The sequence below is a fragment of the Puma concolor genome, chromosome A1, assembly GCF_028749965.1.
Source record: "Puma concolor isolate L17-30 chromosome A1, mPumCon1.1.hap2, whole genome shotgun sequence".
NCBI classification, from domain to species: domain Eukaryota; kingdom Metazoa; phylum Chordata; class Mammalia; order Carnivora; family Felidae; genus Puma; species Puma concolor.
The window spans coordinates 217,235,527-217,498,575 of NC_141667.1; the positions used below are offsets into that span (position 1 = coordinate 217,235,527).

A 263,049-nucleotide genomic window follows, 5' to 3' on the forward strand; every position below is an offset into this window, starting at 1 on the left:
TTTTTTTTTTTAATTTCCTTATGAGTGAAATTATTTGGTCTTTTTCAGTCTGATTTATTTCACTTATCATAATACCCTCTAGGTCCATCCATGTTGTTGCAGATAGCATGATCTCATCCTTTTTTCATGAATGAGAAATATTCCTCTGTGTGTGTGTGTGTGTGTGTGTGTGTGTGTGTGTGTGTGTGTATCTTCCTTATCCATTCACCTATCAGTAGACACTTAGGTTATATCCATATGTTGGCTATCATAAATAATGCTGCAGTAAACATAGGGGTGCATCTGTCTTTTTGACTTGGTGTTTGTGTTTTCTTTGGGTAAATTACTGGATAATATGGTATTTCTATTATTAATTTTCTGAGGAACCTCCATACTGTTTTCCACAGTGGCTACCTCAATTTTCATCCCCACCAACAGTGCATGAGGGTTCCCTTTTCTCCACATCCTCACCAACACCTGTTATTTCTTACCTTATTTTAGCCATTTGACAGGTGTGAGGTGCTATCTCATTGTGGTTTTGGTTTGCATTTCCCTAATGATTAGTAATGTACATCATTTCAAATTTCTGTTGGTCATCTGTATATTGTCTTTGGGAAAATTCAGGTCCTTTGCCATTTTTAAATCAGGTTTGCTGTTCTTTTCTTTTTGTTTTGATTTGTTTTTGGTGTTGAGTTATATAAGTTCTTTGTATATTTTAGATACTAACCCTTTAGTGGATATACCATTTGCAAATATAATAGGTTGTCTTTTTGTTTTGTTGATGGTTTCCTTCACTGTGCATTTAATAGTTTAGTTTTGCTTTGTTTCCCTTGCCCAAGGAGATATAGCTGGAAAAATGTTGCTACAGCTGATATCAGAAATTACTGTTTATTTTCTTTTCTAGGAATTTTCTGGTTTCAGGTCTCAAATTTAGGTCTTTAGTTCATTTTGAGTTTATTTTTGCGTATGTTTAAGAAAGCGGTCCAGTCTCATTCTTTTGCATATGGCTGTCCAGTTTTCCCAGCACCATTTACTGAAGAGACAGTCTTTCCCCAGTGTATACCTTGCCTCTTTTGTTATAGAATAATTGACCATATAAATTGTGGGTTTATTTCTGGGATGTTTATTCTGTCCTATTGCTCATGTGTCTGTTTTTGTTCCAGCACTGTACTGTTTTTTTAATAAGTTTTATATTTTAATTCCAGTGTAGTTAACATACAGTGTTATTAGTGCCATGTGTAAGGACCAATACTACTTTGATGACTCCAGTTTTGTAATATATCTTGAAATCTGGAATTGTGGTACCCTTAGCATTATTCTTCTTTCTCAAGATTGCTTTGGCTATTTGGGGTCTTTTGTGGTTCCATACAATTTTAGGAGTATTTGTTCTAGGTCAGTGAAAAATGCGGTTGGTGTTTTGATAGGGATTGCACCGAAGTTGTAGATTGCTTTGCATAGTATGGATATTTTAACAATATTATCCCAATCCGTGGGCATATATGTATTTCCATTTACTTGTGCCCTATAATTTTTTTTCAGCAATGTTTTGTAATTTTCAGGGCGCAGGTATTTCACTTCTTTGGTCACGTCTATTCCTAGGTATTGGTTTTGGTGCAATTGAAAATGAAATTGTTTCCTTAATTTCTCTTTCTGCTACTTCATTATTTTTTTTAAGTTTATTTATTTTGAGAGACACAGAATGCTAGTGAGAGAGAGGAAGAGAGAGAAAGAGAGAGAGAGAGAGGGAGAGAGAGAATTCTAAGCAGGCTGCACATTCCACAGAGAGCCCCAATGTAGGGCTCAAACTCACAATGACATCAGGACCTGAGTCGAAATCAACAGTCAGAACCTTAACCAACTGAGCCACCCAGGTGTTCCAATAATTTCTTCTTTTTATTTTTTAAAATATTTATTTATTTTTGAAGAGAGAGAGAGGGGCACAGTGCAAGCTGGGAAGGGGTAGAGAGAGAGGGAGACACAGAATCCAAAGCAGGCTCCAGGCTCTGAGCCATCAGCACAGAGCCTGATGTGGGGCTCGAACTCACAGCCAAGAGATCATGACCTGAGCTGAAGTCAGACGCCGACTGAGCCACCCAGGTGCCCCAGGTGTCCCAATAACTTCTATAAATGCTTGGTAGAATTCAGCTGCGATTCCATCTGGTTCTGAACTTTTATGTTTTACTAGTGATTTGATTACCGATTCTATGTCATTACTAGTAATTGATCTGTGCAGATTTTCTATTTATTCCTGATTAAGTTTTGAAAGATTATATGTTTCCAGGAATTTATCCATTGCTTCTAAGTTGTCCATTTTCATAGTATTCTCTTATAATGCTTTGTATTTCTGTGGTGTCCATTTGTCCTTCTCCTCTCTTATTTCTGATTTTATTTATTTGGATCCTTTCACTTTTTCCTTAATGAGTCTGGCGAAGGGTTTGTCAATTTTGCTTATCTTTCCAAAGAACTAGTTCTTGGTTTAATTGATTTTTTTTTCTATTTTTTAAATCTGTTACTTATATCTATTCTTATCTTTATTACCCTTTCTTCTCCCACCTTGGCCTTGGTTTCCTTTTTTAGTTCCTTTAGGTGTAGGGTTAGATTGCTTATTTGAGCTTTTTCTTGTTTCTTAACATAGGCTCATTTTGCTATATATTTTTCTTTTCTTTATTTTTTATTTTGTACTCTGTAAAAAATTTTATTTTATGAATATAATTTATTGTCAAATTGGCTTACATAAAACACCCACTATTCACCCCAACAAGTGCCCTCCTCAATGCCCATCACCCATTTTCCTCTATCCTCTGCTCCCCCCATCAACCCTCAGTTTGTTCTCTGTATTTAAGAGTCTCTTGTGGTTTGCCTCCCTCCCTCTCTGTTTGTAACTATTTTCCCCCTTCTCCCATGGCCTTCTGTTAAGTTTCTCAAGATTCACATATGAGTGAAAACATATGATATCTGTCCTTCTCTGACTGACTTATTTCACTCAGCATAATACTTTCCAGTTCCATCCACGTTGTTGCAAATGGCATGATTTCATTCTTACTCATTACCAAGTAGTATTCCATTGTATGTATAAACCACATCTTCTTTATCCATTCATCAGCTGATGGACATTTAGGCTCTTTCCATCATTTGGCTGTTGTTGAAAGTGCTGCTATAAACATTGGGGTACATGTGCCCCTATGCATCAGCACTCCTGTATCCCTTGGGTAAATTCCTAGTAGTGCAATTGCTGGATCATAGAGTAGTTACGTTTTTAATTTTTTGAGGAACCTCCACACTGTTTTCCAGAGCGGCTGCACCACTTGCATTCCCACCAACAGTGCAAGAGGGTTCCTGTTTCTCCACATCCTTACCAGCATCTGTTGTTTTCTGAGTTAATTTTAGCCACTCTGACCGGTGTGAGGTGGTATCTCAGTGTGGCTTTGATTTGTATTTCCCTGATGATGAGTGATGTTGAGCATCTTTTCGTGTGTCTGTTGGCCATCTGGATGTCTTCTTTGGAGAAGTGTCTATTCATGTCTTCTGCCCATTCGTGTCTTCTGCCCTGGTGTGTTTTGGTAAGTTCTTTACAGATTTTGGATACTAACCTTTTATCTGATATGTCCTTTGGAAATATCTTCTCCCATTCCTGTGGTTGCCTTTTACTTTTGTTGATTGTTTCCTTTGCAGTGCAGAAGCTTTTTATATTGATGAGGTCCCAATAGTTCATTTTCGCTTTCAATTCCCTTGCCTTTGGAGATATGTAGAGTAAGAAATTGCTGCAGCTGAGGTCAAAGGGGTTTTTGCCTGCTTTCTCCTTTAGGGTTTTGATGGTTTCCTGTCTCACATTTAGGTCTTTCATCCATTTTGGGTTTATTTTTGTGTATGGTGCAAGATAGTGTCTAGATTCATTCTTGTGCATGTTGCTGTCCAGTTCTCCCAGCACCATTTGCTAAAGAGACTGTCTTTTTTCCATTGGATGCTCTTTCCTGCTTTGTCAAAGATTAGCTGGCCATACATTTGTGGGTCAAATTCTGGGTTTTCTCTTCTATTCCACTGGTCTGTGTGTCTGTTTTTGTGCCAATAACATACTGTCTTGGTGATTACAGCTTTGTAGTAGAGGCTAAAGTCTGGGATTGTGATGCCTCCTGCTTTGGTTTTCTTCTTCAATATTGCTTTGGCTATTTGGGGTCTTTTGTGGTTCCATACAAATTTTAGAAATGTTTGTTCTGCCTTTGAGAAGAATGCTGGTGCAATTTTGATTGGGACTGCATTGACTGTGAGATTGCTTTGGGTAGTGTTGACATTTTAACAATATTTATTCTTCCAATCCATGAGCATGGAATGTTTTTCCATTTGTGTCTTCTTCAATTTCTTTCATCAGCTTTCTATAGTTTTCAGCATACAGGTATTTACATCTTTGGTTAGGTTTATTCCTAGATATTTTATAGTTCTTGATGCAATTGCAAATGGGATCAGTTTCTTTATTTCTCTTTCTGTTGCTTCATTATTGGTGTGTAAAAATGCAACCAATTTCTGTACATTGATTTTGTACCCTGCGACTTTGCTGAATTCATGTATCAGTTCTAGGAGTCTTTTGGTAGAGTCTTTCGGGTTTTTCATGTAGAGTATCATGTTGTCTGCAAAAAGTGAAAGTTTGACTTCTTTTTTTTTGTGCCAATTTTGATGCCTTTGATTTCATTTTGTTGTCTGATTGCTGATGCTAGAACTTCCACATGATGTTAAACAACAGTGGTGAGAGTGGACATCCCTGTAATATTCCTTATCTCAGAGGGAAAGCTCTCAGTTTTTCCCCATTGAGGATGATATTAGCTGTGGGATTTTAATATATGACTTTTATGATGTTTAAGTATGATCCTTCTATCCCGACTTTCTTGAGGGTTTTTATTAAGAAAGGTTGTTGTATTTTGTCAAATGCTTTTTCTGCATCTATTGACAGGATCGTATGGTTATTATCCTTTCTTTTATTAATGTGATGGATCAAACTGATTCATTTGTGAATATTGAACCAGCTCTGCAGCCAGCCCGGGAATGACTCCCACTTTATCATGGTGAATAATTCTTTTTATATGCTGTTGAATTCGATTTGCTAGTATCTTGTTAAGAATTTTTGCATCCATGTTCATCGGGGATATTGGCCTGTAGTTCTTTTTTGTGGGGTCTCTGGTTTAGGAATCAAGGTAATGCTGGCTTCATAGAATGAGTCTGGAAGTTTTCCTTCCATTTCTATTTTTTGGAACAGCTTGAGAAGGATAGGTATTAACTCTGCTCTAAATATCTGGTACAATTCCCCAGGGAAGCCATCTGGTGCAGAACTCTTATTTGTTGGGAAATTTTTGATAACTGATTAAATTTCTTCACTAGTTATGGGTCTGTTCAAATTTTCTATTTCTTCCCATTTGAGTTTTGGTAGTGTGAAGGTGTCTAGGAATTTGTCCATTTCTTCCAGGTTGTCCAGTTTGTTGGCATATAATTTTTCATAGTATTCCCTGATGATTGCTTATATTTCTGAGGGATTGGCTGTGATAAATCTGCTTTCATTCATGATTTTATCTATTTGGGTTGTCTCTTTTCTTTTTGATAAGTCTGGCTAGGGGGTTATCAATTTATTTTTTCAGAAAACCAACTCTTAGTTTTATTGATCTTTTCTGTTGTTTTTTTTTTTAATTCTATATTGTTTATTTCTGCTCCGATCTTTATTATTTCTCTTCTTCTGCTGGGTTTGGTGTTTCTTGTTGTTCTACTTCTAGTTCCTTTAGGTGTGCTCTTAGATTTTGTATTTGAGATTTTTCTTGTTTCTTGAGATAGGTCTGGATTGCAATGTATTTTCCTCTCAGGACTGCCTTTGCTGCATCTCAAAGGGTTTGGATTGTTGTGTTTTCATTTTCATGTGTTTCCATATATTTTTAAATTTCTTCTTTAATTGTCTAGTGACCCATTCATTCTTTAGTAGGATGTTCTTTAACCTCCATGCTTTTGGAGGTTTTCCAGACTTTTTCCTGCGGTTGATGTCAAGTTTCATAGCATTGTGATCTGAAAGTGTGCATGGTATGATCCCAATTCTTTTATATTTATTGAGGGCTGTTTTGTGACCAGTACGTGATCTATCTTGGAGAATGTTCCATGTGCACTCGAGAAGAATGTATATTCTGGTGCTTTAGGATGAAAAGTTCTAAATATATCTGTCAAGTCCATCTGGTCCAGTGTATCATTCAGGTTCATTGTTTCTTTATTGATTTTCTGTCTAGATGTTCTATCCATGCCTGTAACTGGAGTATTAAAGTCTCCTGCAATTACCACATTCTTACCAATAGCATTGTTTATGTTTGTGATTAGTTGTATATGTTTGGGTGCTCTCGAATTGGGTGCATAGACATTTATAATTGTTAGCTCTTCCTGATGGATAGACCCCATCATTATGATATAATGTCCTTCTTCATCTCTTGTTACAGTCTTTAATTTAAAATCTAGTTTGTCTGATATAAGTATGGCTACTCCAGCTTTCTTTTGACTTCCAGTAGCATGATAGTTCTCCATCCCCTTACTTTCAATCTGAAGGTGTCCTCAGGTCTAAAATGAGTCTCTTGTAGACAGAAAATACATGGTTTTTTTGTTTGTTTGTTTTGTTTTTTTTTTATCCATTCTGATACCCTATGTCTTTTGGTTGGAGCATTTAGTCCATTTACATTCAGTGTTATTATTGAAATATATGGGTTTAGAGTCATTGTGTTATCTGTAAGTTTCATGCTTGTAGTGAGGTCTCTGGTCCTTTGTGGTCTTTGCAACACTCACAGAATCCCTCTTAGGATCTCTTGTAGGGTTAGTTTAGTGGTGATGAATTCCTTCAGTTTCTGTTTGGGAAAACTTTTCTCTCTCCTTCTATTCTGAATGACAGGCTTGCTGGATAAAGGATTATTGGCTGAACATTTTTCCTATTCACACATTGAAAATTTCCTGCCACTCCTTTGTGACCTGCCAAGTTTCAGGAAATAGATCTGGTACTACCCTTGTCTACCCTTGTAGGTTAAGGCCTGTTGATTCCCTAGCTGCTTTCAGAATTCTCTTTGTATTTTGCCAGTTTCACTATATGTCATGCAGAAGATTGATTCAAGTTACATCTGAAGGGAGTTCTCTGTGCCTCTGGGATTTCAATGTCTGTTTCCTTTCCCAGATTGGGGAAGTTCTCAGCTATGATTTGTTCAAGCATACCTTTGGCCCCTTTCTCTCTCTTCTTCTTCTTCTGGAACTCCTGTGATACAGATGTTGTTCCATTTCATTGAATCACTTAGTTCTCTAATTCTCCCCTTGTGATCCAGAATTTTTTAAATCTTTTTCTCAGCTTCCTCTTTTTCCATAATTTTGTCTTCTATTTAACCAATTCTCCCCTCTGCCTTTTCAATTCTCACTGTCACTGCCTCTAGTTTATTTTGCACCTCACTTACAACATTTTTTAATGCATCATGACTATTTTTTAGTTCCTTGATCTCTGCAGCAATAGATTCTCTGCTGTCTTCTATGCTTTAAGTCTAGCAATTAATCTTATGACTATTGTCCTAAATTCTTGTTCAGTTATATTGTTTATATCTGTTTTGAGCAATCCTTTAGCTGTCATTTCTTTCTGGAATTTCTTTTGAGGAAAATTCTTCTATTCTATTTTGTCATTTTGGCTAGTTTTCTGTTTTGTGCCCTGCACCTGCAAGCACTACTGTATTAAAGAGGGCTCATACACTGTCCAGGGCCTGGCCCTTCAGGAGATGTTTTTTGGAGAGAGTTACTTGCTCTCTCTTGTTGTGACTTTGGTTATTTTCTCTCTCTACTCATGGTGATGTTTTGAACCCTCCACTAGATGTGCTTTGATTTGTTCATTGAAGTAGCCCTGGAAAGGAAAACAAACAAAAAACAAACAGAAAACCAAAAGCATGCAAACACACAAACCAAAAAAACACCAAAAACGAAAAAAAAACCCTAGAAACACCAGCTACAAGTAAACAACAGGGTGGAGGCGGTGCTGATGGAAGGGGCCTTATCCCAAACAAAGAGAGAAACGACAGGGGCAGCGGGGAGGGAAAGAAAAAATAAAAATTGACCAGATGGAGAAACTATATGGCTTAATCCAGAGAGAGAGGAGGATAAAGAAGGAGGTGTGGAACGTGTATTAAGAGAATGGATTAAATATGTCTGTTTAAACAAACCAAAAACCAGAGTAACCAGACTAGAGGAGAGAAAAGATAAGAGGAGAAATGGAAGGGAGAATATATCTATATAACAAGAATTGTCCTAGAATCCAGGCAATGCACCAGCGCTGGTCTCTAGGAGGGGCTGTCTGGTTCCACAGTGTCTACCCTGTCCCAGTAGATACACAGTTACGTGTGCGGAGGGGTGTGGCTTGGTGTAGGCTGGTCCCGCCTCCACTGTGAGCCCCGTGGACTGATCCCTGAGGCCCCACCTTGGTGGTGGTGGGGAGAAAAATGGTGATACCCCGGTCTCTCCTCCACGGACCGGGTGTCCCCAGTCTGTTCCAGCCGTCCTCACCGTGCCATGGGCGCAAACGAGGCAGTTTGTCTCACTCCACTGATGCCCGTGCCCTGGCTCTTGGCTAGGATTCAAACTCCTGGTACTGGGGGAGTGCTACCCTACTCCCCTCGATATGTGGTTGCTGGCTGGTGGACACGCAGGCTTTGGCCTGTCCCACAGACTCCAGGGAGGGGATCGCTTCCCCCCACTGTGGATTGTGCCCCTGACCTCGCCACGGAGCCTGGGGCTGGGTCCCTTCCTCCCCAGGTGCGCGATCCAGACAGCTGGCCCCAGTTGTGAGAAAGACCCTCAGTTAGAGATTGGATCTTTCTCCATCCCAGTCCATGGTTTTTCTCTTGTCCAGATACAGTCCTATGCTTCCCCAGCCTCTGTTTCTCTTCCCTTTGTGTCTCTGCAGAAGGGGATCCCTCCCCTCCACTCATTTTATCTCTCCCAGTTCACAATCACTCACCTATGGCCTGTCAGGTTGTCCTGGTGGGTCCCTGAAGTATGACTCTTTTCCTCCCAGACTCTTGGAGTTCAAAGTCCTTTAGTTTCAACACTGCTTTGTTTGAGAGATGAGGGAACTTCGATCCCCCTACTTCTCCACCATGTTGGTACTTCCTATATTTTTCTTTTAGAACTGCTTTCACTGTATACCAAAGATTGTGGACCATTATGCTTTCACTTCCATCAGTCTCCATGTGTTTTTTAATTTCTTTGATTGCTCTATTGATCCATTGGTTGTTTAATTATGTTGGTTAGCCTCCATGTTTGTGTTTTTTCAAATTTGTTTTTCTGTGATCGATTTCTAGTTTCATACCATTGTGATTGGAAAAGATATGTGGTACAATCTTAAATTTACTGAGGCACGTTTTACATGTGATCTATTCTGGAAAATGTTCCATGTGTATTTGAAAAGAAAATCTATTCTGTAGTTTTTGGATGAAATGCTCTTTATATATCTGTTATGTCCATCTGGTCTAATGTTTTGTTCAAAGATACTGTTCCCTTATAGATAAGTTGCCTGGATGATACATCTATTGGTGTGAGTGGGGTGTTCAATCCTTTACTATTATTTTATTACCATCAAGTTTCCTCTTTATCTCTGTTAATATTTGCTTTATGTTTTTAGGTCCTCCAATGTTGGGTGCATAGATATTTACAATTGTTATACACTCTTGTTGGACTGACCCCTTTATCATTGTGTAATGTCATTCTTTGTCTCTTACTACCATCTTTCTTTTAAAGTCTATTTTGTCTGGTTGATACCTTGGCTTTCTCCCCCCCACTTCCATTTGCATGGTAAATGCTTCTCCATCCCTTCACTTCCTGTCTGTATGTGACTTACTTGTGAGGTGCCTCTCTTATAGGCAACATATAAATGAGTCTTTTTTTTTTCTTTTTTTAAAAATATTCCTCTATCCTGTATCTTTTAATTGTACCATTTAGGCCATTTACAGTTAAGGTAATTATTGATAAGCATGTACTTATTGCCATTTTGTTACTTGTTTTCTGGTTGTTTTTGTAGTTTTTCTTTTTTTCTTCTCTTGCTTTTTGTGATTGAGTTTCTGCAGTGTTAAGTTTGACTTTCTTTTTAATTTTCTTGTGTATCTGTTAGATTTTGGGTTTGTGGTTACCATGAGGTTCATATATAACATCCTAAGTATACAGCAGCCTATATTAAGTTGATGATCATTTAAATTTTTTTTTTTTAATGTTTATTTATTTTTGAGACAGAGAGAGACAGAGCATGAACGGGGGAGGGGCAGAGAGAGAGGGAGACACAGAATCGGAAACAGGCTCCAGGCTCTGAGCCATCAGCCCAGAGCCTGACGCGGGGCTCGAACTCACGGACCGCGAGATCGTGACTTGGCTGAAGTCGGACGCTTAACCGACTGCGCCACCCAGGCGCCCCAAGTTGATGATCATTTAAATTCAGAAACATTCTAAAAAAAAAAATCAAGAAACTTCTTTTAAATTCTCCACATTTTGTATGTATGCTGTCATATTTTACCTTTCTATTAACATTTTTTTGTCTGGTTATGGTTCTTCCTTCTCCACTTAAACAACTGTCTTTAACAATTCTTGTATGTCTGAACTAGGGTGATTAACTCCTTTATTTTTTGTCTGAAAAACTCTTAATCTCTCCTTCAAATCTGAATAATAATCTTGCCATGTATTTTTGGTTGTAGGTTTTTTTCCTTTCATTACTTTTAATATATCATGCCCCTCCCTGCAAAGTTTTTGCTGAAAAAAAAATCAGCTGATAGCCTTATAGGGTTTCCCCTGTACATAATTTTTTGTTTCTCTCTTGCTGCTTTTAAAATTCTCTTATCTTTAACTTTTGACATTTTAATTATTATGTGTTGTGCTGTGGACTTTGAGTTCATCTTGTTTGGAACTCTGAACCTGGATATCTATTGTTTTCCCTAGGTTAGAGAGTTTTTTGTTTGCTTGTTTTTTTTCTATTATTTCCTTAAGTTTTCTGCCCCTTTCTTTCTCTTCTTCTTTTGAGACCCCTGTAATGCAAATGTTGGCTTGATGTTGTCCAAGAGATCCCTTAACCTTTCCTCATTTTTAAAATACTTTTTTCGTTTTGCTGTTCAGCTGGGGTATTTCCATTACCCTGTCTTTCAGATCACTGATACGTTCTTTTGCATCTGCTGATCTGTTGATTCCCTCTAGTGTATTTTTATTTCATTTGTTGTATTCTTCAACTCTGGTTCTTTTTTATATTTTCTATCTCTATCAAAGGTCTGAGTTTTTCTCCTCTCTCTAGCTTGATGAGCAACTTGATGATCATCACTTTCAATTCTTTATTAGGCATGTAATCTTTGTTTTCTTTCATTCTTCTTCTGAGGTACTGTCTTGCTCATTGTTTTGGAGCATATTCCTCTGTCTCCCCATTTTGCTTGACTTTCTGTGTTTTTCTATGGGTTAGGTAGAATAGCTACTTCTCTTAAACTTGAAGGAATGGTCTTGTGTATGGGGGTCCCCTGTGTAGACTGTGCTTGGTGACTTGTGCTGGCTGGCTGGACCTTGTGGGCATCGTGGATCAGTGGTCTCAGGGGTCTTGCATTGGGTGCCCTGTCAGGACAGCTAAAGCTAAAGTGGGTGCAAGCCTCTGTGGTCTGTGGGATCTCCATGCAAAATGTGCCCTGGCAGGACAGCTGAAGCTGAAGTGTTTGCAAACCAGGTTGTCCCAGGACTCTCCACAGTGAGGGTAAAGTGGCAGGACAGCTGAAACTGAATTGGGTGCATACCAGGGTGTCCCAGGGTGCTCATTCAGGGAGTGTGCTTGCCATGTAACTGCAGCAGAGGCAGTTGCAGGTGGAGGGTGTGCCAGAGTGCTCCACGTAGGGAGTGTGCTCTTGCCGGTGGCTGAAACTGGTGCAGGTATGGGCCAGGGGTTCCCAGGGATGCTGTGCAGGGGGAACCCTGGCAAGGCAGCTGGTTCTAAACCAGAGGTCACTTGGGAGCACTCTACACCAGAGGTACCCTAGCAAGTTGTCTGAAAGTCCAGTGGTGTGGGTCTGGAGTACTCCTGTGTCACCTTGGCACAAAGACTGGAGCTGTAATAAGCACTAACCAGGGGTGTCCCAGGGTGCATGGCCCTGTAGCTAGCTGCCTTGCTGGGATGGCTGAAGCTGCTGATAGCTAAGGGCCTGGGGCTCCCTGGTTAGGGTGCCTGGACTTTACACTGGTCTGTGCTTTTGACGTGGAGATACTGCATACATTGTGTCTGTCAGTTCATCACCTCCAGAAAGATGTCCAGAGGCTCCCTTACCATTTGGCGGGGTTCGAGGACTGGCTCTTCTATATGCTGTTTCTAAACCATATTTTTTTGTTTTGTTTTTCTTGCCTAAGGAGAGGGGAATCTGTTCCAGGTCCTTCAGTACTTTCCTTCCCCACTGCCGTTCACTGCATCAGGGATGGGGGGTGGGGTTCCCTTCCTTACCCTGTCCCCATCTCTCTTGCTGTTCTCTTTCACTGTTCTTTTCTTGTGCAGAAGCTGTTCAGCTGGCCCTCTGGTCTTATTTAGGAGTAACTGCCCTGTACACAGGTGTAATTTGGTGAGTTCAGGATCTTTCGATGTCACCATCTTGGGTCAGAACCCCCCTGCTGGGTAGAATATTCTTATATTGCTTGACAGTTTTTGTTGTTGTTGTTGTTGTTACTTTGAATATATTGCACCAATCTCTTCTGGCCTACAAAATTCCTGCTGGAAAATCTGCTTTAGACTTACATGGGTTCCTTATACATGTTTTTCTTCTTTTGAGACTCTTTCCTTGTCTTTAACTTTTGACACTAATTATAATGTGTCTCAGTGTGGGTCTCTTTGGGTTCCTTTTTGGAACTCTCTGGGACTTCTGAATCTGTATGTCTGTTTCCTTCCCCAGGATAGGGAAATTTTCAGTCATCATTTCTTCAAAAAAAGTCTTCTTTCTCTCTTCTCCTCTGGGACTCCTACAGTATGAATGTTGGTCTCCTTAACATCCCATAGTTCCTAAAGCTATCTTAATTTTTTCTTTTTGCTGCTCTTATTGGATGAGTTTTACTGCCCCTTGATCCTTTCTTCTCCATCTATTCCACTTTTGAACCCCTCTATTGTATTTTTTTTTAGTTCAGTTATTGTATTCTTCAGCTCTGTGACTTCTGTTTGCTACTTTCCTATATTTTCTATCTCCTTGTTGAAATTTTCCATTTTTGGTCCATTCTTCTCCTGAGCTCAGTATCTTTATGACCATTGTTTTGAACTCTATCAGAGGGAAATCACTTACCTCCATTTCCTTAAATTCTCCTTCTGAGGGTTTAACTTGTTCTTTCATTGGGAACATATTCTTCTGTTCCTTCATTTTCCTTGACTTTCTATGTTGGTTTCTATGCACAGATAAAAGTCACTCCCTCCCCACCTTGAAGGATTGGTCTTGTGTAGATGAAACCTACTGTTCAACCCTGCCCTAGCTCGATTCTCTCAAACATTTGTGACTTGCCAAGCAGCCTACTTTGTTTTTAGTGGTTCCCAGTAATTGAGGGTATTCTAAGATCTACCAGAGTCCCAAATGGGGAGATTTTAGCAGCACTTAGATTTAGGCTGATTGGGAACCAGACTCTAAGGCCACAGCTCTTAAAGAATGTAAATATACCTCTTTCTGGAGAAGACTGGGAGATCAGGTTTTCTGTCTCCTCCCTCTGCACTGATCCGTGGTGGTGGTGGTGGTGGTGGCGGGCAGCCAGGTAAGAACTGTTTCTTTGCTAGTCTCTTGAACCTGTAAACACAAGCCTCTTGGCCACCAAAACCAGGCTGTAAATGGATGTCCTTTGGGCAGCAGTCACAAAAGTCAGGGCACTAGATATGTACACAAGCTGTACTCAGAGATACCCACCAGTTGGAGCAAGTGAAAGGTAGAGGGCACATGTGGCAACCACAGGTCTCCATCCCCAGAAAACACCGAAGTTGGCCCCAAGACATGCAACAAACCCAAGGCTTGTCCCTTAGGTTGAAGTTCCAAGACAAGCAAATATGCCTCTTGCACAGAAAGACTTGGCATGTGTTTCAGACTGCTGTCTCTGCACAGTGCCCGGGGCGGGTAAGTGTGATCCGTTCTGCCATTTGCTGTAGCCCTATGGGACCCAGGACTGCAAGCCCCTCTGGCCATCGGAGCCAGGCAATCAAGGGGCGTCCCTGGGTCACAGCCACACGAAACAGGGCACCAGACACACGTACAAGCTCCTCTAGGGGTGATACCAGTGGCCACGAGCATGGCTGTGGAAGAGCCTTAGGACAGCATTACCTCCACATCCCCCCCCCCCCCCCCCCCCCCCCCCCCCCGCCAGGTCTCAGCCAAGGATTACATTTGGCCTCAAACATGTTTAATTAGAAGACTGCCCTCAGGCCACAGTTACAAAAGAAAAGCTAACAGGCCACTTACACATAAAGATGGGGTGCTATTGTCTCCTTGCTGTGCCCTGGGGGGGGGGGGGCAGTTAAAAACCCTGTAACAACCCTGACGGTTCCCCAGTAAGCCCCACTGGCCACCAGAGCCAAGCATCAAAGAGGTGTCCTCTGAGCAGCAGTCACAGAGGCTGGGATGCCAGATGAGTGTACAAATTGCAGATACCAGTGAGCTGGGATGAGGCAGAGCTGGCCTCCATTGTTGGGGGTTATTTCAGTAGGCCCCTAGATGTGTTTTAAATTAGGCCAACACTTTAAGATAAACAAGGCTTTTTTGTGGAAAGTCTGGACCCTTTTCAGACAGCTGCCTCTGCAGTGGGCCCAGGGATGGGTGAATCCATCTGCACCCTTTGGGGGTCTCATGGATAAAACCCCATTGCCTTTCAAAGCTAGATGCTTTGTGGGCTTGTCTCTCAGGTGCAGGTCTTAAAAGTCAGATGCAAGATATGGAGTTCAAATTCTTCACTCCTTTGGGAGAGGCTCAGGGTTGGGTGTTCCTTCTCGATTGTGGGTCTCCATTCGGAGGATGGGATTTATCTCAGCCTCTCATACTTGCTTCAGTATGTTTTGTTGGTTGGTGTTGTCGTTGTTTTTTTTGCTCAATGTGTAGCTTTTGGTTTTCAGAGAAAATTGCTTTGTACACAGCTGTAGATCTGTGGGAGGAGGTTGAATTTAGGGTCCACCTTGTATTACCATCTTCAACTAGAAACCACATACCCTTTAAAATAACCAGTTGAGGTTCAGATGCTGGCTCTTCTTTCTGAGACTTAAAAGCATCACTGACCATACAATCTTTACCCAACTGGATGGTAAGAAACAATGTGAGATATTCTGCCAATGGCAAAAAATGTCAAGTTAATAAAGAAAGGTCATAAAATCCTAATGTAGTTGTGGAGTAGGCAGGATAAGGAAGATAGCATGCAGTTACAGAACAAAGAGACATGACAAGTTAGATTTTGCAGCATATCAACGAACAAGGTGGGGATAGTTACAAAATGTTTATGGAACACAAAGTTATTTATTATCAGTCAGTACAATCCTCTAAGAAATGGTTAGGATAGCTGCCAAAAAACCCGAACTGACTCAGTAATAGGTGTTTACTCTCATTTATTTTGGATTGCACACGTTCTCTTGCCAATTTATTACCAGCAGCTGGAGTCCAGTTGTGGGGTTATGGCAAATGGACAAACTTGACCCATCACTTAGAAGGCAACACACGTTCAACTGTAGAAGCAAAGCAGTTCTAGCCGAGCAGCTGCTTTCAGGACGACTGCTTTCATTGAGACTTTAACTGGCATCCAAGAGCTTTTACGGAAAGCTCGGTAAAAAAGAACTCTAAGGGTGTATGCTTGGCACTATGTAGACTATTTGGATTAAAAAAATGGAGACTTAACAGTACATTCTCACTTAACAGCTCTGAATGCTGTGGCTAAGTGTGCAGAGGAAGAGCTCTAAAATTTTCTTTCATACCAAAAAGATGCTCAAATCCTAAAAGGCGACACACTGTATGGCAAATTTAAGTACAGTTTTCATTCTGTAAATAAATAACCTGTGGAACATTCCTAAAGAAAACCATTATTTTCTGTTATATTCCACATTTCTGGGAAACAGAAGTTCTAGGACTTGAACTGTTTGTGCTATAGCAAATAATATCTACTATAGTTAGGAAGTTGGTGTTTTAAAGGATATTTATTCTCCAGGGTCAGTAAGGAATTTCTTCTTTATTCAAAATATCTACCAATTAGAAAAGGAAACAGACACCAGGAAAATCTAGTGACACTCCCATCCTCCCCCCGCCCCCCCCCCCCCTTGCCATTTTCTTATACATGCTTTCAAAGTCATTTGAAAATAATACCATTTCCTTTGCTGGGTCAGTATCTTAAGGGTACAATGAACATTTCTTGAAATGAGCAGGAATTTTACATCAGTAACACTGTTACCTTTAGAGGATACAAAACTACTGACACAGGTAACCGATTACAGTCTGAGCAAAAACCTGAGAGAGCCAATGAAAAAAATTATAATTTTGACTGGTTTCCTTTATTATTGTTGTCTGCCCACACGTTCTGCAGCTTGGAGTGCATTTCAAATCCTTCTAAGACTCCTCTTCATGAGTTACAGAAATATACACAGAATAAAACAGATGGTAATTTAAAAAAATTAAGTCATCTTACATATTACAGGCTAGACAGTTCAATGTAATCGAAGATGATAGCCCTGAAAAATTCGACGGTAGGATTTTAAAGTTCAGATGACATAGGTTTGTTCACTCTTGGTTTGTTTCAAGTATTACTGACCTGTATTTGAAGTCTCTCCTCAACTCCTACTGCATTATTGAGCAGTAAAATGTGAAATATGAAATATGCAATGTTGATGACAAATGTCTCAGAACATTGGGAATAAGATCAATGAAGAGCAAAGTAAATCTAGAACAAGGAAAGGTACATTTATTAAAAATAAAAACAGTAGACATTTTCTGATAACAAAACCATTTAGAATCCAAAGACATCCAATATACATTGTAACAACGCACATGTATTAAAAAAACAAACAGACCCATTAGTAAAATTTTTTTTTTCCGAACTTTAGAAAGGAAAAAAGTACTTTGGCTACCTCCTGCTGGAGGTCTGCCCCCAAACACAGCACGCAGGACCAGCATCCGCCTTCAAGAGCTCTGCACTGCAGTGTGCATTCCTTCTGTGAACACAACGTTTCTGAATAAAATCTATTTCTGTAGGGATGATCCAGAACATAAGTCAGTGGCTCCATTTCATAAAAAATATTCATAGGCTGCATGAGCAGTGGCAACCGTTTTTCCAAAATCTTCAGTTTTAACAAAAAGTACAGAATAAACTAAATCTAGATGTTTTCACATTATTTCACATGAATATCAAGTACTGTGTAAAAATCTATGTAAAACCTTAAGTTAGCCAAAACTAGTGTCTTTAAACTTTAGATCAAAGTTGTTCTTCACCCTTTTACCATGGCTGACAAATCTTTTCTGCCTTTGTTATGAATAATGTTTGTCAAACCAAAGAACTCTGAGAAAGAATGTGTAATCTTGAAGGAAGAGAGTACCAAAAATGTCATTTAACTTCAGTCCTAAGACACACACAGTTCCTGCTGGACAGTGGACTGCGAGAGTTTATTATCTTCAGTCTTCTCGTGTCCTGGGGCATGACAAGCAGTCTTCTTCTTAAATAACCGAAGACTCAATCGCAGTAATTCATTGTCTACCACTGGAGCACTTGTGTAAGCCTGTTTCACGGTGCCCTATTTGAAGAAAACAAAAACAAATTTTAAAAGATGAGGGGCGCCTGGGTGGCTCAGTCGGTTAAGCGTCTGACTTCGGCTCAGGTCATGTTCTCACGGTCCGTGAGTTCGAGCCCCGCGTCAGGCTCTGTGCTGACAGCTCAGGGCCTGGAGCCTGCTTCAGATTCTGTGTCTCCCTCTCTCTGACCCTCCCCTGTTCATACTCTCTGTAGAACGTGGGCTCTAGGAGTGAACAAATTCTCTAGAAGACAGCTGATCACTGCAGTCCACTGAGAAAGTACTACTGCCCTTCTGTTAAAATGCTTATCTCTATTACTGTAATTTAAAGCTACATTAGCATTCTTGGAAGTTGTCATAAAATTTTGTTAAATGTTCTCCAAGTGTGTTCATAAATGAAAGAAGGTAAGATTTGACTATCTTGGGCATTCTGCCATTTCTCTTCTTTCTAGGATCCTTAAAAGAACAGTGTTCCTCGATTACATGTGTGTTGAAAAATATACATGTTGTGATACAGAAAACTGACTTTTTATGCATACCTCGTGTTTACACTTGGGTACTGATTCACATAACCATGACCACAATCAGAATAGAGAAGTTTCATCATTCAGAAAACTCCCTTTGTGTTCACACCCTCTCCCCAACTCTAACCCCTGGCAATCAGTGATAGGGTCTCTGTGATTGCTTTGCTGTTTCCAGAACATCAAATAAATGGAATCCTACACTATATGATCTGTAGAGACTTGTTTCTTTCAGTATCGTGTTTTTGAGATTAATCCATATTGTTGATAGTACTTACTGACAGTTTGGCTATTTTTTCTTATAAATTAGTAACCAGTTATACAGATGTGTCCTAGTTTATCAATTAGCTACGTAAAGAACACTGGGGTTGTTTCCAGTTTTTGGAGATTATGAATAGACCTGCTATAAGCTACTGTGGACAGGTTTTTATATGAATGTAAGTTTTCATTTTTCGAAGGTAAAAACCTGGCAATAGGGATTACTGGGTCATATAGTGAATATTCATTTCACCAACCAACCACACTGTGTTCCCACGTGGTGTACCATTTTGCATTCTCACCGGTAACACGTGGTAGTTCCAACTGCTCTACATCCTTGCTACGGGGTTTGTTGCGGTTGGTTTTTAGCTACCGTAACAGGTTCACAATGGTATCTCATTTAATTTTTAATCTGCATTTGTTAATGGCTCAAAATGTTAAACATCTTCTCATGGGCTTATTAACATATCCTCTTTGGTGAACTGTCCATTCAAGTGTTGCCCGTTTAAAAAAATTGGATTGCTTTTTTTTTTTTTTTTTTACTGTTAACTTTTCAGAGTCCTTTCCCCAAAAAGTGGTGTCCAGATATTTTCTCTCAGTATCCTTGTCTTTTCAGTCTTCATCTCTTTCACAGAAGTTGTCCATTTTGATGAAGAACAGGTATGTCAAAATAAAAAGTTCAATTAAAAAAACAACCCATTTTTAAACACCCCCCCCCCCGGTAGATTAGTCCTACTTGTGTGGGTTTATGGGTTTATTTCTGGACTCTGTACCATTGGTTTTGGTGTGTGTCATCCCTGGTACCAGGACCACATTATCCTGAGTACTGTGGCTTTACAGGCAGTCTTAAAACTGGGAACTTTGAGTCCTTCAACTGTATTCATCTTTTTAAACAACTATTCTGTGTATTCTAGTTGCTTTGACTTTCCATGTAAACTTGAGAATCTGTTATCTTAAAAAAAAAAACACTGCTGCAGTTTTGCTGGATTGTGTTAAATCTGCAGATCCATTTGGGGAAAATTACAATCTTAACTATATTGAGTCTTCCAATCCATGAACAAGATGTACATCTCCATTATTCAGGTCATCTTTGATTTTTTATGTCAGGGTCTCATAATTCTCAGCACACAGACCCTGCACCATGTTCTGTTAGATTTGTATCTAAGTACTTTCTGCTGGGGAGCCACTAAAAAGTATTTCCTACCTTTCAGTTCCCAGGTGCTTCTATACACTGTTAGTATATGGAAATCCAATTGCTTTGCGCATGCTCTGTATCCTGTGGCCTTGTTACACTCTTAAGTTCTGAGAGTGTTTCTGATAAATTCCTTGAAAACTTTCACGTAGGCAATCATCTTGTCTGTAAATACAGTTTTACCTCTTCTTTTCTAATCTGTATGCCTTCTACTTCCTTTTCTTATTGAACTGGCTAGAACTCCCAGTAAAATGTGGAATAGGGGTAGTGAGAATGGACAGCCTTGCCTCGTTCTGACCTCTCCGGGAAATATTTCAAACTTTTACCCTTAAGTACGATGTTAGCTACAGGTTTTTGGAGATGCGAGTCAAGACTCTTATTCCAGCTTACTAAGAATTTTTATTGCATAGGAATGCTGATTTTTCTCAAATGTTTTTTTCTGCATCAATTGACAGGATTAGGTATTTTTTCTTCTTGGTCTGTCAATATGTGGATTACACTGAATAATTTTAGAATACTAAACTAGCATATTAAACCAGCCTTTCACTCTGAGGATAAATGGTATTTGGTCATGGTGCAGTACTCCTTTTATATATTGCTGGATTTGATTTACAAGTTTTGAGGATTTTTTATGTGTATGCTCATGAGTGATACAGATCGGCAGTTTTCTTGTGATGTCTTACTCTGGTTTTGATATCCGAGTAGTTGTTGTCCTCGTAAAATGAGTGGGGAAGGATTCCTGTCTCTTCAATTTTCTGGAAGAAATTATGTAGAATTGGTGTTATTTCTAACTTAAACATTTGGTAGATTTTGCCAGGGAAACCATATGAGAGTGGAGGCTTCTTTTCCAATAAAAACCAGACCAAAGCAAACCGACACAGACGATTCAAAGATGCTTGTGGATTTTAGAGCAATTGATCCATTTCTCCTAAACTGTCGAATTTATGTGCATAGAGCTGTTTACAGTATTATCCTTTTAATATCTATGAGACTTGGATTAGTTTTTTTCATCTCTTCAGAATTTTTCTATTAACTTCTTGTGGTATTCCTTCCTTCCTTCTGCTTGCTACCAGTTCTATACATTCTTTTAATACTACAATACTCAAATGAGACTTCAGCTCATTTAAAGCAGCTAAGTGTTCTCTTGGTAGCCTTAAACTATCTTTTCTGATAGTATAATTTATATATTTTAAAAATCATTCTCTAAAGACCATGCCAAAATAGGAGTTCACTGGCTTTCCACTTTTTTTCATCATCTGATAAGAAGTACCATTTTCCTTGATGAGTGGTCCTATTCTGTATTTTGCTTTTACAGTCCTATATATTTTAAAGAGGTTTCTTTTTTTCTTAACATCTTTCACGAGGCTCTCTTATATCTGAAATTAATTTTTCTTCAGTTGGGTCTCTTCAGGTTTTGTGTGAAAATTTTTAACGCTGAGCAATCAGAAAAGCTCACAATGCTTTCTTCAGGTGGATCATTTAAGACATTAATACTGTGCCACTATAACTTTTTATGTCACATGCTAGTTAATGGTCTGTGCCCTGTACTGAAGGATTACAAGGTTTTGACAATGGCTCTCAAGGAGAATTCTGCAAGGGCGTTTCTGGTTGTCACAATTTCTGAGAGGCACTATGGCATATTAGAGGAGGAACCGGGGAATGTTACAATATATTTTTTATGAAAAGGAGGCAGGATTCTGGTGAGACTGCAAAACATGCAGCCTTTTTCAACCCAAGTCCTCTCCTTGAGCAAACAGAAAAATTTTCAACTTCAACGCCTGAGGATGGAAGCAAGTCGTACCACTGTAGACACTTATAAGCGAAGCTGACCCATTACATACGTGCTTCAAGGCTAACTAGGACTCGATTCTCGTAGGGACATTTCCAGCTGAGAAAAGCTGCAAGGAGAAATGGGCACCTAGGCAACAGCATGAGGAGAAAACTAAGTAGTACATGAAGTACATGAAATGGGAGTGCAGAGAATGATTGTAGCAACTCTGTCAGGAGTGACTCTGAGCCAGGCCTTTAACTAGGGAAGACTTTAAAAGCTTCCTATTCCTTGTATCTGTTTCCATTTTAATCGCTGCAGTTGAGTTCATCCCTCTGTTTTTCATGAATTTAATTTCTTCTGCAAATGCGAATCTTTTTCTTTAAGCAATGTTGTTTTAAGTGTCCCCAGGTAAAAAGCTAATGAAAGTTTCTCTAACCTTTTAAACCAACTCTCTTAGGCTTTTTAAAGTTTAGACATTTTCAATTTCTCATGATCAGATCTCTTCCAAATCTAATTTCTATTTTATGTTTTATTTTATTCTTCTTAAGTAAATGCTTACATACACTCACCTGTATTTATTTCCTTTCTTCTGGCTTGGTACATTCTCACAGACACTATTTCTTCCTAGAAATAGCCTCACCACTCTGTGTCTGGAAACTTTTTTTCTCTGATGTTCAGTTTAGATAATAGAACATACTAGAAATTTACTTAGAGAAACTTTTCACAAATGGAAACGTTTCACAGAAAGAGACTATTTAAAACTCTTTATGCATCAAATTTTGAATAACATTGCTATTCGACACAAACGTTCATCAATACTCTTGAAGTAAAATGAAAACCATTACAAAATAGAATTCTTCTTTCTCCGTGTGTAAAAGACTAGGAAACCAAACTCCTAAAAGCAGATAACGAGACCTTAATCTCACCTTAAAGCAATCAAATGAAAAATATACCATCCATACTTTCCAAGGAAACAGTACCTTCTCATTTTTAACAAGCTGCTTCCGGATTGCTGAATCCCGTCTGAAGCATAACGCTTTACAACAGGGCCCAAGATTACTAAGAAGACTTGCTCGCTCTTCTTTTCGTAGTAATGCAGCCATGTTGAGAGCCCCCAGTTCATGTTCAAAAAGACTGTCTGCATCTTTCAATAAAAACAAACAGGCATTAAGTTTTCCTAAAATAGGAAAGTGTTGCTGGCTGCTTACATATTCCATTAAGTTTATCATCATGCTGGTGAAAATTATTTTATATTAAAGGCATATATACCTTATTAGGTCACAAAACACGTCTCAATGCATTTAAGAGAACTGAAATCCTATCCTGCATCTTTTCAGAACATGAAAGTATAAAACTAGAAATTAATTACAAAAACAAAAAGCAAGAAAAAACCCACAAACACATAAAGGCTAAACATGCTACTAAAAACAACTAATGGGTTAACAAAGAAATGAAAGAGGAAAAAAAAAATACATGGAGACAAATGAAAATAAAAACACAACAGTCCAGCATCTTGGGGACACAGCAAAAGCAGTTCTCAGAGGGAAACTTATAGCAACACAGGGCTATGTTAAGAAACAAAAATCTCAATCCAACCTTGCACCTAAAGGAATTAGAGAAAGAACGATGCCCAAGGTGAGTAGAAGTGAGAATCATAAATATCACGGCAATGACAGAGACTAAAAAAAATCTATAGAAAAGATGAATGAAACCAAAGGCTGGTTCTCCGTAAGAGAGAAACAAAACTGAGAGTCATCAAGAAAAAAAATGACAAATAAATATAACAGAAATGAGAAGTAACAAGAAACATTACAGAAATACAAAGGATAACAGAGTACTATGAAAAATTATATGCCAACAATTTGGACAACCTAGAAGAAATAGGATTCTGAACAGACCAATTGCTAGTAACAAAACTGAAGTCATAATCAAAAACTCCCAACCAAAAGTCTAGAACCAGGTGAATTCTATCAAACGCTTGTTAATAAGTTAATACCATGTCACCTCAAACTATTCCCCCCAAAAAGGAAGGAAAGCTTCCCAATACACTCTATGAGGCTAGCATTACCCTGATATCAAAACCAGACAAAGACACCACAAAACAACAAAACCATAGGCTAATATTTCTGATGAACACAGATGTAAAAGTCCTCAACAAAATATTAGGAAACAACATTCAACAACACATTAAAAGGACCGTTCACCACAATTCAGGGGGATTAATTCCAGAGCTCCAAGATGGTTCAATATGCAAATCAATCAATAGGATATACCACATTAACCAAACTAAGGATAAAATCGTATTACCTCATGGGGGAGGAAAAAGCATTTGACAAAACTGAACAGCTGCTCACGATAAAAACTCAACAAAGTGGGTTTAGAGGGAACGTACCAGAACATTAAAAAGGCCATATAGGAGCAACCCACAGCTAACTTCATACTCGATGAAAAACTGAGAGCTTTCCCTCTAGGATCAGGAACAAGACAAGGATGCCCACTCTTGCCACTTTTATTCAGCACGGTACTGGAAGTTCTAGCCACAGACCGGAAAAAGAAATAAAAGGCATCCCAATTGGTAGAAAGTAGTAAAACTGTCACTGTTTGCAGATGGCATGATACAGTACACAGAAAACCCTAAAGACTCCACCAAAAAACTCCTAGAGGTAATAAACGAATTCTGTAAAGTTACAAGAAACAAAGTTAATTTCCAGAAATCGGTTGCATTTCTGTACTCTAACAGAGAAATTAAGAAAACAACGCTGCTTAAAATTGTACCCAAAATAATAAAATACCTAGGAATAAACTTAACCACAGAGGTGAAAGACCTTTACTCTGAAAACTATAAAACACTGATGAAAGAAACTGAAGATACAAACAAATGCAAACACACACCACGCTGATGGATTGGAAGAATATTGTTAAAATGTCCACACTACCGAAAGCACTCTACAGACACAATGCAACTGCTATCAAAATACCAATAATGTCCACAAAACTAGAATAAACAATCTTACTATTTGTATGAACCACACAAGACCCCAAATAGACAAAGCAATCTTGGCGGAAAAAGAACAGTGTTAGAGGGATCACCATCCCAGATATCAAGCTAGAATGTGCAATCTAAAAAAACAAAGCAGAAACTGACAAATGAATACAGAGAACAAACTGATGGTTTCCAGATGGGAGAAGGGTGGGGGATGAGCTAAAAGGTATGCCAGTAATGGAATAAATAAACCACAGGAATAAAAGGTACAACGCAGGGAATGCAGTGAATGGTATTGTAACAGTGCATGGTGACAGATGGCAGCTATACTTAGGGTGAGCAGAGCATAACCTCAGAGTTGGTGAATCACTGTGCTGTACAACTGACACCGATGGTAACACCGTGTGCCAACCATACTGCAATTAAAACATACAAGAGGCAACATATTTTCTGTGAAAGATCTTGAACATGTGGTTATGTTGCTAATCTCAAACAAAAATAAATATTCAGATAGCCACTTGAAGGTGTAAGACAAGTAGCCTAGGGGGAAAGGATTTAGACACTGATTACTGTCTATTACTGGGAAGAAAGGTTGGAAGTTAGAATTAGTGAAATCGAATTCAGTATATTGTTTACCATCAACTATCGCATAAAGTCCCGGAATAGATTTCAGGACTTTATTATAGCAGCATTCAACTGCAGTAATATGACTACCTTTTGTGATCTCTTAAAAAAAAAAATCAGGTAAGTGATGATTAGGTATTAAGACAACCAGCAAATTTTATCGTAGATTTGGTCACTGTGAAAACAATGTATAAATAAAAATCACTTAGTCTTAAGTTACAACATGCAAAGGCAGGGAGGAAACACTTAAATCTCTCCTTAATTCTTCTATTTTTATAAAGTTTGATGGAAAATAAAGAGGTTGGGTTAAATAAGAAGTCAAAATAACAGAACAGGGCCAGTCAGTAATCCAAAAATATAACACAGTAAAACTTCACAGCTAGCATTCTACAAGCTGGCCAGAAGTACCAACAGCTACCAGATACTGCTTCTATGACAACATAATCAAACAGGTTATTGTTAGAGTCCACAAAGGAAAATGGTAAATATCACCTAGTAAAAACACAACAGACACATCTGACTGTTTCACTTCCATTTCCTGAACTGCAAAGCACAGTGAGATTAGAGAATTAACAAGAAACTAGTCTCATGTAATATATCTAGTCAACAGGTCATATACCTGTCAAAAGGTACAGAATGTAAGACAAGTGTAAATAAAGAAAAAACTCAAAACCAGTTTGCAAACTTCAGTGTCTATCGGAATCATCTGAGGAGCTTTCTAAAATACAGTGCCAGGGTTCTACCACTGCATCTACAGAATCTCCACAGTTGGATCAGGATACCTAAATGGGAAAAAGGCAGTCCCTCAGGTGATTCAGATAGAACTATGCTTCAGGCAAGCAGTGACATAGACACACGTAGTATTAAAAAAACCTAAAACCCCCCAAAATATTAACTACCATTCCACTGTAGATACAAATACAGAAGAAATGTGCACTGAGCCCACCTTCTTCCTGGAACAATGGTCATGATGACAAATTTCTTTTTATTGGAATCCTTATCGTTCTCTTCTTTAACAAAAGAATACAAAACACACACTTGCGCACCTCCCTAGAAAGTATAACACGCCCAAACTTCCAGTCTCTTCGTGGTTTTGAAATGATTACCACAAAATTATTCAAGAGACTTTTTTTTTTTTTTAAGTAATTTCTGTGCCCAACACGGGGCTCGAACTCACCACCCTGACATCAAGAGTTGCAGTCTCTACCGACTGAGCCAGACAGGTCCCGCCTTACTTGTTTTTAATCTATCACACTCCACACAGAAAACTTAGGCAAAGGCAATTTAAGTTTCGGTTTACTTATAAAGTTTACAGTGTTTTTAAAATTACAAATGGGATAGGGATATACTTTCTTCAGTACTGGGACACTGAAATAGACTGAATAGGATAGAAAAAATCAGTACCAATTATTTTACAAATACTTCTTGAAACTGTGTGTCAGACACTGTTCTAGATAATAGCATAATCAGTAAGAACAGGTCATTATACAATGGATACAGCAGTATACAAAGTCCCATTCCTTAGGAAACGTATATTCAGCATCCTGAATCAGTTCTCTTGTTCTCTAATTAGGAGAGGTCTGATTGGTGAGCAACAATTAACCCCCCTTTACGATGTATGTCATCAGGTTATGGCCAAACTATATTTCCTAGGTAGCAAAGTCATAGGAGCAAACTGCTTTAGAGGTGGGTGAGACCTTAGGGCTTTCATTCCATTATTTAATACCCACAGGAGTTACCTGCTTAAGGTCAAAGAGCCAACCAAACAAGGTAGAAAGCGGGGGCAGGAACCTAGGAGTTCAGTCATTTGTCAAGTTAACACATATTCACAATCATAATAATTTATATGTTTCACGCATGTGTTTCATTCTATATTTATTGGGATGTGTTAAAATCAAGACTTTTGCTGCTTATGCTAACAGTTGAAAGAAAAAACATGAAAGTAATAAAACAATTTTTTTCAGGGAGCCTGGGTGGCTCAGTCAGTTAAAATGCCTGCCTCTTGATTTCAGCTCAGGTCATGATCTCACAGCTCCTGAGTTGGAGCCCCATGTTGGGCTCCGCTGTGACAGTGCAGAGCCTGCTTGGGAATCTCTCTTCCCCTCTGTCTCTGCCCCTCTCCCGCTTGCTCGCGTGCTCTCGCTCTCAAACATTAAAATTTTTTTTTCCATTTTTGTATTAGTAAAAATCTTAATTTTTAAACCTTTACTCTCACAAACATGATATAAAATTAAATGTCGTTGCTTTCACATTTTATCTCTTCCTTCTTTTTACCACCCAGTCATTCCCCTTCCGTTGTAATGAAAAGCTGTTGCAATAAGGTCTAAAATCAATATGAAACTATTTTCAAACTAAATAGTAGTAGTCACTATTTATTAAGTGTCACCACATGTCAGGAATCATTCTTAGTATTTTACTTAAACCTCATTTGCTGCTCCTAACAATCTTATGAAGTTGATGGGGTAACTATTCCCAGCTTACAAATGGTGACACTAACACACAGAGTAGCTGGTGTGTGTGTGCCTATTTAGGAATCCAGATTATCTGGCACAGACACCAAGTTTCTACCCCCTTTGTTAAAGGCTCAACCTAGGCATTTGCATATGGGTAGAACTCCCCATTTCCCAGGGGAAAGGGTTGCCTTGACACCCAATTTGTTTAGATACGAACGAAGCCCACTTTTCCAGGCTCTGCTCTGGTTAGTTCTGGGAACACGACTAAGAACTTTACTGTGCTATTTCTGCACCTTTTTTGCTTTAATTTGCAGAGTCAAAATTCCTTTTTAAATTTCTGAAAAAGATTTAATACTGAATATCAAGTGATTCCTCAAAAAAAAAAAAAAAGTTCCTACACTTGGAGTGCTATGTGAAAACAAAGAACCCTTTTCAAAGGCATCTCAATTAAGTCGCAGCAGACATTACACAAAGTAGAATGGGATTACCTTTGGGTTTTTCTAAAAGTCTCTGACAAGTTTCTTTGACTTTGGTGAAGAGTTCAGCACCTGCCAACTTTTTAGAAATCCCCACTCTTAGCATAACAGCTCCAGGTGTGAATTTTAAGAGGGCAGCCCCAGGCTCTCGTGGTTCTTTTGGATGCTTTGGCATAAGACCAGACCAATCCACATCTATCACATCTAATGGATCTGTAAAAAGTTAAGAATGGGATTTTGTTTTTACATCAAGAAATAGCATTCTTGTTATCTTTTGATAAACAGAAACTGCAAAACATAGAAAGCATTAAGTAACAAGTGTTTTAAATGAAAAATAACAGTCTTAAAATGAGAGCTTTACTATAAAGACTAATATTTAGACTCTAAGGACCTTTCCAGTAAAAAAAAAAAAAAAAAACACAAACAAAAAACCTCACCAAAAGATAACAGGCAAGCAAACAAAACCCAAGCGTATTCCTCCAAATTTAATACTGCAAACAAAGAATCCATCTACTGACAAGGGACAATTGAAAAAATGAACAGTAATGTTCTATTTAATAACATATAATAAAAAAAGATATACGTACCTTCTACATTAGTAGAAAATTGTGAAATACAAAACAAATTAAGTCAAAATAAAATTTTAACGTTTTACATTCCCCAACAAAACAAAGACCCGCACTATGATAAAAAAAAAAATTATAACGGGGCGCCTAGGTAGTACAGTTGGTTAAGCATCTGACTCTTGATTTCAGCTCAGGTCCTGATCCCACCATGGTGAGATCCAGCCCGCGCTGGGCTCTGGGCTTGGAGCCTACTGATTCTCTTTCCCCCCCCTCTGTCTGCCTCTTCCCCCACGCGTGTGGGCTCTCTCTCCCTCAAACAAATTACAACAAGCAGACAAACTGGGACGTTGCTTCAGGCTGTGGACACCAGAATAAGCTCTGGCGGAGTGTACGGTTCTATACTATACAAGGGAAGATAATTACTGAGTTGAGAAAATTGACAGAGGTATATAGATCTTGCATAAATGTAATTTCAACAATTATAAATTTTGAATGACCGTTTCAGCAGTTGGCTTGTGGCACCACAACCGTGAAGCTCCGTACCATACATCTACCATCCAGAACATTGCTGGGCAATCAGTATTCGGTTAGATTCCAAGTTATATAACATGAATTTCAACTTCTGGAACGGAAATCTTAGAATTTGACTATTTGAAAAGAGACCCTGTCCAATGCATAGGCAATGTCGACTTAAAAGTGTGCTGACATACAGACTGTGATTTTCATTGTATTGGCCTTTCAGTCTCAAATAAAACATAGAAAGAAAAATTCTGCCTTTCATTACTTAGCAATGCCTTAATACCAAAAATCAGGTCATTTTTACGTTCAACCACCTTTGTAAATGATTACCTGGCATCTTCTCCTCATCCTGTTGGTCTTCCCTCTTTTCAGCATCACCTGCTAGAATTTCATCTAGTTCATCATCACTGATTGGCTCATATCCTTCTCCAGCACCAGATCCTAATGAATGTGCATCATCTAACTTGGATTCGTCATCTCCTGTTTCGGAAAGATTTATCTCATGTCAAAGAGCACACGGGAGGGACATTTAAGTGAAACCAAAGGGGAAGAGGCTGTGCACACTAAAATATTTGAAGAGTGTTTTTTTCCTTAGAAAACTACATTTCTTAATATTCCAAAAGGAAAATGAAATTTTAAGCGCAAGAACACAGTAAAAACAGCAATACCGAAACAAGTTATAAGATTACAATTAAAATGTGACAAAAGGTACCGCTAACTTATTAATTTTGCTTCTGTATGTTAATGTTTTTATAATAAAACTTGAAGTAAATCCAGACAAATTTACTAACTTCAAAAGGATGTAGTAATTTCTTTACTTAAATAAACTCATTAATTTAAAAGACTTGTAAACTTATTAATAATTACATTTATGTGAAAAATTGCCGCTGATTCTCCCTCTACCTCCCAATTCATCTCCCTATCCCAACTCAATTTTAAAGAGAATGCTGTAAGAAATTTAAAAATATTTTGCTGGTACCACTAGCATATATTTATCTTACCAATCTTTCTCAATTACTTAGGTTAGGCTTTGTCACCCAGTGAGTTAGCTGTGAACTGAAAAGTACCCTGAAACTACAGAGTATGTTTAATATTTCTAATCAGTTATCCACACACTTTACTGAGTTTACAACACTAGGTTAGCAAAATGCAACAGTATGCTTTACAGGTATAAATTTGCAGCAAATAAAATATAATAAACTATGAGATGTTTCTGGTCATTCTATAATTTTCTATTATGTTCTAGAATAATCTCCCAACTCACTTCTAAGGTAATCAACTTTAATGACTTCATTTTACAAATATCCATCTAAGCATAAAAGCATATAACAGGATTTGTATTTTTTCAAGTTTATCCCACTCATTTTCCTACTTTAGGTGAATAAAATTTTTCATCTCACAGTAGGTAATTCACCTATAAATTTCGATGCTATGTTATGTGTGATCACAACCAGTGAATGCCGTATTTTAGGGATGAGGGGCACTGACTCCAATCACAAGAGAGTTATTATGATTTGTTCAATTATATTCAATTACACTCCAAGGTTATACCTCCATTAGTACTATGGCTCAGGATTTGAGGCTATTTATACTCAAAATTGAGATGAAAACATAATGTGAGGAAACACTGAGATAGAAATGTTTTTGTCAAGTAGAAAAAAATATAACAGATGCTGTATTGGAACATATCTGATCAGATAACCAAGAGATAGTAAAGATGTTTATAGTTTCAAAAGAATGTGCATTTACTCTAGGCCCAATGTTATAATACAACAAATAAAAAGAATAGTGAAATAACTGCTGCTTATATACAAGTATCCTAGAAGTTTCTTGAGGGCTTGATGTCAGAACAATGGTGTTAAGCACTGGTACCAGAACTGGACAATCCCAAGGAGGCAGAATTTCCAGGACAATTTTCAGGGAAGCCATTACTCTTGTTAAGCTAGCCTATATAATTCACCAAAGAATAAGACGTGGGTATATATATGCACAGGCAGAACATATTTTCATTCATCAACCATTTACTGCATCCTTGCTATAGTCCTGATGATAAAGAAATGAAAAGCTATGGTCCCTAACAAAGGAGTAGAGTATAGTGGGGACAAAACCAAGGAAAAATAATTGTAATACAGCGTGGGGATGCTATAAAAGATATATAGACAAGGTGCTATGGCAACCTGAATAAGTACCGTTAGCAGAGAAGGCTTCACGGAGGAAATGATGCACAGACTGGGAAATGAAGTCTGAATAAGGGAAGATAAGAGGGCAAACATCTACCAAGCAAAGGGAAGAGGCAGCACAAAGAAGGCTGGAGGGCAGTGCACTGAGAGAATTCAGAGGCATGAGTGGTCTGTACTAGACTGGGGGTAAAGAAGAGAGTGGAGGCAGTGAACAATGATGTTCCCCACAGCTGAGGCTGGCTCTTAGTGGGCCAAAGGGGAAATGCATTTTCAGGGAGTGTTGACTGTTTCGTGTATTTGTTCTCAACTGCCCTGTAAAACAGAATCACTAAGAGTTATTTGAATCTGTCTCTGAACCAAGAAATAACTTCCATTTTTATGATTTTTTTTTAAATATCTAAGAAAAGAAGGTGATAACTATTTTTTACTGCATCTACCTTTTATTTCATTCAGGTGAATCTGAACCAAGTATACCATGATAGTACAAATCAGGGGACCACATTTTTGAAATATCACAGGGCTTTTCCTTATGCATATCAGAACACCTTCACAAGAAAATATTTTATTTCCTATGAAATCTGAAAAGGAATGGAGCAGATAACAGACAACAAGGCACTCACCTTCCACACTCTCAGTTCTCTCCGCTTTGTTTAGATCTTCAAATCCCTGCACAGATCCTAGATCTTTATCCATTTTTTCTTTATCCAAAGCAAGACAGTCTCGGGAAGTGCCTTCTAGGTCTCTTTCATGTTCACTCTCCAGTTTTGCTTCACTGCGTTTTACAGACTCTATTTGAGAAGAACTCTCAAAAGTTCTGTCTCTGTCTCTGTCCCTGTCCCTTTCCATAGAATCAGGAATTAGTCTCTCTCTTTCCCTGTCCAAATCTCTCCGTTTGTCTCGTTCTCTCTCTCGTTCCCGCAATCTATCTCGGTCCCTGTTCCGTGGCCAATCTTTATCAGCATCTCGGTCCCATTCTCTCTGTCTTGTGTCTCTCCTCTCTCTGTCCCGGTCTCTATCATGCTCATATCGATCACGTTCTTGAAGCCTATCTCTGCTATCAAACGACCCGGATCTTGAATGGACCTGTCGATCTGATTCAGGAGAACTTCTTCTTGAACTATGGCTCCTTGAATCCTGGCGATCTAAAATAAATATACAAAGAGTTTACACAAGGTAAGAAATAAAATGCTTCATTGCCGCCATACTTGTATCAAATCACTGTGTTATGCACCTGAAACTAACACTGTATGTCAACTCTACTTCAATCGAAGAAAAAGAGAAGCAAAGAAAAAGGGAGAGGAAGGAAGGAAGGAAGGAAGGAAGGAAGGAAGGAAGGAAGAAGGGAAAGAAAGAAAGAAAAAAAAATGCTTCATTTTAGGGTCCTTTAAAACTTACATTTGATGTTTCCATAGTCCCAATTATTCAAGAAACTCATTTTAAGGAAAAATTGTAAAGTGCTAATTAAAATATGTAAAAGGCAAGGGAACATGTAATTTTCCACTATAACCACAAAATATCTTCCAAGAAATACATACATAAAATGGGTAAGCATTAACGGAACTGATCACTTCATCATCTGACCTCTTCCTATCCCCTATCTTATTTTCTGTGGTCAAAAGAAAAAGCACTGGCTGCAGGAGGAAGAGCAGGAAGGTTAAAATTTCAAGCATCAGTAAGGAACTTGAATACTGAGCCCTCTGCCAAGATATACTACTAACATCCTGACATCAAACTGATGGACGTCACTCAATGTACCTCCATTATAATAATGTTAGTGTTAATGTCGTAACAGGTAACATTCTGGTGGCATGGTTAAGCTTTGAAGTTTCTTAAAATTTAAGGCAGTATATAATGTAACCAATGTCTCATTTACGTTAAAGTTACAATTTGTATAAAAGAGAAAAGTGTATAAAATACACTAAGACAGGAAGCACTGGCTAGATTAGAATTCAATTTTATTACCTGAAGAAGTACTTCGACTGGGCTCTCCACGCTTTAACTGATCAATCCTAGATTTCCTCTCTCCTGTGATCTCCAGACTTTTTGTTTTCTCTCTATCTCTCGAGCCACTATGCAGTACTCTCTTTCGACCACTTTGGTCATCCCCACTTCGATGGGCAGAATCATTGGACGGGGAGCGGAGACGCCCAGATGTATGGCTCCGATTGCTCCGATTGCTGCCGAGGCTGCTGCTCCTCTTTTGATCCAGCGGCTTGCGATGCGGCGCATCTTCTATAGTGACGTGCGGCGCCTCTACCTTCTCGGCGCGGGTTCTATGGCACTTCCTGTGCGAGTCTTCACCGGTGCTGTTGGTGGGAGCGGCAGACGAGGAAACGCTGGTGGCGGACGCGCTGAAGGCGGCGGAGGCAGAAGAGGAGAGAGTAGCAGAGGCGGCGGTAGAAGCGGCAGCCGCGGGAGGCGGAGGGGGAGGAAGAGAGGACGGAGAAGGAGTCCTTCCGGGAGTGGCAGCCGTGGCGGCGCGCTCCGGTTCCGCCACCTCCGCCCGGTCAGGCACGTCCTCGTCAGACCAGTCGCTGAACGCCGTATCTTCCTTTTTCTGAGAATCCTCCAGACTGCCATCCTTACCATTGGACATGTCAACCGATTCCTCTTTGGCTGTCAGAGGGGGAGTCCGCGGGCCTCTCTTCTTCTTACTCTGCAGGACGGCTTCTTCATCAGAAAGATCAGAATCGCCTTTGGATTTCTTACGTTTCTTCTCTATACTTTTCTTCTTCTGGCCTTTTTTTGGTGAAAATACTTGACCGTCTTCAGATGCTGTCTCTGTGTTACCCCTCTCTAACCCAACATCCTCCTCCTTCTTTTTCTTAACAGGTTTCTTCTGAATTTTGGCTTTTTTCTTGTTCTCATCATGAGCTCGATCAGATGCGTCTCGCTCGTCAGACGGGTGGTGTCCCATCATGTCTTGTGGGCGAGTTCTTGAGCTTTCCGGGATTTCTGTCTGTTCTCTCTGTTTATCTACAGAAGAAACTTTCTCTTTAAGCTCCTGCTCTTCATAGCGCCTTGAACTCTCTTTTCTTTCCAGCTTACGATCTTCCTCTTTCCATCTACCCTGCCTGTCTTCTGGAAGGTGTGATGGACTGAGAGAACGAGACTCTTGAGGTCGTACAACCTGGCTCAAGAGTCTATGTTTTTCATCTATACAAAAAGATGAAAGCAATCACACTTTCACCAGGTAAACAACGTTGCATTTACACAGAAATAATAATAGCCCAGCCTCTCACTTTTCATTTTAAAACTTTAAAAATGGCAATAATTTCACTAAAAATATGGACTTACTACCAACAGGAGATGACCGTGCCCCTACGATAAAGTAACTGTATTCCTAACGTATACTTTAGTCACATGAGATACTCAGAGGCAGCAGAGCAAGAAAAATTTCAAATCTCACTTCATCATTTCCTGTTAATGCCAAAGAATGGTCTCATGGTTACAAAGGAATGTGGATACAGAAACAGAGAAAACAGAGTCTGCTTACTTTTATCATCTCCACTGTTGTAGGTGTCACTGTCGGGAGAATGTTCTCGCCGGCGCTTAGGTGACTGACGAGGGCTAGGACTCCCTTCATTTCTATAGCGCTTCCTAAATAGGACAAATATAGTTTATAAAATTCCAGAGGATGAAAAAGAGATTTCTTTACTAGTTTTCAGTATTATTTCTTTACTGTAACTACAAAATATAATTGTAAGAGAGCAATACTGTGAGAGCTATATCATATAAAAGGTGTTCAGGGGGCGCCTGGGTGGCGCAGTCGATTAAGCGTCCGACTTCAGCCAGGTCACGATCTCACGGTCCGTGAGTTTGAGCCCCGCGTCAGGCTCTGGGCTGATGGCTCAGAGCCTGGAGCCTGCTTCCGATTCTGTGTCTCCCTCTCTCTCTGCCCCTCCCCCGTTCATGCTCTGTCTCTCTCTGTCCCAAAAATAAATAAACGTTGAAAAAAAAATTAAAAAAAAAAAAAAAAAAGGTGTTCAGCATGCATCTTGAATAAAATTCTTCACTTCGTTTGTTAAGACATACAATTGTGATTTAAAACACAGGACAACAGGTCTTTCTTCATCAAATCACCAGATTTAATAATTGCATGGTGGTAACATACAAGAGAGGAATTAATGTACCGTCTACTAAAACTTACTCGTTAATTTTATCTTTTATGATAAAGAAATACTTTATGCTGGGAAGCCAAATGAGAAAATCAGTATCTGCTTTGGAGTCAAAAAGATATGAATGCAACTTACAGCCATGTTACCTATTAGGTAACCTTAGGAAGTTCCTTGAAATCACTGAACCTTAGCTTTCTCATCTGAAAATGGTGGGAAAAAACCAGGGTCCATCTTGTAAAATTGCACTTAGGAATAAATTAGTTTTATCATAAGCCTAGTGCTAGTTATGTTGTGAGTACACTGTAAAAATTGGTTCCTTCCCTTTTCTTAAAACTAAATCACTTGCTTGGTGGCAAATTAACAAAATAATTAAAATGTTCACTATTCTTATTCTTTAGGTTAAACATTAAATGACTAGTAATTTATATCTCTGGTACTTAAATTATTCTAGTGTTTTCCTGTATTGTCATTAAATTTTAACTACCTTTTTTTTTTTTTAAACCACTGTTTATAAATACTGTGGTCAAAAGTTATGAAACATACTGCAGCACACATATCTCCCTCACGGCTCATTTACATAAATGAGTAACCAGGGTTTCGGTAAAAAAAAGAGATTAGTGTGACAACTTACAGGCTCAAGTTCGTACAGTTCCCTATCCAAAGCTCCTGCTATCATTAGGCCATCTATTCCCCCATTCTTTGAATCTGGGCTGGCCCACAGACTTGCTATGACAAGAGGATGTGGTGAAAGTGACAGAGTGTAAGTTTGGAAAATCAGGACTCAAGATGCATTGCAGCTTCTGCTTTTGACCTCTTGGCATGTTTCTATCATTATATGGAGAGTTTAGACTATTGGAGAATGAAAGGTCGTGTGGAGGAGAAATGAGATGCCCTAAACAGCAGCCAGCACTAAATACCAGACATGAAGAGTGAGGCCAGTTTGGGTCACCCAAACACAGGTGAACTGCCAGACCCACCTGAGAAACATGAGTGACCCCAAGTAAGATCAGCAGAACTGCTCTGCTGAGCCCAGCCCAAAGTGCTAATCCACAGAATGATGAGACGACTGCCTCTTGTTTTAAACTACTAACTTTATGTGTGGTTTGACACATAGCAAGAGGTAACTGGTATATCGAAATAAAGCCATTAATTAAAATGTACAAAAAAAATAACTTTAATTTCTAGGAAGTATCTATAGAAATAAAATTAAGAGTAAAATAAATAGTATGGCAAGTCAGCAAACAAAACCTGCATAATAGGGGTTAAAAAAAAGTTCTGGGTAAATTCAACTACTGAGATGACAATACAATTGATAAAAACATCAAGATATTAATCTCATACAGCTATCGTTATAGAGCTGTTTGACTCCTAAGTTTGTGGGGTCCTTGCAACGTTTGGATTGTCCAACCATGAAAAACCAGAAGAAAGTTTTGCTACTTAAGCAGAGATCAGAAGCATGGAAAAACGAAATCAAAGCACAGGACTGCGTAATAGATAAATAACAAAGATTTCACAATTTTCATCTTAGAGACTTTAAGGAGGTCAGAGAAATATGTATTGTATGCCTACATGTGTTAAAAACAGTATCTGAATTTTATGTTAATGTAAGATTATTTATTAATGGGGAAAGGGAAGCCAGTGGATGTGAACTACAGAAAACCCTGGTTGCAGATTGAAGGGAAGCCAAGACCTAATAGATGCAGCCTCCACTTCTGTGCTTTGTTCTTTGTCCACAGTCATAATCTACAACAGCAATGATGAAAAACAGCCGAAAGCAGGGAGCTGTATTCACCATAATTCACAGGAGCTAGAAGCAGAAGCAATGGAACTGAATATATAAATTATTTCCAGTTTGTTTTAGCAAACTTAACCATACCCTTTATCCCAGCTGGTATTAAAAAGGAAAAAAAAAAAAAAGGCAGTTAACTCCAATGAGCTTGGTTTTATGTCCATGAAACCTCAAAACTGACCAATCAGAGTCCAAAATTCTCATGGCTACAGTGATTTAGCTCCCTTTGTCTATTCCTCAACTGATGAGAGTCCCAACATACATAGAGGGCTGTGAAGCTGACAGGCACTCACTCAAGCCATCTTAGCCACCATCTGGAGAAAACCTTTCTGAGACTAGAACTCACACAGAAGAAAACAGTGGAGAAATGGACAGACAGGATTCCTGATACATTGTTTCAAAGTCTGAACATAGTCACATCAGAACAAATGAACTCTAACCATGGACTTCCCAGATATCTGAGCAATCCTTTTTTTTTTGGGGGGGGGGGGAGGCAGGGGGGAGGGGAGAAAAAGAAAAAAAGAGAAACTGTCCTCAGATACATGAGAAGATGGGAACACATCTTTTTTTTTTTAATTAATTTATTTTTTGAGAGACAGAGACAGAGTCTCTGTCACAGAGACTCCGAAGCAGGCTCCAGGCTCCGAGCTGTCAGCACAGAGCCCGACGTGGGGCTCGAACCCATGAACCATGAGATCATGACCTGAGCCAAAGTCGGCTGCCTAACCGACTGAGCCAATCCAGGCGCCCCTATGAGAACACATCTTTTGATCCCAATAATCTACTATAACTCCATAGCTCAAGATAGGTCAAGTCTGTATCTCTCTTCAGTGGTTGCAGGACTTCCTTCAGTTTTAAGACCCTGTGAATGCTTCTGTCACTGGAGGTAGTGACTCCAGAGTTATAAGTACCTAAAACTCACGAAGGATTATCAGAAATGGCACAGTCACTATTTTTTGGTGACTCGCCAACTCCATTAACTAGTTTTAAGTGGGTTTGATGAGAGATAGGTTCACTGATTTTATCACTTTTAGGTTGCATTCCTGTTAAAAACAAGTCGACAGAAGTCGAACAAGCCAATATGCCATCAAAAATGGCACAGAAAACAAGAGTGATTAATTATATCCATGGCTACAGAAACAGTAGAATGAGAAAGTGTTTTTCTTCCTGGACAATTCAAAAGACTTTAAACACCAAGTATGTATTAATAAAGTTGAAATCCAGGAAAATGTTGAGAGGGAAAAGAATTACAATGAAAATTTCATGAAAATGAGATGTTTTGAACTCTACTGAAATGTAACTTTAAAAAACAGATCCATTCCCATTCTTACTTGGACTTTCTCTCATCGTGTCCATCTCTGGGATTCCGGTCTTCTCGGGTATCTTCCCGCTTTTCTCTGCGGTCATCTCGTCCTTTGTCTTTGTCTTCCCAATCCCTCTGACGCTCTCGTTCTTTATCTCTTTCCCTCGCTCTCTCTCGTTCCCGCTCTCGCTCTCTCTCCCTCTCCCGTTCTCGCTCTCTCTCCCTCTCCCGCTCTTCTCTTTCTCGCTCCCGCTCTTTTTCCCTATCTCGTTCCCTCTCTCTCTCCCTCTCTCGATCATGGTCACGATCTCGCTCTCTTTCGCGGTCCCTCTCCTTTTCTCTTTCTCTTTCTCTCTCCCGCTCTCTGGCACGCTCTCTCTCTAGTTCTCTCTCCTTCTCTCTTTCCCGATCCCGCTCACGCTCCCTCTCCCTCTCGCGCTCTCGGTCTCGCTCTCGCTCCCTGTCTCTTTCTCTAGCCCTTTCGTCTCTTCTATCCTCCACTCTGTCTACTCTTCGTTCCTCTCTTCTTTCATCACGCTCAAGCTCGTCATTCCTTCCCTGATGTCGAATTGGTGAGCTTGGTCTTTGATCTACAATGAAAATCAAGTTTTGTCAGTGATTAACTTGACAGATAACCTCTTGGTAAGACAGCACGGCAAATTTTAAATTTTATCTGTGTATAGGGTCACGCTGGCAACAAATCAGGTTATTACATTTACTTTTAAATTAATCATCCAAAAAATCACCCCTAGATGTTTACAAATTTTTTTTCTTAGAGGTAAGTTTTATTTGCCCTCTAACTAACATGTTTTCTGCTCCCCAACAACCCCCCTCCCACCACCCGCTGATCCACCTTTGATCTTTCTCTGCATGCTCCCTACCCTACCTCCAGCCCACTGCTCCAACCCCACTTTCTGCCATCTCTACCCTTCACCTCTGATCTTCTCTGTCCCCCCAGCAGGACCTGAGAACACTGGTGGCAAAGGATAGGGGCAGCAGGAGGTGTAGAACATAGGAGCTGAAGGAAAAAAAAAATTTCCCTCGTAAGTCACACCTCTAATTTCAGGCTAAAATATATACACATCAAAGTGCAGCTATTATGTGAGGAAAATATAGTAGAACAAAACATCTGTCAATAATTGTTGCTGCAATATCAATTTATCATAAACTAGAATATTAAGGGTACTGATGCTTAGCAATCTTGAAGTAGTCAAACATAAAGTGTTTCGTATTAGCGATATATATTTATACTAGAAGTTTTATTCAATCATATAACTGACCACTCAGATGAAGAGCTGTTTTCTTAAAAATGTTAACTGATAATCTCATCACATTATATATATATATATATATATTTTTTTTTTTTTTCCAGTAGATAAATCATATAAACACAGAGAAAATGAATACATGCTGCCCAAATGCCCAGTTGAGCAGGAAATTAGTCTGGGATCAAAAAATGTATAAGAAAATGGTGTTAACTTTTCCACAGAGCTAGCAATTTTGGAAGTAGTTTATTGTGGCACAGTCTAGGGTACTGTGATGTTTCTATTTTCATATTATGTAATAATGTTTATGGGTTAGTCATAAAGGTCATACTGCAGTATGGTCAACAGGTTTGCAAGTGGAATATCTAGCATCAACTTATTAAGCAGAATAACTTTAGCATATTTCCAGGGAAAGGTTCAATGTAGTAATTTGAATATCCTGTCTTATCACAGACAAAAAAGACAAGAATTATGGACATTTGCTCTTTAGAGGTAACAGATCAATACAGAAGTTCATAGAATTTTAAAGCTGAAACAAAACAAAACCTTCTCCAGCCCTTTCCTTCTTAAAAACACAGAAATTATGGTCCAGAAGTTGACTAGCCAAAGCCATAGAGATGGCAGATTTATCAGGACATCAGGACTATACGGCAGTTCTCTTAAACCCTTTTTCACTTCTGCTGAAACCAACTTAAAATGGTTCTACTGTGCACCCTTGATTCCCCAAATGCCACATATTTATGGTCTTAGACCATTTGAGTTCCTGGTTTAGGGGTCATACTAATGTCACAACGATTATCAAACAACCTGAACCTCAATACTGCAACTTGTAGTAATTCATACTTGAAATTTCCGATTATACCAATGTCAGAGAACAGACAGTTTTATGTGCTCTTCTCTGACAGATAAAAACTGTTTTCCCCAACGAAAATGACAATGTCCCTTACTTCAAAGAAAATGAAAAGGATATAAGAACACCACTTTAATGTATCTAAATTATTTTTCCTATCTTTTCCCCAAAATGTGTTCACCAAAGATGTGATTCTCTTCATATATTTATCTTAATGAATGACATACCCATTCATGAAACCCGGCATCTCTGAGTTATCTAAGTCCTATCAATTTCACTCTCAAAATATTTCTTTATTCCCTTTCCTCTCTCCATCCCTACAGTTAATATTATTAACACAAACTCTGATCACCTGTTACATGTCTATGTCACCAACAGTCTGTCTAACTGGTTGGTATCCTTCCCCAGACTCGCTTATACTTTTTTCATGAAAACTCTACTTTTTCCAACTGCTTAAAAAGAGTGGTCTTGTAGGCAGTGAAAAGCAATTAAATCAAAAATTTTAGCCTGATTTATTAGGCTATGTAGAACTTGGCCCATAGTCTCTCACCAATCCTTTCTACTAGCTTCTTTCCTTCCCTACCAATTATGGCATATACCTCTACTCCAACATCAGAATTCATTACTGCTCCAAAAGCATACGTTTCTTTTAGTCCTACGTGTTTGCACATACTATACCCTCTCCCTGCAAAGTGTTTCTTCCACTGTTCCTTCTAGCAAACTCTTTAGGGAGCTTTCTGGATTTCCTCACAACTCTCTGTGCTGCTTTGTTGTCTCACAGAACTTCATATAGTGGCAGCATTCATCCCCCTTCAATTGCCTATTTGTGCCCTAATCAGCCCATGAAGAACTGAAGGGAAGACGGAAACTCCTGAGCACAGAACAAGGTGCCTGGGCACATCTCCACCCTCAACGTCTATCACTCTCCCTACTGCTCATCATACCCGGGTCACATTGGTCTTCTTTCAAACTCTAGGACATATTAAGATATTTTCCCTCTTGGGGAACTGGCACATACTCTTCCCGCTGCACGGAATGTTTTTACCCTCAATCTCCGCAACGCTAGCTTCTCTTGCATTTATGCATCTGCATAAATGTCATCTCAAATTTTTCATAAACCATCTGAAGTAGGTCCCTCTCTTATCCTTTATTTCTATCTAGGCCCCTTCTTTGTTTCCTTGATTGCACTCAATAGTCATTTCTCTTTTGGAGGAACAGGGGTGGTATCTTCCCTCCCGTGAAGTTCTACAAGGACAAGAACTACTTTACTTGAAGGACCCTAGCAGAAGTGCATGAGCTCTCAAAAAACATGGTAGAATAGGTCAGTAACCTCAAAAATACACTTCTATTTTAATCATACAACTGGTATTTACTGAAGTAGTTACAGTAAAGTAAAACAGAAAGAGAACAGGACTTGCAATCAGAAGATACGAGTTTGAATTATAGCTGGAAAACTTACGTCTCTGTAATAATGGCAAATCACTATCCTTCTCTTAGCCCAAATCCCCTAAGTTATGAAACATGAATTCTCTTATCATATTTCCACTCACAGGAATATTATAAAGATAAAAGGATTGTAAAGAATATTTTATACATATTCTCTGACTTAATATTGTAAAAGATATTAAGTCAGGGCACATATATATAAAGCAACTATCAAAATTCCTGGAAACTCAATACATGGATGGTTGAGAAATAAAGCTAAGATTGAAACCAAATTGTACTACTGAATTCAGGAATAAGATGAAAAAACCCTGAGCTCGGATATCAAACTGGGGGGGGGGGGGGGGGCGGGGAGAAGAGATATTAAAAAAGCACAGCATTACGAGGACATAGCGTTAGATTAAACAGAGGTGAATCAGCATTAGGGAAGATAGAATTTCAGGTATCAACACACAACATATAAACTCCAGCCTCATCTGTAACTAAGGAGGCCCTACACATCTTTTAACCCAAATGCATTAGGCTTACCCTAACAAACTCAAATCAACCAAGTCCGATCTCATCCATACTCCCAAAGAACCTGGTGTCTTAGTGACTTCGTTCTCTCATCACTGCCCATATCAACATACACTATTACCTTTGCGATTCAGTCCACTATGAAGCATCATTATTCAATTTCCTACCCCTTCAAGTTTTGTACTGTATTAATCTCAGCATTATAGCAAACCTTACTTTAGTAACCAGCCAAAGTTAGCAAGACCTTCATAAGATCTTAGAGTTTAAAACGCCCTAATATATACGGACAATAAAAGTTTGTTAAAGAAAGTCCTTATAACCCTTCCTAAATGACTTCTGGTAATCTTGTTGCAAAACTGATTTAAGAGAGTAAATCTAATAGAGTAGAATCTGATACAGATATACAAGATTTTTAAGCTTAAGTTTTAGCTTAAGATATGTCAGAATTTTTAGCTTAAGATATACGAGAACATAAAATCAGCCAAAGCCAAGTATTACAGGTTCTCAAGAAGGAACATGCAAAAAATGTTTCTTCGAACAACCCCCAGCCCTATCATCATCTTTTCCCTGCCCTGTTCTTTTGACAGCCCTCTAAGACTTTATTATTACAAATAACGAGTGAGTGGCCAGGATACCGGGGTGAGAAAGTTTAAGTAGCTCCTAAATCAGAAATGCCTAGACTGGCACCCAAGCATCTACATTCTTCGAAGGGGTATAAGCCATTAGGTTAAGGCGAGAGACATTCAGCAGGGAGCCTCAGTTCTTGCAGTGTGCCAGCGCTTACTGCACCTCAGTACCCACTCTGCTGCCAAACAGGTACTCTGGTGGCTAACCACTTACATACTCTCAAATAAACAAGAAGATCATATGAGTGAAGATAATAGTTTCAAATGTGTCAACAAGCAGAAGTCTTAAAAGATACATTAAAAAAGTAAACGGATGACGGTTTTTCAAAAACGATTCTCCCAACCACTGGTGGCCATTATTTAATAATACGCCATCTGACAAACCTCTCTCTCTGTTGTCACGACGGTCTCTCTCTCCATGTCTTCTCTCAAACGAAGAATCCCTTGCTTGATCTCTGTTGTCTCTTTCAGGGTATCTGTCTCTTTCAGGATAGCTACTTCGAGTTTCCCAGCTGTCATGATAGTTGCTACTACTACTGTGACTATCAATTTGAGAACCTCTTGTGCCTCGACTTCCTAAACAAAGGATATTCACACAAATGTTTAAACACATACACTTTATTCAACAAGTTATATCAGTCACAATCTTTTTTCCCAAATAAGACATACAAGTTAAGGTGTGTTGGGGTTGCTGCTGTTTTTCTTTTTTGGTGTTTCAAAGTATGGTAATCATTGTTGAAAAGAATATTAAACGTTGGATCATAACACCCAAATGGTCTAATGATGGGCTTGGGTAAGCTAGGTCCCAGTTTTTACTATCTATTAAAAGAGTCATAATGGAATCATAAAGCAAGAAGACTCATTTCAATTCACCCAAATCCTCCTCCCCCCCCCCAAAAAAATAAAAGCTATCCATTCATATCTAATTCACAGAAATATCATGAAAATAATGAAAAGTAGATGTATATTACTGCTTTGATTACAATTTGTAGCAAAAACATTCCAATACAGAACCAAAGTACTTTGTTAACAGTAAGTGGTGCCTAAAAATTTTCATTAAAAAATGTGGGAAATGAATGTTCATAGTAGCTTTATTTGTAAAAGCCCAGACCTAGAAAGTACCCAGATGTCTTTCAATGGTGAATGGTTAAACTGTGGTATATCCAGACCATGGAATACTACAAGGACCAACTACTGACACGTGTAACAACTTGGATGAAACTCAAGGAAATTATGCAGAGTGAAAAGGATACATACGGCCTGATTCCATTATGTAATATTTGTGAAATAAAAATTGTAAAATGGAGGACACATTAGTGGCTGCCAGGGGCCAGGGACGGAAGAGAGGAGTCAAGTGTGGCTATAAAGGGGTCATACAGGGAGTCCTGTGATACACAGTTGAGTATCTTGACTGTGGTAACGGTAATGCAAGGCTACACAGCCACTACTGGAAAACGGTATGGAGGGTCCACAAAAAAATTAAAAATAGAACCACCGTATGACCCAGTACTCCCATTCCTGGGTATATATATACCCAATGGAATTGAAATCAGGAACTGGAAGAGGTATCTGCACTCCCATATTCACTATAGCATTATTCGTAATAGTCGAGACATGGAAGCAACTGAAATGTCCCCTGACAAATGGATAAAAAAAATGTGGCATATACATATAATGGAATATTATTCAGCCTTAAAAAAAAAAGGAATAAAAAAAGGAAAAGAAAAGGAAAAAAAAAAAAAAGGAAATCTTGCCATGTGAGATAACATAGATGAACCTGGAGGACGTTACGCTGAGTGAGATAAGTCACCCACAGAACAACAAACACTATGTGTGTGATACCACTCATATGTGGAATCTAAAACAGTCAAACTCTTAGTAGAATGCTAACTGACAGGGCTGGAGATAGAAGGAAACACAAAGATATTAGTCAAGGGTACAAAGTTTCAGTTGTATAAGATGAGTAAGTCCTAGAGATCTACACTATAGCATAATGCCTGCCCACAGTTATAATACTGTGTTGGAAACTCAAAAATTTGGTAAGAGGGTAGATCTTATGTTAAATGTTCTCATCACATACATACAAAATAACAGAGAACCTGAGGAAACTTCTGCAGGTGATGGATATGTTTATGCCATAGACTGTAGTGAAGGTTTCATGATTATATACGTATCCCCAAGCTCAAGTTGTATACATTAAATATGTGCAGCTTTTTGTATGTCAATCCTATCTCAATAAAGTGGTTTTTAAAAAATACATACAGCTACACACACACACACACACACACACACACACACACACACACACACACACACTATAATAATAGGCTTTGAGCCCTTAAAAGAATTACAGAATAATTCTAAATACTATTAGCAATGTATTTTAATAATAAAAATATACGTATAGAATGCTTTAATAATTAAAGACCACAAAGAAGAAACTGAAAACAATTTTTAAAGAATAGAGATGAGCCCCACATAACATCTAGGAAAAAATAAGTTAAATGATAGCTTAGATGCAGCTAAGAGATAATTAGTAAAAAAAAAAAAAAGATTACATCTGAGGATACAACCCAGGAAACAAAAGAGAGATAAAGAGATGAAAGTTAAGAATCAAAGATGATACAATAAGAAGATTCGACATGTCTAACCTATGCTGTTTAGAGTCACATTTAAAACAAAAAGATACAGTAAGGTTGAAAGGATGAAAAAAGATACTCATCAAATACTAACCAAAAGAAATGTTAGTAAAATAATGTTCAAGACAAAAGGCACTATTAGGGATAAAGAGGGTCATTCTACAATGATGAAAGGAATAATGTGCCTTATGAGTACCTAACAGTGAAGGCTTCAAATATTCAAAGCAAAAACTGATCAAATCACACAAAATCGACAAATTCACAATGACAGTGGAAGATCCAACTCACTTCTTTGTAATGTTAGAAAAGGCAGACTAAAACTAATTCCGTGTAGATTTGAAAGCATGGTTAACAAGCTTGATCTCAGAGACACCCTTTGCGTCCAAAAATTAAAAGCACACGCAGAACATTTATAAAAATTTCTGAGCCACAGCTAAGTCTTAACAAATACAAATCCCAAAGAGCTGACTTCAAAGTCTTTTCTGACAACAATTAAAATTAGGGAAGGGGATTTATTTTAAAAAGTATGATTAAAAATTTTAAATCCCTTTTCTACGTAACTCATGAGTCAAAGAAGAAATCGTATTAAAACTTAGAAATAGTGTTTAGAATGGTTACTAATACAATTATCACACATTTCATAACAAAGAAAAACCCAAGAGTAGAAATTAATAGACCAAAAGAGATACAAAGGATACAAAAGAGATACAAACCAAAGATTAGTTTTTTGAAAAGACTCAATCAAAATAGCTATATCTTTGGCAAGACTGAGCAAGAAAAACAAGGAAACACAGTCATAATAGAGATTTAAAAGAGTTTTGAAACATCTTTGTATCAAAATTTTGAAAACAAATTTCTTAGAAAAATATAACTTACTATACTGCTTTAAGAAAAAAAACAAATCTATGACTATTATAATAATCTAAATCTGTAATTCTTGTAAGAAACTCAATTGGTAGTAAAAGCTCTAACCATCAAAAAAATAGGAAACCAGGTTTAACAGACAACTGTCGTTAAACTGTCACAGAATACATAAGTAATCATACGTAAATTATTCTAGAGGAAAAAAAGAAGCAACACTTCCCAACACATTTTATATGTCTAGTATAACTTTGATTCCCAAACCAAACAAGAACATAAAAAAATGAACTATGCAGTGGTAATGCTAGAAGCGGTTCAGGCTGGCTTGAAAGAGCCAATTGTGCACATCTCTTCTGCTGTTAGCAGCTCAAAATCTGCTATTTTATAGCATGGAAATTGGCAAAAGCTAAAAGCCAGGGCTTTTTCTGAAGAGTTCATTGTTCAGAATTTATCAACATGCCACTAATTATATGTAATCTCAGCTGAAAACACAGATACTTAATTCAACATTAAATTTTAACAAACTGATTCTAAAACTTTAAAAAAATGAAAAAATTCCATTTATCTTAGAAATGCCAGGATAGGGGCATCTGAGTGGTTCAGCCGGTTGAAGATCTGACTCTTGATTTCAGCTAAGGTCATGATCTCATAGTTCAGTTCATGAGACTGAGTCCCACATCGGGCTCTGTGCTGACAGCACAGAGCCTGCTTGGGATTCTCTCTCTCTCTAGCTCTCTGCCCTTCCCCCATGCACGTGGTGTGCTCGCTCTCAAAATAAACATTAAAAAAAAATGCCAGAATAGTTAGAAATTTTTAAAAATATATAAAACGTAAGTAAAAAAGTTAAAGGGACCAACTATGACCTTCTCAAGATCCAGAAAAAATGGTCATGATAGAAGCTGTTAGCTAAGTTGGGAAAGTTAGCAGACATCCTTAACACAGTAAAAAACATCTGCTAAAAATCTTCAAACACCATGCTTAAGAGTGAAATGCCAACAGTAATACTTTAAAATCTGAAACAGAGCAAAGAAGCCTGTTATACCACTCATATCCCATATTTTACTGAAAAAGATTCTCAGCAGGTTATTGATAGTACATAATCAGAAAAGCCAAATCTGTGTGTTCCCAGACATAAATGTTTAAGAGAATCTAACTAGATCTATTATGAAAATACAGCAACATAACAATGTAAGATTAACATACAAATCTCAATTATCATTTCCATACACCGACAGAGTTTAGAAAATAAAGATTTTAAAAAGATATTATTTAGTGACACAGTTATTCACTGAAGCACTGTTCAAAAACAAACAAGAGTGAACTACCTGAACATCTATCAATATAGGATTTACAGTAGTCTTCCCTATCTGTAGCTTTGCTTTCTGCTATTTCAGTTCCCCATGGTCAACTGGGATCCAGAAGCAGGGGATTCTCCTCCTGACATCTGGTCAGAAGGTCAAAAGTAGCTTAAGGCTACCTCATGATGTCTACATTATTCACCTCACTTCTTTTCATCACACAGACATACACCATGTCACCTCACAAGGGTGAGTACGGTACAGTAAGAATTTCGAGAAAACCACATTCACGTAATTTTCATCGCAGTATATCACCATTGTTTTATTATTAGTTAATGTCTTACTGTGCTTAATTTATAAATTAAACTTTATCACAGGTGTGTATGTACAGGAAAAGACCCAATATATATAGAATTCAGTATTTTTTTTAATGTTTATTTATTTGAGAGTGCGTGTGTGTGCACGTGCATGGGGAAGGGGAGACCCAGAATCCCATGTGGGCACCTGAAAGATGCTCAATATCACTCATCGTCAGGGAAACACAAATCAAAACTACAAGGAGACATCACCTCACACCTGTCAGAATGGCTAAAATCAACAATACAAGAAACAACAGGTGGTGTGCAGGATGTGGAGAAAGGGAGCCCTCCTCCTGCACTGTCGGTGGGAATGCAAACTGGTCCAGCCACTGTGCAAAAGAGTGGAGGTTCTTCAAATGGTTAAAAACAGAACCACCCTACAATACAGCACTGGCACTATTAGGTATTTACCTAAAGAATATAAAAATACTACTTTTGACCTCAAGAATATAAAAATACTGCTGCAAAAGGATACATGCCCCTCTATATGTACAGCATTATTTATAATACCCAAATTATGGAAAACAGCCCAACATCCACTGACTGATGAATGGGTAAAGAAGACGTGGTATGTACATATACGATGGAATATTATTCGGCTATAAAAAAGGACGAAATCTTGCCATTTGCAACGACATAAAGTCAGAGAGTATAATGCTAAGTGAAATAAGTCAGAGAGAGACAAATACCGTAGGTTTACATGTATGCGGAATTTACAAATAAGTAAAGATTAAAAAAAAAGAGAGAGGCAAAGCAGAAGCCAGACTCTTAACTACAGAGAACTACCAGAGCTCTGGCGGGTGAGGGGATGGGTTCGACAGGGGATGGGGATTAAGGAGCATAATTGTGATTAGCACTGGGACTGTATGGGAAGTGCTGAATCTCTATACTGCATACCTGAAATTAATATTACACTGTATGTTAACTAACTCGAATTTAAATAAAAACTTATAAAAAAACTTTACAGTATATCCTACAGTAGACAAATGCACCAAAAAGAAGGGGTTAGTTGTTTATCAAGTTGACTGAAGTGGAATGATCTCCAAGGTATTTTTTAAGTGAAAACAGCAGGGTATAGAGCAATACATATGTTTTTTTAAAAAGTGCGTTTGTAAAACCAGAGGGGATGAGTACACACACAAATCTGCTTGTGTAAAATATTTCTGGGAAAGATACAGACAAAACTGGCAAGAGAATGAATGAGGTCAGAGGTAGCGGGGAGGTCTCTCACCACATATCCTTCCATACTTTTGAAATTTTGAGCCATGTGAATGCATTATTAAAAAGAGAGAGAACATTCTTAAGTACCATTGACAAGCGCACCAAAAATGCTGGGTACCCAGGAATAAAACCTGTACAAGGCTTTAACAGGAAAAAGTTATAAATTCATCAATTTGATGCATTTGAAAAAAAATCCATCAGTTTTTCATGAAATTTTTAAAAAAACAACTCATTTAAAAAACGTGTATGAAAAAGCAAAAGGCCAAGAAAAGCGACGACTACTATGAAGGAGAAGGTAAGGGGCCTTCAGCTTAATGTGAAGCTGTAATGTTGACCAAGATGGACCAAAAGACCAACAGAAAGAATGAGTGCTCAGAATTCTGTAGAAGCATTTTAGGGGAGGGAGAGAAGACAGTGGAGGGAAAAAGGCCAAAACGAATTCGGTCCAAGCAGTTCGGAGACAAATACGTTTAGGTGGGTAGTTACTGGGTGATGGCAAACGCTTTTTAGGGGAAGGAAAGTGGCTCGAGATGCTGACATGCGATAATCGGAGGTGGTGTGAAGCGAGCACAAGCACACTGCGGGATACACGGTCGTGTCTGATACCATGAAGTTTGAAAGTCCACCATTTTAATCCCACTGGAATAATAACCTTACATACATGTACCTGTTTACTAAAAATTATTTTCTTTTCATTCTACTTTTATGCCTGACGGCAATTTTCTTAGCGTTCCACATTAATCAAGACGGTAGGCGTGACTGGATAGAATTCAACCAGGGGATCTTAGGATCAGGATCCATTTATCTTTTGCTGCTTGGGCAAATTCCTAAGTCTTAGGAATTTAACGCTTCCTATTTGGAATTTATAGGGAAGGCCAAAATTCAACTAGTTGAAAATTACTTTGACAAAATGATGATTAATGAATGTAAAAAAGAATGCATTTAGAAAAGAAACCTTAAATGATTTAATAATTTCTATATAAACATACACGATACAGTTTATTGACAAGTCAAAAACCTTACCCTTTTCAGGTAATTCTGGACCTCTCCCCCTACTTCTGCCCATCCGGTCATTCCTAATTTCACTTCGAGACTCATTTCTGGCATCATTCCTTATTTCAGTACGAGAGCTTTCTTCTCTCAAGTGGTTTCTGCCATAACTTCGGGATTCTTCCTGATAGGCATCCTCCTTTCGATGGGTGTCTCGACTTTCACGGTCCCTGTAGTCGTGGGTATCACGAGCAGACCGAGAATCTCTGGGATCACGGCTCTCTTTGTTATCTCTGCTATAATCTCTCATCTCCCTGGAGTCCCGAATGTCTCTGGAGTCCCTCAGTTCCCGTCGGTCTCTAGTATCCCTGGCATCTCTTCGATCCCGGCCATCTCGAGGTTCTCGGTCATCTCTGTGGTCTCTAGAAGAGCTCAGATCCTGTTCATACTCTCGTTCTTCTCTTGTGTCCTTTTCTCTATCTCTTTTGCTTCTGGTCTCTGTAAGGCAAGTGTGGGAACGAACTAGAATTCCTTTCACAAAATTTTGAGAAACAAGACAATTTACATAATTTGGAGCTTAAACAATTTTTGAAACATAGTAATTCATGTTCGTTGCAGACAAGAAAGAAAGAAAACATGGGCAAATAAGAAAATTAAGACCATATATAAGCTATGATTCCAAAGGTAATTTTATTAACGCCTGGATATAACTTTGTTCTTGATTAAACTCTGAATAGGATCTTCCAGTGCCCCAACTTACCCATACTTACAGATCTTCAACAACTAAAACAAGTAAGTTGATCTCCTATCACTGATGGCTCATTTTTTAGAAACTACTTTTAGATCCAGAGGTACACAGTGACTTTAACCACCTTCACCAGACTAGACCACCCATGACCACCTCAAATGTACTTAAAGCACTTAAGAGTGGCCTACAGTTAGTAAGGTGGCTGGCAAAGGGATATTGTTAGTCACCCTCTCTTTTCTTCAACTGTTTAGTGGGATCACTCCTGTCTCTAAAGTTTTCTCTACTTAAAGCATTTTCTAATAGTTCATAGAAAAATAAGAAAAGAGCTGCAGTTTTTAAGAAGTTGAAACAAAACTCACTGATCATTTATTTCAACCTTGTCAGTGTAAATGAAGAAATAAGAGGCCCAGAGCCTAAATGGCTCAGGCGACCCCCTTTCTAAAGGGAATCTGCAAAGAAGAGAAACTATTCTTTAGACATGCCTGGAAGAGGCATAAACTGATTATAGCATAAATCTGGTATGACATCAAAGGATTAACAAGAGAACCTCAAAAAACAAACACTGCCTTGTTTTTACATCAGTTTCCTTTCTATGTTGCTCTTAGACACTCTGGAACTGCCTCAAGATCTGAGGCTATTTTAGCAAATGTAGTAGCTTTAATACCTAAGACATTGTAAAGTTGTCTTCTTTTCTCTTTGCCCCATAGCTAGGTCTACAGACCTTCTCCAGCCACCTCAACACCTAGTGTCCACAAGACCCCCTAGATTCTCCCATTAATAACTCCTGCCAGTTACTTTGTCCATGTGCTTATATCCACAGATGCCTTTAAGAACAGAAGCATCAGGCAAGGATTTGATAGGTCTCCATCCGTTTTTGCGCACACCTGTGACTTCGAGTCCTCTTTCCATGCCAACTGTGCCTAAAAATATGTTCACTCACTACCAGATCCTTTTTCCACAGGTCCCCCATCTGTCTTTACAAATGTATCTAGTTACTGTATTTTGTCATCTACTTCCCCATTCTTCCACTAAAATTAGTTTTATTTCAGAAAATGACATCGAAATGGAGGAACAAACATCTGCTACATCTCTTATGTGGAAGGTTAAAGAAACATCTTCCTTACAAAGAAACTAAACACATGGTTTATTATTAAATGGATTCGTCCTGTAATATCAGCCACTCTTAGCACAAAACAAGCATTCTTATAAGACTTAAATGAATACTATTTCCCCTCATCATTATTTCAAAACAAAGTTATTAAACACACTAAAGAGTTTTCATTCAGTCAGTGGTCATTAAATATATACTATATTCCTGGTCAACTCTAATTAAATATCTTATTAAAATTAATAGATAGGTGTTAAGAGAATTTTCCCATCTTACCAATGTTCCATAAATACTGCTATGCCAATCCGGTTCCAAAATCATGTACACAAGAAGCAATTCTATGCAACAGATGTTCTCTCTGGTCCCTACCTATGCATTCATCATTTTCTCGAAAAGAAGAATCTGATTAACTATTGCTTGCACTGTTGATAGAGAACAACCAAATTCAACACCTTTCATAGGAGACTGCGGTACCATACTCATGGAGAGGCTTATTTTAAAATGCATGTTAAACAGAAATGTTGCAAATAAGCGGTATTTCCTGAGTACTCATTACGTTCAAACACCAACTCAGGAGAAGTCAGGAAAAAACTTTAAGTAAATAAGGACAAGAAGCTTGGACAAGGAGTAGAGAAAGAGACGTACTGCCAGATTAGAATAGCATCTCAGCTTGAAGAGGGAGTAGCAAATCCAAAGTTAACTTAATTCTCAGGGATCCAGAAAGGAAAACAGCTTTGCTTACTTCTTTCTGGAGTTACAACTAGAAACTGGATCGCGTGGTTTACACAGACCTTCTTAATGGTCCCCCAGCCCTTACCTCTTTATGAATGTCTGATGCTTTCAAACTCTACCCCCTGGGTTGCTGCTTTTCTTTCGTTCACATCTTTGGTTTTTTAAAGGATCAACTAAGCAATTAGAGGGATGCTCTAAGAATCAGACAGTCCAAAATGTCTAGCACCGGAAAAAAGCACCGCCTTAGTATACATGAAAATGCCCATTTACACCATACGATTCATAGCTTATGTTCCCATATCATTAAAAGTGCCTCCTACTGCCCTCAAGAACTCTTCTGTTACAGAAGACTTACAACACAGTTCTCCTCTTTTCCTTAATACAACAATAAACCTGAATGTCCGGTTTTTTAATAAAGAAAATACTTAAAGAACTCTAAAAAAATCAAGATAAAGTACATACCTTCCCTTCTTTCATGACGCCGATCATGAGACTGTGAAGCTCGTTCATGGTCATGCCTCCCTTTCTCTCGCATTGGAGAGCGATGTCTTGGGGGACTTTGCTTTCTCTGAGGAGAAGACAGAGAATGTGAAGGGTAAGGAGAAGCAGAGCGTCGTAAAGGTGGAGTTATTGTCCTCTGATATGATGGCGAAGGAGTCCTTTTTCGACGAGGAGAAGGAGAATGTCTTTGAATAGATGATCCTGACTGTGAGGAAGATGAGTGATGTCTAGAAGATAGAGGAGAATGATGCTGTCCTACTGGGGAAGTAGACCTGTAAAAAAAATGAAGAGCCTGAATGTTAAAGCTAAAAGTGTGAACCATAATTCCAGGATAAATTTCAATTCACAGTGTTGTACAATACTAATTTTTTTTTCTAAATGTTTATTTACTTTTGAGAGAGAGAGAGAGAGAGACAGAGTGCGAATGGAGGAGGGGCAGAGACAGAAAGAGATGCAGAATCCGAAGCAGGTTCCAGGCTCTGAGCTGTCAGCACAGAGCCTGACACGGGGCTCAAACCCACAGACCGTGAGATCATGACCTGGGCCAAAGTGGTACTCTTAACCGACTGAGCCACCCAGGCGCCCCTAAGTTAATTTTTTAAGATCTGATTTTAAGTCAGCCCAAGGCAACAGTTGTAGATGAGATATGCACTGCCTTGCTCCCAAGCTTTGGCTCTAAGGTCCACTTCCTTTTCCAGGTAACATTGTCCCTGAGCACAGGTAGGGAGAACACTACCCTCACTTACAGTATGGAATTCACTCTTATCAGAGATCATCTCTGACAGTGTGAGTAGGTACTTGGAGGGAGGAAACCAGAAAAAGCTAAAGAAAATACCCACTAGACAGAAAGTGGCTGTGAAAGGCTGGTAATTCAAGGCTGCAGGGAAAAGGAAAAGTTATCACTGGCTAAACCAAACCTAGCCTGCACAGCCTGGGTTGACATTTAGGATGGGGAAAGAATGCTACAGTGAAGGAAAGGACATACTGTCCATACTGTCTGTATCTTAAATAACCAATGTTCACTCTTAGCCAGCACAGATTAAGTTCATGAGTCTTGGTTTATCTAAGGCTTCTTCTATGCCCTTCAAATCTTCTTTCACTGATGCCAGAGAAACAACTTATAACCTCACAAAGCACATCTGAATCACTCCTATAATGTGTTATGTCCTGGGCCCTGTCTCCAATGAATATGCAAAATGTGTGTGTGATGGAAAGCTGGAACACATACATTTGTGCAATAACTAAAAAGAAATGTCTAAAAAATAACAGAGACCACATAACCCAGATGAGTATATTCCTCAAAACAATCATTTTGAAGACTAGATGTTTGTTCCAAAAGATTCTGGAGTCCTGGTCAAAGTATTTTAGATTTACATTCAGTGTCTATGATAGAGATGTTTTTAGCATCCACAATTCTAACCCAGGGTTTCTCACTCTTGGCAGTACTGACCTTTTGTATTCGGAAATTCTTTGTAGTGGGGAGGGGGGGGGTGTTCTGTACATCACAGGATGTCAGCAGCACCCCAGACTTCTACCCACTGGACGCCAGCACCACCTCCCTCTTACCCCCATTCATAACAATCGAAAATTACCCCAGACATTGCCAAATGTTCCCAGGGAGGCAAAACCACCCCTCATTGAGAACTCTGCCCTTAACTACGCTGTTTATCAATGATGCCTTAGCAGACCTTTTATCAATAAAAGCTTCGAATACATAAAATATATGTTACTGACTCAGGAAAGTGATCCAGTATATTGTAAAGAATTTTGCAGAACAAGGATTTCAGCAAGTACACAAAAATACCTTTTGGATTAATAACTGACTAAAAAAAGTCAGCTAACTACAACATGTTGCCCTACTCGGGAAGTAGACATTCACCTAAATATTCCTGTTATCAGCAATTCCACTAAGCCTTCATGTCTTTCATAAAAATTATTTCCTCTTCATAAAAAAAAAAATAAGCCATAAGCCACTGTAATTTAACCGACTCTTAACAGAAATGTTTTTACTTATAGGTATGAGTAGAAATGCTCACAGAGTCTTACCCAAATTTGGAAAACCATCTATCATCAATGGACATTCAAATGCATCTTAGTCAACAGAAAAATACTGCAAGATTGAGAATCAGAATGGTTCTTGTTTGGTGCTTTCCAATTTCAATTTCATCAGGTTCTAGTCAATTTGGAAATATCTAAATTGACAAAATAAAAAATGTGGCTCTTCAATGAACTGAGATTTTTGTTAATTTTACTTATGGAGTATACTAAAAATTGTTTCAAGAATGTCTGCAATACCTCTTGGTAATTAGTTCACAGAACTTAAAAAATGAGACTTCATAATGTCATTGAAAAAACACAATATAGTTTAATCACATTTCTATTCAAATTTGATGCTGACAGGATGGAAGTTTTAAAAAACTTCAGTTCAAGCTTAGGATAATCACCCTACCAAATTAAGGTCAGAGCACCAACGTGCTATCAAGTTGTGGTTTCAGCATTTTTCTGTTTACCTAGCCTTCAAGAAAAAAAAAAATTAAGAAAACTGTTGGTTTAATTTAACAGCATCTGTTAGGGACTGAATGTTTGTGTCCCCCCAATTTCCACAAGTCCCCAATGTGATAGTACTTGAAGGTGAGGGTCTTTGGGAATAATTGGTTTAGATGAGATCCTATGGGTGGGGGTCCCATTTTGAGATTAGTGTCCTTACAAGCAAAGGAAGAGAAAAGAGCTCACTCTCTCTCCCCTCCCTCTGAAGACACAGTGAGAAGACAGCAATGAAGTGAGCCTCTCCCCAGGGATCTCATCTGTCAGAACCTTAACCTTGGACTTCCCAGCCTCTACGCCTGTGAGACATGAATATCTGTTTAGTTTAAGCTACTCAATCTACGGTATTTTGTTATAACAGCCCAAGTTGGCTAAGACAGCATCGTTATATCTTCCTGTTATTATTCTTTTTTTTTTTTTTTAATTTTTTTTTTCAACGTTTATTCATTTTTGAAAGACAGAGAAAGACAGAGCATGAACAGGGGAGGGGCAGAGAGAGAGGGAGACACAGAATCAGAAATAGGCTCCAGGCTCTGAGCCATCAGCCCAGAGCCTGACGTGGGGCTCGAACTCCCGGACCGCGAGATCGTGACCTGGCTGAAGTCGGACGCTTAACCGACTGCGCCACCCAGGCGCCCCTGTTATTATTCTTTTAAAAGTCTGATAACTAAAGAATAGTGAAAAGAGAGGATCTGTTACCAAAACAATATGGGTCAAATTATGGATGCCAGCCTAACTGGACCTGGGCCTATGTTCATTCTGCATATAGAAAATGTGTGAGTCTAAGAAATAAAACTGTCTCTGAAACCTGATGAAAATTATTAGTACTTTGGCTTTTAAACTACTGCAGAGATATATTAAAATACATTTCTACTTAGAAGAGCAGTAATTTAGATTAACTAGTCTTAGGCTCTGGAATTGGATTGTTTCTCACCTGAGGGAGAAAAAGGAGGGGATATTTGAAGCTCAAATAAAGAAAAAAGAAGAGTTTATTGCATGAAGAGAAGCTATATGCCTTAAAACAGAAAACTGCACACTGTTAGCAAAAGTACTGTGATTTATATATAGCACACAGAGAAAGCCAATCTTTAGTCTGACTTAATTCTAATAAAAAAAGTTTTTAATGCTGATATAATTAAGACACAATATGAGATGAGAATATTTAGGGTATATTTCACTTGGGGAAAAATGTGAAAGATTATGAAGTTAAAAAAAAAATGTCTCTCATTCAAGATACTATATTTTACCTACAAACCAATATGTTTACCCTGCACTTTCTTAAAATTACTAATACCTCTTTTTCTTACAATAATGGTTTCTATTCCTCTAATATGAAAATATGCTTTCATAATGTAACAGTTATAACTCACCCTTTAAAATCATCATGCAAAAAGTATACTTAAAAAAACCCCACAAATGGACTATGAACACTATCAAAATCTGCTTCCTGTGGTAAAATACAATATAACACGATACAGATTTCACACATAGAAATATTTAAGCTGTTTTATTTTACATAAGAAACATATCCTTATATAAAATAGTCATTTTAATTCACTGAGCAAATATTAAGTGAGCACCTTCTATGCTCCAAGCATTATTTTTGGCACTAAGAATGCAGAGGCAAAGAAGGCAGACAAAACCACTCACATAATAATAATAATAATAATAATAATAGCAATAATAATAATACCAACAATAACTGCAGGTAACACATATATTGCTGTGTACATGACACCATTTTAAGTACTCTCCATATAATAACTCATTTCCTGTTTATGACAACACCCCTAAAATAAGACAGCCAGTGGACTGAAAACCAGTCTCTCCTAACTATATGGTCTGGAAGTAGACCACCACCAAGAAAGCAAAGCAATTTCAGCTCGTTAATGCAACAAAGTTCGTAAAACAGGGTAATGAAACAGAAACTGTTAGGTCCAAAAAATAAAATAAATGTGAGGCAGACAACTTTAGGTTGCTTGGAAGGAAAGGGCCTTGACTGAGAAGGTGAAATCTGAACCAAGAGCTGAAAATCTGGGGACAGAACTTGCCGTGCATAGGGTTCAGCAACAACAAAGAAGGCAGGCAAGAGATATCACCAGACATGAGAAAAACAGAAAGACAAGGGTAACTTCAACTTATGAGTGGAGAGTTACATGAGAGAAGGTCAGATGATGTGAAGTCATCCAGGTCATGGTAAAAGTCTGGATTTTATTCTCAGCATGAAGAAAATCCCTGAAGAGATTTAGGCAAGGAAGTGTCATTCAAAATCTAGCAAGATCTCAAAGGATAAAAATCATTATGAACATCTCAACAGATGCAGAAAAGGCACTGATAAAATCCAACATTCATTTATGATAAAAATTCTCAACAAAGTGGCTTTTCAAGGAACATACCTCAACATAACAAAAGCCATCTAGGACAAACCCACAATTAACATCATATCCAATGGTGAAAAACAGAGCTTTTCCTCTAAGATCAGGAACAAGACAAGGATGTCCACTCTCACCGCTATTATTCAACATGGCACTGGAAGTCCTAGCCACACCAATCAGACAAGAAAAAGAAATAAAAGACATCCAAATTAGTAAGGAAGAAATTAAACTGTCACTATTTGCAGATGACATGATACTATAAGGAGAAAACCCTGAAGTCTCCACCAAAACACTATCAGAATACATGAATTCAGTAAAGTTGCAGGGTGAAAAACTACTACTACACAGAAATTGATTGCATTTCTATACAATAATGACAAAGTAGCAAAGTAATATTAAGAAAACCATTCCATTTACAATTGCACCAAAAAACAATCAAATACCTAGGAGTAAACTTAAACAAGGAGGTGAAAGACCCATACTCTGAAAACTATAAAACACTGATGAAAGAAATTGAAAATAACAAATGGAAAGACCTACTATGCTCATTGAGTGGAAGAATTAATATTGTTCAAAAGGCAATCTACAGATTCCATGTAATTCCTATTAAAATACCAACAGCATTTTTCACTGAACTAGAACACATAATCCTAAAATTTGTATGGAACCACAAAAGACCCTGAATAGCCAAAGCAATCTTGAGGAAAAAAAAAAAACAAAGCTGGAGGTATCACAATTCCAGATTTCAAGATATACTAAAAAACTATAGTGATCAAAACAGTATTGGTACTGGCACAAAAACAGACACATAGTTCAATGGAACAGGACAGAGAGCCCAGAAAGAAGCCCATGTTTACGTGGTCAATTAATTTATGACAAAAGAGGAAAGATTAAATGGGGAAATGGAGTAAATGGTGCTGGAAAACTGAACAGCTACATGCAAAAGAATGAAACTGGATCCTTTCTTCCACCATACGTGAAAATACACTCAAAACGGATTAAAGACCTGAAACCATAAAACCTCTAGAAAAAAACATAGGCAGTCATTTTTTGACATCTGCCTTAACATTTTCCTAGATATGTCTCCTCAGGGAAGGGAAACAATAGCAAAGATAAACTACTGGGACTATACCAAAATAAAAAGCTTTTGTATAGCTAAGGAACCATCAAAACAAAATGGCAACTTACTGAATGGGAGAAGATACTTGTAGCAAATGATATATCCTGTAAGGGGTTATTACCCAAAATGTATAAAGAGTGTCTATAACTCAACACCAAAAAAACACCAAGTAATTGCAATTAAAAACGGGAAGAGGACTTGAAGAGACATTTTTCCAAAGAAGGCATACAGCTGGCCAACAGACACATGAAAAGATGCTCAACATTACTAATCATCAGAGAAATGCAACTCAAAACCACAATGAGACAATGACCTTACAACTGTCAGAATGGCTAGAAATCAAAAACACAAGAAAATAAAAAGTGTTAGCGAGGATGTGGACAAAAAGGAACCCTCGTGCACTGCTGATAGGGAATGTAAACTGGTGGAGTCACTCGGAAAAGCACTATGGAGGCCCCCCCCCGTACCCCAAATTAAAAACAGAAAAACCATATGATGCAGTAATTTCATTACTGGGTATTTACCTAAAGAAAACAAAACCACGAATTTGAAAAGTTATATGCACCCCTATGTTAACTAGAGCATTAGTTACAATAGCCAAGATATGGAAGCAGCCTAACTGTTCATCAATAGATAAACAGATAAAGAAGATGTGGTATATATGTGCAATGGAATAGGACTCAGCCATAAAAAAGAATGAGATCTTGCCATTGGCAACAACACGGATGGACCTGAAAGGTATTATGCTACACAACACATCAGACTGAAAAAGATGAATACCATCTAATTTCACTTACGTGTGGAACCTAAAAAGAAAACAAACGAATAAAGAAACAAAAAGTAGAAACAGACCCGTAAATTCAAGAGGACAAACCGATGGTGTCAGAGGGAAGAGGAGTGAGGAGATGGACAAACTGGGTGAAAGGGAGTGGGAGATACAGGCTTCCAGTTATGGAATAAGTCACAAGGATAACAGTTATGGAATAAATAAGTCACAAGGTACAACATAAGGGCCACAGTCAATGGTATTGAAATAGCGCTGTATGGTGACAGATGGCAGCTACGCTTGCGAGCCCAGCATACTGTACAGAGCAGATGAATCACTGTGCTGTACACATGAAGCTAAATTAACATTATGTGTCAAGTATCCTTCAATAAAAAAAAAATCTAGCAAGATTTTACCTGTCTAAGTAATTACATCAGATGGAGAGAGAAAATGCCTCTGTGTGAGGACTTGTTTTAAACCTAGAGTTTGCTGTCCCTTTGCAGCAGGTGATAAATACTCCCTGCAACGGGAAACGTTTTTAAGTCAACAATCTACAAAAAGAGGAGAATACTTTTGTCTGTGGGAAGTTTTTGAAAGAGATCTTCTCATAAATATATAATGTACTTGTAAAACAGATTTGATTCAAGCAAACTAACCAATTCTACATAAAACAAGTAACCCTAATCCGAGTACTCATAATTCTGGGTCAATTTCAATTTTGCATTTTGCGATGAAGAAATTTCAGAAGCCTCAACTTAAGAATAAAGACTGTTAAGATAATCCTTAAATCAACACATCCTTCAATGTTATTAAAACCTAGATTTATCATTTAAATCGCTTAAGAATTTTTTTTAAATGCTTATTTTGAGAGAGATTGAAGAGTGAGCAGGGGAGGGGCAGAGAGAGAAGGAGACAGAGAATCCCAAGCAGGTTCTACAACATCAGCGCTGAGTCTGACTCAGGGCTTGAACTATGAACCATGAGATCATGACCTGAGCTGTAATCAAGAGTCGATAATAGAATTTTTCAGAATCTTGTTCAAGAGCCTGACACAAATTTGCTCAATCACATGACTTAGTGAACTAAAAACTGTACCCGCCATTGTGATAGAAAGTCACAAGAGACAAGTACTTGGTATCCCTGGCACACATGAGAAGATTGTTTTTAAGCTTTAGGAGTAAGAGAGTCAGTATTCCGAATAAAATAAAATCCAGAAACAACACACGCCAGGTAGAGGATAGGAGCCAGTTGCCTTCATTCAAATGGAGACATTTGAATGAAGGCAACTGGCTCCTATCCTCTGCCTGCTGGAACAAGTTAAAGTTATCACTTTCTCCTGGGATGGGATGGGATGGGGTGGTGAGGTGATGAGGGAGAAAACCAGACTACACCAAGAAACAGCAAGCAATCCAGTCTTGGGAAGGAGGAAGGTAAAGAAAAGTCCTCAAGGCTCTGGACTCATTTCTCAGACATAACATCTAAGCTCAGGCCAGCAAAATGGGTAACCAAGGGAGATTCTTGAAATCCTTGCCACTGTCCTGAAAGTCCTATCCAGTCACAGGTCATTTCACTGTCAGTGAAAAAAACTACCACCAGATGCCACCAAACCACAGCCAGACTGGGATACATTTTGCTGGTGCAGCTGGGTGCCTTTCATTAACCCCACTATGCAGCCCCACATTTTTACTCGATTGAATATCTGGCCTCCATTTACCATGGTATACACTTCTGACTGGACCAATTATTGGAACTTTCCCAACTACCTCCTGTTCCTGAAAACCTCTCTGAAACTGCTTGAGAACAACTTCCCTCTCAAGTCTCTAATTTCACCAAGTATGTTGGGCAAAAGACAGAAGTACAATTTGTATGGACATAAACACCATTCTAGATTTCATAACTCTCTAATGAGCTCAACAAATTTTCCCAATATCCCATCTATGAAAGCCCCAAACTGGATCAATTGGACCAAAAATTGTGAAATTGCTATTTTCCCCCCAATGTGACTGTGTTATTTTGATATTTATAAAACCCTTTCATTTTGGGGGCACCTGGCTAGCTCAGTCAGTAGAGCATGCGACTCTTGATATCAGGATGGTGAGAGTTCAAGCCCCCAGCTGGGCACAGAGCTTACTTAAAATAAATAAATAAAACTCATTTTTAACAAGAGTCTACCATAAACTTAGTGCATTATAGAATTATATTCAGCTATATTACATATTTCTTTAAGTGCCTTAATTTTGTATCTCTAACCTAAATCACATTCATATGAAGACACTTTTTAGGTCTATACACAGGGTTCAATCAAATGCAGAAAAAGAAAAATGCCTCAAATAAACAATTCCTAACCTGACTACAAAGGTTCCATTTTAATATTAAAAAGTGTTTATATCCTTCATGATTACCTGTGCTAATATCCCTTAATTGGGAAAATGTTATAAAAGATATTTAAATCATCAATACTTCTAAGTTTTATATTTTAAAATTATACTATTCTCCTTTTTTTCTTTTAGGTGTGATACTGGTGTACTGATTATATATTTTTAAGTGTACTGATCTTTTGGAGATATATTCTACAATATAGACAGATGAAGTAGTAAGATGTTTGGGATTTGCTTCAAAATAATATTGGATGGAGGAGGAGGTATATAGGGGTATATATGAAACCTATATATATAGATATATATATGAATCTATATATATAGATGAAACAAGATGGACATGAAGGGATCATTATATGATTCTATGTTTTTCTGTGTGAAGTGTAACGTTAGTACAGTACAGTTAGTACAGTAACGTTAGTGTAGTATTTTTCCATCCTCTATATATAGCCAAGCAACATTAGTGCACATTTACTCAAGAAACTAGAATTCAGAGGCATCTGGGTGGCTCAGTTGGTTAAGTGTCCAGTTTTGTCTCAGATTGTAATCTTGTGATCTGTGAGTTCGAGCCCCGTGTCGGGCTCTGTGTTGACACCTCAGAGCCTGGAGTCTACTTCAGATTCTGTCTCCCTCTCTCTGCCCCTCCCCCTCTTGTACTCTGTCTCTCTCTCTCTCTCTCTCTCTCTCTCTCAAAAATAAACATTAAAATAAAAAAAAAAACAACTATACTTCAGTCTATAGAAAATGCTCAGTGAACAAACGGACTATTCCCTATCCTATGGCTCATGGCCACCACAGGATGAGATGTGCCAGTCCAGACCATGGTATCTATACATGAATAGTAAATACTGAATAAATCCAGTAAATAACATTCTTTGTCAAAGGTCTGAAACATTTTGATTTAATTATTTTGATAAATGTGTGCAATCACTGAAAGGGGAAATAAGATTGTCAATTTGATGATAATTTGCTTATTCTACTAAATTGAAGTCAAAGCCAACAAGTTTTGAATGATGAGATCTGTCTTTGAAATCTGGGGAAGACTCATCATGCAAGCATTTGTACTATCAAGAAGTAGACTTCTATATTCAGGTAATTATAATGAAGTGTTGTTTTTTTTTAAGTGATTAGCTACATTCTTCCCATTTAACACAAAATTCTGCATCCTACAACTTGATTAAGACATATTACTATCCATCAATAAAACCATATTTAACCAAATGTCCAGCAGAACGGGCTATATACAATTGCTAGGTAAGTCCTCTGGTTAACTACTAATCTAAAAAGTTTGTCCTTGTTTAAGCCTTTGTTCTTAAAGTACACTAATAATTTGGTTCACTCTCCTTATTCAGCAATGTATACAGAATATGGATTTTCACTGATGAAAAGTATTACAAGCCCAGTGAAACATCATTGTAAATATCCACTTTAGGATTATCTAGATGTTACAGGTTAGGAATATTCATACTCACAAAATATTCCCTTCACAAGTGATTTTCTGACTAAATATGTAATTTGAACGTAATTTTTCTGTGTACTACACCTCTTCTAAAACAAATTACAGAATAAAAATGATTTAGTTGAATTCCAGGTAATCAAGATGTTACCATCTTCTGTACAGAGCAGGTCACGGAAAGTTTATTTTACAAAAATGTAATGGGAAATTGCTACATTTTTCTAAAAGTAGAGTAATAAAACCTGGAAGGCTTTTTTTTTTTTTTTTGGATAAACAAGTGGTATTCAGGTTTTAGTCCATGTTGCATAAATAAATCATAGTTGAGTAAAGTCTACCTGTCAAATGGGAAGACACTGATTAGAAACATTCTTCTAAAACCATGGCCTCCAAACTATTCTCTTCAAAACATGACAGAATATAGTGCTATTCAAATTAACAAATATTCTGGGAATGGAGTATATTCTTAACACAGTTGACGTGGCTAATGAAGGTGCGGGGGGAAGATACTCAAATCCTCAAGTGCCAGATGAGTGGCAAAAAGAGGGGGAAAATCATGAATTTTTCTGGGAGGAATAGGTACTTTCCCTCTCGCCAAAACACACACCAGTAAAATTATACCCACAAATCAAGAAATGTGCAGATTCCCTAAAATCTACCAATGGATCTCAGGTTAGGAGCCCTTGACGTAGAAGGTTGTGGACTTCAGACGAGACCCGGAAGACAGGGAGAAGGACTTAAGTCATAGGACCATATGGTCTTGTTGCACCACCTGTCCCACACATACGCATACTCTTCTAGTAACTAAATAGGGAACCATCCTTAAGAAATGTAAGCAATCCCCTACACCCAGTAGGCCTTCCAAGTTCTACCTGGAAAAATAAAAAATGTCCATATTCAGATCAATGTTATTTTCTATACACGTGATTACTATATTACTTCTACCTGTAGAAACAAAACTTTTGAGAACATTTTTGTTCACTGCTGCATCACCAACTTTTAGAACAATGCCTACCCCTATACCCAATAACTGAATAAATAAATTAGCATACTTTCACTTAAGCACAACACATCCTGATAACCAGAATATTCCGAATAAGCTCATTACAAGATCTAAGTTAATTTAAAACAATGTTTTTTATGTTTTTATTTTACTTTTGAGAGAGAGAGAGAGAGACACAGAGTGCGAGTGGGGGAGGGGCAGACAGGGAGAGAGAATCTGAAGCAGGCTCCAGGCTCAGAGCTGTCAGTGCAGAGCCAGATGTGGGGCTTGAACTCACGGAATGTGAGATCATGACCTGTGCAAAAATCAGATCCCCAACCGACTGAGCCACCCAGGCGCCCCCATCTACATTAATTTTAAAGGGCAATTTTCTCCAAAAGGAATTTAGACGCTAACCTTTAATTACATACCCCACCAATCTGAAAGCATGACAAAGATTCTTAATACAATATTTCATTTGAGAATAAGTTCTCTTTTCACAGTAATGGAGATATATTAAAATAATAGACCCACCTCAAAAAAGACCCCTGTAAATTAAACGAACTCCTCCTAAATCAAAATGGCCCTTCTCAACTTTGCAATATATGGCTTCAGAACTCCAACGCAATTCAGGTACCCACTAAAGCAGTACCCACTCTGCTGCCTTGTTTCTTTAGATAAACAAAATAAACCAAGTTAAGATTTTTCTATATACTAAGTAACAGGTAAGTCCTACATATACCTTGTTGCTCCTGGTGGAGACAGCCACCAGAAACACTGGAAAATGAAAAATCAACCTGTGTAGTACACAGTTTCTCATAATACAAAATATGTTACCATTTCAATGGTGAAGTACCAGGGACATACGTTAAAAATCATGTCTCAGAGATTTCTGGGTCAAAATAACAAAATTAGAATACCAAGAACCATTAAAGAATAAAGACTTCTTTTTTCAAGGTTATTTGGGACTTTTTTTTTTTTTAATTTTAGTTTATTCTTATTTATTTTGAGAGAGAGCTCTGTCAGCACAGAGCCTAAGGTGGGGCTTGAACTCCCGAACTTTGAGATCATGACCTGAGCCGAAGTCAAGAGTCGGACGCTTAACCGACTGAGCCACCCAGATGCCCCAAAAGACTTCTTAAAATGTAAATGAGCAAGAATATTTAACACGATATTCGGTCGTGTTATTTAACACGATATTAGGTCCTAGCAACAGTTCACAGGGTCATTCTGGTTCTTCTAAGTCAAGTCACCATAATGGGAGAGAAAAAAATCGACTCATCTAAGTACGACAAGATGATCTCTTATCAAGACAAGGAAAGGACTAAGCTTATCACCAAAATCTATTTTTTGGGAAAAGACTGGGTTTTGTTGAACTTATAAGGCTAAGTTAACTGCTTACTAGGTAGATAATTTATCCCGAATAATATTACAAATATCAGTTCACAGGGCACCCCAGATAAAGTGTCAGGTAATGCTGCTTTTAAAACTCTAATAATCTTGCTACTTAATTAAGAAGAATGGTACTTAAAAACAATGAACAGAAATGGCATCGCATGAATGTAGCAGAGACTGCAACCAGCTATCCCAATCCATTCTCTCCTTGCTCTTTAGTAAACCCAATTTTATTTGGGTCAGCCATATGCTCAGCTAAAGGATTACATTTCTTTCTTTCTTTCTTTCTTTTTTTTTTTTTTTTGTTTAAAGGATTACATTTCTAAGACACCCTCCTCTCTAGATGTAGCCATGAAACTAAATTCTGGCCAATTAAGATGTAACAGGAAATAGTGTGTGGGACTTCCAGGAAAATTAAGGCTTTCTTCCCTTCATTTTTTCTCCTGCCTGGAATATGGATGGAAAGCCTAAGTCATCAGCAGTCACATTAGATCATGGGATAACCCTGAAAAAGGAAGCATGCAAAAGGAAGACAGCTACTACCCTGGATCCCCAATGACTTGGTGGAACGACCAGTGGTATCGGTCTTGGACTGCCTTCCTCTGAATTTCTTTAAATGAGAAAATAAATTCCAATGTATGTAGTTAATGTTCCCACACTTTGATGAACATTACAATCACCCAATGAGCTTTTAAAAATCTAGACATCGAGGCAGCTCCCCATACTAATTAGATAGGAAAATCTGGGGATTGAAATCAGGTATTAATACTTCTCGATAGACTTCAAGTTCGGACACTATTGCTTTAGGTACTTAAGTCCCCTGCCCCCATATTAAGCCCTTATTACTAACAGCTGATTCTAAATAGGATGGTGCATAAGCATCAGAGGGAAAAAAAAAAGGATATCTTTATGGCTACATTTTTAAGTGAAAACCTGCAAATGGAAAGGTATTTTTAAATATCACTACATTGTAATTTACCATTAAAGTAGGAAGACACAGTGTATTTATTAAGTACTTTGCTTATTTTTTAAAGCATTATCTCATTTCATCCTCACCTCAACCCTATGAGGCTATATCAGGCATGTTTAACAGTTGAAGAAAGAGAGGCTCAGAGAAAACAACTTATTCAGGGTCTCACATCATGTAACTGGCAGAGCCAAGATACAAGTTCCTATTTGTGCAATTTCAAGGCTGGTGCATTCTCCAACATGCTGTAACTCAAGAAGAAAAGAGACTGAGAGCCCTCTAAAGAGTTACATTTTTTTTTTCTGGAGGAAATATGAATTTCATGAAAGGACAAATTTGAAAACTAATTTAAAAAATGAATAGGGGGAAAGCATCCCAATTAAATCTGTAAGCATTTTTATGAGCCACAAAAATATTACCTTCAGTTTTTACAAAAAAAAATTTGCTCCCAAGTAACATTAAATAAATGAATTTTAAAAATCAAGCATTCCTTATTTTTCAGTTTTGTAAACAGATCTTTAAGAAGTACCATCATTAGAGGGAAAACTGACTGATGAGAAAGAATTTATTAAAAAACATACAATCTAAATTAACTAATGCAGTGACTTAACTAAATTCTGACACAGTTATTAAGTTTAAAATGCACAGATTTTCAGAAGGGTCTCAGCTCTTTCACTGGCTGGCTCTTTTATGTAATTCCATTTACACCAAAAAGTTAATGTTGATTAAGTGACAGAGGAACAATAAGGAAACAGAGGGTTTGAACAACACTATGTAGATCAACTGGACCTCACAGACATATGAACCCTGCACCCAACTGTAGTAGAATATGCATTCCTCTCAAGTGTACATGGAACATTCTCCAGGACAAACCATGTTTCAGGCCATGAAACAAGTCTTAACAAATTCAAGACTGAAATCATACAAAGTATTTTTTCTGATCACAAGGGAGAAAAATAGAACTCAAGTTTTACAAAGTGAAAACCTGAAAATAGAAAGGCATTTTAATATATTATCATACTGCAATTTATTATTAAAGTAGGAAAATAAAAAGTATATTTATTGAGTACTTTGCTTATGTTTTAAGAGTTATGTTATTTAATCCTCAAATATAAGGAAATTACACAACAGACTCTTAATCAATGAGTCAAAGATGTCACAAATGAAATTAGAAAACACCTTGGAAGAAATGAAAATGAAAACACAACATACCCAAACTTACGAGATGCAGCTAAAGCAGTGCTAAAAAGAATTTCATAGATAAATGTATACATTAAAAATAAGAAAGATCTCAAATTAACAACCTAATTTGACACCTCAAAAAACTACAAAAAGAATAAACTAAATCCAAAGCTGGCAGAAGGAAGAAAATAATGAAGATTAGAGCAAAGATCAAAATAGAGAACAGAAAAACAATAGAAATAATCAACAAAACTAAGCTGGATTTTTAAAAAGATTTGATAAATCCTTAGCTAGACCAAGAAAAAAAAGAAGACTCAAATAACTAAAATCAGGAAAGTGGGGTCAATACAACTGATGCCACAGAAATAAAAAAAGATAATAAGACAATACTATGAAAAACTGTACATCCACAAATTCCAATAACCTAGAAATAATAAATTCCTAGACACACAACCTACCTAGACTGACTCATTTAATAAATGGTAAATCTGAACAAACCAATAATGAGTAAGGAGATTAAATCAGTAATCTAAAACTTCCCCCCAAAGATAAACCCTGACCACATGGCTTCACTGAAGAATTCTATCAACATTTAAAGGAGTAACACTAGTCCTCTGGAATTCTTCCAAAAATACTAAAGAGGAGGGAATACTTCCAAGCTTATTCTATGAGGCCCTGATAGCAAAGCCAGATAAAAACCCTACAAGAAAACTACAGACCATTATTTCTGATGAATAATATGTAAAGCTCTTCATCAAAGTACTAGCAAATAGAATTGAATAACACATTAAAAGGATTACACACCATGACTAAGGGGGATTAGTTCCTGGAATGCAAGAATGGTTCAACATAGGGCAATCAATCAATATACTATGTACCACGTAACAGAATTAAAGGAATCACATGATCGTCTCAATAAGTATAGAAAAAAGATTTGACAAAATTCAACACTTCTTCATGGTAAAAACATTTAACAAACTAAGAACAGAAAAACACAATCTCAACTTAACAAAGCAATTTATGAAAAGTCCAGAGCAAACATCATACTCAATGGTGAAAGGCTGAAAACTTTTCTTCTAAGATTGGGAACAAGGACGCCCACTCTCATTTCTTTTCAACATGGTATTAGAAGGTCTAGCCAGAGCAAATAGGCAAGAAAAAGAAATGAAAGGCAGCCAAACTACAAAGGAAGAGGTAAAATTGTCTCCATTCTAAGATGGCAGGATCTTATACGTAGAAATGCCTACGGGTTATGTGCATGTGTGCATGCACTCACACGCACTGTTAGAACAAATAAATTCAGTCAAATCGCAGGACACAAAATCAACACACAAAAACCAGTTGTTTCTATACACTAACAATGAACAATCTGAAAAAGAAATTATGAAAACAATTCCATTTACAGTAGCATAAAAAAAGAATTTAACACTTTAGGAATAAACCTAACCAAGCAGTTGAAAACCTTGTACACTGAAAACTACAAAACATCGTTGAAATAAATTCAAGAAAACACAAATAAGTGGAAAGATGCTCACAGACTGAAAGGCTTAAAACTGTTAAGATGTCCTTACTCTCCAAAGCGTCCTACAGATTTGACACAATCGCAATCAAAATCCCAATGGCATTCTTCATAGAAATATAAAAATTCATCCCAAAATTGATACAGAATTCCAAGGGACATGTAAATAAGTCAAAATAATTTTCAAATAGAAGAACAAAGTGAGAGGACTCATATTTCCTGATTTTAAAATGTATTCGAAAGCTAAGCCATCAAAACAGTGTGGTACTGGCATAAAGACAGACTAGTGAAATACTACAGAGGGCCCAGAAATAAATCCTTGCATATATGATCAAATGATCTCTAACAAGGGGGCCAAGACCACTCAATGGGGAAAAGACAGTCTTTTCAAAAAACAGTGCTGGGAAAATTGGCTATCTACATGCAAAAAAAAAAAAAAAAAAAAAAAGAATCTAGACCCTTATCTTTTTTTTTTTTTTTTTAATGTTTTTATTTATTTTTGAGACAGAGAGAGACACAGCATGAGCAGGGGAGGGGCAGAGAGAGAGGGAGACACAAAATCTGAAGCAGGCTCCAGGCTCTGAGCTGTCAGCACAGAGCCCGACGCAGGGCTCGAACTCACAGACTGTGAGATCATGACCTGAGCTGAAGTCGGATGCTTAACCGACTGAGCCACCCAGGCGCCCCAAAGCTGGACCCTTATCTTACGCTATGTACAAAAATTAACTCCAAAGGGATTAAAAACCTAAGTGTAAGATGTAAAACTATAAAACTCCAACACAAAAGCATAACAGAAAATCTTTATAACATTGGATATGGCAATAACGTCTTGGCAATGACACCAAAAGTATAGGCAACAAGAACAAAAAGAGACAAATGGGACCACAACAAGCATAAAACTTTTGGTGCATCAAGAGACGTTATCAAAAGAGTGAAAATGCAACCTATAAACAGGAGAAAATACTCATAAATCATATATCTGGTAAGAGGTTAATATCCAGAATAGATAATAGATTCCTAAAACTTAAGAACAAAAATCAATAACTCAATTAAAAATTGGGTAAAGAATTAAATAGACATTATTTCAAAGACGATATACTAATGGTCAACAAATATGTGAAAAGATGCTCAACATCACTAATCATCAGTGAAATGTCAAATCAAAACCACAATGAGGTATCACCTCACATCTATTAGGATGGCTACTGTCCAAAAAACAAAAAATAATAAATGTTGGTGAGGATGTGGAAAAACTCAAACGCTTGTACACTGTTGGTGGGGTTATAAAATGGGGCAACGGGTATGGAAAACAATATGAAATTTCCTCAAAAAATTAAAAACAGAACTATCATACGATTTAGCAATTCAACTTTGGAGTACGTATCCAAAGAATCAAAAGAAGGGTCTTGAAGAGATAGTTACAGTCAAGAGGTGGAAGTTACCCATCTGTCCAACAGAGAATTGGATATACAGGCAATGGGATATATTCAGCTTTAAAAGGCGAGGCAATCCCGTCACATGCTACAACATGGATGAAGCTTAAAGACATCATGCTAAGTGAAATAAGTTAGTCACAAAAAACCAAAATGAGTCCATTTATATGAGGTATCTAAAGCAGTCAAATTCATAAAGACAGAAAATAGAATGAATGGTGGTTACTAGGGGCTGCGGACCTGGGAGCTAGAGGGGAACGGGAGTCATTTAAATGGGTATTCAGATGAATTTCAGATGCACAAGATGAAACGTTCTGGAGATCTGTTTCATAACAATGTGAATATACTCAACATTACTAAACTGTATACTTAAAAATGGTTAAGATTGAAAATTTTATTATTTCATGATCATAAAAAAAATGTTTAAGGTACCGTTTACTGAATTATCCCTAACTCAATATGGGAATTATTAAGTACACATACACAGAGGTTTAAAACACGGAAAAAAATCTATTACAGTAATGCCTAAAAAGCTTACGAAAAGTATTTTAGATTCTACAAAGGAGTGCCGAAAACATACAATCGTACGTACCTTGGCTTGTCTCTTTTTTCTCTTTGTCTTTCAAAATCTCGTCCTCTGTCCTTTCCGTCTCTTGGTTTTTCTTCTATCCTGTCTTTTACTTTATACTTTTCTTTATATTTTTTCCCCAGAACAATATCTTCCTGTAAAGGAGGGGGTGGACTAGGCGTTCGAGGTCCTTTCTTTTTACTCTGGTTGCCTTTTGAATTCCTGAAGGTGACACAAAGCTATCATTAGAGGTCCAATTACTTTTGGGAGGTCAAATGGATATTTCTTCATCTTAAAAATGGTAGCATTCCTTCCAATGCCTTGCCTTTTACTATCTTACGCAATAGTAATCAATATCCAGAAAAAAAGCAACACACAGAAATGAGCGAATAATTTACTTGCCGCTTACATAATTTTAAAGGGTAGGTTTCTGAGAAAGATAGAGGTGGAATAGGAAGATTCTTTCCAACAAAAAAAAGGACACAGGACAACTTCATGAACTTTTTTTTTTTTAGCTTATATAGAAAGATAGATGAAGAAAATAAAAATCATGTATAATTCCACTACCCAAGGATAACCCTTGTTAACAACTTGGATATATGCCCACACTTTTTCCATGTCTCTTTCCCCCTCCCCCAATCTTTTTACAACGTTTTCTAAAATTTTTTGTACTAAACACAGCATGGGGATCTTTCTACAACAAAAAATAGATGTAATAATTTTTATAAATTGTATTGAATTTCATCCAATAGATATGCTCCATAACTAAACAGTTTCAGATTAAGTTTTTAGGTGGCCTCCATGTTTTATTTTAAGGAACAGAAAATTATATCATCTATAAATGAAATCCTAAACATTGTTAATAAACATTCATTTAAATCTTTGAGTTAAGAAATATTTCTCAACTCTAAGGTTACAAAAACAGTCCTCTAATTTTTGGGAATTCTGTCTTTTACTCTTAATCTACCTAAAAGTGATGTTTGGGTGTAGAATATTCTCTTTAATTTAGCACTTTAAATAATTTTATCCAAATGGTGTGACTTTGACCCTTTTGTATCCAAAGTTATGCCTTTACCTCATACCTGCACAATAGTTTGACTGAATACAGTATTTTGGTATCACTATCCTTTTACCTCAGACCTTTATAAATATTGTTAGAATATCTTATAACATTTAGTGTTGTAGATGAAAAATGTAGAGTCCATTTTTTTTCCCTATGCATGTTACCCAGTTTTTCAGCTGGGATGATTATAATTCTTCCTTAGAAATTAAAATTTTCAAGAAGATATATCTAGGTTTTCTTTTTTTAACCTCTTCCAGAACTCAGTGAACTATTTAAAAAAAAATTTTTTTTTTAACATTTATTCATTTTTGAGAGAGAAAGACAGAGCGCAAGAAGGGGAGGGGTAGAGAGGAAGACACAGAATCTGAAGCAGGCTCCAGGCTCTGAGCTGTCAGCACAGGGTCTGACGCGGGGCTTGAACTCACTAACTGTGACATCATGACCTGAGCCGAAGTCCGACGCTTAACAGACTGAGCCACCCAGGCGCCCCAAAGAAAAATTACTTAAAAATTATTTTAAAGATAAAATAATAGAGGAATTCTTGACACAAACTGTATTTTCACATTACTTCTGTGACAGAGACTAGCTAGGTGTTTACTAAATTTTGTCCTGGGCACACTGCTGGAACTATACTGTCTAGACTTCTTTGAAATGAGATATGGCCAAGTGACCAAGTTCTGGCCAAAAAATGCTTGTGGAATTGTACACCACTACCAGGCCTAATAAATGATTCTCATACTCCAGGCAATTGTAAACTGTAGAGCCCAATAAGAGCAGTACTCCAATTAATTTTTTGTCTTTAGGCGCTCCATTTTTTTGATGTCCACAAAACCCAAGCGAAGCCATCTCAAAAGGAGCCTGGGTTACTGAATCTTTATGCATAAGAGAGACACCTGTTAATCAGAAACACCCACTCTGATTTGCTTTGAGTGAGAAATAAACCTCCGTAGCATTGAACTCAGATTTTGGGACTAAGCTATTATAACAACAGAATTATATCAATACACTCACTATGGTATAGAATTTCTTCACATTTCCTTCAAAACTATACGTAGTTGGAAATCACAATTATGTTACAATATAGGCTTTTCAAGTGCCTTCCAACTACAGGGGTCAAAATTGGTTCTGCACATTCTAAAGGCAACAAGATCTTTCAACCTTTTTTAAGTCAATTGATTTCTCCGTAATGGCACAGAGTGTACCTCCCACTTGTGGCACAGAGTTCAATTAATTTCATCTATCATTTTTAGATCCTTTCTTTCTCTGCATCAGACTCTGTGCTGACAGCTCAGAGCCTGAAGCCTGCTTCTGATTCTGTGTCTCCCTCTCTCTGCCCCTCCCCTGCTCGCACTCTGTCTCTAGCTCTCAAATGAATAAACATTAAAACAAACAAACAAACAAAGAATCTGAATTTTATTCAACCAAATGGAAAACCACAGAATTTTTCAATGGCATAGTAAATTAACTGCAATCGTTCTTTCAAGATTTCTCTCACAACATCCGTAAAATGAATGAATACAGGGGGTTGAGGAATGAAATGTTTATGTGCACAGGAGAGTGGACACTAGATAAAGTAGAAGGATGATACAATAACCTAGGCAAAAAGTAACTGGAGTCCGAAATAGGGTTAAAGACTCTAGAAACTAGAAGGAAGACAAATACAAGTTTCATTGTGGATTCAGATAGTTTGCCAACTGGTCGTATGTTGAAAGAGGTTAGTTTAGCTTTTTTCCTTGAACAAAATTAGTGTATACGCTTTCATTAAAACAAAATTTAGGGGCGCCTGGGTGGCTCAGTCGGTTAAGTGTCCGACTTCGGCTCGGGTCATGATCTCACAGTCCGTGAGTTTGAGCCCCACGTCGGGCTCTGTGCTGACCGCTCAGAGCCTGGAGCCTGCTTCAGATTTTGTGTCTCCCTCTCTCTCTGATCCTCCCCTGTTCATGCTCTGTCTCTGTCTCAAAAATAAATAAACGTTAAAAAAAAAAAAAATTTAAATAGTAGAGTGACATTAAATAGAAAAATGTCTTCTGTCTTATTCTTAGTCCCTCAATGTAATATTTACTCATTTCTGCTTTTATTTCAACTGACTATTGCAGTAATTCTAAATAATATATTCATACTGCTTAGTATAAACTAAGAATCTAATCTCATGACCATGTGCACAAGGAGACAAGAAAAATGTTCACTGTGTATAATTTGTAACAGTGAAAAACTGAAAACAACTTATAAGTTCAACAACAGAAAAGTAAACACATAGTATACTCAAATGACAAAAGGCTACATAGATCAATACAAATATAAAAAATGTTAAGTGAAAAAGAAAGTTGCAGAAGCAAAGCTTTAATATGTAAGTACTACGACTAAGTAGATAAAAATAATACACATGAAAGTATAAACACACATGCTCAAGTACCAAAAACAAATTCAAGAGGGAAGGAGAGAAAATACATAGGTGTGTTATGATTTAAAAAAAAAAAAAAAAAAAAAAAGCTCTGAAGGACAGCAGATGGGACACAGACATTTGTTTTATTGTTCTCTATCAATTTTCTTTTAAACAGAAACATTTTGTACCTTTATTTTCTTTTCAAATTTTTATTTAAATTCTGTTAACACACAACCCAATACTGGTTTCAGGAGTAGCAATCAGGGATTCATCACTTACATGTAACACCCAGTGCGCATCACAAGAGCCCTCCTTAATACCCATCACCCAGTTAACCCATCCCCTACCCACATCCCTCCATCAACCCTCAGTTTGTTCTCTATCTTTAAAAGTCTCTTCTTCTGGTTTGTTTCCTTCTCTCTCTCATCCCCACCCCCCATATGTTCCTCTGTTTTGTTTGTTAAATTCCACATATGAGTGAAATCATATGGTCATACCTTTATTTTAGAAGAAAAAAACTTACATTAAATACTGAATGTACTACAAGGATTCTTCTGTAATCTACTAATTCTTCTGAGTATCACTTCAGATTTTGGGTATCACTTCAGAAAAAGCTATTTCATTCTGGCGTTATTTACCACCCTACTGACCTCTGCTGGTCCAACAAGGGTGAGGATACTGCAGTTGCCTTCCTGTCTTTCTTGCTTGCTGAAGATGACGATTTAGGGCTTGACTTTCGCTTTGGAGATTTGCTTGACTTTCTTAGAGAAGGAGATGGAGATAATTTTGATCGAATCACTTCTGGTGAAACCTTTTAAAAGAATTCAGTAGATCAATCAGAAACTCCTTCAATCATGGGTGTTATAATCAGATAACAAAGCAGGTGTTTCTAAATCATACCAAAATTCAAATGAAATATTCAGTGCTGTTATAGCCACCAAGTGTTAGTGTGACTTCTAAACATGCGCTTTTAACCAGTATGCTAATTACAATTACCTGCCCTAACATAACACTATTAACAAAGCAAACCAAAATTATACAATTTCAAAATCTCCTCAGAAAAATCACAAATTACATTCCAATAAATTGTACCCCTACTCTTTAAAAAATAAACAAGTATTCTAGACATAGCTTAGGCCTAAGAAACAGACATACATAGATTCAAATCCCATTTAACATTAGCCGGTGAATCTACGCAGCACAACCTTAGTTTTTTCACCTGTCCAAAAGCAAAAATATTTCCTATTTATCTAATAGAGTAATGTGAATATTAACATGTAGTTGATTTACAGTAACGTGATCAACTTATCAACATCCTGATACAATTTAAGACACAACAAATGGCTAATGAGTTCTCTGATCAATACCCATGTTGATATTAATTGCTAACATGTATTTCAATAGCATACCTCCTTTTTAATAATAATTTCTTCTCTTTTGTCCATGTTTTCTTGTTCGAGCTTCATTAATTCCCTCTGTATCTTCTGACGCTTCATTTCCAACGACAACTCATGAACATAATCATAATTAATATCTCCATTGTCAGAATCTTTAAGATAAAATTCCATTACTTGTCAGAAACTATCAAAATTATCTACACCAAAAATTAGGGAAATTTTTTCAACTAATTTTTTATGCAAAATAAAATGGTGGTCTTTCATTAGAATAACATACTTCTCAAAGATAAAAAATATACACTGTTTCTATAAAGGGTTAAAATCAGTATGGCTGATTTCCTTATGAAACGCCAAACATTTTTAAGACACTTGGGTTTTCTTAAAGTGATTTTGGGTTGTCTGGCAGTTGGGTTTTTGGTTAGGAGATGGGATTTCACAATTTTACCGTTAAAAAACTCACATGTAAATTCTAAGTATTAAAAATACCAAAGCCTTCAGTATTTCAGGCTGTATATATGATTTCATTATGTCCTTGACTTTCTTAAAGATTCATCAGTATTAAATGAAGGTAGCATTAGGTGTCCTACATTGCTTCCATATTTCTTTTTTATTAGTGACACAACTGATTTGTATCTAAAACTATAGTTTGGTAATTTTAACACTAATGTGTACATGAGCTAACATCCGAAAGATCTGTAACTTTTCCATTATAAGCAATTTGTGATAGTTCCTTAGATCAGAACTGTCCATCTCCTCAACAGATGTGGTACGATGTCTCTATTTCCATTCATTTTTTCCAGTGGAAAAAATATAAAGACTTGTTAAGGAAAAAAAAAAAAAAAACCAGGAAAGAAAAAGAAAGAATGATGTGCAGAGCTATTCCTTCGCAACATGCAGAAGTTTTTGGGGGCTACTGGCACTGTCACCCAGCCTCTCACCCTCATTTGTTATATATAAATGCCAAAGAGCCTAGAGGAAGGAATTTCAGTGACTCTTATCCTAACACATGACAATGTTGGGCTACACTGATAACAAACTGAGGTGCCTTTTCTAACTTTTCTAACTTTTAGCACTGAAGATCACCATTCCTTAACCTGGGGTAAAGAAATAAAATGAAGAACTAAAAAACGACGACGATAAATAGTCCTATTTGACTGTCGAAAACACAAGAAAATGAACATCATTGTCGTGTACAGATCAAATACATTATAATTCCAACTATCCATTTATTTGCTTGGGAACAGAGAGCGTAACTACATATCCTCTATCTGTGTAACTAAATTGATTGCTCACCTGATATTGGAAGATTATGACAATTTTTCAGTAAATATATAAAATAGACTAAATCACATTTTTCAGTCAGAAAGCAATTACTAAATATTTAAGGACTATATTTACTAGATATAATTTACTATATTTAAGAACTATATTTACTAGATAAAATTATTGGAAATACTGAATTTAATTAAATAAATAATGGCTATCTGCATACTATTTTGTGCTCTGAGACACTTTGTATCAATGAATAATAGGGTTCAAAGATTCAGTTTGACAGTATTCTTAAATTGCTAGCAGATAAAATTCCATAGCTAAATACTAAGTATGTATAAAACAAAGGGAAGAGTAATTAATTGTGAAGAATGATTTATAGTGTTTTTAATGGTATTATCAATTAATACCCTGCACCCCTCTAAAAACTACTACCTGGAAATATCACCAATATAGAACACAGGTAAGAAATGAAAAGTTGGCTTTCAGTCCTTCAATCCCCAGCTATCCTACCAAAGGGGTAAGCCTGAAGAGTTAAAATATATGTCAGAGTCAATGTACTATAATATATTTTGCTCAGAGGAAAAGCTCTCTAGTCTTTACTCAGATTTATTCTTATTTTATGCATAGTTATTATAAACAAAAGGAAGATGTCTTCCTAGCCTATAAGGAGATGAAATACAAAACAGACATGATGCAACCTGACAAAAAAAAAGAAGTCTGAAAGCATTTAATAAATTTAGAAAATGTGTCTCATACTTTGAGGTTATCATTATAACTGCCTAATAAAAACTGATTCATATAGATAGATGATTAGTCTAAGTCATTAGAAAAATATTAAATACAATTAGAATGGCATATTTTACAAGGCAGCTATTTTTAAAAATATATAATACAAAAATACAATACATAAGGCTGACATTCCTCATACATACAGAGTTCTTACTGATTGAAAGGAGAATGCAAGGACATGAACAGGCAATTCACAAAAAGAAGGAAATGCAAATGGTACCTAAATATGCCTTTTTCATGTATTAAAGAGGTACTTTTTTCTAATTATAGTATTAGGTATTAGCAAAGGTATAGATAAAAGGTATGTTCACTCTTTGAAGGTTAACAATGCAAACTAGGACACTGGGACATCTATCTTGGAAAGTAATTAGGCAATGTGGGTAAAAGCCTTAAGAACATTAATACCCTTTAATAAAACAATTTTACTTCTAGTAATCTGTTTTATGCAAATAATCATAGAAATATACAAGGTATACGTATATGGATTAACGGTTGAGTATTTGCTTCTGTCTTTAATATATACATTCTCACTATTAAAAGTGTGAATTCTTAAGTACACAGGGTGAATGGAGAAATTCCATTACACTCCTCCCACTGCTACCTTACTCCAGTGATAACAATGTTACTAGTTTAGTGTTGTATGCATAAAAATAAACCTTTATATTTATGCTCTTTAAAATAATGGGACTAAAACTACACACAATGCCCTATAGAAATACCTTTCTACATCATACAAAGAGGAACCATTTTAACATCTGAAAAGCATTTCATAATATGAACACATTGTAATTTAGTGAACCAGTTTCCTTCTGAAACACACTGTTTTTAATATTTTGCTCTATAAACAAGACTTCAATGGACATTCTGACACCTTCCTTGGTTCACAAGTGCAAAGTATTTCTTTAGGGCAGATTTTTTTTTTAATGTTTATTTATTTTGAGAGAGAGTAAGCTAGTGAAAGAATGGTGAGCAGGTGAGGGGCAGTGAGAGAGGGAGAGAATCCCAAGTACGCCCAATGCTATCAGCGCACAGAGCCCGATGGGGTACTTGAACGGTCATGCACCGATCATGACCCAAGCCAAAATCAAGAGTCAGATGCTTAACCAACTGAGGCATCCAGGTGCCCCTAGAACAGATTTCGTAAGCTACAGAGTTGCTGGATCAAAGAGAAGTGTAACTTTATTTTTAATATTACCAAACTACACCTCAAAACAGCTTTTACCAACGGAAACTCCCATTTCTAACGTTTGTATTTTTCATTTCTGTCAATTTGATGGATAAAAAATGCTACCTTTTTATTTTCCTTGACTTCCTTCTGTAGTGAGCCCGAGTACCAACTGACCATTTCTATTTCCTCTATGAATTACCTATTTAATTTTTTTTGCCCATTTATCAACTGGACTGTATTTTCCTTTTATTTGTGGAGCTCATTATATGTTTATATAGTACTTTTACCATGTGCTTATACATGTTATACATGGTAAATATGTCCTTTTGGTGATCTACTTCTTAATTATTAAACTGTAGTTTAGTTACACAGAAAATTTAAATCTTTATGTACTCAAATAAGGCTTCTGGGTTTTATGCCTTACTTCAGGAGAATGTACCCACCTATAAGATTACCAAATACGTTCATTTATTTCCTCTTCTACTGCAATGACACTTTTCCTTTTTATGTTACTGCACTTGTCAGTATGGTAAACAAATAAGACGAAGTTTAAGGAACCAATTAAAAAACAGACTTGGGGGTAAGGAGTTGGAAATATAGGCAGCAACCAGATAATGAAAAGTTCTGTACAGTAAGAATTTGTACTTGGTTCCTGAAGGCAATGGGAAATCCACATTTTATTTGCTTTTTTCTTTTTTAATGTTTGCTTATTTTTGAGAGACAGAGCATGAGTGGGGGAGGGGCAGAGAGAGAGAGGGAGACATGGAATCCATAGCAGGCTCCAGGCTCTGAGCTGTCAGCACAGAGCCCAGTGCAGGGCTCAAACTCATGTACCATGAGATCATGACCCAAGCCTAAGTCGGACGCTTAACCAACTGAGCCAGCCAGGCACCCCGGGAAATCCAAATTTTATGCAGAGGAATGAAGACATTTTTTCTTTCAAAAGAGCATTCTGGAACTCAGAGAGTGGAAGAAGATATTCACAATACGTATATCTGATAAAAGATCTTATATCCAAAGTATATAAAGAATTCTAAACAATTAAGAAAACAGGTAATGCAATACAATAGGCAAGTCTGGAACACACAGTTTACAAAATAGATTGTACAGTGGTCAATAAACGTGAAAAAGTTGTCAACCTTATTAGTCATTAGGGAGATGCACACTAGAACCACAATAAGATACCACACACCTCCAGAATGGCTAAGATGAAAAAGATAAAAAGTACCATATGAAAAATAATCATTTTTATTTTTTTTTTAATTTTTTTTTTCAACGTTTTTATTTATCTTTGGGACAGAGAGAGATAGAGCATGAACGGGGGAGGGGCAGAGAGAGAGGGAGACACAGAATCGGAAACAGGCTCCAGGCTCCGAGCCACCAGCCCAGAGCCCGACGCGGGGCTCGAACTTACGGACCGCGAGATCGTGACCTGGCTGAAGTCGGACGCTTAACCGACTGCGCCACCCAGGCGCCCCAAAATAATCATTTTTAATTTGACATTATCTACCAAAGATGAACATATGCAAACTCCATGATCTAGCAATCCAATTTCCAGGCATAAGATGAAGAGACATGGGTACAAGTTTAGCAAAAGATATGATTAAGAACAGTAACAGCACCCTACTCATAACTGTTCAAAATTAGAAATTATTCAAATGTTTAGCACCATTAGAATGGATAAATTATGACATATTCATACAATGAAATTCTATACAGCTATAATAATAAACTACAACTATGTGCAATAAATAATACGGTTAATCTCAAAATATACTGTAAGCAAAGGAAGCTAAACATAAAAAGAGTACTGCTATATATTCCATTTATACAGAGCTCACAAACAGACAAAACTAATCAATGGTGGTAGAAATCAGGGTAGTAGTTATCTGTGGGAGGTGAGGGTTGGGAGTTAGTGACTGGAAAGGGAGCACAAAGGGGTTTATGGGATCCTATTAATTTTCTATTTATTGACTTGGGTACAGATTATACAAGTTTGTTCTGTCTGTGAAAATTCAGTGAGTTGCACACATGAATCATGCACTCTTCTGAATGTATACTACACTTCAGTTAAAAAAATTCTTTTAAGATTATTCTGGCTTTCAAGTGGAGAATGAATTAGAAGACAAGATTAATAACTTCAAGGCATGAGGTTAGGAGGCTATTGTGGTAAAATATATTTGTACGCAGTAAACAAATAACTAAAATATTAGTAGTCATTTAGAAAAACAGGTGGTTTTGAAAGATAGGCAGAACTGTCAGAACTCTGTAAACATCTAGGGTGAGGGGAAGAAATATCAAATAATAACTCCCAGGCTTTGGGGGACCCAGTAGAAAGTGGTAGTCTTAGGGAACTCAGATAGATCCAGTTGACAGATGCCTCAACTGAGAGCTCCAGATACTGCATTCATTAACACACAGATGCTAATGATGCCCTGAAAGGATGACTTCATCTGGAAGGAAAAATTAAAATTGAGAAGAGGTGGCTAGGCAAAGGGAAAACAACTGAAAGCAGAAGCCACTTCTAGAAACAAGTGGTTCTCAAAGAGGGGTCTGAGGACTCCTTGGGATCTCCAAAACAGTTCTTGGAGTTTCAGAAGATCAAAAATATTTCTACAATACTACATCACTTGGGTGGCTGGTCTACTATTCTCTCCTGGGTATACAGCGGGGTTTTCCACAAGTCACATGATACGCAATACCATTAACAGATTGAATGCGGAACCAGACATAAAAATCTAGATGTCTTCAACTAAGCCAGATGTTAAAAAGATTTACAAAAACATGTAAAACACTGCCCCCTCCTTGTGATTTTATTTTTAGTTTCCAAAACCAATCTATTTTCTTTTTAAATTTTTTTTTTTCAACGTTTATTTATTTTTTTTGGGGACAGAGAGAGACAGAGCATGAACGGGGGAGGGGCAGAGAGAGAGGGAGACACAGAATCGGAAACAGGCTCCAGGCTCTGAGCCATCAGCCCAGAGCCTGACGCAGGGCTCGAACTCACGGACCGCGAGATCGTGACCTGGCTGAAGTCGGACGCTCAACCGACTGCGCCACCCAGGCGCCCCTATTTTCTATAAAAGTATATGCTGGGCTTATTATTTTCACTGTTCAATAAATTCATAAATAAGTATTTAAAAAATTTCTCAGATTCAGTTTCTAATATGGCAAGAATTAAAACAAATAACCCACTAAGTCAAAAGCTGTTTGGGATCCTTAAAAAAAGTGACAAGTGTCATGAGACCAAAAAGTTTGAGAAATACTAATACAAAGCAATTTCTTCCGAGTCTAGCTAAAACTGCTATTCACGTTAGATTTAAAACGTAGAAAGTCTATTAAATTGGTTCAGTGTCATTATCTGGGGATTGAGATGACTATATTCATGCTTCAATATTCTTCCAAACATGTTTTAATCCATAGAGACAAAATATCAAAACCTGTGAGTTCAAATCAAGAGAAAACTGTAATAGCCATGTGTAGATTTTATATTTAAAACTATTATAAAAGGCATCTACTCACCTTTTAAATGATTTTTGTATAGTAATATCACTTTAGTTTTTTTAAAGATGATAGCCTAGAGCAAAACCTTGGGAATCAACATTTAAGGGATAGATAAAACACAAGGAGCCTCCATTCAAGACTGGAGGGCTTCAAAGGAAGACAGAAAAACTGAAGAGTGATAGATGAAATCCAAGGACAAAGTGTTTCAAAAAAGGCTCTCGAATGCTGCAGAAAGATTACAGAATAGAGACAAGTATCAGGGTGCCTTGGTAGCTCAGTCACAGTTTGGCTCAGGTCATGATTTCACAGTTCATGGGTTGTAACCCTGTATATGGCTGTCTGCTGACAGCTGAGAGCCTGGAGCCTGATTTGGATTCTGTGTCTCACTCTTTCTCTGTCTCTCTCCTGTTCACGCTGTCTCTCTCTCTCTCTCTCTCTCTCTCTCTCTCAAAAATAAACAAACAATTAAAAAAAAAAGAGAGAGAGACAAGTATGTCTCTATTTATTTAGCAAAGAGGAGGTCATCAGTGACCTTGAAAAGCCATTTTACTGAAGACATGGGTCAGAAAACTGAGCAAGTATGAGGTGAAAAAAGTAGAGACAGTAAGGCACAGAGTTACTTCACAAATTTAGTTGTAAAGTGGGGATAAGCCGGGTGATGGGTAAAAGTCATGCGGGGAGAAGAGAAAGAGTGTCCAGATGGATGTTAAAGATGTAAAAGAGAATGTATAACAAATGAACAAGATTGCAGAAGGGGGAGGAAATCAGATTCAGGACACAGGAGTAGATAACCTTATATAGCAAGAGGGAGGCTTCTTACAAAGAACAAAAGAGAAAGAATAAAGTTCAGGTGGGGAAAAGAAGACCAGCTTGTAAGTGTGGTAGCAGGAAGTTGAGGGAGTTACTAGATGGTGAGTTGCATCATCTCTGTGTAGTAAACAGCAGACAGGAGATACGAAGGGTCCACGGGGAGATCTGAGGAGAGAGTCTGAAATAGCTACTATGAAGACAAGGAGGAAACTCTTCTTAGGCTTTTAAATGGGAATAGAGAAATTTTTATTTTTAAAGATTAAGGGGTATCTAGTATATTTCAGAATATTTCTTATCTGAAAGTAATTAAAATGAAAAGAATGCTGAGTGTGTTTAGCTAATCCCTTCATAGTTAGGCAAAGTTCGCTATCCAACCTCAAACAGTCAAGATTTATAGTATTTTATTTCAATATATGAACTATTTAGTCACCTACAATGAGACATTATAGCTGCTTCTACTACTATTTTGTAAGAGGTATTACATTGACTTATGAAATCCCAATAAACTAATCATAAGGAAATTCCCTATCTGCTCTTAGGAGTAAGTGTTAAGTAGACAACACTGCCCAGAAGTGGAATGGATTTCCTAAAAAAAATACTGATGTTCAAATTACAGGAGAGGCATTTAGCATACTTTTGAAGTCTCAGAATAGATCTCTTTAGAGACTGTTCTTCAATGTAATAGTAAATATTTTAGGCTTACAGACTGTTGGCTCTCATAAGTACTCGACTCATCCACAGTAGGTCAAAAGCAGCCACAGGAAATATGTAACCAAATAGGACTGGTTGTGTTCCAATAAAACTTTATTTGCAAACACAGGTGGCTGGCCTACAAACTATAATTTTTTTAACTCTTGGTCTAAGTTTTCAGTTTACTGCTGAGGAACTTGCTTAAATTCTTACATTCTTTAGTTTTGTCATGTGTAAGTAGAGTAACAAAGCTACTGAATTAATGAGGTAATTACATAAATGATAGTGCAATGCCCAGCACACCCAAAGCATTCAATAAATGTGACTTTCCTTTCTCTATTTGGTAGTGTGAGGCTCTACTGCTCACCTTCAGAAGGTCATAAAAGTGAGAAAGAACATTCATGGTATGAAAAACAAATGCTAACTTGTTAAATGATGCAAAGATGATTTTGCTATTACTCACGAACAAATCCCTGGTCTCAATTAGTATGTGAATTGGATTTCTTCTGAAAGGTGAAAGTCTACAATTTCTTGGAAATAATTTTCCCAGATCTTTAAGATTTAAAAATATTATTTTAATATTTTATGTAATACAAACAAAATTTAGGGGCACCAGGGGGGCTCGGTTGAGTGTCTCACTTCGGCTGAGGTCACGATCTCACGGCTCGTGAGTTAAAGTCCCACATGGGACTCGCTGCTGTCAGCACAGAGTCTGCTTCGGATCCTCTGTCCCCGCCTCGCCATCCCTCCCCTGCTTGTGCTCTCAAAAATAAACACTAAAAAAAAATTTAGACATAATTTTTTAACTTAATTTTTTTTTAATTAACCCTTAATTTTTTAAGGGCCTAAAAACACTTAGAAAAGTAATACAATTTCAAAGAACTGTGATGCTGCTCAATGAAGTTCTGGGGGGGGGGGGGAGGATGGGGAAGTTGAAAAATGCAGTGAGAATAGCCTTCTCTGACTTTGTTCCGCTACCACATGCTATTTTCTGTATTACAACTCATTAAAGTGGAAAGACGGCAGTAAGATGATTCTGAAACGAGGAGATAACAGTTGAAAAGTGTTTTGAAACCCAAAAAGTCTACAAAGTGAATAATCAATAGCTTGACTATATAAGCAAAGATTCTTGCACTCACCATCTCTATTAGTTTCCCATTCTACATTTTCTTCTTCACTTTCGGGAGTTCTCTCCTTAGTGATTTTAATGTCTTCCTTTTCCCTATGTCTCCCTCTCGAAGATTCTTTCTAAAAAGTATATATATACATACAGATTACCATATTTTTTAAAAATTATGAAATAGTTACTATAATACAGAATATTTCTAGCTTCATCTTTGTTTCATTAAAGAATCGATTTAGCAAATAATCACTTATCCACTAAGTAGAAGCGACAAGTTCTAGTGTAGCACCATAATGAAAACACTGTATTTTATCAAACAGCAACTTGGTAAAAGTAAGGAATAAGATTTTAAAATATACAATGCAAATATTTAATAAGCACTGGATAGTCTGAAACATACCAAGTTTCTACTTCTAAGTTTCTAGGGGGAAAAGACAGTTTAAAATGGATAAAAAGAAACAAAAGGATTTTTAAGTGACTATATTAAAAAATGCCTAAAAATGGCTACATTTTTCACAGTAGACTCAGAAATACTGATCTAAAACTTATCATACACTTAATGTAACAGCATTTTCCTGCACACTTAAAGATTAAATCCAAACTCATTTGGTAATTTTACAAATGCTTTTTTAAAAAGATGTTCCCCTCTTTTGATGAAATCAAAATGGTGGCTAAAATGGTTAGAAAATTAGTCCTTATACTATAGTTAAAAACACAAAAATTTACATTTTATTCCAGGTGTAACAGTATCCTACAAACAGAACAGGGCGATTTCAGCTTGTAAAATTTAATAACTATATAAGATAAAGACTCCAAACAACATTTTACTACGTGGTAAGAAAATAACCAGGGTTGTAGAATTGTTAACCTTCCTACCACAGTGTCTCACTTTTATTAACACTCTAAATCCTGACTACGTAAGAAACTAAAACTCAAGGACATTAATTGCTGAAAGTTCTTTCTGGGCATTACCAAACATAAAATGGCGCTGCTTACAACACAAATTAATTTCTGAAATCTTTTTTTAAAAAAATCTAGTATATATTATAATTGCCCTAAATTTTACATATTTAGGTACAAAGTCATGGTGTATCACTTGCTAAATGACACATATGGTATGAAAATAAAGGCTGACAAAAATATTAGAAAAGGTTCTACAAGAGTGCAACCAGCCATAGAAAAATACTAGGAGGGAGGAAGGTATGAAGGGAGGGGAAGGAAGGAAGGAAGGACAGACTAACTCCTATTTATATATAAGACAAAAGGAAAAAAAGGGACACAATTATTTTTATTCTTAAAATATATTCCATGGATTATCAAGGAGGAACTATTCTATATCCCATGTAACTTTTTAGTGTTCTATGGATTAAATTTACTATAATCTTACATTAGTACAATTTATATCAAAAAACTTTTATAGGAAGTTGTCCCCAAATTATTGAAAAATATAGTTTTCTACTTAAAGTAGCATGTAATACCCAACTACTAATTTAGTTGAAAAGGATTTCAAAGAAGTAGTAGTTGATACTGCAAAATAAAATAACCTGCAAGTGTGTAGCAAAGCATTTTTAACAGATTTAGAACTAAAAATGCAATCATCTCAATAAATATCATTAATAACATAAATATTTCCAATATTCACCCTATATAAATAAATTATGTAATTTTTGAATTGCTATTGTTTTTTTAATACAACAGAGTAGCTTGTCACCTTATTTCTTTTAAATGCAAACATATTAATTAGATGTGCAGCTGGGGGTGGGGGAAGGGCTGGGTGGCTCAGTCGGTTAGGCATCAGGTCATGATCTCATGACTTTGGCTCAGGTCATGATCTCACGGTTCGGAGTTAGAGCCCAGCATCAGGGTCTCTGCTATCAGCACAGAACCCACTCTGGATCCTCTCTCTCCCTCTCTCTCTCTGCCCCTCCTCCCCTCCTCTCAAAAATAAATATTAAAAACATTTTTTAAAAAGATATGCAGCCGTTTGATTACTTTATTATGTATTCTAAATTAGTCATCCCAGAACATGTACATGTTGAAATACTTGTTAATGAACTAAAGCATTTCAGCCAGTACACTTGGGATGAGATATTTTAAGAATTCAGAATTTTTTTTGGACTTCAAAGTATGCTAAGTAACAACACCAACAGGGTCTACAGCAGCAACCTGTGCTCAAACATACTAATATTTTTATAGCAAAACATGAAATCGCCAATTGTATAAAGACTATAATTAGCTTCATGTCAATTAAAATTAGGTTTTGCTGTCAAACAAATCTATGCCTCACTTAGAAAAGCTGGTATTAAAAATTTCTTACATTTCAGAAATGCAATAAATGATTGCAGGCTTTTACTTTAAATTATTTTCATTTTATTTTTAGTTTACAGTACATTCACATTTATTCCATAAACATTATATGTATGGATAGGTAATATTCATCATGAATTTTATTTTTTAATATCTTTTTAAATTTTAAGGTTTTTCATTTTTGCGAGACAGAGACAGAGTGTGAGCAGGGGAGAGGCAGAGAGAGGGAGACAGAATCCGAAGCAGGTTCCCGGCTCTGAGTTGTCAGCTGGGCTCTGATGCGGGGCTCGAACTCACAAACCACAAGATCAGGACCTAAGCCGAAGTCGCATGCTTAACTGAGCCACCCAGGCACCCCATGAATTTTACTTTTAGATAGTAAAGAGGCATTGCCAAGAATTTGATTTAAAAAAAAGCTCTGAGGCTAAAAAAAGTTGAAAACCAGTATTACAATAATTTGATTAGCAACTAAAGTCATAAAATGTTAGGAGTCTCTGTAAATAACATAATCCAACCTTCTCCTGCCCTATGTAGGAAATCTCTTAAATATCATATAGCTATGGAAGTCTTAGTAGATGAATAGAAGGAAAAATATTTACTCCCTAGGTCACCACTGATCTCTCTTCACTGTTACACCCCTTAGTCCCCATTTTCAGACAGCTCTTAAGTATCAAAAAATTCTTATACTGATCACAACTCTCTTACACCTCTCCAGAATTTCTGATTGGAATCAGTTCCGACCTCTAGATCATGGGAAAATAAATCTAAACATCTGTCACCCATCAGCCCTTTAAATATCTGAACACTGTTACTAAATCTCTTCAACATCTTCTTAGACAAGGCCAAAGATACACTTCACATTGATCACACATCAACATTTTGGAATTTTCCCACTTTATCACTCTGTCATTTTCCCTGGGCACGTCAATCTGCCAATGTAATTCAATAAAACATGAAAACTAAAATTAATCTAGTCTTGCCACAGCAGCACACAGCATATGGCTTCTGCCTCTCCTGGTGTAGAACTGAAATTATACTTGCATTAATAAAGTCTAACTTATTTTGCAGGATAAGTTTTGGGTGGAGCTTACACAAGGTACTATAAGCTTACAAACTACGTAAGTTTAAAGTACAGTCACATAAAATAAGGTGAACTTCAGGGCTGGGTGATGTAGTAACATACTGAAATCATTAGACATCAAACTTTCTTGTGTTGTTCCTCTCACAGCCCTGCCCTTCCTAATGCATGTTTCTTTTCCCGTAAGAAGCAATCTAGGTTCTCCCAGTGTGCTCTCCCTCAGTCATGAAATGAGAATTCATTCCTTCAGTTTGAGTGGGCCAACTTCAGTCACATGACCACATCTAAATCAATAGCAAACCAATCAATAAATCAAAAACTAATACCAAAGTAATGGCCGCAGGTGAAATGACTCAGGCCTGGTTCCTCAATCAACCGAATTAGCAAAGAGAATGGGATTATTATGACTGAATTAGACTAATCAGGCCCCAGCAGTGAACCAGGGTCAATTCCCCAAAATCACGATGCATCTACAAAATGAAAAAGTGATGGGATGGGTTCTGGTGAGTGCAAAGCAATTTACACTACACTTTTGGAACTACGCTTCACCTCTCCAAAGTACAAGGCCACACTTCCGACGATTTCATAGGCCAACACAAAACAGACTGTCCAACCTAGTAAACACTTTCTCTGTTCGCCTTTACGATTCACATTTCAGACCCTCCTTCTAAATCATTTGCTACTACCTTCCTGGTGCGTATCTTTTTAGACATTCTCTATTTAGTGAAGTTCTCCTAGTAGCCAACACTCGATTTTATCTAAAAATGTCTGTATTATATCTTCATTCTTGAAAAACGGTTTTGCTGGATATACAACTATGGGTTGACAGATTTATCTTAACGTTTTGGAAATATTATCCCAGTGTCTTTTGGCTTCCACTGTTACTGATGTCATTCTGTTGCTTCTTTGTAGGAGGATTTCCCTTTTTTTCTTGGGGTGTTTCTGGTATTTTCTCCATGGTTCTGGTATTTTACAACTGCATAATAATATTCCATTTGATATGTATTGTGACTTCTGTAGCTTTGTCTCATCAATTACAGAAAATTCACAGCACTACTCCTTTCAATAATTGACTCTCCTACATTCTATTTTTTTCCTGGAGTTCCAATGAGAGGTACATTAGACTAAGTATTTCCCCCAAACTTGTGAATCTCTTCAACATTATCTGTAACCTGTATTTATGTGCTGTGTTCTGGATAAATTTTTCAGCTCCATCTTCCAATTCAACAACTCTGTCTCCACAGATGGACCAAAAAGGCTTAGTCTCTGACCTGCTCTAATACTAGTAAAAGTCATAAGGTCACCACTAGCTTTCACATTTACTATTTAATTTTCTGTTCTTGTTTCTTTGTTTTTGCTGCTGTTTTACATTTTTGAGAAAGCAGCAATGCATTTAAAATGTGTTTGTTGTCACTTATTCAGGATCTAGTTTTACTGTAGTAAGAGGACCCTCAAAGTATATAGTCCATAATAGTGCTGAAAGGGAAAGTTAAGATTAACAATTCTAAAAAAATAAAAATAAATTTTTTAAAGCCTAACAATTCTTTAGCAATCACATCAAACTTTGTCTACTGCTTAAAGTAGAGCCAACTATTTCCCTTTGACTTATCCACAACTATTAGTTCAAGCCACCCTAGGCCATACGAGTGCAACTGACATTTTGTTCCTAAAGTCTGTTTATCCCTAAAACATGTTTGTTCTTTGTTAATGACAGGGAATGGTATTAATATGTATTAGATGAGACAAAGAAGATGGGAAGGGAAAAAAAAAATCTACTTCAACTATCTTTTCCATTTATCCCACATAATCTCATTGCATTTCCTTATACCTTTCTAAAATTACTTAGGGGGTCCCTCGGGGGCTCAGGCGGTTAAGCGTCAGACTATTAATTTCGGCTCAGGTCATGATCTCGTGGTTTGGGAGATCAAGCCCTGCATGGGGCTCTGCAGGGATTCTCTCTCTCTCTCTCTCAGCCCCTCCCCTACTCTCTCTCTCTCTCTCTCTCACACACACACACACACACACACACTCTCTCTCTCTCTCTCAAAACATTCTTTAAAAAATTAAAAAAATTAGTTGGAGAAACTTCCTTTGCAACTAATAGGTAAAAATTATCACAGAACATTTGGTCAAAAAATAACTCCCTTATATACCAATGAAGCTCCCCCCTTGTACTAATAATCACTTTAAAACAACTGTGTAAATTTGTCCATTACTAGCTTAAAGCTATTATTGTTCCTAGTAATAATTCTCTATTATACTGAAGAATATCAAGTTTTATTTTTTTTTTTCAACGTTTTTTTTTATTATTTATTTTTGGGACAGAGAGAGACAGAGCATGAATGGGGGAGGGGCAGAGAGAGAGGGAGACACAGAATCGGAAACAGGCTCCAGGCTCTGAGCCATCAGCCCAGAGCCTGACGCGGGGCTCGAACTCACAGACCGCGAGATCGTGACCTGGCTGAAGTCGGACGCTTAACCGACTGCGCCACCCAGGCGCCCCAGAATATCAAGTTTTAAACACTCAATGTTTCATACAAAGGATTTTGTCTTCCCATCTTTTAAAGAATAATGATTCCAAACACTTTTGCTCTAAAAATATGCTTAGTTACACAAAATACTAACATTATTAGTGAATTCTTAATTTTCTGTCAGAAGCTCTAGGATTAATGTTGATCCAAATTTTTCTTGTCTATAATTTATTACCACATTTTTACACCGAAGCTATTAACAATCAGAAAAAACTATTACTGAGATTATGGTTCTCACCTTAATGTTTTGAAACCTTTTCAAGTGGACACTTCTGATGAAGGTTGAAAACTTTAAAAAATGAACAATAATGGTTCATTGATTTTTGGCCTGAACATTAGCCCAGCTAACTCAGCCCAGTCTATAGATAGCTATTAGAACAAGCTGACATTGCGAAATTTTAAATCATTCACAGATTACAATCTCAGATCCTTTCAATATTACAGAAACACAGACAGTTAAGAAATGTAGATCTGTATTTGGGAAACTGTAGTATATTCTGTTTATAACCACTGAAGAAAAATCCCATGATAGGGTTAATGGAGATTTTCTTTTATGAAGTGGTCACAAATATTACATTGTTTCACAATAAGCAGAGCCACAAATAAATAAGGTTTATACTTCAAAGGACATTCAACAGATCACCAAAATCAAGTCATCTCTAAACACTGCGTTAAAAACATTACCACGAAAAGAGAACAGTTTTTATCGTTGTATCTGTGCATCATACACACAGTGAAGTGCAGCAAGTATAAGAGAGGTAGGGAAAAGTAGAGACACAAGACACTTTAACAAGATAGTCTCAAATCAAGACCTCAAGTAGACAATTATATTAAAAATAGAGAAGATCAAAACAGTAGATATTTTAGATATACTTGAGAACCTGAAACCAAAAAAATAGGAAATACTCCATCCTTTCAAGCACACAGGGAAAATTCAGATAAACTGACCTTAGGCCACAAAGAAAATCTTGGTAAAGTTGAAAAAAATAGAAATATAAAGAGTAATAGCAGAAAAGTTATTGTTTTTAATGGAAATAACATACACACACATGCACACACACATACAACAAACAAAAGGCTCTTCGACCTAAAATTTTTAAATGTACAATTAAAAACTTATTGGATCATAGGTAAAATCCAAACCTAAAGAGGAGAATTTCTTGAAAATAATGATAATGAAAACATGACATATAAGATCAGATCCATAAATTCAGCTAAAGCTTTTAATGGAGAAAAGCTTTAATACTAATATAAATCAAATGAGAATAAATAAATGCTCAATCAATTCAAAAAGAAAAAGGAACACAGTAAAGCAAAGACAGAATAAAAGAAAAAACAAATACATGTATTAGAAAAGAGAAAGAACTAATCTATAAATCCAAAAGCCAACTCTCTGAAAATCATTGGCTAACCTAAATCAAGAAAAAAGGGAAAAAGCAAAAGTAGCCCGAATCAGACAAAATAAAAATAGGCATTAGAACAAAGAAAAATAAAGAAAAACATGAGATTTCTTCACAACTCTATGTAGAAAGTTTTAAAACCCAGAGGAAATAATTTTTTAGAAAAATACAAGTTGACAAAATTGACTTCAAAGCCAAGTCTAATTTCCATAAAAAAATAAAGAACTTTTCATAAAACAGTACCAGACTTTTTTTTTTTTAATGTTTATTTATTTTTGAGACAGAGAGAGACAGAGCATGAATGGGGGAGGGGCAGAGAGGGAGACACAGAATCCAAAGCAGGATCCAGGCTCTGAGCTGTCAGCACAGAGCCTGATGTGGGGCTTGAACCCACAGACCGCGAGAACATGACCTGAGCTGAAGTCGGACACTTAACTGGCTGAGCCACCTAGGTGCCCCCAGACTCAGTTGGTTTCACATGGGAATTTTACCAAACCTTTAAGGAGCAGAAAATCCCAGTACCACTTAGGATATTCCAGAGGAAAGAATTAGTAATATTTTGTTATTATACAGTACTTGGACTACCTGTGAAGCACTAGAGTGTTACTTGAAAGTAAACTGGAATTAGTTGTAAATGTACACTGCAAACTCTAGTGCAACCGCTATAAAAAAAGTGAAAATGAGTAAACTGATATGCTAGAAAAGGAGAAACTGGAATAATATAAAATTGCTCATTAAAACCATAGTAGGCACAAAAAGAGTGGAAGACAAAAGGAACAAAGAACAATGGTAACAAACAGAAAACAGTAACAAATATAATAGATATTAATTCAATTATATGAATACTTCCTTTAAACATCAATGGACTACATCAATGAAAACAGAAACTGTCAGAGTGGACTAAAAAATAAGACCCAAATACATGCTGTCTACGAGAAATAAATTTATATATAAAGACACAGAAAAAAAGGAAAAGAGATGGAGAAAGATATACTGTGCTAATACTAATCAAAAGAGAGTGGATGTAGCTATGTTAATTTCAGACAGAGCAGACTTCAAAGCAAGAAAAGTGACCAGGGACAAAAAGAGGCGTTACATAATGATAAAGCAGTCAATTCTCTAAGAAGACATAAAAATCCTTAATATATATGTGCCTAACAACAGAGTGTCAAAATACATAAGGCAAAAACTGATATAAACTGTAAGGAAAAGGCATGATCCACTATTACAGTTGGAGACTTTAACACCGCTCTGTCAAAAATGGACAGATCTAGCAAGGAGAAAATCAGTAAGAACATAGTTTAACTCAAAAGCACCATCAATCTATACTGGATACAACTGACGTCTATAGACTACTTCATCCAACAACAGCAGAATATACATGTTTCTCAAGCTCATAGGGGACACTCACCACAAAACAGACCATGTTCTGGACCATAAAACACACTTTTAAAAGAATAGACATCACACCATATTTGCTCCCAGACCACAACGTAATTAAACTAGAAATCAATAACAGAAAGCTAGTTGGAAAATCCCAAAATACGTGGAGATTAAACACACCTCTAATTAACACAAGACTGAAAGAAAAAACCTCGAGAGCAATTTAAAAATATTTCAAATTAAATGAAGCTGAAATACAACTTATCGAAATTTGTGGAATGCAGTGAAAGCAGGGTTTACAGAAGAATTTACAGCATTTCTAAAACTCTAAAATCCATAATCAAAGCTTCCACTTTAAAAAACTAGAGAAAGAACAGCAAATTATATCTAAAGTAAGCAGTGAAAAAGAATAAAAATAAGAGCAGAAATCAAAATTGAAAACAGGAATCAACAGAGAAGAATCAAAGAAACCTAAAGCCAGTCTTTGAAAACATCAATAAAATTGATAAGCTAGTCAGGCTAACTAGGAAAAAAAGAGAGAAGACATAAGTTAGTAATATCAGAAACAAAAGAGGAGACATTACTACAAATCCCAAGGACATTAAAAGGATAATTAAGGAATACTACAAACAATGCTACGACTACAAATTTGATAACCTATATGAAATAGTCTAATTCCTCAAAAAAAGACAATCTGCTAAAACTCATACATGAAGAAAGACAATCTGAATAAGCCATTCAGTTCCATTAAAGAAACTGAAACAATAATAATCTTCTAAAACAGAAAGCACCAGGCCCAGGTGGATTCACATGCAAATTCTATCAAACATTTAAGAAAGGAATTAGAGCAATTCTCTACAGTCTTTTTCAGAAAATAGAAGCAGAATACTTCCTGACTCATTCTATGAAGACAGCATTTAATAGCAAAATAATACCAAAACCAGACAAAGACACCGCAATCTTCTTGTAATGACAAATATTTCTTAAGAACATAGATGCAAATATCCTGAAAATATTAGCAAATCAAATCCATCAATATATAAAAAGATCTGCCCAACACAACCTAGTGGGATTTATACCAGGTATACAAGGTTGATTCACCAATCAAAAGTCAATTAAAATAATCCATCACATCAACAGACTTAAGAAGAAAAAATCATGTGATCATTTCCATAGATAACAGTGAAAGCATTTGACAAAATCTAACATCCATTCGTGATAAAAACTCTTAGCATACTACAAGCAGAGGGGAACTTCCTCAACTAGAGAAACTAAAACTTAGGAAACTAAACATACTCATACCATATAATCCTATAGTGGCATTCCTTGGAATTTACCCAAACAAGGATGTTTATAGCAGCTTTATCCAAAATTGCCAAAACTTGAAAGCAACCAAGGTATCCTTCTAAAGATGAATAGATAAACTATTACCTGACACATCCAGATAATGAAATATTATTCAGGGTTAAAAACAAATGAGCTATCAAGCCATAAACAGACATGGCAGAATCTTAAATGCCTATTGTTAAGTGAAAGAAGCCAATCTAAAACGTTTACATACTGTATCATTGCAATTACTGGACATTCTATAAAAGGAAAAGCTCTGGAAACAGTAAAAGAAACAGTAGTTACTAGGAGATAATAGGAAAGAAAAATGAATAGGCACAGAGAATTTTTAGGGCAGTCTAACTACTCTGTATGATACTATAACGGTGAACATGTCATTATACATTTGTCCAAACCTATAGAATGTACAGGAGTAAATCCTAATACAAACTATGACCGTTGAGTGATAATGTGTCAGTGTAGGTTCACTAATTTTAAGAAATGTATCACTTTGGTTCAGGATATTTAGAGTGTGGGAGGTTGTGACTGTGTGGAGTCACATGGGAAATCTTTGTACCTTCTGATCAATTTTGCTATGAACCTAAAACTGAAAAATAAAGTATTAAAATAAAATAAATGAAAAAACAAGGAAATTATCTGTACCCAATATCATAAATAAATTATCCCTACAAGACAGGGATTCTAAAAATAGAAAAGGAAAAAACCACCCCCCCCCCAAAAAAAAATCAAAAATAGGCAGGAGACATGAACAGAATTCACAGAAAATGTTCCTTATCTATAGGAAGATGTCTACCTTCATTCATAAGAGTAACATAAATAAAAATTATACACCCTATTTTTTCCTATCAAATTGGGAAAAATTCGAAAATTTGACCACATATGCTAACAAAGTAGGGAAAAAAAAAAAAAAGGCACCATCATACACTGCAGGCAACAATGCTTTGAAAAAGAATTGTCATTATTTAGCAAAATTACATAGGATTTTACTCTTGACACAGCAGTTCCATTTGAGGGCTTTATCTCTTCCTAAGACACACTTAAACCCAAAAACAAGTGCACAAAGCTCTTCACTGAAGTTCTATTTGCTGTAGCAAGACTGAAATAAATGTCTGCAGTAGAAGACTGGTTAAACAATGTATGATACATTCATACAATGAAGTGCTACGTAAATGTAAAAAGACGTAAGAAATATCTCTACATATTGCTATGGAATGGTCTCCTAGATACAGTAATAAGTAAACACAGCAAGGTAAAGAAAATGTATACAGTATGTTACCTTTTATCTAAGAAAAAGAAGAAATACCCCTACATAAACAGTAATTTGTGTATGTACTCATATGCATACAATTTGGATCTGTATGTGTGTGTGTGTTAAAACAGCGGTATAATCCACAAACTACTAAAACTGGTTACCTATTGGTAATAGGGTGGAACAATCAAGAGATAAAAAGACTTTTCTGAAGGTAAACTGTTTGGGAGATTTAACTCTGCAACCATGTAAATGTTTTATGATGAAAAAACAAAATGAAATAAAATAAAAAGAAACCCTAGAACAAAAATCAAAATTAAATAAAGCAATGCAACTGTTATCAATTTTGTGGTTTGACCTCAGAGAAGAACTGTTTCAAGTGACTTGACATACAATAATTTGATTATATGTCCTTAACAGATTTCACAGGTATTTCCCTAATGGGATATATCCTAAGAACTACAAAGAAATCTTAAACTGTTCTCAGTAATATTATTAGTGATATTATTGTTATTCTGGAACTATTAAACATAAGATAATGCAACTGAATGTCAACAGGGGACTCTAATAGCATACTAGCATCCGTACAAGTACTGAAAATAGTGCCAAAAATTACTTGTCCGTGATATAAGCCTAGTACACAAAAGGGGCCACAACTCAACTCACTGTCTTCCCCATCTTACTTAATGGCATCGAAAACCTACTTAGGTTTAACATGTCCCCTCCACTCATTCTTTTGGTCATCAAATCCTACTGACTTTACCTCGCGCCTCTGTATTAAATTTAGTTCCATTGTGTTAAATTTGGCTCAGATTGCCCAAACACATCCTTTGCAATAAAAATGTTACATGAGCCACATATGTAATTTTGGATATTATTGTTTCCATATTAAAAAGAAAAAAGAAACAGGGAAAATTAAAATTCTGATATCTTTAACCCAGTCTATCCAAAATATTGTCATTTCAACATGTAAACAAAAATTATTAATGAGCTACTTGACTTTTATTTTACATATCAAGGCTTTGAAATTCACTACGTATTTTACACTTACAGAACAGCTCAATTCAGACTAGCCCCATTTCAAGTGTTCAGCAGCCCCACTGGAGCACAGATGCCCCAGACCACCAGAGGTCCAAACACTGGCTACACATCAGAAGCACTCTTCATTCATTAAGTGAACTTACTAGTTGCAGGGTCTAGAGGCGAATCTGTGAACAAGAATAGATTCCTGGCGTACAAATCTCTTTTCTCTTGCCAAACCCTGACTGACACATTAAGACTATTCACAATCTGATCGACCTAATCCACCTCTTCAGCCCTTGTCACAAATTCACATTCTATAATTTCCATTCTTTTTTTTTTAAAATTTTTTTTTTCAACATTTATTTATTTTTGGGACAGAGAGAGACAGAGCATGAACGGGGGAGGGGCAGAGAGAGAGGGAGACACAGAATCGGAAACAGGCTCCAGGCTCCGAGCCATCAGCCCAGAGCCTGACGCGGGGCTCGAACTCACAGACCGCGAGATCGTGACCTGGCTGAAGTCAGACGCTTAACCGACTGCGCCACCCAGGCGCCCCAATAATTTCCATTCTTTAAACACATATCTTCACAGATTCTCAAACACACTAGGAGTCCTTTAAAACTCCTTATTGTTAGTGTGCTGGTTTTTTCCTCTTCCTAAACTTTCACTGCCCCCTCTTTCATCCTACCTATCCTTCAACACTCAGGGCAAATATCCTTTCCCTCTGTGAAATGTTCTGTGGTTCCCCATGGAGGTATTTACTCTCTCCACTGTGTGTTTTATTCATCTCTCTGTCATACTATCGTACTTTATAGAATTACAATTTATCTACTGATGAATGTCTCCCCCAAGATCATGGGTTATCCACCTCATAACTCAGACACACTGGAGCTGGATTCAGTGGGACAGAAGGGGTAGAATTATAGTTATTTTGTGAAAAACCACACACAACCTATCTTAGCGACACTGTTATCTAACCTATAGGTGCCCCTACCTAAACTAAATGACTTTCCCGTAGAAATTTATTACATTAAGATCAGCAGGCCCATGTGCTGCAGTAGGAATATCACAGAAATGAACAGCACTTGTTATCCTGCCATACAGATCACTCTGAATAGTTAATACCCCGGTATCCTAGCTTATTAACAGTCTTCTCTAAGTTTGGATAGTCAATTTCCTAAAACCTTATCACTCTTGAATCTTCTAACTATAACCCTTAGGTATGCATGGCATTCAGCACCTTTGAGGGCTTTCTCTTCTAGAGAAAGTAAAAATCAGGCTTAAAAAATTTTTTTAATGTTTGTTTTTAAGACGGGGGTGCAGAGAGCAAGGGAGACAGAGGAACCAAAGTGGGCTCTGCGCTGACAGTAGAGAGCCAGACACGAGGCTGGAACTCATGAACTGTGAGATCATGACCTAAGCCAAAGTCTGACACTCAATTGGCTGAAACACCCAGGTGCCCCAGGCTTTAAATTTCTTAATGTAATGTCAACTTAGCTGTCTACTAAACCGATAATGCTGAACATATAAACCTTTATGATAAGCAACACACTTAGATTTAGGTATCTGTTAACAACCTAAATCTCCAAAGCTGATGTTCATCTCCTATAAAGGGCCTAAAGCCAATTTATATTAGACAGGAAGGCTGAGAGCTATTCTCACCCCTGTCCATACCATTTTCCAACAGTCACCATGGACCAGCCACTCATGCTACTTTGTTTTACACGTATTTTCTTCACAGTAACACATTGATATAGCCATCAACTCCATTTTACAGATAAGGAAACTGACAGTAAAGTTAAAAAACAATTCCTAAAATAATGTCTTCAGAATACGAATTCCAGATGTTTGCCCTTTAAACTACAGCCCGTTGAGTGGTGTGCTACAGTCAGGTCCACACTGACTCACAAGAGCCAACTGTTAAATTTTTAGGAACTGCACAAGCCACTGTTAAACGGAGCTATGATTAAAAATTAAATCATAGGGACACCTGGGTGGCTCGGTCGGTTGGGCGTCTGACTTCGGCTCAGGTCATGATCTCACTGTTTGGGACTTTGAGCCTCACATCGGGCTCTGTGCTGACAGCTCAGAGCCTGGAGCCTGCTTTGGATTCTGGGTCTCCCTCTCTCTCTGCCCCTTCCCTGCTCGTGCTCTGTCTCTCCCTCTCTCTCTCAAAATAAATAAACATTAAAAAAAGAAAATTAAAAAAAAATTAAAGCATATAAGCTGACAGTTAAATAATAAAAACAAAGGTACTACTTATTCGAAACTCACTTCCTATTTTAGTACATTTTACTTGAGGTTAATTACACTTATTATATATGTGTATATACATCTGTGTGTGACATACGTGTGAATGATACTATATAATGGTGTGAAAACGAGTATCTCTTCTCAACTCTGTATTCAGTGATATCACTTTGCCAACATGAGACCGAGCACGATGGGAGTACTTACACCAAAAAAACTGGCGAATCCTACAAAGCATGGCTCCCCACGCCCCAAGTGGTTGTTACATATTACTAGCAAACCACAAGTTCGCTCCTTATTCTGAATAATCAGTTATTTCAAAATGCAATATGCAAAATTTGCAAAATGCAAAATGCAATTTTCAGCCTCTATCCAGAACCTCTCATTCAGTAGATCAGGGATAGAGTATCAGCATGTATTTTGCAAAAGACTATCCTCTAAAAACCTTCTGATACATACCTGTAGCTGAGAAGTACACTTTGAGATTTCTAAAGCAGTATTATGGATCATATCAGACGTTAGAAGCTACAAACTTAAAACTGCACTACTTTAGGTTCCCAAAGAGAAGTCTCTACAAACTATAATGTGAAACTGTAACACAGCTTTTTTATCAAGGATCAAAGACAATCACAGGAAAGCTTCTATAAAGCTTAAATTATCAGAAACGTTTCTGTTTAAACAATAATCTTAATAAAAAGATTATAATATGAGACAACTAAGATATCCACATGAAAAAGAATAAGACTGGACCATACATAAAAATTAACTCAAAATGGATCAAAGCTAAAGCTCTAAGATTCTTTGAAGAAAACACGGCATAAATCTTTGTGACCCTGAATTAGACAATGGTTTCTTAAATAAGACACCTAAAGCACAAACAACAACAAAAACACAGATAAACTGGATTTCATCAAATTAAAAACATTTGTGCTTTAAAGGACATCATCAAGAACATAAAAAGATAACCCAAAGAATGGAAGAAAACTTTTAAAAATCGTATAAAAGGAATTTGTATCTAAAATACATAGAGTTGAAGGGGCACCTGGGTGGCTCAGTCCGACTTCAGCTTGGGTCATGATCTCACGGTTTGAGAGTTAGAGCCCCACGTTTGGCTCTGTCCTGACAGCTCAGAGCCTGAGCCTGCTTCAGATTCTCTCTCTCTCTCTCTCTCTCTCTGGTCCTCCCCCACTCATGCTCTCTCTCAAAAATAAACATTAAAAATTTTTTTTTCAAATACATAGAGTTGTTACAAATCAACAAAAAGACAACCCAATTAAAACATAGGCAAAGGATTTGAATGAACATGTCTCCTGAGAAGGTATGCAGGTCGCCAATAAGCACAGGAGACGATATTCAGTATCATTAGCCGTCAGGGAATTGCAAAAACTACAATTAGATTACCACGTCACATCCATTAAGATGGCTATAATGAATGACTTAGATAATAGCAAATGCTGATAAAGACACAGAGAATTGAAAACCTCCTACACTGCTGACAAGAATGTAAAATGGTGTAGCTGCTTCAGAAAACAACCTAGCAGTTGCTCAAAAAATTAAACATAGAGTTGCTGTATGATGCAGCAATTCTACTCCAGGATATAAATCCAAGAGAAATGAAAACATGTGTCCACTCAAAAAATTGTGTATGGATGTTCATAGCAGCATTATACCTAAAAGCCAAAAAGTGGAAACAACCCAAATGTTCATCTACTAATGAATGGATAAACATGATATGTTAATACAATGGAATATTATTTGGCAAAAACAAGGAATAAAATATTGATGTATCCTATAGTCTTTCATGAACCTTGAAAACTCTAAGTGAAAGACACTAGTCAAAAACAAAACCACATATTGCGTAACTCCAGCATTATGAAATATCCACAGCAGGCAAATCTATAGTGATCGTAAGTGGAACAGTGGTCACCTAGGGCTGGTGGTCAGTTGGATGATACAAGTATGACCACTAAAGGGTACGGGGTTTCTTTTCAGGGTGATGAAAATGCTCCAAAATTGACTGTGGTGATGGTTGCCTGACTCTGGGAATATACAAAAACCACTGAAATGTACACTTGAAATGGATGAACAGTATGGTATGTGAGTTATATCTCAATAATCTGTTACACATACACATAAATTTCTTAAAAAAAAATTAACTCAGGAAGAGATTTCCATTTCTGAAAAACTGATGTCTTCTTTTATTCAATAAGTTATACTGAAGCATCGATTTTTATATTGATATAAATTTATATACTTATACAACCACCAAATTATATATAATCATCAATTATATTTCTCTTCTGGCTTCATTAATTACCAGGAAATTCACCACTGAATTTGTGGTCACATGTGCTTTCCTTCACCTAAGTTCTCTAGTTCAGCTTCCATCACCACCACGCCTGCTTTCACTGTTTTAATTTCTAAGTGTTCTACTGTAACCCACTTCAATCTTTCTTAGAAGCAAGCAGGATAGGACAGCTGACTGAATTCTGAAAACTTCAGAATACTTTTAGATGCTCAGGATGCCCACCAAGATACAGAAATCCTATGAAGTTCAGACTGGGCTCTGCTAACCAATTCCCTTCACCTTAATTAACTACCATCAAGAACTAATTCAGAGAGTTAGGAGTTTTCCCAGAGGATGTTTTTCCTCTAAATTACATTATTCACATAAAACATTATAACCTGGTATTACACATTTACCATATATTTAGCACCCAAGATACTATTTTGAGTGGAATGTAAATAATAAATCACTACCGAAATTAAACTTTGTTTTGGGAAATTCATTCCTACCCTAACAGGTGAGGATGACTCCTCTGTGTTTCGTTTCTGGGACTCAGTGTCCACATCTTGGCGCTTATTCTTCATTCTTTCTCTAAGATCCCCTGTAGGTCTTTCTGGTGACCTTTGAACCGAAAAAACAAAAACAAAAGAAAAACAAAACAAAACAACAAAGATCTATATTCATGTAACACTTATAAGACTATATTTACAGAAATACCTCACAAATCAATAAAAATTTTCTAACTGTCCATGGCTCCTAATGTTCAGAAAAATAATCAATTTGCTTGAGCTTAAATATTAATATATAAATAATACAAGCATCACTTACAAGTTTTCTCCCAATACCAACCAGAAGTGTATACATTAAAATTCCATGGGGAGGCAGGTACTAGTGATAAGAATAAGAAACTGCATGTGAGCTGAGAAAAAAGAATTTGTAATTAACAGCTTAACTTGTTTTTCTAAAAATCACATAAATGTATTACTTGTATTTGAAGTAAAAAGTCAGAAGATAAAGTTTTAAACCCCAACGTTGTAAAATTAATCAAAAGGCAACATTAGCGGTATTTTCATATATACACGTATGTGGTTGGATGCAATGCCAACAACTGAGAATTACCCACCTCAAGAATCATGGCAAATATAGGATTTTTCTGTTATTCTTATAACTCTTCTTAAATTTGGTATTGTTTCAGAACAGAAAATAGTTAAAGGATTCAAAGCAAGATTTAGGCAGCGGAGTTCCTTTAATTAAGGAAAATCATACATATTTATATTCAACACTGTAAACCTTAATAACTTATACTGAAAGTTCGATAAACAGCTATCCAATTATTTTCACACCAATATTAAGTAAGAAAACAAAGCAGAGATGGAAAACACTTATCTTTAAAGAATATTCCTAGAGGATCTTTAAAAAAGAGCAACAGAAGTCAAGGAGTGGTATGTCCCTCACTGGCTAACAAAAAATACTGTATATATATTTTTAAAGGTAAAAAGAAATCACATAGACATTTACATCTATTTCAAGTAATAGTTGATCAAGCTATCTTGATCAATTCTTTGATAGCTATCTATCAATCAATTCTTTTATCAATCAATACAAAACAAATGATTAATGAAGAAATAATTCAGTTAATTCCTGTTACAGGCTCTCATTAATATTTATATGTATATTTTATAAGACTATATTAAACGCTTTAACAGTTAAATCTGACCTTGAAAGTGAAACTTATTATGAACCAGTACTTAAAGGCTTTAAATTTTAATTATGATGTACATGTAAATCTTCTGTGCCCCGGTTTCCTTTATATAATAAGACAATTTATTATGAACTTGTTTCTATCCTAAACAGCACCTGAGTGCTCTACATACAGTGAATGCTCAATAAATGACTTAAATATCTTGTGACTAAAAAAGCATTTCTGAAATACGCGGGTTTTCTTTCCATCTTTGAATCACATTACGAACTACATTCTCTTCCCTATAAAAAAAAAAAGGAAAAAAAGACAAAGCCAAAGAGGGTTATCAAATGGAAAAACATGCACAAAATTAAAAACTCCTTTATTCCAAGTCTAGTAATGACACTGTATTTTTCCATTTTAGGCCAATTTCTCTGCCCATTTTCCTCAAAATTACCCCTTCTATAAAAATTTTCTGTCAGTTAACAACGAATTTCACAGATGAATTAAAGTATGTATTAAAGTGTGGTAATAACATAAACAAAACATTAAAATTATTGAAACACTTTACCCAGGTGTGTATTTATACAGATACTTAAACATATAAAAGAAGTGGTTTTCCCACATTAACAGAGGGCACAGATGCCAATCTAAATACAAATAAAACAGAGTATTCAGCATCACAAGTAAGCTAAAATGTATGTTTACATGAACAGAAAGCCAGTTCAGCGTTTGAATTTTAAATTCTATTAGGCCTCAAAATCTATACACACACACACACACACATCAATTCACTTATTAAAAAAACACTGCAAATGCTAATGTTTGATTTTTACACTCTTGCTGTAGCCAAGGCAATCAGCACATTCAATTTTACGACTTGGTTAATTATTTGTTTACCAATCAAGTTTAAACCGCTTTTGTGACAATCTTTACATATGTTACATATTTAAACACAATAACAAAATCGTGAACTGAACTGAAAGAAAAATAAAAGGGCTTTATTGAAAAATTTCATTTAGTTTTGCCTTTATCAAAGGCAAAAAAGATGTTCTAAATAGGTAGTAGTACCTTTATCCACATAGAAATACATATTTTACGTTGATACACAGTTTAGAGATTTGGCAAATGCATTTTAATCTACAGAGTCTGCAGTGGATTGTCTTTTGTCATTAAGATTTGAATTCAGAACATCTTAAAAAGCTAAAGTTATATCCATTTTAAATTTTAATATTTTAAGAGTTAAAAAGTCTCCGCTCAGTAAAAATAAATCCATAAAATTCTATCTTAAACCATTTAATACATAATGGGGGGGGTAAGTCATACATACAAAAAAATCTGTTGGCAAAAACCGTAAATGCTGAGCAAATAATTTTAAAGCATACATTTTATTAATCTTGAAATTAACAACTAGAAAGATCTCGTTGATCTACCACCAAAAGAGAAAATCTGATCAAATATGTTTGTATTTCAGATTTTTATACTAGATAAATTACAAAAGCCATCTTCTAACAGTATATGAACAATTCAAAGTTCTTAATTTACCTTCTATAATTGCTGCTATAACCTTTACCACGGGGTGAAGGGCCATGTACGAATCTACATGTGTTTCCATAGAGGCAGTTGCCAGTCTTCAGCCAATTACGGCACTGTGTCTAAGAGACAGATATTACTACGTAAATTTCAGATTTATTTCTGGATAAACGACGCTACAGGGACAAAATTAAAACAAATTCTACCAAAACTCCAGCTAACCTGAGATACATTATCCCCCAAACAATAAAAATACCAGGGAAAAAAACATGAAAATTGTGACTCTTCTCACTCCTCTTTATGCTACTCAGTTTTAAAAATTTACTGAACATTCCTACAATACAATAACCTGTTCACCTTTATGATACAAACCAGTATTTCAAGAATAGGATTATAAGACAACCCCTGTGACTGTTCTAGTGACAACTCACCTCTGCTGTACTGCCAGTGCTGGGTCCGAGCCTCTCAAATACACTGGGTCTTCGGGATGTGCTATCAGATATGGTCTTGGTATTTTCCACTGTGACCTTCCTTCTAATTTTTGACATTTTGTACTACTTTAACCAAAAAGAGAGAGAGGCAAAACTGTAAAATTCTTCCATTTTAAATTAACTGAGCCTATAACTTACATGTAGATAAAGCTGTAGATCACACTGCAAAATTATGGGGAATTTTTCTCAGGAGAAAAAAGGCATCGGAGAGGTCACAGGTAAACAGAGGTAAACAGTTGGTATCTTCTAAGGCATACCTTCTTAGTAAATTTATAACAACTTTGGAACCTGTTGGCTACAATTTTACCTCTTCTGCAGAATGAATAATATTCTACTCACACAGTTTTCAAAGTACATTCAACCTCAGAAAACACACTGTAAAATGTTTAGCTTCTACGTTCCTTATAAAAGTTTCAAAACTTAGTTAACTATCCTTCAAGGAAAAGTTGTACTATCATTCTCTATCAACTACTTAACGGGAAAAGCTATGACAAAGAGAACAGGAAATAAGATCAGGTGATAGCAGAAATTATGCTTTATACGGTTCATGACATTAGGTATATTCCAAAAAGCAGCTTGGGAGAAAAGTGAAAACTATTTAAGTATTTTCTCCACCTTACAGACCTTAAAAAAGAACAGTCTATTCAAGGACATTTATTTTCCAATTATATACATATAAAAAAAAAGTCAATGTTGATAAAATGACTTTCTTTCAAAATGGAACAGGCTACAGAACTAGAAGTCAAGATGTTTCTATAATTTATATACCACACTGACATAAAAATCAAAGGTGCTAAAAGTGATGAACAGGCTACCTTACCATTTAGAAATAAGAAAGACAAATTGTACAAATATTTTACAAAAGTAAATAAAACATTTAAAACTGAAATCATAACAAAACAAATCCAAGTATATAATCAGGTGATTCAACTGGAAATGAAAGCGTCAGATAACAGTATTATGATATACATTAGAAAACAATATTAATTTCCAGATCTAGAACAACTTAGTACATCACTCTGGGAATTGGGTAAGAGCTGCCTAACTAAGACTCCAAAAAAACCACTAACCCATTCAAATTTCATACAATCTAAATAGCTGAAATCTTATCAATAGTCAAAAGTTACTAGCATGAACAATCGCAGCCAAAGAGGCAAAAGTTCCATTTGGTATAGAACTGGTCTCCATGAAGTTCACAAATTCAAAAAGCTCTTTAATGTGGTCTCAAAATAAAGATATATAATTTGAAAGGAAATTAAATCATGAGAGTACCAAATCAAAACTTTAAAAAAATTATAAACAATATTTGGTTTAGTTAGATACTTCTTTTCAGGTCACATTTTTAAAAGAATCCTAAGAATAAGGACAACATTTGACAAATGAACAAAAGATAATGAACCAAGAGAAAAATAGGAAATGATAGTTTTAAATTGGAAAAAAAGGTACAGTCTTATTCTTTAATATAAAATACAACCATTTTATTAATTAATATTTAGTGATTCAAAGAATTCAGAAAATAATTTTAGTTACAAATTTTTAAAAATTAGCATAGAGTGTCCCATAAATAAGAATTTGCTGCAACATGAAATCACATATGTGTCAAGTGTTCTCCGAGTAAGGAACTTTACAGCCAACTGTACATCCAAGTTACTACTGTAAGATAATCTTTGATTTCATTCTCAGCCCAAATGAGAATTTACAGAGTAAAAGTTGGTAAAATTTCATGTACCCATTTGATTTATCAAACTAAAATGTTCTTTAGAGAGCTGAAAGCCAAGATAAAGGGAGCTGAGGAAAGATCTAGAAAACGTAGAGCTTTGATTAATTGAGAAAACCACTTTTTTACAATTTATATCAGAGCAGGAGGCAATAAAAAGTGAGTATGCCACAAAATATATAGGGAACGTTTAGAACAAAAGCATATTTAAAGTTTCATTATATGTTATTGTAAGTACTAATACATAGATGCACATTATAATCCTCATTCACTAATTCAATTTTTAAAACATTTATTAATAAACTTAAAATTGAAGGAGTTCTAGAAGTTCCTTATTAGCTATTACCAGTTATTTAGAACTTGGAAAACAGGCACACCACCCCACCACACTGCCTCAAGAAGACTAACCCTAACCTTAACGTATTTCCCTCCACTCTCGAAGGAAATAGTTCTGCTCACAAAACTCCTATATATCTCCGCATGCCAACACTTCCAACACACCCTCCTCCAAAAAAAAAAAAAAAAAAAAATTAATGGTAGTGCTTTCCATAATCGAGGCAAGAAGCTATTTATTATTATACCTAAAACACTGGTCATCTAGCATCTCCCTTCTTGTTTTTCTGAGGGCTCCTTCCTGCTCTGTAATCTGTTGCTTGGATCAGGACTCCACTACCCCCCTGACCTACCACTGAAAACCACAGCTTCTCTCTAATGCTAGATCATTAACATCAACTTTGAAGATTTCAAAAGGTTCAGACTATATGTCAAAGATATTCAAGTGAGGACTAATGACTGAATCGTACACCCCTTCTTGTATTCTTGTCACTCTTTTCCCACAGAGACAAAGCTGCTTGTACCGGTGACATCAAGAACTAGTCAAGATTCACCTACGTAGTGATTATCACTAGAACTTTACTTTTAGCTACTGTTGAGTCTCCCAACTTAGGGGAAAACAGCAAAGAAATAAAAGTCATATTCTCAGCATCCAACAGTATCAGACCTCCTCTCAAAACTGCACTGACTTTGAACACCAAGTCTATGTTATAGGGAGGTCGTGGACAGAAAAAAAAAATCTGAGGCAAAGGGAAAAAGTAGGACTTGAACTTTTGTAATTGAAAGGAATAGGAATTCCAACCATCTATCTAGGAACTTCCATCAGTAGTCATCAATAATAAGTTACCTAAATATTATTACTGAAACATTCATGATTGGCATAGACAAAATGCTTCATGTTTGCAAGGAAGACAAAATATGTTTTAAATCCTGTTTGTCTAAATATATACACAAACCTGCAATACATGAAAAGCATTTACTCATATATATTAATTTATTACTTTAAAAGTATGTTACCAATTAATATGACTTAATTAGAATTTTCATTCTAAAAATTTGGGCCCTCAAAGGCAAATAAATACCACAACAGAGGGGCACCTGGGTGGTTCAGTTGGTTAAGGGTCCAACTCCTGATTCGGCTCAGGTCCTGATCTTACCATCTGTGAATTCGAGCCTTGCTCAGTGCAGAGCCTGCTTGGAATTCTCTCTCTCTCTGCCCCTCCCCTGTGCAGTCTCTCTCTCTCTCTCTCTCTCTCTCTCTCTCTCTCTCCCCCCCTCTCAAATAAACAAATAACTTTAAAAAAAAGAAAAAAAACACCATAACAGAATAAAATATAGATATGACTGAGGGGGGAAAAACCTTTTTCAATTAACATCTGAACATGCTTCAATAAGCAAATGCTTCAAAGTATATGAGAAAAGTGAGAAACAAGGAAATTAAAAATGTAAATATTAAAGTCTTCCCTATCTCAGAGACTTTAAAAGCTCTCCCCCCAGATTTGTTTTCAAATTATTCTTTGATTTCAAACTGTCAGCACACTTTCACCCACATCATCAAGTCTTTCCCAAACACCATCATTATCAAAGCCCAGGTGACACTGGTGAAAGTCTATTGAGTTATTTTCCTATTTCTCCCCTCTATTTGCACAGTAAATAAATATCAAAATTTTCATGATATCTTTTCAACTGAAAAAAGAAAAACAGGGGACACAAAGTTTTACTCTATTAAAATATAACAAAAGAGGGTCTTAATAAATGGAAACTGTCCCTCCTCTTCCCCCAAAACTTACAAATATGACAATGTACTCAAAGCTACATACTACATAAATATGGCTAAGAAAGGAGAAACATATAGAAACCTCTTTTTAAATTATTAATTATTCCTGAAGCCTAATTACTAAAATTGTGTCAATAAAACATGTATCAATTCTAGTATCCTCACTACAATACAGAATTACATCTTTTTTTTAAATGTTTTTATTTATTTTTGAGAGAGACAGAGCACAAGGTGGGGGGGGGGGCAGAGAGAGAGAGAGAGGGAGACACAGAATCAGAAGCAGGCTCTAGGCTCTGAGCTATCGGCACAGAGCCTGACGCGGGGCTCAAACTCACGAACTGCAACATCATGACCTGAGCTGAAGTCAGATGCATAACCAACTGAGCCACCCAGGTGCCCCTAATTACATCTTTTTGCGGCCTCAACTTCCCTTAGCACAAACGAAAACATAAATTATTTTAATCTGGATGAGTCATGGCATATTAGGAAACTGTCAAATAATTAAACAATTAAAACTACATAAATGTACTAACTGGTACTAGAAGAAACCCCTACCCACTGAAGTTCTAAAATTAAAAGGCTTATATTAAAAATAAGGTCTCTTCATATTTATAGTTCATATTTTTGAAAGAAAAAACAGACTTCAGAAACGTATTTGATGCATAATCTGGGAGAATATTTTTAAAAAGAACTTTCTAAAACAACCTTGCATGTTACTTATAAATAGACTAAAACAATTCCAAACTGAATTCCAAACAAAACTAACAGAACTAAATTGACTACACTTCTATGAGCAAGGCAATACTGCAGCACAGTGCAATAAAAATAATTTGTTAAAAAAGACTATGCACAGAGAACAGCCAATGCTGGCAACTAGGATAAAGTGAAGTAAATTAAACTGCAACATACACACTACCAAAAAAGTATAAAGACACTTTCTACAGCAACACCAGTTAATTTTCAACTGTTGCTAACTAGCTCCAACTCTATATGAAATGGAGAGTGGGGTTGGAGGAAGTGGGGGAAATATCCACTAAAAACCAATTCTTCAAATAAATGTAAATTAAACAATTTTGCTTTCTATATTTAACTGCCAATGCATACTGTAATACAAATTAACACTGACAACTTGTAAAAATTCTAATAACTTGTACATAAGTGGAAATAGCATCACTTATGGATTTTAGTATTAATTTACTAATATGAAAATTGGATTTGCATATCTTAAATACGCAATCAACATTCATTTCGAATCAGCAATGATTAGGAAGCCAGTAAGAGGCATGCATTTGATAAAACTGGATCGTAACAGATCCACACGATAAAAGTCTAAGTTTCATGGTGCAACTATTTTTACAGGCACAAACTGCTATATACCAGCATCAATATTCTTAGTAGTCTCTTGTTTAAATTGTCATGATATAATCTTAATATTTCAGTAAGAATTGGAAAATATATTAAAATCTACAGATTATATCCACAAAACTCTCCAAAATATTGTCGCTTAGGTACTAAAGCCAGTCATTTCAAGTATTACAGAACTAGATTCCGCTAACTGGCACCATAAACATTTAGATTAACTGCAACGGTATCACGGTCTTTGAAAAGTGGAAGTGTGAAGATATTTTCCAAACTTTTAAAATTGTTTTTTTTCAAAAAACCCCAAAACGTCTCAGATAGGATACGTCTATAATTTTCAGAGTGGTTCAAATTATCTGAAAACTTTGTAATATAACCTAAAAGCGTAAGCCGCTACGCTCCACAAACAAGACCCTACCAATATCATTCAAGTAATATCAACTTTGAATAATTTTCCAGCCACATAAATTATTTTAACCTGTTTTGGAAAGAGATCATGCCAAACAACAGACCCTCTCCTTTCGCTCCACTTTCCCCGGCTTCTGACAGATAGGTTGCCAAAAGTAACTACCTAGGGAATGTAAAGATAAAGCAGCACTCCTCAACCTCCAGGACCCAAATCTCCAAATGACCACTGTCGGGCAATAAGCAAGACCAAATACAACCAACAGCAAGATAATTTTTCCTAATAGATCTGGAATGCGTAAGAGGGAGCCTCTAAATCTAAGACCATATTCCTGCCCGCTTCCAGCTTATACAAATGCGAATACTGCGCCAAGGGTTCCCAAGCCCAGAAATGGTAGTGTTCCGGCAGAGCCTTTTGTCTGAATAGACCAGACTCCGTAGAAAAACTCGCCAGAATCAGTACAATAGCGAGAAACGAAGCCTGAGCCGAAGGAGCTATTGCACAGTTAAGGGTGGGATGCTGAAGGAGAGCTAAAAATCCTGACGTGACCCGAGCGGGGATGTAGGACAACTCGGGGCCTCCCCATCCCGGGTCCGCCCAACGCCTTGCCCCCAGTACCCACACCAATTCACACAATTCAAGCTTACCTCCTCCCCGAGCTCCTGTCGCAAGCTCAGTCGGGAGGCGCTACCGCCACCACCGCTCCGAGGAGCGGGGGAGGCGACTCTCTGTCCCCGCGCCTGGACCCGGGAAGACGACGACGAGGAGAAGGAGGTGCGCGCGCGACTCCCGGGAACCGGCCCTCCGCTAGCGACGGGCCCCCGGGGTGGCTGAGAAGCAGAACCCGCCCGCCGCTTCGCCAGGGTCAAGTGAGACTGACACGTAGGAAGAAAAAGAACGAAGAGAGACTGGAGAGTAAGAAAAGGAAACGAAAACACTACCAGGCCGCTAGGAGAACCGACTCAAAACGCCGCCGGAAGTCAAGTGTTTGCCCTGATCCCCTCTAGACCGCGGCAGCTTCCGGCCTCCAGATTAGTCGTCAGCGCGCAGGCACCGCCCCTTCGGAGACACGCCCCCGGGCGTAATGTCTGCTCCTAGGAGTGCCGGGGAAATCATCACGTCTGTGCTAGGTGAGAGACCCCCGGAGAGGCGTGCCCGAGCCAGGGGGGGAGCCAAAGTTGCCAATAAAAAGTGAATCTAAGAGAAAGAGTTTACGCCTTTTATTATATGATGTCTTACAATAAACAGCTGTAGTAAATGCACAAAATGCCACATTTGTTGTTGACAATAACTACAGCCATTCATTCATGTGTTCAGAAATGTGCACCGAGCGGTGATAGACGGTGTTTGTACTGTTGTTGACGCTCCTCCGCTTTCTGGGCCTTCGCTTATTACTGTAGAGCAAACGAGACACGGTTGTGTTTTTAAAGGCGCAAGGCAGTTCGTTGAAAATTTGGAGCAGAAATTTTTAATGTCCTAACCACCTTTCCTTTTGTGGTCCAATGATCTGCAAAAAACTAGTTATTAAAATTGCTTGAGGTCGATGGTCAAACGTCCTTAAAGAAAAAAAACTCGTATCTAGCCTCTTACATGTTTTTTAGAAAGAAAAAAGCAATGTGAGCCCATTTCTGCCTTAATTTTAAGGTAGCGTTTATTTTGGCCTTTTCTTTGACAAAACCAAGGAATAGGAAAAAGCTTTTCTCAAAACTACGGATGAAACTTTAAAAAGAATTGGTACGATGATTTAGTCTTGTTGGAATCGGTAAATTAAAATATGGGAGAAGAGTGGAAAAATCAAGAGTATTAAACATTCTTGATGACATGCCCAGCTATCTTAGAGACAGCAGCAAGAGCTTCTGTACAAGTGGGTTTGATGTAACGCTCTGGCAGCAAGAATCCATATTTGCCTTTATCTCGAAGTTCAATTGTAAACGAGTATTTTATGCCCAAGTCATAGATCCAGTCATCCGAACCTCCAGGAGCTAGGTCTACAAGAAGAAAAAAGAAATTACTTTTTGAAATACAATGTTTCAAGTTAACTAACAAAATGGAATTTTTCCCCCTAAAATTAAAAATAGCTCTGCTTTTTTTCTGATTATTAAGTAATCTAAGTCTCTGGTAGAAAATGGAGACTGAAGAAAAACAGGTTAAGGAAGAAATTACCCATAACCCTGCCAAAGAGTAGTAATCACTATTAACATTTTAGTGTCTTTTTTTCCCCTCAGTGCATGCTTTAACATAATTTTTTCCTACGTAAATAAGATCATCCTATACATGAAGTGTTGTAACATTTCTTCTTTTTTTAAGTTTATTTATTTTTAGAGAGGGAGAGAGTGGGGGAGGAGCAGAGAGAGAATCCCAAGCAGGCTCCACACCATCAGCAGGGGGGAGCCAGACATGGGGCTCCAACTTAAAAACTGCAAAATCATGAACTGAGCTGAAATCAAGAGTCAGATGCTTAGCTGACTGAGCCACCCAGGTGCCCCTGTAACATTTCTAAACATGATCTCTCTGACCATATTTATGTCTTAATGACTTCAAATCTATAATATCATTTTTTCATGATCTCATAGCACTACACTATAAAGCTGGATATAATAATTATTTACTTGGAGACCTTTAGATTTTTTTCTGATTTCTAATTAATATAAACAACTTTACAATGAACTTTCTGGTTTTCACTAATTGCTTCTTTGCTTCTTTGGAATATTCTTTCCTAGAAGCAGATTTACCAGCCTAAGAGTATGTACTTTTTACAATTATGCTTCATGTTGCCAAATAATCTTCAAAAGAATTGAACCAATTTATACCTCCACTAGCAGGGTATGAATATGCCCACTTCCCTTCCCATACCATCCACAGGAATCATGCATTTCTGGCAATTCTATGGGTGAAAAATACCATAAAATCGCCTTGTTTCTTTGATTACCGCTGAATTGGACATTTTATTTGCTATATTTATTGTCCATCTTTATATATTTTTCTACTCGATTTTTCTAGTGTATATTTTGCTTATTTTTCTACTCGATTCACTTTATAGATTGTTTATAACAGCAATATTAGTGTTATTTGCCTTGTGTAATATGTAAACTTTTTTTTATTTGCTTATTTCGCTTTTGACTTGGTTTATGGCAGAGTATTTATCTTAAAATATTTTATCTGGAATGTAATTTGGAGAAAGACATGTTAGTAATCAATTAACTTCTTTTTCTAAGTAAGTTGTCAGATTCTCCAACCCTATTAATTGAATAACATTCTTAGAAGTGCCTCCTTTATGAGATACTAGACGTCCTTATGTATTTAAGTGTCTTTCTGTTCTTCCTACTCACTTCTGTTGATCTGTTTCTCCCAGGCTCTGTTCCGCAGTCTTAATTACTACAAGTTTATGATGTGCCTTAATACCCGGTTGGGGCAAATTCTCCTATTAGCCTCATTTTTCAGAATTTTACGAGCTCATCTACCAACTTCATTCTTTCAAATGAAGTTCAAAGTCACTTAACTGTTCATTAGGATTGCATTAAATATACAGACTAATTTAGCACAACCGACACATTTTTATATTGTCTTCCCACTCAAAAACATGCTGCATTTCTCCTTTTATTTATTTTCTTTTATGCTTACCAGTAAAATTTGCTAGGCTTTTCACGTAGATATATGGATTTATTTGTGTGTGTAGACACATATATGCATTCAACAATGAATTCACATATATGTATGTATCCGTATGCATATGTGTGTGTGTGTGTGTATACATGTACAGGGGTATTTATTTTCTACCTGATTATTATTATTTTTTTATATAAGAGAGCTTTAGGTTTCTGTATAGTTAGTTCATAGTCAGCCACCTTACTCAACTTTGTGTTCTTGTTTTGTGAGACAGAGTGTGTGTGTGCACTCAGGGGGTTGGTAGAAGGAGAGGGAGAGATAGACTCTTAAGCAGGCTCCACACCCGCGTGGAGCCCCACTCAGGGCTCAATTTTGTGACCGTGACATCATGACCTGAGCCAAAATCAAGAGCAGAACACTTAACCAACTGAGCCACCCAGGTGTCCCAAACATTACTCAACTTTTGATTGTTACTAATATTTTTGGTTGATTTCTATTGTTTTCCAGGTAGACAATCACGTAACGTGTAAAGTGATCATTTTTGCCTCTTTCTATACCTGTACTTGAATTAACTACAAAGGCACTTACCAAAGCATTGTTTATAATACCGAAAAATACCCATCAGCAGTGGACTAAATAAGTTATTCCGAACAAGCACTATCAGTATTTGGCATTTCTTCTCCTAGCCATTTTCTCACGCTTATGCACACAACCACACAGATGTATACTGAACGAACGAACGAATGAACGAATGAATGAAAGAGTATGTAGAGATAGACTGATTTCACCACAACAGAAAGTTACTTTTAAAGCTCTTCGGCCCTGAGGCTCTATGGTTATGCTTTGGGGAACGATGGTAGAGGAGAGAATGGGAATCAAGAAAGCTCTGAATTGTGAAAGGAGGGTGTGGGGTGCCTCCCCGACAGAGCAAGGACCTGGGTCAGCAAAGGTAACGGCGGACCAGTGACATCAAGAGACAGACACACCATGTGGACCAATCTGGCCCCACTTTGTTGTGAGACATTTTAGGGCTGGTTGAGGAGGAAGAGGAAGATTCTGGACTTTCTACTAATAGGACATCCGGGGTAAAGCAATTTATTGAAAATCATATGAATGTGATTATTAAGCTGAATGTATTTTTCTACTCCCGTAGATCATACCTGTTAAAGAAAACTTTGAGGTTTTGAATAGTGCCTCAGGGCTTTTACACAAGCCATTTCCTCTCCTTGGTTTTCCCCTGACACCATTGTCGGGCAGCCACTTGTCAGGTAGGTCTCCCAGAAGTGTCACCTACAGAGAGAGACCTTCCTAGGTCACTTTAGCTAAGTAACCTCTCTCTCCTGCAGTCATCCTCAAACCCTTAAGACTATTTTATATTCTTCACATATCGATGGGGTTATACTCTATTTTACTATTTAGTTGTTCACATCAGAGATTGGCAAACTTAACCTGTAAAGGACCGGATAGCAAATGCTTTAGGGTTTGTGGGCCACAAATTATGTCATAAAACTATTCCATACTACTGTCATGAAAGCTATCATAGACAATACATAAATAAATGCGTGTGTCTGCGTTCAGATAAAACTTTATTTTTGGGGGGCGCCTGGGTGGCTCAGTCGGTTAAGCGTGCGACTTCAGCTCAGGTCATGATCTCACAGTTTGTGGGCTCAAGCCCCGCGTCGAGCTCTGTGTTGACAGCTCAGAGCCTGGAGCCTGCTTTGGATTCTGTCTCATTCTCTCTCTGCCCCTCCCCCACTCACTCTCTGTCTCTCTCTGCCTCTCAAAAATAAATAAGTGCAAAAAAAAATTTTTTAAACTTTATTTTTGGATACTGAAATCTGAATTTCATATAATTTTAACGTGTCACAAAATCTCGCTATTTTGTGTTTTTTTCCCTCAACCATTTAAAAAATGGAAAAACTGTTCTTATCTCACAGGCCTGTGCCTCACAAGCAGTAAGCTGAATTTGACCTGTGGGTCGCAGTTTGTGGACACCTGGTGACATGTTTATTTTCTCTTCCTCTTTCTCCATCTCCCCCTCCAGTTTCAAAAGATAAAAATCATTATCTGTCTTCCCAATGTGGGTAAAAAGGAGTCCCCCAATAAATATCTGCCAGCAGAAATTAAATTTTAAAATATTTCTTAAGAGTTTGCCCTATCTGAGCTATCATCAGTGTGATACAAGCAAAGACATTTAACTATAATGTACTCTAGTGAGCACCGCCTGTCACTATCAAGCATCTAATGTAAAGAGTGTTCCTCAGATTTGTGTAGTGTTCAACCTGTGCAACCTTACACGGTGGCCATTGGCATCTTACACGTTCTTTTAACCCTTTATGACCTTTCCTCCTTCACTCACCTACTATGATGACAATTCTATAATCTCTACTCTGTAGCAATGAACACGATTTCTTAAATACCATTTTGTCTTCAGTGTATTCATTTATTAATATAGCCTTGCTCAGTGCTGTCATAGCTATTATGCTTCCATTTCTAATTGTCATAATCCAACTATTTTACGTGTGACCTGGTTTAAAGATTCCATTTAGAAAAATTAAATCCACACAGAAAAAGCAAACACACGGATTTCTTTAGTAGCTCACAGTTCTCCAAGATGTTAAGAAGAAATACTTACATAAACTTTCTGAACCACTGCCATGTGTATATCTGGTATTTCTATTAGTATTCTCTATAGCACGGACTGCTTCACTGGCCACGAGAGACTGAAATCAATAGAATATGAAATTTCAGTTAATGTGCAGCTTTGGAGCAGGACAAGTAGAAGTTTCTTTAAAAAAATCATCATAGGGGCGCCTGGGTGGCGCAGTCGGTTAAGCGTCCGACTTCAGCCAGGTCACGATCTCGCGGTCCGTGAGTTCGAGCCCCGCGTCGGGCTCTGGGCTGATGGCTCGGAGCCCGGAGCCTGTTTCCGATTCTGTGTCTCCCTCTCTCTCTGCCCCTCCCCCGTTCATGCTCTGTCTCTCTCTGTCCCAAAAATAAACAAACGTTGAAAAAAAAAATCATCATATATTAAATGAATCAAACTGTGTAGGTGAAGAAAAAGAAAGTATATTGGTGGTTGCTAAGGGGGTGAGGGTGAATGAATTGGGGGAGTGTTGGTTATATAAATTTCCAGTTAAATTTCCAGCTAAACAATGTGCAAGTGTATCACATCATCACATTGTACACCTTAAACTTACATGATGTTAAACATCAGTTATATCTGAATAAAGCTAGAGAAAACTGTTGATATGAAAAATCTGCATAGTAAGAATAAATAAACTTTTATGGAAATCACAGTTGGGTGGCATTAAACATAGACTCTTCTAGTACATTGAAAATTTGATTTAACTTGAAGAAAAAATAATTCTCACATGCATTTTTTAGGAGTTCATTTCTTATATACAATGAAGTATAACTGTATTCCAAAGGCAAACCGCCTGGGGTTACCCTATTCCTACACAAAATCATCACCAAACTTTAAATGCAACCTGTGTAAATACTACATATACCTAATGCTTACTTCGTTTCCTTCTCGCAAACTCCATTCTCTTCTTGGGTAAAATGCCTAATAACTACTAAAGACTCATCACATAAAAAGGATCATGTGCCCAGTGTGGAGCAGGCTAATAAGTAAGTCCGTTGTTCCACTACATTTCTTTCTAACTTATCCAGACCTTTTGCGAAGTTCAGGCTAGCATCCGCTGTCACTCTCTTGAATAACCCAGAGGAGTATCAGCGCATATTATGTGGTAGCCCTCCTTTGTTCAAAAAAATTGTAACGGGGGGCGCCTGGGTGGCGCAGTCGGTTGAGCGTCCGACTTCAGCCAGGTCACGATCTCGCGGTCCGTGAGTTCGAGCCCCGCGTCAGGCTCTGGGCTGATGGCTCAGAGCCTGGAGCCTGTTTCCGATTCTGTGTCTCCCTCTCTCTCTGCCCCTCCCCCGTTCATGCTCTGTCTCTCTCTGTCCCAAAAATAAATAAACATTGAAAAAAAATTAAAAAAAAAATTGTAACGGACCTCCAGTGTCTACAGAACAAAACACAAATTTATTCTGACATGCCAACAAGCGGACCACATCTACTTTCTGATGGCGTCAGTCTCTACTCTCACACCCACAGGGTCCCCTGAACACACTTTCTGCGGGGACACATCGCCTCCGCTTTGAACGTCCTCCCTTCCCGGTCTGCCTATAGAATTCCTGTCTTTCCATTTCTGGCTGAAAGTGTATCTGTTCTTCGATGGCAATCGCCCTTTATTATTATGTTTTCTTTATAGTATGTCGCCCTTTAAGAGATGAGAAATTCCTCAGGGACAGGGACTTTATCCCCAAGCGTATCTAGCATTTCCTTCTGAATCAGTTAACGAGGCCACCCCCATGCTAGCCCCGTCAGAACTGAGGATCCACCATCTGGGCCAACTTATTCAGTAGTCACTGCACCTCGAATATAGCTACTTGTAACATTTGCTCATGGCTGAGCTCCCTAACCATATCATGTTCTCTTAAAGGGCAGGGTCCTACCGAATGCTTCTTTCATCAGTGTCCGCCAAACACAATATTTTACACCAAATAACTCAACAAAATACGTGTGACAGCAGTAATCCAAAAATAAGGGAAAATCAGACTAGTTCTATTTCCAAATCATGATAAATATCCTTTCGTTTCTTCAAGGATGACACCAATAAAGGAGCTTTCCTTAAAAGTTTTCCTTTGAGAAGAAGAAAGAATTGCAAGCATCAAGCACGTTTATGTTCTAAATGAGCTATTTTCAGGAAGTGCAAATAACATTATATTTGTCATCAGCCACTGCTAGCCCTTAATGTGGCTATAGTTTATTCTTGTAAGAGAACCAGGACATAAAACCAACACCAAAACCAACCAAATAAACACACAAACAAAAACCCCAAAAACAAAACAAAAAAAAAACACCCCACAAATAATCTAATTAAATAATAGGCAGAGAACCTAAATGGATATTTTTCCAAAGAAGGCATACAAATGGTGAACAGATACATGAAAAGATGCTCAACATCACCGTATATCAGGGAAATGCAAATCAAAACTACCATGAATATCACCTTGCACCTGTCAGAATGGCTATTATAAAAAATACAAGAAATAACAAGTGTTGGCATGGAGGTGGACAAAACGAATTCTCGCACACTGTTTGATAGGAATGTAAATTGGGGTGAACACTGTGGAAAACAATATGGAGGTTCCTCAAAAATTAAAAATAGAAATATCATATGATACAGTAATTCTACTACTGGGTATTTACCCAAAGAAAATGAAAACACTTGCTTGAAAAGATACATGATCCTATGTTTATTGCAGCATTATTTACAATGGCCAAGTTATGGAAGTAACCTAAGTATCCGCTGATAGATGAATGCATAAAGATGTGTGTGTGTGTGTGTGTGTGTGTGTGTGTGTGTGTGTGTATGTGCAATGAAATATTACCCAGCTATAAAATGGAATGAGATCTTGCCATTTGCAACAACATGAATGGATCTAGAGGGAATTATGCTGAGTGAAATAAGTTAGAGAAAGACAAATACCATATGATTTTACTTACATGTGAAATCTAAAAAACAAAGCAAATGAACAAACAAAAATATGGAAACAGAGTCATAAATACAGAGAAGAAACTGGTGGTTGCCAGAAGGGAGGGGGTTGGGAGGATGGATGAAATAGGTGAAGGAAATTAACAGGTACAAACTTCCAGTTATAAAATAAATAAGTCATGGGTTAAAAAATACTGCATAGGGAATATAGTCAATAATATTGTAATAATGTTATAGAGTGACAAATGGTAACTACACTTACTGCAGTGAGCATAATGCATAGAACTATGGAATTACTATGTTGTACAATTGAAACTAATATAACATTGTATGTCAACTATACTTCAATAACAAAAACATACAAATTTAAAAACATAAAAAGAGCAAGAGGAAAGAGAACCAGAATAAAATGAGTAAGAAACAGAACACGACATAAAGATCAGAACTTGGGCAAGAATCAGACTGTTGCCATAACCCTTCCATTGTCTGGAAGGCATCTGAGGTGAGAATTCGGCCAATCCCAGCTACAATCCATCAAGAACCCTTGCATCCTTTGCCATCAACCCAAACATAGGACATCTGGGACCAAAAAGGAGTGAGGGGTTAGCAGACAAAATGAGTCTTCTTTGAACTTCTGTATCATTCACTACATTCCAAAAAAAGGTGGGAGGGGGTTCTCGCTTCGGTGTTGAAACTGGAGGTGCTTTTACTAGGACCAAACCCCTGGGGGTTAGAGAGGGCAGTGTGCACACAATTCCCAACGTTGACATCAAATTAAATGAGTGTGGTACCAGGACTTGACCTATCTGTTGTTGAAAGCGAGGTACCACAAAGAAGACCCACAATTCCAGAGACTCTCGTCCTTGCTGTTAGGGCTTTATATGTAGATCAGTTCCACGGGGAATGGTTCCCCCTGACCTTCAAGCAGTGTGTCAGTTATTTTCTTAGATACCCATTTACTGGACTGAAGTTCTTGTCCACAGAATAGGACCCATTCTTTATATTCCCTCAGTGAACCCTGACCCAGGGTGACTCTCAGCAGAACGAGATCAAAACAGAAAGCATCTTTCCATCTGTCCTCCAGAGGAGAAAATTTTTCCCACAGTTTTTGATTCTTGAACTTGGTATTATTTTATTTCTGAAATGCCAATGAAAAAAAAGATAATTGAGTAGCACTTACCAGCTCCTCGTGGTCTTTGGTTTTGCTTCTATTATAGGAATATGGAAACACTATCTTCTGGGAGTATGAATGCATACTGATGTAAGCCTTAATGTGGTTGATGTTTTTTCTCAAGAAATTGGCCATTGCCTTCACTTCTGGCTCTGACTCAGGGTAAGGGCCACAGTAGGTTTCCGAGCAAGAGAAACTTGATGCACCTTCCTCTGAAGTGAAATGGATAGAGTGGGATTAGCAAACGCCATTGTAATTTGTGACTTCCCTGACAATGCATCCTCCTAATACCCATGGTGTAAAACTTTTAGAGAAATGGATTAGACAGAGCTCTGTAAAGAACATATTTATGTTTCTATTGAAGCAGATGTTTCTATGCCCTCAGAACAAACACCCCAACAATCGCTGCCTGGGGACAGCCATCTTGCACCCTTTGTGAAAGTGGCTAAGGACGTCTCAGAGACGTCAGCCCTGCCTCCAAACTTGTGGTTCTGTGAGATAGAGAAACCCCATTTTTTTAGAAACCCCATTTTCTTTAATCCAGCGTGAGCTTGGTTTTTCTGATATTTGTAGCTTAAAAATTACTAATCAATGTGGTCCATAAAAGGAGTCTCATTTGGGAACTCAGACTATACAAGTCTGTCTTCCATGCTACTTGCTAAGGAGGTTTGGCAAATAAAAGAAGATGGAACGTTCGGGGCCAGAGTAATGTTTATTCATCCTTTTGAGAAATTATAGTATACATCACTTTGGATGGTAGCCTGCCTCCTACCCCTTCACCTTTCTTCTTTAATTCACAGGGGTGGAGCCTCAGGGAGCCACCTCTGACCCCAAACATTATTCCTGCCTGGAAACAGTTGACTAATCTTGAACTAGGTCCCTAACTTGTGTTCTGTCACTCTGAATCCCTCCGCTGATAACTTGGTATTGAGAGGAAGATCCTAGCGTCAGTCCAGCTGCACTCTAGAACAAAGAAAACACCAGCTGACCTGAAACTCTAAGATTTACACACAGTATCTCATTCACTCCTCTTGGCAACCCTATGAATGAAATACTGCTGGTTCAGGAGATGCAAAGTGAACATTCTTGGCAGTAAGGACCTTTTACGATAAGAGGCTAAATGGCATATTGTTAATCACCCAACCGCTTGATCCTAAGCTTGGTGTTGCCATTTAATAGCTATATGGCCTTCGGTGAAATGTTTTAAACCTGTCTAAACCTTGATTTTCCTATCTGCTAAATGGAAAAGTTATACATTTAACGTGGATTTCATGAGGATTCAGTACAATGTATATGAGGTGCTTTGCATGATGCCTTGTAAATACTAAGATTCAGTAATCATTGCTTTTCCTCCTCATGGTCTTTGTCTCGCGTCGTCGTCGTGGTCACCATCATCACCATCATCATCATGTGGATTGGAATAAAACAAAAACCGATTGTGCTTTGCAGGGATGAATGGAGAGAGAAAGGACTCACAGAGCTCACTGCAGTCCCCCAGGCCCAGTTCCAAGCTGTTTCTGAAGCTCGTTGCCCTTGTCCTGGGGTTCCATGGTCTACTCCATTATCCTTACAGGTCCTGCCTGCCTCAAGTTTGCTCTGATTTCTGCCTTTTATTTGCAAGAGAGACAACCTTAATGTTTGTGAAACATTCTTTTCGGCACAAGAAAATATGTGCTAAACATCCAAGACCTTTCCAAGTATTTCATTTGTATTAGTGGGGTTTTTTTTTTTTGTTGTTTTTTGGTTTTTTTGAGAGAGAGAGAGAGAGAGAGAGAGAGAGAGAGGGAGAGAGAACTCTAAGCAGTCTCCACTCTCAGCGTGGAGTCCAATACAGGAGTCAGTCCCACAACCCTGGGATCATGACCTGAGCTGAAATCAAGAGTCAGACACTCAACCGACCGAGCCACCCAGGTTCCCCCATTTGTATTTTTAACCAATAATGTGATCAGACCAACCATTCTGATAGTTTCATATCCTTTGATTACTCCTGCCCTTTTCCCCCTGATATATAGTTTTAGAGAGTAGAGATTCTACGTTAGGAGTAGGGGGACATCAAAGAGACGAAGGAACAGGTGGTCCCCTAACATGAATCCTCAGACCAGAGCCGTTCCGTAGAAACATACGGCAAGTTACATATTTAGGTTTTCAAGTAACTGTGTATTTCAAAAGCAACAACCTATTTTAGTAATACAACTGATTTCACCCAATAGGTACCAAGTACAATCCTTTCAAACACAGTCAATACAAAAATTGTTCACGGCATACTTTAGGCTCCTTTTTTCACACCAAGTCTTTGAAATCTGGTGTGTATTTTATACTCACTGCACATCTCAATTCAGACAAGCCACATTTCAAGTGTTCAAGGGCCACATGCAGCTAGTGACTACTGCAGTGGACAGAGCAGCCTCAGACTCTCATTCTGTGACTGTCATTCTAGAGGTTTCAAGTATTTCGGTAGAAAGATTCATGGAGAGTCAGGACCCTGGAGTCCGGGACTGCTTTGCTCCTAAACAGACATGTCGATCTGGGCAAGCTATTGCATCTGGCTCAGCTGAAGGTGCTTCATCTGTAGCGCTTGGTCTCCCAGATCCCTTCGAGCTTAAGTATTATCTCTTCTATGAACCCTGGAATAAAAAGATATCTAGTACAGGAAAGTTCGTAGAACAGAGAGTAGAGCAGACATTACAGGGACTGCAGTGAGTAGGAAACAAGAAGACATTGCTAAATGGTCACAGAGCTTCTGTTTGGGCTGAAGAAAACTTTTGGAAATGGATACTGGTGATGGTTTCACCGACTGGATATACTTAATGCTTCAATGTGCTGAACGGTTAAAATGACAAATTTCACGTTACATGTATTTTAGCGCCATAAAAGCGATGAAAAAAACACTGCGGTCTCATGGGAAAGAAAGAAAGGATTTTCCACTGTACAATAGCTACCAAAACTTTGCAGTTTAACTTAACATCTTAGAAAATGAGGGGATCTATCTTAGGAAGTTTGAGACCAGAGGTCCTCACAAAATGCTACCTGTTATGGACTGAATTCTGTCTCCCCAAAATTCACGTATGCAAGCCCTAACCCACAATGTACTATGTTTGGAAAGAGGGCCTTTAAGAAGGTAATTAAAGTTGAAGGAAGTCATGAAGGTGGGGCCCTGATCTAATGTGGCTGGTGTCCTTTTAAGGAAAGAGAGAGACACCAGAGATGTGCACAAAGAGAAAATGTCAAGTGAGGACACAGTGAGAAGGTGGCCATCTGCAAGCCAAGGAGAGAGACCTCAGGGCAAACCCACCCTGCTGACACCTTGATCTTGGACTTCCAGCCTTCAGATCTGCAAGAAATAAACTTATCTTGTTGGAGCCATCAGCCTGCAGTATTTTGTTAGCGGCAGCCTGATCGGTCTAAGACAACTCACCTCCATTCCCACCTCCAACACACACACACACACACACACACACACACACACACACACACACACACACTTTTAATACAGAGGAAGGGGGGAAGTGAACATGAAACAAATAAACAGGCTTGATATGTCATTTCTCATTAAAGAGTAAGGTGCTCTTTGAGATTCTTAAAAAAAAAAGTATCATAAAGGCATGTTCTAGTTGCAGGGACAAGGAAGTGAGAAGATTTAGTTCTTTCTCACTGGCTTGCTTACATACTACTATAGAGATACTGGGGTGGTGGGGGCCACCTGGGTGGCTCAGTCAGTTGAGCGTCCGACTTCAGCTCAGGTCATGATCTCGTGGCTTGTGGGTTCGAGCCCTGCGTTGGGCTCTGTGCTGACAGCTCAGAGCCTGGAGCCTGTTTCGGATTCTGTGTCTCCCTCTCTCTCTGCCCCTCCCCCATTGGCACATACGCACTCACTCTCTCTCAAAAATAAATAAACTAAAAAAAATTTTTTAAAAGAGATACTAGAGCACCAGAGGAAAAAAAAAGAGTCCTTATAATTACTTTTTGTTTTATTTGCTTGTTGTTTCTGTTTCTTACTCTTGTGATGTGTAATAATAAAGTGCCACGCCTCAGAGCGGCCTCTGGTACTTCTTGATGGCAGTAACAATATATTTGACGTCTTGGCTATTCAAATTTTTTATGGCTTCGCCGTAAAAAAATATTAAGTGAAACAGAGCACCAAAAGAACTTCCAGATAAAAGAAGAAGTTCCAGAAGGCAACCTATAACAGAAAAGTGATTCTCAGACATAGAAGAATCGTGATAACTTTGGAATCAGTCATAGGTCTGTGATCTTGAGCAAGGGATTCAACCTCCTGAGTCTGGGATTCTCCATCCAGGATACACAGATAATGAAACCTAGGGGGAGACATATATAAACGGCTCTGCACTTAGTAACTAACAGCTCTATCCAATCTATTGTATATTCGCTGCTGCTTCTCTGACCCCCTGCCCAATTATCACTGCTGTGGCAGAGTCTTTGGGCCCCAGTGGGTACTTTTATGGGACAATCTTAAGAACGGCTCTCACAGAGAAACCACTGAGTGGTTCCCTTAATCACAAAAGGAGTGAGTCTGAGGGGAGATTAACTGTTCCTTCCTCTGCTTGCTTACTACATCTGTAACTCTCTTACAACAACTAAGTCATTCCTATATTCATTTAATTAATTTCTGCGACTCCTGCATGTGCCAGGCACTGCACTGGGTGGTCCCTTCCCTCACTGAGTCTCTAGCCTAGAGAAGGAAGGAAATACGGAAATAAGGGGGTACTCTGCGGTGAGGTTTTCACATGCACTCAGAGAGAATGATGAAACATTCAAAATCACACATTTTCTCTTCTGTTTTGAAAAGAAATATGTACAATCACGTACACAGCACTGTGTAGGACAAAGGGGTGATTAGACGCAAGGTTATCATCAGGTTTAGTTCTGTAGCTGTTTCTTTTTTTTTTTTTTTAATTTTTTTTTAACGTTTGTTTATTTTTGAGACAGAGAGAGACAGAGCATGAACGGGGGAGGGTCAGAGAGAGGGAGACACAGAATCCTAAACAGGCTCCAGGCTCTGAGCAGTCAGCACAGAGCCCGACGCGGGGCTCGAACTCACGGACCGCGAGATCGTGACCTGAGCCGAAGTCAGATGCTTAACCGACTGAGCCACCCAGGCGCCCCTGTAGCTGTTTCTTAAATGTAGTAACTATGAAATACAATGGGGGTGTGAACCAACACCTACCTCCCTGAGAACAATGTTCTGTTTTGTCTTGTTTTGTTTTGTTTTTTGTTTTTTTTGAGAGAAAGACAGAGATTGAACAGAGCAGGGGAGAGAGGTGGGGTGGGGGAGAGAGAGACAGAGACAGTCCCAAGCAGGCTCCACGTCTGACACAGGGCTCTATCCCACACCCTTGGGATCATGACCTGAGCAGAAATCAAGAGTCAGATGCTGAACTGACTGAGCCACCGAGGTGCCCCCAGATAATGTTCCTGAATGCCTAAATCAATATCCACTGAGTATTTTGACTCATTCAAATCAATAAATGATAGGCTCTCACTATGCCAGACATAAGTTCATGGTATTCATAAAAATATTAAATAGTGAAAACAAAAGAAAATGTTTTTCAATGCTGTGGAAGTAAGCCCTTTCCTATGCAATTAAAATGGAGAGCTACTCACCCTACCCTGGTCTTTGATACTCTAATGATGAATGTTATTTTTTCTTTAAAGTAGGATTTTTAACAGTCGCTTCATTATCATTCTAGAAAAGTAGAATATTAGCATTTTGAAGCTAAAAGGGACCTTAAGGAACCGGCCTAAGTTCCTTTTTCTTTTAATGTTTATTTTTTTTATTTTGGGGAGAGAGCGAGAGTGTGAGTGAGTGAGCACAAGTGGGGGAGGGACAGAGAAAGGGAGACACAGAATCTGAAGCAGGCTCCAGGCTCTGAGCTGTCAGCACAGAGCCCAGTGTGGGGCTTGAACTCATGAACCCTGAGATCATGACCTGAGCCAAAGTCAACCGACTGACCTACCCAGATGCCCACCAAATTCCTTTTTTTAAAGACAAAATGGAAGGGTGGAGGGGTTAAGGTGAATTGTGCATATTTACAGCACTGCATTTAACTAAATAGCCTATTTGAATTATTTCCTGATTTAGATAGGCCTCCCCTGTAATTACTCTGAATTAATAGGCCTTTCTCTGTGAATGTCCCCTTTCAAATGAATGAACATTGCTAGAAATAAAGCAAACGACCTACCACACCAGTGTTTGGAAGCAAAGTTCCTGTTCAGGTCTGTTCCGATGCAACGATTATTTTCATGAAAAGACCGGTTCTTTCTCCACATTCGATTCTAAACAAACAAAATACTGATAACCAGGATGGCCATGTTTGCAGTTCAAGCAAAGACACAACTTCTAAAGCCTAAGTGACCAGAGTTGTGTGTCTGTCCTGCAAACCCATCACTCTGCTCTGCCACTGTCCTCACAGCATTCCTTTCGCACAGCCCTCTCTCTATCCAGGTCTCGACCATGTTCTCTCAAAGCTATTTCAGTGTGAACCAGATGAAATGGGGATATTTAATCAATTTTGACTCATACCAACAGAAATTTCATTTGGCTTTGCAAGGCTGGTTATTGGTTCTCTTTAAATCTTGTTTGCTTCCATTTTAATTTCTTCTGAGAAAAGGAAAATAACTTTGTGTTTCAATGAGAATGAAAATGATGACTTATGAGTCTCAATGCTCTCTTTATTTTTTTCATATTTATACTTAATTTTTATATTTATATATTTTTTTAAAATAAAGTTTATTTATGTTGAGAGAGAGACTCTGTGTGTGTGTGTGTGTGTGTGTGTGTGTGTGTGTGTGTGTGAGAGAGAGAGAGAGAGAGAGAGAGAGAGAGGGCAGGGGCAGAGAGAGAGGGAGACAGAGAATCCCAAGCAGGCTCTGCACTGTCAGTGAGGAGCCCGATGTGGGGCTCAATCGCACAAACCGTAAGATCATGACCTGAGCCCACATCAAGAGTAGGATGCCCAACCGACTGAGCTACCCAGGCACCCCTCAATGCTCTCTTTAGATTGAATTAAACTCTCTCATTTAAAAGTGTCAGGAGGTGGAGATGTGAAGACACTTCTAGCCCGATGGTTCCTTTGATTGTACCGATTCGATCCTGGTGTGTGAACACAAAGCGAATTGCCCCATTGGGTTCTTGGGGACAAACTGAGAAATTTGATCATGTACACAGTTGCACAGACTTTGTTTAAACCTGTAGTTGAGATGACGTGGCAAATTTACCCCGGTGTCATCAACCGGGTCCGCTTCCGGCGGGGGGCTTATGGTTTAGTAGCAAGAATTACCCTGGAGAAATTAGGTTCTCACACTGCAGGGACTAACTGACAGTTTTAAGACACAAAGACAGTGGGAGGGTAGGAATAGCTAAGGATGGCCTAATTCTACTGTGATTCAAGTAAAGGAACAAGTCTATCATAACATCAATCTATGACTGTGATCGTTTATTGGACACAAATTTGTTAGGTACTGTTCTAGGGATTTCTCATTTACTTAGCTCAGGATTTGCCCAGTCCTCCCTACAAGCTTTTATTCAGTGTTCCTTTCACTTGCGATAACTTTTTCAATCAATCTCCTTCACCATTTCCAGCCATTTCTTCTGCAAAAATTACTTCTTCCTCTTCCACGAAACAATTTTTGTCCAACCCTGTATGTTTCCAATCACTCTGATTATTCTCATTCCCCTTAGTGTTTACATGTGCGGCTCAGGAGGCTTTTCTGAGCTTACATATGCTCAAATATGCTTTGATGTGCTCCTCATTAAATTAGAAAGGACTGCACTTCCATTGCTTGAGTAATTTTCCTGAATCATGATGTTGATGGGCTAGAAATACCATTGATAATGGTTTCCAGTATAGATGAGATTGACTAGGAAACTCACGCATATTAGATGTTCACGATTGAATTAAAGGGTCCTAAGGTTTAAATTCATGTATCCGTTAGAATGTAATTCTGTCAGAATGTAAGTGCAGTTAAAATGCTTCTCTCAATCTTGCAATTTATGATTTTATGAATCGAAATGCTATTCAAATGATTCCTAGATCTAGGCATTGTGCATTGTTGTAGCTAATGTCACAAAAGGAGATACAACCAGACATTATACAGAACACAGAATCACTATGAAACAGTCCTGCCAAAAAAGTCAAATCTGAATCTGGTTTATCCCCTACTATCCAAATTTCAAATTTTAGAAAATGCAAAGGACAGAGGAGTGTTAAATTGCAACATGGCCATGCAATTAGCAAATCCAGACAATGTGAAACCTTGTCTTCAATGAATAAATTGCAAGGAAAAATTTGAGAGAGAGAGAGAGAGAGAGAGAGAGAGATGGAGGGAGAATCTATGGATTAAAATAGAATTAAAATACACATAAACCAATCACAATATATTGGCCTTAACTGGATTCTGAATCAAAGAAAATTTTTCTAAAAAAGTTATGAAACAATTGCAAATTTAAATTTGATTGGACATTTTCTGATATTAAGTATTGTTAATTTTTAGGTACAATTGTACTGTGCTTATTTTAAGACCTATTTTAGAGATGCATCCTGAAATATTTTTGCTGAAATGATATGGTATCTGAGATTTGTTTCAAAATAATATGAATAAGGTAGACTTGGGTTGGGGATATAGACAAGAAAATATTGGCCATGAGCTGATTATTGACGAAGTTGTGTGGTAGGTACAGAGGAATTTACTATACAATTATTCCCACTCATATGTTTGAAGTTGTCCATAATAAGAATTTAAAGATATTTATATCTTAAATAAAACCATTGTGCCAAGATCCAGGATTCTATGAATAATTCGATCGGTGCATCCTTTATCCCCAACTAGGGCGTGTTTTGTTTTCTTTGCCTTTACCTACCTTTTTCCATGTGAAGTCATAACCATCCACATTAACTACCGGCATCACATAGAAATCCATTTGTGTCAGAAGACTGGTGTACAGGGTTTCTTTCCCATAGAATTGAGTTACCTACAAATTAAACCAAGCATGTTTAATAATATCTCTCTTAAGTCCTTCTAAACTTAGTCTGTTTCCTTTATGCATTATATATTTTTTAAAACATCATTTCGTATGTTTGGATTTGCATCTTTAACTTTCAGGAAGAATATTAATTCCTTGACAAGTCTGAACTCAGGGCACTAGACTGCCCAATGGTGGCGAATGCCTTGGATAGGGGACAAATGGTCCTCTTATTTATTGGAGGCAGAAAATAGCACCGTATATTTTCTAAAATTTTCTTCTTCAAGAAACATAGAATTCTACCTTAGATGTAATTCCATTCCTTTTTCAATAATCCATATATCAATCAGAGTTTAAACTAACTTTGTCTTATGCCCAGATATGACTACATAGTTTCTACTTTGTCCTTATAACTTGGGGAGTCAAAATGTTCATTTTAATTCTTTCAACAAATCTATGAAACACGCATTCAAACCCTCACTTACCCATTTTGTTTGGAGTCCTGCTTATTGGACAAAAAGCTCCAGAGCTAATATGGATCATCTGTCAGAACCTAATACTCCCCCTTTGACAATCACTAATCAACTTCCTATCTCTGTAGATTTACCCATTCTAGGTATTTCATATAAATGGAATCATCGAATGCATGGCCTTTGTGTCTGGCTTCTGTCACTTAGCATAATGCTTGCAAGATTTGTCCATTTTGTAGCATGAGTCAGTATTTCATTCCTCTTCACTGCTGAATGATGTTCCATTATAAGGATATTCCACATTATTTTATCTACTCAGAGGTCGATGGGCACACTTTTTGACTATTATGAATAAGGATGCATGAACATCTGTAAACAAACGTGTCTGCTTCTCTTGGGTGTGTACCTACAAGTGGAATTGCTAGGTCACATGCTAATTCAATGCCTAACCTTTCAAGGAACTGCCAAACTGTAAAATAGTGGCTGCACTGTTTTACGATCCCAACAGCAATGAATGAGGGTTCTAATTTTTCCACAGCCTTACCAACACTTGTGATTATCCTTTTTGAACTTTAGCCATCCTGGTGGGTCGGAAGTGATATGTCCTTGTGGTTGTAATTTGCATTTCTCTAATGACTGATGATGTTGAATACCTTCTCATATGCTTACTGGCCATTTGTATATGGCGAGTTATCTTTTCAGATATTTTGCCCAATTTTAAATTGGACTATATGTCATTTTATTGTTTATTTGTAAACATTCTTTATATATTTTGGATACAAGTCCCTTATCATATATGTGATTTGCAAAAATTTGCCTCAGTTATATGGGTTGTCTTTTCACTTTCCTGATGACATTCTTTGAAAAGCACAAAGGTTTTTGATTTTGGTACAGCCCTATTTCTCTCTTTTGTCCTTTGTTGTTTATGCTTTTGGTGTCATATCTAATGAACAATCGCCTAAAGGCACGAAGATTGACTACTTCTATGTTTTCTTCTAAGAATTTCGTAATTTTGCCTTTTAAATTTAGGTCTCTGACCCGTTTTGAGTTAATATTTGCACTTGGTGTGAGGTAGGGGTCCAAGTTCATTCTTTTGCATGTGGATAGCTACTCGTTTCAGCAAAGGAGGCCTTTTTTGACCTTTCACAAAGGTGCTGTCTGGACTAGTGGTAGGCTTGCTTGGGTGCATTTAAAGAAGATGAGGGTGCAGAATAAAATGGGAATTGGTGATCTGAAGAGTAGCAGCAGGACGAAACCAGGACCTCGGGGGAGAGGTGTAGAAAAAGGAAAGACGGAGGGAAACTGGGCATTAAGGGGACTTCTCAATGCCTACCCATAAAAGGAGAAGTGAACCCTAACGGGAGGGTGACCTGAATGGATCGGCTAGGTAAGGTTAGAGCACCCTCAGGACTTTGGATATTTTCCCGATTGGCTAAAGGGTGAGACTGGGTTGTACCTGGTATTGGGCAAACCTGTGTTCTTTTCTAGGCATTGTGTGAATTAAGGGCAGAGTTCCATAGATACAGAGAAATCTAAGAAATATTCTCACTTAACCTTGTAAATGATGTTATACTCATTAAGATATTTTCACATTTGACATCTACCCAGTTATTTATATGTCAAAAGCATACAATCTAGGCATATAATCATATCATTGAAGTAATTTAACCTCTAGATTTCTTTTTTTTTTTTTAATTTTTTTTTTCAACGTTTATTTATTTTTGGGACAGAGAGAGACAGAGCATGAACGGGCGAGGGGCAGAGAGAGAGGGAGACACAGAATCGGAAACAGGCTCCAGGCTCTGAGCCATCAGCCCAGAGTCCGACGCGGGGCTCGAACTCACGGACCGCGAGATCGTGACCTGGCTGAAGTCGGACGCTTAACCGACTGCGCCACCCAGGCGCCCCTAAACTCTAGATTTCCATAAGCCTTGTAACATGACTTAATAGATCAACTGTGTTTAAAGACATGATATTTTAAAATAACACTTCAACCAAGTGTAACGTATTTATTAATCTAATAATTTATTATCAATTTGTGATTTGTGTATCCTGGGGCTCTCCAGTGAGTTTTCATGGTATTTTATAAAGATATGTACAGTCATGGTTTTATATTTAGCGAATGAATCACTCTTAATGAGGTAGGTGGCTGAAGACAAAACACACACAAAAGACAACAAATAAATATTTATCAAAGGAATGATTTACCAACAAGACAAGTAACAAAGTTGAACTCGCTGTCCTAGTATAAAAACAAGACAAGAAGACAGAGGGTACCAGAGGACAGCACAAGAATGAGAGATTAGGGGTGGGAAATAAAGGCCTGACTGATTCCTATTAGCTTGACCTCTGGCAGATAATTACTCACTTCTTTTCCTGAGGCACACCAAAGCTTTGTCCTTATTATGGTCCCCAACAACAACAACACCTGCCAAAAAATTCACCAATAGCCACTTGACAGAATAAATTAGTCCAAAAAGTCATATAAGACACTATGAATGGAAGATTTTCTTAATTTTTTTTTTTTTTATTTTAGAGAGAGAGAGCAAGAGCCGGGGGAGAGGGGCAGAGGGAGAGAGAGAGAATCCCAAGCAGGCTGCACGCTCAGCAATGGAGCCTGATGTGGGTCTCATTCCCATGACCCTGGGATCACAACCCAAGTGGAAATCAAGAGTTGGACACTTAACCGACTGAGCCACCCGGGAGCCCCTATGAACGGAAGATTTAAAAATAAACTGTTACTCCTGCTACCGGTAGAAATACAGCAAAGAGCTTAAGTCCCAGTTTTTCTGCAACGGCAACAAAGTATTTAGCACAATGGTAGGTACTGTCTGAACCCAAGAATTGTATTTCAGCCTAAAGCTGAAGCATCAATTTAAATTTTAAATGTTATAAGAGATGTTGAGTGCTGATCCTGTGGACCAAACAATATAATGAGTTATACTGTAACAACAACAAAAACTGACTTTACAGATTATCTTTGTCCTTAACAAGCTGATAAAACTGTTAGGTTGGAAAGGAAACAGAAAGCATTCAATGCTATAAGTACGGTAATAATTTCAGGATGTACAAGGTGGTTCAGAAGAAGGAGAGTTAATTTTTCAGGTGTTTGGTGTTAGAATTCCTGAAGAGCAGACTGAGGGGACAAGACATTCAGGATACGGGTGAATGGGTGGTGAGCAGATGTGAGGAATGACAGAAACAGAAGGACTGGAAATTAAGAAGTCAGATTGTTAAGTGGCTCCTCCTATCCTTCCTGGCCACTGTCCTCAGCCATATTTTGGATCTAAAGGTCAGGGAGAGAATTAGTTTTGAGGTCCGAGGAAAGCCATGGGAGAAGTTTACTGAAACAGAGCTGAGATTAGGTTTAGTGATGTCGAGTTCAAGTTTCTGAGATTATTCCCTAGCTAGATCTCGCACATGGACTTTAATTTTTTTTTTTAATGTTTATTTTATTTTTGAGACAGAGAGAGACAGAGCATGAACGGGGGAGGGGCAGAGAGAGAGGGAGACACAGAATCGGAAACAGGCTCCAGGCTCTGAGCCATCAGCCCAGAGCCCGACGCGGGGCTCGAACTCACGGACCGCGAGATCGTCGCACATGGACTTTAAATTCACTCAGAGCGACAGCAAGAATTGGAGAGGAATAAAGAATCGCGAGCCAGGTTCCAGGGAGTTATCTGGAGGCCATTAGATGACAGTAAAAAGAAAACTCAAGAGTGGTTCAATCAGATCAGATCGCGAATTTGGGGGAAAAGGCAGTAACTGCAGATGATTTCCCCGCTGTCTGAAAGCAGAGGGCGACTCTGAAATCTTTCCATAAGCCACAATGGGATAAAGTGAAGAGTATCCCCTACTTTCCCAACACTTTTACATCAGCACCTGTTTTTGCTTACTGCAAGGAGAGTTTTTGCTTTTATGAAAAAAGCCATCACCATCCTAATGCAGGTCTTTCGTAAAAGTGAATGGCATAATGCGAACTTTAGGAAAGCAGGGGACACCTGTAGCAGGACAGGAGAATGTCGATCCACTCCTCTGGTCCCTTGGCACATGGAGATACGAAAGAAAGAGCAGGCTGTCTCCTTGATGCAGCTTCTATGAAGCAGTGCCCTTCACAAGTCACGTGTCAGCTAAGGTAAGGGGCAGCAGAAGGAAATCTGCGGAGGCCATAAGGTTGCAGGGTGCCCACTTTGTGTGCAGCTATGTGAGCATTCTCCTGGGCAGAGGTTCACAGGGAGGCTAGCACTGAGAAAAGCCAGCTGGCACACAAAATGCTAAGCAAGGCGCGATGCCCCATACATGTTCCTTGGGCTCCTATGATGGGCCAGGACGGTGCTTGTCATGCCCAAGCTAGCCTTGGCCCTGCCTTTGCAGAAGTGGAAGGGATCTAAAATTGGTCTCTAGAGGATGAATGAGAGGCATAGAAAGAAATGACTGGCCTCAGGCTCCCCAAAGTGTAGAGTAACGGGTTTCTCCTAAGCTGAGACTGCACCACACTGAGTTAGAGAAAAGAGTAAGAGAGTACGATATATGTGTGTGTGTGTGTGTGTGTGTGTGTGTGTGTGTGTGTGTGTATTGGTCTCTGCCCCACACCCACTCTGGTTCCTGGCACAGACCTTGTAATGCCCTGAATGATAAGAGTAATGAAGGCATCTTTTGTTCTAGTATTTGGTCCTTGACCTCAGTTCCTGACACAGAGCTTTGAAATCCCTTGAAATTTCCTGGGTGGTAGCAGCGTCTTTTGTTCTCACGAGGTGATTCTTGGAGGGCTCCCGGCCAGGAGCCTCATCAACAGAAAGACCAGGCCATGATTAGGAACTTGGAGGTTCCAGCCCCAACCATATCCTCCAGGAAGGGGAGTGGGATTAGAAATTGAGTTAATGATCTCTCATGCCTACAAGGTGAAGCCTCTATAAAAACCCCAAAGATAAGGGGTTCCGGGAGCTTCGGGGCTGGTGAACACGTGGAAAGTGCTAGGAGAGGGGTTCATCTGGAGAGGGCTGGGAAGCTCCATGCCCCTTCCCACAGACCTTATCCTATGCATCTCTTCTACCTAGGTGTTCATCCGTATCTTTTATGACATCCTTTTATGATACACTGGCAAACAAGAAGTAACCTGTTCCTCTGAGTTCCCTCAGCTACTCTGGCCAAATGAAGCAAACCCAAGGAGGAGGTGGTGGGAACCTTTGACTTAGAGCTGATCGGTCAGAAGCGCGGATAACAGCCTGGAGTTTCAACTGGCATCTGAAGGGTGACGGGGGGGGGGGGGGGGCACAGCTGAGCCCTTACCCTGTGGGATCTGACTCAGGCTCCAGGCAGACAGTGTCAGAAGTGAGTTACGTTGTCAGACACCCAGCTGGTGTCACAGAATTGCTTGGGATGGAGAAAGTCCCCATGCATCTGGTGTCAGAAGTGTGCGTGTGGAAGTCGTACAAGAAGAAAGGAGAAACGCAGGAACGGTGTAGGTTTCCTTTATAGCGACTTAAAAGCTAAGACTTCCCTTTGTCTTTGAGTTCTTTACTTTTTAAGTATAAAATCTGCCCCCGCAAAAATCTGAAAGCTAAGGATTTCATTTTTCCTTCTACAGTTGTTCGAATCATTATGAAGGGCAGATGATCTAGATTAGTTTTAGGCAGGCAAGGATGCAGCTCCTTAAATGTCCATTAACAAGAGTTTATTGAACTGTGTTGCCTTGGGCTACAAAAATCAGCCTCATGTTTGTCGGGACAAAATACTTGACTGTAAGGTTTTGGAGCCGTATCTTATTTCCCATGGTATCTCCAGAGTCTGGAACCTCATAGGCAGTTTATAAATATTTGCAGAGTAAATACTTTAATCTTACAAAGATTCAGCAATTGGGGGTGGGTGGAGGAGAGCATATGTAATAGGAGACAAGAGATGTCAATAGGGGAGGGATGACAAGTAGGGACAACTTCACCAACATGAATTAGCCTTTCTTTCTGGTCCTTTCCAGGTTCAGTGATAGAAGGAAAAGAAGCGTGCTTTCCTGCTTGCTTTGCACGTTTCTTCCTCCACTAACTGCTGCTTCATTCATTACCCAAAAGGAATAAACCACCCAAGTTGAGGAAGGATCACTAAATGACTGAGCTGTGTTAACGATCTAGTCCATTGAGAACTATCTTCATTTGGTCAGGGCGGTACCAGTGGTGGCTGGGAACTTTCCAGAAGGCTCAGGGAGGCTGCAGCTCCCATCAGAGGGTAAGAGCAGATGGTGAGGCAAAGGAAGAGAGGTAGAGGTGTTGTATCTGACAAGACCCAGTGGAGGCAGAAATATTTTCACTTTTGATGTACGTCATGGGTTAAGACAGATCAATGGAAGTGACTATCTTTTGATTTTTTTTTAAACAAATCTATTTTGTGTGGCTGTATCCCTGTGAATACAGAGACAATCACCATTAGCAGAAGGACACATATTTTAGGTTAGTTTTCCAGTGGTAACAGCTCTTTGTATAAATCAATATAGAGAACATTTATGCCCATTTTATGGGAGCTGAAGCATAATTTTTACTGTATTCATTTATTATACAGCTTTATAGCCATTATAATTTTTGGTTTTATGCCATACTCTTTGCCTTATATATGGATTTTTTGCTGCCAAGGCCTCCTTCAGGGACAAAATCTCCCATTATAACATATGAGAAAATAGGATCTGCTCTGTAATGTTGTACTTCATGTTCAATTTCCAAGGGCAGAATACGGCAAAGATGTCTGGATTATTTAAATCAGAAAAATAAGAAATTAATTGGGACTCAATTTAGGTAATTGCTTTAGTTCTTTCTTCTACTTAGTAAACATACTACGATTGCAAAATATTTCTTAATTATTTTCCAGTGTTTAGCCCTAGCCAGAAATACAGGAAGAAAAAGGTAGACAATCTTTAGGGTGATTTAAATGCTTGAAGTTACAGTTCCCAAACTTAAAAATATGCACAAAAGTCACCTGGGTAGCTTGTGGAATTTGTAGATTACCAAACCTCACCACCAGAGAGTTGAAGGCAAGAATTCTAGGATGTGACCTGGGAAAATGCATTTCATAAACAGCCCAGTGGATTCTGACACAGGTCGTCTTGGGCCACGAATCGAGAAACGCTAGTGTAAGAGAATGTGAATACTTACATAGCCTATGAACCACAAGCAGAAAGCAGGAGAGATCCATTCTCTGGCATGGATTCCACAGTCAATCCATATGGCATTTTTGGCTCTTTGTTCTTTTCTAGAAACCTGCCCAAGGAAAACCAACAACAATAGCAAGAAACTTCAGGAAAATAACTTCCATCTATGTAGTGCTCGCGTTTAATTCTTTCAACAAATCTATGAAACACACATTGTCCTCTGCATTCCTTTGAGGATTTTCAAGGGACATTAAAAGCTGGTGTAACTAAAAGATACTAGTTAAGGTCACGTAGCTGGTGAGAGGCAGGACTGAGGTTTTCAGTCAGGACTTCTGATTTCAAGTCCTCTTTGTTCCTCCACAATTACTTGTCATTCCACAGGGTAGAAAGGGTGGAAGGCAGAAGGGTAGAAATAAAGACCAGAACACTAGTATTTCAGGCTGTACCTTGACACTTCCGTGGGGTAAAGGGGTGTGTACAAGGTGGGCAGCTTTCTGTGGGAGACTAGTACAAAGAAAGATGGGGAAAGGGAAGCCAGTGATGGGGTACCAGGGTGGCTCAGTCAGTTAAGCCTCTGACTTTGACTTCAGCCGAGGTCATGATCTCACGGTTCATGAGTTTGCGCCCTGCAATCGGTCTCTGTGAAGACAGCTCAGAGCCTGGAGCCTGCTTTGGATTCCGATTCTATGTCTCCCCCTCTCTCTGCCCCTCCCCCACTCATGCTATGTCTCTCTCTGTCTCTCAAAAGTAAATACATGTTAAAAAAATTCTTTTTTAAAGATAAAGGGAAGCCAGTGATGCCAAAGACAAACTTGGACTCCCTTACCACTTTCCCCAGGGTGCATACTTTTTACATATAGATTATTCCCCTATTTCACACAAAAAGAAGCATACATCTAAGTTCGCACAAGCTTATTACCACCAGGTCGAGGGACAGAGACTTTGCTCCGATTCATGGTATAGGGAGCTAGTGCAAGCTGCCAATTCTGGAATCAGAACTCCCAATTTGCCCTCAGTGATAGACTTTGGTGTCTTCAGAAGTATTCTCAAAAACAGCTCCAAACAAAATGAATCACGGTTCATTTGCTTTTAAAAATTAGTCCCCACGCAATTTTAGGGTATGGAAGGGAGAAGAGTGTCATTAAGATTAAGCAAATATGTGAAGTTGAAATTTCAAAACAAGAAAAGGAGAGAGTTAAATTTTTACTGCCAGGGGGGTCTGGGTGGCTCAGTGAGTTAAGCATCGAACTTCAGCTCAGGTCGTGATCTCATGGTTCATGGGTTCGAGCACCGCATAGGGCTCTGTGCTGACAGCTCAGAGCCTGGAGCCTGCTTTGGATTCTGTGTCTCCCTATCTCTCTGTCCCTTCCCCACTGGCTTGCTGTCTCTCTGTCAAAAATAAATAAACATTAAAAAAATTAAAAAAAAATTTTATTGCCATCTATAGCCCTCAAAGAGGCTTTGTTCTTAACTAACCTGGAGCTAGTGATAATCCAGTAAGAAAGCAAGGGAGAAAGTCCAATGGCATTGACTGCAAAGAGAGAAATAGTACAACGAGAACTTTCTAGCAAATTTAACCTACTCAATTTAAAGGGAAACCTTGGGTTGTCTGGACTAGTTGCCTGACTCAACTCTCTGTCTAACTGTGCCAAGCAAACTCTCTTGGTACAAGTCCCGATGCTGGAAAGATGAAGGAACCCCAAAGACTTCCAGCGTGTGCACACCCTTGGTCAAGTAAGACTGGGACTGAGGCATGCGGGAAGCATGGTCTTCCAACATATACATCTAGGACCCAGAAACACAAGTCCTAAAGAGTACACACAACATGTCTGAAAGCAAATGTCATGGGTGTGTATACCACAATTACATGGATCCAATCGGATCGACCAACTCAGCTGCCAGGAGGACCCAACATTTCATATGTCTGCCTTGAGTCTCTACTGTAGGTACTTGCCAAAACAGATGAAAACCCAGAAACCCCAACTCAAAATCTTAACTTGAGATGACAAAGACGCTCACCTATCACAATTTAGATAGGTAATGATGGGAAACTCTATGTAAATTAAATGTTATTAAATCCAATGTAATTTTCTAATGCTTAATTTTTTTGTCCAGACCTTCTTTTTAATTACTTTTTGAGGAAGGGTTAGGGGGAACAGCTAAAACAAACAAACAAAAAAAGAAACGCAGAATTAGAAATTAACAGGCAGGAATTAGTATGATTTCATGGCTCCCAAAAATTCTTTCTGTGGCCATAGTCGCTGACCTTTACTAAGACCAATTTATTCAACTAAAAATAAATAACCAAATGGACAGCGATTGGAGCAGAAGTTATCACATTAGTCCTACTGCCCAGGCCCCCGACATAGCCCTGGTTCCTATCCTTTTCTTGGTGTGGTTGTTAAGCTGTTTCTTTGGTTCCAAAAACTACATCTGGGTCAATGTTTGTCTAACAACAGATTCCTCTGTATTTGTTTCCTCCTAAGTAAGGCAGTCAGAGGTGCTGGTGGTAGTGGTGGTAAGTAAATAACAGACTTGAGAAAAATAATCCAGACGACTCCCTTATTTTATGAAGGTGGCCACTGAAGCTCAGGAAGGGGTGGGGGCCAGAAGGGCAGGGAAGATGGGTGATGGGCACCGAGGAGGGCACTTGTTGGGATGAGCACTGGGTATTGTATGTAAGCGATGAATCACAGGAATCTACTCCCGAAGCCAAGAGCACACTGTATGCACTGCATGCTCGCTAACTTGATAATAAATTATATTTAAAAAAAGGAGAAAAAAATAAATGGCTTATCTATGTCACATAAACAGAGAGAGTGGATTCTGAAAATAGGCTTTTCACTCTCCCATCCATCCTGCATTAGTAAAGGAGAAAATGTAAGGGTAATAACTAATCCCCAAATAGCTGGATGTTAAAACCGAGGAAGACCCATAATACAAATATTTCCACAGCTCAAAGAAAAATATGCAAGTTATAACAAGCACCATTGGAGAAGTAACACATTCTCCAAAGTGGATAGATCAGCGACTGCCCCCACAGCATACCTTTAAAACATAAAGTGGGTACTTCTCGTATGAGGATCCAATGTGGATTTTTTCAACCATATCAGGATACTTTTCAGTTATAACTTCAATCCAAGAATAGATCTATCAAAGCAGAAACCAGCAGTCAGTCGCAGAACAAGTTCAAAGCATTTTCCTGGCCCAAGGAAGGAGACAATTTCATCAAGGCAAGGCGATCCCTTTAAAATCTTTGCATAGGAAATAATAAGGAACAAAAACAGTTGGGGCAGGGTGTTTCTTCTGCTGTTTCGGAAAATAGATAAAATTAAAGTTTTGAAAGATATCAAGGGTTAGAGAAAGAGTAGAAAAGGACTGAAAAACAGCACAAAGTAGAAAAAGTTAATCTTAAAAATTTTTTTTAATATTTATTTATTTTTGAGAGAGAGACAGAGACAGAGACAGAGAGAGACAGAGACAGAGGGTGAGTGGGGGAGGGGCAGAGAGAGGGAGACACAGAATCATAAGCAGCTCCAGGCTCTGAGCTGACAGCACATGATGTGATTCGGGGCTGGAACTCACGAACTATGAGATTATGACCTGAGCTGAAGTCAGACACTTAACCAACTGAGCCACCCAGGCGCCCTGAAAAAGTTAATCTTTAAAGTGTATCTCCTGAAAGTTATTTTTAAAGGCTCATTACATTGAATCCCTGCCTCCACGTGTGAAATCTTCTTTCCCATTCATTCATGAGTTCCCATTTATATAGAACCTTTTTCTTATTTTTTTAATATTCATTTTTATTTTATTTTTTTTACTTTTTATTTATTTTTGAGAGAGTGAGAGAGAGAGAGAGAGAGACAGACAGACAGAGAAACTGAAGAAGGCTCCAGTCTGAGTTGTCAGTACAGAGCCTGACACGGGGCTTGAACTCACAAACCGTGAGATCATGACCTGAGCCAAAGTCAGACACCTAACCGAATGAGCCACCCAGGCGCCCCTAAGAAGAGTAACCTAAAGAGGCCCTGGGCACTGTCTTTGTACAGGATAAATCACCATTGTTCCCCACTAGAGATCTGTGCACTCGCAACAAGATGTGTAAAATGATAGGAGGCAGAGGTGAGGACAATCTGCAGGAAAAATATTCTCTCGTTTGATTCAGGACCTTTCTCCTGGCTGCAAGTCTAGTGGTGGTTGTGATTCTGTCCAGATTACAGTGGAAGGAAGAGACAAAAACTCCCGGACCTGACTTGAGGCTAGTGTCCACTTCAAATCAGGGTTTGAATGATGGAACTCGGTCATGTTTGCAGACCAACTTCTCAGGGGCCATACTTGTATTTGTATACCTTCTGCAATGTGAGTGACCAACCCTTGGCCTTATTTCTGGGACCTTATCTAGAGGTAATTTCAAGTTGATGGGACCTGGAGCACCGTGGATCCTCTCAAAGTAGCATAACTAGGGTAAGTGGTTGTCCTGTGCTGGGGATTAAGATGCTCTCTGAAGGCCCACCTGTCACCAAATACCAATGCTGTCCGTGCCTGCAGTGTTGGGCATCTAACCATCAGAGATTTCCTCGCTGGGCCTCTGTGTACCATGCTACTCTTCTAAGGCATGAGTGCATCTGAGACAACTACTACATGAAACTATTTTGTGTTTCAATATTAATGGTTCGGTACATTTCCTCCAAGCAGGGAGGCTGTGTTGTGTGAAGGCAGCTTTACAGGAAACTGTTCATTTCACAATCTAATCTGAGCTAGTGAAGGTAACACCCTTTGAATAACTCTCTTCTTTTGCCGTTTGTCTTAAGGAGTTATTTTTTGGCCGGGGCGCCTGGGTGGCTCAGTCGGTTAAGCGTCTGACTTCAGATCGGGTCATGATCTCGCAGAGTCGTGGGTTCGAGCCCTGCGTCGGGCTCTGTGCTGACAGCTCAGAGCCTGGATCCTGCTTTGGATTCTCTGTCTCCCTCTCTCTCTGCCCCTCTGCTGCTCTCTCTCTCTCTCTCTCTCTCTGAAAAATAAACATTAAAAAAAAAAGAGAGAGAGAAGAAGCGTTTTTTGGCCCTTTGTTTTTCTCCCTACGGTGGATCCTAGTAGGAATCAATGACAAAAGAACTCTCCTGCCCACCAGGTGACCTCGCGGTGAGGGCTGAAGGAGAGATCAATGCCGAGGGCGAGGGCGAAGGAAGGACTTGGTAGAATTTCCTGAGGGCCAGATGGCCATGGATCCTATGAACCCTAAGGATTGAGGGGGGGGAGGGAGGAGAGGTCTGCAATGTTTCCTGGATTGTCACTGTTATGAACTGAATTGTGTTCTCTGAATTCATACACTGAAACCGTAACCCCCAGCGCCTTAGAACGTGACTACATTTGGAGATAGGGCCGTTAAAGAGGTAATTAAGTTAAAATGAGGCTGCTGGTGTCGGCCCTCACCCACCCTGCCTGGTGTCCTCATAAGGAGTGGAGATCAGGACATAAACATACGGAGGGAAACCAGGGATGTGCACACAGAGAGAAGGGCATGTGAGGACACACTGCGAAGGCAACCGTCTACAAGTCAAGGAGAGACACCTCAGGAGAAACCACCCCTGCTGTCACCTTGATGGTGCACTTCCAGCCCCCAGAACTGGGAGAGAATACATTTCTGTGGTCCAAGTTACCCAGTCTGGGGCAGTTTGTTATGGCAGACTAATAGTCATGTCCTTCCCCCCCCCCCCCCCCCCCCCGCCCCATGTCCTTCCCACTCTCTCCTGGAGACAAGGTAAGAAAAAGTCACCTTTTTGAACAAAATCACGAAAAAATATTCTTAAAATATTTAAAAGTACTTTTTTCAGGCGTTCCCCTCTTCCCATCGAATTCAGCACAGCAGTGATTTTGCAATCACACCCACCGAGCGTCTCGATCTCCGGCATCAGATTGGGGACACTGGAGGGGAGACGTCTCAGGGGAATAGAGACAAGGGAGGAGAGACAAAGGAGGGGATGCAATTTTAAGATCCCCATCAATCAGCCAGGCACATGGATTCTAGAAGCCGACCGAGTTCCGGTTTAACTAACTGGAAAGGAACAGATGCTTTTGAAGATTAAATAGCAAATTGATTCGTATTTCTTAAGTCTTAGATGTCTTAAAAACATGGATATGGTCCTTAACAGTTTCTGGGCACCTAGCCAAAGATGATAAAAATACTTAACATTAGGCAATACAGCAGCATACTCCGATGAAGGAATAAAAGGTATCAAGGGATTCTTATTACTTGGAGCATACTATATAAAAAAAGAAAGTCCTCTAAGGAGTTTACCCTTTCAATTAACAATATGGGGAAACGGTTCTGAGAGTGTTACATGAAAGGTTACAGCCGAACAGCAGCATTTTTCTCAGGTTCCCTGTAGCAAATGGGAACCTGTAAGTACTGATAGGGAAAAAAAATCAACTTCTTAAAGATTAAAACACAGCGGCGCCTGGGTGGCTCAGTCGGTTAAGCGTCCGACTTCAGCTCAGGTCACGATCTCACGGTCCGTGAGTTCAAGCCCCGCATCGGGCTCTGGGCTGATGGCTCAGAGCCTGGAGCCTGCTTCCGATTCTGTGTCTCCCTCTCTCTCTGCCCCTCCTCCGTTCGTGCTCTGTCTCTGTCTCAAAAATAAATAAACGTTAAAAAAAAAAATACAAGTGGTATTATTATCAGTAACGTTATTCATTTAAATAGATTCCTCCTAAGGGGAATAAAATGTATGTATTTACCACGTACTAAGTATGAGTGAGTAAATTCCTCTAATTCAGCGAGAGAAAATGTAGCAATTATTCAGTAAGAACACCATCAGGGTAATAGTCCAAAGACACATGGTTAATTAGACTGTTAATTTCTTTGGGGCAGTGTCAATAAAAAGGCCCTATTTTTATTTCCTGTTGTTCCTTAACGTGTAGTGTTACTGCTAGCAGTTAGAGACACTCTCAACTCTGGACAAACAGCCTGCTTACAGGCAGGGTCCTAATAGAATGCAACCTCCCCAGGGAAGATATCCACAAGAGGCTAGGTTACCACCGTACAATCAACCTAATCGTAATTTTTTTTTTTTTACTCTCTTCCACTAATTCTGTTTTTTAATAATATCCCATGGTTGAAATGGCCATGCTAATTAAATTAAAATAGTGATTTTGGAGAGCAACGTAATGGCTTACTTCATTTAGCGAGTGGTACTGTTCGTAGTACGAGGAAGAGGTCCGGGGGCTGACCGTGTCATTGGCAGTCTGCTGTTGAATGAGATCTGCCACTTCTTCCACCAGGATGCTGGGGGACGAAACAGAGGGACAGCTGATTTCCAAACAGGACTCTGATTCTCCCACGGCCCACTGCGGGTACGGCAACAGGTGAGCATGGGGGAAAAAAATCACTGAGAAATTTAACGAGGTAAACTTCATCAAGGTGCAAACAATAACCCCTCACGCGGTAGCAGGCTGAAATTCACAGACCTTCTTGGTGGAACCCACATGAGAGCTGAAAGTGGCTCCTGTGTGATGTGTTTTGAAGGGCTCCCCAAACTCACCCTTTCCTCACCATTACCAACATTCCTTGACTGTGATTCGTCAGTGTCTTTAAGGTTAATGGACAACTTTCTTAAATCCAGACTAACATTGTATTATTCTGTTTTCAGCTGAGGACCAAGGAGAAGCAGAAAGCCTTTTCTTTTTGTTTTTCATCGTGACAGCCATTGACCTACACCAGATGTTCTGCATAGCCAAAGATGATCAAATCTCTAGAGAAACAGAGGCACAGGGAAAGAGAAGGTACCAGAAAGGCAGCTTGTTTAATTCTCTTGAGAATTGCCACACTGTTAACTAGGCAAACATTTTAAGTGAATTAAGCTGTTGCGTCACCTGGGATGAACCGTTGGAAAGTTAGCTATCATTTTAATGTTATTCCTTTTTTTGGAGGGGTCAGCAGATAAAAGCCAAGGCTTTGACATCAGAGAAGTCTGAGTTCAACTCTTTGCCCTGCTATGTTCTATGTGTTATGATCTTGAGAAATTCCTTTGTGAGTATGAAACAGTTTTTTCATATCTGCCTAATGAGGATAGTATCTATCTTACAGAGGTAAATAAGAATTAAATGAAGCAATGTGTAGAAGGGCTCAGCACAGTTCCAGGAAGGCGGTAAACACCTATAACATATTACTAATAATCATCGTAGTGTCTTATCCAAAGGCTGCCCATTGATAAGCGGGAGAGAGCTTGGCCTCCAGGAATGCTAGCGTCGCAGGTGGAATCCTGGCTCTTAAACAGCAGACATAGTATAGAGACATTGAACAGGAGCATCTGAGAGGAAGGGGGTGTGGCGTCTGGACAGAAATGGCCTCTGATACAACGTTTAGTTTGGCCCAGATGTTCAGGAAGGTTCTCTGACCTTGCAAAGCAAGGAAGGAAGCAGAATCCCCTTCAGCAGCTGCTTTTTCAAGAGATACCACAAAACCTGCTACAGTGAATGACAATTTTGCTCCCCAGGTCTAGGCACAGAGCAGAGGAACTGAAAAAAGGAAGGAATAAGGAGGAACTATAGGAGGCTCCCCAGATCACTGAGTCTGAGTCATTTTCAGGCAAGAGACCCAGGTTGTGAGAGGTGAAGCCGCTTGTCCAAGGTCGTAGAGCTGGCCACTTAAACTTCATCACCGGTCCACTTCAGAGATTTCCGTGTTGTCATGTTCGGTGTAATTATTTATTTTTTCCAGAAAGCAATTATACTGGCTGCTAATACAATGCCTCATAGGTGCGTCTAATGGCTGCTCAAGAAATACTGAACGATGCCTACCTGAACAGAATCGCGTTGTCATGTAAATTTGCTTTCACGTTGCTTACATCAGAGGCATTCACAAAAAAATGGACTTCTTTCTTCTTCTCAATAAATTCAGCTGTTACCGGCTGCCAGAGAACAATCTGCATTTTTCAAGGGGAAGAATTGATAAAAACAAAAACAGTTGTTTGCATCCTTCTCATCTATAGCTAAAGCCATAAACCGTGTATCGATAGAAGTGAAACAGACATTTCCTAGCCGCTGGTCCCCATTCACACACGTGGCAGTGTAAACATTTATTTTGCAGGGAGCTCGTCTTATTCTTTTCTGTGACCCCAGTAGAGAGGCCCCGGAACATACAACACACTCAATAAATATTTGGTTAGACAAGAATGAACGAGCCAATGAATATATTTATGACCCAACTCTAAAGCTGGATGTGTATGTCAGATGTTTAAAGGAGAAATGAAATTCTGTCTAGAAAGAAAGTTAATTTACTGTTGATCTTCTTTAATAAAAATTCCATGTCCTTGATATTGTTATCATGTTGATATGCCTTTTCTTTAATCTAATTATGGGCTTTGGGCAATGACTTTTAATACTACTGACTTTTTTTTCTACTTTACTGCACTTTTTTCAAGCATTTCCACACCCATTTCCTTTGACCATTATAATTATGCTTTGATGTAGGCGAGGCGGGTGTTACTATTTCCATTGTGGAAATAATGAAGAAATTAAGGCCCACAGCCAGCGTGTCTAAAATCATACACGTAGGAAGTGGCAGATTAAGAACTAAGATTCTAAATGTCTAACGCTTTCTCCAGAGGTATGTCCTCTGTCCATGGTGTGATGGCCATGAAAACGCACCACTCGGTGCTTCTGTTGAGAGGAGCATAGTTGAAAGGCCTTCCCAGCCACTGCCCCTCTTGATCCACCCGAGCCTGATGCCGTGCTGCCCCGGGGCTGCAGCCAGCCACGGACCAGGCACTGAGGGCATATTCTTGCAGGACACTTCTTGCGAGATATGGGTTTTCAAAGCCCGGTGGCTTTGGCTTCAGGACTGACCACTGGTCTGGCCAGACCTTCATCGGAACTGCCCCGGAATCTACAAAGTCTCCGTGTCTGCAAAAGTGTCAGAGCTGTGTCTGGTCTGAAAGTGCCCCCTGCCATCTCTGACTTTGTCCTCTTCGTCCTTCCCAAGCATTCCTCTTAGTACACATAGCTGGCATCTTCAATCTGGTTTTGATGTCTGCTTCAGGAGAACCTTCACTGACAAGCAGGGGGCCATCAATTTTCTACCATGACATCTTGTAACTCTTGTCAGCTTTCTACACCTTAGGCATTCTGGGCAGATGGGTCCCAAGCATGAAGATTTTAACAAACGCTCCCCTGTAGTATTGCTGCCTGCTCCTTTTTAAGAACCATTATTTTGTAAGCAAAGTTCTATTGGACTTCTGTCATCATAACATCTTTGTAAGTAGCAACTTTCACTCCCAAAGTGCTACTATGATGAAATTGGCTGGAAAGCCAATAGCACAAACGAAGAATGTTTTGATTTTAGCACCGGCAAAATCATGTGATTATGGGGAGGGGGAGAAGGCTATAAGAAGAGGGGTTTATGTCAGCTATATTTAAGTCAGACAACATATGAGAGAACATGGCACACAAAATTTAGACACCATGAAGCCGATATACAGTTGATCCTTGAAGAATGTGGGGATTAGGGGTGCTGACTCCTGTGCAGTTGAAAATCTGCGTATAACTTTGAGCTCCCCAAAATTTAACTACTAATAGCCCATTGTTAAGTGGAGGCTTACTGATAACATAAACAGTTGATGAACACATATTTTATATGTTGTACATATTATATACAGTATTTTAATTTAAGTTTGAGAGATTTTTATTAAATAATAAATTATTTAATAACAATGGATTATGATTTATTTCGAGAGAGCGAGCAAGTGCAAGCAGGAGAGGGGCAGAGAGAGAGAGAGAGAGAGAGAGAGAATCCCAAGCAGGCTCTGTGCTATCAGTGTAGAGCCCAACGTGGGGCTCGATCTCACAAACCAAACCGTGAGATCATGACCTGAACTGAAATCAAGAGTCTGACACTTAACTGGTTGAGCCACCCAGGCACCTGAATATACTGTATTTTTATAATAAAGTAAACGAGGAAAAATCAAATGTTATTAAGAAAATCATAAGAAAAATACATTTACAGTACTATACTTTTCTTTCTCACATATCTGTGTGTAAGCGGATCCACGCAGTTCAAACCCGTGTTATTCAAGGCTCAAATGCAAAGATAAATGAGGGAAAAATTACCTCATATGTTGTAGTAAGATTCTGCACAATCTGAACTTGCCTGGAGGTTCTAGGAAAAGCTGATAAAACCTGGCCACTGGGAAAGAATAACACAGAATTTTGAGGTTAAATAAAAAAATTTAAATGAGGTTTATTTTTACATAATCCTCTAGGTAATTGTAAAAAGGGAAAAACAAAAACCTTAAATAGTAAAAGAAAAGAGGATCTTGCTACAGGCTAAGGGTTAAAAAGAGAATAAGAATGAAATATGGCCTTTTGTAGCAACGTGGATGGAACTGGAGAGTGTGATGCTAAGTGAAATAAGCCATACAGAGAAAGACAGATACCATATGGTTTCACTCTTATGTGGATCTTGAGAAACTTAACAGAAACCCATGGGGGAGGGGAAGGAAAAAAAAAAAAGAGGTTAGAGTGGGAGAGAGCCAAAGCATAAGAGACTGTTAAAAACTGAGAACAAACTGAGGGTTGATGGGGGGTGGGAGGGAGGGGAGGGTGGGTGATGGGTATTGAGGAGGGCACCTTTTGGGATGAGCACTGGGTGTTGTATGGAAACCAATGTGACAATAAATTTCATATATTAAAAAAAAAAAAAAAGAGAACATATACTTTCTCATTCTTTCTGCTCCAAATCAATAGTTCTCTTGAATGGGAGTCAGTCTGCAGAGTACGGACTTCTTTCTTCTGTGTGTGTGTGTGTGTGTGTGTGTGTGTGTGTGCATGAGTTATAGTTTTAAAAATTAAATATTTGATGCATAAGGGAATATTAATGCTAACACTAGCTTATTACATAATAAAACGAATGCCTGGGAACCCATTACGCCATTTAAGAAATCCAATGTTAATGGTGTCCTTGAAGCTCCTGGTGGGTTCCTCCCCACTCTGCCTCCTTACCACATCCCAAAAGGTACCCACTACCCTAAATTTTCACTTTGCTCATTCCCTTACTTTTTCTCTGTACTATGGATTCTTGAACACATGATGGATTCTTGAATGTGTAGATTCTTAAGACATCCTTAGGTTTGCTTGATGTAACTCTATAAAATTGGTATACTGTACATATCCTTCTGTATCTTATTTTTTTCCCCTCAACATTGTATGTTCAAGGTTATCATCTGTGCTGAAGAATATATTGGGCTGGAATTTGTCTGCAAGTGGAATTGCTACTTCTTGGGGGTAGACACATTTTAATTTCATAGAAATTGGGCAAGAGCTCTTACCACACAATACAGCCCAAACCTAGAAGGAAATGATGGATAAAAAAAGACATCATAGGGGCGCCTGGGTGGCGCAGTCGGTTAAGCGTCCGACTTCAGCCAGGTCACGATCTCACGGTCCGGGAGTTCGAGCCCCGCGTCAGGCTCTGGGCTGATGTCTCAGAGCCTGGAGCCTGTTTCCGATTCTGTGTCTCCCTCTCTCTCTGCCCCTCCCCCGTTCATGCTCTGTCTCTCTCTGTCCCAAAAAAATAAATAAACGTTGAAAAAAAAAATTAAAAAAAAAAAAGACATCATAAAGAGAAAAAAGATAAACAAGATATTTTCAATATGTGTAACTGATAAAGGATTAGTATCTAGACTACAGAAAGGAATTATAGTACCCACTTGTCACAAAAAAAATAATTGAATGGAAATACTGTACTTCATTAGTGAGTCAGAAAATTAAAAATTAAAGTTGTAAGGGGATTCCATTTCACAACCACTCAATTGGAAAAATTAAAAAGTCAGACAGCATCCAGTGTTAGCAAGGAGGAAGGGCTTTAGGAAATCATTTCCACTACTGGTGAAAATATAAACTGGTACAAAAAGTTTGAGAAATAATTTGGTACTATTCTATAACATTAAAAAAAAAACATGTAACAAGAGCTCTGGAAATACAAAAGAGGTTATGACAACTTCTGCTTGTCATTATTAGCAAAGGCTTCATGGAGGTGATGATTGGGTAACTTAGAGTGTGTAAAGGCACTGTGGCAGGAGACAAAAGGGCACTGTTGGGGAAATAGCAAGCTGTTCATTGTTGCCAAGCGTAGGATAGGAGAGTAGCTAAATAGAAATGAGTTTGAAAACTTATTTCAGTCCTTCTCTAGAGAAAATTTTGAATGCATGCTGAGAAATCGGTCTTTATGTTGTAGGCAATTAAGAATTAGGAAAAGACATCACTTGACTTGTGACTTATGAGAATAATTTTGATAGAGTGGAAGATGGTTTTATTTTAGAAAGCCTGATTGCAAGATTTTAAATCCTGGAAATAAGCCTATGGAGATTTGATTTTCAGAAGAAGGAAAGACTGGCTCACAGAAAAAAAAAACAGACCAGGAAATTTTGTGTCAATCTCTGGTAAGGTTTTAGCATTAAATTATTCAACCAGTGCTTAAGGAAATATGTTCAAGGGCAGATACTGCAGGACCATTCATAGTAACAATAACCAGAAACCCCACAAATGCTTGTCAGTAACGGAACTGTTGAACGCTGGTAGTGTCTGTACATTCTAGAATGTTTTGTAACCATTATAAAGAAGGAGTTAGATTTACCTGAGGGGGATTTACATGATGCACTAAGGGAGAGAAGCAAGATGTGGGGAAGTCTATACAATATTATCCCATTTTTGTGAAAAATAAATAAATTAGAAAAAGGAAAATTACCTGTGTCAAAAGCAGGAGAAAACTGATGAACGAAGAAACAGCACAGAGTTAACATCGATTTGGGTGGTGTGGAATGGCATTCAAAGGATTGGGTAGGTGAGGGAAGTGGGGAGAGGAAATAAGATTGCTTTTTAAAAGAGGGGGGCCTTGGGGGCTCAGTCAGTTGAGTGTCCCACTCTTGACTTTGGCTCAGGTCATGATCCCAGGGTCATGGGATTGAGCCCGAGCCCCGTGTTGGGCTCCGTGTTGACCATGGCGCCTGCTTGAGATTCTCTCTTTCTGCACCTGTCCCTCTCCCTCACTTGTGGACTCTCTCTCTCTCTCAAAAAATAAAGGTCTCTGTGGTCATGGGGTGTATATAAATATACAAAGAAATGCGTGAAAGAATGATCACCCCCAAATGTTAATGATGTTTTCTAAAGGGGATGATATCTCGGTGTTTTCCCCCCCAATTTTATGCCTTTCCGGATTATTTATTCACCAAAAAAGAACTCTTATTTATAAAAAGCTACTCTGACTGTGAAAAAGCCACCCTTTTGCTAGCACATTCCTTATTGTTTTCCAAGGTGCTCTGAGCCCATCAGGGGAGTGTGGTGGGTTTTCTAACCCGGCACGTCCTGTTTGGGGAATTTTTTTTTTAGTCTTTTCTTTCACCATCTGCCATAATAGCTCTGACATTTCTAGTTCACTAAATGCAGGCCACTCTTTTCTCCAAGCTTCCAAAAACCATTCTAACAGCAATTAGCACCACCTTCCAAGGATCTAACTAAAATGTCAAATGCTGTGTCAAGGGCAAGTGTACCTCTCTAGGGATATAGTCCCTTTCCTTTCTTAATATACTCGGCACTTCCACAGCCGGATTATTTCATGACTTAACCCTAGCTACTAGTTAAGAGGGTATGAGAAGGGGCCCCTGGGTGGCTCAGTCAGTTAAGTGCCCAACTTCGGCTCAGGTCATGCTCTCATGCCTCATAGGTTCAAGCCCCGCATCTGGCTCTGTGCTGACAGCTCGGAGCCTGGAGCCTGCTTCAGATTCTGTGTCTCTTTCTCTCTCTGCCCTCCCCCACTTGCGCTCTGCCTCTCTGTCTCTCAAAAATAAATAAACGGGGGCGCCTGGCTGGCTCAGTCAGTTAAGCCTCCGACTTTGGCTCAGGTCATGATCTCGGGGTTTACGGGTTCGAGCCCCGCGTTGTCGGGTGTGGGGGGGTGCTCTGGGCTGCTGACAGCTCAGAGCCTGGAGCCTGCTTAGGATCCTGTGTCTCCCTCTCTCTCTGCCCCCCCCCCCCCCACGCTCTGTCTCTCTCTCTCCTTCAAAAATAAATAACATCAAAAAATAAGATAAAATAAAACAAATAAATAAACATTAAAAAAATTTAAAAAAAAAAGAGGGTATTAGGTGGGAGTAGATCCTGAGAGCTGACGGTAAGGGATGACATTGCAGAATAACAATGGGGGTGTTGAAAGAGGTACACGATAGAAGCCAGGTGGCAGTGTTTCACCACCCTTGACTAGCTGGGCCCAATTATTTTAATGAACAGCAAGGTCAGCGTGGCATCCAGAAGGGCATGACCCGCGGAAACCCACGGGGTTAGTTAAGAGAACACAGAGTTCCCGGAAGCAAGATAAATACCGGTCAGCAAAAGTATTGCCCAACCTTTACAGTCAAAATAATCAAGGATGAATATGAATAGAGCTAAGGGCAGCTCTCCCAATCAAGAGTCACAACCCATCGCCCGGTTTCCAGGATGCAGGCCAGTTCTTAGACCCGGAATCTCCTGCCTGAACTGGGGAGCCAGGTCCCCACAAGGAAAGACCCTGCAATGGCATAGAAAGGGTATATGATCGTGACTCCCTCTGTCCCTTCCCAAAGAAACTTATGGCAAACGTACTCGGGTAACTCTGAGTCATACTAGGGAAATTTTAAAGGTCTCGTGATCTGGGATAGCCTGGGAAATTCCCTCCCAAAGGAAGCGCCCATCTTATACTTCTCCTGATAAGGAAAGGAGCACGATTCCTGGGAGGTCTCGGGTTCTGGATCTACCCCACCTGGAAATACTGTTCCCACCCATTTCTTGGGTAACAGGAAAGAATATCATCTTTGTGACTGAGAGGCCCAGAGAAGAAAGTTTCAGGCTGTGGCATAAATGTGACACTTGGGCCATATGGCCTGCCAGACTATAAAGGATTAGAGGCCTCTGTGGTGGGAAAAGATGCCATTCAGAGGTTTTGGCATGTCCCAACAGGAGGGTCACAGCATAGATACCTACAGCAAGGCCATGACATCTGCCAAGGAGAATTATACACCTTTCAAAAAAACCAGTTCCTGACATGCTACCGGGCCCTGGTAGAAAGGGAATGCCTGACCCTGGGTAACTCGTGGTCATGGAGTCAGTCTCACCCATCATGACCTGTGTCCTGTCATATGCACTCTGGCAGTCGGAATGATGGCCCCCTAAAATGTCCATGTCCTAGTCCCTAGAACCTGTGAGCCTTACATGGTGAAAGCGACTTTGCAAATATAGTTCGATATTTTGAGACGAGGCGATCGTGTTAGATTATCCGGGTAAACCCAGTGCTTTTGCAAAGATCCTCAAAAGTGGAGAGGGGAGACAGAGAGCGAGGCAGAGGGAGACTTGGCCCGAGAAGAGATCAGGGTAATTCAATGCAAAAAGGACTCAACCTGCGTTTGCTGCCTTTGAAGATAAAAGCAGGGGCCGCAAGCCAAGGAATGAGGGTGTCCTCTAGGCACTGGAAAAAGCAAAGAAGCAGATTTTCCCCTCGGAGCCTCTAGAGAAGAACACAGTGGTGGCTGACACCTTGATTTCAGGCCGGCGAGACCCATTTTTAATTTCTAAACTACAGAAAGCTAAGAAAATAAATCTGTGTTGTTTTAAGACCCTCCCCTGTGCTCATTTGTTACAGTAGCAATAGGAAACTAATACAGTTGTCACATCGTGAGGTTGGGTGGGCCGACCAGCAAACCATCCTAAGACAGAAGCGGAACATCCGGGATCGGGGCGAGTAGGGTTCGGGGACACAAATGAGGTGCCTAAGCAGGTGGCCCAGACCCCTGTGGCATCCCCTACTGTTACACCAGGACCTCTCTCTCAGCTCATACTGACACCTGCCACATGTGGAGGTCCCTTATGACCAGCTAATGGAGGAGTGGAGTGGCCCTGAGAACACCTCTAGGATCACCAGCTGCAATATGTGTAATTGATGGAAGGCCCCAGCTGCTGTGCTGGAAATCTGTCCTCATGTTAGTGCTAAGGCCACAGTTTTCACTGGCTGCGTCCAGCTAATAAGTGAGCATGGCAGGGATACTAAGGCAGGCTCACTGCTGAAAGATGAGGGGCTCTTCTGATGGGTGACGTGAGCTCAAGAACTGTCTTATCAACTTTGCAAAACCTTTCTTAGAGGTGCACTATGATCTAAGAACTTCCATGTTCCACTTTGCTTCCTCCTCTTTCTCCTCCACTGCAAACCTGCACTGCAGTCTCACATCTCTCCCTAGAACCTCTTCTTATCCCCTTCTCGCTTTTTTCCTCCTTTTCTCAATACATCTCTTGCATGTCTCATCCCACCTTGGCATCTGCTTTGTGGAGGACTATGGAAGTGGGGAGAAAGTACAATCTTTGTAGCACATTGTAACACCTAACATGGAGCACCCACAAAACAATAGGCACTCAATAACTATGTAAACAAAATAAGTGGGCAGTTGATGTCAGTCGGGCTCTGTCAACAGTCACCCCAGTGCTGGCACAAAGGGCCCTTGAACAGAATAGCCATGATGGCAAAGGTGAAGCTATGCGTGGCCCCGCGGGATGGGTTCTTACTCACCAAGATTGATAGGGCAACTCTTGTTGCCAAATGTCCAACTTTCCAGCAACAGAAGCCAAAATCAAGCCCTTTAATCACACTATACCTTGAAGAGACCAAGCAACCGCTTGGTGAGAAATTGCCTACTTTGCTCCCCTTCTGCTCTGGGTCTTGATTTGCCTCTTCTACCTGCAGGGCCACAGCTAATGTTACCATACAAGGACTTACATAGTGTTTGATCAATACTGGATCTCACCTAATACTGTAACCAATTAGGGGATCCACTTTACAACAAGGGATGTGCAGAATGGGCACATTACTGTGGGATCCACTGGGCATATCACCTACCACACCACTCAGAAGCTGCCAGCCTCATACAGCCATTAGAATGGATTAGCTGAGGCGCTAGCTTGGAAAGAGGCAACATCCTCTTAGGATGCAATATATATATATTTTTTAATGTTTTTATTTATTTTTTGAGACAGAGAGAGACAGAGCATGAACAGGGGAGGGTCAGAGAGAGGGAGACACAGAAGTGGAAACAGGCTCCAGGCTCTGAGCTGTCAGCACAGAGCCCGACGCGGGGCTCGAACTCACGGACCGCGAGATCATGACCTGAGCCGAAGTCGGCCGCTTAACCGACTGAGCCCCTGCAATATATATTTTAAATCAATAATCGTTATATGGTGTGGTGTCCCCACAAGCTAGAATACATGGTTCCAGGAACTAGATTGAAGTAGCTTTTTTTACCATCATTCCAGGTGAATTTGGAGAATTTGTACTTGAAATCTATAAATATGGCTCTGTAAATTTAAAAGTTCTGGTTCCCAGGGAAGAAAAGCTTCTTCATGGCAAGAGTCTTGGCAAGAGTCTTGTTAAACAGACAGTTATTGCAGTCTCCTTGTCCCCAAAGATCATCAGGAAGGAGAAGAGTTATTCTGGAAGGTGTAAGTGACTTTGATCATCAGGAGGATATTGAGGGGTGCATGCACACAATTGAGCTGGCAGGGAAGAATACATTCGGTATTCTTGATAAGCTTAGGCATTCTATAGTACTCCCTTGTCCAATTTTGATGTATATGGACGAGGCCAACAGCCACGGCTCCAGAGGGCATGGTGATTGGAGGCTGAGACCTTTGAAGGTCAGAGGTCTGGGTCATTTCACCAGGGGCGTTGCCTAGACCACGGTAGGTGCTGCTGAGGGGAAAACAGAATGGATTGTAGAAAAGGAAAATGGTGAGTATTGCTTATTGTCTCAAGACCAGGTATCGCTGTGGTGGGATGCAGTTCATTCCACTAATGCTCCTCTCGTACCTTTCCTCCAGGAGAAGAGAGCAACCAGAATCCCAGAGGAGCTGCTCCCAAAGCTGATTTTTGAAGCAGATTGATCTGAATGGCACAAAAACTGAACTGTAGGAGGTGGCATATTGTGCTCCCCAGGTCCCCATCCAGGAAAGAACTTTCATTTTCCCAGCTCTGCAAGTGTTGGCAGCTGTCACCCGAGTCCCTTTCCAGGACTCTTCCTTGACTGAAGAAGGCCATGCTGCCAAGGTCATGCCCCCTCCCAAGTACAGTCCACATCCCACTAATAAATATGGGTTATAGAGGCATATGCCCTTTGCCCCAGTTTGGGACAGCTCTGCAAGGACAACTCAGCTCTGCAAGGACAGCTCTGCAAGGACAACTCAGCTTCAGGGCTCCCAGGCCTTTGTGTGACTGTGTCACCGTTCAATCCCTTCTCTGCCCAGTTCTCTTTCCTTCATTCCTGCACAAATGTTGGTCCCAAGATCACTTTCCAGTAAACTTCCTACATGCAAAACCTCTATCTCAGAGCCTGCTTCCTGGGGAAACTATTCCACAACAGATACAAACATCTAATGTGTGGGATAAACCATGTAAGTGCTCTCTGAGATTGTATTCTCTGTTACACGAATGCAAAGTCAAAAGTTATTTGGGGCTGAGGTCGTCAGAGAGGGGAGGCACTCTGAGTTGGACTTCTGAGGTGGGCAGGATCTGGCAAAGAAAGGGAAGGGAGGCCAGATGACCGAGACAGGTGGAAGTTTGGCAAATGGATCGGAGATGAAATGGTATAAATGTTGATGTGTAAGTGGAAAGGCAAAATCAGAGCTCAAGGAATGACAAGTGATCCGGGTGGGCAGGAATATGGGGCTTATGTTGGAATGCACAGGGAAGCGAAACGAGTAAAATGACCAGGATGGGACCTGACCTGAATCAAGGGTCTTAAAACCTGGGGTCAGGATTGTGGCCCTTATTTACAAGGTGGTTGGGCCCCCTTTGGGGAATTGAAACCAAAGAGTAAAAAACTCCAAGCCCCCTTTTGATGTGAGGTACAAAAAAGCGGGGAGTCATATAAGTAAATCCTTATCATTAGAATTATAATGCATTATAACGAACTTCCTGACGAGTGACGCTAACAATGGGATGGGATGCCTTACAAAGCGATGACCTCTCCATTATTCAAACAGGCCGAATTCCAAATCCATGAAAGGGAAGTGTTGTGTTGACTAGAAGATGAGGGCATTTTTCTAATGCAGTTGACCCAAGTGAGTCAACAGAAAGAGAAAGAAAAAGAAAAGGTAAAGGTAAAAACGTGTGTTATCCCAATGAGTTTCTGTCTTAAGGAGAAAAAAAATTGAGAAAATACAGAAGCATAAATTGGGAAAAGGGGAGGGCTAACATTATGACAGTAAGAACACACCATAAAATATATTAATGTGTCCAAGTGTCCAACGTGTCCAAGCTCACCAGCTGTGATGAGCTACACTCTTCTGTCTCCATCTGTTTGGCTAACGTGCCAGCACCATGGAATCAGGGAATGGGACGAGGGTCCTGTCAGGTCACCTAATGGAGAACTTACACAGTTCCTGAAAGTCAGCTTCCTGACTCTATGCCCCCTTACTTCATCAGAAAGAGGCTATGAAAAGTGGTCTGAGCGGAGAAAGGGAGGAGGGTGGTGCAAATATCTCTTTGGAGCAAATTGTCGCAGTTCGGTCAGTACCCCTTCTCCCAAAGGGCATGAAGTTTGGGGGCGTTACTTACTTCATTTCCACCTGAGAGTGAGGACTGCCAAGGGGTAATGGCACAGTCTGAACATGTTCCCTCGAGTTTAGAGACGCAAGGACTGGTGCCTGGCTTGCTTCCAAGGAAGCTAAACTTGAATGGACCTGGTCTCTAGTTGGCTGGAGAGTAATCAAAGCCAAACGAAGAAACCCCTCATGGTTCTTAGTTAGAACTCAGATGTTGACTGATGGTGTCACCCACAGGGCAAGAACCTGGGAGTGAATGCAAGATTCCTAGGGGTGAAACATGGAGTCGCAAGAGATGCATCTATCCCTGGTCTGGAAAATTCCTCAGCAAAGGAATCTTAAACATTCCAAAGAAGTTAAAGCCCAAGAAAAGGACTAATGAGAAAAAGGGTCAGGTGTATGTATGGAGAGGGATGAAGGGTTGTTCTCCTTTAAAGACTGACATTTGCATAATATCTTGAGGGGACCCGATAGTCTAGTCTCTAAATCGAGATTGTCTGTGCGTTAACACGACCCCAAAACTATCAGTTACTTGAGAGCGGACTAAAAAGTCAGAATTTGCACACTTTCCCTGCAGGGGCAGAGAAAGATTATTCCGTCACATGGAATGTAATGGGGCAAAGGGACACGAAAACATAAAGACATGTTTTGATTGCATCTGTGAAGTGATACAGTTACAGGATTTAACTAATAGCCGTTTGAAAATTAAAAAAAAAAAAACAACCAGCCTTGCATTAAATATAGAATTAAAAGTGTGAGCACAGTGAAATAACAGGTCGTTTTACACAAAAAAATAAACCAGTGCTCAAAGAGGACAAGTAAATCGTCCAAGGCTGCATAACTTGTAAGTCGCAGCTCCGGGGCTATCTCCAGATTAATACTAGACAGCATTTCCTCTGTTGCTTCCCCTCTAAGAATATGATTATTTTCATCAAGCTCTGTCCCCTGCTATGGTTTACAAGGAGAAGGTTCACATTTGCCCTAGTTCTGAAAGATTATGTTTGAATTTGAAAAGCTGGGGAGACGCCTCTGAACAATGGAACATAGCTCAAGGCTACAATTTTGTTTTATGCACTACAGCTTTTTAAGGCCAATGGTGCCCTGCTCCTTCAGATGAAAATAATATATCAGGGGGAACCAAGGGAAAGAGAATAAACTGGTCTCCAGGCGGCAGATAGTGTATGAAGTCGACAGAAGGAACAAGTCCTCTGGTCTATTAATAATTCAGAAGCCCTCTCTCCTCAACCATCCTCCACTCTCCCATTCTTTTTCCTTCTTTTCTTTGCACTTTCCCCCACTTGTCTGTTTCAAATAAATAGCCTCCGCTGACAGGCTGCACTTAGGTAATCAGAGCACAACACAATTAATGTCTCTGTTTAGAAGGTTCTTGCTAGTATTTCATTTTTGCCCTTTCCGGTGTTTGGCCTTTAATAGCAACTGACTACGGAGACCTGTTTTGGTTTTTGTTTGTTTGCTCGACTGCCTTCCTCTCTGGCATATGGCATTTATGCCTTTGAAAGTTTTTTTGTTCTCTTTCCGGGGGCGTTTCACTGATGAGACGTATCAAAATGCACCTCCAAACCAGCCACTAAGAGGTTGCCCGAACACAAAGCGTTATTAGGAAAATGATCCCGACAAGAAAACGGTAACAAAGAACAGCTTTTGGGAAAAGCCAGGCTGTTAGCTCTTTTTAGAAGGGGTTGTATTCTCGCCCCCAGAGATCATTCATCAAAGTCTCTCGCCCTGAATGAAATTAGATTTCCCTTTTAGCTTCGATAATAGGCCGTAAATATATATATATATTATATATATAATATATATATTATATATTTATATAATTATATATAATTTATTTTATTTGTGTAATATTTAGTTCCACTAAACTGTTATATGCTTTCGCCATTTTGAAGTGACATGGGAAAGCTTTTGGAGTATCGCGTCAATGATTGTCTTATCTAGGAATTCAGTTCACGGTGTGACCCAGATGGTGGCAGGCAGGTGAGCTCACCAAGCTCCACGGCAGCCAGCCCCACCCCCCCACCCCCCCACCCCCCCACCCCCGAGGATGCTGGCGAGGGGCTGGCCCAGCATCACCCCTCACCCACCGCAGGCGAGGACCGTGATACTGGACTTCCAGCCCGCATCTCTCCCAGGCTGCACTCCGGACCACCTGTCTTCTCTCTGAGAACTCACTATGACTAAGTCTGACCTCCATCAAATTAGCTCGCTTCCTAATTTCTAGACTTTTTAGAGGCGGTACTAAGCAGTGAAACGAGTTGGAATGAGGGGAACGTGGCTTTGAATCCAAACTCTTAGCTTCCTGTTTGATTTACCCTTTCTAGGGCTCGGTTTCCTTCTCTTTAAGATGGCATCACAACGATTCCTAGGGTGTAGGAGATGACATTTCCAAGTCGCCGAGCCCAGCGCATGGGGCAACACAGGTGCCAAATAACCGTGTGTCCCCTCCCTTTCTCCTCTCTGTAGATGACACTGCCAATGTCTACAGTACCCAGCTGGACACGTTGATATCAGTTTTCCTCCTTCCTTCTTGCTTACTTTTAATTAAAACCAACCATCAAGTTATGGGATGTTAGATCTGGCAAGGATTTTAGAAATTATAGTCATCTGATTCATTGATAACACATAGAGGTATGAGTCACCAATTATTGTAGCAATTTGACTCCCACGTCAATTCAATGACAATCGTTATTTGGTGATGGAATTTGTTGCATGACACTTGATAATCATATTGAACAAAAAAGAGTCAACCAAGTACAGTTAAATCGGTGATGATGTACAAACACAGCGTCAGGCTCTCAAGCTCTGTTTTCTTAAATGCTGTCCAGCGGCTCTTTCTGACCTAGAAAAGTTTTTTTGGTACGCTTTTCCCTGTCCCTAGTATGTCCTTTCTCTCTTTACCATTCACTAAGTGGGGAGAGGCATTTGTTTCAGAGATAATTAGAGAAGAAAAGAATCATAGAAGCCAAACGAAGGGGAAATAATAAGGTAATCCCAAAGGAAACAGTATCAATTTTTAAAACTTATGAATTCACTAGTTAATACATTACAATCTTACACATAACTTGGAACTATTCGTTATACATTATATTCTATGTGCTGGTTCATTTGTGTTCTGCTAACTGGTTTTAGAAGAAAATCTCCAGGGAATCACGCTCGTAAGCAAAATAAGAATTAGATATGCCTCTATATGTGTTCTTTATAACACAACGACTCTTCCTTTCCTATCCTATGTAAATACCCTTGCTCAACCCAAAACTCATATTTCATACCATTTACCTTCTTCTCCTTCCTATGTTCCACGTACAAGAGGAAAGTATTCATAGCTACCCATAGTTGTTTTATTCCTAGTTAATGCAAATTATCCGGTTCATATATTTTGGAGGTGGAGACCAAAAAAAAATGTAAACCATGTGATGTGTTAGAGTGTAAATAATCATTTTTATAAAAAGCTTCTGTTTCTTTAATCTCCCTAGCCACTGACTGTACATATCATCCAGCATTCTCTCAGCAATGAAACTAGAGCCAGAAACAAAAACAAGACCCTGGATCTGGTGAGATCCTTATTCCACTGAAAGGTACTATTTGTCGGGCAACACGGAAAGTTTCTGAAAGAGCTGACCTTCGAGCTTTTAACATTTTGCGCCCCAGGTTAGTGCACTGACTGGAATCCACGTGGGGCAAACAAGTGAGGAAAATGGCCCCCCACCATCGACGATTCTATTGGGTTACCTCTGAAAAGCGAAGACATACAGCTCACACGAGAGGAAGATGGCTGCAAGAACTCCAAAGCTATAAAGCTTCATCCCAGCAGCGATTTGCTGAACAACAAAATTCTCTGGAGAAATGGGCCCCGATGCCTGGTTACATAAGAGCCTTCTTTACACACTGGTTAAAATATAATGCCACAGTCCCTCTCATTCCTGCGATCAATTGACTTCGCTTCTATTTCCGCCCTCAAAAAATAAAGTATGATGAGAGTTCGACCAAATAGAAAATATTTAACTCCTCAGGGACGATGAGGCCAGGAGAAACAGTGTAGGAATGTTGCAGAAACATGTCTGGTTCGTTGAAGAGCCATAACCCTGGAGTCTTGACTAATGGCTCATAACCCGTGCTGAGGGAGGTCTCCAGTGGAGTACTAAAGGGATCTTCCCTTGTCTCTATCTTTGCAACATTTTCGACTTAGATGAAGACGTAGAAGGTGAGTTTCTGAAATTTGTGACTCTTACAAAGGTTGAGAAGGAGAACTTGTATGGAGGATTATAGGATCTCCATTTAAAGAGATGTTTCCTTGTTCATGTGAAGTGATGGGCCCACCTGTAAGACAATAGGAATATTATGTCCCAGAGAGTTCTTTGAGTCATAAAGAAAAATCAGGTTGCTTTGAATTCATATTTATTTAGGAAAGGCCACCAGAAGAGCCATTATCTAAATTGAAGCTATCACATGTCATTCTGAAGATAGTATCTTAGAACATTTTGTCTGGTTTAAGGCCACATCTTACCTCTGTAAGTGGACGAAGCCTAGGTATTCTCTCTAAATTCCCACTGGTCTATGCATTTCTTGAGGTCAGGGCAGGCAAATTTGCAAAATAAAACAACATTCCAACAGTAGACTTCTGAGAAGGAAAGGATGAAGATTTCAAACGTCTCTCTCTGAGAGGCAAAGCTATTAAAACTTATTTAATGGACTAAAAGTGATCTCCACTGAAACTGCCTTTTGTGTAAGAAAGAAGAAAAAAAAAAAAAAAGAACACGCAAGTGTATCTGATCATTTTAGAGAAAGACACACAGGTAGAATAGACCAGAAATCCACTAGGATATAGTTACCTACAACAGGTGGGTAGAAAACTGAGTGGAAAAGATGAAAGAGTAAGAACAGGGAAGAAGAGATGGGAGAAAGAACACTTCTTGGAGTAAACGTTTTTGAATAGTTCAGAATTCAAAAACACTACAGAATTTTTAGGACCACGTTAATTTTTCACTTACTCGAAACAAACAAGTAAATAAAGTGACTACAAGCAAAAACACATGAACTGAATTATGTTTTTGAAAGACATTTTAAAAAACGTATTTGGGGGCGCCTGGGTGACGCAGTCGGTTGAGCGTCCGACTTCAGCCAGGTCACGATCTCGTGGTCCGTGAGTTTGAGCCCCGCGTCGGGCTCTGGGCTGATGGCTCAGAGCCTGGAGCCTGTTTCCGATTCTGTGTCTCCCTCTCTCTCTGCCCCTCCCCCGTTCATGCTCTGTCTCTCTCTGTCCCAAAAATAAATAAAGGTTGAAAAAAAAATGTATTTGTTTTGAGAAAGAGAGAGACAGAGAGAGAGAGAGAGAAAGCACATGGGGAGGGGCAGAGAGAGAGGCAGACAGAAGATCAGAAGCAGGATCTGTGCTGACAGCCGACAGCCCGACGGCCTAAGTCAGATGCTCCACCAACTGAGCCCCCCAGGAGCCCCAAACTGAATTATGTTTTTGATGAGTAACATAACTGCACTTGAAAGGGAGAGAGGAAAAGCTAACCCAAGGACTTTGACTTTGTTTTTGTTTCAAACACAAAAAGTAACTTTAAAGTAACAGTCAGTGGTTAAAATTTACTGAAAAAAAAAAAAAATTTACTGACAAAGTTTTCCGGTTTCTGTAGTCCCTATTGATTTGTATCCGATGTCTCCTTTCCAGGTTTACGTTTCTTCGCGCTGAAGCAATCTTTCAAAAGTTGCTTTAGTGAAGATCTATTGGTCGTAGAGTCTGTTACACTTTGTATGTCTGACAAGAACTTCATTCTACCCTCCCCTTCAAGGACTAGTTGAACTGAACGCAATGTTCTAGAACGACAGCTCTTCCATCGTCTTTTGGCATCTACTGTTGCACAGTAGGAATCTTGTTCCTCTGTAGATCATCTGTTCTCTCCACTCAATGGCTTTTAAGGAAGTATGGATTAGCTTTATCTTTTATACTTTTCAGATCCATTACTCCTGTCTAGATGTGAATTTATTTTTTATTATCTAGCTTGGAACCTGGAATGTAATTTTGATCGGAGGATTTAGACATTTCTTCCATTTGGGAAAACCATTTTATTATTTCTTCAGCAATTGTAGAGAGAGGGAGGTACAGAATCTGAAACAGGCTCCAGGCTCTGACTTTCAGCACAGAGCCCGATGCAGGGCTCGAACTCATGAACCGTGAGATCATGACGTGAGCCGAAGTCAGACACTTAACCGACTGAGCCACCCAGATGCCCCTAGAATACTTATTAAAAAAATTTTTTTTAATGTTTATTTATTTTTGAGAGAGAGTGTGTGAGCGGGGAAGGGGCAGAGAGAGGGAGACACAGAATCTGAAGCAGGCTGCAGGCTCTGAGCTGTCAGCACAGAGCCCGATGCAGGGCTCGAACTCATGAACTGTGAGATCATGACCCGAGCTGAAGTCAGATGCCCAACCGACTGAGCCACCCAGGCGCCCCAAGAATACTTATTTTAAACTGGTTCTTGGAGTTTCTACACCATGATAGTATCATGGCTTTCAAAGATCCAGTCATCAGTCAGCATGACTTAACTTAGTTACTGGCTTAGTTACTCCTCTGTCTCTTATAGACCAGCAGATACTTATGAACCAGTCCTAGGCAGCAGTGGGCACTATCTTTTTAAAACTGAAGTACACAGGGGTGCCTGGGTGGCTCAGTTGGTTAAGTGTCTGACTTCACCTCAGGTCATGACCTCGTGGTTTGTGAGTTTGAGGCCCAGGTCGGGCTCCGTGCTGACAGCTCAGAGCCTGGAGCCTGCTTCAGATTCTGTGTCTCCCTCTCTCTCTGCCCCTCCCTCACTCATGCTCTGTCTCTCAAAAATGAATAAATGTTAAAAAAAATTTTAATTGAAGTACGTACATTGAAATACACAGATCTTAAGTGTATGGTTAGATTAGTCTTGAAAAATACATACGCTTGAGTAACCCACACCCCTCTCAAGGTATAGAACATTTCCATCATTCCAGAAGTTCTTTGATATTTGTCCCAGTTTCCCCTCTACTCTAGCAGCCTCTCTTCCGATTTTATCACCAGAGGTTAATTTTGCTTGTTTTAGAACTTCATGGAATCATATACTGTCCTAGCCGGTTCAGGGTGTTGTAGCAAAAATACCATAGACTGAATGGCTTAAAGAACAAACACTTGTATTTCTTACAGTTCTGGAAAGTGGGAAGTCCAAGACCAGGGCAAAGATTCGGTGCCGGTGAGAACCCAGCTCTTGGTTCATAGATGGCTGCCTTCTGGCTGTATCCTCACATGGTGTGAAGAAAATGAAAACGAAATGATAGAGCCCTCTGGGATCTCTTTTATAAGTGCAGTGATCCCATTCATAAGGGACCCACCATTATGATCTAATCATGTCCCCAAGGCTCCACGTAAATACCATCGTATTGGAGACTAGGTTTCAATATACGTGTGAGGGATGAGAAGGACACAGACTTTCAGTCTATGGCTTGTAGCCTGTACTCTTTTGTGTCAGGTTCCTTTTGTTCTTTCACATTGCTGCGTGTGTCAGCAATTTATTCCTTTTCATTGTTGAGCAATATAACAGTATTTGTTTACCCATTCTCCTGTCAATAGACATCCGGGATGTTTTCAGTTTGGGGCTATTATGAGCAGAACCACTCCGAATATACTTGTGCAAGGCTTTTTTGGTGGATACGTGTTTTCATTTCTCTTGGGTAAATATCTAGAAGTTGAATTGCTAGGTAATAGGGATACTTCGTGTTATAAGCAACTGTTGTGCCTTTTTCCAAGGTGATTGCACCATTGGACGCTCCCACGGACACCCTATTAGTTGAGCCTCTAGTTGAGCCACATCCTTGTTGTTACCTGATGCAGTGTTTTTTATTTCAGCCATTCTAGTGAAAGTGTGGTGCTAAGTAATTGTGATGTTAATTTACATTTCATAATGACTGATGATGTTAAGAATTTTGGCTGTGTGTGTGTGTGTGTGTGTGTTCAGATCTTTTGCCTGATTTTTTTTAGTTTATTTATTTATTTTTAGAGAGACGGAGATAGCACGAGTGGGAGAGGGGCAGAAAGAGAGAGAGAGAGAGAGAGAGAGAGAGAGAACCCCAAGCAGCACTGGCACTGAGAACACAGAGCCCGATGCAGGGCTCAAACCCACAAAGCCACGAGATCACGACCTGAGCTGAAACCAAGAGTCAAATGCTTAACCGACTGAGCCACCCAAGCACCCCAATTGCCTGATTTTTAATCATACTGTTCGTGTTACTTCTGATTTGTAGGAGTTACTTATATTCTGGACATCAGTCCTTTGTCACGTAGAAGTGTTATGAATATATCTTCCCGAAGAAGACTCTTGTTAGAATCTTTTGACCATTTTGGAAAATTCAATTGTTTCTCTTTTTGTCGTACCTTATAGGAGTTCTTTAGATACTCTGAATCTGGCTCCTTTGTCTAGATATATGTTTTGTGAATATTTTTTGTCACTTGGTGGCTCACCCACTTTTTATTGGTGCCTTTTGAAGAACACACATTTTTAATTTTGCTGAGTCCAAGTTATCAATTTTTCTTTGGTTATTGGTATGTTCTGTGTCTTGTTTAAGAAGGTTTTGATGAGTTCAAGGTCATGGAACTGTACTTGAAGCTTTATAGTTTGGGCCTTTATTTTAGGCTTATGATCCATCTCGAATTAACTTTTGTGTGTGGTGTGAGGCAGAGTGTGAGGTTGTTTAGCCTTCTAGACACCCCGTCCTTCTAACACCATCGACTAAAAACTTTCTTTTCCCTGTGGAATCACTTTGCCAATGTTTTTGCAAAAAGTCAATTGACTGTGGAAGTGTGAACCTATACCATTAAGTTTTGCAGTGATTTTTTTTAATGCTATTTATTTATTTACTTATTTATGAGAAAGAGAGAGAGAGCAGGGGAGGGGCATAAGGAGAGGGAGAGAGAGAGAGAGAGAGAGAGAATTTTAAGCAGGCTCCATGCCCAGCATGGCGCCCCCTGTGGGGCTCAATCTCACAACCATGAGATCATGACCTGAGCTGAAATCAAGAGTCAGGCGCTTGACCAACGGAGCCACCCAGGTGCTCCTAAAAATTTCATCTCTTAAAGTTAGGTCACATGTTCTTGTTTTTTTTTTTCACGTGCTTATGATTTTTTATTGAATGTCAGATATTATGTGTAAAAGGATAGAATAGACTAACGTAAATAGTACTTACGTCCTGAATAGTCATATATCTTCTTCTTCAGGCCACTAGTGTGAGGGATTGAGTTCATCTTGGCTACAGCTGAGCTGGGTTTGGGCTTTGCTGTTATTTTCATGACATTTTATTTACCAGAGTCTCAAATTACTTAAGATCAGGAGCAAATCGTCTTTAGCAGGGTCTGACCGCCTCACGAGTTGCTCTCCGTTCTCCTGCTCTGCCCTCAGCGGTCCGCTACATAGGAGAGGGCTCCCAGATCTCTTGCCTCTGGGAGGTAATCGCAGGTAATCGCTCTGCTCCTTTTTTAGAATGTTTACACCTAAAGTAGAACAATCTATAACGTCTAAAAATAGAAGGTATGTAGAATGAGACATCAATAAAACAGAAACAAAAACTACCGCGGAGCTGTCAAAAGTAATGAGCTATCACACCATAGAAATACATGGAGGAAACTTAAAAGCACGTTGCTAGCAAAAGAAACCAATCCGAAAAGGCTGCCTCCTGTAGGATTCCACTTATATGACATTCTGGAAAAGGCAAAACTAGAGGCAGTAAGATCAGTGGTTGCACTGGGCTGAGGGGAGGGAAAGAGGATGCAATGGGGGAACACAGAGGGTTTTTAGATCAGTGAAACTATCGTGTATAAGAAATATTGATGGACACATGTCATCATATATTTGTTAAAATCCATAGAATGTACCAAAGAGTGAACCATAATGTAGTCTATGGAATTTAGTTAATAATAATGTATTGATGCCGATTCATCAATTGTAACAAATTGTACCACACTAATATAAGTTGTAAATAACAAGGGAAACTGTGTGGTGAGGGAGAGGTATGTGGGAACTCTGTGTTTTCTGATCGACTTTTCTGTAAACCTAGAACTGCTCTAGAAAATAGTCTATTAATTTTTTAAAGGTGGTAGTGTTGAAATCAGACAAAGTAAGCTCAATCAATGCAAAAGCATTAAACTGGACAAAGATCAATTGGGATCGATAACAGATATAATTAATATATAAGAATCATTAAACTTTATGAATTGAAAAAACGCCATGAAAACATAAAGCAAAATGTGACAGAAATTCAAGCATAAATACGTAACAACATAGGGAAGATTTTAGCATACTACCATTTTTCTGTGATAATTTAAATAAACAAAAAAGAGATACAGAGAATATATAGTCTGTGATCCAGCGGGGAATGAATGTTTTTGCATGAAAATTTGACTTTCACTTATCTTTCTCACTCTGTTCCCCTGAGAACTTGATAAAGGTAAAGAGCCTAAGTTTTAGGCAACATTATTTATGATAGAAATAACCCCTGCTGGGTAAGTTGTTTCTGGACTAGGAAATGCCATAAATGAGCTGATTGGGACATCATAGCCTTAAGCTTCTCTGAAGGTCGTGACTTTTGTAACTGGGCATGTCTCTACAGGGACCCAGGAATCTGTGCCTGTGAAGTGATTACAAAAGTTTGGCTACTGGGGGCATGGGCTTTCTAAGCCAGGGTGATTCTTATAACTTCCTGACATAAATCTCATTCCTTCGCATCTGAAATGTCATTTGGGGAGCCTGGAAAGCTGTGTAGAGTGTTTCATTGACTGTTCCAAGAACTACTCAAATGCAACAGGAACTCCTGACATTGCCTTGTGTCAAGCTTTGGTTTCTATCTTATATATCTGTGAGTGAATGGTGCCGAATGAGGCGGGTCAAGGTTTTTGTGAATGTTGTGTTTTCTGAATGTTTTGTTGAACCTAAGAAGACTTCCTGGTGAATATTGCAAGATGGCACACTCAATTTGGTTAACTTGTGGGGAGTTTAATAAAAGTATTGTTTACACTGATGTGGGCAGGGTATAGGGAAATAACAAAAGACCAGTGAGTATACCAAGACTAGTAATTAGTATCTGAAAAGATAAGAATGTGGAAATACACAGAGCCATATGCAGAGGGCTGAGTGACAAGAACTGTGAGTTCTCATCGAGAAACTCAACCAATTTTTCCTCATCTTGCATAGAAGGAGCTAGAAGAAAAAATATCCTGAACTCACTTTCCTCCTTTCCTTTGTTTTCCTGCGGGGGCTTCTTATGGCTGAACCCAAAGAACTTGGGTCAGGCAAAGATTTTTTAGATAGAGCATAAAAAACACAAATCACAAAAGAAAAATTTGAAAAACTGGACTTCATCAAAATTAAAAGCACTTATTCTTCAAAAGATAGTTTTAACAAAATGAAAAGACAAGCCATGAACTGAAAGAAAATATTTTCAAAACACATACTGGGTAAGGGATTTATATCCAACATACATAAAGAACACTTAGAAATCAGGAATAAGACCCAAAAATTTTTTTAGTGAGCAGATTATACAGACACTTTCCTAAACATACAAATGTCCAGTAATCACACGCTCAACATCATTAATTACTAAGGAAATGCAAATTAAACCACAATGATATATCACTACCCACCTGTGGAGTAACTAAATGAAAAAAGGCTAACAATATGAAGTAATAGTGAAGATGTGGAATACCTTGAACTCTCATACATTGCTTGCAGGAATGCAAAATGGTACAGTCATTTTGAAAAAGTTTGGCAATTTCTTATGAAGTTAAACATACTTACTATATGTCCTAGTCATTTGCTTTATGTATTTACCCAGGTGAAAGGAAAACAGTGTCTATGCAAAGACCTGAATGTTCATAACAGCTGAATATTCAAAACATTGGGTGTCTCTAGCAGTTTTACTTATAATGGAAGGAAGGAAGGAAGGAAGGAAGGAAGGAAGGAAGGAAAGAAAGAAAGAAAGAAAGAAAGAAAGAAAGAAGACTTTGATACAAACCAAATGTCCATTAACTGGGGAGTAAATAAACAAATTATGGTACATCCATACAAAGAAATGCTCTTCAGCAGTATAAAGGAAGAGACTACCGATCATGCAACAAGATAGATGAATCTCAAAAGCATGCCAACTAAAACTGGCAAATACTACAAGATTTATATTGTACGATCCCAACTATATGATACACTATACAAGGCAAAACTATAGAGACAGAAAATAGGTTGGTTGTTGCCAGGGACTGGGGCTGGTGGGGAAGAAAGTAACCTGCAAAGAGGTACAGGAGAATTTTTTTGGAGTGGTAGAAAGATTCTATATTTTGACTGTGGTGGTAATTACATGATTGTTTACAGCCAAAAATGTCTCATACTTGACACTTAAAAGTTGGATTTATTTTTCTGAAGAAAAAGAACAGAAGAAAGGGAGGTAGGAAGGAAAGAAAGAAGAAAAACATGGAGACAAGTTTTCTTCCTTGTTCTGCATCTCTCCCTGAGATTTCTGACCTTGGTACCTTTCATGAAGAATAAAAAGAATGTGAAGTTTGATCAGATGGACTCCACCCCTAGTTCACAGGCAAATCTCTTAGCCTCTCAGAGACGCAATTTCCCCTTTTGAAAAATGAGATTAATAAAAACCTCTGTCAGAGGGCTGTTGTAAGGATTCAGTAGGATAACATTTGAAAATAACTGGCAGAAACAAGTGCTCAAAATGTCCCATTTATATAAAAAACATAAACCAGCAAGGGCATTGGCAGGGGCCAACACGTTCTATGCCTGGAGTCTTTTCCGGCTCATTGTGGCCTTGCTACAACTCGTCCTCTTCCTCTGATGCTCCCAGAGCTAGGTGATGAGTCACCTCCCCAGAAGAGAATCTAGTTCTGGGAGACCTAGCTGATTGAGCATGTCCCCTGGGACTCAGCTAATTTATACATTTGTTCTCCAGCCAATTTGGAAGATCAGCTGGCAATAATAATATGGCAAGTTCTTTTTTTTTTTTAAACAGAGAGTTTTTGAAATTTTTTTTTTCAATGTTTATTTATTTTTTGGGACAGAGAGAGACAGAGCATGAATGGGGGAGGGGCAGAGAGAGAGGGAGACACAGAATCGGAAACAGGCTCCAGGCTCTGAGCCATCAGCCCAGAGCCTGACGCGGGGCTCGAACTCACGGACCGTGAGATCGTGACCTGGCTGAAGTCGGACACTTAACCGACTGCGCCACCCAGGCGCCCCATGGCAAGTTCTTTTTCAAGAGCCCTAGCCCTCAGTTTTTATTAAGACTGTGTAAGAAGGTAATTTCCCCTGTGAGGACTGGTCTGCTTTGCCTTTCCCTCAGTTGGAGCAGCCTGAGTATAAGGGCAAGTGCCACTGAGATCTTGGCTGGTCTCACCTGGGTACAGAGCTCAGGCTTATTGTTAGGTAAGCCCTAAGAGAGTCAATTAATTTATTATTTTTATTATGAGTTCAGGTGTAGCTCAAGGTTTCCTTTCAAAACCATTCAGCCATTAAAGCTGCATAATCTTGGGAGGTTTTGAAGACACTCAATTGATAAATGTTTTTTCCTTCCATATGTTCTCTCTCATGTTTATTCACGAAGAGTGAAGCAGCTTTATAATTTGCACAAAGGTTTGGTGTATGCGGGCCCTTGTGTTTCAAAAGGGGAGAAAGGATAATGCCATCTCCGAAACCACTGAAGAGGGGGATTTGAGGCATGAAGGCAGGGAACTCTCTCCCGGGTTCTGATATCCTTGCTTTGGCCAGCAAGAGCCTGAGACCTGTGCCACCAAGAAGCTTACGTGGCACCCAGACAGGCAAATCCTTGTTGGCTAAATTGTGAACAAAGCAAGGTTTGTCTTGGGAAATTTCCACCCCCTCTTTCCCCCTTTCTAAATCATCATCCCTCGTATTGGTCTCCCCACTTTCTAACATGCTTCCCCCAGTCCTGCCTTTGAAGGGTACACCAGGCTATAGATCTGTAGTTCTCAAACTTGACTCTATATTGGAGTCATTTGGGGATCTTTTATTTTTTTTTTTTAATTTTTTTTTTTCAACGTTTTTATTTATTTATGGGACAGAGACAGAGCATGAACGGGGGAGGGGCAGAGAGAGAGGGAGACACAGAATCGGAAACAGGCTCCAGGCTCCGAGCCATCCGCCCAGAGCCTGACGCGGGGCTCGAACTCACGGACCGTGAGATCGTGACCTGGCTGAAGTCGGACGCTTAACCGACTGCGCTACCCAGGCGCCCCATTTGGGGATCTTTTAAATATTTGTCTGCCCAGGCTGCCCCATCGGATCAGTTACATCAGAATCTTGGAGGAAGGGGTATAGGGCATCAGCATTTTGTTAAAACCCCCAAGATAATTTCAATGTGCAGTTAGGGTTGAGAACAGCTGTTCTGGAACAGAGCTTCTCCAAGTGTGCTCTGTGAGTTACGGACTCTCCTAGGTATTTGTGGAAAATGCAGGCTCCTGGACTTATCACCTCTATAGGCATTGAATCTTGTGAGTTCTGGGAAATTTGTATTTTAACAAGCTCCCCAGGGGATTAAGTGCCCCAATGTCTGAGGACCCCTACTAACCCTTTCACTACACCATTTACTTCTCGTGGTATGGTGGGTCTCACTCCCCACCAGCCATACTAGTCTTTCTTTCAGTTCCTCAAAGACAACCACTGGACCTTTGCACATTGTAGTTGCTTGCTTGGAAGGTACTTGCCTCTCTCTCTTTGCCATTAGAAAATTTCTAAAGAGGGTCAACTGGGTGCCTCAGTACGTTGAGTGTCCAACTTCAGCTCAGGTTATGATCTTGCAGTTCATGAGTCCGAGCCCCATTTTGCTGATGTCAGCCTGTCGGTACAAAGCCTGCTTCAGATCCTCTGTCTCCATCTTCCCCCCCCCCAACCCCTGCTTGCATTCTCCCCTACAAAAAATAAATATTAAAAAAAAAGAAAGAAAATTGGCGAAGATAACACCGATGAAACTATATCCCCCAGAAAGTCATTTCAACGTTCATGTTTTGAGGGAGAAAAGAGTAGGCTCTGGAGGGCCATGATCCCTGTCCTTGGGACAGTTTGGTTTACTACATTATTTGCCGTCACTGGAAATCATAGAGAGATTGCTCCAGAGACCATGAGAGAAAATCCAGGAGGTTTGATGTAGGTGGGGAAGCAACAGAAGGGAAGACCAGTGTTATGGTGCCGGGGTGGATGTATTTAAATGGCGGCCCTAGGTGTTCAGTGAGAGAAGGCCAGGCCAAGAGACACATTAAAGGTATCCGGGAGGACCAGGAGATAAAGCTTGGGCCTGTGCCTGGGAATGGGTGCCACAGGGAAGGGGGGGTCAATGGAGAGAGGAACAGCAAAGGGCAAGGCTGGGTGGTGGGGGATGCATCCAACTAAAGGGCAAAACCACTCTAGCTACCTTGAAAATTTATTGATGATGGGAAAATGTGAGTGGAAAGTTGTTTTAATCTCTCAAGTCTACTGTAATTGGGAAAGAATAATTTAATTGAAAGCAGATTAAATTAACTACCTATCAACTGTAGATCTTTCAAGAAAGCTTCTATTCTTTTAGGACAGTGTTTCTCAAACTTCAATGTGCACGTGAATTAACTGGGAATCTTATTTAAATGCAAATTCTGATTTAATAGGTCTATGGCAAGGGCTGAGATTGTACATTTCTAACCAGCTTCCGGTGCCTTTGGCCTGTGTACTACCCTTCGGGCAAGAAAGTTTGAATATTTGGGACTCATCATTGGGACCTTGGGATAGCCAAGTCCAGAGAAGCCTACTGAATTATCAACTTTAATGCTACATTACACATAGCTTTATAATTATTTGCATGCATTCTAATCCTTTAAAATTTCCTATTCCAAAAATGATACATGATAGCTCTCTATTAACCAAAATACCCATTTAAATGGAAATCCCCCCCAATAAAATGGAAATCCCCAATTTTGACATGCTAGATAACAAAACTTACTGCCATTTTGTTGACCTGCCCCTGAATTTTTTTTCATTATTTATTTTTGAGAGACAGAGTGTGAGCAGGTGAGGGGTAGAGAGAGGGGGAGACACAGAATCCGAAGCAGGCTGTAGGCTCCGAGCTGTCAGCACAGAGCCCAACACGGGGCTCACAAACTGCGAGATCATGGCCCGAGCTGAAGTCTGATGCCTAACCCACTGAGCCACGCGGGCGCCCCTGCCCTTGAATTGTTAATGGTGAAATAGTGGGGATTGACTAGATTATCTATGCTTCTGTGCCTGACACAGATGGATTATTAAATATACGTAGACTTCGGACCTGAGAAAACATTTACACAATTTTCTTTTCTCACTTTTTTTTTTTTGTGGTCACTCCTGCACAGACTCATTTGGTAAATCTTCCAGAAATGGCGAGACAGGACCCTGAGTAAAGCGTTGTCTTCGGCAGCTGCCTTGATTACTGGAAATTTATTAGGAAACTATCAAAGGAACTAGATTTCACAAGAAGCTCAGTCAACGCTAACTTGCCATTTGCATCACCTCTGGTTTCTGGATCATGAGGCTGGCAGTGACGTCTGGTCAAGTTCACCAAGAGTCCTGCCAGCATTTAATCCACGTGTGTTGGTACACTGGGTAGACGGAGAACAAAAGTCCATTACATCTCAGCAGCCGCTGTGCTGACAACAGGTGCGCTAACTTGGGCAGCAGGTTGGAACAGGAGCCATCCAGGGATGCTGGGAGCACACGGAAATGTGTCTTGTGCGGGAAGCATCAGTCCGAGATGGGCTGGTCTACGGTGGGCTGAACCCATGCAGCTTTTACAATCAAGACCGCAGCTGTGCTTCCGGGAACAGACTAGACTGTGTGCGTGTGTGTAGGTGGATAAAATCACTCCGGCTGAGACTTTAAAAGTACATCTAGTCCATCGCATTGCATCAGACAGCCTCTCATAATTTCCACACACACACAGGAACACCTTCCGTTCTGAAACCTGAGTATGCATGTCGGCTTTATCATTTTCCCCCCAGTGACCTTCTCTGTTTGGCGTCTCTCATGGTCAGGAAACACTTTTGTTTAATATGAATCGATTTTGAGAGCGCTCCTGAGCTCTTACTAAAAGTCTGGAAAAATGCTTGGTTCTGCATGGAATTTTGACATGTATAAAGCATGGTTCTTGCCTTCCCATTCATTGGAGGACAGCTCTTCTTCCAGTTTTGGCAACCCTTCATTCAGAATTAATTTTCCCCTGCGCTCCCATACCTTATTTACAAATTTGTTATAGGGTTTATCACATTATGCCTTTTATTACATTTTGTGTGTGTACGTGTATGCACATCATCTCCTTGTTGGATCGACATGCTTGTTTTTTTTTTTTTTTTTTTTTTTTTTTTTTTACGTAGGCTCCATGCCTAGTGTGGGGCTCGAACTCATGACCCTGAGATCAAGAGACGCGTGCTCTCAAGTCAACATGCTCCTTTAGGTATAAAATGGAGAAGTTGGGATCAGCTAAAGGATCCATTTTGTCAGATAATTTGAAGGAACTTAAAAGAGGACCTATGCTTTACTATCTGACATTAATACCTTTGATCGAGACGGAACTTGATAAATTCCTGTCAAATTAGAATTAACATTCTGTGCACAGGAAGTAGATATATTATTATCCACTGTGGCCTTATTTGCTGAGGCAAACAATCAAACAGCCTAAATATCTATTTATAAGCCACTGGTTAAGTGCAGTTTGGGATATCTAGATAATAAAAGACTGTACCCTAACGAAAGGATGGAGGCAGGTCTATATGAACAATCTCCAAGACACGGTGTTAAGTAAAAAAAAGTGAGATGCAGAATTACGGGTATGGTACGCTAATATTTGTAATAAAAAAGGGGTGTGTGTGCGTGTGCGTTATGTGTATAGAATATTTCTAGAAGGATACAAAAGGAATTAGTAACCGTGGCTGCTGACCAGGAGCGGAACCGGGGGACGGGGCAGGGGGGTGTGGTGAGTTGATAAACCAGCCCTCTGGGGATAAGACAAAGAGCCCCATTTGTAGAGTTGGATCACATATGTGGCATAAACACTTACTTCCATCACGGCCAGTTTCGAATAATGATGTAACAACAGGCTCCCAAAATTGGCTCCAGTGAGGTGATGGGAGCTGGCCTCAGGGCACACACCTCTAGACCCAGAGGTGGGAAGTTGGGCCCCTCTCCACTGTAAATCCTCTGGTACGATTTTAACTTCTGATGCCATATTTGGATTGACTATTTAAAATGTAACAAACCTTGAAATTTAGAAAAATTATCACGACTAGCCTGGTAGACTCCGTTAGCCTTGTCTTCCCCAAAAGGCTGAGTTTTCCTTCCTTGTGCCTGGTCGGGCTTTGTCAGGTGAGCTATCAACTCAGCCTTGTACGAAAAGGAACCATTCCTATCTGCAGCCTCTCGGTCATACAGGAAGGCGGCTACCTCCTGAGTGTGAAAGCTGCAGGAATGTTCAGGCTGGGAAAGAGCCACCTCCAGAAAGAAGCTGTTGGTGAAGCTGGGACTCCCAGCTTCCAGGCAGCCGTGTGCGTGTGACAATCGTCTGCTGGCCCTGCCACATAGGCGCTTCTCCATCACAGTGGCTCACCTGAGAGGATCCGGGCTGCAGCGAAATTCCTCAGCATTCTCCCCACGCTCCTTCCCGTCCTGCATCCCGCCGGCCAACGTGTGGACAGCCAGGCTAGAGAGGGGACATCAGATACGGCCAGCCAGAAAGGATTCCCTCTTGGCTCATCCTAGAAGCCATGTCGCACCAAGTTCCACATCTGGCTTTTGCTCATGACTGGGTTCAATGTGTCCAACTCCAGCTGACTCTTCAGTTTTTAGCTAAAATATTTCTTCTAAGGCTGTCTCCCTCTGTTGTTACTTATCACTTACCACATCTGCCAGTTTGTTCAACCTCAGTCTTTCCTGATGAGCTGAGCACGATGCGACTTATTTAGCGGCACATTTCTGCCATCTGGCACAAGGCCTACCACACCCATTAGGCCCTTTACTGCATGTTGGCTGAATGAAATAACAAGTTATACTACATGCCCACAAAACTTTCAAAAGGAAACATCCAGAGACATCTAATGAAGGGAACACTTTATTTGGAGAGATCTGGATCACTATTTTATCTTCATTTTCCATTAAGGCAGTAACAATCTTCCAGGAGGCAGGCGGGGGAGAATCATCCGAGGCTACATTAAGTTCAGTCTAACATAAAGCCAGCAGATGCAGCAGAAATATAGATTATGGGCCGGGAGAAGCCACATACTGGCTTCTCGAACCTGCTGCCAGGGAACAGATGCAGGGCGAGGCGTTTCAATTGCTTTGAAAAATGGCTAAGTTCCATTACAAGATACCTCGTTGATGAGCCTTGTCACCATGATGGAGGGACCCTAGTGTCGGTTCACAATGTTCTGTGGCTCTTTAGCCTTCAGTATGCTTTCACGGAAATCGTATAACCTATTCGGGCTGCTCAAATTCACACTGTTCCTGTGATTTGGCTTCAGAATTCTTTAAATGTCATTAGGTGTACATAACGCTGTGGAGGGTGGCACTGTTCATTGGCACACATCGGCCCCTTGAGCCCGGGGGTGGCAAAAAGCATCTGAAGTACCAAAAAAGTAAACACTGATAGTATGGCCTTGCAGCAACCAGATGCACTAAGATCTAAGAGCAAACGAAAGCAGAGCTGAGTGGTTAGTTAGCCATACCCCAGGCGGCGCCGCAGTGGGTGGGGGACAGAGGCTTTGCTATGGCTCCACACTTCCCCCTAGTGGTCGGATGCTCAATGACACCCTCCTTGGACGTCACCTGTCTGGAGTTCGCAATCTTTCTGAAGGCACAGTATTGAAGATGTTAGACCTGGCCCGAGCCCAAATTCTAGAGTTAAAAGCAGAAGCTTCCTATTGGTTGACAAAACCAAAACTTCACGACATTTGGGACCCTAGTTCTGAGGGAAGGCTCTGATGATGTTTTACTTCTGCAGGTCTCCAGAGATTCTGGGGACCCCACCAGCCTGACTGGTTCGTCAGGTGCTTCAAATGGCTCAGACATGACAGCGGGCAGCAGAGGTGGGCCACAGAGAAGGTATAGTTTGGAGAGAGTGTGGAGCAAAGCCGGAGGAGACAGAGTGTAGGCGAAGGGGAACAGAAGGTGAGGCTCGTAACAGAGCAAATGTTGCCTTCCGGAAACAGGCTTTAAGGACTGGTTTGGTGATATCCCCCTCTCCTGGTTCTCACCTTGAACAAAAAAGGCAGCTAAATTAAGCCAGTTGGAAGTACTATTAAAATTAATAACACCATAGCTACTAAACGTGACTAATGGCAAAAAGCATGAAGGATGCCTGGAAGATAAGGTGTTTTTTTTCCCCTCCAAATTTTCAAAGAGGCAATAAATTCAACCATAAAAAAATATTTGTAAGAGGTTGGGTTTGGGTTGTTTTTTTTTTTTTTTTTTTTTTTTTTTTTTGCAAAGAATGAAGCATTTTTGTTAAATACAGGACAGGCTACCTGGCTGGACAAATATACACTTTTTGGAATCCTGTGTCGTGTCACCGGGTTGAAAACTCCGGAATGGCTTGAATCGCCCCCCTGCTTCTTGTAGGTGTCCCGTGCTCAGCCAGTGTGTGTGTGTGTGTGTGTGTGTGTGTGTGTGTGTGTGTGTGTCACCTCCCCTCTGGGCCTTACACCCTCTTCATGCCTTTCCCCATGAGGCAAGCAAACACTGTCATGACCATTTTGGGATTCACTTCAACCAGGTCTTCTGGAAGGGCGTACACTCTTGCTCCGATTTTTCGGGCCATGGAGATGGCATACCTAAAAGGAGAAAAGAGGAAGGATGAGGGGAGCCTGAGGAACAGCGGATGAAGGGGACCCCTTAGGATCAGAGTTACAGTCGTACCACATACTACAGACCACACGCCATGTGCCACATGCCCTATGCTCTGCAGGACTCACGGCTGGGACAGCGGGAGCCAGTCACAGCCTCCTTCCGCTTCTGGGAGCCGAGCTCGGCCACTCACGACAATTACAAAATTACAAAATCTCTCATCTGTCCTTACGGACCTCCCTAGCTCCTGCCGCTTCTGATGCCTTCCCCACGAGGATCCGCTCGGGCTGCAGGGCAGCAAAACAGGTCATAGGACTGAAAAGGATGGGTGCTGCGACAGGTCTTCGGACCGCATTGCAACGACAGAAACACTCGCACAAGGGAGAAAGGAGGGGAGATGCGTCTGTCTCATACTTTGACCTCACGCGTCAGTTTCATTCTTTGCCCCGATGCGATCGTTGCCCGCGGAGGCATGCATTTATTGATGCTACTCTAACACTAGAATAGCCAGAGTTTCACAGTACCCATTTTTTGCGTAAAATTATCACAGCTCCAGTGGAACAGTTTGCTCTGTTTTTATAATTATATGAAGATAATTTTTATGAGTTATGATCTCTTTTCAAATGAGCCCACACTGCTACCTGGAAACTCTTTTTTTCACCTCGGCGATTACCTCTTAGTAATGACCTGTAAGTAGTAACCTCTTACAATGGCGACTCAAGAGACTCTCCAAGCCACCCAAGGCCCCATTATGCCCTCTGCTCTCTAGACCAACTTAACTCTTACTCTATTGATCACATTAAATTAAGGGCCTCAGGCAGGAGTGGTCCCCATTTTTTGCTTCCTGCTCATGTCTCAATCACTGCCTCTACATTAATGATCAATGAAATTAAAATGTATTTTCCCATTATAAAAGGGAGAGGGGAATCGTTGAAAAATTAGAAACAAGAGCCTCAAAAAATCATGCAAATCTTGCCACCATAACACAGCCATTTTGGGGCATTTTTGTAGAATTGCTTTTACCCATTTTTCTCAGTAATTTTGTATCCTGTCCTTAGAGAAGAGTGCTCGAGAGCCTGGGCTCTGAAGTCCGATTTTGAATCTAAGCTGGACCACTTAGTAATTCTATGACCTTGGGCTCTGTAAGTGAACTTGAGGAGCTTCAAATTCCTTCAGCCTCATCGCATTCCCCTTGAAAAACTAGGCCCAAGTCTTTTTTTCTTTTTTCTGGGCCTTCACACATATTCCTCCCTTTAGCATCCTTTCTGCCTCCTTCACCTGGGTACCGCCACCTCTTTATTACTATCTCATCTTAGATGTTACTTGCTCCATAGAGCTTTGTTTCCCTTCCTGTCCCCTCCATAGTACCCCGTACCCCCTCCCCCCACCATCTCTTGTAACTGCCATTTGTAATTCCAGCATACAAGGAACAAAGGACCTACACTTCCCCAAACTGTGAAAAGAAGAATACTATTGAGGTTATGAACATACAGGGCTGCCAGGCACTACTCAACTTGTTAATTCTGGAACTTTCTGATGGGTTGAATTGTGTCTCCCCGCCCAAAGATAGGTGGAAGCCCTATCCCCTAGTAATTCAGATGATGACCTTCTTCGGAAAGAAAGTTGTTTCGGATGTACTTAGTTACGATGAGGTCATAGAGGAGACACAGACACAGAAGGAAGACAGCCACATAAAGTCATAGACACACAGGGAAGAAGATCACCTGGAGGGGAAGGCAGAGACTGCTGGCCAAGGACTGCTGCCCATCACCAGAAGCGAGGAGAGAGGCACGGGACCGACCCTCCCTCACAGCCTGAGAAGGAACCAACCCTGCCGACACCTCAGTCTTGTCCTTCTAGCTTCCACAACTGTGAGACAATACATTTCCGTTGTTTTTTTTTTTTTTTAATTTTTTTTTCAACGTTTTTTTTTTTTTTTATTTATTTTTGGGACAGAGAGAGACAGAGCATGAACGGGGGAGGGGCAGAGAGAGAGGGAGACACAGAATCGGAAACAGGCTCCAGGCTCCGAGCCATCAGCCCAGAGCCTGACGCGGGGCTCGAACTCACGGACCGCGAGATCGTGACCTGGCTGAAGTCGGACGCTTAACCGACTGCGCCACCCAGGCGCCCCGAGACAATACATTTCCGTTGTTTTAAGCTGCCCTGTTCGTGGTATTCGGTTGCGACCACCATCGGAAACTGATACAACCTGTTCCGAGAAAGGCACCCCTCCAGAGGATGGGTCAGCAAACTTGCCACAAAAACTCACAGAGCCCACATTTTAGGCTTTGTGGGCTTTGTCGCAATGACTCGAGTCCACCCTTCTAGCAGGGAAGCGGCTACAGAAAATATATAAATGAACAGGCACGGCTATGCCAATAAAACTTTATTTACAAAAGCGGACAACAGACCAAATTCGGCTCACAGGCCATCATGTGCTGACCCTCACTCTACATGCCAAAGCTGCCCTCAGGGAGCCGCTCTCAAGCTGGTAAAGACTCTGGCCTTGAACCCCACCCCCTGCCTATTCATATCCACGGATAATCACAAATGGGATGTTTATATTTGGGCCTGCCATGTACCTTATTTAGGAAGTCTCCCATAGATTATGATTAGGACATTGGTTTTATGAAACTATAGGCTTGCTTCTCAACTGGAAGAATATCCTTGTTGTTCTTGGTCTTGCCCCCATGCTTAACACTAGGACTCTTCAGCTGCTATTGTGCAATGTCTAAAATAATGATGATGCGACACAGTAAATAATGAGAAGAAAAAGCATCGCTAGTGCAATAAACTGTGCGAAGGCACAAGCAATAGCCTTTACAGCTATTACCCAGTTGCCAGCTGGGTCCCCCGCCTCCCCGGCCTCAGGTTTGTTTACGTACTTTGCATTGTTGAGTTTCTCTTCATCATTCAGGTTTTCCGTCTTCAGAAGGTCATAGTTAATGGAACCCGGTTGAATGGCATCAATGAGATCCAGAACAGGTAGACTTGTGCTAATCTTCGGGTCCTGCGCAGAGAGAAAGAGTTGGTCCATCAATATGCCCCCAAGTTACTTCTGTTCAGCTCAAGGGAAATGGCTGGTTCTTTCGTCTTTTTTTTTTTTAATTTTTTTTTTTTAACATTTATTTATTATTGAGAGACAGGGAGACACAGAGCGTGAGCAGGGGAGGGGTAGAGAGAGGGAAGACACAGAATCTGAAGCAGGCTCCAGGCTCCGAGCTGTCAGCACAGAGCCCGACGCAGGGCTCGAACTCACGCACGAACTGTGAGATCATGACCCGAGCCGAAGTCAGTCGCCTAACCAACTGAACCACCCAGGCGCCCCATCTCTCGTCTTAAATACGAAATAAATACAGCCTACACTGGGAAATGCCACAGTGTTCCACACGGTGTTGCAAGTCAACTGTAGTTTCTGTAGGGGCGTCACCAACTTCCTGGCGCCTGCCTCACTAAGCTGAGGAAACCCACTGTCTGCCCACAGGCAAACAGTGAATGGCAACAGGTTCATATGACATCCCGGAAGTGACTGGCAGGGATCATGATGAGGCCCCCGCTGGGCAGGAGTTTCAGAGGACGCCCCTTTCTTGGAGACCTCAGGGAAAGAATAGAGTCCATGGGTCTAAGGAGGTGGTTGTGGCAGTTGTGTGATTAAATGCAGTGACGATAACTAGCACTTGTCGGTGCCTCACTGTTTGCCCAGAACTTTCTCCTAGGCTACCTCACGTGTCACTGCAAACCCCAGGTATAGGCATCTCGTCTTAATTTATAGCGAGTGAAGAGAGTTTCTGAGGTTAAGTGCCTCACTCATAAGTGGTGGAGCTGGGATTTGAACCTGGGTACTCGGACTTAAAATCCTGGGCTCTTTTCTCTGGCCCTGTGAAACACTGTGATTTTCACGCGTAGAGCCGTGGATGCTCCCACGTGCTCTCCCCCATCCCGGGGACCTGTGAGCACACATGGAGAGGCAGCTGCCCACACCATCTGAGCACGGTCAAGTCCAAACACTGCACACCTGGAGGGTCCAAATCAGAAAAATCTCTTTTTTTAATGTTTTTTTTAATTTTTATTTTTGAGACAGATTGAGAGCATGAGTGGGTAGTGAAGGTGCAGAGAGAGAAGGAGACAGAGGATCCCAAGCGGGCTCTGTGCTGACAGCAGACAGCCTGACGTGGGGCTTGAACTCACGAACCGTGAGATCATGTCCTGAGTCAAAGTCGGATCCTTAACTGACTGAGCCATCCAGGCGCCCCTCAGAATAAATTCTTAGTAAGAAATGAGCTAGAGGACCCCTGCAAGATGCTAGGTCTCTAGGACTGGTCCTCTGGATAAGACGAAGAATGATATTTTTAAAAAGATAAAGCGTCCATTTTTATTTACTTCTTGGTAATAGGAGAACTGCCACAAAAATGAATTACTATGCAATCACAACCATTTCCAGCGTTAGCCTGAGCCTTGATGAACAGCCGCAAGGGAAACAAAATGGAAGGGTCTGAGTCTGGCCGTCTCACCTACTTTCTGCCCACCATCTTGCCGAAGTGCCGATGGGCAGAGGTGACCAGCACTTGGCATTCACAGATGAGGAGGGGACCAGGGCTATTTCCAAAATGGTTCATCAAGAGTGAAGTGTGTTCAGTTTTTTAGGGTTTCACTTAAAAAGAATGTGGGGCTAATTTGACTTCTTCCGTGTGTGTGTGTGTGTGTGTGTGTGTGTGTGTGTTTTACTTCATCAATTCTATAATGACTTAGTGAGAAGACAGGAGAAAATTAGCCCAGAGCAACACAAGAAACCAAAGAGCTGTCAAACATTCCCAGGAGTGAGTCCCAGGAGAAGGCCCCAGAAGCCCCAGGGTGACCTGGCGGGCCCCAGCGGCACGTGTGTTACAGAAAGATTGCACCTCGGGGCTATCTACCCAATCCCTGCATAGTAATGGTTAAGCAACCTAGAGATACACACTGCTCGGTAACCTCACCCTGCAGGTAAAGGCGCATTCCGCTCCCTGATGGATCCTCCCCTGCAATTACTAGCTGTAACCTCGATTACTTGAGTTCCAGTTTCCTTACCTATAAAATGAGGAAAACAGTAAAGCCGCCTTCACAATGTCTGTGAGATGACCTGATACATCATAAACAAGGAGCCTCTGCTACTCAGGGCACACTCCATACTGAGAGTGCTCCCAAACGTGGCCCGTTGTCTGCTTTTATCAATAAAGTTTTATTGGAACACAGCCATGCCCATTCGTATATATACTTCCCCATAGCTGCTTCCCGGCCACCACAGCAGGGTCCAGTAGCTCTGACAAAGCCTGCCTTTCCAAATCTTCTTTCATTAGACCTTGCTTGCGCCTCTCACCAGCCTCTGCTCCTGCCTCTATTAAGTTCTCCAGACGGAAGGGTCAGCCGTTATCTGTGATGAGCTCACAGGGAGTGGGCGCTCTTGGTATAGCACAACTCAGAAATACTTCCTACTCTTTTTGGTGGGGTGAAACTTTAATTTTTTTTTCTTTATTTTGAAGCAGAAGGCTGTTTTCCTGATTTTGAAGCAGAAGACTGAATGGTGACAAACTGCCTCTGCAATCATAGAAATACAGACACTGAAGGGGTCCCCTGCCCTAATTCCTGACCTTTAAACCAAAAAAAAAACATAGTTAAGACGGTCCAGACATTATGACACGAATCAGGTGTGCAAGTCCCTAGGGGAAGGATCCAACTAATGTATGAAACACGAGTTAAGAAATTTAATAAAATATAATGCTGTTTTTAATAAAAATGGGATTTGGATACAAGTACACAACTACTTTTCTCCGAAAAAATATCACACGGGAGATCTTTTGGTATTTTACATTTCACCATCATTATGCTAAAAATCTGAATCACGGAGCCATGCACATTTAAAAAATATTATATTTTATGTTACTTTGGAAGAAACATGCCTAAAATAAGGTGCTAAGACGATGGGTTTTTTAAATTAATTATTTCAGGAGAAAGTGACAAGAAATTTGTCAATGAAATGGCCTGTGACCGTCAAAACAATAATGGGCCATTCAAGCAAAATCAAAATTGGAGGGGGAGCCTCAGATACCTCACACTGAAGGTCACTTTAAAATGGAGTGAAAACAATAAAGATTAGCATAGAGCTCAGGTGGCTGTGAGCGGTAGACTAAGATTTTTACCTTGAAACTGGAGATGGATGAACTTTTCTCTGCTTCCTTCAATGTTTCATTCACCCAGTTGACAATAATGTCATCATTGACCTTCTGCCCGCCTCCAATTTCTTCAAGAATATTCAGGGTGTACCTGAAAAAAAAAAAAATCAAGAATGATTTCTGGAGAAAAGTTGCTAAGGAATTCAATGACACAGAAAATAGCCAGGGTAGAAATGTTCTTTTCTTTCTAGAAATGCCGCGGCACGGAGCCTAGATACCGTTAGGTTTGTGGGGAAAAAAAAAATAACAACATTTGTTCCTTTTAGGAAAATTTAAAATGTAGCTTTATCGTTATTATAGTGAAATGCAGAACAAATACATCCTTCTGAGCACAGTCATTGCTCTGGGTCGGAAGAGAAAGCACAAGAGAAGAGAAGGAAAGGAAAACAGAGCAAAGGATTCAAAACAGTGACACTCTTCGTAAAGGAACCCTACAAATTGACAAACAATTCAATGTTAAAAAAACCCCAAGGGCCAACATAATAAAGGAAAAAATATAAAAGAGTCTCCTTCTTCTATCATAAAAAGAGAAATACTAGGAATACACGGACTAAAGTGAATCTCTAGTCTAAGCATAAGAATCACCTTTCACACATACTATTATGAGAATTGGGTTTTGGGTGTGTGTGGGGGGGGATTAAAAAGATGCTTCAAGCTCTAGTAACTGAGAGACTGGAGTGGTAGGTGCAATAAATAAAATGACTTCCTCCCACAGAAAGCAAGGAGAAAGTCAAGATGAGAAATGCTTAGTCTGGGCCCAGAGATAGGATCAAATGCTAAGGAATTAAAGGATACAAATGGGGTAAGTCTCAGGTAGCTTTTCAAAATGATCCTCTCTTAGAACAAGGCCCTAGTTTTTGATCAGTTCATGAAGATGATGGTTTTTGGCATAAGTGGCTTCGTGTTCCCTGAGAGTGAGCAGGGGTATTGACTTACGAGCATTTACTGTTAACATTTAGGAATTTCTGCCTGGTGAACGTGGTAAGAGAAGGCAGATGAACTCATGCTTCATCGGGTCATGTCTATATGCAGCCTCATGGGGTGAACTGAGCTCATCTGCTGGAGGCTCCGCTCATCTCAGGGATGTGTTCTCACTTCCCTTTGTCAGGAGGCCCATACTGCTTTGTTGATAGTGTAGGGACCAAGGGCATACAGATTATTTTGAGTTAAAAAGCCATCAAAACCCAACAGATTCAGGAAAAGCTCTTTACTCCCTCTTAGGAGTGCCTTAAAAAATTTAGATAGAGGACCTGCTCCAGGAAGAGGGCCAGCATCAGAGATAATTGATTGCATTACACTATGAACTAGGTGCAGTAGATTGGGAGGAAACTAGAAAGTTCTTTTTGATCAAAGTTCTCCATGTCCATTGTTTCTGAGTGGCCCACCAAACATCTGTTTCCCAAACATTTACTTTTTTTCACCTTCCCGCCAATTTTCTTTCTTCCCTTCGAAGTCCCAGACCCCTAACCCCGTCTCTTTATTTCAGAAGGATGTATATACCTCATTTTGCCTGACCATCTTTGGAATCTCCATGTCTGTGTGGATTCCTGTTCCTACAAAATTAAATTTGACTTTCTCCTACTAAGCGGTCTCATGTTAATTTGGTTCTTAGGCCGGCTGGAAGGATTGTGAAAGGCAGAGGAAGTGGTGCCTCCCTGCCAACACCCTTAAGTGGACAGGAGCAGGGAAGGAAGGAAGGAAGGCACACCTTCCTTCCTCCCAGAAGCAGGGAAGGAAGTGGTACACACAGGCTCACCTCTACACAAAAGTCTATCTGTGCAAACACAAATAGCCAGCCACCAAGGAACAAGGAAACTTAGGGACGCGCAGAAAATCATGGGAGGCAGCTGACTGCAGTGAGGGGTCTGAGTATGGCCCCTCGGGGTGGCCCAGAGTTCTGCCGAGTACAAAACTGCCTTTCCCCCACCTCAAGGAAGGTGTAGCGGTTTAAATGGAATCATATACCCACCTGGAAGTAAAAATGGTAAAAAGAAAGGATAGAATTAGGGCAGAGTCTCAATTCTGGACTGTCCACAGAGTACTAACTGTAGATTCAAAATTTGAAACAAAAATCCATTTGGCCCATGTCTGCCTAGGATTTTCCTTGGTAGGAAGATTGATTATCTTCCTCCACGCCATCAAACATGTTTGATATTGAACTGGAACTTCTAGACAGGATCCCAGTATCACTGGTGTTTGCAAACTGTGCGGTGCTGAAAAGCCCTCTGTCACGGCGAAAGGGTGTCGTGAGCTCTGGCTTCAGCCACTGCCTGATTCAACAAAAGAGGATTGATGAGGTGGGCATGTGCAGCGCTGGAGGGTCTGCGAAGATTACTGGCTTGCTTTCCTGCCTTCCGATGCTTGTTTGATTTATTTCACGTCTGACCCAGAGGGACAAGCCCTGGTGTTCTGTTTCGCAAGGACCTAACCCAAATTCACTGCCCACGGCCTGTTTGATTTGGGGTGAATTCCTCATTTGCCTGCCTCTTTGGTCATTTGCTGGAGTCTAATTGTCATTGCCGTCTGCCAGCAGCTTACGCCTATCTAGCTTTTGTCTCCAAATTTATACACACACTATTTGCCAGCTTTCTAATCTGAGAACAATTCCCAGGCTACTGAAGGGGAAAGGGAGGTTTAAGCACACATCTATCTCTCATTTGTTCTTGGTGGGCGGGGGAAGGGGGGGGAATGACATACCATTTATTGGCCAGATAAATAACCAAATTAGCACATCTGTGCAATCCGATGAAATAAATTCCGGCTAGAACTAGCTCTAAATTTAACAGATCTGTGAATGTGTAGCACACAGAGAAAAAAAAAATCCCTTCTGGTTGCATTTATATAATTATCGGTCATTTCATCGCCTTCAACAGAAATGCATTTGTCTGTCCACTTTCTTATATGCACCATGCTGTAGTAAAGGCTCAGGAGAAATGTGACTTATTAACCAGGTGGGACAGCAGCTGCAGTCTAGATTTTATCACATGTACACCAGCCATAAAGTACGGCATCGGGCCACGTTTCTATAAGATGTACAGAACAAAGATGCTATTACAAAGTGATTTTCAGGTCTCATAAAACAATGGCCTGAGTTTTTTTTTTTTATCATTAAAACAGAAAATATCAAAGATTATTTCATATTCAAACCCAAAAGTCAACTTAACCATTGTAACTAAAAAGACTCGTTTTGTTTTTTAAAGCAATCAGGGCACCCGGGTGGCTCAGTTGGTTAAGCGTCCACCTTTGGCTCAGGTCATGATCTCATGGTTCGTGAGTTCAGACCCCACGTCAAGCTCGGCGCTGACAGCATGGAGCCTGCTTGGGATTCCGTCTCCCTCTCTTTCTGCCCCTCCCCTGCTCACTCTGTCTCTCTCTCTCTCTCTCAAAAATAAATAAAACATTAAAAAAAAAATAAAGCAATCAGCAGCTGAAGCCAGTCTATTACAAATTAAAAACACACGTGAAAGACAATTGAAAATAGGTCACATGTGTTTCTGAAAATATGCTGGTTAGGGCAGCCCTTGGGCACTTTCAGTGACGTTCTAAATGCACACAGCAAAATGAAAGACGGAGCTGAAGTTTCTTTAGTTCTGAAGTCTTCTGGGCCAGAAGGGCCTTGTAACATCTGCCTTTAAATTTCAAGGAGTCCTCAGGTTAGAGATGGGTAGTTGAGCACTACACCAGATAAAGCACGCGTGAATCGGGTAGCGAACTCCATTATGGTCATTTCTGACTATACGGCATCGCCTGACATACTTATGGGGCCATACTTATGGGGCCATACTTATGGGGCCATAATTATGGGGCCATTATGAGTATCAGGATCTATGGACGGTGGCTGGGGAATAAAGCTGGAGTGCCTAGAGACACTACATGCCTTATATTTGTCATTCACTTGTTAGACATAATGTAATGTGACATGTGGCCCCTGGAACTTCCTTCCAGGTAGAAAATGAATTAAGCCACAGTAACATAGGTTCTAATTAAGGGTTGTAAGATTTCTGCCTGGTCAAGGCTATCAGTATAGGGGGAAAGTGTGAAGCATTTTAAAAGTAAACTATTTTAGGGGCGCCTGGGTGGCGCAGTCGGTTAAGCGTCCGACTTCAGCCAGGTCACGATCTCGCGGTCGGTGAGTTCGAGCCCCGCGTCGGGCTCTGGGCTGATGGCTCAGAGCCTGGAGCCTGTTTCCGATTCTGTGTCTCCCTCTCTCTCTGCCCCTTGCCCGTTCATGCTCTGTCTCTCTCTGTCCCAAAAATAAATAAACGTTGGAAAAAAAAAAAAAAAGTAAAAAAAAAAAAAAAAGTAAACTATTTTATATTTACAGATTTGCTCTCTTAAATTCTTCCCAGGCTCATGGTTTTGTACCAAAAATTGTTGACTTTTCTGATAATTTATTTTCTACTTACATATTATATTCTACCTTCTTCAAATAACATTGCCACATGGCTCTCACATTAATTAAGTTTACATTAAACTCTAAAAGGTATCGAAAATTGTCTTGTGAAGAACGAACAGGAAATTCTGCTTCTGGCCATGGTCTGGTAACGGGGACCAGATTTCCTTTTTTGCCTTAAACACCCAAACACAATGAAAAACATATGAAACAATGTTGCTCAGATGCTGGATAATAGGAAGCACAAAACAGTCTGCCCCTGAAATAAGGAAAGCAAATCTGGTGAGCCCTAAGATTATCCCAGTGTATTACACGAAGAGTTTCCAGGCTGCAACGCAGGGAGAGAGAACCCAAACGGAGCACAGTAGTCCCTACGAGTTGAGAGGACAGGATTGAGACCTCAAGGAAGCCAAGGTGCCTGGAATTTGTGGGGCAGAATACCAGAGAGGGGAGAGCTGCCAGGAAAGGACAGATTCATCTAGAAAGAAAGCTCCAGACACTTTCAGAGGGTTTGCCACAGGTCTTTAGCTGGGTAAAGTGAGTTAACTCAGCACATGTGTGTGAGAAAACTACCAGAGACTGGGACCAGAGCTGTCAGAAACGAAGGGGCAGAATGATTCTTGGAACTCACACAGCACTGTAGATAATTTGGTTCCCACCAGTTGGAGTGTTAAAACCTCATGATACATGGAACCTGAAGTTCAGTACTCAGAGGAGATTATCTCAGTATTGAGAGACAAAATTAGCTCAAGACTAATTGAACTTTTAAGTTAGTCTGCAAAGGATCAAACTGTGTTTAAGTAACTTAACTGCATCCCAGGACAAAATTTAAGAATATTTAAAGGCATATGGTTGTATCCAGCCCATAGCAAGGTGAAATTCACAAGGCCTTACATACAATAAAAAATTAGTAGGCATGCAAAGCAGCAGTAAAATATGACCTATAATGAAGATAAAAATCAATTAATAGAAACAGACTCAGAAATAACAGTTACTATAATTATGCTCTGTATGTTCAAGAAGGTAGAGGAAAGAGATACGGGAGATGCCTTTTAAAAGACCCTCCTCAAATTTTTATACATGAAAACTATAATGTCTGAGATAAAAAAGAAATACTATACACACTGGATGGAACCAATGTAAGATTAGACACTGCAGAAGAAAGAGCTCAGTGAATTTGAAGACAAAGCAATAGAAATGATCCCAAATGAAACGTAGTGAGGAAAAATGAAACAGGGGAAAAATGAATAGAGTATTAGTGAACCCTGGGACAACTTCAAATGACCAAATATGTGTGGATTTGGACAAATATGTGTCCCCCAAAAACAAACTGCGCTGGGTAGTACAGGAAACGTATCTGAGGAAATAAAAACCAAAATTTCCCACAGTTGATGAAAACTATAAGCCCTCAGTTTCAAGAAGTTCAACAAACCTCAAGCACGAGAAACACCAAAGCCCATCATCATCAGTTTGCTTGAAACCAGTGAAAAAGAGAAAATCTGAAAATATGCCAGAGAAAAAAGACATTATGTACAAAGGAATGAAGTTAAGAATGACAGCAGATTTATCAGCAGAAACAATGCAAGCCAGAAGACAAAGAACATTACCTTTAAAGTACTGGAAGAAAAAACTACCAACCTAGAATTCCATACTCAGAGAAAATATCATACTCATGAAAATGAAATAAAGACTTTTTAGGCATGTGGAAGCTGAAATGCATCCTCACCAGTGGAGGATTTCACACTACTAGAAATATTTCAGATAGAAAGCAAATGATTATCAGATGAAAATCTGGATCTGCACCACGAAAAGAAAAGCACCAGGAATAGCAAATGTCTAAGTAAGTATAGCACCTTTTCCCCTTATTTTGAAAGTCTCTTTAAAAGATAATTTGTTACTTATACAAATCTAAAAACAAGACTGGAAAAAGATATGTCATGTTAAAATTAATCAAGAAAAAGCTGGAGTAGTTATATTAACATCAGAAAAAGTAGATTTCAAAGAAAAGAATATTACCAGGAATAAAGAAGGTCATGCCATGATGAGAAAGGAGTGGTTCATTAAAAGGACAAGCCATCTAAAATATTTAGAAATCTAATAACAGAGTTCCAAAATACCTGAAAGAAAATTTAAAGACTTGAAAGGAAAAAAAATGACAGGAAAAGAACAAAACACAACTTTGGTTTTAAGTTTAGCTTAAAATGTAGTTTTGCTGGTTTGTGTCACATTCTTGAAAATTTGCTAGTATTTTTCCAGGTTGATAATACCTTCAATAAAAAGCCACTTCCCCGAGTTACATTACCTTCTCATTAACTGCCATATCAAGGCTAATGTTAGAGTACGATTTCCTTCATTGAGATCTTGTCCACCGATGCCAACCAGGGAAAACTTAGCTTGATTCTTCCCCAGCTCCACTGCATAGTTACAATTCTCAAGCTGTTAACGAGCAAGAAGGAACACATTCTAATGCCACCATATTTATGATGAGACATACCAGATGAGATAATAAAAATAAAGACACAAAATGAAATAAATATTGTCACACTGAACGATCTCTCAAGACTTGCCTGGTTCTACAATTCTGGGATTCTAATTAGTCAAAGAATTTTCCATCTTTTCTTAACTAGAACCCCTCACTTCCACCAAAAAAAAAAAAAAAATATTTCTAGTGTACTCCAAGTGCAAAACCAAAATGAATTCATTATTATGAATACTGTCATGGCTGTATCACACTACAGAAACAGAGGGCCACGCTCAGGTACCTGTCCATAATATTCCTAAAGCAACTGAATTTGTGGAGGCGGACACAGAAAATCCGGATCCTCCATTTTACGTGCACATAACAGGCTGACATGTGGGACAGGTATTCCCATGGCTACGCTTGGATCGTTAAGAGCCGAAGGGACAAGAAATGGTGAGAAATATTTGTGCCAACCCCACTTCCGCTTTTACGAAACAATGTGTCCCCACTGTGCTGACATGAGACAAACTCTTTGTACAAGTCAAACTGCCCGTATAAAGCTCGAATTCTTTAGAAAATAAGAATAAGGATCCTGCTGGTGGAAGAGCAACCCTGTAGTCCTGCTCGCTCTAATTATCTTAATTAGAATTTTTACATCATCGTGTTTAAAGACATCCGATGTGGAATTATAAATAAGTAATCAACTGAAATAATGGGCTCACTGTAATGAAACTACTCAGGCTTCTGATTGCTGTACTATAATTTAATCCCTGGATAAACATTACTTATCTAAGTTTGGCCCCCTAATCAAGTATTCACAGGGTGCTCCCGCAGGCTTATGGCTTCACCTGCCTGTTGGAACATCGCAAGAGTCACTGTTTACCTTCTTCATGTTGCCTCCCAGTTTGGGGTATGGTGGTTTGTTTACTCTGTTCCAATCAACAGGGACTTTAATCTTTTCATAGAGCTGGAAGATGACCAGGGCATCTGATAAGTCACTGAACAAAAACAAACAGAAAAGGATCCTCAGATCGCCACCCTTTAGTAAGGGCCCGCAGTGGGCAGGCACTTCTTCATACATCAGCACAAGGGACATTTGCGACAACCTGGCAAAATTAGTATTAGAAGCTTCATCTTTAGCTCTGACTCAGAGGAACTGAAGAAACTTGCTCACGGTCTCTCCCAGGTGTGACTACCTATGCTCCCATAAGCCGGAACACGCTGCCTCCAGGAAAAGAAACGCGGCTTCAACAAATGGCATGGGAGACGCCATTAACTTCATCACCATGAACTTAACTTGTTTGTTTGTTCGTTTTGCCTGCGTCTGAGCGGAGCGCAGGCTTACAATATGTAGTAAATCTGTCCGGTTGCCGGCTTATGATTTTCTAGTGAACACATAGCAAAGATGGTTGATGGAAGTGAGTTTCTCGGCTGAAGATTCAACACCTGCGTCTCCATTTGGGACCATCCCCCTTCTCACCAAGATGCACACATTTGGGGAAGAGAACTGCATGCCACAGAGATATCTGAGACCCCAGGGATCTTCCAAGGTCTCGGTGTCTCACATTAAAGATGAGTCCCTCCACGGGGCGCCTGGGCGGCTCAGTCGGTTAAGCGTCCAACTCCTGGTTTTGGCTAGGGTTGTGATCTCACAGTTCACGGGTTCTGGCCCCATGTCAGGCTCTGCGCTGGCAGCGTGGAGCCTGCTTTGGAATCCTCTCTCTCTCTCTCTCCCTCTCTCTCTGTCCCTCTTCCTCTTGTTCCCATCTCTCTCAAAATAAATAAATAAACTTAAAAAAAATATATCTGTATGTTTAAAAAAAAAAGCAAAAAACAGGATGAGTCCCTACATATCCTTACCTGTACAAATGGTTGACTCGAGGGTTAACGCCCAAGGAATTCATCCAGTTCCTAAATGTCCGCTCTTCTCTTGTCTCACCTAAATTAATGAAGACCCGTTATCTTTCAGGCCCCTAAGAAGAGAGGCCTTTTTTATGGTCAAAGTTTCATTCAAGAGGCTATCCGAAAAACGAAACAAAGAATGAAGAAAATTTACTCAATAAACCTTAATAGATTTGGGTGACACTTGTTACGCGGTTAATTTTTTTCTCTCTTCCAATTCCATGAGTGTGTGTCCGTACCATCCATTAGTGGTGCACGAGCTCCTGTGTGGGGAAGCGGTTCAGAGCCGCCACTTAAGAGGCTAGCATTCTTTCAAGGTCAACAAGGCTTTCAGGCCTCAAACTGCGATCACGCAAGCTAGACGGCTAACACGGGAGGCAAACATACTTGCCCCTTGAGCTCGGAAAGGAGAGAGAACAGTGTGGGCTAGGTTTGGAGGGAGTGGAATCTGAGCTTCACTTACAGGACCAGTAGAATCTGGACAGCAAAGAGGATTTGAGGGACGAGTAAGTGGTGGGGAGAGGAGGCAGGGTAGACAGGAACACAAAGAGGAGTGGCAGGCAAGGTCTGCGTCAAAATCATTAGGAACTCATTTTTCAGGGATCTGTGTTCTCCGCGGAGATAAGGCTGCCTAGTGGCTGGAACTGGAATCGGGGATCTCTGAATGCCAGCTACCAGATGTTGGTTGATATATTAAACAATGCCAGTCATTATGGGTTCTTTTTTTTAATTATTATTACTGTAATAAATTCTTGAGCAGGGCAGAGATATAATGAAGGTGGTGTTGTGGTGTGCCTGGCAGCAGTGTGGGAAATTACTGAAAGGCAATGTGCATTTAAATTAAATACGCAGAGGGGACAGTGTGCGCCACTGGCACATGGGCACGTTCAAGTGCTTGATAAACAGACGACCAGGCCCTTAAGACCTACTGAACTGGGTGGTGTATGATTTAATAAGAGCCCAGAAAGCAGTAAGGGAAAACAATCTAAAAGCCATTCTGCAGGAAGAACTATTAGTATTTACTAATTCAGTAGATTTAGAGGTGAAGAAGAGGAAAATATCAAAGCAGGGTTTTGGGGAGACAAAAAGGGGTATGATTAGTGAAAATGGAGTTTCTAAAGGAGAGTGGGTGGGCTGGCCGGAGGGCAGAAAGGCGTGCTGGGAGCGGGTGGGGGGCTGGGGGGGATGATCAATTCTGTTTGGCGCATGCTGAATTTCAAGTGATGGTGGAGGGACCAAACGGGGATGTTCTAGAGGCAGCTGGAAGTGGCTGATTAGAGGCCTTGATGTATGTACTCGGTAGTCAACAAAATGCCTGGACCCCTGACCACAATTTATCAAATGATTCAAATGCACCACTGTTGGAATACAGATTGATTTTGCACATCCGGCTCGGGTAAAGCATCGCAGAGAAAAACAAAAACCAAAAAACAAAAACAATCAATACTTCAAATCTGGATTTCCTTTCTTTGGTGATATTCATTTAATATCAATTTTGTCTTGATTTTTTTTTTTTTTTTTTTGGTCTCAATATTGAAACTAATTCATGATGGAAAAAAGAACCAGACTATAGTTACATGTTCAATCTTAGGGCACTAACCCCCAAATTCCAACCGTCAGAGATGCTGCCTCAAAACTTTACTCTTCCCCACCCACCCCCCCCAAATCCAAATCAAAGTAAGAAAACAAAAACAAAAACCTCACTAAACACCTCCTAGCATTAAGTTAAATATTTTCAGATGAAGAGTGACTGCAACCTCTTGCCTCCAGGAATTAACACTCAGTCCATTAAGTACATAAATTAGGTTTTTGGAACTCAGAATTTATTTCATCCTATAATTAAATGCATTGTCTTCCGTAAAACATTTAATTCTGGTAATGGATGAAGCCTATGTATAATGGATGTGACATAATGGTACTTGATTATTTCTGCTAGGTTGTAATTGACTTGGTTAATCTATTTATTCTCTTTGTTATATACCAGAGAATTGATGACCTTCGCCAACGTGTGAGGGGTTCCCATTTGCTTAGCAGGTAATTTCAAACTGCCCTTGAATCAGAATTGTGAATGCCTTTCCGAACCTGTAAGTGACAGGTTTCCAGTTACCTTCAAGGGCCCCCCAGTCGATGTCCTGGTTCTCTGGTTTGTGCAGGGCAGGGTATCTGTTGAAGAGGTTGGCGATGAAAGCCAAGTTCAACTTGGGGTTCCCTCGAACAACATCTGTGGCTGTGACAAACTGCCGGCAGCCCAGCCTCTCTGCCTGCTGCAGCATGCATTCTGCCCTCTGGATGTCATCCTTCTCCTGTAACGACAAAGGTCATGTCAAGGCTGGGTCAAGAACCCCCATGCACAAAGTAGGCAGGGAACATGAAACAGTAACGGGAACCATACTGAAACCCTCAGGGCTTAACCTCAGATAGACACTTAACCACAGCATATTATTACTTACGTTTGCCTAAACTGAAATCAGCAAGTTACAAGTAAAATGAATCTCAGAAATGGAGTAACTGAATCTCTCATCTCTATACAGAACCACTTCAGATGAATGCTTGGTTGTCCTGTCTTTAAAGAGAGTCTACGATCTTATCATTTAAGTTGATCTTAATTATGTTCTGTGATTAAGCTTCCTTTTATTATTTGCTTGCACAGAGTCCGTGAGATTGTGTCTGCCAGCAGTGTTCATGGGATCATCAAAAATTATACTCCTATTCTCAGTTCATCGAAGACATTTACACCTGTCACTAAGAACTTCTGATTAGTGTAACCACCTTTCCCAAACTGAGTTGGTATACTTGCAACTCAAACAAAATAAAATGTGCTCAGTTAGGTGAGCCACATAGTTATCGTTGATAGGTGAGCGACATAGTGTCACTGATAGGCAAGCTATATAGTGTCATTGAGAAGGACATAAGAGCAATTTGGCTTTTGTCAACTTCATTGAGGATTTGATATATTAAAAGTCTATTCAAATAGTTCTAGAGGATCTTCAGTCCTTTGTAAGTAGACTCTTACTAGAAGGTAAAGTTTCGTTGAAAGGCGGTCCACCATTCTTAAAATTCTTAAGAGTCTATGAAACCACCAGTTTTCAGAAAACAGAACTTAAATTGATTTAATATAATGCTTTACTAGATGACACTGTACATGATACATGTCACAAGCTCCTCATTCGGAAATGAGTTAACTTTAACATTAACTGATTGGACTTAACTCTAATGATAGCAAATGAGGCACAAACATGGATAAGGTAACCTCTCAAGGTCAATACCAAAGTGGTGGAAAAACTAAAGTCTGTGTTGACTGTTTTTAAGAATCCTCAAACCAGACACTTCTAAGAACTCGTACAATCCTACCCAGCCCTTTTCTCCTATTATCCCCACTGATGTAGTCTTTCCTTATTATTACCAGAGGAAAAGGACCCCAGCCTTGGGTCCGATAACTTCCAATAATCTGTCATATATATGATCTCGGACATATTAATTAATCCTTCTCAGACTCGGTTTTTTCAATGACAAAGTGATAGTTTATTTATCTGCCTAAATATCCCACTGGTTTCTAGAAATAATACTCAGGTACCTAAAAATGAACCTAATGATCCCTCTTGGTGCTGGTGAGTGCTATTCAATGACGAGACACATACAGAAGTGTGTGGCATTGGACTGGTATTAGTTTCTTTCTTTCCTTAACGTCCATTTTCAGATTCCATTTCCCACAATTGTTATCCCAAACCATTAACTGTTGTTAATGGCCTTAGCAGGGCTTTATGCAGAGATATCCACTCGCGGAGCCCCGGAGTCAGCGTCATGCGGGGCGACAGAACTCCCAACACAATATCATGTCCTCTAAATGCAACTTTGGACACGGCCTTACCCTGAGTCCTGACATGTCAATAACAACAGCGGGAATACCTTCTTCATCTCCTTTCGGAGCCACCTGTTCAAGCAGGTGGTAATAAGCTTTTGAGTCCTGTGAGAAATTAAGAAATTACAATTTCAAAACAGCGCAGCTAATTACATACTTAGCACGACAATAATTTCCCCAAAGCAAACATATTCTATTTTCTTATTGGACTGTCATTCGAGAATGCAACTTAATTAACAAAGCTGGAAACATTCACTAATTTGAATTTTCGATTTGTCTGTTTACATACCATATTGGACTTTCTTTTTAAAAGGAGTGTAACAAATATACGACATACACACAAGGCAATCCAAAGAGGCAAATGCCACTCTGTTGTTCTTAGGGGAGAAAAATACTTTATGTATATGTATTAAATTGTATACAGAAAAATATATATACCTTTATATTGCTGTAGAAGTCAGTCAGCTAAGGTTTAATTTAAAAAAAAAAGTGACAGGAAAAGGAAGCAGAAGTTTAAAGCAGAGTTTAAAAATACATTTAAATGGACAATCAGCAAAAGAAAAAGAAAGATTTCAGAGACAGAAGGTTGAAGCATTCACAAACAATCTTTACATAAAAGGAGATATTACTATGACAAGTGCATTTAATGTTTACCACAAAGTTGAAAAAGATGGCTAAATTTTTAGCAGATTGGATATACTAATAAACCTTTCTCACTCACTCGGGGGTGGGTGTTCTCCCCACCTGTGCTGACTTCATATGATTGAAACCCCCCAAAGTTGCCAGATGCTCTGACATACGTCACAGCACTGACCTTGGACGGGATACAGCTGTTCTTTGATCACAGGCACAACCCTTGTATATGCTCAGCTTGCTAGTTCCAATGGTTATTATTCTAAAAAATGCAGTTTTTAGTGATGGGAAATCAGATACATTTATGGCTCAGATGAAGCAGCCTAATTTTGGATGAAAAGCTTGAAAATTCTGGCTGAAACAGGTGCAGAGCTTAACTGTTGGGATGAAAGGAAGATAATGCTGCTGTCCGGCTCCAGTTAAACCCCTCTTTGGCTGGTGGTAGCTAGACTATTAACAACTAGTGAAAGTTGTAGAGTTAGAAAAATTAATTTTGCATGATTAGCTTAGGTCCTAAAGAATCCGGGACTTCCCATCTAGAAGCTTCAGTCTAACTGGCACCAGGCCTGGCAGCCACTGAGTCCACAGCAGGGGGAAGCTGTCACTTAAAGAAATATAAACCTGGGTTGACTTTGGTGAGCATGTGAACTTTCCTCCGGCTCTTGGGAGAAAATTTCTTCAGCTTTTGAGAAGGCGGAGACCGAAATGTTTTTCTCATGCTGCACCCTAGCATCTCACACCGTTTACTACTAGGGAGTGCCTTATGATCTACCTGACGTCTCCTTAAGCTCTTTTTACCTCAGCACATCTTCAATGTCAACAGCTGTCCTTCACCTTCACGTGGAACTTTTCACCAAGTTTTGAAACAGTGCATGCTTCCCTCAGCCTTTCCCCCTTTGGATCTCTGTTGTGGGACTGCCCGCCCTTCTACATGCCCTGGGGTAAATTCTCATTGCAGATGGTTTCCAGGATCATTAGCTTCTAAAAACCACTCTGGTTTCTGCAAATGAAAACCTTTCAAGAAATCCGCGAGTTGTTTCAGAGAGGCGGTAAGTCCGATGGTCAAAGATGGGGGCCATGGAGTCCCCACGACTGCCGGCTCTGAATCCTGATCTCGTTCCCCAGCTATGCGAACTTGAACCATGTACCTAAATTCTCTTTAACCTCAGTCTCCTTATCTGTCAAATGAGAAAATAGTAATTTTTATCTCAAAGGTTTATTGTGAGGATCAAATGAGCCAATGCATGTATAAAGCAGGTAGAACGGTACCTGGCATGCACGAGATACCGTGTTTGGTATTCTTCGTGGAACTAGAAGAGTAATCCTCATTTTTTTTGGAAAGGCTGCTCATCTGATGCTCCCACTGATAACATGAGAAAGGCATCACAGTCCTACACATACCCTCCTCCCTGAAAAGCCGTCTTCCCTCCCTCTACTCTCTACTTGCTGACATTCTGGCTCCGGAGAGGCCCCTCTCCCTTGGAGGCTGCTGCATCCAAGTCACTAGGACCTTGGACAGATCTGCGTGGGGCCCAGAGGGAGAGCGGCACAAGGACCCTGGAGAGGATCGAGCAGTTCCCAGGACACCAGCCACCCTCTCACGAACCCTAGCGCTTCTGAAGTGACAGAAGGTGGCCTGGAGTCTTTGTCTTTTCTCCACTAACGCCCAACCCCCCTTCCCCGCACACGCCTCCTACCTTGATGTCTGTACTGAAGTTGCTGATTTTGTTGCAGCCTGCGTTTTCCAGGTGGTAATTAGCCCACCTCAGCAGGAGCTCCTCAGGGGAGAGTTTCATCAGGTCTTCCAGACTCTCCCCTTCTCTCAAAAGAGCAATCAGAGCTGAAGGACAAAAGCCGAAGAAAGATAAATCCAGGGGATAGCTGAGGGGAGCAGTTACAACTCTCCCTGGGCTCTTCCGGAAAGCCAACGTGGCAATGTTATTTCTCTGGGGTAAAGGTATTGATAAGCCTGTCCCACGGAATAAACGCTTTATGATCATTCCCTGAAAAGAAATGTAAGGTATTGAGAGCTTATCTACTGTCCTCATTTTTCAGGTGGGAAAGGCAAGTCGCCAGTGAATCTCGAAGCTGTGCCTAGGAGCACCAGGGCAGGGACGCAGAAATAACCAAGACTACCGGCTCAGAACGCTCCTCTGGCTCCATCGGACCACGTTTCACAATATGCCAACAGTTTTGCTTTGAAGAGATCAATTTCATAATAATGGCAATTGTGGGGCGCCTGGGTGGCTCAGTCGGTTAAGCGTCCGACTTCGGCTCAGGTCACGATCTTGCGGTTCGTGAGTTCGAGCCCCGTGTGGGGCTCTGTGATGACAGCTTGGAGCCTGGAGCCTGCTTCAGATTCTGTGTCTCCCTCTCTCTCTGCCCCTCCCCTGCTGATGCTGTGTGTGTGTGTGTGTGTGTGTGTGTGTGTGTGTGTGTGTGTCAAAAATAAGTAAACATTTAAAAAATGTTTATAATAATGACAATTGTCCTCTCGCTATTCCCATAGGTGTTTTGTATTTCAAATGCTCGCTTGGATCATTATTAGCATCTCAAAAAGTATAATCAACTCTTTCCTCTATTTTTCCCTGCTGAATAAATAGGTTTTGCTGGGCTAGAAGGTCTAAATGCAGTTGAGGTCATAATTTGCAAATCAATATTCTTTCTCGTGGGTTCTAAGTTTCCTATTTGCTTTTTCTACTCCATATCATGCTGAATATATTGGTTTAAAAATAGCAACCCAGGATTCTTCAAGGGTTATTGTGATTTGGAGATAGAAATTAGAAAGTATATATAACTAAAGATTAGAATCTGGCTACAGATTTCATATTCTTGGGATCTGTACCAGAAAACTAAAAGGTAACCCTGTTTTTTGTATGATTCTTATTTTTTTTATTCAATTTTGGGATCTCCTTTACTTCCAGGAGGATTATACTTCCCTATCCTTTTATTTTATTTTATGTTAATGTGAAATTTATCGTCAAATTGGTTTCCATCAACACCCAGTGCTCATCCCAACAGGTGCCGTCCTCAATGCCCATCACCCACTTTCCCCTCCCTCCCACCCCCCATCAACCCTCAGTTTATTCTTATCACAATCTGCTACTTCTGTCTAAACAACAGGGCTGTGATTGTTTAAATGAGAGAGGGTGCCGAAGCAGACAGGCTAAGACTGACAGCTACAATATTTAGCTGAGAACTCTGAAACCCTCAATGCAATCCTCCACAGTCTTGGTTAAGAAATAGACCACGTCTCTCCTCATCTGGCGCTGTCACTGCAGTATATGAATGAGAATTGCTTCATAAAACACAAGTTAAAAGAAGTCGTCTATTTTGTTACAAAGTATTCTAAAGGCAAAGTGAACCCAGAAAAGCTCTTGAGGTTGGATCCCAGACAGCCAGACTGAGCTCTAGGTTCTAAACAAGCAGCATTATTAGCCTGTGGTCTTAAAAAGCTTTTGCTCTGTCCTTTTAAAAAGCCGGGTCAGTGTGGACAGAAACTGTTACATTAATGCAACAGATTCAATATAACCATAGTTTTCAAAAACTGGGGATTCTGGGCTTGAGTATTCTTGACATCTTCCTCCTACAGCCTCCCGCACATGTATTAATAAAAAGCCACGCCATTAGGGGCGCCTGGGTGGCACAGTCGGTTAAGCGTCCGACTTCAGCCAGGTCACGATCTCGCGGTCCGTGAGTTCGAGCCCCGCGTCAGGCTCTGGGCTGTTGGCTCAGAGCCTGGAGCCTGTTTCCGATTCTGTGTCTCCCTCTCTCTCTGCCCCTCCCCCGTTCATGCTCTGTCTCTCTATGTCCCAAAAATAAATAAACGTTGAAAAAAAAAATTAAAAAAAAAAAAAAAAAAAAAAAGCCACGCCATTAATAACATCTGTGGCTTAGTTCATACCTTCATTTCTGCTGAGTTCGATGTCCGCAAACAACCCAATCTTGATGACCTGCCACAGAAGTCCCAGCACCAGGTAAGGCTTCCCCTCCTTCAAGTCCTCAGCCCCGATGTTAACCACGTGGCATCCAATGGCTGAGGCAGAATTCAGAGCCAGGTTCAGATTCTCCTGAGGGAGGAAAGTTGTACAAATTTCAGTTTTGACTTTGCAGATGGCAAAACGTTCGACAACAATGTTTTGCTTCTGGAAAGTTCACAGGTCTAGAGGCCTGGTCTTCACTAGATTTTAACATCAAAAGAAAGCAGTAACACCTGAAAGAGGAAATCTGGTAACCCAGGCACTGGGCTTATAAGCGGTGTCTGTTCAATCAAACCGGCTCCCTGAGTTGAAGGCCCACCCTGGGCCGGAGGAAACTAAAGAGTGTTCCATTTTTCTATTTTGCCCTGTGATGGAGCCTACCCACTCAACATCCCCACTGGGCCAGACAGAGAGGGGTACCTTTGAGGGTGGTCATTGTCTTGTCACTGGCTATCATTAATAGCACAAGTGTTGATGTAAATCAAGGTCATAAAAGAGAGTAACAAAACAGCTTTTTGACTTTCAGATTGGGTATTAAGGGAATGAAAAAGATACAAATCAAATTCCTGGGAAAGAGAGAGTGGTGTTCACTAAGACAATTTACTGAGTAACCATAATATCTAGGGACCTTAAGTACACATACACCTACACACACTCACACACACATGCACACATACATATATAGACCACCCGTTCTTAGAACTAGCAACAGCACACGTGATGTATCTCAAACACGGTTGGAATAGAATCAATGACATTTTCAGTCTAGAATCTATATCCTCTTCTTGGGTACGCAAAGAAGAAGATTTTGAGGTAGGGATGTACAGAAGTCGTTTTTATGACAAACTAAAAACAAAACACAGGCTACCGGTGACTTGGAACTTTTGGAGGGGGGGGGAGGAAGTGGGGTTTTGCCTTGGTGGAGAGCTCAAATGATGAATAAAAACACCGTTTCTATTTATGGCCAAGATTAAAATTTAACCTCAAGGTTAAATTTAATAGTAAGCACGTTCATATATGGTTAATCATTGTTCTCACTTTGGTTACCCCTCGCATGTTAAAAGTACACAGCGTTGCTTACGCCAAACAGCATAATATACTGTTCATGATTTAAGTAGTGAGACACGGTTCCAGAACGAGAGAATCACAATAATGTTAAAACGCTGGGACAGAACATAGAAATACGGCTTACTTAACCACTGGTTACTGTTCCAGTTAATTCACAAATTGAAGGCATAAAACCAGGTTATATTTATCACACCAGTGGCCGTGGCCAATACCACCGGGAGGCTGCCAGAGCATTTCCCGTCTCTCAGCCCTTCAATTCTTAGAAAAGCTTATCTTTTCAGCTAAAATGCTGCATGTTTGGCATCAGCTCAAAGATAAACTGCTAGGGAAAGTCTGAGTTGAAACTTTAGCCAATGTGAATTGTATTCATAATTGCCAAAACAAACGACGCCCGGCCACTACTGCTTATGTCCCACCAATGGTCCCCCTCCCCGGCCCCCCTGCTCTGTTAATGAAAGACAAAAACAAAATGTCTTTCTCTGTCCCACTAGTCATGACAAATCACCAGCCGCAAACCTGAGTTCTGGAATAATGGCCAAGCCCCCGGAAAAGGCTGACTCTGCAGTTCCGGGGCTCACGCATCCCAAACACAATCCTATAGTTTGGTAACGGAGAGAAGACATACCTGAATGGTGAAGGGGGTGAGTTTCTTTTTGTTGATTGTTCTTTCATCAATCGTGTCTGGCACTGATAGGTTGATCATTTTACTGAGAAAGAAACAATTAAATTAAAGAAAGCTGGCTTCCAAATGACAGAGTCCAGTAATATTGAATTTGAATTCTAGCAATGTCAGAAGCAAATAAGACCATAATATAATTCATGTGACCCAGCGTTTAGATATCAAATCAGTTATGCGATTTTGACTAGATTCACACTATCTATGGGAAAGGTTAATGTTCCTGAAATCATACTAATATACTGAGGCAGGCAATAAGGACCCCGCTTTATTCATGTACCTAACAAGCTGCAAAATCATCCTGGTTTCTTTAGCATATTAGGAAATTCTGGGTAGAAAGCCAAGGCAAATTCACCAGGAGTGCTTTACTTTCTCAGCTGTGAAAATTGTCCCCACTATATAAATGACCATCTATACACTTCTGAGCTCATGTAATGTCGAAATTTCTATCTGACACTTGGTGGAACTCTATACTTTTAACTAAGTGGATGATAAAATGTTTTATACTCTGCTGTACCTGTTATACCCACTGTTGTATCAATGCTGGAGAAATTTCACCCAGTGAAGTGTCTAATATACTGATCAGACATCTGCAGTGAGCAGTTATTATTTATGAAAAACTGATTTGACTCATTTAGCATTCATTTAACAACTTCAGTGGAGCATAAAAAATACATTTCCTTAGGTCACCTCCACTTTATTTAAAGAAAGGAAGTTGAAAAAGCAAATCCAAAGGAACAACAACAAATTCACAGAATTGTAAACTTGACCCTGGCTATTTGTGTCTAATGAGAAATCAGCATTAACATTTTTTCCTAACAATTTTTATGCAACTGCCTTTTTTGGGGTGGCCTTTAAAGATGTATTTCCATAACTTTGTGGTGTGTGTGTGTGTGTGTGTGTGTGTGTGTTTCCATATATTTAAATAAAAGATACTTTACTGCGATTCAGGCAAAACCAACCCCTAAATTATTATTTGAAAAATCTGAAGCTGTTGGTGAACTAGAAGCCTTGGGAAATGGTAGGAGGGAGGGGTGGCTCAGAAAGTATAAGGTAACCTTGCTCTTGAAAAGCTTACGGTCCAATTATAGAGACAAAATACATCGATATGAAAAGTTACCCAACAGTCCAAAAGAAGAACATTATGATTGCTCCCAAAGGACCACGAATATGTGCTTTAAGAATCCAGTGAAGGGAGAGACCACCAGAGGATTGGAATAGACCAAAAACTATCATGGTAAGTGGATTTCCATAGGAGGAGATGATGGGAAGGGCATTCTTTTTTTTTTTTTTTTTTTTTTTTTAGAATATGTTTATTTTGAGGTAGAGTGTGTGTGAACAGCGAAGGGACAGAGAGAGACAGGGAGAGACAGACAGAATCCCAAGCCGGCTCTGCACTGTCAGCACAGAGCCCGACGTGGGGCTTGATCTCACGAACCATGAGATCGTGACCTAAGCCAAAACCAAGAGTCAGATGCTTAACCAACTGAGCCAACAAGGCACCCCCATGGAAAGGCATTCTTAAAGAGGAGAATAAAAGGCAAAGCCACAGTTACAGTTATGAGCAGGACGTGTACGGTGAAGAGTAAGTATGGTTGCTGATGTAGCCATTCCCGCAGCCATTCACTCAGTGTCCCACGCTGGGTCCCTGAGTCATGGGGGTCTTGGGAGGTAAAGCTAGCAGGAGACTGAGGGAAGATGATGGGGTGCTTTGTGGGCCAACCGAAGGAATTAGGATTTTCTCCTGCCTACATTTTTTACGTCTTTTTTTTTTTTGGCAGTTGAAATTTTTAAAAATGAAATCTCATGGTGAACTCTAATAAATAAAATACCGAAAGCAGAATTGCTCTGCCCAGAGCAGGGAAGAGGGGGTTTTGAATCTTGCCCATCCATCCTTCCCTTCAACTCCTGAGCTCACCTGGGATTGGCTATTCCAAGCCCTTTCTTTCATTAATACCGTGTCTTACAATGGCATTAGAAGCTGCTAAAGCAAGAGCTACAGAAGTATTTCAAAGACACCATGAGGACCAATTGCTGTAGAGGCCTTCCGCAAACAGAATGCATTCCTCTTTTTCCAGGTGTCCTCAGCATTTGAAATGCATGTTGGTACGTACCACTCAAAAGTCTCTGCACAAGGACTGGCACTGGGTTGCTTCAATCATCACGGTGCTATTCTGAATCTAGGTACTTTCAGATGAAGCCAAGTGGCATATGTTCCAAAAGTAATTGCTTTTGACCTTGTATTATTGTATCTCCACCTGTGTTTGTTTGTCTGTATACTGTGCATCCCTCCCCTCCAACCAAACAACAGCAGCTTTACGTGTCTCATTTTAAGTTGCTTGTGAAATTAGTTTGCTTTCCGGGACCTGCCAAGTGCAAGTGCAGAAAGCATTTCAAGTCCCGCTGAGCACCAAAGGACGCTGGCCTAGGATAGACAATGAACTGCTGGTATTCCAGAAAATTCCAGGAAGGTCTTAGAAACCAAGAAGGAAGCGTTATTTACCAAAGGACAATGCCATCTCCCACGGCACTGAAGAGATCATTTGTGTTTGGATTCATTGGGATAACATGTCGACAGTCGGGGTCATTTTCCAGGGCTTTGTTTATCCAGTTGACAAAGGCAAACTTCTCTTCCTCTGCAAGTAAATGATAAAAATGGCTTATTTGCAAAGTGAAAATCTGACATAAAATTATGTACATGGATCTCAGATTGCCATGCCCAGGAGGGCCAGTGAGATGCTATCTGGTCCCTTATCCTATCATCTTACGTTTATTGACACTGAAAAATCTCAGTGACTTGAGGACCAGGCATAGGACCTCTATTCACTCCAAGTCATAAAACATATGGCAAGCAGATTTAATAATATCTAATTATTATATATTAGATATAATAGATATATAATATGTAACTATATTTGTAAATGTTAGAGATATATTTTATTTATATTTAGATACAATTTAAATATGAATGTGATCTAATGCTTTACAGGATAAAACTCAGCGGCTGCCTTCAGCCCAGCCAATTTAAATGTGAGATGATCACAGATAATCCCTACAAGATCTTTGAGCTTCTGTATATAGTTGTTATGAAATAAAATCCTGTGTGATATAATCTTTCTTTCTTATCAGTAAAGCTGCCAGAAGTTCATTTCAGAAGTTTTAATGAAACCTCACGCTATGCCTTACAGCCCAGTACGGTGTTTCCCAAATTGTGTGTCACTGAAAACACAGAAGAATCCCGAGTCACCAAAGTTCGAGTCTTCATTGTCTTGAATATTCATAATGCATATTTATATGATTTCTGTATTTAAAAGCAAAAGGTTAAACACTGCCTTCACAATCGCAAATGGTACTTAACCATGAACTTATCTTTAAGATCCACTAACGTGTTAAAGAACTCAGTTTGGGATTCGTTGGATTACTGTACCGTTTGAATTTTTAATAGTTTCCATTAGGGCTGTTGGATGGCAGCCTGTAAAATAAATACACAGCTTCCTTCCAAATCAGTAAAAATGTAATATTCTTGACCCATCAGTAGGCATTGAGAATAAGTGTGGAGTGAAGTGTGGAGGAGATAAAAGCCTGAATAGTTCATTTTATCCAAAAGATTTATAAAGGAATTCTGGCAGCCTCAATGTATTATTTATTTACTTATTTATTTATCTAATTTTTTAAAATTCACATCCAAATTAGTTAGCATATAGTGCGACAACGATTTCAGGAGTAGATTCCTTAGTGCCCCTTCCCCATTTAGCCCAGCCCCCCTCCCACAGCCCCTCCAGCAACCCTCTGTTTGTTCTCCATATTTATGAGTCTCTTCTGTGTTGTCCCCCTCCCTGCTTTTGTATTATTTTTGTTTCCCTTCCCTTATGTTCATCTGTTTTGTCTCTTAAAGTCCTCGTATGAGTGAAGTCATGTGACATTTGTCTTTCTCTGACTAATTTCATTTAGCATAATTCCCTCCAGCCTCAATGTATTTTTCTTTCAATATATGAAGTTTATTGTCAAATTGGTTTCCTTTCAATGTATTTTTTAAATGCTGTTGAGATGACTTGGTATCGGACTCTACCTAGAACTAGGATTGCTCCTCCTCCATCACATCCCTGGAATTAGCTCGCCAACCACAGGGAAACAGGCAGTAGTCAATACACTCGCGTTGGCTTCTGTGTCGGTTTGCACCCCTTAGGTTTAACACCGAGTTTAGAACGTGGAGCCCCAGAAGGCACGGATCCTTTCCATATGGCTCCCTCTCCCGCTACCCCCCGGGTCTCTCCTCGTGCCAGCACCCTCCCCACTTCCGCCGGGACAGCGCACCTGAATACGAGTGCTGGGTGCCGACGCTGGACTGCTCCGAAGTACCACCGATCGCGCAGATGCCTTCCTTCTTATTGATCGCCTTCCTAAAGGTCTTGGCAACCTCTGTGCTTTTCAGGCCGTGGAAAACCTGCAAAAGTGGAGTGTATCTTTAGAAACCCAATCTGTGATCAAGAGAATCCCAAAGGGAAGAATATGTAATAGTGAGGCGGGGAGGGTGGGAATCCATTTCTGGATATTTCTCAGGTTGAGGCCCCAAGCTTCAAACGCATCTCCGTGCGTCCTGCCTCATACCCACCTTGATAAACTCGTCAAAGCTGATCCTCCCGTCCTGGTCCAGGTCACCTGTGGCCATCAGGTTTTCTGCAATTTCTCTCACTTTGTACCCGGGCAGAGGCAGGCAAGCGGCCTTGAACAAATCATTCAACTCATTGCAGCTGATGTACCCATTGCCATCGGTATCTGCAAGGCAAGAGAGGACTGGAAATTTCAGGGCAGTTCAGGAAACAGGGTAAAGAGGTGGGGGAAGGCGAGACGGGAGGTGAGTGGGCCGGAGGGGCAACCATTCGGGGGTCGCAGCCTGACCCCATGCGAGAGTCAGAGTCTCGCAAGAGGCCTGTTTCTACCGGGGAGGGCCATTAGCGTCACTTCCAACATCCACGCGTCATAACGTCACAGCAGAGGTTCTGGCGACAGAATCTGAAGAGACTTTTACAGAAAGAGATGGGAAAATACATCACAAGCTTAGAGATACAAAGCCAGAGTATGGAACAGCAGAAAAACCAAGGAAACCAAGGAAATCAGACCAGATAAGAATATGAGAAAAGCGGCAGGGGTGAGAGGGTCCATATTCCATGTTTTAATAGAGAAAGAAGCCATCTTCCTAAAGCAGATGTTTCAAAATTAAGTTCCCTCAGCTCCTCTAACCAATACCGCTGTATTCCTTTCACTTCCGCTCTTTGGCTCATGTTACCGATTCACTGAATCTGTCCTGAAGCTACTCAGCAAAGAGGAGAATCATGTGACTTGAGTGGCAGGCCTGCTCACCAACTTTGGCAAAAGCTTCTCTGAGCTCCATCATTTCTTCATCGGACACTGATCCTCTGGCCATTTTTATTGCTTTCGGCAACAGATCTGAGGAAGGAGAAGAACATAAGGAATGACTTCCGTGCGTCTTAATTCTTAAAGTACCACAGTAAGCAGCAATTTCCATGTATCAAATGAAGACAATATCCCTCCGTATCCCTCACGATTTATACATATCTTCCCCATAGGTAAGAAATGACCTCATTCTTAACCGTCCACGTGGCCTCCAATTGGCCCTCACCATTCCCTCCTCTCCCTGGGTCTACAGACTGTTCCACATCAGGAGCCGGAGCTGATTCCCTCCCCTTGAACCTGGGCTGACCCTGTGTCTGCTTTGACCATTGAGCCATGTCTGGGACTGGAACCTTCCGGCTCCTTCCTTTGGGAATGCTCAGTCTCAGGATATTCCCTCTTGGAAACCAAGTGCCATGCTCTGAGATGTCCAACCCGCATGAAGAAGCCAACGAAGGACCGGGTACTCTGCTCACCTGTCCCTGCTGGGCTCCCAGCTGACAGCTAGCCTCAACCGCCAGGCACCAGAAATTCTATACGCGGATCTTTTACAATTACACACGGAGTAGGCTACTTTGGACATTCCAGCTAATTTGAGACCCTAGATGTCCACGGTCCCCCGTCAAATCACACAAAACAGAAAAACCACCCAGCTGTGCCCAATGAACAGGATCGAGAGATACGGTAAAATGGCTGTTGTGGTAAATCACTAAGTCTTGGAGTCGTGTGCTGCATGGAAATATACAACTATAACGCTTAACTTTTACATAAATGCCTTTTTTAGAGATGATGTCATGTTCACATTTACAATTAGTATGTTTGGCCAAGCCAACAGGTAACTTTTATAACTTCAAAGGGAGTTTTCAAAGTTCTCTCAATATTGAGGGAAAGGGGAAGGGAACCTGACCCTCTAATAATTCATATGTGGGAATCTCAGGGACTTTCTAGGTGTTCTTGTTTTTGGAAAGGCTAGTCTTGCTGGGAAACTTAAATGCCAGCGCTGGAGTTAATTTCCCCTTCCCTGTGCTTTATTGCTGCCCTCTAGTGGGTAGAAAGAGAATGAAACTGAAAACGGATTATATTCTCCATGCGCCTAGCTCATCCACACCAGAATATTTCAAATTGCAGTTCCACTAAAGCTTGCTGCATTTCCTGCTGGTGAAGGAATAAGCAGGGTGGGAGTGCGGATGATGGGGTATTTTTACATGTAATTATAATTTGAGCATTTCAGTGAAGTTACTGATGTTTTGCAAATATGTTACATCTGTGAAATGCCTGGGTGGCTCAGTCAGTTAAGCGTCTGACTCTTGATTTCAGCTCAGGTCATGATCTCATGGTTCATGGGACTGAGCCCCACATCCGGCTCTGCCATGGACAGCGTGGAGCCTGCTTGCGATTTTCTGTCTCCCTCTCTCCCTGCCCCTGCCCTGCTCTCTCTCTCTCTCTCTCTCTCTCTCTCTCTCAAAAATAAACAAACATTTAAAAAACATATTTCACATTTGTTACAGGATATTACTTTAAATGAATTTCCTTTTCTATGTTTTCACAGCATTTTATAGTGCTATACTTGTTCTCGGTGCCAACCAATCAACAACCACATAAAAAGGGAAGCAAGCTTAACACTTAGATCTATAGTTCAAAAATGCCTTACGCTCAATTTGGCTTATCCACCAACTTACTCTTTTGTTATGTACACATATTGGTGGCGTCAAACTTTGGTTTCCCCCCAAATCCTTTGTTAACAGAAGCTTTACATGTAGGTTGAAACAAACAAGACAAAATAACAACTCTGAGAGGCGTTGGCTGAAGAAACTCAAATGCTCCCCTCTACTCTCCCACTTCCTGTGAGCTTATGTACCAGTAGGAACTCCAGGGAGCATGATTTGAAAGTCAAAGGCTTAAAGGTGCCTAGGTGGCTCAGTCGGTCAATCATCCGACTGAGGCTCAGGTCATGATCTCCAGGTCCGTGAGTTCAAGCCCCACGTTGGGCTCTGGGCTGACAACTCAGGGCCTGGAGCCTGCTTCAGATTTGTGTCTCCCTCTCTCTCTGTCCCTCCCTTGATTATGCACACGCTCTCTCGCTCTCTCTCTCTTAAAAATAAACATTAAAGGGACGCCTGGGTGGCGCAGTCGGTTAAGCGTCCGACTTCAGCCAGGTCACGATCTCGCGGTCCGGGAGTTCGAGCCCCACGTCGGGCTCTGGGCTGATGGCTCGGAGCCTGGAGCCTGTTTCCAATTCTGTGTCTCCCTCTCTCTGTGCCCCTCCCCCGTTCACGCTCTGTCTCTGTCCCAAAAATAAATAAACGTAGGAAAAAAAAAAAAAAAAAAAAAAAAAAAACATTAAAAAAAGAAAGTCAGAGAATTAGATACTGTTGCTATTTCAATTCCTCTAAAAATATGTTTTATTATCAATAATAATTTTATTAGTAACCTCATGTATCTAAAAAAGGTTCACTGTGTTCTCTGAAGGAAGGTAAAACTGCACAGAACTTAACTGTATAAGCAAATATTTACACAGCACAGTAACCCTCAGGGACAGGCAATGGCTATCTGACTTTCTTGCCTTCCTCCTCTCCTTTCCTTTTTTTCTCTGCCTCTCTCTGTCTCCCTCCCTTTTTTTTAAATTTTTTTTCTTCCTTTCCTTCCATCCACTCATCCTCCCTTCCTCCCATCCTTCCTTCCTTCTTCCTCCCTCACCAAGCCTTGTTCCAAAAACAATTTGAGCCGGCTTACAAAGTGACACCCAAGCGTAAGAATTAAATGAATGAAATCATGTAATTGTTAAGGAGGAGAGCCACGCCTAGGTAAGACAAGATAATGGCAGGGGGGCTTTAATCCTTCAGGTCCACAGTTAAGACTGCGTATTTTGCTAGAAGCAGGCTGAAAATCTAGTTCCAAGTTCTCTAGAAGCGAATGCAAAAAGGGAAATGTCATCAGCTACATACTTCACTCCATCTCTAAGAGCCAAACAAACCAATGTTTTTTTAGGACCACAGAACTGAGGTCTCATAGCAATACCTTCACCCAGGAGAGGACACTTGTGAGGTGCAGTAAACACTAGGTTCGTGTTTATTATAATGTCCCTCAATGAAATCTGATGGCATAAATATAGATATATATTCCCATTTTGTAGAACAGGAAATAGAAGCTCAGAGAAGTTAGGACACATATCTCAGATCACACAGCCAGGGAGAGGAGCAGCCAGGATTCCAATTCTCAGTCTTTTCTCTTCCCTCATGCTGTCTACTCAGGTTGAATGCCTCCACACTTCTGCTAGACATTCAGTTTGTCCACCCATACGCTCAACCAGCAATTATTAACCATCTAATATGTATACTCCATGGGAGATTTTAAAAAATTCGTAACACAGAGAGCCTATCTAGGTATTCTAGCTTAGGAAGATTTTGCTTTCACGTGTGAGGGAAGCAAAGCTTCTGTGCTAAGAAATTCGTACATAACTTTGTACCCTTTTCTAAATCCTTGTGAGTAATTTGGCCTAGATTTCCTTTATGCCTTTACAAATATCCCATATACACATCAGGAGAAGGTTCTCCATCACATTTCCACAAGATCTTTTTTTTTTTTTTTTAATGTTTTTATTTATTTCTGAGACAGAGAGAGACAGAGCATGAGCAGGGGAGGGGCAGAGAGAGAGGGAGACACAGAATCGGAAGCAGGCTTCAGGCTCTGAGCTGTCAGCACACAGCCCGACGCGGGGCTCGAACTCATGTACCATGAGATCATAACCTGAGCTGGAGTCGGACACTCAACCGACTGAGCCACCCAGGCGCCCCTCCACAAGATCTTTGATAAAATCCAAGGGGCTTTAGACCTAGAGGTGGCTGGCCTTTCTTGTTCTTAGGTGTCTTAATTCACACTTCCTGGTTCATGGACGCTCATGGGGTTATGAGATAAATTCATTCATTTACCAGTATTTTCTAAACGCCTGCTATAAGCCAGGTGCTGTTCTCATTTCAGGTGAGGCATGTCTACACTGCCCCAGTTACCCGAAAAGCAGGGAATAATGTTAAAGGTAGAAGCTTGAACGGGATCTCTGAGTCTGACCTTGACCCCATCCTTTGACATAAGCGTTTCAGACCGTCGAGCACTGTAAGGGGCTAGGGAGAAACACAAGTGAAGGCAAAAATGAGACCGCGTCTTGAGGGTCAAGAGCAGGGCCAAAGAAGCAACAAAAGAGTCACGGTATTAGGTAAGAAAGAAAATCTCAAGACCACGGTGCAATGGAAAAGCTGAGAAAATGAATGGCATGGCCCGTTCAAAATTAAAGACCGAGAAGGGGTGGGAGAAGCGTTATTTTAAAACCATGTGGTTTTTTTTTTTTTTTTAATTTTTTTTTTTCAACGTTTATTTATTTTTGGGACAGAGAGAGACAGAGCATGAACGGGGGAGGAGCAGAGAGAGAGGGAGACACAGAATCGGAAACAGGCTCCAGGCTCTGAGCCATCAGCCCAGAGCCCGACGCGGGGCTCGAACTCCCGGACCGCGAGATCGTGACCTGGCTGAAGTCGGACGCTTAACCGACTGCGCCACCCAGGCGCCCCAAAACCATGTGGTTTTTAAGCACCATGGCAAGCAGGTCGAGATGAAAAACCTGGGCCTCTGGAGAACTGTGTTTTTTCAAAGAGATTTATAAACGGGGAAGATCAACTTAGAGAAGCCGTAGAGTGAGACAGCCCTCACATTTTAAGGTTCCCAAATCCCTGAGTGGTTTGCGAGCCAGAGGAAAATTCCTTTAAAAGGTGCACTGGAGAAGCAACAGTCAACAGCCCGAGTTACTATGATGCTGCCTTGTGGGGGGTCCCCAACACAAATACACACCTGGAGAGGGTCTCTTGTTCTGCCAAAATGGGCAGTAAGTCTTGGAGACACAAGCCAACTCGTAGAGGCAGGAGGAACTTAAGGAATAATTTATTACAACTCCTTCGTTCTCGAGATCAGAACACTAGAGTTTCAGTGAGATTAAAGGCCATGTCTCTGTCCAAGTTCTAGAGTTCTAAATGTAGTTGCTGGTGAGCAGAGCGGGAGAAGGATGAAGGGACCATCAATAGGGCCTATTAAGGTCCATAGCTGAGAGGAGACCCTTTAACTAATTGAACTGAACGTGCAAATGGCACCATGTTCACAGAGCAGAGGAGCGGGAAGAGGAGGTCATTAACACCATGCAGATCAGACCTTTTCTAAGAAGGGTATCGCTGGGGTTAGAATCAAATCTGAGGTGCTTTACACAGTCCATTGATGCGTTTGCCTGGAAAAAATGTACCCACTTCGTGCCCACTTGAAGGCACGCGTGGTATTAACGTTAGTCAGATTCATAAGGATAGTAAGTTAGGGTTTCAGTTTGCAAATTGCTGGCCCCACACTGGCCACAGTCCCCAGAGAGGTCGCTGCGGGAATGGGATGTACTGAGGCATTTAGAGCCTGAAACGAGGGTTTGAGGAAAACACGTTCCTTCCAGTTTCCACTCTACTGCTCCTGCGTTAAGTGGGGCCCCCCCTTTCATTGTTTCCAGTTTTACTGGGAAATACTTGACATAACATCACTGTGTGAGTTTCAGGTGCACAGCAAGACGGTTTGATTGACATGTGATCAGAAGGTTCAGCTAACACCCATTTTCTCATCCAGACGCAACAAAAAGCAAAGAAAGAGGAAAGAACACAGGGGGAGTTTTTTTCTCCTTGGGAGGACAACTCTTAGGATTTACTGGCAACGATTCTCCTATATACCATACAGAAGGGCTAACTGCAGCCACAGGGTCGTGTATCACATCCCTAGGACTTACTGATCTTCCAGCTGGAAGTTTGTATCTTTTGACCACCTTCCTTCAATTCCTCCTCCCCCACCACCTGCCTCTGGTAACCACAAGTCTGATCTCTTCTTCCATAAGCTTAGTTCTAGTTGTATGTATGTATGTATGTATGTATTTTAAGATTCCACAAAAAGTGAGATCAGGCAGCATTTACCTTTCGCTGTCTGACCTCTTTCACTTAGCATCATGCCTTCAAGGTCCATCCACATTGTCACAAATGGTAGGATTTCCTCCTTTCTATGGCTGAATGATATTCCATTGTATATACATCACAACTTCTTTCTCCCTTATTAATGAAGGCATCATCTAACTATGCCCTCCCAGGAACCATTTTAAGGTATCTCGCAAATCAGGGATGAATTATGGAATCCTGTTTTAGAATCACTGCCCAGATCATAAATCTAAGAGTACAGACTCCCACCATTCATCTAAGTCACATCCGTCTGCCAGTTTTTCTGTGAGCACTTAAATGTATTAAATCAATAGCTCTAAAATTCCAAGACGTTTGGCCAAAGAAAGTACCGGCTGTTCACTTTTATAAGATTATTTCCAAAGTCCTAAGAACGCCAAATAACCCCCCAAGTTGCAGAAGCCACAAAACCTGCTCATTTCTTTAGGTCAATGAGTTTTGAGTCTCTGCTTAGAGGAGGCTGGTATTTCCCAGATCGGCAGTGAAAGAGAACTTCTGATAATGACTACTTAAGAATAAAAGCACCTAAACTCAAGTTCCCTAAAGTCTGAATACAGAAACTATTTGTGGGAGGTTGCTATAGAACACAGTGCTGTAGGATTTACAGAAAGAAATATAGTACATTCTCTAAAATAAATGCAACCATGGAAGCTGAATTTTCTCTGAGGGGTTTCCTAACTGGTCATGAAAAGCAGCAGAAGGGATGAGGAAAGGTGACTGGCCTAGAGTGAGATGCCCGTGGGCTGCATTTACTTCTGAGAGGTGGCAATGGTGTGCTGGTCAGTATTTCGGTTTGATATACTGATGCCCAGTTATATAACTGCCAGGATCAGGGAGGCATCTGTGACCCGGCATCACATTGCCAAGGGACTCTTTTTGAATGTGTCCTACTTTTCCTGCAACTTGACACAGTGGGTAAAATAAAACTGGAAACTCAGGACCCAGATTCCTAGCTTTGCCTCAATGATTTCAGGACAGCGCCAGGAGAAAGCTGTACAAATTCCGAATACGTGAATGAACAGTTAATAATCCAAAACAACGCGTAATCGAGAACATCACTCATGTTGCAATCTTTAGTGCTAGACTACGCTCACTGAAGAGGAACATAAAACACCTAAGACTCTGAAGCAAAATAACATACCCACAAGTTTTTAAGAAGCCATCATGATAAGCTTCTACAAGACAAAGAAGCAGCTCTGCTTCACACAACTCTGTCCCCTTCATGTTACAAAGTAGGGGATGTAACCACCAGTAATTTACTGTAAGTTCTCAGGAACATTTTCAGGATGTTCCAAAGCTTAACGTAAAGGATGATTCTGAAAATGTAGTTTAACAATGACTTTGTTTTTCAGAAGCCAAATAATTATAAACAGCCTCAAATACAGAGGACCATTTAGAGGAACTCTTACAAATTCTTTTTTTCAAGTCAAAATCTCCTTTAGATCGTCTTTTTTTCCTCTCTCTCTCTCTCTCTCTCTCTCTCTCTCTCTCTCCCTGCAGATACACTGATTTGCCCAAGGGCCGTCCCAGAGCACAGAACTGGGATCTCTACCACCTCTGCCCCCACGGTGCAGGAGTGGGCCAGGGGCACCGACCCGGTGGCTCTCTTCTCTAGCTCTCTCTCTCGGCTGGCCCGTGAACTCTCATGGGAAGCTGGCAGGCCAGGTCACTCTAACCCTGGTGAACGTGATGTTCTGGGGGCCTTTGTCGTCTGATCACAGTTGAGGGGCTTTGGAAGCTGTATATAACACAGCACACAGAGCGCGGCTCAGTTACCAACCAAGGAGTGCCCATCTCCCCACTTCCCCATGCTGCCTTGCTTCTCCCCGCTTCCTTCCTCCCCCAACACCCCGCCCCCACACTGCCTTGCTTCTCTACCGAGCTGCTCACGGCCACAAAGGGTGTGACACAGTGGGTGCCCGGGGGGCTAGGCTGGTTAAACTTCTGACTCCTGATTTTGGCTCCGGTCATGATCTCATAGTTCATGGGATCAAGCCCCGCATGGGGCTCTGCACTGATGGGGGGATTCTCTCTGCCCCTCCCTGCTTGTATTCTCTCAAAAAGAAAGAAAAGAAAAGAAAAGAAGAGAAAAGAGAAGAGAAGAGAAGAGAAGAGAAGAGAAGAGAAGAGAAGAGAAGAGAAGGAAGGATGTGACACAGAACAAAACTCTTGCAAGCAAAGGGGATGCTCTAAGCTGGGGCTGGGGAGGCCCTCATTGCCTTGTCATCCCTCCCCTTCCCCAGGGTATATATAGACAGTGACTCTCCTGGTGTTAACATCTTGAAAATCCCTTCATTCCACATTCTACCACAAGGACTTTAAGATCCAGACCCTTCCTTACTGAGAGTTCAGGGTATCCTTGGGTTTTGTTTTTCAAAAAGCTGAATATTATTTTGGACTGATAGATCACCCACTCTTCAGTTCAGTTACCTCAATATCAGACATCATTCATTCCTCGTTTGTTCATTTGTCCATACTTTCTCCTCACCTACTAGTCTGTGTGCAAAGCACTGCTCTGCTTGCTGGGCTATAAGCGAGGGGGTCACAAAGCCTCGGGCTCTATGAAGCCCACAGTTACATGTCAGGTTTCAAATGTGACACAGAGACTATTGCTCACTTCTTGCAAAATGGTGAAATACGATGAGAAAAGCTCTGAAGATAAAAAATGGACAAGTGAAACAGGACCGCAAGGGGGGAAAAGAAGATAAGAGTAAGAAATTAACACAGAAACTTACCAAAACATACAAAGAGCAAACACCTTCACCAGCCATAAAATAAAGAGACCCAGATAATTTACACACTTGTACATCTCCAAGGAAACCACAACCAAAAACCTGGCAGAGACGGGAAGGAAATGTGGAGCTTGGGCTTGGGAGACCTAGGTTACTGCCCGTCCGTGTGATATCAGGCTCTGTTTGGCCTCCCTGGGCCTCCGTTTCCTCATCTGTAAGTTGAGAAATTGAATCCCTTCTGTGTGAAAAGTTCCCAAAGTCTACTCTCTGGCTGGTAAGCGTCTGCACCAGTTAGGGCCCTGAGAAGGTGTGCTTCAAAGGAGCCTAGAAATAGGGGCAGGGGTGATCAGGAGCTGGGGCTATCACCCTGGTGGGTCCCACTCTGCCCCTCCCGGCTCCTGCTCTTACCTCATCGGCAGGGAGAGCTCTGGCCTCGTGCATTGCCCTCACTGAGCAAGGCAGATGCCCACTGCTTGGCCGCTCAGCGCAGAGCAGGGCAGTTGGCGAGCTGCACGTGGGATCTCCTTTCTGACATGCCACCGTGTACAGCTCAAGGCACGCCGATCCAGTTCCCTCCCAGTTTCTAGGCAAGACGGTAGGCAAACTGTCCCAGAAAGAGAGCCATCTACTATTTTCTTAAAAATATCCGAATCAGGAAACCCTACAACCTCTCCGATGTCTCAAATCGCTACCCTGTAACCTAAATCTTTTCTGATACGATGAAAGCTTTCTCTCTCTCTCTCTCTCTCTCAGGCTATTCTCAGGGGGGAATTAGAGAAGCTGCTCAATTCATAAAGATTCTGTCACCTGCCTTTAACGACTGCCACCAGGCCTTTCAAAACAATTCTTTTAACCTGCTTCTGGGGGCTTGTCGTCCAAGTCTTTAACAGTTTTCTTTGCTATGGTCTGGGTCCAAGCCCACTTTCTTAAGTGACAGAAGGATAACAGAGACACGGAAGGTGGCGGTGAAGGGACCGCAGAGATGACCAATCTGGCCATGTTCCTCCCGCCGCAGAGGAGAGAAATGACACCCAAGTTAAAGGATGCTCCCTGGCCCCACCCTGCCAGCCACCAGCGGGTCTCTGCCTAGGGTGGCACAGCCCGGGGCTGGGCCTCCAAGCTGTCTTATAAACCCTGCTGGCCACTGTGATGCCTGGCGGTGGGGTCTCCAGAAAACTACGTGCCTGACTCTGAGAGGACAGGAAAGGAACTGTGGAGACAGCAGTGGCCGAAAGGAGGGTAAAACCGGCCAGGATGCTCTAAGCCAGTGAACCAGGAGCACAGAGGAAATAGCAAGGAAAGGGTGCTGGAGTTCACCTGGATGTAATCTGCATATCATCATCTGGACTATGAAAACCCTCTGGGAACTCTAAATATCTGCTACTAAACAAATGTATACATCTGTGCATGTCTTGATTTCCTTATTTTGAGAGAGTCAAGATGGCGTGAGCGGGGCAGGGGCAGAGACAGAGGAAAAGAGAGGGAAAATCCCAAGCAGGCTCCACGCTGCCAGTGCAGAGTCCGACAGGCGGCTCCATCCCACGAACCGGGAGATCGTGACCTGAGCCGAAACCAAGAGTCGAACGCTTAACTGACTGAGCCACCCGGGTGCCCCCACATTTCCTCTTTCAGTAAATATCTGCCGAATACCTACTATATGCCAGGTCCTGGGCTACATGCTGGCAACACAAAGGTAAGATGTGGCCGTGGCCTGGTTCGTAGGGAAGAGAGACACCAGTCACTAGAATATAGGGGGCAATTTAGAGCCAGAGGAAGCGGGGAAATGGCTCTCTCCCGGAGAGCCAGGCACGGCCCCACAGGAAGTGACAGGTGACCTGGGATTCCACAGAGGAGAAAATGCTTAGAGTTCAGTCAGTCTTTTTTCTTATTCATGCCGGATGATTAATCCATATTCTCTCCAGAGAATATGCTCTCCATTTTTGTTGGAGTCCAAGAAAACAATGGCTAAAAGACAAATGAGAAGGCCAGGTAACGTTTACTGAGTGCTTCTTCAACGCTAAGTGTTTTATATGCATTTACCTCGAGCCACAGTCCTAGGGAACACTGTTATGATTTGCTCTTCAGAGACGAGGGAACTGAGATTTTAATAACTGGCCCAGGGTTACCTTGCTGTGAACTAGGGAAGCCTCATGCTGGCACAGAGCCTGGGGGTCGGTTGAGGCACCCTACACCCCACTACAGGCCAACACGATGTAGGTCTTCCTGGAGGCAGCTTTCCTCGTATCTGGGGTCACTGGATTTCTATACCTTAAGGTTCTCTGCTCTCCTTCGGGGTTACTCAGCTCCGACCTCGAGTTCACTGGGGATACACACGCTTGGTAAGGTTTTACCTATGGCTAAAACCTTCCGGGGCTCTTTGGAGAAGTTCCCTTCAGTTCCTCAACATCTTCAGGGGAGAGTTAGGAGCAAGAACACCGCCAGGGTGACCATGCCCATTCCTGCCTGTGCCTCCTGTCTCTGGGGGACAAGGGGTGCTCTTCCTTAGTAGCTCCACACCTGTCATCCCATCACATTGAATAAAGCCCTGGCCTTCTTCTAGGGCTGGAGATGCAACGATGAATAGCAAAGAATCCTTGCTCTTGAAGGACACACAATCCTGTGAAGGGAAGTGCCGACTGCCACTTAGAGGCCACGCTGACCTTCACGTTCTAACTGTGTTATTATCACGGCGCTGTGGGAGCAGAGAGGGAGAAGCACTTAACTCCGCCCCAGAGGAGAAGGGAGACGTCTCCAAAGAAGGCAATATTAACTTTCCTTGAGCTACATCTCAAAGAACCAGTTGGAATTTTCCAAAAAGACAAAGTGGAGAGCGGCACTCCATTTCTCCACACCGTGGTCCCCATTATCCACAGGGGCTATGTTCCAAGACCCCCAGCGGATGCCTGCGACCACGGGTAGTACCAAATCTAATAAATACTATGTTTTCCCTTATACATACACAACTATGACAAAGTACAATTTATAAATTAGGCACAGTAAGAAACTAACGATAATTAATGAAACAGAACAATTCTCACAATATTCTGCAATAAGAGTTATGTGAATGTGGTCTCACTCTCAAAATATTTTTTTGTACTGTACTCACCCTTCTTGTGATGATGTGAGATGATAAAATGCCTACGTGGTGACACGAGGTGAGGTGAATGATGTAGGTGGTGGGACGTAGCATTGGGCTACTGTTGACCTTTTATCTTCTGATAAAATGTCAGGAGGAGGATATTTTGCTTCCGGACCGCGGTTGACCGCGGGTAACTGAAACCGTGGAAAGCGAAGCCGTGGATAAGAGGGGGACTACTGTATAGGAGAAAATAGCCCTGCAAAGGGAGGAGTCAAGCAAGAGAAGGTCACCAAGGAAGCCGTTGGGGGTTTAGTATGACTGGCCCAGGAGGCAGCCCCTAGAAGAGTTTGGGGAAGTGCCAATGTGGTTGCCTTCCTCACCAGCTCTTGTTTCCAGAAGAAAAAGTTTGGTGATCTAGGCTCTCCCTGCTATCTTCCGCCACAATGCTGAAGGCATCCCCTTTAGGTCATACAAATACTCCGCAGCTTCCTAATGCAACAAAACCACTGTGTCTGGAGGCCATTTTGGGTTTATTTATATGGACAGAGATTCCTCCTTCTATCGCCATCTCCCATGCAGAAAATACAGCCCCACAAAGTGAGGAAGGAACTGGATATGTTAGAAAATGGGAAATGGGGCCCTGAAAAGTGAAGTTACTCCCCAAAATCTCAAAGTGAGTCAGTGATTGGTCTGAAAAGCGAAGTAGAGCCTTGAGAATTGTCGTTTGGTTCAGCCAAGGTATGGGAAAAACAGAAGTCAACTAAACACTTAAATGACGTAACAGATTAAAAAAAAAAAAACCTAGGGATGCAAAACCCATGAAATGTACTTTGTACCTCGGAGATGTCGATAGAGAGGAAAACAAGGGGAGAAGTTTCTTCAACCACGTCTTTCAGGAATGGCCTAGGCTCCACAGTTTACAGCCTCACCTATTGCAACAACACAAGCTGCCTTTCTCCTAGTCCAAGCCAGCAAAAATCCATTTCGGGCATCCAAAATCCTCATCCAAATGCTAATGATCCTGTCTTCCTTTGTGAAATTACATATACAATTGTATATCAATAATAAGCTAGGGAGCAGCATGGTATGGTGAAAAGATGATGAGTTTTCCATGCAACTGCTTCTTGCTATGTGTTTTTGTACACATTCCTTAAATTAAAAAAAAAATTTTAACATTTCTTTCTTTCTGAGAGACAGAGCACGAGCAGGGGAGGGGCAGAGAGAGAGACACACACACACAGAATCCGAAGCAGGCTCCAGGCTCTGCGCCGACAGGCTGACAGATGCAAGCCTGACACGGGGCTTGAACCCATGGACCACAAGATCATGACCTGAGCTGAAGTCGGACGCTTAACCGACGGAGCCACCCAGGTGGCCCTCCTTAAATTTTTTTTTAAGTTTATTTATTTTGAGAGAGAGAGAGAGAGAGAGAGAGAGAGAGAGAGATTGAGCACATGAGTGTGAGTCAGGGAGGGGCACAGAGTGAAGGAGAGAGAATTCCAAGCAGGCTCCAAACCGAGCATGAGCCTGGTGTGGGGCTGGAACTCATGAACTTTGAGATCATGACCTGAGCTGAAATCAAGAGTCGGACACCTAACTGACTAAGCCAACTAGGCGCTCCCTAAATTTTCTGAGCCTCAGTTTCTTCATATGTAAAAAAGCGCTATTAGTGGGGCGCCTGGGTGGCTCAGTCGGTTGAGCGTCCGACTTCGGCTCAGGTCACGATCTCGCGGTCCGTGGGTTCGAGCCCCGCATCAGGCTCTGTGCTGACAACTCAGAGCCTGGAGCCTGCTTCGATTCTGTGTCTCCCTCTCTCTCTGACCTTCCCCCATTCATGCTCTGTCTGTCTCTGTCTCGAAAATAAAAATAAAAAAAAAAACATTAAAAAAATTAAAAAAAAAAAAGCGCTATTAGTAATGCAATTTACAGTGCTCACTCCATAGGGTTGTATTAGAATTAAATGAGACAGAGGATTTAAATTGTATACAACAGTGCTTAATGAAGGAAGGAAAGAAGAAAGCAAGGAAAAAATGAACAGGGAAATAAAAAAAAAGAAGTTTCACAAAATCATCTTGGGGAATAAACGCAATTTCCACCATAAATTGTATCAAGTATTATGTAGAGTCATCACCTAAAATCCACACGTAATTGTATGTATGTTACATGTAGGTCTGTGTGTATGTAAATCTATATTTCACATCTGTTTTCTACCTTCAAATGGTCTTAGTTTGGCTCATTTTGGTTCTTTTTTTTTTTTTTTTTCCATCTGCTTAAAATGTTCTTTTTTTTTTTTTCGTTTTGGTTCTTTTAGCACATTTCTCATACAGAGTTCTTGAAGTCAGTTGCAAAAGGTATTGCAGAAGTGCTACCTGACATAACCAGAAGTCAACAGCATTGGTATTGGCTGATCTGAGGTTGAGTGGTCAAGGGGCTTAATCTTGCCTGAAATACTGACGGTGGAAAGTACCTTCTGACAGTCGAGGAAGTGTGGCCAGAGTGGGAAAATGTATAGCAATCTTAAGAAAAGCCTGACCACATCTCCATGAGTCACCAAAAGAAATGAGATCTATGAGTATCTGTGATGGGGACCATCGGGCAATGTCTCCTTAATCGCAGGTGTCCAGGGGACGGATTCTGTGAGCTTGTGCCCTACTTCTGTCTGCTCTCCACTCCCTCATTCTCTAGGCATTTTCTCTACGATTGTTGGAGCTGGAAAAATACCAAGACAATACGCAGCACACATTTGTATGTTCGCAATTACAACAGAAGCTTCTTTTTATTCTTAACAATGTGACCTCATTTTCTATAGGCTCATTGGGGTTGTTGTTCTAGAATCTCTAATGACAAACTCATTCTCAAAAAAAAAAAAAATGAGGACTAACAGATACATGGAGGCAGGAAATTTGTATTAATTTGACGGGCTATACATATCTTCAGTCTGTTGGAAGCCACAGTTTGGTTGGCAAATATTTACTGATACCAATTTATACTGGGATATGTGATATATATCATTTCTTTTGTCAAAATTTTAAATCACCTTTAAGAAACTGTGAATATAAAATGGGAAAGAGGCAGGGTGTAAATCTTGGTTCTGGTACTTAACTGGCTCTGGGACCTTGGACTTAATCCTCCATGAACCTCAGTTTGGTCATCTGTTATAAGAATATGACGATATCAACCTTATGCATCTTTTGTGTTGAAACGTAAGAGTAAATATATGTCAAGTGTTCAGCACAACGCCCAGCAAATGGCGAGGGCTCGGTCAGTCCACAGTGATGATGAGTGTCGTAGAGTGACTGTGCAGACAGACTGATGGCATGGGGAAATGGGAAAGGAAAATGACCCCAAGAACAGTTCTAGGAAACAGACAGTGCTTTCTCCTATTTTATAGATGAGGAAACTGAGACTTGCTCAGGCTCTACACTTAGTAAAAGACCAAAATACGAATCCAAATTTGCCTCCAAATTTGCTCTGTCTTCTGAATATCATACCTGTTTGTTTCATGCACAGAAATTACAGACAGTCAGACTCACAAACTTTAAAAAACTAAAATGATATACAATATTAAATACATTCTATATTGTATACTTTATATATGATCGGACAGATTAAGTATCCCAATTGCCTTTACTCTGTGGTCATAGGAAAGAAACAAAGGATCAAGGATATGTTGATGAAAAGACTTCATCTGAAAGACAACAAGGGAAGGGAAAAATCTGAAAAATTTCTCAAAGGTGACCATAATATTCTATCTTTCCAAAGGGATTTTTTTTTTTAATGTTTACAAAGCATTGGAAATGACAGGGAAAGTTCATTTCACATTGTCAAGATGAAGAAGGGGGGCATAACAGCATAGGCGTTGCTCATTTTTTTTCTTACTTTCACTTTGCATGTATCGCCCAGATTTCTCCCCTAAGGACCCCCCACCCCCACCCAGTGAAAATAACGTGGGCTGATGATGTCAAGGAGGTGTAGAGGACCCACATTTTAAAATGTTACACCAGAGATGAACAAAGATGCAATTCTAATTCTAAATTTTGTGGGAGAAAAGGAAGAAGATGCACATTTTATACGCATACATTTGTGCACCTCTTCACTTCATATATTTGGGTACACAGCTTAGATAAATTTCGGTACTGACTACCCGACTGAGGGATCAACGTGCAGGGTGTTGTTTAAATGCAAAGTATTTATTCCATTAATTCACTTCCCCCCTGAAAGTACAACCAGAGAAAAAAGGAACACAAATTATCCGGAGATTGCAATTCACATGCATAATTAATTCGCCTGCAGAATTCGGTGTCTTGGCTTTTCTGCCGGTGGAGAACATAATCTCTTTTCCATTTTAGTTCAGCCGCTCAGAAAGATGTGTGTGTGTGTGTGTGTGTGTGTGTGTGTGTGTGTGTGTGTGAGAGAGAGAGAGAGAGAGAGAGAGAGAGAGAGAGACAGAGACAGACAGAGACAGATAAGACAGATAAGGCAGAGAGCATCCACTGGCTATGTAACTGCTGCTGGACTAAAACACGAATCAATGCTGCAACCACAGGACTGTGGCTGTGCGAGTTCCTCAATTTAACATTGCAGCTTTTCCTTCCACCAATGACCATATTTGAGAAAGAAGCCTCCTTGTAACTTATAAATGGGGCTGACACACAGGCGTGGCTCTGAAGTCGAGCAAAACTCATTTTAAGCCCCCAGGTGGGTCACTTTTTACGTCTCTCTTTCAACTCACAATTAAAACAATCTTGCATTCTTTCACAGTTTTTAGACTGTACAATTAGGGATATGGGTGTTCTGGTGTAAATACTAAATTGTCTAATTTATTTGGGTCTATCAGTCACAACAGTCCAAAAGGTGACTAAAACTTGACTGAAAGTATTCTAACCTTTTAAGACTGAAAACTTTTCAAAGCTTTTGAGGATGGAAATCATAGTTTGCGACCCATGCAGAGATCGGTAAGTTGGTAAAAACTAAATAGTCAAGTGCAGAGAGGTGCTGGGTAGATACTGATGGTGATGGTGATGAAGGAGAAGGAGAAGGAAAAGAAGAAAAGGAAGAAGAGGAATCTGTTTGATAAAAGCAATTGGAAGACTGATCCATTTATTTGGGATAAATTATCATTATTTGAGCTCAACTCCAGAGCTTAAGTACAAATAAGCCCCATGGTCTGCTGCCTGTTTATTCCAGGAGGATATTATTTCTCCTGGAATTCAGCAGTTATATAAAAAACTGATTCAGGGGCGCCTGGGTGGCGCAGTCGGTTAAGCGTCTGACTTCAGCCAGGTCACGATCTCGCAGTCCGTGAGTTCGAGCCCCGCGTCAGGCTCTGGGCTGATGGCTCAGAGCCTGGAGCCTGTTTCCGATTCTGTGTCTCCCTCTCTCTCTGACCCTCCCCCGTTCATGCTCTGTCTCTCTCTGTCCCAAAAATAAATAAACGTTGAAAAAAAAATAAAAAAATAAAAAAAAAACAAAAAACACAAAAAACTGATTCAAATGTAGAAAATTAAAGTAATAAACCATCTGAATGGATTGGCTTTCTTCACATATGAAGATAACACCAGTAACTACCTCACAGGATCGTAGGGATGACTAAATATATCAGTATTGGTTAAAACACAAAAAATACTCAGTCCCGAGAGAGTAGTACACGAGTGTTAGCTATCATTATTAGGGTGGTAAATTGAAATTCTTTCTTCCCCGCTCTGCTGCTTGCTGTAGGTTACAAGATGAAGCGATGATGAAATTACTGGGAAGACTGATGTAATCACTGAAACTTGGCAAACCCAAAACAATGGGGACAGTCAATAGTTTAAGGAAATGGACTCAGAAGGGAACTGAGGAAAGCCACGGGAGATGCCATCTGGGCAGCCCTGTGTGTCTTCAGCAGCTGTAGGGAGATGCCCCTAAAAATGTGAACGTCTAATCTGGTGGCAACTTCTCAGAACTTCAAAATGAAAACAGCGTGAAACATGGACGCTTTTGATGTGAGTGCCTTGCCATCTGGCAAAACAGGGAAACTTGCAACTCTTGGAATCTGTTGACACTGGTTAGTTTGACATTTCGGTGGAGCTCTAATGCTAATGTTTATTATGCCCGCAGGGTTCAGTATGTAGATGGCATAGCATCATTTTGGTTGGTGGTTTCTGTGAGTTGGGAAACTAGCTGACAAAAAGCCCTAAAGAAACAATTAGACTAATATAAATAATGTTACTCTGCCACAAAATCTATTAATCATAAAGTCTGGTGCCTTTACAATCTTGCTTTATAAATTTTGACTCTTCGTTAATGGAATCTTATGAGCAAGTTTGTGAATTTTATTTCACCTAGACTGATATCAAAATGTGTTTGCCCTCTCTCCTCTATATATGGAGGGTCTTTATTCTACAAGTAATGAGGAGAAGTTGACTTGAGAACTTTCTAGAATAATCCAAAGTAACTAAGCAAAAGTTACTAATATCTGTTCTTAGGTTCTCTGTCATCAAAGAAGCCCATTATCAACTACAACAGTTTCAGTAAGTGTAGCTAAGTTTGAGGTCACTGACTGTGTTTAGGCCAAAACAATAAGATTGTAATTTTGTCTGTTTGCGATGGTCATTGGGAAATTTCCTAAATACGCTGCACTCAATGTCCATTCAGTGCTTTGAGGCTAAAATGAAGAATAGTGCTTCGGCAAAGAGGAAGCATGGTAGAATGCAAAATACCGTATGATTACTATATCTTCTTCCACAGCCATCACTGTGAGGAACTCAGTAAATAATAAGTTCATAAGTGAAATCAAAGAAAAGACTTCCATGCATCTCTAAGTAGCTGAGAGAAAATACGTGTGACAAATTTCCAATTCAATAAATATCATTAGTGCTGACCATGTGCTAGGAGAGCTAAGAAGGAGCTCAGGCTGTCAAACAAGGAATTGAAACTAAAGCAATTATGGTTACTGCTATACTTACTCTAAGATCAAAACGTTAAACACAAACACACCCAGAAGAAACTGTTCGTGGGGCAAGGAAGATGGCCGAAGGGTTCCATAGGGAAGACTTCCGAAAGGACTCGTTTCTTGAAGTGAGTCTTGAAAACTGACTGTAAGTTTTACAAATAAGAAAGCAATCGGAGCAACAGTTGGAACAAAAAGAAGTGAAAGCATGGAACTTTCTGGCGGCTTGTGGTCTTGTGCACCCAGAACATGGGCAAATGAGGGGGGGTGAGAGGATGGAGGGCAGCCAGAGCAGAAGGAAGTGACAAGAAATAAGGTTGGGGAAGTGGTTGAGGCAAGTTTGTGAAGGCGTACAATTCTTTGGTAAAATTATACATTAATTAAGAGAGGATACTTCTTCATTCTCTAAAAGAGGATTCTGCACTCATTACATGAAACCCACAATGATATCTCTTACTTATAAAGACAAAAAAAGCTTCTGGGTTTATTGCAAATTTTTTTCTTCTCTCTTTCTCCCTCTCTTTCCTTTAAAATTATGAGCACCAAGGTCTCCTCAGTCAGCTTCAGAAATAAAAGCTTCTAATGATCTACATCTGGGAAAAAAATATGCTGGTGTGGAAGAAGGGATCTAGAAGAGACAGATGCTTATAGAGAAGCAACATGGAGCTGGAAATCATGACTATCTAACATCCCTCGACCCCTCCAATAGCCCAGTGACAGTGGGCCAGTTGCTTCCACGGTGAGCCCCCTGCCTCATGTCTAAAGGCATTATGTGAGATAATGCATAAAGAGTGGCTACATGTTGTAAGTAGGTATAAATATTATAATATAATAATATTTTTATTACTTGTCTTGTTCTCTCTAAGTAGGTCATATTTGAATGGGACTTTACTTGTTGGCCTCCCTTCTTCACAGGGACCAGAAGAAGGTTTATAAATGGTATTAAAATACTGAAATTGTTGGGGCGCCTGGGTGGCGCAGTCGGTTAAGCGTCCGACTTCAGCCAGGTCACGATCTCGCACTCCGTGAGTTCGAGCCCCGTGTTGGGCTCTGGGCTGATGGCTCAGAGCCTGGAGCCTGTTTCCGATTCTGTGTCTCCCTCTCTCTCTGCCCCTCCCCCGTTCATGCTCTGTCTCTCTCTGTCCCAAAAATAAATAAACGTTGAAAAAAAAAAAATTAAAAAATACTGAAATTGTTTCCCAAATTACTGATTGTTTCAAGGCATACTTTGTAAGTTAAAGGAAATAAAATTTTAAATGTGACCAAGAAAAGCATCCTTCAGATAGCTAATGAAATGTCCCACCATAACAGTGCTTGATCAATGGGTAAGACCCAGAAGATTCTTCCCTGATGCTACTGGGGGTGAGCTAGACAGAAGAGAAATGGATATTTTATAGCGTATCAGGTTGACACTTTAACAGTCTAAACTTGATTTAAATCAAGAGACTTTTTTCTCTACTTTGAATTAACTTTTTCATATTCCATTTTATTTCCTTCCAAAGTAAGGAAAAGACTGACATACCTTCACACTCTAATTTATTTTGTTCCCATTAATATTTTTACTGGAAAGAAGATAGAGCATTTTTTTTAATTTGTTCTTTTCTGGGGCTCAGGTCCTCCTCCCCCAATTCCACATTTTTGCTAGTTTAAAACCACTCACGAGAGATGTGTAAAACATATTGATGCCCACATTTTGCAACTTTCAGAAATTCACATTTATAGGTAAATGGCTAATTCCATTCAAATTTGCCTGTGCAGATGGTTCTTTGAAATGTTTTATTTAATAGAAACCAATTATGATAAATTTATGTAAATTCAAAACTAAGACATGGCTAATAAACCAGCGTTGTTGACTGATAGGTTTTTTTTTTTTTTTTTAAGTTGCCCTGGGGAACTAACTTGAAAAAATGAGTTGCTATCCTTGAATAAGAAAAATTGGGTTTTGATAAGTACCCTGATAAATTAAGCCATTTCCAGTCTGAATGGCTTTTATGCTTATCATCTGTCAATGGTTGTTAATACTGTTGGATAATGATAATTAAATGAATGCCGACGCTACAAGATTTAAAGTCTATGTTTCAACAGAGCTTCTGGAGTAAATATTCCATGTCGACTTTATCAGGATTTCTGATGTAGACAGAAGCCTTTCATCCAGAATTTAACGGCCATTTGTTTGGTCATCAGCCTAAGCAATAGTTCAAACAATTCTGCAAAAACAGTACAATTAAGCCACGCAAATTGCTTTTATTTTTAGAGAGTAAATGAAGAAAAGGCGCCTCCGATTCCTTGTGGTTATCAGACATACCCGTTAAAACCACTGGCACCAAAATCACTCAAATAACCAGTAACACACTCAGCAACATATGACTCAAGACGTTAATACATCCACTCAAATGCTGTAAAGAAACTTTTTAGAAAAACAGAACCACCGGAGCTAAAATTAAACTACTCCCACCAGGACAATGAGCAGCACAATCTAAATGATCAATACCCACTTTCCTGAAAACATTTTAAAGTAGATCAAATCACAGTAAATAGCATCCCCAAGATAAAGCAAGAGAAATAAATCAAAACATGGTTTGGTTTGAAAGGGGGAAAAAAAAAAAGGGGGCACCTGGGTGGCTCATTTCGTTGGGCGTCCAAATTCGGCTCAGGTCAAGGTCTCACTGCTCTTGAGTTCGAGCCCTGCGTCGGGCTCTGTGTTGACAGCTCAGAGCCTGGAGCCTGCTTCAGATTCTGTCTCCCTCTCTCTCTGCACCCACCCCCACTCATGCTCTGTCTCTGTCTCTGTCTCTCTCTCTCTCTCTCAAAAATGAACAAACATAAAAAAATAAAAATAAAGTAAAAGGGAAAAAAAGAATCCTGGTTTTGGGGGTGCTAACTGTGGATAACTAGAGAAGAAGCCACCCCACAGAACTGAGGGGTCCGACTCTGGACAGCCACATGGGGTGGCTACAGCTTGGCTGGGCAGTTAAACGGTGACATGGTTCACAGAGGGCTCGGGTGACAGGTGCTCAGATCTCAGTCCCCTGAAGGCAAAACCCACAACCCACAGAAACAGAGCCACCCAACCAGGAAAAACATCATAAGCACTTAGAAATGACAAAAAGACATTAAGAAATTTTACCTTGTTGAAAAACTGTCCTCAGTGGTACTGGCGTGTGACCAGAAACCCCCTTCTTTCTGATCTGCAGAACAACTTTGTCAAACCCGGGTACGCGGTCACAAGGCAGGAAGTGACTAGAGTGACAAATCATCAGGCAGGAAAGAAATAGATTTTGTCTTTATAAGGACATTTTACCTAACTTTTTTTTTTTTTCTCGTGTCTCCTCCCCCACAAGAATCACCTGACAGAACAGGTCACACTGAAATTCAGAAACGTCTTACCACTTCCTTTTTATAAGCATTTTTCTCTTCCCTTCCCTTTCTTCTCTGTCTCCTAAGCTCTGGGCTACTTAAACCTGTCTGATTTCAGATAACAAGGCAAGGTCAGCATGCTACCTTTACTACTTGCTCTGACCCCACTTGGAAATGCAAAGCCCAGGTGCCTGGCTACTCAGAGCAAAGACAAACAAATGATTAGTTTTTAGTGAAGTAGCCAAGGGAGAAGGTGGAAATCCACCTGAAACAAACTAAAAGGGATTTCTTTGGGAAAGCTCCGCCCCAGCCGAAACCTAACCTCTCTCAAGTGTCCCTGAACACCGATCTTATTGGAGCAAACAAAACAAAATGGTCTCTTTAAGGGGAAGGGCCTGAAAAGAATGGCCACTATATTATTTACTCACTTTTATTTATAGAACATCTATGTGCTAGGGATCTCTTTAACCCAATTAAAGATTTCAATTATTTAGACGTTTCCTATAAAGAGCACCAGTGGATGACACAGGCAGCTGCTGTAGTTAAATAGGTAGCTGAATTCCTTCTTACTGACCAGATTTATTTTTTGAATGCACGGTTTATAATGTTAGCAAGTAATTAAAAAAAAAAAAAAAAGGCTCTATTCTATGTGCAAACCCTGGATGCTTGTCTTGAGGGCAAATTCCCATTGTCCAAAGTAAGTGCTCGAGTGCTCATGGCCTCACAGAGGCTGTGAAGGTTGTGTAGTGCCCTGAGTAATGTTAACTAAGTATAATCTCCACATTTCCCCCAAACTGTGTATGGCTCCAGCGGTCAGCTACTGAGGAATGAAGATACACGGCAGTGCTTTAGTCTGACAGTGAGTTGACCATGCTTGATCATTCTACATGCTTCTGTAGTTGCTAGGAGCCTGGAATCCCCCCAGTGGGCACTCCGGTCGGGGAGCTGCTCTTATGCACCTTTTGCTTCTTTGAGGTCTCCTCTAGAAAGTTCCTGCTTCCAACCTCAAATGTTAAACCAAGCTGTTTCTAGTTTATCTACTTCATTGGCCAGTGATGGGGCAACTTCTTGGTCAGAACCACACAGAGGCCATCTTGAAGAAGAGGGTGGGCCGTAATGGGAAGAGATGGTGGAGATTCGGTCCATTTGAGAAGTGGCTAACCTCCAGAGAACTACCAGCCCTCCAGTGACTTCCAAGGAAGACTGGGAGGGCGAATCAGACCCTGTTTGCTCCGTTCCATCATTACTCCCAAGTAAGAGATTGCAGAGGGATTTCAAGAAGCAACTAAATTCCTCTGGGACACCAAGGAAACACCTACGCACCACTGTGACAGTACCCGTCACGCTACAAAGCAGCTGGCGGTTCCTACTCTGGTGGGGATAATCACCATTCTGAGCCCCGCAGCAGGATTCTCTAGATAGTGTCCTGATGGTTTAAGGATGAAAAACATGTGAAACGTGGATCCCTCTAATCTGGTTCTACGTCCCAGGTTGGTCTGACGAATGGAATGAAAACACCCCCGCAGGAACATGTCAGAAAGGGAAGGAGAGACTCCTTTCGTTTACCTGGGAGGAGGAAAGGGACAGCATCCTGTGTCTACCGGTGCCTGGTCATCGGAGACCTGAGGAATCTGTAAGGAAGAGCCATCTGTTAGGAGAAGGGGCGAAAGGGCTGTGAAACACCAAGGCAGGTGTAGATGTGGGGCAGGGCGGACGCGTGAGGACGGTGAATCACATACGGTTATGACTGGCAGTCAGAAGAAGGATTTAGGGTTCCAGACAGCATCTAGATTCTAGAAGATGAAAGCCATTGAATTGTGCCGCTTAACCAGCGGGGCGAGGGAGGCGTCTTCTCTAGCAGGAGCTCAACTTGGGCTCCACCTTGGCCGCCCACCAGCACCTCACCCACATCCTGGACTACTCCCTCCAGAGTAATCTCTTTATCTGCCTCCCAGGGGCGTGTGTACCCAGATACAGGCAGTTGTTTAGACGCGACATCCAGGCTTCTTCAGAGGGCAGGATTTTATCACTGTCAGTGTTGAGAATTGCTGGGGCATCATGGCCAACATGCCTGAAACGGGACTTTCCGTTTTATTACTATTTCTCTGTTCTCTACAGACCACGCGCTTCGGGTGGCCCACACCCAGAGAGGACCCGTCCCACGCGCCACCCTCCACAATGCCACGTCTGCCACTTCTTGGCTGGCCCATGCTTTGCCTTCTCTCTACCCCTACTGCCCTCCCCTCCTCCTTCCCCCCTCCCCCCCCCCCCCCAGCCCTGGGCTGCTCAGAAACCTGCAGCCTCAGTCTCTAATTCCACATCAGCCACTATTCTCCTGCCATTGTGTGCTGCTGAAGTCACAGAAACACAGACTTAGAAGGCTATGAATTCAAGCTGCCTGCCTTCAAATTCCTTCTCAGAAATACTTTTGCTCGGTTGCATTAGCTTCCTGAGAGCAGGCAGTTCCCAACCTGGGGTCCCTGGACCTCGAAAATTATTATGCAAAATTTTGTGTGTATGTTCTTTTTTTTTCCCTGGGTTCATCGTATTCTTTACTGTAATATTAAAGAGATCACGGGAGGTGCCTGGGTGGCTCAGTCAGTTGAGCGTCTGACTTCGGCTCACGTCATGATCTGGTGATTCGTGAGTTCAAGCCCCACATCGGGCTCTCTGCTGTGGGTGTGGAGCCTGCTTCAGATCCTCTGTCCCCCTCTCTCTCTGCTCCTCCCCTGCTCGTGTGCTCTTTCAAAAATGAACATTAAAAAAAAAAACAGATCACAGACCCCAAAAGTTAGGCATTTATTTCAAATTCTCTCCTCTTGCCTCGATCTCCCACTCCAGACTCCAGCATCCTCTCCCACCCCTTATTTACTGAGATGATTCAAGTCATCCGGCCTGAGCTTCCTCATCTAGCCTCCTCTGCTCTTACAAGATCCACTTTTTCCATCTCTTTCCATCTTTAAAGGAACAGGTGTCCTTCCATCTTCTCAAGGTCCATACTTCCTCATTTTAGTCTTAACCTTCTATCTTCTGCTGACTTAAATACCTTGCTCCATCAATGACTGCACACTTTTCTGGCATCTTTAATCTCTTGTGCCCCCTTCACTTGCTTTCACACACTGTGGGGCCGGTACAAAGGGAAGAAGACGGTTGCATCACTCCATGGCCATGTTTGATGGGTAGGGAATGAAAGGAAATAAGATGGGCACAATCCCTGCCTTTCCAGAATGCCCACTGTAGTTAAGGACGCAGGCAAGTGAAAAGGCGAGTGGTACCCAGAACCAGGAGATGAAAAGCACAATGCCTGTGGGAACACACAGCACTAATCCAGACTGGGGGTCTGGGAGGTGTGCAGAGGGAGCAGAGAGCATGGTTAAGAGTAAAGATGCTGGGCTACTTGTCTGTTGTCAACCCCCAGCTCTACAGTTGTCCTAGTCATGTGACCTGGGGCAGATGACTTCATTTCACTGGCCTCGGTTTCGTCATCTAGAAAATAGGCAGAAGAATAGTGTGAGGGTTGGGTTACATGGATAGATATAGAGAACACATTAGAGTGCCTGGCACATGGTAAGTGACATAGAAGCATTAACTAGTCTTTTAATATCTGTACCAGTCTCCGGACTAGACTCTGCACGTACATTGTTTCATTTCTTCCTCACAATAGCTCTATGAATTGGGAATTATTTTGTGTTTTTTTCCTTCAAAAAACCCTTTTTTACTATAGTGTTCTTTAAAAAAAATTTTTTTTAACATTTATTCATTTTTGAGAGACAGAGCATGAGTGGGGGAGGGGCCGAGAGAGAGGGAGACACAGAATCCGAGGCAGGCTACAGGCTCTGTCAGGCGGCTGTCTGTCCGCACAGAGCCCGATGCGGGGTTTGAACCCACCAACTATGCAATCATGACCCGAGCCAAAGTCGGCCGCTTAACCGACTGAGCCACCCAGGCGCCCCTAGTATAGTTTTCAATTCTTCATGACTTCCATGGAATTCTGCACTGCCATCTTTCCTGTGAGACCTTTCAGGACCTCCCCCTAAAGCAGGTAGACTACGCTTCCCTCCTAGCCAGGCTTATTTCATTGACTTGCTTGGAACGGAGCAGTGGAAAGTTAACAGACGAGACACAAGCAGAGGTCTTGAATATACATCCATGATCTGACATGGTCTCCTTCATGTCTGACATTTACCACGAAGGAAACACACCCTTGTTTCAGGGGAGTGACGAGATGCTTGGGACCAACCTGAATCCAACCCACAACACGGGCCAAATCTAGCTGACCCACATTCCGACGCAGAGCCACCCTGGCTGACCCAAAAACCTAGGTGTGTTGTAAACAGGTGAGATTCGGGAGTCGTTTGCTAAGTAGGGTTGTCACGGAGACACGTGACTAGCAGTGCCCCCCCTCCCCCCCCAAGCAACTATTCACAACTCTGCTGCTACCAGAATTTCCAATCATCCTTACTCTGGTCTGTTTTCTACAGAGTTAACACTTTCTAGCATGCAATATGTTAACATTAAGTTTACTGTCTCCTCCCAAACCCACGCTCAGCTTTGGGCAGATGTTTATTGGATTTTTTTTATTGGTGGAGCAGTACCACCGCTCAGTTAGGAAATGGGACGTATGGGTGAAAGCTTATTGTCGCTTTGCTTGATAGCAAAAATATAAAGGAAGCAGCAGAGGGAATGTATAAATTGGGGTTCCATGTAATATGTGGCAGTTATAATGAGTGGACTAGAACTAGATCGCCTAAGCAAGAATAAATCTTAAGAATATAAACTTGAAAGAAAAGCAAACGTTGCGGAATACTGCTAATATTCATACGCATTTTACCCAACTGTTATAGTGTGATTTGTGGATGTGTGTGTGTTTATAATAAAAACATGTCTAAGCAATGGTAAATGCCAATTTAGGAGCACAGTTACCTCCGGCAAGTTAGGGAGGGAGTGGGATCAAGGAGGGTGGACAGGAGAATTCAACTATGTCTGTAGCAAAATGTTCAGATGTGGCAAAAAAAAAAAAAAAAAAAAAAAAAGTATTGGATACATGAGTGTTGGCTCTAATATTCTCTTTTGTAATGTTTTAAATATTCTTCACTTAAGTTTTAAAAATTTTAATTTCATGATTCAGAATATATTCACACAGCTTAAAATTTAAAAAGATGCACTAAGATATACGGTAAAAATTTTGTCTTCCTTCTCTGGCCCCTGGTAACTCATTTCCTCTTCAATTTTTAAATAATGGCTTCGTTGAGCTATGGCTGAAATTAAAATTCACCTTCTAAAATTGAAATTCAGTGGTTTTTGGTATACTAACAGAGCGGAGCAACCAACCATCACCCTATATTATTCTGGAACATTCTCATTACCCCCAAAAGGAACCCGACACGTACCTATCAGCAGTTACTCCCCATTTACCCCCACTGCTCGAACCCCCAACCACTAATTTACTTTGTGTCTCTGTAGGTTCGCTTCTGGACATTTCATATAAATGGAATTATAGGCTACATGGTCTTTAATGAATAGTTTCTTTTACTTTGCAGCATGTGTTCAAGGCTCATCTGTTGTAAGATAGATCATGTATCGGCACTTCATTCCTTTTTAAAAAATGTTTGTTTGTTTATATTGAGAGACTGAGAGAGAGAGAAACTCACAAATCATAAGATCGTGACCTGAACTGAAATACAGTCAGATGCTTAACCTACTGAGCCACCCAGGTGCCCCAGTACCTTACTCCTTTCTATAGATGAATAATATCCCAGTGTACAGATATACCATATTTTATGTATCCATTCATTAGTTGATAGACATTTGAGTTGTTTCCACTTTTTGGATACATGAACAATGTGGCTATGAACATTTATGTACGTGTTTTTGTTTATGGACATATGTTTGCCTTAATATTTTAATCAGTATAGTTGACCCTTGAACACCATTGGGGTTAGGAACACTGCCCCCCCCCCCAAGGTTGAAAATCCATGTGTAACTTTTGATTCCCCAAAACTTAATTACCAACAGCCTACTGTTGACCAATAACTAATGACTGATAACATAAACTGCTAGTTAACACACATTTTGTATCTTATATGTATCATATACTATATTCTTACAGTAAAGTAAGCTAGAGAAAAGAAAATGTTATTATAGAAATCAAGAGGAAGGGGAAAGACATCTACAGTATAGTACTGTATTTTTAAAAATCCATGTACAAGTAGAGCCATGCAGTTCAAACCCATGTTGCCCAAAGGTCAACCACATACGGTTTTAGAAGTCACTGGGGCACCTGGGTGGCTCAGGTGGTTAAGTGTCCAACTTCGCTCAGGTCATGATCTCAAGTTCATGAGTTCTAGTCCCACGCTGGGCTCTGTGCTGACAGCTCAGAGCCTGGAGCCTGCTTCAAATTGTGTGTCTCACTCTCTCTCTGCCCCTCACCCGCTCTCTCCCTCTCTCTCAAAAATAAAAACATTTTTTAAAAATTTAAAAAAAAGAAATCAAACGTTACCTTTGGGTTTATGAAGAAACACCAGTCTCCTGACACACTCCTTCTTTACCTCCAATTTCCATTCCCCAGAAACAATGATTTTCAACAGTCTATTTCTTCTGCTACTCCTTATTTCGTTTACATTTTGGTTTTTTTAAAATTTATCTTAAGTTTACTTATTTTGAGAGGGAGAGAGAGAGAGGGGAGAGAGCAAATCCCAAGCAGGCTCCACAGTGTCCGCGCAGAGCCCAATGCGGGGCTCGAACTTGCTACTCCCTATTTCTAAGATGCTATGTTCATGCTGGGTCTGGATGTCCACGTTCAGTTTTTGGGTTTTTTTGTTTGTTTGTTTGTTTTTACATCTTACATGGGAGACGGAGATTTGACCCTCTCACTTCCCCCAGTGTGTAGACACAAGCTCCCCCACCATCCTCTAACACAGGCATAACACCTCTTAGTGAAATCAACATTCTGTGTTGACAATGACCGCATAAATATTCACAGCTCAGTTATGTCGGGCACAATGTTTACATCTCCCTTTTGTTTCTACCCTTCTTCCTAGGGTCCTTTGTCCTCCTCTCTGGTCCTGCTGCCCAGCTGCCATCCAGAAGCTTCCCTCTGCCATCATCCCGGGATTCCCCTTCTTCCCCCTCTGGGTTGAAGCTCCTGTTTCTCTGCACCTTCCATTTCTCCATCTCCTTCCTTGTTTTGCTAAGCACATCCTCTAGTAGATTCCTGACAAAGATGGCATGGGACATAAATTTCTCGAGACTTTCTTTTTTTAAAAAATTTTTTAACGTTTATTTATTTTTTAATTTTTTTTCCCAACGTTTATTTATTTTTGGGACAGAGAGAGACAGAGCATGAACGGGGGAGGGTCAGAGAGAGAGGGAGACACAGAATCGGAAACAGGCTCCAGGCTCTGAGCCATCAGCCCAGAGCCTGACGCGGGGCTCGAACTCACAGACCGCGAGATCGTGACCTGGCTGAAGTCAGACGCTTAACTGACTGCGCCACCCAGGCGCCCCACGTTTATTTATTTTTGACAGAGAGAGAGAGAGAGAGCTTGAGCAGAGGAGGGGCAGAGAGAGAGGGAGACCCAGAATTCGAAGCAGGCTCCAGGCTCTGAGCTGTCAGCACAGAGCCCAACGCGGGGCTCGAACTCACAGACCGCGAGATCATGACCTGAGCTGAAGTGGGTCGCTCAACCATCTGAGCCACCCAGGCACCCCTCTTGAGATGTTTTATAGCTGGAAATATGTATAGTCTAGTCTCATTCTTGGAAGTCCACACTGGAAATCATTTTTTGTCAAAATTCTGGAGGGATTGTTTCAGTGTCTGATACTATCCTGATGTATGATCCCTTACGTGTCATTTTTTTTCTTCCTGGAAATACTTAGGATTTTTATTTTGTGCCAGGCATTCTGAAATGTTATGATATGCCTCACAGTGGATACGTTTTCATCCACTGTGTGCTAGGGATTCTGTGATCACTTAATCTGGAAAATTCAAATATTTCAGTTCTGGAGAGTTCTCTCTCTCTCTTTCTCTCTCATTTCCTCTGTTTTCTGTGTTCTCTTTCATTGGGATTGGATTTGATTGTTGGGCTACCTGGCTTGACCTTCTAATTTTATTTTTCCTTCTGTTTTCTGTATCTTGGCTTGCTTGCTTAGTTAGTTAGTTAGTTAGGAGAGAGAGAGTGCGAGCAGGGGAGGGACAGAGAGAGGGGGAGACACAGAATCCGAAGCAGGCTCCAGGCTCTGAGCATCAGCACAGAGCCTGGTGCAGGGCTTGAACTCATGAACATCAAGATCATGACCTGAGCCAAAGTTGGACGCTTAATCGACTGAGCCACCCAGGCGCCCTTGTCATTTGGCCTATTTCTACTGTCACGGAAGTATGTCAACTTTTTCTTCAAGATTTCCATTGAACATTTCCTTTCCTTCTTCTTTTTAATAGCCAAAGCCTCCTTCTTTTTCTCTGAATACTCCTTTTTAACATATAATAGCAATGTGGGGGGGGCGGGAGGTCAGGGCAGAGTGAGGACGGTCTTACTGCTCCTCGTATAACCTGTCTACCAATCCTCGTGTTTTCCAGCTCCGTCTTGCACAACAACCTTCAAAAGTATGTGGTGCCTCAGAGTTTTGAGCTTTGCTGAGTCCATGGTGGCATTTGAGTTGTTTCTTCTTGGTGTCTCTCATTCCAGGCTTGGGGGCCAGCTGCTGTGTGTGCTTAAGCACTTTCTGCAATTCATCTATTCTATGGCCTCCAACATTCTGCTCACATCTCTTATCGACTATTACCTCATTTGGGCTCTCCTATTAGACTGGAAAGCCCATGAAACCAAGGGCTGTGCATGTTTTGTTAGCTTCTAAACACTCTATCTGGCATTTCAACAATATTTGTTGAATAAAATGAATGCAGAGGACTCTGCTGACTGGAAGAAGGAGATAGAAAGGAAAGGCAGAAATGTACTTTGGCCACAAAGGAATGTCATGGGGGAGCTAAGTACTCCTGCTGTGATGAGTGCAAAGGTGTAGCTTCGGAAGGGGGTGGGGTGCAAAGAAAGAGAAAAGGCTGCGGAATCCAGCAGAGACGAGATCGTGGTGGGTCTTTCAAGATGAGTTAGGGAGTTTGGTCTTTACTCTGAAAAGAATGGGGAGCTGTTTTAAAGTCTGTACTAGTTTCCTAGGGCAGCTGTAACAAAGTACCACAAATCGGGTGGTTTACCCATGGCTCTTCCAGTTTCTGGTGGTCTGCTGACAATTCTTTCCGATAGAGGCATCCCCCAGATCTCTGTGGTAGCACATTTCCCCTTTTTATAAGGAGACGGCCATCCGGATTAAAACCTACCCTTCTGACCTCATCTTGATGTCATCTTCTACAAATACCCTATATCCACATAAGGTCACCTTCATAGGCACTTGTGGTTAGGACTTCAATATCTTTAGGGGAGGACACAATTCTTAACAGGAAGTGACACCTTATACCCTTACTACTGTCCCTTAGAAAAACCTCCCCACCTCCAACGAGAAAGAGTGGGCGTGGAGAGGATAAAGATCAGACCATTCCAGAGACCTGTGGCTTCAGGTGGGTGGAAGGCGAGGGCACGCAGTGGTGGGACAAAGACAGGTGGGCAGATGCAAGGGACACTTGGTGGCTTGGTAAACAGAAAGGACAAGAAGGAACTGATTGAATACAGAGGAAGAAAGAGACTGAACAGACGAAAAACAGCGGTCAAGGATGACCCCATCTCCTAACTCCCACACTGTCTTTACTGGGCTGCTCATCTCACCCCTCTCCTAAAACTGATCTAAAGGACTTCACGTAGCGTTAATGTGTTCGCTGTTAATGTCCTGTCTTTAAGTGACACTTGATGCGTTAAGCATCTTCTCCACGAACGATTATTTACACATAATTGCAAAACGAGCAATTCTATTTTGAAATCCCGCTGTCATTGCAAATATCTAAAGCTCAACTCCTTCTTCCTCTGACAAAGAAGCTCCCGGGCACCCCGTCCTTAGTTCAGCCAGGAGTGCATCACTGACCCCGGGCGGTCCAGAGTACTTTTTGACTCCTCCTTTTTCCTGCGGCCAAAGTTGCATTTATTTGTCCCTGATAGTCTTTCCCAATTTTGTGCTTTCTATGCCTCTTCTACCATATACCCTTACTACCATAGCCCTGGGCTTCGGGTCAACTTCCTGATTCACTACTTCCCACCACACCGACCCTTAATACATCCTGCACATCACCACCATACTCCTCTTCATCAAGCTACACCTCCCTCCCCTCATTCTCCTGCTCATTAATCATCGGAGATCACCCACCACTTGCAGGATAATGTCTAAATGCTGCCTCGATCTATCTTTCGGTCCTCGTACTGACGGCATAAGCCCTCTGGTGCTCCCGAGCAGGTCTGTTAGCCATCTGACAAAACTGGAACATTTCTCATACGCCTATCAGATTCCTGCGCGCTCTCCCTGACTGCCCCTTCACTCCCCATTTCTATAAATCTGAATCATTCTCCCGGTCCCAAGAACGAGACTGGCTACGTCATTTGTGGGCCCCGGTACGAAACGAAAACGTGGGGCTCTATGTTCAAAAATGATCAAGGATGTTTAGACGCGGACGACAGAACATTAAGCCAAGGGTGGAGCCCTTCTGAGCAGAGGGCCCTGGGTGACACGCGTCACAGGTCCACAAAGCAGTCCCTGCTCCTTGACCACCAATTTACCTTTTGTTCTCTTCCTAGCACCTACAGTACTTGTCTGTAAGTCATTCTTGACATTTACTGCACGCGACCTTTCTTGGTCCATTAAGCTCCGTGTCTGTATTGTCCATTAACCTCCGTGTCTATCTGCATGTCCGTATGTGTTTGTAACATCTTGATTCATTCATCAAGCTCTTAGGAGGAACATCCTCCGTAACAGGCCCTTAGGAGACAACACCAGAAGACTCCTCTCACACGCTCAAGGATTTCACAATGTGGAAGGTTACTAAATATCCCAACAATTATAACGCCCTTTGATCAACACGGTGAGAGACAGATGCCCAAGGTACCAGTGACATGATGGGGGTGGCGTGGCGGGCAGGAAGGCATTTTAGAAGATGTAGAGCTGGGCCCCCAAGAGTCTATGGAAGCTGGCCAGGCGAAGCAGGAGAGAGAGAGTGATGAAGGGCATTTCAGAGGGACCGACACATACATACAGTGTGGGACTGTTACGTGCCTCACCCGGCCGAAACGTCAGCTTCTGGAGTACAGGAATTGCACCCTCACCTAGCACCTAATCCAATTCATTGCTCATAGTACAAATGCAATAAATATTGGATGAGCTGAGAAGGCAAATTGATTCCATAAACAATGGGGGACTGAAAAGTTAAACTAAACAACAAAAGGATAAATTTTCCATACATATCTAAAATTTACAAAGCATGAGAGGTCTTCCGGAGAATTTATATATATGCAGCTGCCATTTAAAGACTGATTTTACATCTGGCTAGTGCTAACTTTACTACCCCTTTCTGATCACAGTACAACAAAAGCTAATTATCGCTATTATTGCCAGGTAGAGTATAAACGGAAGAGGGCTGTGCACAGCTGCGAATTTTATTTTCATAAAATGTCAAGTGCTATAAAATGTTAGCCCTGCAATATTTTTAAGTATTAAAAAGTTGAATCTAGCAAACGATGCAGGCTCTGGCCATTTCCAAGGTAGAGAATTTGCGTAACTTGAGTTTATAACAACTCCATAGATACTCACTGGCATTTTACAACCCATTTGCACTAACAGAGTCATTAAAACAGATGCGGGCCGAAGTGATGTAGGCCACTTACCTTCGGCTTCCCATGCTGGAAATACAGTATTTCCTCAACTTTTGTGAACACATATGCTGCTGTTGCTGAGACAATATTTGATATCCTTCCAACCACCAAGAATACAAATACACGGACCGAGATTTTAAAATAAGCACATAGAAAACAATACAAGAAAAAGGGTGTGTGCATCAAGTCTTAAGATGCAAAGTCATGAGCCTTTTAACAATGCAAAGCTAAAAATAAAAATGAAAAAGCTACTAAGAAAAATATTTGGGGAACATGGTGTGCAGGAAAAGCAAAAAGACCTGAAATTAGAAATCTTAGAGATAACTCCCGATTCCAGCATATGCACCAGATCTTGGGTAAGGAGTTTCCCCTTTACTCAGCTGAACTTATAGGTAAATTGGAGACACTCCCACCTATGTCACAGGGTTACCCTGAAGAATAAAGGAGATTATTCCTAGCACAGCTAACACAGTGGTCCTAGCTAGTGCCAAATTTTAGCTGAATCTGAGTTGGTTACTTGAGGTCTACATAAAATACCTAAACATTTCATTACGCCAAGTCCGATTCATTCATTCATTCATTCATTCATTCATTCAATCTTTTCTTTAAAATTCAACTGGAATTTATTGTGCATTTACTAGTGCCCTGTGCTGAGGGCCTTAACACATCACCTTTAAGACTTCCAGCAACCCCGTGATATAAGTGGCATCTATTTCCATCCGAAGGTAAGGACACTGAGGCCCAGATGAAAAGTTGTTGTTTTTACTGTGTCTCTGCAGCAGCAAAATGAAAATATTTCTGGTCAAGTTCTCCATTCCTTAAATAGGAATATGAATCAGCTGCTAATTCTTTGCAGAGTCGGCCAAAACATAGTCAGTGCAGCTTCAGTCGGTTCATATGACACAGCTTCCTTATTTCAATCACTCCTTCATTAAACAAGCATTTACTTCATGGGTCTCATGAAGAATTTATTGTGTAGAAGACACAAAACAAACAAAGGTACAGAGGATCAGAGGAAACATACGCAGTAGAGAGGAAAACAATGAAATAGATTAGTCTGGTGGCAGAGAAATGGAATGGAGCGGGCAGTGACTGGAAGTAAGGAGAAGGGTAGGAGGCCATGGCCACTAGGTACTAGGTACCTAAGTACTAGGTACCTGGGTACTAGGTACTACCTCATACTAACGTATGAGGCAGGAACTGTCAGCCTGGGATCGTGGCAGTGAGCGACAGAAGCAAGAGGCACACAGACTATCTCTGAGACTACGTGTAGAGGATAAATGAGATGAATGAGTCAAGGATGACTGAGGTCAATTAGCTAAGGAACTGAGGGGAGAGTGATAATGTCCTGCATAGATATGTGACATTTCAGGGAGGCAAGAAGGAAATCCATTGGATCACATTGACATTAAGGCAATACTGAAAATGCTCAGGAGAGCCCACTGGTGCAAAATGCAAGCCCCGTCACTGAGGCTGGGGGGCTAGGTCAAGGCGGAAGACACAGATTTGCGCCTCATCAGCATGGAGGTCATCAAAACCATGCAACAAGGTGAGCTCTCTTGGAGGAAGCACGTAGGAGCAAATCAGCAGAAGTTCAAGGACTGACATCTAACATCAATAGAGGGAGAGAGAAGAAAGGCCAAATTTTGATCAATTTTTGGCATGTAATGGAATATACTAATATTATATTAGATTTCAGATTATTTTAGATTGTATTAGACAATAAAGGACTACATTTTATTTTTGTTTTTCTGTCCCAATAAAGGTTAAGTGTCAACAAAGGAAGAGGCATGTGCACTGCACTTTAAATTCTGTCCATTTTGAGAAGCTTCCTATTCAGGGAAAGGAAATGGCTCAAAATGAAGTCTCTTAGACCGAACAAGAAGATTAACAATCCACTTCCATTTCCAATAATGTGTAAGATCTGCTTCCATCGGCGAGACCCTGGAAGTGCCACGAAAATCTCAAATCTTGTTTTTGCCTGCAGTGACCACAATGTCCAAGTTCATTCACCGTTTTCCTCAGTCAGCCTACTTTTGGCGGGACATTGAGTACACAGCGGTGGATTAGATAGACACATTCTCTGTTCCCATAGACTGCAGAGCCGAAATCCTGACAATTTGCATCCTTCCTTCTTGCTTCCAATCCAAAGTAAACAGGATTGGACCTCAGTGACATTGAATGAGTTCTACTTGCTTTTCCCATTGTCCTTTGGCTACGAACATTTTACAGATGAAGGCTGAGTGTTTGCTAACCAGCAGATGGAGGTCTTCTTTTAGATGGACTATTTTAGATGTGACTGTTATACGTGCCCGAGTGGTCACACATTTTAACCTCAGTAGTTGAGTGGCCCTCTCCAGCGGGCTCTGTCTGCTGTCTACACAGTGAAGGTTTTGGCCTTCACAGGCCCCCTAGTCTTTTACAAACTCCAGCCAGAGGAATGAGAACATGGGAAGAAGGGGCCTCTGTCGTCTCATCTCCCTCCTCACTGTCCTTTCCTCTTTAAATCCGCAGAAATGAAGGGTAAATGGAAGATGAACAAAAAATACGTATTTTTGTTTAATTAAGAATTTTAAAAAAGCCCCTGAATGAAGGAAGCATGAACTCTCCCAAACTGCTGGTGGGAGCAGATTTACTGGAGCTACTGAATTTATAGACTTTTCGTTTTGTTAAGTGTTCAGGACAGAAGACAAAACTTCAGAATAAGTGGGCCAATTCGGCCAACCCTAGCAGGTGGCTCTGCTGGGCGCACAGGGTTGTCTTCATCTCTAAGTCATTTCCCTGCCTGTGGTATGAGTCACTGTCAAACACCCACAGGGACCATGCAGGTAGTTAAACTGGGTGACACGGGCTGAGTATAAGTGGCAGAAACTGACACGCACTGGAAAACGTACGTCTTGTCCAAAGGTAGTAGCACAAGGAATGCCAGTTGGATCGCACGGGAGAAACCAGAAGTCTAGATTTTTATGTGAGATCATCTAATTTTTAAAATACTGTCAAGGAGTTAAAAAAAAAAAAAATTAAATGTCCTGTCAGTAATTTGCAGTCTCTGGTCTACAGAGAGTTCGTTATGCTTGTAGAGAACACGGAAGGCATTTGCAGATTTACAAACATCATTAACCTTATCATGTGTAACCAGGGCAAAAGACTCAAGAACATTGAGATAACCTGACAGCAGAGGCACCCATTTATAATCAAAAGACTTAGTAATGGTGGTAACATAGTGACTACCACTGTACATATGGGGTGAGTGGTTTGGCAGTTAAAAATGACACTGAAAGATGAGAACGAATCACGCAAAATGTTGACATGAGCTTGACCTGTTATCCTCATTGTTGTTATCCTCATCAGCTGGAATGAGGGGAAAATCTTCGGTGTTACGTGTAAATACTGGGTGCCTGAGGTCAGTCCAAAGAAGGCTCGGAATCTGAGCAATTAACATACTGTGGCAAACTGCTTCTGAAAGTTGTTGCCGGGCATGGAACCATTCCATGGGTTCAAAGCCCATTTCACCAAAATTTGAGGCTCCAGTGCAACTTCATGCGTCCACCCATTCATTCATTCAACAAATACTTACTGAGCACTTACTATGAGCCAGGTACGATCAGAGGCACTGGAGACACAGTCGTGCATGAATCACACAAAAGTTCCTGACCTGCTGGAGTCTACATTCTAACTGTCTACATACATAGAACAAAGTATGTGATATATTAGCGATAAATCTTAGGAAGAAAAAATCAGGGAAAGGGAATAGTTGTGTGTGTCCTTCTGGGGAGAGAATTTTGAGTTGAAACATGAGGGAAATGGGTGCTGACAGCGAGAAGGAGAAGTGGAGTAAGCCCTGCAGATTCCGGAGGAAGAAGATTCCAGACAGAAGCAACAGGGGCAAAGGCCTTGAGGGAAAGGGGCATCTGCCGTTTACAAGGCCCACGTGATGAGGCATAGATGGAGGGGTAGAGTAGCCGCAGATGAGGTCAGAGGGGCCTGACTGCACAGGGTGTTGGCTTTCACAAGAAGTGGCATAAGAAGCCATCGTAGGGAAGGAAGTCTCCTGACTAAACCAAGGGAGAGAAAGCCGGGTACAGTAAGACCAGCGGGGGCTGCTGCAGTAATCCAGGAGAGACGGTGCTGGCTTGGACTAAGCCCTTAGCAGTGGAGATGGCAAGAAGTCATCAGATTCTGTGTATGTTTTGCCAGTAGAGCTGAAACAAGTTCCTGACTGATTCCGTGCAGCATATAAGAAAGTGAAGAGTCGAGGATGAATTTGAGGCCTTTAGCCTGAGCCATTGGGAAGATGACATTTCCATTGATGTGGAAAGACTAGAGGAGAGTCGGCTTGGGGCTGGAGAACAGCACAAGCTCAGTTTTAGACCAGTCGTATACGAGGGACCCAGTTAGGAGATCTGCTCAGGCAGTGGGCTGTAGGGTCCAGAGGCCCACACTGAAGTCACTGCCATATAGACGGTCTTTCAAGCTCTGAGACCGGACGAGATCACCTAGAGAACACAGATAACGAAGAGAAGAGGTCCACGCTCTGAGCTTTGAGGCACTCCAACACAAAAGGTTGGAAAAATGAAGAGGGACCAGCAAAGTATACTAAGAAGGAACACTCAGAGAGACAGGAAATGAATCAGGTGACCGTAATGAGGTGGAGGCCTGGTAAAGATAAATCTCAAGTTAGGGAGTGGGATCAGTCTCTGAAAGGCTGCTGTTAGTTATACAAGATAAGGATAGAGGACTGACCACTGGGCACAGAAATACGGAGGCCATTAGTAATCACACAAGAAGAGTTTGGTGGAGAGGAGGGGCCAAAGTCCCATTGGAGTACTTTCCCAAAAGAATGGGAGAGAAGAAATTGGAGACACAAACTATACACAAACTTCAAAAGCTTTACTGTAAAAGGAAGAAAAGAAAGGTTGTGGAAGCTGGCTCAAGGGGGGAAGTGGGCCCAAGTGTCTTTTTTCAAGATGGGAGAAGTTAACAGTAAGTTTCTATGATTCTAGGGATTACCCATCAAAGAGAGGGGGAGGGGAATAATGCAAGAGACAGAGGGACGGTCTGCTGGAGCAAATTTCTTGAATAGGTAAGAAAGGATGAGCTCTAGTAAACAAGTGAAGGGCTAGACTCCTTCCAGAGCCCATCCACAAAGACAGGAGAGAAAGCAGAATAGAGAGTCTCAGGCGCCGGGCGGTGGGCCTGCACAAATTTTTCTGACTGCCTTTACTTCCACAATGAATGAGTTTGGGGAAGGAGCTATGGAAGGGTTGTACAGAAAGGAGAGGGTACAAAAGGGCTGACTAGGAGTTCGGAAGCGGATGCTTTAGGGGCATATTGGTAAGCCGCCTGAGCAACATTCAAGGCTAGTGATGACACTTTAAAAATAGTTTTCTCTTAATGACTTGTTTCCTTTTGAAATCATTCCAGAATTACAAAAAAGGTGCAAAAATAGTTCAAAGAATTCCCATATGCCCGTCACCCAACTTCCTTAAATGTTCCCATCTCATATAACCACAGTACAGCTGGCAATATGGGGACATTATCGTCGACCCGCCACTATTAACCAAAGTATAGACCGTTTTCAAATTTAGCATATTGTCCTACTGTTCTTTTCCTGGAGTAGGACCCAATCCGTGATCCCATTTTCCATGCGGTTGTGGGTCTCCTTAGTCTTCTGTAACCTGGGACACTTCTTCAGTCTGTCTGTCGTCACCTTGACACTTTGGAAAAAGCTAGTCATAGAATGCCACTCAGTTTGGGCTTGTCTGTTTCCTCACAATTTAAGTCAGGTATGTATTTTTGGCAGTAAATACCACATAAGTGACATGTCCTGTTTAGTGCATGATCTCTCGGAGCCCCTGATGTCTGCCACGGTCCTCCACTGGAAAGTTTGTTTTGTTCTCTTTGTAGTTAATAATTAGGTGATCGCGAATTCATAACACAAGCATTCTGCATGGTTTTTCTCCCACCCTATTCATCTCCACTGGGGCAGGTACTGAGTAGGTAGAGAACTGATTTAATACTGTGGTTTATCAAGTGAGTACCTTAGCTAAGGTTTAACCTAAAACAGTTGCCGATATCATCAAATACAAAGGTTAACTGCTTCAAAAGATTTTCCATGTAGACCAAGATAATCAATTATAGAAGAGGAAGTGTGATGGATTTTATAATTTCAAAGAAGAAAAATAGCCCTGATTTTCAAGTTTTGTGACACTGATTAATTTATACCCAGCTTTTGTGGAAAGACTTCCGGGTACTTCTGGAAAATACTTCTTAAATCAATTTTTGTCACTATGGACTTAACATACATTTGCATTTGAAAGCAGCCTATTGAAATACAAGTTATTTGTAAATTTTTTTTTTTTCAACGTTTATTTATTTTTGGGACAGAGAGAGACAGAGCATGAACGGGGGAGGGGCAGAGAGAGAGGGAGACACAGAATCAGAAACAGGCTCCAGGCTCTGAGCCATCAGCCCAGAGCCTGACGCGGGGCTCGAACTCAAGGACCGCGAGATCGTGACCTGGCTGAAGTCGGACGCTTAACCGACTGTGCCACCCAGGCGCCCCGAAATATAAGTTATTTGTAAGCAGAAAGAGGTTCTAGATTTTTATTCGTCCATCCAACAGATACTTATTGGGCCAATATCTGGTCCAAAACCTGAACAACTGGTGTGTGCTACAGGTGATAGGGAAAATCAAATATGTATCAAATAACTAATTACAACATTCTGAAAGACTCCGTGAAAAGTCAGAGTTTTTAATATTCCAAAGCTCTGATAGTGTAGATGTGCCTAATTAAACATTTTTCTTACGATGGGATCTTGAACTACTCTGCGGTTTCAGCCATCTATATTCAAAGCCATGGAGGCCTGGGGTGAGGTGGAAAATGTAGAACACAAATCCCGAGATCTGGAATCTAAAGTCGCCTGAGTGTCAACTTGTGTGGCCAGCTCAAGCCAGTACAGCAAAGTAGCTAAGAGCACGTGTTCCGGAGTTTACCAAGGCTTGGCTTCCGAACCCGGGTCCTGCGTGTACGGTCTTTGTGAGTTTGGATACGCTTCTTAATTCCTCTAAGCCTGTTTCTTCATCAAAACAAGAAAAGTAAAGTAAACAGCACTCACGTCCCAGCTTAGTTACAAGGCATTCATGAGAAGATGCATGGGCACAAGAAGCGCCAGTCTTCATACTTAATTTCGATTATGGCTGCTCTTATTATTAGTCACCTTTTGTGCTTCATTTTACATCTTACTTTCTTTAAATACTTATTTAGAGAGAGAGTGAGTGAGAGCAGGGGAGGAGCAGAAAGAGAGAGAGAATCCGAAGTAGGCTCCCCACTCTGTGTGGAGCACGACGCAGGGCTCGATTGCAACAACCGTGAGATCCCGACCTGCGCCAAAATCAAGAGTCGGATGCTTAACCGACTGAGACACCCAGGTGCCTCTCATTGTACATTTTAACTGTAACTAAAATAAGGGCAGTCAGCTAGACCGGAACGTCTCTAGCATCTGGAAATAAACGTCTGGAAAAATTACCCGACTTCCGCAGTTGTCTTTAACGACTGCTATTACACAAGCAAGCATAAAACTTAGTATAAACTGTTAATGCAATTAGATCCTAGCTATGGATCCAAAATTAGCTTAAAAATTAAATTCAAAGCAATAACAACAAAATCGAATTACATCTGTTAATGAGGAGAGTGGTGACTTCCTGGAATTAAGTCACCCTCTGCCCTGTGAGTGGGTGCCGATCCCCATGGGCACAGGGCACAGGTTATTCTGTGCTCACCGCCCACACCATCTACTGTGTTCTTCCAGGAGATCAATTATCTACTTCGCTTGCTTTGAACTACTGCAGCCTTCAGTGACATCATTTGGCCTTCACTTTGCACAAACTCATGACTTATTTGGATCTGGTTCTTTGCTCAGTAGCCCTTGGAAATTAAAGGAGTAACTTGGCATCAATTCGAGATTCATTTCTTAATGCAGACCTCGTTTTGCCAAAGATTTGCCCAGCTCCAAATCTTTCAGTGACTCTCCACTGTTTCAAAATCCTGACATCTAAGTCCCTCTCAGACGTACGTTGGCAGTCATCCCTAACCAGCTTCTTCCCTTGTCAAACTAGGACACCTGCTGCCATAGACTGAAATGTCTATTTCCCCTCAGATCTCATATGTACAAACCTAGTCCCCAGAGGGATGATATTGGGAGGTGGGTGCTTTGGAAGGTGATTGGGTCACGAGCGTGGAACCCTCATGAAAGAGATTAGTGCTCTTGTAAAAAAAGGTCCCGGAGAGCTCCCTTGCCCCCCTTTTCCTGGCTAGGGCGTGGGTTTTCTCGTTTCAGGGACAGGAAGCAGGGTATTTTGTTTCAGTTCTCTGCCTGCTGCTGACCAGAGACCTCTTGCCTACACCCCACGTACGTGCTGCCATCCCAGCGCCTGGCCCCTAAAAGCCCATGTCCTAATCGGATACCTCGGTGGATCGTCACAGCTTCACCTCAAGCTTGGTTCACTGCCACTGACTTCTTTTTATTTCCAACGACGCCAGGATTTCTCTTTCTGTTCATCTCACCTACATATTTTATCTGACATTTCTATGTATTTGGGTAGGAGGTCGTCCACCTCAGCACTGGCGGCCATGTAAACTGAAATTCCTAGCATCGATTTCTAACCAATTAAACAAACTACACATCCTCATAAAATAACTTTATGACTGTTCATAGAAAATATATAAATATATACACATATATACATGTGTAAATACATATGTACTTCATAACTTTATGTCTGCTCATGTAAGTATAGATATATAAATGCATATGTACATGTATACATATGTATTTGTATTTATACATATATATTTTTTTGAAGAGCACAAGTTCCATTTTAGTATAAATTAGCAACAAAATCACTGTTAGATGCAATTATAATAATTAATGGTCATGGTGTGACATTTCCTTTATACGATTAGGTTCTGAATTGCCACTGAGAAAAATAATAGTTGACATTTAGTGAGCATTTTCAATACTCCAGGTACCATTTAAGGCACTTCAAGGATCTTCTCATTTAATTTTCACAGCTCTTTATGGGGCAGGTGCCATTACTGTCCCAATTTGACAGATGTAGATATTAAGGCTTAAAGGGTTGAGTAATTTGACCAAAGTCATACAACTAGGAAATGGTGGGACCAGCAATCGAACCGTGTCTGTTTGGCTTTAGGGTCCCAATAGATCATCACATTACATCTCATCTTAAATGGCTGAGGTAGACAAACTGAGTAGAGTAGGTATCCATAATACACAGAGATCCCTTAAAAATCACTGGGGGTAAAGATAAACACCATGATGTAAAAATAGGCAAGAGACTAGGATAAGTCCTTTATAATAGATAATATTCAGTAATAAACAGAGGGAAAAGATGTTCAAGCTCATTAATGATCAAATACAAATTAAAATAAGATGCTATTTTCTACCTATAAGAATAATGAAGATTAAAAAAATGACGAATTCCCAGGACCAGTTAGCTCCCATGAAGGAAAATAAACACTTGCACACAGCTGGTGGGAATTAAATCAGGACTCCAGAAGACAAATAGGGAATATTTTGTGAAAAAGCTTTTAAATGTTTATGCCATATGGAAAAAAATTCTTCCATTTTTGAAAGAAACAATAAGGTTATAAAATACCAATGAAACTATTTTTAAACTAAAATACAGATATATATACATATATATGTTTATATGTATATACAATGCTTTTAATTATATATATTATAGCAAAATATTAACAATAACTATCTCTATATGAAAAGGATTACAGGAAATTTTTCTTTTTTTATTTGTATAATTGATTTTCCTATAGTAAACACGTTGCTAGTTTCATCACCCCTAGATCAGTATTTCTTAACAATACCTGGGCAGGTTGAAAAAGCAAGGTTCTGAACCTGTAAAATCAAAGGCTGGATTGGGAAGAATGAAGTGGGTCTATAAATATGGTCCCATAGGATGTGAAGATAAAATAAATGAAAAAATTGAGTCACCAAGTAATGCAATGTAATCTCTTTACTTAAATATTATATATTATAAATTAGTAAATATGAGATTGTATATATTGTTTATAGATTATGTATTAATTGTATTATATAATAAATATAACGGTTTGGGGAAAAGACAGAGAGAACACATTTACTTTCTATACATTTCTATTATTTTTTCCCAACAAGCATTAATTACTTTGATATTAAAACACTCAATTAGTGGCTCCTGGGTGGCTAAGTCGATTAAGGTTATGATCTCAGGGTTTGTGAGACTGGACCCCACTAGGAGCCCTGTGCTGACAGCACAGAGTCTGCTTGGGATTCTCTCTCTCCATCTCTCACTTGCCCTCCTCCACACACCCCTCCCTGCTCACACACGCTCTCTCTCAAATAAACGTTAAAAAATAAATAACACAAAAATACAAAAGTTGAGGGAGGAGCTGATCAAAATTCATAAAGTGCACACATTTTTGTTAAGTTATGGAAATACCAAACTCAGTGTTAACATCCACGAAGCTTAACGGATATTATTTAATAGCAAACAAATTACCCCTAGTTACAAGTCTAGTACTTGAAAATCAAATAGACTTATAGACATTTTTACTCCAAGATTGGTCTATGTGGGAAATGTTAAGATATTCAATAATTACTTCGCTACGCTTAACGGTTATTGATCAATAATTGTTCACGAATGGAAACTGGTAATAGAACCAGAGGGCATGAATATGTAAAGAGCCTTAAAGGTGAGGAAACAGGCTTCACAGAAGTTCACCACCTGAGACAACACGGTCCCTGAGTCCCACCAAGTTTAGCTGTAGAAACTTTTTAGGTTGAAAACACACACCGCAATCCCAACAACTCTCTTGGATCTTCCTTTGGAGACTTAGGCTAGAGCTGTCCTGAAGTGACTCAGTAATGATACAACTTATGTAAACTTCACGGTCACAGTCTCAGGAAACGTGCCCACTGTCTAACAACAAATGGCACACAACTGCCATAAAAGTCGTTCACGGTCTCAGGAGACAGGATCTTGAGCTTACCTCTCATCGGGGCTGTGCGCCCTCCCGGGTGCCAACTTCCTGTGCTTCACCCTGACCCCATCAGAAGTCTGTCCCTTGGACTTCAGAGAGGCGCTATGCGGTACCAGGAAGAAAGGTGCCTGTCAGATGGACGTGGTGACCTCGTGCTCTCCTGGGGAATGGGGCCACCCTTCTCCTCCCTGCTGGTGGGCAGTGTGTGCAGGAAGGCGTGGAGGACTCCCTCCCACCCTCTGCCTCTCGGTGGTGCTGACAGGCCTGGGTTCTCGGACACATCAGATGCTGCTCTCTGGCCTCTTGTCTGTGAGTCACCGGGGGCTCTCCCGAGGCAGGTGGCTGAACCGTCACCGTGTTTCTCCAGCCGTGGGGCCAGAGCAGGCTGAACCTGGCCCCCGGTTCCCCTGGTGCCTGAGGCCCAGGGTAGCCTCGCCTCCCGTTCCCAGCCACCCCCTTGGATCACGGCTGCTGGTGGAGCATCTGGGGAGCCGGGGTGGGGGTGGGGAAGGTCTTGTTGGAAAGGGAACACACCCCTTCCCTCTTGGGGTCAGGTGCCTCCTTGTCCCATTGTGTGCTAGGTGGACTGACCTGGCGAGCCAGCCAGGTTGCAAGCCGGGGACTGAGCGATGGTGGAGGGCTGAGCCAGCCCCCGGGTGCTTGGCCATCTGAGGGCTACCATTGTGCCCATATATGGGTGCCATGGTTCCCTTACCTGTTCTTACCAGAAAGGTGCTGATTTGTGCGGATGTTTTAAGAGGGCAGAGGTCATTTGGGGGAGGTCTAGAGGTCAAGCAGGAGAGAAGATCCTTGCTTCCATTTCAGCCAGAGCCCCTCCCTTCCGTGATTCCTGTATTCTCCAGCCAGCTCATGTCAATAACTCATACAGAAAATTCTGGCTTCCTAAAATCCACACCTCCACGACGAAGGGATGTTCTTGCAGCATTTGATGCTCTAGTACTTCTACGACTTATGGAAAACATTTCTTTTTCAAAATGACTCTCTCCTCTTGAAAATAAGGATAAATAAGTGAGATGAATGTATTAATAAACACTCTGGGCCAGGTCTAGTTCTCAGGTGTGGGTCTGAAAAGCTCGCTGCTCTAATTCATCACAGCTTATTTTACAGCAGATTAGCAAAACCGGCCCTTCCGGTTCCTAACTAACCTCTACTGAGCAAGAAACGGTGGCAAGGCAGATTTGTTATATTAATGGATCCACTTTCAGTCACCGTGGCCAATTGCTTCGGCTCCTCAAGGACCCCATTAGTGCCACCTTCCTCTTACCTTTACTGGGGACACACCAAGTGTCTCACAACTACGCACTGAGAATAACCAGAGTGAGTGTGCAGGAGGAGATGCCTTTTCACCTCCCAAGTAGGATCACTTGGGTAAAGTGATACACCAAGTTACAAACCCACTGGAAGCAATCCTTTTTAATGCCATGAGTCTGGGTTTGGGAGATGGGGTGGGGCCGGGTGGGGGAGCAGGGAAGAAGGAATGCTCTGGTTTTCTTAGCTCCTGCTGAAAAGAGTGGTGACTACAGGCATCTCCTTATGGGTCTGCTTCTGGGTAGGTTGGTTAGTGAAGGGGTGTGTGGGGCTCCTGAGCACAAGGAAGGGACCTCACCAGCAGTGACATATAGGAGTTCCATGGCTCAGAGCAAGGGACCATCCAGTGAGAAGGGACCATCCAGTGAGAAGGGACCATCCAATGAGAAGCAGGATGGCAAGGGACCATCCAATGAGAAGGGACCATCCAATGAGAAGGGACCATCCAATGAGAAGGTACCGTCCAAGGAGAAGCAGGATGGCAAGGGACCATCCAATGAGAAGGTACCATCCAGTGAGAAGCAGGATGGCAAGGGACCGTCCAATGAGAAGCAGGAGCACAAAGGCTCATCTTATTTGGTCGTCTGCACGCAAACCTCTTGTAGTTACAGAACCTTTTCTTTAAAGCAAATCGTAAGCAGAGCCATATTAATACGTCAAACAGATGAAAGCGTAGGTGTTCTGCTTGTAAAGGTGTCCCATCCATCTTTACTTGTGGATGGAAGAGTAAAGAACTATAGTCTGTCTTCCCCATGACTCCTGATAGGAGCTGGACACCGTATCTCCTTCCGTTGGAGGATACCACATCACTTGGAAAAACTGGCAGAAGAAATAAAAGCAATGTTCTCCATGCCACCGAGGCAGGTCACTACGTGGGACAGGGTGAGGAGACAAGCGGTGTCCTGGAACTTCCTCTTTTCAACCCGGATAAAGTCTCTGACATCAAAACATGAGGGTGGGGGACTGAGATTGTTGTAAATCCTATGGGACTGTCAAGAACACGCTAATCTCACTGTGCGATTCAGAAACAGTCGGCCGCCCTTCTACTTGTCCAGCTGTGGTGTAAGAAATGCAAGTTCCTGGTCAACACAGACAGCACGACGCACCATCACCTGTCCAGGCAACCTGTGTCCTTCCCTACCCGAGTCCCCACATGCAATTTTAGCCTCGTCACACGGAAGGATAAAACATACGCTTAGTCAGGGTTGGGAGCATAAAGCAGAATGATAGGTTTGAAGCGCAAATCCATTGTATTTACTGTTTAAGGTCATAAACTGCTATTGGTCTTAGAATGAAGAGTGTCATCACAAAGCACTTCTGCTCGCCTGTGGTTCGAAATGCTACATGTCATTTTGGAGGACTGAGAGAGCACGCAGCTCATATACCTTATGCCTATGGCACATGTTTGTTATAAATTTAGGACTGAATCCCAGCTGGTTCCAAGGACTCAGCACATTAGAAAAAACCTGGGAAGGGTTATGTGCTCTTGGAATACGTTTCCCTCTAGCCATTCAAAGGGGAGTCACACTGCAGCCCCTCTCGCCTTTTCCACCTTTGTTAGGCTCACCAGCTGGCCCGGAGGATGTTGACAACAAGGTGACTTTCACCCTTGGGTTACTGGTTGAGATTCATCATGGATTCAGTCCAGTTCAATCAATCCTGACAGCAGCTCGCGGACCCAACTCACGCGAAGGATGAATCAAGGTCTCCTTACTTACATCACCTACTTGGACTCTTTTGGGTACAAGCTGTCCCACATCCTCTGAGCTGTCCCTCCTCGGCAGCCCGGAGGGGCATAAGGATCGGAAACCTGTCTACGGCACGCATTTGTTTCACAATCTGAGATCGGGAGGCTAGGTTTTCTGTCATGACGGAGACATTAGCAAACTAAGCGTGATATTTCATGGACAAATAAGTGCCCAGGATTCACCCCCCAGTGCTCTGAATACTTTGGTTTACGTCAACTATCATCACATAAAGCAGGGACAACGGGGATAGGACACCTGTACCATTGGTCTTCTAACAATTAGCATCCAGGGAGGACTCATCTGTACCCAGCACAAAACTAAGTCCTTGACACTGATTATTGCGTTAAATCCTCCCAATACCCTGAGTTAGGTACCACTTTACCCCAATTTCACAGGTGAGGAAACTACTAGGGCTTAGAGAGGTTAAGCAATTCAGGAGCTGGTCCAAAGGCAGAGAGCTAAGAAGGGGCAGGCAGGGATTTGAACCCAGCTGAGCTATGTTATGCAGCCTTTGACTGAAACTTGACGCAGACACTAGAATTTTCAATTAACATGATTAACTGTGGGGTAAAATAAAACAAAATCAACACTTAGAACAGTGCCTTCCACACAGTAAGTAACGCGCATGGACATTTCACCATTCACAGCACTAAAGGCAATGTTGCTTAGTCAACCTAACATTAAGGAAACAAATATTATTTACCTTTCTTTGGGGAAGGACACAGTCACACAATATACACAGATATCTAATATCCGCTGGGTATAGATGAACAGTCTAAAACCATCACTGAAGCAAAGGAAGTACAAAATCATTTCCAAGTATTCAGGGTAGTGTGAATAAATAACACTATTCTACCCGAACATAACACAAAAAAAGATTTAAAAATGTAAAGACCTCAAGTAGTTGTAATTATAGATAAATAAAATCATTGAGGGGCACCTGGGTGGCTCGGTCAGTTGAGCAGCCAACTCTTGATTTCAGCTCAGATCACAATCTTAGGGGTTCCGTTCGGGAGTTCCAGCCCAGGATCCTGTGCTCACAGCTTAGAGACTGCTGGGATCCTCTGTCTTCCTCTCCCTGCCCCTCCTTTACCCTCCCCTCTCTTAAAAATAAATAAATGTTAAAAAGAAAAATAAGATAAAGTCTTTGAAAATGATTTAAATTTTCATTTCAATGTACAAAATTATAAAGCTTCAAACGAACCATTGTTAAGTTTTAATAAAGTTTAAAGTTCAGCACCTACAAAAGACCTTATGCATAGTAGGTTTCTCATAAATCGCTATCCTTTCATTATGTCTAGGATTTTTAAAACCTCTATGATGCAGGTTGCATGATATTTTCTTATTAATGATTTTTAAATCATTTCCTTAGTAATGATTTTTTGGGGGCGAAATCTCAGGATCAATCTCTACTTCAAACAAAGATAAGGAAATAACTGTCATCCTGAAAGACAAAAAGAAATAACTAAATAACTGGCCCAAAATAATTAAAATAATTAAGAACAGAAGTGAAATGTTTAGATATGAGAGGTAAAAAGAAAAGCAGCTTCAAAATATCTTTATTAACATTTAAGAAAATATAAAACTGTCCTGTATGCAGTAGCATGGAAACACAAGAAATATATGTATACATTTAAGCCACCATGAGGGGTGACTAGAATAAAGACATTTTGCAGTACTGGCTACATAATTAAACAGGTAAATTCAGACCAAGAAAATACCTCTTTCTCAAAAGCATTTTGAGAAATGCCCTGGGTTACCATGGGGACTCAATAGCTTAACCAATGTGCACTCAAAAATAACTCTTCATTTTCTAAAAGAACTTCTAAAAACTACGGAGCATAAAAATACAAATTACTCCAGTTATTTCCATAGGGCAAACGTTAGATTAAATCTGCACTGACCAAAATGGTTAGTAAACCTCCGTTCTGTTTAAAAGGAAAATAAATAAACGAGAGAGCTATTGGGAAAATGGTAAAGATTTCTAGCAACAATTGCTACACCTTTCCAGCAGACCACGCGGCCCTTTCACCAATGGCAAATCTGAGGTTCCCCAAGTGTTCCCCACCATTAGGAAAATCAAGAGCATTACCTGTGGGGTGCCTAGGGTTCCTTTTGCATAAGCTTTTATCTCAGTTTAGCAACATAAAAAAAAAAAAGGCACAAAACACAGGATGTATATAACCTTGGCTCACCATTACTCTGGCCTCCTTAATACAATCTGCTAAAAGAGAGAAGTGTTGTGGTTCAGTTTTTTCTCATCACGTGTTTCTGTCTAATTGCAAAGCTAATGGGACAAGTAAACAGGCTGGCTGTACTGTACAACAGGTAAAATAAATCCTTCAAATCAACGACGGAGCTACCGTATTTAAAGAGACATGATTTTTTTGACAGGGGAAAAAATGGAGGTAGTGACATTTTCAAAAATAGTAAAAAAAAAAAAAATTGATAAAAATAAAATAATCCAAATTGAATGTGATTTGTACTTTCTAAATCCGGCCTGTATTTGTACATCATTTCCACATTTAAAGCCCTGGGTTCTACCTGGTACTTGCTAGAAGGAATCTGCAGGGAATGAAGCCTGGTGCCTGATTCCATATATGACAAAGCATTTTTAAAAAAACTATTGATAAGCACATTGCCTTGATTTTGACCATGCAACACGAAGCATAAATTTTACAGGCCAAGCATTGGTCAGTAAAACTGAACCTCAGAAGTTGGCATGGTTCAAATAACTTTTAAGAGCATAGGAACCTGACTCAATTTAAATACTGGAACACACATTTGTATGAGAAACACATTTTTAGGCCTAAAAATATAAACATTTTTCACACTTACACACTATGCACAACAAATACTACTTGAGACAAAATTGAGCAATCAGATCTGCCTAATGCTGTCAATTTTCTTGTCTTTCTGAGAGGCTTATCAATCCGCGGAGCAAAATCTATAGGCAAAAACGGAATAAATTCATGGTCTGTGGCTGCGGCCTCATTAGGACACATTAATCTTACAAGGAAAAGAAACCACATGCTAATACTGTAAAGAAAAACAAGGTGCCTATTTCCCAGAATCTGATGAAATACTTTTTTACTTTTCCACTTTTTTCATGGACTATGCTTGCTCCTAAGGAGAAGAAGGAAGACTTGGTTAGGGAGTAAATCTTAAAGGATCCCCAAAGCTAGACAGATTTATAACGAAGTCTCTCACCTTCCAACATCTGTTACTAAAGTTCCTACACTTGTACTTAAGAAAAAAAAATTAGACTGCGAGGAAGTTCCATCTGCATTACTTTCTGAGTTGGGATTTACACACCTA

The 263,049-nt window shown here is 40.3% G+C and overlaps 3 protein-coding genes and 3 long non-coding RNA genes across 16 annotated transcripts; 2 read left to right on the forward strand and 4 right to left on the reverse strand.

The window, feature by feature from the left end:
• Positions 1 to 15,545: 15,545 nt before the first annotated feature.
• ZC3H13 (zinc finger CCCH-type containing 13) lies at positions 15,546 to 113,705 on the reverse strand. Of its 9 annotated transcripts, none has more exons than XM_086711827.1 (21): positions 113,610 to 113,705; positions 107,017 to 107,139; positions 106,598 to 106,707; positions 103,881 to 103,992; positions 92,671 to 92,721; positions 86,533 to 86,641; positions 77,173 to 77,312; positions 76,414 to 76,574; positions 72,342 to 72,539; positions 53,597 to 53,907; positions 50,580 to 51,044; positions 43,563 to 43,754; positions 39,413 to 39,496; positions 38,507 to 39,068; positions 34,765 to 34,868; positions 33,231 to 34,424; positions 31,889 to 32,410; positions 29,419 to 29,568; positions 28,016 to 28,216; positions 22,448 to 22,611; positions 15,546 to 17,728 (listed from the first exon to the last, which is right to left on the reverse strand). In XM_086711827.1, the coding sequence occupies exons 2-21, from the start codon at positions 107,131 to 107,133 to the stop codon at positions 17,558 to 17,560; spliced, it is 5,118 nt and encodes a 1,705-aa protein (XP_086567953.1). In that variant the 5' UTR covers positions 107,134 to 107,139; positions 113,610 to 113,705; the 3' UTR covers positions 15,546 to 17,557. The 9 variants fall into 9 exon arrangements, with proteins under 9 accessions (XP_086567953.1, XP_086567951.1, XP_086567948.1 ...); XM_086711825.1 differs by having other exon boundaries at positions 107,017 to 107,142; positions 113,610 to 113,701; XM_086711822.1 differs by having other exon boundaries at positions 113,316 to 113,669.
• LOC147584768 (uncharacterized) lies at positions 43,781 to 50,570 on the reverse strand. Its single transcript, XR_015253151.1, has 2 exons — positions 45,473 to 50,570; positions 43,781 to 45,442 (listed from the first exon to the last, which is right to left on the reverse strand). It is a non-coding gene; the product is annotated as an uncharacterized LOC147584768 (long non-coding RNA).
• Positions 113,706 to 113,873: 168 nt separating the features above from the next.
• Positions 113,874 to 164,105, reverse strand: CPB2 (carboxypeptidase B2). The gene is made up of 11 exons (XM_025924315.2): positions 163,949 to 164,105; positions 150,698 to 150,773; positions 148,391 to 148,515; positions 146,768 to 146,876; positions 142,640 to 142,741; positions 139,596 to 139,700; positions 131,888 to 131,998; positions 129,210 to 129,303; positions 123,019 to 123,221; positions 118,910 to 118,997; positions 113,874 to 114,656 (listed from the first exon to the last, which is right to left on the reverse strand). Exons 1-11 carry the CDS (start codon positions 164,020 to 164,022, stop codon positions 114,472 to 114,474), a joined length of 1,272 nt encoding a protein of 423 aa, XP_025780100.2. The 5' UTR covers positions 164,023 to 164,105; the 3' UTR covers positions 113,874 to 114,471.
• An 83-nt stretch (positions 164,106 to 164,188) lies between these two features.
• Positions 164,189 to 167,886, forward strand: LOC147584769 (uncharacterized). Of its 2 annotated transcripts, XR_015253148.1 has the most exons (3): positions 164,195 to 164,420; positions 165,894 to 166,145; positions 167,395 to 167,886. It is a non-coding gene; the product is annotated as an uncharacterized LOC147584769 (long non-coding RNA). The 2 variants fall into 2 exon arrangements; XR_015253147.1 differs by having other exon boundaries at positions 164,189 to 164,420; positions 165,894 to 167,886.
• An 11,450-nt stretch (positions 167,887 to 179,336) lies between these two features.
• On the reverse strand, positions 179,337 to 233,676 carry LCP1 (lymphocyte cytosolic protein 1). 2 transcript variants are annotated; one of them, XM_025924166.2, is made up of 16 exons: positions 233,564 to 233,676; positions 211,627 to 211,713; positions 210,878 to 211,041; positions 210,580 to 210,709; positions 208,769 to 208,901; positions 206,215 to 206,296; positions 204,446 to 204,611; positions 202,239 to 202,381; positions 199,918 to 200,013; positions 198,157 to 198,352; positions 196,008 to 196,086; positions 195,031 to 195,145; positions 193,989 to 194,122; positions 187,261 to 187,384; positions 183,973 to 184,097; positions 179,337 to 181,071 (listed from the first exon to the last, which is right to left on the reverse strand). In XM_025924166.2, exons 2-16 carry the CDS (start codon positions 211,688 to 211,690, stop codon positions 180,939 to 180,941), a joined length of 1,884 nt encoding a protein of 627 aa, XP_025779951.1. In that variant the 5' UTR covers positions 211,691 to 211,713; positions 233,564 to 233,676; the 3' UTR covers positions 179,337 to 180,938. The 2 variants fall into 2 exon arrangements, with proteins under 2 accessions (XP_025779951.1, XP_086567967.1); XM_086711841.1 differs by lacking the exon at positions 233,564 to 233,676 and adding an exon at positions 223,533 to 223,554.
• LOC147584770 (uncharacterized) lies at positions 229,340 to 245,423 on the forward strand. Its single transcript, XR_015253173.1, has 2 exons — positions 229,340 to 231,175; positions 244,674 to 245,423. It is a non-coding gene; the product is annotated as an uncharacterized LOC147584770 (long non-coding RNA).
• The last annotated feature ends 17,626 nt before the right edge of the window (positions 245,424 to 263,049 follow it).

Excerpts from the sequence above, each read along its gene's own strand:
- ZC3H13 (XM_086711827.1), bottom strand. The coding sequence starts at position 107,133 with ATGTCAAAAATTAGAAGGAAGGTCACAGTGGAAAATACCAAGACCATA. Across the intron at positions 76,575-77,172 it reads AAATTATTATTAAAAAGGAG|GTTTCACCAGAAGTGATTCG; the intron begins GTATGCTATTGA and ends TTCTTTTAAAAG. Across the intron at positions 34,869-38,506 it reads CACGATGAGAGAAAGTCCAA|GAAGCGCTATAGAAATGAAG; the intron begins GTAAGAATGGGA and ends TGTCCTATTTAG.
- CPB2 (XM_025924315.2), bottom strand. The coding sequence starts at position 164,022 with ATGAAGCTTTATAGCTTTGGAGTTCTTGCAGCCATCTTCCTCTCGTGT. Across the intron at positions 150,774-163,948 it reads TATGTCTTCGCTTTTCAGAG|TGGCCAGGTTTTATCAGCTT; the intron begins GTAACCCAATAG and ends ATTCTTTCCCAG. Across the intron at positions 118,998-123,018 it reads CCAAAGACCACGAGGAGCTG|TCTCTCGTGGCCAGTGAAGC; the intron begins GTAAGTGCTACT and ends TATTGATTTCAG.
- LCP1 (XM_025924166.2), bottom strand. The coding sequence starts at position 211,690 with ATGGCCAGAGGATCAGTGTCCGATGAAGAAATGATGGAGCTCAGAGAA. Across the intron at positions 204,612-206,214 it reads TCACCCCCTTCACCATTCAG|GAGAATCTGAACCTGGCTCT; the intron begins GTATGTCTTCTC and ends TTCCTCCCTCAG. Across the intron at positions 200,014-202,238 it reads ACTTCAGTACAGACATCAAG|GACTCAAAAGCTTATTACCA; the intron begins GTAGGAGGCGTG and ends AATTTCTCACAG.